The following is a 288358-nucleotide window of genomic DNA, read 5'->3' as shown; positions in this document are numbered from 1 at the left end:
CCTTTGTTGATACATTTCTTATTTATAAATCCTACTACTTTCAGACTTTTTACTTAACCTGTCTGTGCACCCCTATACTCCTCTTTCATGCTTTATCCTTATTGGCCATACCTGAGGGGTTGCACGCACTGATTCATCATTTCATTTTCTACTCTCTACGAAACTCTACGACTCTCACAGGACTTTAATATGTCCTTTTCGAGAATTGATCAGACCACTGTCAACAAAGTTGAAACACTTGCTTTTAGCGAAGAGGAAGCACTCAAAATACTAGGTCTGATTAAATCCGCAGGAGCAGAGATCATAACAACCGACAAACCGGAAGCTTTGATACGACAATTGGAATGGAAAATAAGAAGAGAGATCAACCTTAAACTCCATGCATCCACCTTGGCGCAGTATTACACTGCCAAAAGAATACCTAGGGGCTTACGTGTAAATTTAGAGCCAACACTCTGTAAGGAGAATCCAGCTTTCGTCAAACGCTGGCACCAAATCTTAAACAAGTGCTCGCTTGATCTTATACTTTTGACAATTGAAGAATTAGCACATTCCCTCACTAACCTTAATGAGGATATAGAAGGTTTGAAAACATCCCTCAGCAAGGGATACACGGCGGATTAACTGAAACAAATCCTGGAAGAAATTAATCAGAAATTGGCAAATTTCAATCAAGAACTAGAAATAAAGAAAATTAGGAAGTTTAGACGTGACACCCAGGACTATAAGCTTAATATTGTGTATAGTTGGCAGTCATACTACGGGCACCTCTCCAATAAACCCAATTTTAACAACCCACGTAAACCAGATCAACAATCGGCAGAAAATATCTCATCTGACGCCTCAAGCGCCGAACTTGAAATTCTTCCAGGGCAGAGCAGCGAGACTATCCCTGGTCCTACTACAGAAGAACCAGCAGCTAACGCTACTCCTTTTTTAGAAAAAAGCCAATCAGAAGAGGACAGAAGAAAAAACCCACAACGGAAAAAAACGACAAAGAGACATTGATTGTCAATATCTCAGCATACCAGCTATCCAAGATGGAACTGAAAGTCCTCAAGAAAGGGTTATCCTTTGTTCCCAATAACAATAGTACTTTGCTTCGTGAGAAAATAGACTTTTTCAAACTAATGAGAAAGTTAAGACTTAAAGTCTTCTTTGACTCACAAGATGAGGATACAATGACTACGGAATCACATAAATATCTTGAATCGAACCTAAGAGTCACTTCAACCCCCCACTCCAGAATCATATCCTCTCTACTTTTGAGAAAACTGTATTACAGGATTTGAAGAAGATTCAGTTTAAAAATAATACACAAGGCAATTTCTCTTTGAGAGAACGGCAGACACTTAAAAATCTCCTGGATAATCAAACCATTATTTTTAAACCAGCAGATAAGGGTGGAGCATTAGTGCTAATGAATAAACAGGATTACATCGATGAAATCGAGCGCCAGCTTGATGACCATGACACATATATGGAAGTACCCATTAACCCTACTGAAGCAGTAAGATCCCTCATCAAGAAGATTTTGGATGAGACAGAAGCCAATGACGTCATCTCAGAAAAGACACGCCTGTTTTTGGAAAACAAACATCCCATCATGCCAGTTATTTACATACTTCCCAAGATACACAAAAGATTGATTCATCCACCTCGACGTCCTATTATAGCAGCCACTGCGAGTCTCCTTGAACCGTTGGCTCAATACTTGGACAAAATCCTGCAACCTCTCATACAGGAATCGAAGACTTATGTTAAGGACACCATGCATTTTTTGCACAAACTTAAAAATGTGCAATTCGTCAGTGGAAGGGATGTGATGTTCACCATGGACGTTACATCTCTCTATACTAACATCACACACGAAGCTGGTCTTGAAGCAACAGAATGGCTCCTACTCCAATCAGAGCAATGTCAAGGTGACAGACTGTTTGTAATAACTTTACTTAAATTAGTACTTACGAATATTTTTTTCAAATTCCAAGATCGTTTCTTCCTTCAGATTTCTGGAACTAGCATGGGGGCAGCAATGGCACCTTGCTACGCTAACACCTACATGTATTACCTGGAGCACGAAAACATTCTCAGTTCATCTAGATGGATGAGGCATTTACCACTATATTTAAGATACATTGATGATATCTTTGGAATCTGGTCTGGTCCGGAAGAAGAACTGCAAAACTTTTACGAAATGATGAACTCAATTCATCCTCGAATTAAGTTCACTACAGCAAAAAGCGACACTACCATCCACTTTTTGGATGTGGAGGTATATGCCAGTAATAACTCTCTCGAGACAAGAATCTACACTAAGAAGACCGATAGAAACAGCCTGCTGCTTGCTACAAGCTTTCATCCAAAAAGAACTGTTGATAGTGTCCCGTTTAGTCAATTTATGCGTTACAGAAGGATTATCTCTGAGACCAATGAGTATGAACGTCAATCACGACAATTGGAAACCAAATTCTCATCTAGAGGGTATAACCAGTCAAAAATCACAGAAGTAGCAGACAAAGTGAGGAGCACTGCAAGAGAGACACTATTGACTCCTAAACCCCCCAAGCCGGGAGAAGCACTTGTCTACGTCACTACCTATTCTATGCAGAGTATGAAGATCAAAAGGGTCATTAAAAAGAACTGGAGCATGTTTAGAATGGACCCACAGTTACAACAACTGTTCATGAACCTCCTACTTTTGCTTACAGGAACAGTAGGTCCTTGCGTAAGAGCCTTGTCAAAGCTGAAATTCCATCTCCCAGTCTACAGAAAACATTTAAGGGGACTATTCCATGTCACAATTGCCAGCACTGCGGCAACATCATTAAAGGCAACAGCATATCACACCCCCACTCTGGCAAACCTATTTTTCTCAAGCATTCTTGCACATGTGATGCCCAAAATGTTATTTATGCATTAAAATGTCCTTGTGGGTTATACTACGTAGGCATGACGACCAGAAAAGTCAAAGTTAGATGGTCTGAGCACAAATCTAATATCCGCACTAAGAGTCCCAAGTCACCAGTATCACTACACTTTTCTGAAGCACGTCACACCATTGCTCAATTGAAATGTGTTATCTTGGAACAAATCACAGCAGGAAGCAGCGGTGGAGATGTGCAGCGTAAACTATTGCGACATGAGATTTTATGGATTGAACTGTTGGACTCTCTAAGCCCACGTGGCATGAATACAGAATTCAACCTTATGTGCTTTGTATAAACCTGTTGTCTCTTTGAAAACTAGTATGCTCTGCTTGTATTAATATGTCACTCCAATTAGCACCATTCACACACTCTGCGATCATTATTGTTTGTGTGTTTTAAATTTGACAACATGTACCATCCAGTACGGTACTTACCGCATGATGTATTTTCATTTGTTACCCCATTGCTTTGTTGAGCTCCTCCTCACCTCTCATCGAGGTAGACTGTTGACCTTTTACCTCCCCGATGTTCTCAGTTCTCCTCCGACTTGTGATGTCTCCTTTTCAGCTATTCTTCAAGTTCTGACATGAATCTGACTCTCCCTTCTGCCTTGTTGTTGGCTGCTCGCCCGCGCCCAGGGCTTTGAGTTCTCCTCTACGTTTCCATACATCTCGTGGCCTCCTTGAATTGCCCATGGAGATTAGATTCCTCCATTGTTGTCGATTACTGTCTCCGTTCCTTTTTGGGTTTTTTAGACCTTTTCTCTTACCTTTGTGGATGCTGGTTAGCTTCTGCTGACCGATCGCCATGATTAATCACTTGCCGCGCTGTGGGGGCACCCCGTAGTTCCTTTGAACTACGGTTGTTGCCCCCACGGGCGCGTTATTTTAACCCCTTGACTAGGTCTTATGTTGGACACATACTGCCCTTCTCTTAATGACCATTTGTCATTTAACAGCTGTTATGTGCAGCCCTTTCTCCGGACTGCTCGAGACCGCCCCGTCTCTTTCAGTGTGTCACTCTTGTTTACTGTTACATTACCTTGGCAACGCTGCACTCGTTGGTGCCCACACCAAGATGGACGTCGCTTTTGGTGCTCTCAGGCGCATGCGCGGGGTTACCAAGACGACGCTGTAGTTTTGGGAAGCTCAGTTACTTCGCTCGCACTGCAGCGGCGAGATGTTCATTGCGTGTTCGCATTGGAAGGTATGCATTTTTTGTTTCCCTGAAACCAGTTACACGTTGCAATAACCTGGTCCACGTACCTCGCTTGGTTGAGACTTTAGTATTATTGTACTCGCTTTTATTATATACCTTGGACTTCACTGTACAGCTAAACCTTACCGGTATGTGTTGCTGCACTTGTGCAGTGTTCTAAAGCCTCCAATTCCCCTTGTTCATGCAGTTTACTTGCATTTGTTCGCACCGGCTAATGCCTAACGATTTGTCGTAGTCTGTCATTGTTTACAGTCTGTACTTATATTCTAAATCTCTCTTTCTCTTCACTATGGACTGATTGCCCGTTATTGGTGGGCTTAATAGCTTAACCTTTGTCCTTACCTCCATAGATACCCCAACATACTATGGTTTTTGGCTATCCATTGTTTCTTGTCTGGATTACCTGTCTGTTTCCTGGCACTTATATCAGCAAGGTTAGTGACTCTGACTCGTCTCACTATGTTAATTGACTTCATGTAAATCAGAGAGTTTTTATTGAAATATCTTTTTTCTTTCTTACCCCACAGAGACTGTGTTAGTATCTAATGTTTATGAAAATAAAAATGAAGTCTATCCCCTGAAGATGGTTCCATGAACCGAAACGCATCGGTCTTATTCGGGTTACACCTGAATATGAGACTTCATTTATGAACTGTTGAATGATCAAATCCATACATCTAGAGTTTGTTTGCACTGTAACTATTATACAGCTTTACAATTGTGTTACTCCTTACAAGCGTTTTTTTGTAAACGCTTGTTGCTCTCACCTTTGTTATATTGAATACCTACAAGTGTCCTTTCCATGTGCAAATAGGGAACACTGATTGTACTACTGTTTGCTTACTAATGTACGACTTGTTGGACTCAGAAGATTAAAATCCATAAGTCAGCTCTAGTGTTTTCGTTCTGATTGTTCTATCGGTTTGACCTCTATGACTGTATATTTTATCCTGAATAATACTGCCAAATGCTCTAAATGACCCTTTCTGTTGCAAATAAGAGAAGTTCACACGTTGTTAACACATCGTTAAATTTACGCCTCTTTTGGCACCAAATGTTTAATGAATTTTAATAGAAATAGAGGGATATTTTTTTCCCTATTTGAGTGCATCTGGGCTTGCTGTGTAGCAATACACAGCTTTGGATTCTTTTCCTTTCCTCTACTGTGTCAAACTCTCTGTAATGACATGCAACCTGTCACACGGGGGCGGGGCACAGCTCACACAACTAGGACCCGACTGTCTGCACAAACCAACGCACTGCCAACGCGTTGGTTCGGAGCGTCTGCTCTCCTTCACAGCCCAAGCCTGCACCGTGTGGCGCAGAAGCTCGGAGCTTACGCTCTACGTTATTTCCCAAGGTGAGCCTGCTCTCCTTTACAGCACAAGCCTGCACGGCGTGGTGCAGCGGCTCAGAGCACCCGCTCTCCGTTGTTTCCCCAAGTGTGCCGGCAACGTCACAACTCAAATACAATCAGCTGCTGTTGCTGCTTTCACCCAAGTCGGCCCGTGGGTTCTCAAGGCGCCGGCATCCTCGTCGCCATTTGAAGTATGCGACTACACGGTAAAAGTTATAACTTTCTCTTTATTGTTCGCATACAATATCTTCATAAATGTAGCCGGCGCCCCGCACAGCAGCTTCCACCCTCACTCGACATCCCTTCTCAACCGTCTCCTGCTCACGTCACCCCTCTTTGCATTCTCTCACACACACTGGCTGGAAGCCGCGAGCTAAGGGAGCCGCGAGCTTTCACGAGATAACCATCATTAGAATACTACATTATTTTAATTAGTCCATGTTGTTACCTGTTTACACATCAATGTTTAAACCCATGTCTAGGAACTTGACATTGAGTCCTCGTGAAGCCTGTGCAGTCATTTGAAGTGGACCAGCACCACCATGCTGCATTGTTTGCTTTTGTCAAAGCACATTTACTTCATTCGGCAGCTCTTTTTTTTTGTCAGTGTATTTATGTATTGGTTTGTCTGCCTGGGCATCCTTGTAGTTTATAAGCATTGGTGAAGGAGGTGAAGCGGATAACCTAAATATCACTTTGACTCCACTCAAAGCTCATGGGAACGCACTCTCTCTGCCACCTGTCAATACTCACTGATAACAGGAGGTTTGCTTTTCCCACAATTAATAGTTGAATTGTGGAGGAAGGGCTGCCAAAATGGACTGTCTGAATGACATGCAATTTCGTTTACTGACATACGAAAGTTGAGCGAGTTCTCTGCAAAGAATTCTGATATTTTATTTTCTGGCACTTAGATGGACAGTGAATCTGTATGGTGACTACACACCCACATCATGTTTTGATATTTTGTATGTATGGTGCTGAATGAGTCCCCAAACTCTGAATACGGATTTCACCTTAACACAAAGGGCAACATGCAAACACGTTGTCATTGGCCAAGTGGAGTCACTGATAAAGGTACCACTATGATTGAACGCACAGTCGCTGTGCCACTTTGTAGGGACACTGCGGGTGCTTCATTGGCATAACTCACTGATTTCATACCAAGTCAACCTTTGAGTTAGTTTTGGCTAAAATGCCATCAATAAGCTGAAACAATTGCATTAGACTCATATTAGGTGGGACACAAAGCTTGTACCTGTTGTTTGGTTATTTACCCACGCATTGACTGTCTATGGCCATTCTAAAACCTATTTCCATTTCCACCTGCTTTCTGCCCCTCTCCACCCAAAACATGTCCTACTGGGATCTCTTTGAGCTTGCTTTTTCAAGCCTTACCATCACACGTTGTACTCAAAGTGCCTGACAGTGTTTTCTCAAATCAGTCTTCTGAGAGTTAATGACTTAATTGGAACTATAAAAGTGCTACTGGTGTAATATAAAAACAAGCCTTAGCAAAGCCAACAGTTTAAGCTTGTGTATCAATAATAGGCATTCACCAGGCAGTGCTATTATATGCCCTGGTACTCTCACTACTTTGCAGCTGCTACAATCCAGTTAATACAACTACGGCAGTGCCTAGTAAATGTGTTTCCCATGCCTACACAATAGCAAAACTGTTGGCATTGCCAATGCTAATTTAAGAATGCCTTTTATCTGTGTGCCTTTCCCAGTACGGGAATAGGATGAAATGGATTAGGGATGCATGTTGTCTGGGCACCTTTAATATAATCTACACTATCACTGCGCCACACGTAGCTTTGCCTATGAAAATGTTGATGCCAATTACGGCACGGCGCAATGATCAGAGAGATCGCTTCCCCCCCCCAATAATCCAACCCCAACCCCACTTACCTTTACCGTGGGCCTTGTACCCCTGCAGCATCAGTTCCTCCCACTTAAGTGGGGCGGCGCTGACGATGCAGGGGCCGTTTTAAAAAATGTGTTTCCTGTTCCCCTGCTTACTGTAACGGTAAGCGGGGGACACCCCCATGACCCTGACTCCCATTACTGTGACCAAGGAGAGCAGGGGACACCCCCGCAACTCCCGCTCCACTTAGACCCAGTAATAGGAGTCAGCATTCTCTAAAATGCTGACAGCGCAGTAAAAGCGCAGTCATCAATTTAGAGTTCCAGTAATAGTAATAGTGCAATTCCCTTGAATACAGGATCAATACATTTTTCTCATCTACTTTGAGAGATCATGAATTTATTTAAAACATCACTTTTTAACCCCTGTATGTTTAAAACATTATTTAAATGCACTCATTTGACTAATTTTACTCAACATTTTCTTTGGGGATACTCCCAATCCCCTCATAGAAGGGTTGGGCTCACGCGTTGTGCTCGTTTGTTCTGCGAAATATCGGGCCACTTTGAAAAGAATTTCCAGGACCACTTTTGTTTCCCAGTCCGGCCCTGGGCGGCACCGTACAGCACCTTCCAGACACACCTCTCTGCTCTCAGACCCATACAGTGCTGATTGGGCACAGTAGAAATGATTTGTAATATAAAACACATATATCAATAAAAATCACCAGGGCTTTGGCATTTTTATAATATTCAACGACCAAAAATGGAGTAGTTGTTTCAAAGCATTTGGCTTCCATGCCAAGGCACAATGATACGCCTATTCATGGACACCCAAAGTTATAGTATAAGCAGCTCAATAGCTTCCAGATACTCCAGCAGTCACAATAGCGCCCTCACTCCCCTCCAGGGGTCAGACACTGACTTCTTTATAGACTATTGTGAGTCAGACTTTACGTTCTCAATGGCACTCCACTATTTCATTTCAGACTCTCATGAAGGAGCAGTACCTACTCTCCAGTACACTCAGAACCCTGCACTGTTTTGTACACTCTCTTGCTGGCTTTTCACAGCCAAAGAACGCCTCCTCCACGGTTTTCCTCGTTGTGCTTCTTTATATTTTCCCTTGTCTTCATTGGCTGCTGGGATCCTAAGCCTGCCTGGCTGTGCTCTTGGGTTTCTGGGTATGACATCATCATGGTAGGTGGAGACAGGAAGGGATACATTTCTAACGGCCATTTGGATTCCTCTTTCCCATTTAGCAGCAGCATGCAGGTTGCCAGCTTCTCTCTGTCTCTGAATGAAGCAGTGTCACTACATGGGCGTGCGGGTCACGCTCTACCTGTGGGATGCCTTCTGATGATCTCTACAGTGGTCTCCACCTTCCCTGAGGTAAAGGCAGGGGTTATCGTTTGTGCCACAATCCTGCACTGCGCACATGGTATGTTTAATTACTTGTTAAGATAGGTGTGGAATCCGCCACAGTGTAATACTTTTCTTGGTATGTTTGATACATGTCTTATATTTAGTGTGCCGCATCAATTCCCAATTTTTGCCTGATCCAGAAGGGGCGTCAAAGTAAAAAAAAAGCCAGCTTCCTTTCAGAACCATTTTATATAATACAATCGCTTTATAAAGGACAAATCTGTCAACCTATTGCTACTTTGTAAACCTTAAACCGATCTTCAAAACAATAAATAATTAAGTAATATTCTACAAGGAATAGGATGACATAAAATAAAGTTGATTGTAGTATAATGTTTTACATAATCACAATAAATTATCAACAGTCATTTGATCACTAATGGACAAGCAATAGCATATGTGATCGATAAAAGGATCCCATGTTTCTTCATTAAATTTCACATAAAAGTAATTCAAAAATAGGTGCCAAGATCAAAATATATTATAATATGCGTGAACATGGTTGTAGCCTCACTTGAACAGTACTGTGACATAAGCACCAACAAAAAAATCGTATTTAATTAGCCAACTTTGGTCCCATTTTATCGACCTGGATTTATCTAATTTTCAAGGCTTTGGTCAGAAGGAGCTGCACAGCAAGTTCAAGAGAGTGTTCTTTCATCGTTAATTGGAACACTAAATTTGTGGGGGCAATGTGCGAAGCAACCACAGCTGAATATTGGGAATACATATTTCTTGCTTATCTCCAGAAATATAGGGGTAAACAGGGTACAGTGTTTTGGAGGGTCTCACCACCATATATACTTTCATTTTCCGGTTTCAGGCTTCCACATAACTGTAGGCATATCAGTTAAAATCGTTTACTCCGATAAGGCTTAAAAATGCAAATTTCTACTGGATTGGCTCTTAATTTATGGTGTTGGACTTTTAGTTTAGTTTTCATCAGTTGTTTGAATAACATTGTCCACATTTATTTGAACTCAAACATTTGCCCGCGTTCATGCTCCAATGGTTGAGTGGTTTGGATTTATAGGTGCTTACCCATAGTGAGCATCTTGCTTCGCCTTGATCCGTTCAAGGCCACTTTTTCATAGAAGCATACTTGTGTCGATCCGGGGTCTGCCTCACTCACCATCAGTACATGTAGATGGGCTCCCTATCTTTTGGGGGAATAGTGCTACAGAAGTAACATAAAGTAACTCTACAGCTTTGTCAAAGCATGTTACGGCATAGATTTCCCCCTCAATGCTGTTGATGGTGTTCCGGTCCATTGGGAAGCATGCGTGGTCTCCCACCGAAAGAAGCATATCATCAAGAGCGTGACTCAGGATCTTGGACAAGGTAGATCAGCAGAAGGCCATGAGCTAGGACATCATTGATCCCCAAAATATTCATTAGCAACAAAATAGAGCACTGTATGTGATGCGGGAAGGCTGCCAGTGCATATTTTGCTATTGGTCTCCCAGTCGCCCTGCATGATCCCCTTGATGCCATCATTGGAAGCCATGTGAAACCTGAGCCCGATCAGTCTTGGTGGTTTCCTTCTCTCCTGCTGTGCCTGCCTCGATTGCCCTATTAGTTCTCCTGCTGATATTATAGGGTGCTGCTATGCAATTGTTCTCCGTCTGTTTCCATGGTGGTGTAGTGTGTGTCATGAAGAATTTTAAATTACTCCGACAACGATAAGAGCATGTACTAGATATATTATTCTTTCCTCATTGCTCCTTCCGCAAATCGGTTAAAGAGTGAAACTGCATTTTGTCCCCCACGGCTTATATGCATTCAGTCATATTTTCTCTGGAGATTCAGATTCTCTGCACACTGCCAGATAATCTAACTTTGTCCACGTGTTGACCTTCGGCATTCCCACAAGGTATCCAATATTAGACATATCACATCTATGGTAATGATCAGAACTAATCTGTGAAACCCTGTTATACAGTGAATCTATGAGAATGAGGTGTATAGACGCTGGTGGGTGTACACTGGCACTATATTTGAAACATGATGTTACGTGTAGAAGCCCACAGAATCACACAAGCCCGGATGCCATCCCCTAAGACTTCCAAAAATTTGAAGATAACTGGTTGAATTGGGAATGGTGGGTTGCGCACAGCAAAACCTGTATCACTTTTCACATTGAAAATTCTGCAATGATCAGAGCATGTTTAATCAATATGGATTTATTTAATGAGGCCATACATTGAGCTCTGGAGGTCAGCCGACACATGTTTCAACCAACGATCGTCCTCAAGGCTGACAGTTCAACAAAACTTAAGCAAACAAATTGCCCTTGAATGTTGTAACACAACAACCTAATTCAGTTTTCAAATTAGTGCAAAATGTATGCCACCATTTGGTGGAAGATGTGACAAATGCCAATTATACATCATATAATACAACATTTAGCACTAATGGTAATTGTCAAATCAACATAAAAAGTATCTTTACCTACCATTGGTAGTAAAGCACAGTTGGGTGGGTTGAGAGGAGCGAGAAACACAAGACAGGAAACAGTAAGTCAAACTATTTGCTAGAATTAGATCATTCACTGATTGAAAATGATATAAGCAAAGTTCGACATGATTATGGTCATAGCTTCCTATTTGTACCATACTTGGTGTTTTAGTGCGCCACTACCTTGGTTAATCCCGGCTATCCTTGCACATGAAATCACCATCCCTTGTAATTGAACTAAGTTATCATGCTGGGTTAAATCCCATGAAAGTATTCGAGCAGTTACAGATTCACTGTGATAGAGTCACAGAAAACTGTTTGTGATACCTTGTATTATATTTACTAATTTTGGATTAGTTTCACGCAAACCGTGTGATAACAGAGGCATCCATTAGCCATATTTGCACCATCGTGGTTGAGAAGTGTCAGTTTAGTAACGTGGTCATTAAAAGTTGTCTATATGATTGCTTGCCATAGCTTGATACACTTGATACACTTTGATATTCTAATCACAAGAAAACTAAAAACAAAAAAGGCTTTTACCGTAATTACCGCCTTCCCCATTCCCATTGAGCCCTATGGGGCAAAAATGGGAATTGGGAAGGGCCAATGATAAATGGGAAATTACCACCCCGCCAACCTTGGAATGGGGTGGTAATTCCCCATTTCACCATGGCAGATTTGTTAAGTTACCAGCGTTAACCATGGCGCTAATAGCGCCATTGGTTAACGCCAGGGTCGTAATGAGGCCCCATAAGTATTGTGCGCCGTTCCTCATACTCTCTATATAGGGTTCTCAAATCAGATATTTAAAATGTCTTTAATTCTCTCCTCATATATCACTCGGTTGCCCTGAAAGGAAATATTAGGCTACTTTTAAAACCTTATTTTGAGTTAACTGTAATGATGGATCCAAAATGTAATCCCAAATGACATTGAATTACACACACTCTCTGAGAACGAGCGGATCTAAGTTAGGGTCCTGGTATGTACTACGAAATAAGAGCCTCAGATAGCCTTACCTTATTCTGATACTTCTATATGAATGGCTGATGCCTTATCCCTCGTTAGGTTCTCTTGCACGTGGGCGCCGTAAGCAGAGCCTAAATGTTGTTTGCTCCCGATGCGAAGACCGTGAATTCCATGGTAACATACGTCGGGTCCTCTTTGACAGCTGATCATTGTTTACATTGGAAGGTATGTCTAAATGACTGCCCGCTGTACGAGGCGTAATAGCTGTCTTGTTAGTTTCAAGGTGAGCATCAGATAGGTGAATATCTGGTTCACAAGTCCAATTGTCAGAAAGTTTACTAATGGTAATTTTATAGAGTTAGCATTATGGATGGTGCTCGGCAGGAAAACCGGGTAATCATTTTTCAACAGTACCTGTTCAGATCAATGCATTGAGATAAAAAACTTTCGAATTTTTCCTATGCCTAAATCTTGCTGTAAGCAGTTGGCATTTTGTTTCAAAAGCTTCTTTTTGACTACAGTTGAATCGTGCCCTGCAGAATTCACCGGATGTTATGTTGGTCACTATCGGTCTTCGATGACAACTGTCAGCATGGAGTGTGCAATTGACCTCTGTGGGTTTCCGATAAGCCCTTTTGTGCAAGTGTGCATCTTCTATATAGATATGTAGACCCAGAAAGTCAATTCTAGTTTCTCTGCATTGTCCTGTCAGTCTGATGCCATGGGTGTTGTCATTCAAATAATGCAGGTAGTTATTAAAACCTTGGACTGTCCCATTCCAAATTACAAAAACATTGTTGATGTATCATTTTCACAGTATAACATTGCTCACATGATCATTATTAACTAGTGCGTGTGTTTGTTCAAACTGGGCTATAAACATATTAACAAAGGATGGCACATATGTTGCGCCTATTGCTACTCCCTGAGTTTGCATGTAGTATTTCTCAGCAAAGAGAAAAATATTGTTGGCTGATGTGAAATTTAGAAATTCCATCAGCATTTGAATATGTAGATGATGTGAGGCAGAGAAATCCTGGTAGTTGTAGTCTAGTGTTTCCAAAGCCAAGTCATGTTTAATCGAGGTTTACAAAGCTGATAAATCCATAGTACCTAATAGGTAGCCTTCACACCATGACAAATCTCTTAGGATTTGCATAATTTGAGTAGTGTCTCTAATATATGATGAAAGGTTCTCTGCATGTCGTTTGATAGCATCATCAATATATAGCGATAAGCCCTCGGTGGCCCAGCCTATTCCATTAATTATGGGACGTACTTCTGGCACGCTCTCATATGGCTTGTGAATCTTTGGTAAAAAGTACATGGTAGGATTCACAGGTTCAGTGTTGGTAAGAAAGAGGTTTTCATCATCCATGAGGAGGTCTGAGGTGTGCCACTTATTCATCATCAATTGTAATTCCATAACAATTTTATTTGTTGGATTGCTGAGCAGCTTCTTGTAACATTCTAGAGTCTCTAGATGCATATTTGCCATTATAAGGAAGTCTGTGGTATTCATTACAATGATATCACCTCCCTTAATAGCTTCCTTAATGACAATGTCTTTGTCTTTGGAAAGGTCATCCAAAGCCAGTTGTTCATTCTATTCGGGTTGGACTTGGTTATAGTTTGAGACTTAAAGAAATTGAAAATATCTCACTTGAGAACCATATATAGAGAGTTTGAGGAACGGCGCACAATACTTATGGTAAGTTCAGCTGAACTTCTAAATATGTATTTCAAGATCACTTTTGGAGTATGTGTGTTTATCTGCTGACAAGGGCAGAAGATCTTCAGGGGCCAATTTAGCATTAATTTCTAATAAGCCTTTTTTGTTTTTTTTCGTTTTTTTGTGATTAGAATACCAAAAGCGTGTCAATCTATGGTAAGCAATCATGTGGATAACTTTTAATGACCACGTTACTAAAATGACACTTCTCAACCAAGATGGTGCCACTGTTATCACACAGTTTGCGTTGAACTAATCCCAAATTAGTCAATATAATACAAGGTAGCACGCACAGTTGTATGTGACTCTATCACAGTGAATCTCTAATTGCGAGATGTAACCCATCATGATTAAAACATGATAACTTTGTTCAATCGCAAGAGATGGTGACTTCATGTGCAAGTATAGCCCGGATTAAACAAGATAGTGGTGCACTAAAACACCAAGTATGGTACAAAGAGGAAGCTATGATCATAATCATGTGCAACTTTGTTAATATAATTTTCAACCAGTGAATGATCTAATTCTCAAAAATAGTTTGACTTATTGTTCCCTCTATTGTGTTTCTTGCTCCTCTCAACCCACCCAACTGCGCGTTACTACAAATTGTATGTAACAATCATGTTCATGTTGATTTGCCAATTACCATTGGTGCTAAATGTTGTATTATATGATGTATAATTGGCATTTGTCACATCGTCCAGCAAATAGTGGTGTACTTTTAGCACTAATTTGAAAACAGAATTTGTTTGTTGAGTTACAACAATCATAGGTACTTTGTTAGCTTAATTTATGTTGAATTGTCAGCCTTGAGGACGACCGTTGGTCGAAACACATGTCGGCTGCACTCCTGTACCCAATATATGGACTCAATAAATAACTGCATACTCATTAAAGGTGCTCTGATTATTGGCAAATTTTGATTTTCAATGTGCAAGGTGATACTGGTTATGCTCTGCACATCCCACCATTCACCATTCAACCAATTGTCTCCATTATACACTGAGTTTTGCTCACCGCTCATAATGAGCCTGTCAGTCTTCTGTACATTTTTCTTACAATGGGGTGCTCTTCTTTTTCAAAAGGAAGAGAAAAATTGAAATTCCCAGCTTCCTGCATCTATTTGTTTGTAACTCCTCCGTAGACGAATTTTGCAGACCACGACTTTGCATATTCCAGTGTATTTTATTGCATTGTCCCACATTTAAATCCACTCTGTCAAATGCATTTGAAATTAAATATGGGTAATCTTTACTGCCCTATATGTCCTTCATTTTATCTCTCTAAAGTCTGGTGGCAGATTGTTCCTGCTGCCTGACAGTCAGGGCAGCAGGTGACATATCCACAAATCCCTGGTTCCCAATTTATAAAAGTACAACACAAGTAAAACATGGGTAAACATAATGAATCATGAATCGCTCAAACCTTAAGGCAGGGGTCTGTAACCTTTGGTTCTCCAGATGTTTAGTACTACAATTAATATCAATTAATCAATTGAAAACTTTATTTGGCTAATGTCATTTGATAATAAAAGCATGCAAGACGATGTGGGGTTTAATCAAAGGCCCTAAACTTGAAAAAGTACCTGCCAGCCTTCAAAAACCTACATGCTAAAAATGGGCTTATTAAGGGAGACTATGTGGATGTCTTTCTGCAGTTGAAATCCAAAGAAAGCTGAAAAAAAATGTAATCCGAGTGTAGATTGCAAAAGCACATTACATTGCTGGCTGAGAGAGAAATGCAGCATTTTAACTGAAACTGCCACCCATCAAAAGGTGGTGCATTGTGACAACTCAGACCCACTGTTCAGCATAAAAACAAACAGCAGATAATTAAAAACATATTTTATTAATGACTGAAATAAACCGCTCTGTACTTTCAGGTCAGGTCTCCTATATAAAAACAATGCTATGTTAAAAGAAAGAAGAAATCCACCCATGCAAAAGCATATTGTACCCTGGTTAGTGAAATACACAGTATTTAAAGAATAAAGGCTGATGTTAGGAAATGCAATATGTGAGTTCATTTCAGCCAAGGACAATCAGTGGATCTCTGGGCAGATTTCGCAAATGGTTTCCCCCACTGTAAGCCTGGCACTTGCACCCCAAGTATTTATGACCTGCAGCCCACCCACTTCAAACAACAGGATGGCAAATGACATAGCCAGTGTGTGACTAGAATGTGGGAGGAGCTGCAATCAATGAAAGCTGAATGGTGGTCCACTTCAGATGCCAGGACAGGATGCTATGTCAGCAGGTCCTTGTGACATCACAGGGCTGGCATAGCTAGTTATCTGCAGTGGGGGATATCTGTGTAGCTCTTGCATCCCAAGAATTTATGACCTGCAGCCTACCAACTTCAAACAACAAAGAGGCTAATAAAAACACAGTCCTGGAAGCTCTGGTCACGTGCTGGCCAGGAATGGTAAATGGCCTGGAGACAGGAGAGCACCAATGTGCATGCACATGAAGGTTTTCCATTAGTTTAAAGGGACAATGATAACTTATGCATTTTTTTCAGCAACCACAATTTGTACTGCATTCATTTCTGTGTCATGTATAAGATAATTTCCAGGTGATTATGCTGAAATAAAATCCACCCCCCTGCGACTTATTGAATTGTAATGGAAAGCTATATTGTGTTTCTGGCTGTTTGGAACATTTCCTGAATTTAAGAATGGGTGTGCTTGTGGAGGGTAAATTTAGGTATGTATTTGGCTTGTAAATTGCATTTTTATATCTATTATACTTTTGTATAAATGGCAGAAAATTGCCACACTCCTGTGCAACATGGTGCAGACCCGGCTGTCATTTTATTTCCCATCATTAGCTGAAGCAGAATATATAAACATTATTGCAGTTACTAGTAAATTATGAGGTTTTGCCACATAACTACTTTTTGCCAAATAGTTGACATGCAAAAAGGGGATTTCAAATGGGAGTTGCCATATTTCTGTTCTAGACTCCTAAACCAATCCTTAGAGAGGCTGGACTTGGGGAGAGAGAGAAGGGTGACTGTCCGATTCTGGTTACAAGAATTCTGGCAGGGCACTGTCCAATATTGAAATCCTGATGTGTCATCACTAGTGTATAAAGTGAATACACTATTTGAGAAGGGGGAGAGCTGCTAAAAATTACGAACTGACAGACGCAAGGAAACACCCAAAGGAAATTTGTTGAAATATCATCTGGGTGGAGCTGTCTATTGCAGGAGATGTCTATTGCTGGGGAGGCCTAAAAACTGACTGGGCCCTATGGTGAAGAGCTGGGGACCTTCCTTGAGAGTGGTGTGACCAGGCCCATGCCCTGTCCTCAAACAGGGTCCTGAAATACAGCTGGCTTTCCTGAACTTTAAACAAAGGTGTTCAATGTAAGTAGAATTGAGCCATTTGAAACCAAAAGATGGGGGGTTCTGATTGCCTTAAATCCTTTCCCTTTATACTGGGTGGGGGCAGAACTGTGTAGATCCTTAGCCTTTTTGACTGAATATAATTTAATTAATTCCCATTCGACAGAACACCACAGGTTGACTTTTGTTAAAGTTTGAAAATAACAAAGTGTATTCCCAGTGTGCACTGAAAACTATAGACTGTAATGTAATTGGGTAATCCTAGTTTTCCTGTTAACTCTACCTTCTTTTAGAGACAGGGGTGTCCTTGCCCCTAAATTAAAATGCCTAAGCAGCCAGCTTCGCCAACACAGGCCTTTAAGCCTGAAACCCAAAATTCCTAAATGATCCAATTTTTTCTGTACAGATTCCCCAACACAGGTCTTTAAGTGGGGGAGGTGGGGGTGGAAATTCCAAATTCCAAAATCATCTGAATTTTTCTGTCCAGCTTCCCCAACACAGGGCTTTAAATAGAGAGATGTCTGACACCCAAACATCCTAAATCATTCCAATGTTTCCGTCTGACTTCCCCAACACAAACCAAAGTAGCGGGGGAGGTGGGGGCGGAAATTCCAAATTCCAAAATCATCTGAATTTTTCTGTCCAGCTTCCCCAACACAGGGCTTTAAATAGAGAGATGCCTGACATCCAAACATCCTAAATCATTCCAATGTTTCCGTCTGACTTCCCCAACACAGACCAAAGTAGGGGGGTCTGAAAAACAAACTGCTAAATCACCTTGTGTTTATTTTAAAGCAAATGTCTGGGTGAAATAATATTTGCCATATGCACTTGTACAAATCTGTAATAAACTGCTAGCCTTTTAAGCGCACAGGAAAATCAAAATTGCACAGCACTGCATATGTAATTTGTTTTTGTTCAGTGACCAGTGTTGATTATTCCTTGAAATTAAATCTGTATAAAGAAAAGTATTGTAATTTGTGTTTTCCAACTTGGGTGATTTATCTATATAAAACAAAAGTTTAATTGTGAGCCACAAAGAAGGCAGCATGTGCAGTTTTAGTGTCATCCCCATTAGCTATTATTCAAATAAATACACATATATTTCCTGTACCTAGTTTTTGACTCAGTGACAATATATTTCCTGCACCTGGTTCTTGCCTCATTGAAAATGAGCCTGGTTCTTGGCTCATTGGAGGCACAGGGGGAGACATCCAAGGGGCATGAGGTGAATCAGAAATCAGGCTGAACAAATAATTGACAATAAACAGTTTGTGGTTTGACACCTTGATTGGGAAGGGAGGGAACTGCCGTGTTGAGAGTGGCCTCTCAATAAACTGTCACAAATTGGGGGCTCATGGCCAGGATTTGGCTGGCCATTTTTGACTCATGACAAGTGCATTGTGACAGACTATTCATGTGGATGTAATTGCATTAAGGCAAAGGAAAAGTCATCTTTGTTTTTTAAAGTGCCACAGGGACTTAACCCCTGATTTTCAAGGAGGTGTACAGGTGAAAAATTATGATTGAATAAGAATTGATTTTGATTTGGCATTGTTAGTAGAAATAAAGCGGGAACATGGTGATTTTTCTCCTGCAAATAGGAAATTCTACAAAAATTGTAAAAAGGAAATTTTTAAAAATGAATGCAATTGAATTAGATAATGCCAGAAGACATTTCCTTACTCAGTTGTTCATTTGTGGTGAGTGGATAGAGGTGGATGAAGGGAGCTGGCAAGCTCAAATGATGCAAGATGTCACATCAGAAGGAATTGACATTTGGTGTGAAGGTGGGATATGGCACAAAGCATTAGACGCATTTTATATGACCCAAAATGCTCAAGAAGAACTGATTCTCTCAATTTATCTATACTTCAATTGCAGTTAGTGGAAGAATGAGTGCAGAAGAGTAAGGCCTATGCGTGGAGTCAAACTAAGATTCTAAATGAGGCGTGGAATGAACATAAACAGTTAGAATATCAAGCACAGCAGAGCCATAATTTTGAGTTAATACATGAAAGCCTAATGGAACTGTGGGATGTTTCAACCCACTGGTCCAGGCCCTGCGACATTACTGTACATTGCTGGCAGCAGAAACCCCAGAAATGGCCACAGGAAAGCATGCTGCTCGCTAAAAATCACCCAAAATTGCGCAGAAAAAATCCGAAAAATAGGCCGGCATCCACTTTTGCTTATCTCAGTGAAGACAGGAGGCCACTGCCAAAACCCACTATTGGGCTACCCACAAGTAGACTGAAACCACTTGAAAAAGCAATGCTGTTTGCCAAAAGAAACACAGAGCTGTTTGGAAATCTGTTTTCTTGGTTGTCAAATTTAGAAATAATCATGGCTCACAAACCACCCAAAAGATCCAACCTCCTTTTTGGGTGTTTCACATCATGCTACTTCAAGAACCCATACAATTATAATGTCAGCAAGAATCATATGTTATCAGAACAAAATCCACTTTTAAAGATACTTGATGGAAAGAAATCTGTCAAAAATGGGTGCAGTACCGTTACTCGCCTCCGACAGATGCTGGCGATCTCTAAATCTGACAGGAGAAACTTGTGTTTTCAAAGTTAAATATGTCAAAGAAGGGATTTCATCAAATGCCATATAGAGTGCCACACATTTGACTTTCATGTTGAAAAAGACTGGAATTAAAGATATGTTTGCTTATTTTAAATTTATAAATGTAAATATATGTATTAATTTCTTTAATCAAGATTTGACAAAACCTGTCTTACATCAGCCACCAATGATGTGGCAACAGCCAAACTCACAACTATGTCTCGGTTATATAAAATAACACAGGTGAAATTCTGAAACATGCAATATCAACTTACACAGATTTGCCTTCAATCTTACTGTCAGAAAACATTCACATTCTAATACAGGGTCCAAAGGAATGACTTACTTTGAAACCATATTTTTATCCCATCAACCCCCACCCTTCAGCCCTCAATTTAATATGACCCCTTAAATTGAAAGGCAAGATGCAGGGAGTGAGGACACAATGGAAAAATTCTGTTGACGCTGATTTAAAAAGGCACTGTTTGGGAAAGGAATTCAATGGGAAAAATCACTTTGGGCTTATTAGTTAAAAGGCAAGATTGGGAAAAAGAACTTGAAAGTAAAAGGCAGGACTTGATAGTTTGAGGTCGGAGAAAAATGAAAACAAAACAAAAATGTGTTTTGCACCAGACATGCAGATAGGATGCAATACTTAGTGAATCTGGTGTAAAAGGAATGGGGAATTTCATTTTACACCCTTCAGATTGACTTGAAAGGTGATTTATTATGGATTACTTCTTTTTGGAATGATGGACACATCCCCCTTTCTATGTGGAAGTCAAGGATTTCAGAGACAGTCAAACAGGTCTTTTGAGTTGTACCAGTTCTAACATACTGGGCATGAGCTATTGTTAGTTTTGAATTCTAAGAACCCTCTTCTTGTGATTTTGATTGTGGGAATTAATTGATTTACTTTAATCAAATGTGCTAAGTAGTTACACAGTTTCCCCCCTCCTCACACTTTAATTGCAAGGTTTAACGGGTGGCTGCTCCCTCACATTGCAATGTAAACAGAGGGGTAGTTTTCTAATGTTTTATTATGTTTTAATAGATTGTGCGAAGGGCCTGCCCAGTTTCACCTCCCTCCACCCTCTAATGGAAAGGAAAAAGGCAGGTGGCTTCCCACACAATTGATGGCTTTTGGATATCTACTTACATGGGTTCCTTTGGTCAGGGAAAATAGCAGGGCTCCTCTAAGGACAGCACAGGTCGGGTCAAGGGCTTTCAGTCAGGGATTTTCTCTGAGGTCTTTCCAGGTTTCAAGCAGATGGTTGAGGAAAGGATCAATCTTGCTGATGCCTGTGAGACCAAGGATCAAAGACAAGCTGAAATAGATCTTCCTGGAATTGCAAGATATCTTTTCAGTGGACTCATACAACTGTGGATCCACCTCTATTCATTCATCCACCATACCCACAGACCTTGAGATGGCTCGTGTATTTGTGAAACGATTCGCAATCAATATGCACTCAATAATAAAGCCTAGTCGCAATGTTGCGGTTTATTATGCGGTCACACACAACTCAGGGAGTTCCTTTCCCCCAAAGCAAGGCGGTGCACAATAAAGCACTGTTTATTCAAGGTCAGTTTGGTGAGGCCTCGAACCCATCCCTGACCTAACCCCGACAAATACCCAATGTCACCAATAGACTAGGAATCAGGCCGGTGTGTAGTAAGAATATATATTTATTAATTTCTTTAATCAAGATTTGACAAAACCTGTCTTATATCAGCCACCAATGATGTGGCAACAGCCAAACTCACAACTATGATTTGGTTATATAAAACAACACAGGTGAAACATATAATGTCAATTTACACAGATGTAACTTCAATCTAATTATCAGAAAACATTCACAATCTAATACAGGGTCCAAAGGAATGACTTACTATGAAACCATACTTTTATCCCAGCACCACCAACCCTCCAGGCCTCAATTTAATATGACCCCTTAGATTGAAAGGCAAGATGGAGAGAGTGAGGACACAATGGAAACATTGTGTTGCTGCTGATTTAAAAAGGCACTGTTTGGGAAAGGAATTCAATGGGAAAAATCGTTTTGGGCTTATTAGTTAAAAGGCAAGGTTGGGAAAAGGGAACTCAAATGAAAATCATTTTTCAACACTTGAAAGTAAAAGGCAGAACTTGATAGTTTGATGGCGGAGAAAAATGTGTTTTGCACCACAAATGCAGATGGGATGCAATACTTAGTGAATCTGGTTTAAAAGGAATGTAGCATTTCATTTTACACCCTTCAAACTGACTTGAAAGGTGATGTTTTATGGATTACTTCTTTTTGGAATGATGGACACTCCCCGCTTTCCATGTGGAAGTCAAGGATTTCAGAGACAGTCAAACAGGTCTTTATGGGTTGTACCAGCTCTAACACACTGGGCAGCAGCTATTGTTAGTTTTGAATTCTAACAACCCTCTTCCCGTGATTTTGTATGAGAGAATTAATACATTTACTTTATACAAATGTGCTAAGGAGCTGCACGGTTTCCTCCCTCCTCACACTTTAATTGAAAGGTTTAACAGGTGGCTGCTCCCTCACATTGCAATGTGAACAGAGGGGTTGTTTTCTAATGAGGAAATATGGTTTATTAAGTTTTAATAGATTGTGCGAAGGGCCTGCCCAGTTTCACCCCCCTCTACCCTCTAATGGAAAGGAAAACGGCAGGTGGCTTCCCACACAATTGATGGCTTTGGGATATCTACTTACATGGGTTGCTTTGGTCAGGGAAAACAGCAGGGCTCCTCTGAGGACAGCACAGGTCGGGTCAAGGGTTTTCAGTCAGGGATTTTCTCTGAGGTCTTCCCAGGTTTCAAGCCGATGGTTGAGGAAAGGATCAATCTTGCTGATGCTTGTGAGACCAAGGATCAAAGAAAAGCTAAAATAGGTCTTCCTGGAATTGCAGGATATCGTTTCAGTGGACTCATACAACTGTGGATTCACCTCTATTCATTCATCCACCATACACACAGACCCCGAGATGGCTCATGTATTTGTGAAAAAATTTGCAATCAATATGCACTCAATAATAAAGCCTGGTCCCAATGTTGTGGATTATTATGTGGACACACTCAACTCAGGGAGTTTCTTTGCCCCAAAGCAAGGTGGTGCACAATAAAGCACTGTTTATTCAAGGTCAGTTTGGTGAGGCCTCAAACCTGTCTCTCACCCAACCCCGACAAATACCCAATGTCACCAATGGACTTGGAACCAGGCCGGTGTGTAGTAAGAATATATATTTATTAATTTCTTTAATCAAGATTTGACAAAACCTGTCTTACATCAGCCACCAATGATGTGGCAACAGCCAAACTCACAACTATGACTTGGTTATATAAAACAACACAGGTGAAATTCTGAAACATGCAATATCACCTTACACAGATTTGACTTCAATCTGTCAGAAAACATTCACATTCTAATACAGGGTCCAAAGGAATGGCTTACTTTAAAACCATATTTTTATCCCATCAACCCCCACCCTCCAGGCCTCAATTTAATATGACCCCTTAAATTGAAAGGCAAGTGAGGACACAATGGAAGAATTGTGTTGCCGCTGATTTAAAAAGGCACTGTTTGGGAAAGGTATTCAATGGGAAAAATCATTTTGGGCCTATTAGTTAAAAGGCAAGATTGGTAAAAAGGAACTCATATGAAAATCGTTTTTCAACACTTGAAAGTAAAAGGCAGGACTTGATAGTTTGAGGTCGGAGAAAAATGAAAACAAAAGAAAAATGTGTTTTGCACCACACATGCAGTTGGGATGCAATACTTAGTGAATCTGGTTTAAAAGGAATGGGGGATTTCATTTTACACCCTTCACACTGACTTGAAAGGTGATGTTTTATGGATTACTTCTTTTTGGGATGATGGACACTCCCCCCCTTTCTATGTGGAATTCAAGGATTCAGGGACAGTCAAACAGGTCTTTATGGGTTGTACCAGCTCTAACACACTGGGCATGCGCTATTGTTAGTTTTGAATTCTAACAACTCTCTTCCCGTATGATTTTGTAGGTGGGAATTAATTCATTTACTTTAATCAAATGTGCTAAGTAGCTACACAGTTTCCCCCCTCCTCAGACTTTAATTGAAAGTTTTAAGGTTGGCTGCTCCCTCACATTGCAATTTGAACAGAGGGGTCATTTTCAAATGAGGAAATATGTTTTATTAAGTTTTAATAGATTGTGCGAAGGGCCTGTCCAGTTTCACCCCCTCTACCCTCTAATGGAAAGGAAAAAGGCAGGTGGTGCCCCACACTATTGATGGCTTTGGGGTATCTCCTTACATGGGTTGCTTTGGTCAGGGAAAACAGCAGGGCTCCTCTGAGGACAGCACAGGTCGAGTCAAGCGCTTTCAGTCAGGGATTTTCTCCAAGGTCTTTCCAGGTTTCAAGCAGATGGTTGAGGAAAGGATCAATCGTGCTTATGCCTCTGAGACCAAGGATCAAAGACAAGCTGAAATAGGTCTTCCTGGAATTCCAAGATATCTTTTCAGTGGACTCATACAACTGTGGATGCACCGCAATTCATTCAACTACCATACCCACAGACCCTGAGATAGCTCCTGTATTTGTGAAACAATTTGCAATCCATATGCACTCAATAATAAAGCCTGGTTCCAATGTTGCAGTTTATTCTGCAGTCACACTCAACTCAGGCAGTTCCTTTCCTCCAAAGCAAGGTGGTGCACAATAAAGCACTGTTTATTCAAGGTCAGTTTCATGAGGCCTCAAACCCGTCTCTCAACCAACCCCGACAAATACCCAATGTCACCAATGGACTAGAAACCAGGCCGGTGTGTAGTAAGAATATATATTTAATAATTTCATTAATCAGGATTTGACAAAACCCGTCTTACATCAGTCACCAATGATGTGGCAACAGCCAAACTCACAACTATGACTCGGTTATATAAAACAACACAGGTGAAATTTTGAAACATGCAATATCAACTTACACAGATTTAACTTCAATTTAACTGTCAGAAAACATTCACAATATAATTGTCATGATGCCTACCCCCGGAGCACCAGGCCAGGTCCAGCACCCCCGGGAGCAGGCATCACGCCCCCGGGTAAAAGCCCAGCGGCCCTTTATAGGGGCTCTTTGGACTCTGTCCTGGCGCCGTTGGCGTCAGGCTCATGTTGGACATCAGTCCTGGCGCCACAGGCGCCAGGCTCATAAAGGGAAGTGTTTGGTGCACTTACCTGAAGCAGACCATGCTGCACACTCACCTGATGCAGACCATGCTGCATGAAGAACCAAGCCAAATGAGGCTTAGGAGGGACTATTTTTCTGAAGGAACTATTTTGTTACTTGGGTGGGGCTGTGGAAGAATACTCACCTGGAACTTCTTCCAAGGCTATTTAAGCCACACCCGGACAGCCACACGTGCTTCGCGTTGTTCTGCATCCCAGCAGCTGAACGCTCACCGTGTCTGCTCCTGCACCTGGACTCCAGCCACGCCCGCCTCGAACCTGGAACACCTTTAAGGGAATAAGAGAAGAGAAAGGTGAAAACCAAGAACTATTTCAACCTTCTTACCTGCATCCGGAATCTTCACGCCAGCATTCCAGAAGGAAGACTTCCATTTAAAAGCACCGCGTTGCTCGCTGCAGCGCCGCGCTTCACTCACCTGTTCCCGAGACGCCGCCCGGCTCCATCGCGGCTCTCAGTGCTGGTCGCCACATCTCTGCACCGCACCTAAGGGAGAGAAGAAGAGACAAAAGGTGAGCAAGGGAACACAAGAGGTAAGCCGGATTTTCAGCCATATTACTTACCGGCTATTCTTGGTGAGCCATTCCACATCTCGGGTCGGCGCCTCATCTCTGGCAGGTACCGCACCCCGGCCCCTATGGGGAAAGGACAAAAGACATTACTGGGGAATTATAAAGACATTTAGAGGGGTCGCCCTCATCACTGACTCACCTGATTTTACCCCGGCAATTTAACCCCTCAACGCATCGCCTTTGTTCTGCACCTGAAATAAAGGACAGAAAAAGACAACATAAAAGGAGGCTCACACTTGAACTTTTGCATCTTCATACTTACGGCGTATCGCTCAGTAAAGTCAAGTGGATTTGCCAGCGCCATTCTGAAAACCAGTGAAGTAACTGGACGAACGCGCGCCCCTGCACCAAAAGCAGGATGGAGAGTTCATCCTTCCAAACCATAAGGTGAGCTTAAACCGGGGGTTCTGGAGGAAGTCAGAGGAGAACGAAGGGGGAAAGGGGGGAGCAAGCACATTATTCAGCAGACAGCTAATCCCCTTTCTCATCTGCAGAAGGATATTCCTACGGGCCAGACAAGCAAGATTTGGGGGTCCTGTTCAATCGGTGGTCCGAATTCTGCGCATCACGCTTGAAGAGGCCACAGCAACCCAGACCAGACCAGCGCCTCCGTGGGAGCCAGGTGAGCGTTACAATAATACAAGGTCTAAAGGAATGACTTACTTTGAAACCATACTTTTATCCCAGCAACCCCCACCCTCCAGGCCTCCATTAAATATGACTCCTTAAATTGAAAGGCAAGATGCAGGGAGTGAGGAAACAATGGAAAAATTGTGCTGCTGCTGATTTAAAAAGGCCATGTTTGGGAAAGGAATTCAATGGGAAAAATTGATTGGGGCTTATTAGTTAAAAAGCAAGGGTGGGAAAAAGGAACTCAAATGAAAATCGTTTTTCAACACTTGAAAGTAAAAGGCAGGATTTGCTAGTCTGAGGTCGGAGAAAAATGAAAACAAAAGAAAAAATGTGTTTTGTACCACACATGCAGATGGGATACAATACTTAGTGAATCCAATTTAAAAGGAATGGGGAATTTCAGTTTACACCCTTCAGACTGAATTGAAAAGTTATGTTTTATGGATTACTTCTTTTTGGGATGATGGACACATGTGGAAGTCAAGGATTTCAGAGACAGTCAAACAGGTCTTTTGGGTTGTACCAGCTCTAACACACTGGGCATGAGCTATTGGTAGTTTTGAATTCTAAGAACCCTCTTGCCGTGATTTTCATTGTGGGAATTAATTGATTCACTTTAATCAAACTTTAATTTAACTTTAATCAAATGTGCTAAGTACCTCTCTTCAAACTTTAATTGAAAGGTTTAAGGGTGTCTGCTCCCTCACATTGCAATTTGAACAGAGGGTTCCTTTTCAAATGAGGAAATATGCTTTATTAAGTTTTCATAGATTGTGCGAAGGGCCTGTCCAGTTTCACCCCCCTCTACCCTCTAATGGAAAGGAAAAAGGCAGGTGGCGTCCCACACTATTGATGACTTTGGGGTATCTCCTTACATGGGTTGCTTTGGTCAGGGAAAACAGCAGGGCTCCTCTAAGTACAGCACAGGTCGGGTCAAGGGCTTTCAGTCAGGGATTTTCTCCAATGTCTTTCCAGGTGTCAAGCAGATGGTTGAGGAAAGGATCAATCTTGCTTATGCCTCTGAGACCAAGGATCAAAGACAAGCCGAAATAGGTCTTCCTGGAATTCCAAGATATCTTTTCAGTGGACACATACAACCGTGGATGCACCTCAATTCATTCAACCATCATACCCACAGACCCTGAGATGGCTCCTGTATTTGTGAAACAATTTGCAATACATATGCACTCAATAATAAAGCCTGGTCCCAATGTTGCGGTTTATTATGCGGTCACAATCAACTCAGGGAGTTCCTTTCCCCATAAGAAAGGTGGTGCACAATAAAGCACTGTTTATTCAAGGTCAATTTCGTGAGGCCTCAAACCTGTCTCTCACCCAACCCCGACAAATACCCAATGTTACCAATGGACTAGGAACCAGGCCGGTGTGTAGTAAGAATATAAATTTAATACTTTCTTTAATCAAGATTTGATAAAATCTGTCTTATATCAGTCACCAATGATGTGGCAAAAGCCAAACTCACAACTATGACTCGGTTATATAAAACAAGGTTGGGTTATATAAAACAACACAGGTGAAATTCTGAAACATGCAATATCAACTTACACAGATTTGACTTCAATCTGTAAGAAAACATCCACATTCTAATGCAGGGACCAAAGGAATGACTTACTTTGAAACCATATTTTTATCCCATCAACCCCCACCCTCCAGGCCTCAATTTAATATGACCACTTAAATTGAAAGGCAAGATGCAGGGAGTGAGGACACAATGGAAAAATTGTGTTGCCACTGATTTAAAAAGGCACTGTTTGGGAAAGGAATTCAATGGGAAAAATCATTTTGGGCTTATTAGTTAAAAGGCAAGATTGGGAAAAAGAAACTCAAATGAAAATCGTTTTTCAACACTTGAAAGTAAAAGGCAGGACTTGATAGTTTGAGGTCGGAGAAAAATGAAAACAAAAGAAAAATGTGTTTTGCACCACACATGCAGATGGGATACAATACTTAGTGAATCTGGTTTAAAAGGAACGGGGAATTTCATTTTGCACCCTTCACACTGACTTGAAAGGTGATGTTTTATGGATTACTTCTTTTTGGGATGATGGACACTCCCCATTTCTATGTGGAATTCAAGGATTCAGGGACAATCAAACAGGTCTTTATGGGTTGTACCAGCTCTAACACACTGGGCATGCGCTATTGTTAGTTTTGAATTCTAACAACTCTCTTCCCGTATGATTTTGTAGGTGGGAATTAATTCATTTACTTTAATCAAATGTGCTAAGTAGCTACACAGTTTCCCCCCTCCTCAGACTTTAATTGAAAGTTTTAAGGTTGGCTGCTCCCTCACATTGCAATTTGAACAGAGGGGTCATTTTCAAATGAGGAAATATGTTTTATTAAGTTTTAATAGATTGTGCGAAGGGCCTGTCCAGTTTCACCCCCTCTACCCTCTAATGGAAAGGAAAAAGGCAGGTGGTGCCCCACACTATTGATGGCTTTGGGGTATCTCCTTACATGGGTTGCTTTGGTCAGGGAAAACAGCAGGGCTCCTCTGAGGACAGCACAGGTCGTGTCAAGCGCTTTCAGTCAGGGATTTTCTCCAAGGTCTTTCCAGGTTTCAAGCAGATGGTTGAGGAAAGGATCAATCGTGCTTATGCCTCTGAGACCAAGGATCAAAGACAAGCTGAAATAGGTCTTCCTGGAATTCCAAGATATCTTTTCAGTGGACTCATACAACTGTGGATGCACCGCAATTCATTCAACTACCATACCCACAGACCCTGAGATAGCTCCTGTATTTGTGAAACAATTTGCAATCCATATGCACTCAATAATAAAGCCTGGTTCCAATGTTGCAGTTTATTCTGCAGTCACACTCAACTCAGGCAGTTCCTTTCCTCCAAAGCAAGGTGGTGCACAATAAAGCACTGTTTATTCAAGGTCAGTTTCATGAGGCCTCAAACCCGTCTCTCAACCAACCCCGACAAATACCCAATGTCACCAATGGACTAGAAACCAGGCCGGTGTGTAGTAAGAATATATATTTAATAATTTCATTAATCAGGATTTGACAAAACCCGTCTTACATCAGTCACCAATGATGTGGCAACAGCCAAACTCACAACTATGACTCGGTTATATAAAACACCACAGGTGAAATTTTGAAACATGCAATATCAACTTACACAGATTTAACTTCAATTTAACTGTCAGAAAACATTCACAATATAATTGTCATGATGCCTACCCCCGGAGCACCAGGCCAGGTCCAGCACCCCCGGGAGCAGGCATCACGCCCCCGGGTAAAAGCCCAGCGGCCCTTTATAGGGGCTCTTTGGACTCTGTCCTGGCGCCGTTGGCGTCAGGCTCATGTTGGACATCAGTCCTGGCGCCACAGGCGCCAGGCTCATAAAGGGAAGTGTTTGGTGCACTTACCTGAAGCAGACCATGCTGCACACTCACCTGATGCAGACCATGCTGCATGAAGAACCAAGCCAAATGAGGCTTAGGAGGGACTATTTTTCTGAAGGAACTATTTTGTTACTTGGGTGGGGCTGTGGAAGAATACTCACCTGGAACTTCTTCCAAGGCTATTTAAGCCACACCCGGACAGCCACACGTGCTTCGCGTTGTTCTGCATCCCAGCAGCTGAACGCTCACCGTGTCTGCTCCTGCACCTGGACTCCAGCCACGCCCGCCTCGAACCTGGAACACCTTTAAGGGAATAAGAGAAGAGAAAGGTGAAAACCAAGAACTATTTCAACCTTCTTACCTGCATCCGGAATCTTCACGCCAGCATTCCAGAAGGAAGACTTCCATTTAAAAGCACTGCGTTGCTCGCTGCAGCGCCGCGCTTCACTCACCTGTTCCCGAGACGCCGCCCGGCTCCATCGCGGCTCTCAGTGCTGGTCGCCACATCTCTGCACCGCACCTAAGGGAGAGAAGAAGAGACAAAAGGTGAGCAAGGGAACACAAGAGGTAAGCCGGGTTTTCAGCCATATTACTTACCGGCTATTCTTGGTGAGCCATTCCACATCTCGGGTCGGCGCCTCATCTCTGGCAGGTACCGCACCCCGGCCCCTATGGGGAAAGGACAAAAGACATTACTGGGGAATTATAAAGACATTTAGAGGGGTCGCCCTCATCACTGACTCACCTGATTTAACCCCGACAATTTAACCCCTCAACGCATCGCCTTCGTTCTGCACCTGAAATAAAGGACAGAAAAAGGCAACATAAAAGGAGGCTCACACTTGAAGTTTTGCATCTTCATACTTACGGCGTATCGCTCAGTAAAGTCAAGTGGATTTGCCAGCGCCATTCTGAAAACCAGTGAAGTAACTGGACGAACGCGCGCCCCTGCACCAAAAGCAGGATGGAGAGTTCATCCTTCCAAACCATAAGGTGAGCTTAAACCGGGGGTTTTGGAGGAAGTCAGAGGAGAACGAAGGGGGAAAGAGGGGAGCAAGCACATTATTCAGCAGACAGTTAATCCCCTTTCTCATCTGCAGAAGGATATTCCTACGGGCCAGACAAGCAAGATTTGGGGGTCCTGTTCAATCGGTGGTCCGAATTCTGCGCATCACGCTTGAAGAGGCCACAGCAACCCAGACCAGACCAGCGCCTCCGTGGGAGCCAGGTGAGCGTTACAGAACATGAAGCCTTCCTACAAATTCCCACCCAGGCGCTATGGAAACTCCCGAGACTGACCAGTTGGCCCAACTACTGGGGGAATTACGGGCCGAAGTACACGCCGCTCGTCAAGAGACTAATGCTCTCAGGAGGGAAGTGATTGTAACAAAGGAAAGAGCTGATGACCTGGCTAGACAGCTTTTGCAAGGTCAAGCTGGACAAACTCCTTTACCCAGTTCCGGAGGGAACCCCGCTCCTGTGCTTTCCAGTAACCCGGTGCAGATTAATCTACCTGGAAACATGCCCTTGGCCCCACCCGAGCGCTTTGCTGGGGATGCCAAACGATTCGCCGTATTCATGAATCAGTGTCGTTTGCATTTCCTTTGCAGACCTTGGGCCTTCCCTAATGACCAGACCAAGGTAGCCTTTGTATTGTCATATCTCAGCGGCAGTGCTGCCGATTGGTCAGTTCCACTGGTACCTCAAGATGACCCGATTCTTCATGATTTTCAAAGATTTCAAGCAAGCATGAAAAGGTTATTTGCTCGTCACTCCTAGGGGCAGGCTCTAGATGACGAACTTCTATCTCTGCGACAGGGCAATCAAGACCTCCTTTCCTACATTGCAACCTTTAATAGACTAATTGTGGAAACTGGGTGGCCAGAGGATAAAAGAATCATGTTATTTTATCGAGGTCTACGCAGAGAACTTAAAGATGTCCTGGCCCAAGTTGTAAATCCGCCCCAAGAGTGCTCTGAATATATAGACTTAGTGGTCCAATTGGATCACAGACTGCAAAACAGAAAAGCAGATCGGTCCAAGTTTGAGACCCGGGTGTTAGTCAAGACCCACGCTAACCTCAAGGGGGCTGAAGCCTCAGAGCCAATGCAAATCGGAGGAGTTAAAGGACCTTTAACGCAAAAGGAACGTGAAAGAAGACGGCAGATGCACTTATGTCTTTATTGTGGATCCTCTGGACACTTTCTACGAGATTGCCCGGCAAGGCCGCCCAGGAAGGTGGTAGGAGCCGCTGAAAAAATCCATGAAACCTCTGTATCGGGAAACAACCCCGCCCGACAAGCATAGGGGTCCGCTTGCCGAGCTTGAAAACAAACTCTCAGACCTCGCATTTCACTGTGCCAATGGTCCTCGTAGATCCGGAACAGCCTAAGCGGTTGCATGCAATAAAGGCATACATCGATAGTGGGGCTATAGGAAACTACGTGGATCGTGAATTGGTCTCCAGGATTAACCTTCCCCTGCGTCCTAAAACCAGCAAAGATGTCATCACCACAGTCGATGGAACCGAAATTGCCTCGGGACCGGTAGCACATTCCACAGCTGAGGTAACACTTGTAGGTCCGGACGGCCATCGGGAGGCAGTTGTGTTTGATGTAATCAAGGCTCCACAGTTTCAGGTTATACTCGGAATCCCTTGGTTAGAGACACATAATCCTCGAATTGATTGGCGAGCGAAGAGAATAACCTTTCCAGAGTGTGCACGAACCTGCTACCCAGAAAATCTGAAGGTCAGTCTAGCATCAGTAACCTCTGTCTCCATGCAACTACCTCCAGAATACCAAGACTTCCAGGACGTCTTCCAAAAGGAACAGGCCAACACGTTACCTCCTCACAGATCGTACGATTGCAAAATCGATCTGGTGCCCGGTGCACAACCCCCTTGTAGCAGGATTTATGCCCTTACTGAGCCGGAGAATTTGCATTTGAGACAATATTAATATCAATACCTAGCCAATGGTTTCATTCGCCCGTCAAAGTCTCCGGCATCCTCGGCTTTGTTCTTCGTGCCAAAAAAAGAAGGCGACCTTAGAACTTGTATCGATTACCGCACATTGAACCAGATAACTGTTATAAATCGTTACCCTCTGCCTTTGATCCCTGAACTCCTTGACCAGGTGAAGGACGCTTGCATATACACCAAGTTAGATCTCCGGGGGGCTTATCATCTGGTACGAGCTAAAGAAGGTGACGAATTGAGAAAATGGCCTTCCGTACAAAATATGGACTATTCGAATACCAGGTGATGCCTTTCGGGTTGTGCAATGCGCCTGCTGCCTTCCAATTCTTCATGAACGATGTCCTTCGGGAACTCATCGACGTCTGTGTTGTCGTGTATATCGATGACATTCTGGTGTACTCCTCTTCGGAATCTGATCACAGAAAACATGTCAGGGCCGTCCTTGAGAAATTGCGCCAGCACAAACTGTTTGCAAAGCTGGAAAAATGCGTTTTCCATACCACCGAAGTTGAATTTCTTGGATTCATCCTGACACCTAAAGAGGTCCGAATGGACTCACGGAAAGTGTATGCCATCCTCAAATGGCCATCACCTAGTTCGGTGAAAGGTGTCCAAAGCATGCTTGGTTTTGCCAATTTTTATTGCAGGTTTATCCCCGAATTTTCATGGGTGGTGCAACCCATCACTGCACTCTTGGGAAGAATAAATGTTTTGAATGGACCGAGGAAGCTGAACAGGCCTTTCAGGAATTAAAAGCTAAATTTACGTCCGCACTTATTTTGAAACATCCGCGTCCTGATCTCCCATATATAGTCGAAACCGATGCATCCAGCTTAGCCATGGGAGCTGTCCTGTCTCAGAGAGACCCCGAAACCAACCAACTGCACCCCGTAGCATTTTGGTCCAGAAAGTTCTCGCCGCCGGAGATAAATTATGCAATCACCGATAAGGAATTATTAGCCATTAAGTCCGCCTTTAAGGCTTGGCGGCATTATCTTCTTGGTACCAGGCATACCATCACCGTGATCACTGATCACTGAAATTTACAATATTTAAAAACTGCCAAGGCTCAGTCTTCATGACAGCTCCGATGGGCTTTGTTCTTTGCTGAGTTCGATTTTGTAATCACCTACCGTCCTGGCTGTAAGAATGGCAAAGCGGACGCGCTATCTCCAATTGGAATGGGAGAAATGGACACAAACTCAGAACTTGTGCCGATAATTCCCGAACAAAGAATCTTGGGGATAACCACTTTACAAACCCTTGAAGACATTCAAGCACAGGTAAAACTATTCCTGGACTCTTCAGCCTTGCAGGATTGGATCAAAAGGGGGTCTGCCTTTTCAATCAACGATGGCTTACCTTACTTCCAAGGACGTTTATTTTTGCCAGAAAAGGAATTGCAAGAACTGGTTATTTCCCGTCATCACGATACTCTGATGGAAGGACATCCTGGCATTGCCAAAACAGAGGAAAAAATTAAACGACAATTCTGGTGGCCGTCCTGGTGAAAGGATATTAAATCTTTCGTAATGTCATGTGGAGTTTGCGCCCAAAACAAAGGTCAAAAAACAAAATCTGCCGGTCTTCTTCAACCCTTAGACATTCCACCAGCACCTTGGCACACCTTGTCACTAGATTTTATCACGGACCTGCCCTCTTGTAATGGATACAATACTATTCTGGTTGTGGTGGATTTATTTTCCAAGATGGCTCATTTTATTCCGTTGAAAGGATTACCTTCAGCTTTTGTTCTTGCCAAGGAATTCCTCGAAAATGTCATCCGTCTGCATGGATTCCCGTCCATACTAATCTCCGATCGGGGAAGCCAGTTCATTTCTCGTTTTTGGAAAAAGTGTTGTCAACTGGCACAAATTGACGTAAGACTCTCAACCAGTCACCACCCACAGACCGATGGTCAGACTGAGAGAACAAACCAGACCCTTGAACAATATCGACGATGTATGTTGCACCAATCGGAGGGTAATTTGAAGGACATTTTATGGGTGGCTGAATATGCATACAATAACTCGATACACTCTGGAACTGGTCAGAGCCCCTTTTACACCCTATATGGACATCACCCTCGTACTTCAGACCTGGACTCACCTTTGAGCCTCGAAATGCCCGCAGTCGACCATTTGCATTCTACGATTACTCAAGCCTTCAAGGATGCTACTGCACACTTACAACATGCGAAAGAGAAATACAAAAAGAATGCAGATCTGCATCGCAAGGAGGCGCCTCCATACCAAATAGGGGATCAAGTATGGTTGGCTACCAAACACTTATCACTCAAGGGACCTCAGACTTTTAATCCAAGGTATTTAGGCCCTTACTGCAGCAAAGCTATAATTAACCCAGTGGCAGTCAAGCTAGATCTACCAGCTAACATGCGGATTCATCCCGTCTTTCATGTGTCGCTTTTGAAAGCAGTGCAACTAGGAACCAGATTAATAAAGCCACCAGAACCAATCCAGATAGATGGGGAGCCTGAATTCAAGGTGAAGAACATTTTGGACTCTAAAATCTCAAAATCAAAACTTTTCTATCTAATTGATTGGAAGGGGTACGGGCCTCAGGAAAGATCTTGGGAACCCAGCGACCACGTACATGCACCTCGGCTAGTAAAAAGGTTCCATCGGAATTTCCCGAACAAACCGAAACCTCCTGGGGAAAAGGCCTTGGGAGGGGCCTTGGGGGGGAGTGCTGTCATGATGCCTACCCCCGGAGCACCAGGCCAGGCCCAGCACCCCCGGGAGCAGGCATCACGCCCCCGGGTAAAAGCCCAGTGGCCCTTTATAGGGGCTCTTTGGACTCTGTCCTGGCGCCGTTGGCGCCAGGCTCATGTTGGACATCAGTCCTGGCGCCATAGGTGCCAGGCTCATAAAGGGAAGTGTTTGGCGCACTCACCTGAAGCAGACCATGCTGCACACTCACCTGATGCAGACCATGCTGCATGGAGAACCAAGCCAAATGAGGCTTAGGAGGGACTATTTTTCTGAAGGAACTGTTTTGTTACTTGGGTGGGGCTGTGGAAGAATACTCACCTGGAACTTCTTCCAAGGCTATTTAAGCCACACCCGGACAGCCACACGTGCTTCACGTTGTTCTGCATCCCAGCAGCTGAACGCTCACCGTGTCTGCTCCTGCACCTGGACTCCAGCCACGCCCGCCTCGAACCTGGAACACCTTTAAGGGAATAAGAGAAGAGAAAAGTGAAAACCAAGAACTATTTCAACCTTCTTACCTGCATCCGGAATCTTCACGCCAGCATTCCTGAAGGAAGACTTCCATTTAAAAGCACCGCGTTGCTCGCTGCAGCGCCGCGCTTCACTCACCTGTTCCCGAGACGCCGCCCGGCTCCATCGCGGCTCTCAGTGCTGGTCGCCACATCTCTGCACCGCACCTAAGGGAGGGAAGAAGAGACAAAAGGTGAGCAAGGGAACACAAGAGGAAAGCCGGATTTTCAGCCATATTACTTACCGGCTATTCTTGGTGAGCCATTCCACATCTCGGGTCGGCGCCTCATCTCTGGCAGGTACCGCACCCCGGCCCCTATGGGGAAAGGACAAAAGACATTACTGGGGAATTATAAAGACATTTAGAGGGGTCGCCCTCATCACTGACTCACCTGATTTTACCCCGGCAATTTAACCCCTCAACGCATCGCCTTTGTTCTGCACCTGAAATAAAGGACAGAAAAAGACAACATAAAAGGAGGCTCACACTTGAACTTTTGCATCTTCATACTTACGGCGTATCGCTCAGTAAAGTCAAGTGGATTTGCCAGCGCCATTCTGAAAACCAGTGAAGTAACTGGACGAACGCGCGCCCCTGCACCAAAAGCAGGATGGAGAGTTCATCCTTCCAAACCATAAGGTGAGCTTAAACCGGGGGTTCTGGAGGAAGTCAGAGGAGAACGAAGGGGGAAAGGGGGGAGCAAGCACATTATTCAGCAGACAGCTAATCCCCTTTCTCATCTGCAGAAGGATATTCCTACGGGCCAGACAAGCAAGATTTGGGGGTCCTGTTCAATCGGTGGTCCGAATTCTGCGCATCACGCTTGAAGAGGCCACAGCAACCCAGACCAGACCAGCGCCTCCGTGGGAGCCAGGTGAGCGTTACAATAATACAAGGTCTAAAGGAATGACTTACTTTGAAACCATACTTTTATCCCAGCAACCCCCACCCTCCAGGCCTCCATTAAATATGACTCCTTAAATTGAAAGGCAAGATGCAGGGAGTGAGGAAACAATGGAAAAATTGTGCTGCTGCTGATTTAAAAAGGCCATGTTTGGGAAAGGAATTCAATGGGAAAAATTGATTGGGGCTTATTAGTTAAAAAGCAAGGGTGGGAAAAAGGAACTCAAATGAAAATCGTTTTTCAACACTTGAAAGTAAAAGGCAGGATTTGCTAGTCTGAGGTCGGAGAAAAATGAAAACAAAAGAAAAAATGTGTTTTGTACCACACATGCAGATGGGATACAATACTTAGTGAATCCAATTTAAAAGGAATGGGGAATTTCAGTTTACACCCTTCAGACTGAATTGAAAAGTTATGTTTTATGGATTACTTCTTTTTGGGATGATGGACACATGTGGAAGTCAAGGATTTCAGAGACAGTCAAACAGGTCTTTTGGGTTGTACCAGCTCTAACACACTGGGCATGAGCTATTGGTAGTTTTGAATTCTAAGAACCCTCTTGCCGTGATTTTCATTGTGGGAATTAATTGATTCACTTTAATCAAACTTTAATTTAACTTTAATCAAATGTGCTAAGTACCTCTCTTCAAACTTTAATTGAAAGGTTTAAGGGTGTCTGCTCCCTCACATTGCAATTTGAACAGAGGGTTCCTTTTCAAATGAGGAAATATGCTTTATTAAGTTTTCATAGATTGTGCGAAGGGCCTGTCCAGTTTCACCCCCCTCTACCCTCTAATGGAAAGGAAAAAGGCAGGTGGCGTCCCACACTATTGATGACTTTGGGGTATCTCCTTACATGGGTTGCTTTGGTCAGGGAAAACAGCAGGGCTCCTCTAAGTACAGCACAGGTCGGGTCAAGGGCTTTCAGTCAGGGATTTTCTCCAATGTCTTTCCAGGTGTCAAGCAGATGGTTGAGGAAAGGATCAATCTTGCTTATGCCTCTGAGACCAAGGATCAAAGACAAGCCGAAATAGGTCTTCCTGGAATTCCAAGATATCTTTTCAGTGGACACATACAACCGTGGATGCACCTCAATTCATTCAACCATCATACCCACAGACCCTGAGATGGCTCCTGTATTTGTGAAACAATTTGCAATACATATGCACTCAATAATAAAGCCTGGTCCCAATGTTGCGGTTTATTATGCGGTCACAATCAACTCAGGGAGTTCCTTTCCCCATAAGAAAGGTGGTGCACAATAAAGCACTGTTTATTCAAGGTCAATTTCGTGAGGCCTCAAACCTGTCTCTCACCCAACCCCGACAAATACCCAATGTTACCAATGGACTAGGAACCAGGCCGGTGTGTAGTAAGAATATAAATTTAATACTTTCTTTAATCAAGATTTGATAAAATCTGTCTTACATCAGTCACCAATGATGTGGCAAAAGCCAAACTCACAACTATGACTCGGTTATATAAAACAAGGTTGGGTTATATAAAACAACACAGGTGAAATTCTGAAACATGCAATATCAACTTACACAGATTTGACTTCAATCTGTAAGAAAACATCCACATTCTAATGCAGGGACCAAAGGAATGACTTACTTTGAAACCATATTTTTATCCCATCAACCCCCACCCTCCAGGCCTCAATTTAATATGACCACTTAAATTGAAAGGCAAGATGCAGGGAGTGAGGACACAATGGAAAAATTGTGTTGCCACTGATTTAAAAAGGCACTGTTTGGGAAAGGAATTCAATGGGAAAAATCATTTTGGGCTTATTAGTTAAAAGGCAAGATTGGGAAAAAGAAACTCAAATGAAAATCGTTTTTCAACACTTGAAAGTAAAAGGCAGGACTTGATAGTTTGAGGTCGGAGAAAAATGAAAACAAAAGAAAAATGTGTTTTGCACCACACATGCAGATGGGATACAATACTTAGTGAATCTGGTTTAAAAGGAACGGGGAATTTCATTTTGCACCCTTCACACTGACTTGAAAGGTGATGTTTTATGGATTACTTCTTTTTGGGATGATGGACACTCCCCATTTCTATGTGGAATTCAAGGATTCAGGGACAATCAAACAGGTCTTTATGGGTTGTACCAGCTCTATCACACTGGGCATAAGCTATTGTTAGTTTTGAATTCTAACAACCCTCTTCCCGTATGATTTTGTAGGTGGGAATTAATTCATTTACTTTAATCAAATGTGCTAAGGAGCTACACAGTTTCCCCCCTCCTCAGACTTTATTTGAAAGTTTTAAGGTTGGCTGCTCCCTCACATTGCAATTTGAACAGAGGGGTCCTTTTCAAATGAGGAAATACCTTTTATTAAGTTTTAATAGATTGTGCGAAGGGCCTGTCCAGTTTTACCCCCCTCTACCCTCTAATGGTAAGGAAAAAGGCAGGTGGCGCCCCACACTATTGATGGCTTTGGGGTATCTCCTTACATGGGTTGCTTTGGTCAGGGAAAACAGCAGGGATCCTCTGAGGACAGCACAGGTCTGGTCAAGGTATTTCAGTCAGGGATTTTATCCAAGGTCTTTCCAGGTTTCAAGCAGATGGTTGAGGAAAGTATCAATCTTGCTGATGCCTTCCCGTATGATTTTGTAGGTGGGAATTAATTCATTTACTTTAATCAAATGTGCTAAGGAGCTACACAGTTTCCCCCCTCCTCAGACTTTAATTGAAAGTTTTAAGGTTGGCTGCTCCCTCACATTGAAATTTGAACAGAGGGGTCCTTTTCAAATGAGGAAATACGTTTTATTAAGTTTTAATAGATTGTGCGAAGGGCCTGTCCAGTTTTACCCCCCTCTACCCTCTAATGGTAAGGAAAAAGGCAGGTGGCGCCCCACACTATTGATGGCTTTGGGGTATCTCCTTACATGGGTTGCTTTGGTCAGGGAAAACAGCAGGGATCCTCTGAGGACAGCACAGGTCGGGTCAAGGGATTTCAGTCAGGGATTTTCTCCAAGGTCTTTCCAGGTTTCAAGCAGATGGTTGAGGAAAGTATCAATCTTGCTGATGCCTATGAGACCAAGGATCAAAGACAATCTGAAATAGGTTTTCCTGGAATTGCAAGATATCTTTTCATTGGACTCATACAACTGTGGATCCACCTCTATTCATTAATCCACCATACCCACAGACTCTGAGATGGCTCCTGTATTTGTGAAACAATTTGCAATCAATATGCACTCAATAATAAAGCCTGGTCCCAATGTTGCGGATTATTATGCCGTCACACTCAACTCAGGGAGTTCCTTTCCCCCAAAGCAAGGTGGTGCACAATAAAGCACTGTTTATTCAAGGTCAGTTTCGTGAGGCCCCAAACCCGTCTCTCACCCAACCCAAAACAAATACCCAATGTCACCAATAGACTAGGAACCAGGCCGGTGTGTAGTAAGAATATATATTTAATAATTTCTTTAATCAAGATTTGACAAAACCTGTCTTACATCAGTCACCAATGATGTGGCAACAGCCAAACTCACAACTATGACTCGGTTATATAAAACAACACAGTTGAAATTTTGAAACATGCAATATCAACTTACACAGATTTAACTTCAATTTAACTGTCAGAAAACCCAAGAGTCCAGCAGCAGCTCTCCCCCGGATTAATTCACAAAAAGTCCAGTTGTGATGCAAACTGTCCTTTTATATGGCTAGTGACACAGCAACCTTGTCATGATTCCCACGGTCAAGATTGGCTACCTTGTTCCTTTCACCTCCTCCACCACACCCCATGACTGCTGATAGGACCAGGAGTTGAAAGATATGTGTGATGTAGGCTGGGGGAGGGGAATAGATACATACTTTCAAATTGACAAGGATTCTGTCAGGATTGGCCCCAGAAACCACAATGTAAAAGGTCCAGAGAAGCATTCTTTCTCATCACACAAACCTGAAGCTTCTACTCGCAAGAAATGATCCTATTCTTGTCATGACGCTATCCACGTGAGCATTCCGCATCATGATTTTCCTTGAACATGCTCTTGCTTTTCTAAAACTCACTCTGCGAGGTTGCCATGGTGACTATGGCATCTTCTCCATGCTCGTCACATGACTGGCTCTCGGAGAGGTGGAGTACGACAAGTTTGCAGTCACCTGATATAATGCTTCCAGATTGCCACACTCGCCGCTTCTGATTTTGCTTTGGAAATCTTGGCTAATTCTTGTGTACTGCTTAAGTACTTCTTGTTCTGACCCTTCCTGTCCTTGACCCTTCCTGAATTCCTTTCTGAAGACCTCCCGGTTATTGATTACGGCCCGTGGTCTGACTACTCTTTTCCTTCTGAATAATACTACGCTGCCCGCAAGTTGCCGACCTCGGAACGTCTGTGACCACGCTTCTGCCTTTCATCGAATTTCCATCATCACATCCATTGAACGACTATTGGAGGAAATAAACTCAGACCCCAGAGAAAACCTGTGCGACCCAAAACTCAGCGCATGAACTAGAGACTTGTGACTGGCGCTAAATTGACAGGCGTCCTTGTTCCGTCGGGACAGGCACTGGACTAGAGACTCCTGCACTCGCCTAGGCGTCCTTGTGCCGTCGTGTTTTCAGGGTTAGGTTGGGTTGTGCAGAGTTTCCTTTTGGCTCTTATTCTCCATTCTTCACAACTTGGTAAGTCAATTCTTAATTCTTGTATTGATTTACGTTATTGCTATATATGCTACTGTCATTCTTCTTGTTGCTACTTTCTAAACTAAAATATAGCAATACAGTTCTTTTTGGTGTTCAGGGATGACCGTAGCTTTCTCCCTATTCTGCAGTCAACAGTGTGGTGGCGTCCTCCGAAATCTGGCGTGGTGGTTCCCATCAAAAAACATCCTCCGGAGTGGTGCTTTCCATCTTTCGGCTGATTGATTCCTTTGCATTTATTTTGGAAGTACAAAGGGATACATCGGTAGGAAGAACTCTTCGGCTACCCTTCGAGTTCAACTACCGTTTTCTGGAGCACGTTTTGGTTATTGTGACAGATTCCTGAATCTTTTGTTCTGAAAAATCTCATGCTGCAATAACGCCATGAGTCTTTCAAATAACCCCATGATGATATATATGTATGAGTTCTATATTTTACGGTGAATCAGACCATACTCATTTTACCTCTGCACGCCCTTCCTGAGCAGAGTTACTGTTTTTCCTCATAGACTATACTAGTAAAAAATATAACACTTCATCCTACAAATGTTAATTGTGTCCTTCACCCGCACACCAACTTTCAAATATCTCGGAATCATGGGAAGGCCCAAATCAAAATGTTCTTAATAACATCTGTTTTGTTTATCACACAAAAATCATTTTAGCATGGTTCAAAGGAGATTTCTGTCACCTTTAATAAAAGTCTGGAATTAGCTTTATGGCATATAAGATGCACTCTTTATGCAACACAATGTATGCTTCTATTAATTAAACCCCTGCCTCACAAGTCTCACTCACTTTCCTAGCCCCCACATTTTCTTTAGTTTCGATTCCCAAATACACTTACAGGGCATGTTGATTTCAGCCCATGTTGATTCTAGCACTCCTCACGAGCATCAAAGGACTCTGCTTCAGGCTTAATTGCACATTTTATGGGAAGATCTGACCCTAGGTCATTTCTATAGAACCTGTTATCTGCAACTAATTGACAACCAGACATCTTTCTCCTAGATAGCCCAAACCAACAGGTCATGGGTAAAAGTTTCATTTCAGTGAAAAAGCCCAACTGCATCCATGCTTCTCAACATACAGCTTTAGATCAACCAAAGGTTTTGACCTTTTGACATTTTGTACAACATTGGGCCTCCTTCCAACCCGGGCACAAAGGGATACGGGGCACCGGTAAGGACACCGGTGCCAGTAATCCCTTAGCGCCCTATTCCGAGGTCCCCCAAAGGGACTCGTAAGGTACGTTTGGTTGGACCAAACGTACCTTACGGTTCCCGTTAGGGGACCAGGGTATAAATAACATGCTTTTTCCATTAGCGACCCCGTTATTTGCGCCCTCCCCATTCCCATTGAGCCCTATGGGAGTTCAGATGGGAATGGGGATTGCCATTTTCAATGGGGACGTACCGGTCCCGCAAAGGTCCGAATAGACCGGTAAGTCCCCATTGAACCAGGGCGGACTCGGTACCATTATTGGAGGCAGTCATGGCGCTAATAGCGCCATGACTACCTCCAATCTGGAATGAGGCCCGTTGTGTTTAACAATTATTATAGTAAATTACATTTAAATCTGTTGTTCATAACATATCGTTTTTGCTTCCATAATATTAACCCTGAGGTACATTCAGAATTTCACCAAATAGGCCAGTTAACAGAGAGCACCAGCGTTCCTTTGACCACAAGTAGGCTTCTCCTTTTAAATTATGTCATTTTAATGTTGAAAAGTAATTTTTATATATTTGTGACAATTGCACAGTTCTTGGCTTCACTTTAGATTCTGGATCACAGTATTCTGCTGCATTGAAGATCATTTACATGCTGGTATCTGCCTTTTAAGGTAGAAAGTGTAGCTTTCTATGTATTTTGTAAAACAGCATTTTCAGCCACATATGTATTTTGCCATGCATTGGGCACATCCAGCACTTTTAAGCTTCCAGGCACATTTTCTTTCATTTGAGCACCTGTTCATTCTGGTAAAGTTGAAAGAGGCCCATTTCTGTTCATGTCCGAGGCCTTAAGTCAGAAACAGAAGTGTTTTAGGACTGACCTGCATTTTCCAATGGGTAGCACCAGTTAGCTTCATTCTTAAATACTGCCCTGGCCTTTTTATTTCTGAAACTCAGTGGCTATATTTTACCCTTCACTGACTGGGGGGTAACCAGGTCAGCTCAATTGCTGCCTCAAGTGGATGAAGCTCATGTGCGAGAAGAGATTACCATCCCAGGACAGGTGCGGGAATTCACTATTCAACTCAAAATTAAACGGGGACAGAACCTCAAACATCAGGACACATATATGAATTTAAATTCCCACCTCCAACAACAAGGTTTGTATCTAAATCCAACAACTCTAGTAGACCTAGAACACAACATCATTTGAATATTGGTGGATTAGAGCAACCCTCGAAGTATCATTTTGGGTGCAGACACTTTTATTAATGGCGGTGATGCCAAGGATTATTCTATTGATTTATGTAATGAAATCCTGGGACCAATCCCAAATGACTGTTTCGACATCAGCTACGGTATTCTTTCAGAAAAGATATTTACTGGGCATGGGCAGAATTTTATGGTGTACTCTTCCTGCCCCTACAGGTTGGAAGAGGTGACCTCTGACATCAGGAGGGAGGAGGTAGTTTTCAGAGTCAAGGACCACTGCCTCAAATACCTGGAACCCCCTGTTCAAGTCAACACCATCAAAAGAGATCTCTCCACCCAACTGGAGGATACCGCTGAAATTGGCACATCCAAGGTCTTTCCAGGATTCAAGCAGATGGTTGAGGAAAGGATCAATCGTGCTTATGCCTGTGAGACCAAGGATCAAAGACAAGCTGAAATAGGTCTTCCTGGAATTCCAAGATATCTTTTCAGTGGACTCATACAACTGCGGATGCACCTCTATTCATTCAACCACCATACCCACAGACCCCAAGATGGCTCGGGTACTTGTGAAACAATTCTGGTTACCTCTTGTGTCCATGGTATCACTCACTGAGATTATTAAGAACTTAGAATCCCATGGGATAATTTGTCCGATCCATAGTACCTTAAACAATCTGGTACTGGGGATACTCAAACCAAAGGGTCAATGGAGATTATGTGCAGACCTGAAGGAGTTGAACAAATGGGTCCACATGTCAAGATGGCCACATCCCTATATTGACCAGTGGCTGGCCCAGATCCAAGGGTCAAAGGTGTACACCGCCATTGACCTGACCAACAGCTACTGGACAATACCCGTTAGTAGGGAAGACCAGTACAAGCATCTCTTTACGTTCAGAGGACAGCAGTGCACGTGCACCCGAACCCCCTTTAGATACATACATTCTGGCAATGAGTTCAACATCTTTCTATATAAGGCCATGACTGATTTGGTAGAAAGAGGAAACCTGGACTATGTAGATGATGTTCTGATCAAGAGCCCAACTGTGGAGGAACATATAGCGGAAATCTGCTATGTTCTAACACAGTTGCAGAAAGCCGGAGCAAAACTGTCCTTTCAGGAGGCACAGTGGAGGCACAGTGGTTTAAGACCCAAGTGAACTTCTTAGGACACAAGGTCACCCCTGAGGGTCTTAATCCCCATGTGAAGAAGGTGTAAGCCTTAATGAAATAAATTAAAAGACCCTACTACTCTGCAGGAATTAAGAAGCATTCTTGGACTCACTAATTATGACCAGAAGTTCATTGAAGACTACACAGAGGTCACTCACCCCTTGGTCGTTTATTAAAGGCTTGAGTCAAGAGGGAGTGGTGTCCTGAATGAGTCGAGGTAGTTAAACAGCTGAAAAGAAGCCTTTCCAGTCTCCTTATTTGGCTTACCCGATAAAGAACAAGGAATTCTTCTTGGAGACTGGGTTCTCAGATACTTGCCTAACAGCGGTGTTGTATCAAAAGCATGACAAGGTCAACAAAGTCATCATACATGAGCAAGACTTTGTCCTCCATGGAGGAAAAATGTAATGACTGCAAGAAGGCACTCCTGACAATGGTGTGGGTGTTGATAAATTACCGCCCATTCATCCAGGGGGAGCACATCATTGTCGAGACTCCTCAGCAACCCTTGCAATATCTTCAATGACAGAATCCGGGTGGCGAACATTAGTAATTCCAGAATTACTTCTGGATTCTGTCCATGCAAGGCTTTCCTGTGGAGGTCAGATATGCCCAAAACAAGAAGAATCCCCTAGTGCAAGGGTTGGCAGACGTGCATGACTGTGTTCAAGAAAACTGTCTCGATGACAAAAGTCTAATGACCAATGACATCATGGAGGCGTATTTAACTTCCCCACACAAGGTCTATGAAGAAGACACATGTCAGGGATGGGTGTTCCTACCATGTTGATTACAAGGGGGAAAAATGAGTGGCTGGCATTGGGAATGCCTGGGTGAATGATGCCCAGAATCCTCTGCTGGTTAAAAAATAGGACCCCGAATTAGTCAGGTTGCAGAAATGAAGGCCGTTCATCAAGCCATCCTCCCTGTAATGCACCACTAACTCAATGAACTTGTCATAATCACTCATTATGTCAGGAATGGGTTCATGGAGCACCCGATTAACTGGATGAATCGAGGCATGCTTTGTGCCAACAATAAACCCTAAAGCATGCCAAACTGATCCATTCAATGATCTGGTGATCTCCAATGAGACGACAATCTATTTGAAGAAAACAAGGAGTCATTCCTAAAGAGAGGGGCCAGACAAGACGGGGAATGACCTGGCTGACCAGCTGGCTAAACAGAAGCTCTGCAGGGGGATTTCATAGAAAAGGAATCCCTGATGGGGGAAATCCAAGTTGCTGCTGTCACCAGGTCACAATCTCATGCGAATAGTGAACTCTCAACTGCCCAGTGGAGTAAAAATACTCTTGATACAGATTTGATCACTGCACAGAAATGCGTCCACCTTTCATAAGTAGATCTAAAATTTTAAGGAAGCACCGCCAGCATGCTTTTGCTTATGCACAGCACAATTTCAAAAAGTCGGCTGAAGGAATGAAGACCTATTATGATCTAAAGACCACCAAGAAAGAGTATGAAGTAGGGGACAAGGTTTACCTATTAAATTTACAAAGGAGTCATACCAAGGAGCAGAAGTTTCTCCCCTCTTGGCGTGGTAACTTTGAAATTATAGATAACATATCACATGTTGCCTACAAGATCTGCATCCCAAAAAGAGTACAGACAGAAGAAAAATGGGTCCACATCAATCAGTTGAAAAGCTGTCACCCATGACAAGCTGTACGAATGATTGAGGAACCAAAGGAAAGTCGAGCAGAGCAACCATCTGAGGAATGAAAAGGAAGGATGAAAAATCAGATGGATACTAAGATATATGTAGGAAGGCACTGAAAATATTACCACTGACTCTAATGAGACACGTCTCATTTTAACATTTGGAGCTAAAGCGCATAGCATACGCAAAGTCATGGAACGTCATAGGCATATTCTCAAATCTGATGAACATTTGCATACCATCTTGGGTGACCGCATTAACATTACTTTTCGACGGTCTACCTCATTCAAAGACACTTTAGTTCCCAGTTTTATGAGGCCCATTGACAATGCAGTAACCAATTCTTGGCTAAATATTAAATCTTGCGGTTTTCACAAATGCTCCAAATGTAAAGCATGTACTCATGCTGTCAATAAGACTCATTACACCCATCCCATCTTGGGCATTAACATCAAGATCGCATCTAGAATCACTTGCGATACTGATCACGTGGTATATGTTCTCAACTGTCCTTGCAACATGTGGTATGTGGGCAGTACCAAAGGCAAATTGAAACTAAGGATACTTCAACATATTCGAGCCATTAGAAACACTGATTCCAACTATCGGATGGCTTTACATTTTCAGTCCCAACATGACAGTAAATTGGAGGGTTTTTCCTTCTTTGGGATTCTTACAGTGCCTAAGTCACCAAGAGGAGGCAATCGAGATTTATTGCTGAGGCAACTGGAGACTAAATCTATTTTGGACCTTGAGACCAAGAAACCTAGGGGTCACAATTTAGATGAAGAATTGTACACTTTTTTGGGGACCTAATAGCTCATATTTCATGTAATTTTCTTATGTATTATTGCTGGATTTTTGGGTTCCCCGGCAAAAAAGTCTTCACTTGCCTCATGTCAACAAGATTATTCTATCTAGGCTAGGACACATTTTTGATGGTTGTTTCTTCATGAATTATATCGGTCTGTTTTGTATTATTATCTGGTTTTAACTTGTATTTTAGTAGGGAGTATATTCATCTTTTTAGATTGATAATTATGATGTATACTATTTTTTACACAGTGTCCTTTCGACTCTTTAGACGCATTCAATCAGTGTTGCATTTAGTCTCGTATTTTAAGATCATTAATCGTATGTTTTGGGTTTCATGAATATTTATGCATATAGCATTTTTTCTTCCTTCTTTTTTCATTTTTATGTGTGGATTTCTTAATCTATGATTGAACGTGCCTATATAGCATGTATGCATTATTTAGGTGAAATCTAAGGCTTATCAGGATGAGTGTTTGCCTCCTAAATTGGGGCATTTTAGGGTTTATGCACTTTGCACTTTATTGTGGATCTATATTTTTATGATTCTCCAGCTGTCCATGGCTGCACGTCCTTTTGCCATCCTCCTTTTATTTTTAAGGGAGTTTTGGTTGGTTTCAAATACTGTGCGTATTATCTTTGCTGTAGAGAATGCAATTTTGATCCCCATGCGTTTCCCTTTTCCCGTTTCTCCTCTCTCCCGTACCCTGTCTATCCCTCCGCCCCGTACTATTGCTGCTATGCATTTTGCACTTTGCTCTTTGCACTTTGAACTTTGCACAATTGTGTATGCACTAAGCACTTTACCCCTGTCCTAATACAGCTATACGTGTCTGATTAGACCCGTTTTTTACCCTAACATATATACGATGTTCACTCGATGTATAGGTAAGATTGAGATTACCGATGATCAAGGCGCATGTATTTATGTCATTCTACTTGCCGAAGTGCACAACTTGCATAGAGGGTCCATAATGGGGAGATGGCAATATACCTGTGAGTGTGCCTTATTACTCTCTTGGCGCAGGTTTTATTTTATTTTAGTTCTGGAAGGTTGGTATTTGACATCGTACCACACTTTCTTTTGCATACAGCATATTAATGTTTACATATATTATAGTAAGGTGCTATTTAGCCCGCCACTGCTTTTGTATTTTGCATTTGCAGGGCGTACCTTACTCTATGCATGTGTGGTTCCTTCCTTCTTTCCAACAGTTATTATTATTATTTTTTAATAATATTTTACCTCCCATTTTGACCATTTAGGTTTCCACCAGGTATTTGCCATCTCTTTGATTTGTTCCCTCCTTGATGTATTTTGTGGCGCTTGCGGTAACAATCAAATCTGTAAATTGTCACTTGATGTTAAGCACATTATTTAATGTACTTATTTGAGACTACTAAGGTTGACATGAGGTAAATTTGGTCACTACAATATGGCCGACTGCTTTCTCTTCACATTAGAGTAACGTTTTGAACGAGACATTCTATACATTGCAACCATAGAGTTAGAATGGTGTTTTAAGGAGTCCTTTGTCTGTGTTTGCCCTACTATCGTGAACAAGCGGTCAGTTGAGCGCAAAACGCGTCGTTGTAACCTTCAGGTTCTCCTTCAATGCACTTTTTACTAATAAAGAACATTTGGTGCTGCCTGACTTTTGCTTGTAAAGCCCTTTATTTGCTAAGGACTGGATTCACTGGACTTGGCTGCTCTTGGGACTGCATTCCGCAGGTTTTGCCCTCTTTCGGGCTTAATTTTCGTTTGAAAAAAAAATATATATATATATATATTTATATATTACATGGTCTGCGGTAGTGGCCATGTAGTTATGGTTAAGGTGCTAAACTCACAGGAAGAGCACTTTTTGGGTGACTTTTAACTTCGCTCCCCCTGGACGAATCCTCACCAAACTTCGCAAAAGAAGTATATGACCCACTCTGAATTTATTTGAAAAGTTTGGTGAGGTTTTGTCCAGGGGGGATCCCAAAATGTCTTTTTTCCCATAGACATAATGGGAAAAAACTTTGCTCACGCTGACAGGCCAAACCGCTGGATGGATTTCGACCAAATTTGCGGCAGGAGCGGCAGCGTAGTCCCGAAAGCGTGCTTTTGTTAATTTGGTGTAAATCCGTCCAGTAGTTTTTTTTAAATGACCAAAACTTAAGGCAAAAAAATGTGTGATATCTATGTCCGCTCCGCGGACACATTTCCCTGTTCGCTTCACGGACAGGACATCGATTGGCTAATCTGCTTGTGTCATTCATGTCCACGTGTTCGCTGATTGGCTGAAGTGAGGCGTGAGGTGCGTGAGGTGAATCACATTGTTTCGATACACCTGCCATCTTGGATCCCCAGACAGCTCAGCGGCGAACAGAGGCAACATGCAATTTTGGGCAGTGTGTTGGTGTGTAGGAGTGCTTGGGGAGGGTTGGGGAGTAAGAGATGGGTCAAATACTGTACTTGTTTAGGTGGCAGGTGCCCCTGATGTGTTCGCCATGTCCGCGGTCATCGCGGCTGTCTGCAGACATTATAAATTCACTACTAGCTATTTTACTTTATATGATGTTGGTTTTGGTTTGTTAGTAGAGCATTGATTGTAATTAATATCCCCTATAAGCAGCCCACATACCACAGTCAAAATGTTTGGTAGCATAGGTGTGTTATGCTGCAGTGGTTGTGGCCAGGGCCTAGAGTCTTGGGTGCATGGCCGAAGGCCGCAGGCATTCAGCCATACACCCAAAACTCTAGGCCCTGGCCACAACCACTGCAGCATAACACACCCATAAAATGAAACACCCATCAAATATCCACAACCCAAATGTTTGTGTACTGTTTCATTTGTAGAGTTTGTATGTGAAGTTTTGGCTAGGCTATGCAGTTAAGATTGTAGAGTTTGTAACAAGGACTGCGGCATAAGATACCCCTGGAAGTAAACATTTTGGATTTTGGTGTATGGTTAGATGTTTGCTTGAATGGGTGTGTTGTGCAGCAGTGTTTGTGAGTTCATTTATTGTATACGTACTGGTTAAGTTTTTTTCGGTTGTATGCAGTTTTTTCATGACATGGGTAATTGGACCAGACATTCTTTTTCTAGCTCTGTGATAAAAGAAAAGATCATATGTTAGTGGAGGTAGATCATAATGAGTTATTGCATTGCATAATAGACATTTCTGTATTTTTTTACCCTCATATTTAGTACTTAACAAATACTATAGTTCAAACCAATGTACTGCACAATTTTCTCAGTTTCTGGGTATGTTTTCTAAATCATTAGGTCTGTGGGAAAAAAATCCATGCTGGATTAAAAAGAAACCTTCTATGTTGTGGTACAATATATTTCTTTCATTGTTTTACTGTTTATTTCTTGTTTCTTGCTATTCACCTATCTGTTGGCTTTTTGCAGATTTTTTAGGCAGTTAGATACCTGTTGGCGTATTCCAATTGTTTATTTCTACTTTTATGTTATTCATCTATCTGTTGGGTTGTTGCAGAGTTTTGGGGCAGTTAGATACCTGTTGGCAAATTCTAACTGTATATTTCTTGTTTGATTTTAGTGGTATTTATCTGTTTGCTTGTTGCAGAATCTTGGGGCAGTTAGATACCTGTTGGTGTATTCTAACTGTTTATTTCTTGTTACATTTTAGTGGTATTTATTTGTCTGTTTGCTGGTTGCAGAATCTTGGCGCTGTTAGATACATGTTGGCATATTCTAATTTTGCATAGTTTTGAAGTTGAAAGTTTGCTTATGTTCATACACAGATTACGTATTAAATTTTGGTTTTAAGAATATTAAGTAAGCATTTATAAGATTTGCTGGTAATCTCTGCTTTAGAGTAATGGTACTATAATTACATTCGAACCATCCACAATTCTTTTTTTATATATGCAGTGTAGTGACCTGCATTGGTTGTGACTCCTCCGTGGTAGATTATACCTATTGTTGCGAAGGTTTTCTTACCAAGTGATGCTTGCCATGTGTGAATCCAGTCAGTTTACAGTTGTTTTTGGTACCATCTGCATAGTAACGTAAAAGCACTACTATTACGTATTTCCTATGGGCCTCATTACGAGGCTTGCGCTCCCGTAATGAAGGGGGCCAGTACGTGACCGGCCCCCTTCATTACGGGAGCATGTATTACGAGGTGGTTCCCTTTGCGGGACCTGGATCAGACGTCTGGTAAAACCAGGCGTCTTTTCCGGGTCCCGCGAGGGGAAGAGGGAGGCAACAACGGGACACTTGTAATGTGCCCGTTGTTACCTCCCTCCCCATTCCCATTGAGCCCTATGGGGGCTCAAATGGAAATGAGGAATGGTTCCTGCAAGGAGGATTTACCGAGTCCTCCTATGTTGGAATGACCCGGTAAGTCCCCACTGCAGGAACCCGGTAATGGAGCCCGGTTTGGAGGCAGCCATGGCTATTAGCTCCATGGCTGCCTCCAAACTCGTAATGAGGCCCTATGTGTCTGATGGAACTGCAGTCGGGAGTCTTCTGTTCCAGCAGGGGTGCTCACAGCAACTGGACCCCTGCAGATGGCTGACGTGCAGGCACTGAAGGCAGGCAGCAGCAGATGGCTGGTGGGAGTCGGCTCAGGGCTCTCGGGGGCAGGAAAATGGCCTTCTGGGTAGGAGCGTGGTCATCCGTGTGTTGTCGCGTGGTCAGCTTGATACGGAGTGATTTGGCATGTGAAAAACAGCACATTTGCATGAATTCAGAGGAAAGGCCATTAGCGCCTAAGCATGTAGGTGACGTAACTTGCGCGCCGTCATTTCCCTCGGCACGGGTTAAAGGTCCCACGTGGGTTTCCATCGCTCTGTACGTGCTTTTCGTGGAGAGCGGTGCTTGTGTTTTCCAGACGTTGGGTTCACACGTGATTACTTCACAGCGGCTACAGTTTGTACTTCTTCTTTTGGTGGGGTTGTTGCATACGCGTTCTTCTTCTACACGCAAGGCAGACGGTGAGTCGGGCGCGCTATTTTTCTCACTGCGGGTGTCCCTGTTTGTCGCGTACCACTTTTTTCAGTCATACTAGCCCACATGTTGATCACGTACACATTTTTTGTGTTCCTGGCTTCCACGGCGTACTGCGTTTCTTTTTCTAAACGCATGTGGGCTACAGGGGTCGCGTATCACTTTTTCATGCTTTTTTGGGATGCCTGAGCGTTGCCAGACGTGTCATTTTTCCTAAGGGGCCAAAGGCAGCCTTGCAAGAGCACAAGGGTGCTGTTTGCATCACGTACCTTGCCCCCCTCACCCAAGTTGCCCAGGACAATTGTTGTGTGCACCTCCCATTGGTACTAGTACATCTGTGCCATGGTTGGGAGGCCAAAAAAGGTGAGGGGCGCCTCAGTTGGGCGGCCTCCATGTGCCTTTCCCCTCCCATGCGCAGCGTCTGTGCCTATGGTTGGGGATGTGGGGGCACCACCATGTCCACCGGTACGCCCTGCCGTGTTGCAACATTGTGCAGGACACATGCTGCCACAATGATCCTGCACACTACTGGGAGTGCATAGAGTAGCTGCCTGCCAGAACGGTCAAGGGAGCAGAAGTTTGACTTCAGCTCTCCAAATGTGCGCTCCACTATGGCCCAGGTTGCAATATGGGCTGTGTTGTATCTTACCTGGGGTGGGGTGGTGGGGTTCCCTATTGGCGTCATCATGTGGGTGCTCAGGGAGTAGGCACTGTCCCCTGGGGAGGTGATAATGGTTGTCATTAGTTTGGTTTGTGTATTTGTCTGTGTGTGACATGCATGCATGTGCACAGGCATTTGTACTCACCAATGAGCCATGTGTCGCCATGCTTCACAGCTTCCAGGTCCCAGCTCAGGGCGGACATTCTGTATATGAAACTGTCATGGGTGGACCGAGGATAGTTAGCATTGACAGAGGTGATGATCCCCTGTGCATCGTATACTACCTGCACGTTGATGGTATGTCAGTGCTTGCGGTTGCAGTGGATATTCTCTGTGGCCCTAGGTGGATGTAGGGCCACATGGGTGCAATCTAGGGCACCGGGCACTTTGGGGAAGTGTGCCACCCTGTAAAAGTCCTGGACCATGGCCTCCCTTTCTGAGGGTGTTCTGGGCATGTATATGTGCCTGCGGACTGAGGGTTGCGCAGTCATGATTGCCAACACCTGGTGTAGGCAGCATGACTGCATGGGCTGTAAGACCACCCCACCCACTATGGCAGTGGTCCACTGAAATGACCCAGTGGCCAAGAAATGCAGTACATTGAGCGCCCTTTCCAAGGGGCTTAGTGCTTGGGAGCACAAGGTGGGTGATGTGAGGTTATCCTCCCACTCCTGGACCAGGTATAGGATGATATGAGGTGGAAACCTATACCTGCCATAGACCTGGTCATCAGGCATCCCAAAAAGGCTAGTCCTGGGCAAGAAAATGCGGGGACTGGCTATTCTCCTCCTCCTGCGGTGTTCCATGATCAGTGCTGCGAGAAATGGGACATTCATCGTAGCTGTATGTACGTGTTTGTTGTTTGTGCGCACTTTTATACTGCGCTGGGACGCTTCCGCCTGCCTTCGTGTGGCGGACGTGTTTAGGCCTGTGCATGTCTTTTGGAGTGCGCGGGTTTCCCCTATTCGATTCCATGAATACGTGTAGTTCGCGTGCATGTGGGCGTTCCGTGTACTTCCCAGCAGTACTTCCCCAGTTACGCCCTTATTTTCACACGTTGTTCCCCAATCTGCGTTTCTGCCCCGTGTTTCGCTGCCTTTTTGGTGTGCGCTTAGCATTCGGGATGTTGCAGTGACGTGTGCGCCCATGTGCGCCACCCGCGGATTTGGTGCACACCCGGGGAAAACACACGCAGGGCCTTCCATGAATTGCATGCGTACGCTTTCTTGTTTACGCTTGCGCCACATATTTCGGCACACATTTGTTCCATGAATCGGCCCCTATGTTTTGTAGTACACACATTTTTCACAGAGATGGAGTACATCTTACTTATGCCGGCAATCATATTTTTCTGTGAAATATACAAAATGCATTGCGACCTTCCATTTTGCAGTAGGTGTTGACCATTTGAAGTTTTGGAAACACAAAAAAACACCACCAAAAGGCTCTTTTCAGAGCCACCACTTCCTCCCATAGAAAAGTGCAATGGTTCTGATAGGGCAGCACCCCCTAAAAAATAAAATGCCTGCGGACTGTCCACAGACTTCTAAAAAATGCACAGGGCCTGGTTTATTTATTTGTCACTTCTATTTTGAAGCTGTGAAAGGCAGCTCTGAAAAGAGACTTTTTTTTTTTGGTTTTTGTTTTATATTTTGTGGGTTTTTTAAACACGACATACAAGGAAAGGAGGGGAAAGGACGGTAAGGAAGGGACACCAACCATGGGGATAAGAATGGGCAAGCGGAGAGAGGAAGATGTAGGGTGGGCCTTATTGAGGTAGATCACAGACCTTCCCATACTCCTTGACCGCAGTCTCGAAAGCACTCCGAAGGTTCTCCCCCCTGCAGAGTACTGTGTCGCAGTACATGCACAATATTGTGACCCTAGAAAAGTAAGGGTCAACAGCATCATGAATGGCCTGTGAGGCAGCTGGAGGGGTGCACTGTCACACAGGAGACTCTCTTGTGGTGACAGGAGCGGAAATGGAGGATGCTGCAGAGGAACTCAACCTACTAAGTTTATCGCAAGGTACAACCTTACAAAAAGCCCCACCGTGGAACGCCTTTAGGTGTTGCTTCATTGATATAGTACCATAGCTATATGAAAACGGCTTTCCACGACTCAGCACCATGTGGCACTGAGTGCAGATCACCTTGTTCACACAAGCTTTTGGCATTCCATCAAGAGTGGTAAATAACCGCCACATCCAAGACTCACGATGAGTGCGAGTAGTAGGGACTTCCACTACCTCATCCTCTTCATCCATCTCCTCTGCATCCTCACACCTGTTACCCTCTGCAGACCCTTGGGGACGTGGTGGTGGTGGAGGGGGTGGGGGTGCTGATGCCGGGGCAGCAGCAGCAGAAGCAACTTGGGATGCCATCTGGAAGGTTAAGAACAAACAAACAACTAGGAACCAGGAATCAGGAACCAAGAACAGCAACCTGCACAATTGTCCTGTTGTAAATCTTGGAAATCCAAAAGCCGAATGAGGATCAGCTCTGGGGTGTGGCCTTTTATAGGGGTGCAGGTGCGCGCTTCGCGGACAGCCGCGCTGTACGCGGACGGATCGAACACCAAGAAGGGGCTCAAAAAGTTCCAAAACGTATGTAGATTGGCAGGGACATTGGGCCTCATTACACGTTGTGCGGTAAACCATGGCGCTAGTAGCGCCATGGTTGCCGCCGGTCCCTTACCGGGTCCGCCTTGGTGGATGGCGGAATTAGTGCCATATTCCAAGGTGAGTGGGGGCGCTAATTCCACCATCCACCATTGCCCCTTCACCATTGCCAGTCAGCCCCATAGGGCTCCATGTTAATGGTGTAGGGGCTAATTACGGTACCGCAAATTGCGGTACCGTAATTAGCACCAAGGTCCCTTTGCGGGTCCCGTCCTTAACGCCTGGAAAAACCAGGCGTTAAGGGAGGACCCGCAAAGGGACCTCGTAGTAAGGCGGTAAGGGTTTACCGGTACCGGTGCCCTTACCGGTACCGGTAAACCCCTACCGCCTACCGTGTAATGAGGCCCATTGTCTGGGACATGTGCAATGGTGGACTTTTACTGTAAAATACCTTAGATTGCTCAAAAAAGCACTTTTTAAAAGTTCGGGGGCCCGGACAGTGTCCGCAAATAAGGACATTCCCTCAGTGTGAGTGCAGTCACATGATGATGTTGCAGACTCGTTCTTGAATGGGACGGCTGTCCGCAGGACACCAAATGCACGGGGACTGTTGAGCGCATGTGCGTGGGTGTTCTACGGACAGTGTTCGGGTCCCCGAACTAATTAAAAGTGCGACACACGTGCGGCAGACAGTTACGGACAGGTGCAATGTTTGTAAGACCCAAGGGTGTGGTGCGCATTCGCGCGGGTGTTAAACTGACAGTGTTGAAGACTCCGAATAAAATAAATGTGCGTCACAACTTTTCGGACAGGCGGACGGGCTATGTGTTCCACGGACATATTCATTCTGGTTGCGGACAATGCGAACAGGGGGGGGAGTTCTTAGGACACCCTAATTTGAATAGTTACAGACTTGCGGACAGATTTGGTATCCTGCGGAGACCCTCATTTAACTACGGAGAGTGCGAACACATATAGTGTTCTTAGGACACCCCCATTTTGGTTAATTGCGGACAGGCGGACATCTTGTGTGTTCTAAGGACACCTCCATTTTAATTACAAACAGTATGAACAGGTATAGTGTCCTTAGGAGACCCCCATTTTGGTTAATTGCGGACATGCAGACATCTTGTGTGTTCTAAGGACACATCCATTTTAATTATGAACAGTAAGAACAGGTATAGTGTCCTTAGGACACCCCTATTTTGGTAAATTGCAGACATAACGTACACCCATGCTGTTCGCTGTCACCCTAACTGCCTTTTTAAAAAAAAAATAAGACACAGGCATATACTAAGAGCACACTTAACATGTTATTATTGTTTAACAGTATAAACATTACGAAAGAGAGGGGGGAGCAGAAACTGAAACATGTATAAGAGAATTATGGGTTTGGACATGATGTATGGGAAGGGAGGAAGGGATGGGATTCTCATCGTAACGTTTTTCTTGCTGAAAAGGGTTTGGGGATAGTTGGCTGGGACATGGAGAGGGGGAACAGGTACATGTGGGACAGTGATATTTAATGTTTTCTTTAATGTGGTCCTCAACAAACTGTTTTATAAGAATGACATTTTTCATTAACATATCCATTTTTAGTTCCATTTGATTCATGGGATCTTCTAATGTTTCTCTTGGTATATTATATTTATTGTCTGTATGGTCTGTTAAAAAAATAAATATGTTAACTACACATAAAGTAATGGTTATGAATTGGCTTATATAGAGAAATGTTGTGTCTACCATTAATATCACTGTCTTCACTCATTCCTTCTCGTGGGAAATTTTCTTCCAGCCATTCAAAAGTACTGGACATTTCCGTGTAAAAAATTAAAAAAATATTAGTTTTAGTGGGCCTAATACTGAAAATGTATAAATATATGAAATAAATGTAGTGTACTTACTAGTTACTTACAAACTTTTGGTGTTACTGCTGTGTAGGTATGCTCCTTTGTGCAGTTTCTGTGAGGTAATTCTGTTTTTTTTGTATATTCCATTATATTGCAAACACTATTTCAGTGGATGGTTGGTGTCTTACATATACAGTTTCCACTTCTTATTTATTATTAAATGTAATGTATTTATGTGATGCTTTTTGAACATTTTTGGTGTTTTTATTGTATGATACAATAATGTAAGTTACCCCCTGAGTATTTGGATAGTGTTGATGGTGACAGCGTCCGTCCGCGGACATGTGCACGGGCCGCGGACATCAAAATCACTAGTGGGGGCAGGGGGTTCAGTATTTTCTATGTTATATGTATGTAAACTAAGGGAATGCTAGTAAACATTTATCAAATTTGTATTATCTATATCTATATTCAGTGAGAAAACGTTGTTAAAGGGGTATTATGGTTAGGTTGAGCTACCAAAAACCTTTGAAATTCAGTGAAAAAAACTTTGTTAAAGGGACAATATGGTTAAGTTGCGCTACTATAAACCTATGAAATTCAGTAAAAAAAGTTATTAAAGGGACGTTATGGTTCCAAGTAAAACCGAAAAACCCTTGAAATTCGCCAGCTATGGTAAACTAAGCAACCATAACTCGCGCCACCACTGTGCACTGCTAAGACTAACACCCAGGACATCAAAGATGACATCACAAATGTCATTGATGATATCACTGATGACATCACATGTGCATTTACTTTTCTTGAAAAGTCTGTACAAGGGATTCTTATAGTAATGTTGATAAAAAAAGTTGACGGATTATTGGACCAAATATCATGAGGTACGTAGTGCATTAAGTAATGCATTTATACAAATATCATTCTATTATCAGGTTCTTCCCAGTATACTAAGCTACTCATGTAGAAACATAGGCATTGTGTGCAACATACACGATGGATGTGCAATATTATTAATCCTACCATGTTGAATAGTAAAATGATAAATGTTTTTTATTACAGTTTTGCCTACTGTGTAACATTTAAAAACTAGCTAATAAAACCCACTTACTACATAATTGCATTATTTGAAACAAAACACAAATAGACAACAACACATACAAATATGAGCATATATAGGGAACATGAAGTAAACAACAGTATTATCAGCCAATCTTCATACCCCAACTGATTAACTTTATACACAGAAATGATTGCTCTGCTTCAAAGCTACTACTTCGCTATGTATAACTATCATATAATGTGACTGAACTCTAAGGAAAGTAGTGTGAATACAATTTATACAAATATGAGCATATCCAGGAAAGTAAAGTAATTTTTAAAAAAAAGCAGAACTATAAGAAAGTTTTGATAACCTTACTGATTATCTTCATACAAAGAAAGCATTGCTGGTTTCCAAATCTGTGTTTTCCCCTATGTATATGTTTCATATGCTGTGAGTGAACCCCAAGTGAATTACTGTAAGAACATATTTGAAGTATAAGTCTACAAATATAGTACTTGAATATGAATTATGAGCATATGAATTTTTAGTTCCTGACTGTTACTGGCCTAGATATGTCAGTAAAGGAAAAAAGAGGGAGCCAGACATGTGATGTCATCAGTGATGTCATCAATGACATTTGTGATGTCATCTTTGATGTCCTGGGTGTTAGTCTTAGCAATGCACGGTGGTGGCGCGAGTTATGGTTGCTTAGCTTCCCATAACTGGCGAATTTCAAGGGTTTTTCGGTTTTACTTGGAACCATAACGTCCCTTTAACAAAGTTTGTTTTACTGAATTTCATAGGTTTTTAGTAGTGCAACTTAACCATAACGCCCCTTTACCAAAGTTTTTTTCACTGAATATCTATATACATACAGGGAGTAATTTAAGTGCTCATTGTAAAGAGAAAAAAATAAATTAATAAGGTTTCGTGAAATGGTGAAAATGCCTTGTGTTATAATTGTATGCTGTTGTTGTTTTTGTCAATTCTTTGTAAATAATCTGGGGAAATATGTTGTGTAAAAAGTACTGAACCTTTCTTTTATTTCTTTTGCTAGATAATTAACTTCATTCACTTCCAGGCTGGAGGCAAGAGGGAAATATGGGACCCCTAGAACTCTGGGAAGAAGGAAGAAATGGGGTGCCTTGCTACACCCCCCAAACCAAAGACAGAAGTGAGGGCTGCAGTGCCCACTTCCTAAGGAAGGAAATTGAGCCAGAAGGGCTCCAACAGAAAGAAAAAAAGAATAAGAAAAGAAAAGGACTTCAGATGAAACCCCACTCAGCCCTACTCTTCCCACAACAGAATCATGGAAGACCCAGGGGGGCATGTGGGGTTTAATCAAAGGCCCCAAACCAACAGAACTCAAGGGCCCAGTGGAAAAATTACCTGTCAGCCTTTAAAAACCTACACACTAAAAATGGACTATTAATGCAGACTATGTGGAAGACTTTTGGCAGTTGAAATCCAGAGAAATATGAGGAAAACAATGTAATTCGAGTGCACATTGGAAAAGCACATCACTGAAACTGCCACCCATCAAAAGGTGGTGCACTGTGACAACACAGACCCACTGTTCAGCATGAAAACGAACAGCAGATAACTAAAAATATATTTTATTAATGACTGAAATAAACCACCCTGTACTTTCAGCTGTCCTATTTAAAAAATCACTGCTGTGTGAAAAGAAAAAAGAAATCCACTTATACAAAAGCAAAGTGAAACCTGATCAGTGAAATACATTGTATTTCAATAATAAAGGCTGATTATAGGATATTCAATATGTGAGTTCATTTCAGCCAAGGACAATCGGTGCGTCTCTGGGCAGAATTCGCCAATGGCTTCCCCCACTGCTGTAAGCATGCCTCTTGCATCCCAAGTATTTACCACCCACTTCAAACAACAGGATAGCAAATGGAATAGCCAATGTGTGACTAGAATGTGGTCGGAGTTTTAATCAAGGGAAACTGAACTCTGTAAAGAATACAAGAAAATAGGAGGTTTTCAGATTGAAATGGTGGTCCACTTCAGAAAACAGGACAAGATGCCAGATGTCAGCAGGCTCAGTGACATCACAGAGCCAGCCTAGCTCATTATCTGCAGTGTGGGATCTCTGTGTAGCTATTGCATCCCAAGTATTTACATCCTGAAACCTTCCCAACTTCAAACAACAAAGAGGCTAACAAAAACACAGTCCAGGAAGCTCTGGCCACATGATGGCCAGGAATGGCAAATGGCCTTGAGACAGGAGATCTCTAGTTTGCATACACATGAAGGTTTTCCATTAGTTTAAAAGCACTATTATGACATATGCATTTTTCTTAGCAACCACAAGTCGTACTGCATTCATTCATGTGGCATTTTAAAGATAATTTCCAGTTAATTTTGTTGAAATAGAAATTCATCCACCTGCAATTTAGGGAATTGTAATGGCAAGCTAAAATGTGTTTCTGGCTGCTTTGAACATGTTGTGAATTTAAGAATTGGCATGCTGATGGAGGGTGAAATTACGTATTTGGAGAGTAGATTGCATGTTCATATCTATTATACTTTTTTTTATAAATGGGCAGTTCATTTTTTCCATAGATGCAATGGCAACATTTTTTTGCTCACACCTACAGCATAAACTGCTGGACAGATTTTCACCAAATTTGCAGACGCAGGGGCAGCTTTGTCCCAAAAACATGCTTTTGTAAATTTGGTGTAAATCCGTACTGCAGTTTTCTTTAAAATGGGCAAAAAGTAGGTACAAAAAATATTGTGATATCTGGTTCGGTCCACGGACTCATTAGCCTGTTCTGTCCACGGACGGGCCTCCGATTGGCCAAGAGGACAATGAGATGTCTGTGGACATTGGACGCTTCCACTGATTGGATTTTGAAAAGTGCGTCAGCTTTTTGGAAACGCCTGCCATTTTGGATTTGTGGACATCTGCCGGTGTCCGCAGACCGCAGTAAAAACCTATTAAAAAACACAACATTGCACTTGTTAAACTCATCGAAAGAGAAAGGGGGAGAACACAGACTATCTCCTACTCCTGCATTATATATTGGATAATTACCAAAATGAAATACCACCTAGAAGTTCGCACACAGGCTCAACTTCTACCATAACCAGACCTTATTCACACAAAGAATAATTTTTCACTAACAATTGTAGAAAACAGCAGGGTATGATGTTTTATTACCTGCCTTTGGTTCCTATTTTATCGTCTCTCTTTTCAATATAAACATTATTCACCATGTAAAAACATATTTCAGAACACAAACAAGTGTAACATACAATACAGATTTTTTAGACACATATCTTTAAATGTTTAAAAGATGAGGATTTAAACATAGCGTGTACTGTGGTGTGCTGTGTGAGGTAATTCCGTAGCACCATCGATGCATGGCTGCAGCCCTGGCAAAGAAATGTATGTCCACTGGTTGAAAAGGTATGTCCACTGGTTGAAAGTAGGTGCCACATTGTTGCTCTTTATGTGTGGTTCGGCTGCAGTGCACACAATGTTGGTTGCATGGGTGTGGTGATTGGTAGAACAACCTACAGTTGTTGGTTTATGGGTGGAGATGCTTCAGTGACCAGTCATGCAGTGTGTCCACTGGGTGCACTAACAGAATAGTGTACATTTGGAATAGGTCACGGTGCAACTGGTTCTTATGTGCTTGTGTAGTGTGCATTGCGCAGATTATTAAGTGTTGCACCATTGGTTCTATGCACGTACTAGAGTGTTGGGAGCAGGCCCGATGTTGCGAAGATTGTCTTGTTTGGTTGGCATGCTTATCTTTGTGATTGGAAGTGGATAGTGGTGCAAAACACAGCAATATGTTTCTGTATTACGATAAGTGGAAAACGTGTGCTTGCCTCCCTGCTTTATGGTGCAGCGGTTGGGTGGAAGTGCTGGTGCGTATGTTGTCTTTGTGATTTCTGGCACATGCCTACTCTGTTGCCTGCATGGTTCTGTTATGTTGTGGTGAGTGTGCCCAAGGCCTAGACTGTTGGGTGCATGGTCGAAGGCCATAGGCCATGCACCCAACAGCCTAGGCCTTCATCACAGCCACCACTACATAATGCAGCGATGCAGTTGTCACTCTGCATGCTTTTGAAGTTGGTGAATAGCACACAATGGTTGCAGAGGACATTTTACACTTGGTAGAACAGCAGAAGTGAGCTGTTATGCGTACATTAGCATATGGTGTTCACCATTGCCCCTGTTGCACAACAGGGAGCCACATGTCACCATTTGCGCTTGCAATGGTTAGGCCATTATAATACCCTTGCTTGAGAAAGTGTTTGACCACATTTCCCCATGAAAGGAAGTCATCAGCATCAGAAAGTTGCAATATGGACAATGTACAGATCCATGCACATGCCGTTCAGCACAGCCAACCCAACGTCATGGAGCCATGCATGCAAAGATGTGGCTAGGGTGAAAGGTGGCAGGCACAATTGCAGATGGGGAATGCATTACACATGACATGAGGAGTACAACGTGGGATGCACTAAGGAGTGCTGTGTGTGGTGAGGTTCTAGCGTCTTGGATGCATAGCTGTGAGACTTACACAAACAGCTATGTGTGTTCCTTGCAACTACTCCTCAGATTGTTGCATTTTGTGTGTGGTTTGTGAGTTGTGCATGCATTTTTGATTGCATGGGTCTGCTCATTGTTCGCACATGGTACATTTCCAGTGCATGGCAGGATCTTATGGAGTGAACAGTTCTGCAGCGTGTCCACTGAGTGCTGTGGTGAGAGAGTGTGTGTGTACCAGTGCATAAGGTTCAACTGCATAGTGTATGTGCTTGATTAGTGTGCATTGCACAGATTACTAACTACTGTACTGCATGTTGAAGTATTTTATCATTGGAGTTGGTGGATTGCTGGGTGGAAAGAACTATGGTTACCTGCAGTTTGTGGTGCTGGGTGCCACTCTGGGTGAATGTGGATGCTGAAAGTGTGCATTGGTTTGGAGAGCTGTTACCTGGAGGTGCTTTCTCATGACACAAGACCTGTATTGTGAGTGTGTAAAGGAACGTCTGCAGTGCAATGCAGAAATTATAGTGTTCGAGGCAGAGGTCTTGGATGTGAATGCTACATGCGAGTGTGACTATTGCATACTACCTAATGCGGGAGTGTTGCATATACAATAGTGGAAATGGAATAGGGAGTGCCTGTGCTTTACTGGGGTGTGGCCCCCGCTGTAGATGGGAAGGCGCACATGCTACAATCTGCCCTTTTGAGCATGGTGCCTTTGCAAATGGAACTGTGGGGATTATCCAATCAGTTGTCAAGGGTGTGGTTCACAGGAAGGGGCAGTGATATATTTTTCCAAACCTCAATGCAGTGAGGTTGACAGAGATGGACAGATGCAGAGTGCTCATCGTGGGTGATACCTTTGTGCAAGACCTGCACAGGTATGCCGTGGAAAGAGGCTTTGATACTAACTTTCATTTGGAAGGAGTGTAGGCTTTTTGGGGCACAGTGTATGAGTGGGGCTCGGTGTCATGGTTCTCCTTTGTACATGTGTGGCCTCTGTCGGCAGTGTGGAAGTTGTGGTCGTGCATTATGGAGCACTACATTTTGGGTACATGTCGTGCTCACATTTGCTCTGTCACCTCAAGAAGTTGATGACAGCAGTGATGCAAATTTTTCCCACTGCCAAGGTGATTTTCTCCTCCATACCACCAAGAGGTGCCTGGGACCATGCCGGTGTAATTTGCCCACAGCCAGATCGTCGGGAGGTGTTTCATAAACAGAAGCATGTGTGACTTTATGTGCAGTGTTGGGATGTTCTGCACCAACTATGACAGCATTAACGAGCAGGATTTGCAGTAGTTTCAAGGAAATGGCATTTTTTTTACCTGTATTGGCAATGTTGTTTTGTTTGACACGCTGCACGCAGCGTTGCAGACAATCCTGTAGAATTGTAAGAGAAGCGTTGGCGTTCAGTCCATGCAAATGTGAGGAGAAGCAAACAGAAAGTCATCGAAAGAGAGAAAAAAAATTGTATGCAAGCACGTACATAACAAAAACAGGACAAAAAAAATAAATTAAAAAAAACCTTTTGTTTTCTGAGACAGTACTACAGACCCAAACCCCTACCCTGTTTTACATTTACCCCCAAACTCCTCCTGCCCCCCTACCTCCCTAGCATGAAAGATCAGTGGATTATTCTGTACTTTCACGCTTCCACGTGGGTCTGGTGTTTACGCAAAAACTGTGCCAGAAGGTCTCTTTGCACAAAGAAGTGCCGAAGGCTATGGTGGAATTGTACAAGGTAAGGGGCAGGCATCCTGGGCGTATGCATGAACTGTATGTATGTATTTGCAGTTAGTAACATGCAAGCTGTGCTGAGTGTGCAGGATATTTTTTGAAAAGTGTGCAGTAAGTGGGGCACCGCGGAAAACACAAAACAACTTTGCAGTGTACACGGTAAGTGGCAGGCATCCTACTGTTCTGCATGCACTGCGTGTATGATCTCATATGATGTGCAATTGTATGCTATGGCATTCGTAATATGCCTACACACACGTCTACCAAAGCCCAACGAGGCAAGGAAGGGGAAACAAAGGGGAGACAGTGACAACGACCCTACTAGACCAGGTGTGACTTAGATCGCTCAAGTGCATGGGTGGAGGGAGGGGAAGGTACAGTACATAGGAAGAAGAACAAATGACAATAAGTAAGAATAAGGGCAATTGTGCCAAGTGCACGGATAAGTGCACACAACAGGTGGTGGATGCACTGTTATGCATACAGAAAACAGTCCTCTAGTGTGGGGTTTGCTAGAAAGCCAGTGCAGGGGTTTGCCTGGTGGGGGGAGGTGGCATGGGCCCGACATCACAGTCACCAGGTAAGTAGTGCAGAATCAGTTTACATCAGGCAGTTTGCTGGGGAAAGGAGCAGAAACAGCAGACGCTAAGAGAAAGGCTTTGAGGTGCTTCCAGAACTGGCAATGGGTCCCCTCAAGTGTCAGGGAGCCAGGGAGGCTGTTGCAGAAGGATGGCGCAGGCGAAAAATCACAACTACCACCAACTGTTTTTTTTCAGAAGCGGCTGACCCTGAGGGAGTTGGCGGCGGATGAGGGAAGAGCTTGCAAACGCAAACATATAGGGAGTTACAGTTGAAGGTATTGAGGTCCAGGGGACAGAAGGCCTTCCACATAATGCAGAGTATTTTCACTTTATTCCTTGCAGCCACTGGGAGCTATTGGTGACATTTCAGTGCAGGAGGGATACCATCCCAAATCATACACTCCTCTTCTAGATGCGTTCCAAAGGGCAGAGTAGAAGGGTGCAGATTTAAAAAGAGCCTGTAGCAATGGTGCAGCATAGACAGAAGTACAGCTGTGCAGACAGTGATCTTTTGGAAAGTTGCTTTAGCTTGGTACCATACATTCAATGCTGCTATTGGTGGAATTTTTTATGATTTACGTAGGAGGTGGGTTAGTGGAGTAAACATTTCGTAGCATTGTCGGAAGGATAGGTAGAGAGTTCCTGTTTCGATATTGCACTGTATGATATGGCTAAATGAGAATGTTGCAAGCACATATCACTGAAGTGCCACTTCATGGTAGGGGAGGGGAAAAAAACAGTATGCTTTTAAAGAATGCAATGGCCGCTCAATGGCAGATACCGTGCGCAGAGGCTCTTATAACACAGTCATACACATAGTGCAGAAAAAGTTTCTGTACCTCCTTTTTGTGGTGATGGGTGTGCAAGTGGATGAATGTGGATGCACAAATCTTGCAATCTTTTACTGAACTTTCTACTGGACATGCTGTCCAGTGACAGCACACTAGCAGGCTGCATTTGTAACGATACTTATGAAGTGTTGTGCAGAACTGACAGTGTTAGAGGGTAATGTCTTGGATGGCATTGGTGGAATCATGTGTACCAATTTTCCCGTACCCAATGAGGTTGTGCTGGACAAAAGGTAGTGGAAAGGGAAGAAAGACTGCTCCTGCTGTACTTGGGTGTGGCCCTCGTGGTACTTTGGGCACCGCACATGCCACAATCTGCGCTTCTTAGTTTGCTGGCCAATGGACATGGGACTTTCGAATTATCCAATCAGGTACTTTGGGTGTGGTTCACAGGAAGGGGCTGTCAAACTGCTGTACATTACACTCTACGTAGTGAGGCTGGCTGACATGGCAAAACGCATTGTGTTTCCTATAGGTGATGTATTTCTACTAGATCTGCACAAGTATGCCCTGGAAAGAAACTTTGGTGACAATTTTGGGTTGGAAGGAGTGGTCGCATTGTGGAACGGTGTCTACAAGTGCAGTTTCGCCAACATGCACGCACTTTGCAAAGACCTGGCCACTTTTGCTAGAGCCAATGTTATCGTCATCCACTACGATGGCATGATTATGGGTTACATGTCTTGTTTAGGTGTGTTCCGTCGACTGAAGAGGTTGCTAAATCTAGTGAAGAGGATTTCTCCCACTTCCAAGTTGCTTTTCTCATCCATAACACCACAAAGAGTATGGGACAATTCTCCTGGATGTTGTTCTGAGCCAGAGGCAGGAAGGTGTCTCACCAATAGAAGAATGCATAGTTTTTTGTCCGCTGCTGGGATGTTCTTCTGCAACAATGACCTCATTAGTTATGGAAATGCAGAATTTTTCCAAGCAAATGGCATTTCTTTGTTTGCCCGTCTACAAGATTCGGTGAAGAGTTTACTGTAACAATGTCCGCACAAGAAAACACAAAATCAAATAAAAGTGAAGAAAGGTGTTTCTCTAGAAGCATCTAAAAAAAATCTCTTTTCAGAGTGGCCCCTTAAAACGAACTCCCCCTACCCTGGTTGCAAGTTATTCCCCCACGCTGGCACACAGCACGTAAGCCACATCCAGGGATTTTCAGGATGGCGCCCATGGAAATGGGACTGTGAATCCACAGGGTTTGTGCAACAACGTTTCTGAGCGTGGTGTGTACGCAGATGACTGTTGCACAGAACTGATACAGTTACATGGAGAGCGCTTCAATGTCATTGGTGGAAGCGTGTGGAACCTTTTAATAGTACACAATGATGGCCTGCTGCAAAGAAGAAACTGGAAAGGGAAGACAGAATGATTCTGCTTAATTGGGACACAGCGGTCACCGTCCTTGGGGAAAAGCAAGTGCGCATACTCCCCTTAGCCGCGAGCTACCCATGAGATTGAGACAATGGGGACTATCGCAGCTGCAGGTGTGAGTCACAGCAAGGCCTGTTCATAATTTTCTCCATTACTGTGTGTATTCAACCAGGACTGACATGGTTGCTATTAGTTGCAGACACACTGTAGCACAGCAGATTTGGTGCACCATTACTTATAGGGCAAACCTATGCGGCCTGCTACTCTGTTCTGAAAAGCTGCAAACAAATTGCACAGCACCTCTGCGGTGTGCCCTTTTGTAGGGTTGCTGTGGACAACTTTCACCCGGAAAGCAGGCCTACATTGTTCCAAAACATACATACATACATGTGCAATGGCACATTGTGGTGTGTTTGCAAGTGTGTACTTTCCGAAAAACACTCCGTACATTGCTCAACCCTGCACTTTGTCGCTGTTCGAGGTTCCGGCTCCTGTCTCCGAAATGAGGGCCCATGCGCAGCATGGGTGTGGTCGCATGGTGACGTTGCCAATGTTCTCCTTTGGGACGGCTGTCCGCTGGACACGTTTTGGGTGAGATGCATTGTGCGCACGTGAATGGGTGTCCTATGCACACCATTCTGTCTTCTTTAGTGCCTAAAAGTGTGCCACACGTGCGCCAACCATTTTGGGAGATGTTACCTATTTATAGGGTACAGCAGGTGGGATGTTTATGTGTATAGCTACCTGTAGGGTGTGGGTTGATGCCCCAACCTAATTAATGTTCCTTCGCATATGCTGCACAGTGGCGATGTTACCAGGACACAGAGGAACAGATACACATGCGTGTACTTGCTCTACGCACAAACGTCTGCTCCCACACGCATTGATAGGTGGTGGACAACATGCGGACATGCAGAGCCTGCTGGCGGCGTACGGATGCATCCATTGACATTGTGGATAGGCTGGACAGCTGCAGGACACCTACCTTTTTCTTGCTTGCGGTCATTGCAATGAGGACTGTGTGCACTGAGTCAGAACCCCATTTCAGGTAAAAAAGAATACCACACAAACATTCAGCAACATTCTCATTATTACCATTTACTTGTACACATGCATACACCCCATTTGGAAAGGGAAGGGGTAGCAGAAGTGGATACTTATTGTGGGGAAACAGGGATTTGCATAACTTGGTTGTTAGGGGAGGAAGAGATTGATCTATTACCATAACGTCTCCCATGAAACGGTTTTTGAGGGAATGGCGGGCTCCGACATGGGGAAGGATTACACATGCAGGTTTGCTAGTGCTGTTTAATTTTTTTCCAAAACATTTCCTTGAACGCATCCTTTAAAGTGGTACAATTATTCAACAATGTCTCCACTTTGACATCCATGCAGTCCATTTCCCTATGCACAGAGTTTCTTTCCTTTCCTATGCCCGTATGCTGCTGTGGAAGGGTTGTTGCTTGTTCTGCCTTGCTTTCCTTTCCAATATGTTCTCTTACCGAAAAGAGAATGTGTTTGGTGTGCATGAAGCAAAATATATTACATAATTTACGGTTCACAGCACTGCACGTACCAATGGTGTTACTATAGAAACTCATTGCATCATGAGGGAAATTTTCATCCTGCCACTCTAAGGTGCTTGCCATTGCTGCGTTACAAAAAGACATGTTATGCTTCTGTACTATTGCATACTGCAGCACCTGTGCAATTATTAGAGAAAGTTTAGGGTCCTTACTACATTGTAGTGACATTCAGGTCTTAGCACTTTCCAGTTCCTACTCTGGCCATTCGTTCTTTGTTCCCCTTTACAATAGCAGTGCGGTCAGATTAGTGAAGGCAGACGTCACTTCTGTTGTTGATGCATTCCGTTATGGTGCACTCACTATGCCTTTGTCCTGTTTGCTTCATAAGTACACAATTTGCAAACCTACTCTATTTTCCCTGGCAATTCTTGCACATGGTGCTGTTTATGTTTTTGCTTTTAGTGATTGGTACCACTATGTAAGAGAGCACCTGCCTTCCTCAGCAGGTTGGCTGCCACACGATCTGTGCAAACAGACGCATAGTCTGCGACTGCTGCTCGCATTAACATGGTGCCAGCAGTTGCACAGTTCTTGTTTACAAACTTAGGGTATCCTGCTAAAAAGCAATACAATTCACTGGCCCTCATTACGACCCAGGCGTTGGACCATGGTGCTAATAGCACCATGGTCCATGCCGGTAACTTACCGACTCCGCCATGGCGGAATGGGGAATTACCGCCCCATTCGGAAGTTGGCGGGGCGGTAATTCCCCATGCCGCCATGGCCCTTCACCATTCCCATTTTTGCTCCATAGGGCTCAATGGGACTGGGGAAGGCGCTAATTACGGCACCGTAAATTAAGGTGCCGTAATTAGCTCCTAGGTCCCTTTGCGGGTTGGTTTTTTAACGCCTGCTAAAAGCAGGCGTTAAAGTACCACCCGCAAAGGGACCTCGTAATCAGGCGTTAAGGGTTTACCGGCGCTGCCAACTTTTACGGCACCGTTAACCCCTTAACGGCTGGGTTGTAATGAGGGCCACTGACAAAAACGTTGTTAACGGGGCGTTGTGGTTAAGTTGCACTAGTAAAAATCTATGCAATTCAATGGACAAACGTTGTTACATGGACGTTATAGTTACAGGTAAAACTGGAAAACACCCAGAAATTTGCAAGTTATGGTAAACTAAGCAACCATAACTCGCGCTACCCCTGTGCACTGCAAGGACTAGCACCCATCACCATTCATCTTGGTCATTTATTTGCTCTGCTTCTTCTGGGATTTCATTCAAATGGCCATCATATTTTCTCGTATGCAGGTCTGGTTTTCTCAATGGGAACCTTGCTTCCAGGATTCATTTTGGTATCAGTATTTTCAGTGGCACCACACGTGTCTCACACTCTGGCTCCCAACATATAGGCAATATGGGCGACGTGGTTGAGGTGGGGGTACTTGGCTCCTTCTCTACACTCCATTCTCCTTCTTGCCTGAACAGTGGCAGCCATCTTAATTCTGCCGAGGGATACTTTATTAATGCTTTCAGAGTTACCAAACAATACAGAGTCAGTAAATGAGAATAAAGTGTCTTTAAAGTGCTTTACCCAAGGTAAACTCTTTATCCCATCAAGGTCCAGTACAACAATTGGGGCTTCATGATAGCTATCAATCCCCTTTGTGCTCCAGATCACATCACTAATTGGGCACACATCAGTTTCCGGGTGCAGCAGTGTATTAGGGGAACTTCATAATAACATAATACGTTTATTGAAAAAGTCATGTTCCACACTTGCAAGACTAGCAGTGTCAGAATAGCCCCATAAACCTGCACCAAACTGGGCTGAAGTTACTACTTGCTTCTGATAAATCTCAATGACCGGGGAGGTTGCACCCCTCCAATACTTGTTGAAAAAATACCTAATCCTGCCACTGTACTTTTCTAGTCCAGGGCAGGCCTTATTTATTTGGGGCGTCTATTGCCCAGTCTCATGAAAGCTTGTTTCCACATGGTTGTAGAAGGCCACCTTTTCGATATTGTGACTTGCCACGTTTACAGTAATGACACTACGCTTGGAAAGCTTGGGTATGAAAACCATGGTTTTTGTTTTCCCAATATTAAGCTCCAGTTGTAGTGCTTTGCATTTACCCCCCAAAAAAACACCATTGTGGCTATAAGTCCTGTGGGGAGGTTGACAAAAGAAAGGCATCATCTACATAAAACAATGCCAGATATTTAACTTTGTCCATTTTTGGTCGTCCTGGCAACATTAATGCTGCGCCCCAATTATCTCCTCAATGTAGATATGTAGTGGGGCAAGCATGCACCCCTGCCCATCCCTTTAATTATTATGAAAGAATGTGCATTTTCTCCCACCAACCCAAATTGAATCTTTGCTGTGTTGTTAGAATAAAGCGATTGTATTACTACTAACAGATTCACAAGCACTTTCCTCTTTTTTTTAGGACCTTCCATAAAAGGTCAAGGGACATACCATCAAAGGCAGTTCTGCAGTCCACAACTATCACATTTAATTTTAGGGCGATATACTTCTGAACCAGAAGGAATAGCTAATAGCTTTGATCAGTGGTCCTCTTCCCTATTCTGAACCCGGCTTGGACATCAATGAATATTCCATTATCATCGACCCAGGATTGCAGATGGCCCAGGATCACATTAGCAAATATTTTGCCTGCACTATCCAAAAGGGAGAGAATTAGCAGGCTGCCCTTTTTGAAAATTGGTGCAATTACAGGTTGCTGCCATGTCGGTGAAACTACATTTTGGGCAATTACTGCATTAACAATTTCCAAAAGACGGGAGCCAAATGATTTGTTCTGCTTTAATTAAATCATGACGATCCCATCTGGGGCATGACCTGATCACTCCTTAAAGATTTGATAGCAGCACAAATCTCACCCAGCTGTACTTGAAAGTACCTCTCTCCTGCCAGCTCATGACCAGTCAGGGCTCTCTTTTGAACTTCTACTGTCGAATTTGCCACCTCATAAAGGGCACAGAAATGATCATACCACTGGCTGGCTGTAATAGTCAGCAAGAGAAATGAGCTTCCAGAGAGCTTTGCGATCACCCCTCTCATAGGAGTTGAGGAGACCCTCCCATTTATTTCTTGCATAACTCTCCTTTTTCTCACAAATTATTTCCTTGTATTCAGCTGTGCATTCGCGAATTAAAACCTTCTCCTCTACCACTCCCAGAGCCAGGACGTCACCAAGTTGCTGCTTAGCTTCTCTACAATCTTCATCATACCTTTCTCGTTTCATGGCATGCCGCTTGATCACTCTTTTGGTATGCGTGAAATAAGGTAGAACGTCCTCAATCATGGAGGTAAATCTGCACAAGATCTCAGGATCACTCAGCCCTCCCGTACAGATCTTCTCCAAGTGCCGAAAAGTGGCCTCATGAATCCCAGGAAGGGAATCAGACTCCAATAATTTTGCCCACTTAATTGATTTCCATGAATGCCCAGCCAAAGGTAGCGCATGGGCATCAATAGAATCACCTGAAGGTGAAGAGTCACCATTACCTAACTTAAACACCATCTCGCCAGTCTATGATCACTATCAAACTTCTCTCCTATGTCAGACATATTACAAAGTATTTACAAACATTACAAATCAAGATATAACCTAAGTGAGAAAGGAACAGTCATTAATAAAGTGCATCAGGCAATATAAAGTAATATTTTGTAGGTTCAGCATTGTTTTGTCATTAGTAAACGGCAAGGCAAAAGAAGTGTAGCAACTAGTTCATCAAACATCGCCCCTACAGTATACTTTTCTAGGAAATGTATCGAGCTATTATGCATGTAATTCATACATTGAAAGTTAGCCAGAAGATGTAGAGTTGGGGAGCATGTTATGTTATGTTATGTTATGTTATGTTATTTTGCACTTATATAGCGCCTTATATACCATTGGTATGGTCTGAAGGCGCTGGTAGGTTGAACGCCCTTGGGAACCAAAGTTCATATCAGTAGAGAGAGTAGAGAGAGTCAAAGGTGCATGTGAGCACCGGGTATGTGTGCAACTCGTGCGGTATTCGTGTAATAGCTTCTTCTTAGCGGTAGGTGTGAAGGAGAATGTGTTTGTTCTGGTAGGTTTTTATCCAGAGCGGTTGTGGCTGCGCTAGGCGAACGCCTGGCTGGGGGGGGTGAAACCAGCAGTGTTTACTTAGAGTGATGTGGAGTAAGCGGCGGATGTTGGTATGAGAACAGTTATACCGAATGGTGTCATAGTATCTCTGTGTTCTAGTTGAGTGGTGATGTAAAGGAGAGAGTAAGCGTGGTGGTGTGATATGATGGGTTATATGCTCATTCAACGTTCTATGCATTCCAGACCATACTATATACGTCACGCAATTCTATGTGCTCCAGTCCGTAGCGTGCACTCCTATCCACTCATACACTCCAGTCTGGTCCAATATACTCTGGTCCGCCCCGCGTGCTCTAGTCTGCCCCGCGCATGCGCTCTTGTCCGCCCCACGCATGCCCTACTGTGCATCCAAGAGTAGCCAAAAGACCAACCGGTTGCAACATGAAATGCTCCTTGGTGCACATGTTCACCCGGGTACAAAAGGACTAAACACCAAAACAAAACCCACTTTGAATCAGACCTATTTGCCCTGCATAGCTGTTCATGATTAAAGAACAAAATGTAATATATACTTCAATACTCGCAAGCAAAGGGCCAAAACATTTTAGGACATGTCCAAAAAGAAAAGGAGGAAAACAATGGTACTTAATAAAGTATGTGAACGAGGAGAAAGCCCAAAAAAAATAATAAGGTGGGGCCTTGTAAAGAAGCACCACGGGGGCATAGTTATTTTAACCAAAGATTTGTCCGAATATTTTCTGGACACTTTTTTTTGTTTTTTCACAGAGTCTTGTATGGTGGTGGTAGAGTTATAGTGTGTACATTCGTTATGGTGTATGACATCCTTTCAACAAGGTTTTTCAGTGGATTTCCAAACTATTTATAACAGGAGGTTAACTATAACTGTACTCAGTAAATATTTTCCCATGTAATTGTATTTTTTCAATGATATACACTAAAATGCTGAGAGCGCCAACCGCCCATGCTCAGTAGATGCTGTACCTGAGGCATAGCGCTGCTCCTCAATCATGGCACCTCAAAAAGACTAAGGGCCTCATTACACGATAGACGGTAAGGGATTACCGCCACCAGTAAGGGCACCGGTGCTGGTAATCCTTTACCGACCTACTACGTGGTCTCTTAGTGGGTCCCGTCCTTAAAGCCTGGTCTGACCAGGCGTTAAGGACGGGACCCGTTATGGGACCTCAGAGGTAATAACGGTACCGCAAATAGTGGTACCGTTATTAGCTCCATCCCCATTCTCATTGAGCCCAGATAGACGTGCAAGTGCATTAGGTGATCATCGATTAGTGGAGGAGCATACATGGTGATATAGTACCCACAGTGCAGTTGACGCACACAGCCCAGTCCATAATGAAAAAACAACAACGGCACACCAGAATTGTGTTTATTTATGACTTCTCTTAAAGATACTGATGATAGGCTAGAACTTTCAGCTACTACAACAGAAGAAAGTCTTGATGAAGATGGCACCATTAAAATGATGCCATTGAAACCGGTCGAGAGACAGTCAGGAAATATGCCAAATGGTGGCAAACCTTGACTTTTGGGTTCCATTGACCATTTTGCCTTGATACCATACTATGGGGGTCATTATGAGTTAGGCGGTAAGGGGTTAACGCACCGGTAAAGGTGCCGGAGCCGTCAACCCCTTACCGCCCCATTACGAGTCTGCTCGCGGGAATCCGCTAAGGACGCCTGGTTTTACCAGGCGCCCTTAGCGGGTTCCCCGAGCAGATCAGGGTGCTAACAACGGGCCCGTTACTAACGGGTCTGTTGTTAGCGCCCTCCCCATTCCCATTGAGCACTATGGGGGATCGAATGGGAATGGAGATGGGTTCCTTGAATGAGGAAATACCGGGCCCTCCAAGATTGGAATGGCCCGGTAATTTCTCATTCAAGGAACCCGGACCAGGTACCCGGTAAAGGGGTAGCCATGCTGCTAATAGCGGAATGGTTACCTCCCACCTCGTAATGACCCATCTCTGTAGTAAATAAGTGCAGAGTTAAAGCCTTTTGCGCTGCATTTGTTTATGTAGTGTGTTTCACCCCTGGATGAATAAACATGCTTACACCTAAGAGTAAAGATACCTTTTAGAATAGGGTTGATTGACAAATGTTTTCCTTTGTTTGTGTGCATGAGTGCTGTACATATACCCTCCAGAGATACAAGCTGAAGTGGATGTATTGAGACACTGAGTGTGCAGCAAAATATGTTTCTTTATATTCTGTCCATTCGTAGATAGGCGACACAGCACCGTCACCTAGGTAAAGTGGAGGCTGGTTCAGGAACAGTTAGATTGGTGGTCTGTATCTGTTGTGCCCCAAGTGTCTCAATAAACCTAATCTGCAAGTTATTGATTTATCTGTGTTGTATTAAGAATAGATGTGGGTGTTTCTGTCTCTTTTGGTGATATAAGAGATTTATAGACATATTCCTGTGGTCTTTGACTGACAGTATTGGTCCTCGTAAGTGTTCACTATTTTTTTTAGAAAGCCATTCTCTATCAGAGTGAGTTTTCTGCTGTTCATCTGTTCCCATAATGTGGCTGCATAAAAAGCAGATTGTTTAGCCTGCCGCTGCGATTCTTCAATGGAGACCCTCAGCACACCATCTCCATCGGATGTTGTAAACTTTGCAATGTCCCTACTGTACCTTGTTAAAACAACCCTGGCTTTATCCACTTGTTTATGCCAAGTCCCATTTGCTGACACACTCATTCCCAGACAATGATCAGAGTTAGCTTGGTCTATCCTTTCACCATCTAGGGTCATGGATATTATCAGTTTCTTTTTCCTTTTCTTTGTAATGACCATGGTCTTGGATGTAGAGCTGATGACCGTACACTATTTTCCGTGAAGAATTGTTCAAATGCATAAATCAGCCTTTCTAGGCATGCGAGGGTCAGAGAAACAAGGACGGCGTCATCTGCGAGCATTAGGGTTGGACATTTATCACCAACCAAAACTGAAGAATCAGTTTGAAGAGACAACAATTTTATGATCACCTGATCAATGACGAGGCACAACAATTTTGGGGTCAAGACACAGCCTTGGAGCGTGCCTTTCTGTATTTGAATCGGCCGAGAAGGTTCTCCATTCAGCCCCCATCTCACAGACACTGTGTTCCCACTATGCAGTAATAGGATAGCAGAGAGTATTGGTGATAGTATTTCTAATCTACACAAGGGGTTCCATAGCATATTTTGAGGGACACAGTCAAATGCTGTTCTCGGGTCTATGAACATCAAGTAGAGATTCATTTTTCTGATACCTGCATATTTCTCTATGCGAAGGCCTAGTCTCAAACATTGGTTGACTGTGCTAATTTCAGTCTGGAAGCCTGCCTGTAAGTGATTGATCAGCCCTTCCTTTACAATCCAAGTTTCCAGGTGGCTCAGCAAAACCGTTGCAAAGAATTTTCTTCTTGATTCCAATCAAGAAACTAGGAATACATTCTTGGGCTCCTCACGACCCACTTTTCTTATATTTCTGAACCAGTCCTTGATATTAGGATTGTGTTTGTTGTTATAATAGCATTAAATAACTACATTAGATATAGTGCCCAGACTCAATAGCTCCTGGCCTAATGAGATATAGACCTGATATAGAGGGGGTTGTTGGTCTCTTAAATTATGTTCACTATAAAGATCTTGGAAATAGTTTACCCAGATGTCTTCTGGTATATTGCAGTGCTAGTTATTTTTTCTTGAGTGTTATTGGAACTGACCAATCAAAAAATGTGCGACTATCATAGTTATTATTTGCATCAAGAGGGATGTCCCATCTAATTTCATTGTAGGACCTATTTTCAGGAAATATTTGTATACTCCCTTCTTTTTACTCTTAGAACTTCCCTATCTGGTGGATCTGGAGTCTAAATACATTGGATCAATGTATTTTTCGCTTCTCTACAATCGTTGTCAAGCCATGGGCACTTTCTTTTGGCCATCTGCTTGATAGCTTCCTGTGGTTTTGTGACAAAGAGTATACTTTAACCATTGTTTCCGTGTATGACTCAATTATCCATTCCCCACAAATTTCATCTCCGTCATATAATGCTTCTAGAGTCGACAGCAATTCCTTATGTATATTGGATCTGTATGTTGGATATGACGCCTGGTCTATTCATTTCTGCCCATTTGATTTGTTGTCTTGCTGACCCACAAATTGTTATTTGCAGGGTCTTCCATTGTTTTCACTATGTAAATTATTTTGTGGTAATTTACTTCATGGAAATTACTTCGAATTACTAAGATTTTGTATGTATATATTTGTGGGTTAAGGGTAGAGATTGGGGTCGGGAGGTGTTTACGGTAGGGCTGGCAGTGAAGGGGGAAGAGGGACTTGCGGTGGGATCCCCCACAAAAAAAGAAATTCGAAGTAAAAATTCAAAGTGATTGCCAAAAAGTCATTTATTTTGTTACAATTACATGGAACCCCTTTGCGGCCTTGTCCCCCGTTATGCTACCATTATAAGCTCTTACCTGCAACTTATGCTGTACTTGGGCCATCTCTAGTGCATTTTTGGGCTGTCTTTTTGGCTTTATCACTATCAATTCTGAGATGTCCCAAATCTCATCCTCATCATCCCTTAGCCTAGTCATTATATCTAGGGGTTTGTATTGAATATTTAAATCTCCCACTACCATAATGCGAGAGTTAGAAGGATACTTCCTCTTCCACATCTATACGAGCCCCCACCAAATGGATGATCTTCAACCCTAATGCTGGAGATTGTATATGTTTATTAATAGTGCCCATTTCTCCATTTATAAATGTTATGTGGAGCTCTTGGATATCCTGACTTACCCTATCAACAGCGTCTACAAGTGTAACTAATAACGGATCCACCCACATTGTCAATCCTCCACTTGGTCTGCCTCCTTATCCTTCACTGGTCGGAATCTGCAAGGTTGCGTAGCCTCGTAAATGTATTTTTAAGGTGGCCCATGTTTCCTCGAAATATATGATATGATGTAGCCTGATCAGGCTGCACCAATCATCATCGCACAAGTTCTTTTTTAAACAAGCAATATTCCATGACAACAAGTGCACCTCAGGGTTGGTATGCAAAGCCTCTATCGATGGTACTGTGGGGGTAGCCGAGATAGCAACGTTACACAAGAGGTGCACCTCTGGTCAATGCAACTCAATCAGTTTTGGTGCTTTCCTATCCCTACATATATCAATCGGAGCATTCACATTGTTAATCTCGCATGGTGATCTAGTTTCCTGTGACAATAGTCAACTGTGGAACCAACCTTGCTAGGGTCACCCCTGTCGGAAACTGGGGAATCACATCTTAGCCACTGATCTGGCCCCACTTGTTTGAACATATTCATTTTGCCTGCGGGTGGATATGATCTTATTGCTATGTTCACATCTTTAGGTGGGCATGTTCTATAATCTATTGATAGAAGGCCCTCTATTAAACATTGGTTTATGAATAAAATCTGTATAAAATCTTTGCCGCTATTATCAGGTTCCGCAGAGCCGATGCAACCCATAATATCCTCAAGTATGATGGAACAGCATCTCCTCCTTGTTCTAATCCAATTAATGACCTTATTAATGAGTGAATAATTCGTATCCCTCACATCTCAGGACATTAACTGAAAAGATGGAATTGCCATTATGCTTTTCCCCCTGAATATGTGGAGTCGTCCCACCTTCTTAGAGCTATTTCACCATTTCTGTTTACATGTGCCCCCAGGTAACTGGCTGGCTCTGTGTTATTTGTTCTTTTAAACCTATTCCTTTTCTGCTACATGGAGTTTTGTTTTCAATAAATGTTTCCATTGCCTTGTTTACATTGACCACTAGTTCTCCCTTTCCTGGTTTTATTTGGTTGGCTGGCCAAATTGTAATTTGACACATTGCTTGATCTAACAGCATCTGTTAACCTTACTTGTTCTGGCTGTTTCCGAGGCATCTACCATCATTTTAGCATTCATGTCTTTTTTCAGTTGTTCTAGATCTTTTTGCATGGCATTCACCAATTCTCTTAGCTTGTTTACCATGTGTCAAATGAGGTGCAATTTGAACATAAAGTCCTGATATTATTTCTATAAATTACGTTAGAACCATTTCTTGCTTGGATAAACTGTTGATTTTTTACGCCTTGGCTTTCTTGTTAGCCTCATCTAGAAGGGTGTCCGATGCGAGTTTAGCCCTGTTCTCAATGGAGTGTGTTCAGCTCTTTACCACATTGTTGATATGATATGGTAAGTCATGTATAACGTGCCCTGTACACAAGTGTTAGTTGCACTAGGATCTTTCAGCACTTCATATCTATGTGGTACTAGTATGCCGGGTGTTCGGTTCAGTACCACAACAGAAGTGGCAACTCTCACCTCCTTTCTCACATACTGCTAAAACAACTGACACGAACTGACCCATGGACGCACCAACCTTTTCTTTTATTCCCCATTACAGTTCTGTCTCCCGGGCTCAGGTAGCGCCTTCTCTTCCTCCCTCGATCCCTCGTGTCCTCAGTGCTTTTGCGCTTCCCTTACGGTAATTTCCTGTCAAGGAGGCCGAATACAATTGTCCCCACAACCAGGGACGTCATTTCACCAAAATGCCAGGAGTAGAGGAAGTGACATCACACGACCCTTGACCCCCCTAATGACATCACAGGAAGTGATGTCATTCGCGGGAAGCGATGGAACATGACCTTGCACCCATTGACAAAACAGGAAGTGGCATCACATAGAATTGAACACTACGAAAAATATGGTTACGATATCACTATAATGTGATGTACATTTCATACAAGAATTGATCGCCACATGTATCGTTAAGATCCGTGTGTATAGGCCCATATTACCAAATTACTGTGAATGCAAGCAGACGTCCATGACCAAATGATAATGATGTATTATTATATAGCACTTACTCTTAAGCGTTTATATAGAAAAATATACACCCAATATCACCCAACCTGTGTTGGTACTCATTTATCGACCTCAGAAGGACAAAAGGCTGAGTTGAGCCATTTAAGAAAAGACTAAATCAGTGACTCAACCCCTGAATTGTGCCTGAAATAAACCTTTAATGAGTCTAGCAATAATTGTATAGAATTCCAGAAAGACACATCATTTGGTAGTCCTATTCTTCTTTCTTAGTTAGTGTCAGTGCTGAAAGTGTTAGACCTGTGGCACTCCTGTTCTTATTTTTCTTCTTTTTTTTAAGGGGCCTGAACAAGAAAGCCAGCCACTCCAGAAGTAAAGAGCCACATGGTGCTGGCCACAGCCCAGGAGCTTGCATTACATAAAACAAAAAAAAATCATTTTTCTTTTTTTTAGAGGTTGCAAGGGAGACCACACAGGTCGCAAGGGAGACCTCAGAGGTCGCAGTTGCGACCTCTGGCGACCCCTAAATGACGTCCCTGCCCACAACATCTTTCCTCTATTTATCATCGAGCTGCTTTCTCACCATTTAGCTCGGGCGTTGGGGTGGTCATCTGGTGGTGCTGACAACTTCGCCCACCGTCTGGAGTTTCTTTCTTTTGTGCCATTTTCTACTGTCTCCTGCTCATTCTCTCAGTAGCCATGGGTGCTCTCTGTGCTTATTTTGCATTTAGTTGTTTTTTATAACACCTGAGTTCGGTTTCTAAGCGTGGATGCAGGGTTCAAAGCTCTATTGCTCTGCCTGTTCTTCCTTTCGAGACTAGCACGTTGGCCCTGTGCTATCCTCAGTAGTCTTCGTCCGGTGGATCCCCCTTCCTTCTGTCCTCCCACCACTGAAAGTCTCCTTTCACTCTACTCAGGCTTCTTTGAGGGCCTGGCATCTCTTTTGGTGGGAAGGGAATTCCTTCCCTGCACATCCGCTCAAAGTAATCACTCCTCCCGTACCTGGCACATCGATGCCCTATCGCCAGGCATGGTCCACTGTGGGACAACTGCATCACCCACCTATAGCACATACTCTCTTCATTGCCCAACTGAGGCGTGGGGCATTGCAGTGTTCTGTCGAAGCTGTATTGCCTTTGTGGCCCCCTTGCGTGGTGTGTGTGTATGGCAGCTACCTGCCCAATCTCTTTCAGCTTTTCTATTTCAGTGGCTTGGATATCCACCCTTTCATAGACACGTTCCAGCTCCAAGATTGCTGCAAGCGGTAGGGGCTCCTTCAGTAGATGTTTCCGAAATATAGGTGAGTGCACCCCTCTATTATGCATAGATGTATTGCCTCCTCATTAGTGCACAGAGGTTTCTTGACAGCCCCTTCCCAGTGTGTTGCAGCACCTCTGTTGGCAGTCAGCCTTCCTTTCTGTGGGCAGATAGTCCTTTAAGTGTCCCCTGCACTCTAGGGCAGATGGACCACCTTCCACTGGGTGGATTGCCAGCCAACTTAATTCCAACTTCCGGGATCGGCAAGTCAATTGAGCAGACGGTCCACTCTCAAGGGCGTATTGCCTTATCCTCTCCTCGCAGCTGGGATCAGTCACCAGGTGGAGCAGAGAGCCCTTATCTCATTGGTGGGATGCCCTTCTCTTATGTACGGGCCGGGAGCGTCACTTGTCTGGGGCAGCTCACCTTTACAATCTTCCAGTGGCCAGGAGCAGCAGGCGGACTGCCTGTCTGCATTCTCTGTGAGCCTGATGCCCCAAGCAGCGGCGTGCTGTTCTATGCAGTGATGCATGGCACTACTGATACCAGGGTGGCAGCAGCAAACAGTATTTCCCCAGGTGCTCTATTGTGCACTAGTGTTCTGCAATTCACAGGGATCAGGTGGGGGAGTGTTGTGGGTGTGCCGGGATCGGCAGACTCTTCATCCAAAGGGAGGCAGCCCTCTATGTGTACGTCCCTGCACCCAGCAAGCATCTATTTGGCTGCATAGAGCTAGGGGCTAGTTCTCTTGCTTCAGTGCCCTGGGCTGCCATCCTTATCACAAGTAAGCCAAAGTGCTGCAAGCTACTTCTGTCTGTTCTGCTTTTGGGGGCGGAGCTGCTATCACCCCTACACTTCCCTGGACAGCCCCAGACAGCAAGGCCATTTATAACAGTGGGCTTCACTGCAACGGCCAGAGCCACAGCTTGTGTTTCCAGCTCCGGTGATAAAGGGGGTATGGCTCCCTGAAATGCTACGCTCCTTCCCAGCGAGCAGCTGATGGTGGAAAAATAATGCTGTGTAACCCCAGACAGCAGCGCCATTTGAGGCAGCAGGCTTTGGTGTGAGGGCCGGGATCACAGCTTTAATTTCCAGCTACAGTGATTCAAGGTGGAATGGTTCCCTCAGGTTTACTTTAAAACAATTGGGCCTCATTACGAGTGCGGCGTTGGCAGTCAAAACGGTGGTCATGCTGACACACAAGACATGGCTAAGGGAATAATTGATGGCATTACTTGTAACATTACCAATTTGTAGACATCCATGTGTGTCCATGTGAGCAGTGCATGGCAGGGGAGGGGGCAGAGCCAGCCTCAACAATTTTAAGGGGCTGGTTGATTGTTTTGAAAACTGGTTGTGAGTGGAGTTACAAACACATTGGGCTGTTGACACCGTCCCTCCGGCTTCCTCTTCCTCTGAGCGACTAAGGCTGAATAGGTATTACGGCTTCCTTTGGACCATTAGATGCATTTACCATCCCAATTTAGAGGATTTTTTGTTTCACAATGTTATGCTAATCATTGGACTTTTGGGCCATCTAAAAGCTGAACCCAGCAGTTCTGCATTTGGCTTCATTCCACACCTTCTCTACTTGCATCTCCAAAACTGGAACAGCAGCTCGCCTCAACCTCCTATTCATTAGGAAAATCAGGAACCTCCTTCCATTCAACAGTGCCAAGCATCTCTTACCCACTGCTGTCTAAATGGACTACTGTGTACACCAAGGGGGTCTGCTCTGATGTCTGGAGGTTCTGGGGACTACTTATTGACTGCAGTAGGCCTAGATTTATTCTGTCATGTCATATACATGCAAAAACACTTTAAATGTGGTAGTGCTCATGAAGTTAAGAAATTCAGACAAAAATTGATGTCAGTGTATTTTGCTGTTAAATGCATTTCATAGTCATGCATTTGTAGTTGTTTTGAGATTTTTTTGAGAGATAGAAAAATACATAGGTACAGTGTATTAAGTTGGCTAATTTATAGTCTTAACCAATCCTTAATATAGCTGGTTTAGTAACTGAATTGCAAATATCCAAAGATACAACAGAGTAGTGCTTTGGTAACAATGTGTAACCACCACCTATAGTGACAAATGATAGTGTAGATATTCAATACAAGACAACCAAACTGAAAACAATAAATGATATAACAATAGGTTGTATGTAGCCAGGCTAAAGGGTGACCTAACACGTGGTCTACTGTGCCAGCATCCTCTTTTGTCTCCCCAACTATGCTTTCCGTCCTCTCGACAAGATCATGAACTTTGCTACCGGGACTCTCTTTGTACTCCCTCTCTTCACACATACTTCCTCGTGCCGTCAGCAGGCTGAATAGCTGATGATGCAAAACAGGGCCTTTTTTAAATGTCTTGTCCTGGTTCACAAATCTATCCACAGTAAGGCAACACTCGATCTAGCCTCCTCTATTCAACTCTACAAGCCTTCTCGTAATGTCCACTCTGCAGTCTCGACTAGTCTTGTGGCTCCAGGCCCTCCCCAGTGCTTCCTCTCGCTTCCGCTCTTTCTCTCTTCTTGCTCCACCTGCAGGGAATTATCTTCCCCTGGACATCCAACAAACAGTCCACATGGATTTGTTCAAAACAAAATTAAAAACCTACCCCCTCACCTCTGAGTTACCCTCTTTACCTACCTCTCCTCTGTCTGCTAGCTGACATTTTTCCCTCGCCTCTAACCTGCCTCTGTCCCTCACTTCCTCTGCCTCTACTCTAGCACTTCACCCATCATGGCCACATTTCAAGCACAGCTGGCCGTACCGCCTGCCTACACTTAAAAATGTTGTATGTTGATTGTCCTTAATTAATGGATGTCTAATTATTTATTGTCCCCGGTGAGTGTTCCATTTACTCTCTTCCACAGCCTGGTCAGAATGTCCCTCAAACTCACTGCATTGTAAGAAGCTCACTGCTTCCTGTCAAATCTGATTTCTTATCTATTGTACATTCTTTTGTGATCAAAAGAGCATTGTTCCTCCTGTATCGAAATAAATAAAACATTTAAATAAATAAATAGAAAGAGTGTATTGACTTCTGCCTCTGTATGTTGCTGCTGCTGCTGTCACGTTAATGATTGTTTAATCCATGGTTGGTTTTAGCTCTGGCAGCGCCTTGGGGAAGGAAACAAAATGTGATGCCCCTGCCCCCCGGGTTGGGCAGGGGGGGGCATATTTGGGGTTGCTTTGCTAAATAGAACACTGCTGCCAAACCAGTATAGGACAGTTTTTCAAAGGCTAGTGTTAGCAGCAGAGACCTGTTCTAATGAAAAGCACCCCTCTCCCATGCTGGAACGCCCAGCACCAGCACGAGAGCAGGGCTATTTAATTTCAATAGGGTGGCTTCACCTACCATGCCGGCTAGGGAAGCCCTTGAAAGACTCCCACGATCTGGCTTGGCTGGGATGGCTAATGTGGTGCCCCGGGAGACTGCACAGGTCGCCTCTGCCCTGGTTTGATCTTAAATACCCTGCTCTCCCAGACAGAACATTTGCTAAAGTTCCCCCTTTCCAATCAGTGCCTCAGCCTGAGAGCCACAGGAGAGTGCTGCCTTCTGCCAGCAACCTCTTCAATTTGGGAGGGCTAATGTCCTCCCAAGCCAGGGATCGATACTGCCACTGAGCAGGAGAGCAAGTTATGATTGTGTAATTTACACCAACTGGGGAATTTCTGTTTTTTCTGACCTGATTTTACCCTGCAGCCATAAAGTCCCTTTAGCGAAGTGTTTTTATTGAATTTCACAAGATTTTACCAGTAACATCCCTTTCACAAAGATTACACAAATATTATGACAAATGACATAACAGTTGACATGTAAAGTACATGTGTGGGTATAGTTATACATTTAGCTTTGTCTATATAAATGTTTCTGCTTCCCAGCTTCTGCGATTAAATAACTTTGTTGTTGTATCGTTCACCCTGTCTCCCTTTGCGTCTGTCTTGTTCTCTTTGTCTCTCGAGGGTCTCAGCTAATTTTCTGCATTGCTGCTGTTAGCTAGCATGGCTCTTTGTGGCACTGCTACAGCATACAATCAAGAAATTAGGAGTATTACACCTCCGTTGTTGGCAGAAGCTCTTCGCCTCTCAGTTTACATATTGGAACAGCAGGATCTCCTGACTCAGGCGAGGTGTGATTGTCCTAATGTGTTTATTGTTTGCCACAGCAGGGACCCACTCAGCCTTGGCAGCACACACCAGCCAAAACTGTGGTTTTCCAAGGTCAGACCTGAAGTAAGGTTATACTTCAGAAATGACACAGCGTGTCAATAACATGCATTGTGTGCTTTGCAGAGCACACTACGGTAGCAAAACGGACAGACCGCTAGCAATACAAAAAGCCTCAGGCTTCAGACACGGCAATGCAGGCAGGACTGCCCCACAAACTGTCTAGCCCTCAGTCCACAAATCTAGAGGTCCTCTCGTCTGCTGTAAATTCCTATGACCATCTATTTAGGTCACTTTAGAGAAACGACTCTTAGAAAAGAAGGACATCTTAGGAAGGATTGGGGGGTTGTTCCTCTGGCCTTGCCTTGGCAGACAGAATCATGACTTTTTGCTGAATGATACTTCGAAATTCACAAAGGTTTACTTTAAAACACTGAGCCTCATTACGAGTGCAGCTGTGTGGTAAAAACGGCGGTCATACCGAAACACAAGACATGACTATGGGAATAATTGATGACATTTTTTATTTATTTTGAATAGCACGTAGACCGGGCCCTTAGGCATAATAGCACTGGGACAAGACTTGCATACATACAATCATATAAATAAACCTGGATGGCAGGGAACCCACAGTCAAAGAAAAACCAGGTCAGTGAAATAGAAAGTTTTTGAGGTCATGTTTGAATTTTGGGAAGCTGGAGCAGTCTCTTAAAGGAATGGTTCGGTCAAAAAATGTTATTGCCCCTACGGGTTAGCCATGTATTTTTAAGCCTAAGTCGCTCGATTTTAGAAAAATTTCCTATGGACCTTACCCGAGTTTTCGGCCATTAAATGCACGAGAAAACAGGCACCAGGGAGCTGCCATTTTGTGATAATCCTATCATTTCCCCCATCGCCCTGGCTGACCTGCTTTTGCGGCACTAAATCATATCCCCCGCCCCTGAGCCTGTCATCAGCAGACGCGTACCGCCCATTTCACAACACCAAAGCACGTCTCGTGTCAACATTCGCTGCGCTTCAGCTAGTGACGTGGTGCCATGGAAATGGCAGGACACCTCTTTCCTCAATAAGTATAAACAGACCGTTTCACAACACACAGCAGCAGATTTCCGATTCCATTCCTCTCTCTGTGCTACTTTGAGTATTCTGTGACTCGTTTCTGTGCTCTGGTCAGCTACCTTCGTTGCTTGTAGCCCGTGTGAACAGATACCAGTACCACCGCTATCAATTATTTTAGTTTGTGCAACACACAATGGATACAATAATGCCCTACATGTACGAGCCCGAGTATACCGAGGAGGAACTACTGGGAAGGGAAACACGCGAAAACGATGGGTCTTCGGACGGCAGTTGGGAGGACGATTCAACAGCTGAAGAGCCTGGACCTAGTCGCATGGACGGTGTTTCCACCTGGTGCACATGCAATCGGTGCGAGCTAATGCCAACCGAGGACGAGAACTGCTGCTGCTGTGAAAACTCGGGATGCGTGGCCTACATTTCGGAAGGCGATCCACGACCGCAATGCATCACCGAGCTGCCAAACTTCAGGGCAGCCTACCTCACACGGTCCTGTTGAGGATAATGATGGTGCTTATGCACGAACTTCGCGCAACTGTTCGTCCTCTTAATCCGAGTAACGAGTAAGTATACTCTGCTTGTCATGCCACTCCCATTTCATGGTCCTCTACTATATCCAAAATTACATATACATATCATTGTAACGCACGAAAGTCTTTCAATAGTGTGCAGTGTCTAGATAGCATTTGTCCGAGCAGAATGCCATTAGTTACAAGAATTGTCGTTGACAACAAACGTTTATTAAACTTATCTTGGTCATTTAAAAACAGTTTGTTTCATTCCTTTTCAAAGGTGGTACAGGCTGGTGGCCTATTGTTCCTTTACATGGTGGCTTCAGGGGAGGCTTGGACACCGCCTTCGAAGAGTGATACCCGCCTGTGCCGTTCATGCCATAAGAGAAACATTCCCGAGTGACAGCGGTCAGTACAGGGGATTTTCTCTTGCTGTGCTGCAACCTGAACTGTACAATGTGTAAAGTTTTGTATTTTTGTGTCATCAAAATAAGCTACAATATAAAACACCACATATATTTTAACAACGGTTGTTTCAATTTTTTAAATCAATCAAGTGTGTCTCCATTCAAGGATGGACGTCAGACACCTGTGCTCGGAATGGGTGAAGTTCAGGTCGCTGTGAAGCGGGGTGGTCACTATCTAAGCTAACATAATATATTATCAATAATGCATGCACTAAATAACACTTGTTCAAAGTCTTTCAGTCGGTTATGTCTCTATTAAAGTCACACATATATCAATACTATCAATTAACATTAGATTATACAGGCCTTAGGTCAAGGGTCTTGACCACTATAATACACTGTTTGAAGTGTGGGTTTGTGCTGAAAAGAATCTCTGATATGTGGCATTTGTTATTGATAGGCAACAATATACTGCAGTAGGGGTCTAATGTTAGTTGGGGATCTGCTAGGTGGGCATCATGGCATGGTCAGTGGTCTGGCACATGAAGAGAATACCTTGCAGGGACACAGGGTCAGAATGGCAGTAACTTTCCACTGGCGAGGGTGCGTGGGCAAGGACACGTTTGTGGAGATGAATGAGCCATGTGCTTGGTTCAGGCCGGTTTACATGCAGGACCGTGATCTCAGAGAGTGATGTGTTACATTTATTAGCTGTTGCTAATACCTCTGAAGTTTTCCAGTCAGAGTGGGAACGAGGCTGTGGGCCATGTGCTCTGCGCGCTGTACTATCGCAGTGAGGCCTGGTCACCAAAATGGAGTGGAAAGGGGGTACAAAAATGGATGCCCCGTGTCCTGCTCAGTGTTCCCATCTACGCGAATGTCATGCAAAGTTAACATCACATAAGGGCAAGGGACGGGCGTAAACGACCAAGGTGCCAAAAAGCATGTACACTTCAAAAGGTATCCCACGCCCAGGGGCCATCGCTTACATGGCCTTCTCAAACCCCGTGTCTCCAGACAGGCCTCCCCTGAGGCAGGCCGCCCCCCTGCAATCCACATAAGTGTGTCTCCATTCAGCAGTCTTCCTGTGCCTTATCTGCATGAACCAAGCCCATCAATCCCACCCCCTCTATCAAAGGCGGTTCGCACCCGGGGATGAGCGCTGGCATGGGGGGCTGTGACGGGCGCAAACGGCCAAGGTGCTAAACAGCATGTACACTTCAAAAGGTATCCCACGCCCAGGGGCCATCGCTCACATGGCCTCCTCAGACCACGTGTCTCCAGGCAGGCCTCCCCTGAGGCAGGCCGCCCCCCTGCATCCACATAAGTGTGTCTCCATTCAGCAGTCTTCCTGTGCCTTATCTGCATGCCCCAGGCCCATCCATCCCACCCCCTCTATCAAAGGCGGTTCGCACCCGGGGATGAGCGCTGGCATGGGGGGCTGTGACGGGCGCAAACCGCCAAGGTGCCAAACAGCATGTACACTTCAAAAGGTATCCCACGCCCAGGGGCCATATCTCACATGGCCTCCTCAGACCCTGTGTCTCCAGGCAGGCCTCCCTGAGGCAGGCCGCCCCCCTGCAATAAACATAATACCACGACACACACACGTCATTCATTCACAAACACACCCCTGTTTCTAATACTTTATAAACCACTTGATATGTCTCATGAGAACATCTTTGTGCTTTGCAAGTCAACTCCTGAAACTTCTACCTGAGAAGCACTGAGATCGATGCTAATCTGCTCGTCGCCGTGCTATCTGTGACCGCTTCGAGCAAACTCGTCAGTGTGCTACCTGTGGCCATCTACCTGTTCTCCTGCAACATACTGCTCGGCCTGCTGAATCCAACTGTTTGTTGGTCAAGGTAAGGCCACATTTTGGTAATTTTTACATTTCAATCAATTTCCTATTACAGTACCCAGTAGAGCTATGGTCATTGGTCTCATTGCTATTGACTTGAGTTTCAATTGTTATGATATCAATAGATCTATTTATTTTCATCTGTGTCAATTGTCATCGAATTGCATCCTTCGGGGGTCTAGTCTATAATGTAAGCATGGTTCCTTTTCGTGCAGGACAGAACATCCAAGGGACGAGTCACATGTTCAGAGTTTAGTCATATAATTTAAACATTTCTGTAACTTATGCAAATACTAAGCCGCACATGATGAACTGGTATAGTTCCGGCGACCAAAACAAACCTTGCATTGAGCATGGTATGGTTCATTTACTTTTTTATGACATTTTTATTCATCAAGGTTTTATAATAATCTTGATATCTACTTTTCAGAATTTTCAACTATGCCTGCCTGTTCGATTAGCTGTTGCCCTTCGAAGACCCATGCTAAATTTGAAGGCACTACAATGCATGTATTCCCGAAAACTGTTGATCGAATAAGAGAATGGGTCAGACATTGCGGATATCCACTGGATGATCTGGAAAGTAGAGTCAAAAGGGGTGATCGATACCGCATCTGCAGCCGGCACTTTCCCTCGAGCATGTACACCACATCTTGGGTAACAAAGAAGAATAAACAGCGATCGACACGAAAATTTCTCGCAAACGCTATTCCCACTCTTTTCGTCCACAATCCGCCACTGGTGAGTCAAGTGTCCGTTTTTAGCTTTAGGCCTTGCGGTAGTGTGTAGGTAGCCGAATGGATTCATTGATATTTTAGGTGTTGTTTCCAATTTGTAATACTTTTGACATTGATATGAGTGTATAGCTTTTTGAATAATGACATTAATCAATATATTATTTTTAGATTTCATAACCCACAAACGAAATCTATATATGGGCACAGGGAACTGTGCTATATTGCGCATTACTCAAGTATTCTCTCTCCTTACATGGCAATTTTAAATATTGGCATTTCATTATCAAACAATAATTTACCTTTACAACTTCTTGACTATCCCTTGAATCTGATGCAAGAACATTCTACTTCCGTCATGTGCTCGCAATTATCAACCACTTCTAGCGCGTATCAGGTAATCATACTTGGCTATTCCGCTACAGACTTGTTTTATGCATGTCAAGTAATAGTTTGTATGTATCGTGTGATTATTTTACCAATTGTTTGGTTAGTGCTTTCCAATTGATATACACCTTAGTTGTCGTCCCCTGGTGTTTGTTTTCAGTTATAATTAGTGTTATCCATACTAATGCAAGTACTGTCTTTCAGGGAGATGCTGAAGCGTCCACCACATTGATAACAGCCCTAGATGTTCTTCAGCAGCCCGAGGTATGGATACTGACAGCTCAACTGACTGTGATCATCAGGACTGGAACACTTGTCGTTTGATTGTTCTACACCATGTTTCATTTGTGGTTAGCCGTTGATATGTACCTGTGTGGTCGACCCCAAGCGTGTGTTGTGTTTTCAATATTGTAATCCTTACTAATGCAAATACTATGTTTCAGGCAGTTGTTGAATCGTCAACCCACGCACTTGATGTGGAGCCTAACATTCAAGTAATTCCGGTGGAAGCGGGACCATGCGGATACGAATTGGTGCAACAGCTTTCGGAAGTGCGCACCACATTGACAACAGCCCTAGATATTCTTCAGCAGCATGAGGTATGGATACTGACAGCTCCATCGAGCGTGATCATATAACGTGATTCCATTTGCTATACTTTCTTCCCTATTTTCTTCCCTATATTCTTCCCTGTGTTTCAGGGAGATGATGGAGCTTCCACTACAATCACAAGATCTCATTTAGATGATGCAGATGTAAAGAAATTGGAGAAATAAGTCGATTAAATCTGATCATTTTTAAATATTCCTTGATTCTTTTAGACAATGCAACATGGTGTGGTTATCTCTTTATATGTACCTGTGCCGTCGACCCCAAGTGTGTGTTATGTTTACGATATTGAAAACCATACTAACGCAAGTACTGTGTTTCAGGGAGTTGCTGATGCCTCCTCTTCAATACAATCATTCGTGGCAGTCCATGTAGAGCCAGAGGTATGGATACTGACAGCTCCATCGAACTAGGTCATCAGAGCTCGAATACTTGTCGTTTGATTGTTCCACACAATGTTTAAATCCTGTTTGGCTATTGAGATGTACATGTGTGTTCGTCCTCACGTGCATTTTATGCTAACAATATTGATACACAGTAATGAAAATACTATGTTTCAGGGAGTCCATGAAGCCTCGTTCCGTGCTGAGGAACAGCGTGCAGATGTTGAAGGTCGAGTCAAAAAAGTTGCAAAGAAAAGAAACAAAAATAAGGTTAGTTACAAACAGTTCATAACTTTAGAATTTTTTTTGTGCTGGGGACTATTTTATGTTTTTTTTCCAGTCAATTGTACTATACTTTATCTTGTGTTTAAACTGAACATCTCTTTTCCAATCTGTCCTCTAGTTACCCGTGGGTCTACGAACTATACATACACAGACAATGAAGCGATGTTGAGAGATGTTGCTTGCCAGACCATTTACACTATGGAGGAACTATTATTTCAGACGCGGCATGTTGAGACTCGGGATGCTCATGTCCAATGGCCAGAACATGAAATGAATGTGTCCGGAGAATCCAGCAAAGTTGTATTGGACCATTGCTACAGTACGACTGCACCGCCGCAACAACATGATACTGGATGTATTGAAGATAGCTCTGAAGTATTCGCAGATCAATTCACACAATCTACACCAGCCAAAAAATTGCCACCAAAAAAGCTGTCGACATTGTTGTGTTCTCCCATCAATGTTGAGGTAGCAGATGTTGAAATGACAGAGAATGAACCAGCAGCAGCATTCACCGACGCATCAGAACTTGATAGCAGCGATATTTCTTTCAAATGTGGTGATATGTCCTCAACGTCACAGGCCGAAACAACTTTGACGCAGGATGACAGTCTAATGAAAGAGGGCAAATACATAGTATTCAACAGTTGTTTGATGGATATTATAAGTATGCTGAAATGTGGGCATTCCGTCTGAGGGAAAGTATGTGGGAAGCCATTGATTCATGTGACTTGTCAAAAACAAGGCAGTAACGTCACAATACATGCCGCCTGTAGATTACATCAAACGTTCTCATGGTCTGCACAACCGATGCTGGGGAAACTGCCAGCAGGCAATCTACTGTGTGCAGCTGCATCACTTTTTAGTGGCTCCAGTTTTAGAAAGTTAGAGTCTTTCTTTCAGTTTTTGGGACTCCATTTCATTTAAAAAAATGCAGTACTACCAATACCAACATGATTATCTGTTTCCGGCCATTAGTGATGCATGGAAAATTGAACAATTGTCTCTAGCAAGTACATTCGAAGGCTAATGATTCAGGCTAGCTGGTGATGGACAGTGCGACAGCCCTGGATTTTCTGCCAAGTACTGTACCTACCACTTTCAGGACATGGATAGTAAGAAAATTGTGAGTTCGGTGGTCGTGCAGGTAACACAATGTACATCCTCAGTGGCCATGGAGAAACTAGGATTTATAAAATCAGTGGAATATCTACGATCGAGGGGAATGCACATCGACCTCATAGCCACGGACAGACACGTTTCAATTGCCAAGACAATGAGAGAGCAGATCCCACATATTAAACATCAATTTGATATACGGCATCTTGCTAAATCAATCAATAAGAAAATCTCGGCTGCAGGGAAAAAAAAGGTTTGGAAAGTATTTCAGAGTGGTCCCAGTCTATCAGCAACCATCTTTGGTGGAGCTCCAAAACTTGTGAAGGGTCAGTGGAAATACTACTTGAAAAATGGCGGTCACTGATGCACCACTGTACCAACGTGCACCGCTGGTCAGAAAACCTACATTTCCACCAATGTGAACATGGCCCTTTATCCCCAGTGGAAGCACGGAAGAAGAAGTGGTTGAATCCATCTTCACCGACACACAAAGCCATTGAGAAGATTGCTTTCGATAAAACTCTATCAAGAGATTTGAGGGGACTGACTGAATTCTGTCACACAGGAGGTTTGGAGGTGTTCCTCAATATGTGCCTAAAGTACAGTCCAAATCCCTTGCATTTCAGCATACAGGGCATGAGACATAGGACTCTACTTGCCGTCTTGGCCCATAACGAGAATGTCGGCCGTGAACAATCTAGGACTAAGGGTAATGTAAGGATGCCTCGCTACACTAAGGCCTTTTCAAAAAGAAGTAAGCAATGGGTGATCAAACCAGTCTATGAGGAAATGGAGTTCGACTTTGTCAAAAGCCTTATTGTTGCGGTATTAGAGAAGCACAGATATGGAATTTTGAACGTTTCTGTGCAGAGCACTGATCCATTGCCACCCAACATTGCCACTGTGCCATGTCCACCCAAAGGAGAGCTGGTTGTGAAGTACAAATCCCGGTTTAAATAATTGTAATATGATTGTCTTTTTTTGTAAATAAATGTTATTGTACAGTGTGCATACAAAGTACGCTAACCCTAACCCCTACCTTCACCATCCTGGGTGCCGAACTACCTGGGTGTCATCTTTGAATTCTCTCTCTATTCACCTCATATTGCTGACCTTGTCTATATGTATATATTTTTGTTGATGTAACTAATTTTCGCAATCTCTTATAAATGCTGGGCACTGTTAACCAAGGGGAGGCTTGCGTATTGCAAATAATAAAACAAACAAACAATAAATCTCACTTTCAACTCAACTCCTCGGGTACTTTATACTTTCCCTGACCTTCCCCAAAAAATTAAAAGTCTCAATAGTTATGGTTCTTTGAGGCTTCAAAGCTCGCAGACAACGAGGACAAAATTGGAGCCTTAGAACGCGCCAAGTGAGCCGTTGCAGATGGGAGAGAAGCCAGTTCGCATTTGCACATTGAGGCGCACTACATAGATGGTTTCGAAACTTCAAGTACTCACAGATGGCTTTACTGTGGGATGTTGCAAAGAAAAAATGTATGCTCATTTCTAGTGAAGGTCAGCGGCTTTGATTTTCAGCTCGCGCCCTGAAGAGGCCCACAACTCGCACTGGCAGTATAAGGTTCTATTGTTTTTTGACCTTGAGAGACGGGGACCATGCAGAAAGAATTTAATTTGAAGGGGGGGTTGGAGGGTTCAATAACGTAAGAGACGATAAGGCAGAAAATTCTTAAACTAGACCGAGTTTCATGTTAGTTCAGTATACGAAAAATCGTTGTCAAGAGCACAGTGGGATTTACGGACTGCATTACGCAGAGACACAATGGAAATTGCAAATATAATGTAAGTAACTCTTTAGACGCTTTTATACCGGAATGAAGAATTAATGAATGGATGCATGAATAAATGAATGAATGAAGAGCGTTGAAAAGGTTTGTGGGATCGTCCTTGTAGCGGGCACATGGGCATGCAGGTCCACATTCCACACACATGTAGACAAAAAGTTGTTTCTCATCGTGTACTAACCTCAATTTATTTAGTTAGTTTTCGCATTGATTTTAGAGCCAAACATACTCCATTGCACTATCCTTGAAAGCAAATAGTTTCAGCTCGGCCGTAATAAATAAAATGAATAATATTAATAAAGATCGGCTGGCGAGACTAATTATACATTTTATGTTTTCAAAATAGGTATTTCCTTCCCTTTTGCCCCTGCCACCAGCTTAATGTAAACAACTGCACCATTCTGATGATCTTATGGGACGATCACCAAGGGCCCATATGCCCTTACGCGGTACTAGTGGCTAGAAGCAACATATCAACCTTTACGCTGGCCTAGTGCCTACTTGATGGAACAGCCTTGCGGTTCAACTTCCGACAAAAGTGCTTCTTTGAACAAAAACCAACACCCTGTGTACCATAAAGGAACAGCGCGTGACTCACGATAACATTTTACGGATTTGCGGATAGAGATAAAAGAAAATAAATGACTTTCGGAGTTCATATGGCAATTGCAGAATATTGTATAAACATTTAATGTCAAATAAATGTACTTTACCAAATGTACTGTGTTGCTGTTTGATTTTAAAGTACAGTTTCATATTCCGAATTGTGGCGCGCTGTGTTGTGAGTTGATCTGTGTTGGTTTCCGGGTTCTGTGTGAAGTCACGTAGAAGACGACTGGGCGCATTTGCCTACGCAGCACAGTAACGTCACGGAGAGAGGCAGGGAATATGAATGTTTTGATAATGTCAGGCTCAGGGGCGGGGGATATGATTTAGTGCCGCAAAAGCAGGTCAGCCAGGGCGATGGGGGAAATGATAGTATTATCACAAAATGGCAGCTCCCTGGTGCCTGTTTTCGCGTGCGTTTAATGGACGAAAACTCGGGTAAGGTCCATAGGAAATTTTTCTAAAATCAAGCGACTTAGGCTTAAAAACACATGGCCGACCCGTAGGGGCAATAAAAAATTTTGACCGAACCATTCATTTAAGTCAGGGGGCAGGGCATTCCAACATCTGGATGCAGAATCAGAAAAAGACCCTTGTACCACTATAGAAAATTTTGTTTGAGTAGTGTACAATAGCCGGGAGTTGTTGGACGGGACCACTCTCCAGAATGGAAGCCAACTCAATCTCTTGGCTAAGTAGCCAGGACACTTTCCGTACAGGCACTTGTGGGTGATGCACAGGGTCCGGTAAGTGACTGTGCAAGCCACAGGAAGCTAGTGCAAGGACCTCTTTGCATTAGAGACGTGATCAGATCTCTTTAGGCCTTCCTCAATCCTAGGTGCATTATTTTGGACAACCTGTAGACAGGCCTTTTCGCCCTTGCCGGTACCCTTTAGTAGGCTGGCACAGTAGTCCACGTGAGCCCCAATAATTGCCCTGGCAATAGTGGCACAATTAGAGTGGTCAGGAAGAGCCTAATTTGGGCCAGCAGCTAAGTGGTAGGCTGAACTGGAAACCAGACTGTTTATATATCTTGGTCCAGGACAACACCCAGAGTTTTGACTTTGGGGAGTGTGGCTATGATGCACCCTGAGATAGGGAATGCCTGATATTCACTGCCAAGCTTCCTTAGCTGCAGTGCTCTACCTGCAATCATGAGCTCTGTTTCTTTTGCGTTGAGGGCCAGAGGGTTGTCTGCCATCCATGATTTGAATAGTTCATAGATAAAATTAACTTTGCTAGTGTTTTTAGCATGATCCCCTGAAAGGGGACTCAAACACTGCGTGTCATCTGCCTAGTTTGCATTTAGGGTCCCTTTTTCCTCTTGCATCTCAAAGAGTGGAATCGCGCATATGTTAAAACGTGTAGGTGAAAAACACATGTGACATTACCAATCTGTAGACATCCATGTGTGTCCATATGAGACGCGCATGTCAGGGGTGGGGGCAGAGCCAGCCTCAAAAATGTTAAGGGGCTGAATGACAGTTTTGAAACCTGGCTGTGAGTGGAGTTATGAACACTTACAGCTGTTGACCCCCCTCCCTCTGGCTCCCTCTTTCTCTGAGCACAGAAGGCTGAATAGGTACTATGCCTTCCTTTGGACCACTAGATGCATCTACCATCCCAATTCAGTGGACTTTTAGTTTCACAGCGAAATGATAATCATTGTAGTTGTCGGCCGTGAAGGTGCCTGGTCCCACCATGATACAAATAAATCCAAATAAAAGGACGCACCGCAGTAGGGAATGAGACCAGGAGATAGATTGCAAGTTGAACAAAGTTTATATCAAAAAAGATGTGCACGCAGAGAACTCTGCTGCCCTGAGAGCAATAATACACGGGCAGCACATTATGAACCAAAGAATCGTCATGAGTGATGCAATGTCATGCCCGCACCGCTGGCGCACGCATTGGCAACCATCATGGACTACTTGGTACTTTTTTATCCTCCTAATACTCCTTGAACAACTCCTTTTCACGCCTTGGTCTTTTATTTCCATTTGCTCAACTTTGGTTCTTTCTTATTTTATTCAATGAACTACATTTACCATAATGCACCTGGCTGCAGTCCTCAATTCCTGGCTATTCTCATTCATCGTTATTGGGACCACAATCCCCAGAAGCCCTAGCGGCCAGTGCTGCTTCCACCTGCTCAGGACCAGAGAGGGAGGAGGCAGATTGTCTTCAGGTGTGCTGCTACAGGTGCTGTCAATTAGCCTGCCTCAGAACAGGGCAGGGCTGTATATAAGCAGCTGCCTGCAGGAGCACAGTGTCTTGCATCTTGAGATCTCCCCGCTCCTGTTTGCCTTGACCCGCTACATTGTATGCTGTTCCTGTTGCTGCATTATCCTGTTTTGATCCAGTGCCCTTTCCGGGCTCCCTGCCTTGCAGCCGATCTCGCTCCGCTGCCTTCTACCTACAGCCCTTGTCCTCTGGGCTCCCTGCTCTGCAGCCTGCCACACTCCGGCTGCCTACAATCCTTGTCCTCTGGGCTCCCAGCCCTGCAGCCTGCCTCACTCTGGCTGCCTACAGTCCTTGTCCTCTGGGCTCCCTGCCCTGCAGCCTGCCTCACTCCGGCTGCCTACAGTCCTTGTCCTCTGGGCTCCCTGCCTACAGCCTGCCTCACTCTGGCTGCCTACAGCCCTTGTCCTCTAGGCTCCCTACCTTGCAGCCTGCACCTCTTCGCTGCCTACAGCCCTTGTCCTCTGGGCTCCTTCCTTGCAGCCTGCTCCCTCCGCTGCCTACAGCCCGTGTCCTCTGGGCTCCTTCCTTGCAGCCTGTCTCCCTCCGCTGCCTACAGCCCGTGTCCTCTGGGCTCCTTCCTTGCAGCCTGTCTCCCTCCGCTGCCTACAGCCCGTGTCCTCTGGGCTCCTTCCTTGCAGCCTGTCTCCCTCCGATGCCTACAGCCCTTGTCCTCTGGGCTCCCTGCCTTGCGGCTTGCTACACTCCTCTGCCTTACAGCCTGTTTTACACTTAGCTACCTACGTTCCTGCTCCTCTGGACTCCCTACCTCACGGCCCTATTCTTTTGGGCTCTCTGTCTGTCGCCTACTACTAATCTCTCTCTGTCCTGTTCTTCTGGACTCCCTGCCTTGCAGCCTACTACAGTCCTCCGCAGTCCACTATAGTTTGCCTGCACCTAGTGCCACTCTTGACTGCAGACCTGCTTCCTAGTTTGCAGCCCTTCTGTTTTCCTGACTGCTGCTCCCTTGTTCTCTTCCTTGAGTCCTCTGTACTCCACCTTAGGTTATCTACTTCAGTCTAACTGCCTTTCCTTCATTTCCTTCTGCTAGATTGCTCATTGACTTACTTTTCGCTGGATATACCTGTTCTTGTCTTCTCCTGTGTCTTATGTAATCCCTTTGTACAGAGCTTGCCTGTTGGTTTCTGGCAGGCAACCTCTGCCCCTTCCCTTGTCCCGTTTTCAGTGTTACAGACACCCACTGCTGTTGTTCCCAGCCATGAGCATACAGCGTGGCCCTCTGTTATAGCAATCTGTGCAGAAGGCTGGAGTTTCCTAAGGTTCGTGGAACACTCTTTCCCATTTCAGCATACACCCCAAGAGGGAATCCAGTTTGTTTGTACCTTTGTATCTTTTGTCCCTTTTGGCTCACAGCTACAGTTTCCTACTCTTCTTCTTTCTTGTTGAACTTCCTGCTGTGTGTGCTTATCTGCTACCTTGCTTCAGCACAGCCACCCAAAACCTACCTGAGTACCCTGTGCCACTCTTGACAGAGTGCCATTCCTGACATGCAATGACACATGGTACAATATAATTGTTTCAGTTGTTCGGCCGGCAAGGTCCCGTATGGAGTGTAGGCGATGTCGGCCTCCAATTGGTTGCTGTGGCTGGGGCGGTTCAGTTGGCATGTTGGTCAGCTGGGCTCATCTTCACAGGTGAAGGTCAGGCTTAGTTCACAAGGTGTCACACTCCTAACGAATCTAAATTACATAATGGCCATTGGCATGCAAAGAATAATGTTAGACATGAAACCATTACTTAGATGGAGGTGGCTATAAAATGTGAACCGATATATGAACATTCTAACCCATGCTTTTATGGGGCAAGTGTGCCTTATATGCAGGGTCTTATCTGTGATTTATTCTCCCTGGTGCCTCACGATTCAAACAAATGTATGGATGGATGTTAGTTTTAGAGGATAATATATGATCACACAGGATTAGGTATATTGTGGGCAATTTAGGGTGGTCTGTGAAGAAGGGTCTTCCAGCAGTTACGTTCAAAGAGAGTGGAGGGGTAAAAGGTCTATATGCTGTAACTTCTAAAGGTGGGGGGTCGAGGTGGCACAGGCAGGTTTGTGGAGACGGATGACATGCAGTCCATGGTTTGCTGCGGTCACACGCAGGTCAATGAGCTCAGAAGAAGAGAGAAGGATGCTGGATGTTTGCAACAATACATGGCCAGGCGCTTCCGTAAGAAATGGGTCTGTGCGGAGCTGCCAGGAGGTGGAGGGGGGAGGCTGGGCTTTCTGTGCTTGGCACTAGACAAAGGGAGAGATGGCTTTTTAGAAATCATGATGGGTCCTAGAGAAAGATGGCTTTTTAGGGTGGCACAAAATGGAGTCCGTATATCTCCACAGATTGCTTTGTTTACCGTCTTTTTTGTGCTTATGTTAAGGCCAAATTGTTAGATCAGACAAACAAACGAGGGGAGGTTTCCTGTCATTTGGGTAAACACAAAATCCATTTCACGTGGGAATGTCAGGGGGGGTCTGAGAAGACCTTTCCTACCTTACAGCCGTCTAAAAGCTGAGCCCGACATTTCAGCCATTGGCCTCATCATAGGGAGTGTATTGACCTCTGCCTCCGTATGTTTGCTGCTGCAGCCACGTTAATGAGTGTTTAATCTCAAAAACTCTGCTTTCCCAGGTGAAAGATTTAGTGTCATTACGAGTGCGGCAGTGCTCTAAAAACAGCAGTCATACCGACACACAAGACATGATAAAGGGAATCATTGACCACCGGAATACTGCCAAACCCCCAATGAGGGCCAATGTAATCTGCCAGGTATCCCAAAGGGTTAGAGCAGCAGAAATAATACGTTTATGAAATATCTCTTAAATAATGGAGTGGTAGACTGAATAATCCCCACCACTCTACTGCCCATAGGCAATTTTGGGATTTAATAGTTTCTAAATATGACATTCTCTGAAAAGGTATAAAATAAACAGCCATCAGAATTGCCAAACTGCAGAAGATGCATGAAATTAAATCCTTACAAAAAGAGAAAGGAATATGTTATGATCAACTGTATTTAAAGTGCATAGTGGACTTTTTAGAATCTTCCAGAACCACTGGCGTAACGGGAGCGCCCGCAGCCCACGCGGTGAGGGTGGCACTGCCGGCACATGTTCTGGGAGGGGGCCTCACTTGAAGAAAAATAAAAAAGCAAAACATTTAAAATAAATAAATAAAACAAATGTTTCTTTTTGAATTCACTCTGCCTTCATAAAGAAATTATTTCTGTAACTGAAATGTTTCTTTATGAAGGCAGAGTGACTACAAAAAGAAACTTTCTTTTTGAAGTCTGAGTGCTCTCCCCACCTCATGACATGGAAGACCCTAGGCTGGAAGCCTCCATGTCAGGGGTGGTGGGAGCCTTATGACTTCAAAAATAAATACTTTATTTTTGAAGTCACTCTGCCTTCATAAAGACATTATTTCCATTATGGTTTGTTCCTTAACGGAAATAATTTCTTTATGAAGTCAGAGTGACTTCAAAAAGAAACAATGACGTGTGCGGGTGTGAGTGTATGGTGAAAGGGTGCACACACACGTATGAGTGGCTGGGTGTGCGTGTGTGCATGTATGGTGAAAGGGTAGACACTTAAATGTATGGGTGGCTGCCTGGGTGAGTCTGTAAGGTGAAAGGTTGCACACTTAAATGTATAGGTGGCTGCCTCTGCGAGTGTATGGTGAAAGGGTGCACACTTAAATGTATGGGTGTCTGTCTGGGTGTCCCTGTATGGTGAAAGGGTGCACACTTAAATGTATGGGTGGCTGCCTGGGTGTGCCTGTATGGTGAAAGGGTGCACACTTAAATGTATGGATGGCTGCCTGGGTGTGCCTGTGTATATGGGGAATGGTGTGTGTGCTTGTGTTCAGGTGTCCAACAAAACTGAAATTTTCGGTGGGGCTCACCCTTCAAATGTTGGGAGAGGCGCTAACTTCAAGGGCGCATGGAGAGGGGAGGGGAAAATAGGGCAGCAATGCTCTGAGTAAGTGCAACCAGGGCAGCACAGCTGTGGGTAGTGCAAGGAGAACAAGGGACTGTAGGGTTACAGTAACAGCCCCTAAGTGTGTGGTAGGCCCGGAGGCAGTGCAAGGGTGACTGATCAAGAAAGAGCCTGCGCTAAGTGAGACTCTGAGGGTAGCCAAGCAAACAGTTGGTAGAGCAGACAGGTAGGTTAGGTAGGTCAGCAGGGGAGGGGGAGAGAGAAAGCAGACTAGAAGAGAAACGTTTTGAGCTGCTTCGGGAACTTAAGGTGGTATGGCTCAAGTTTGAGATGGGCAGGGAGGCCCTTCTAGAGGGTGGCAAATGCAGAGGAGAAAGCTCTACCCCCCACTCTCTGCCTGGAGAAGCGTCTAACCCGTAGAGAGTTGGAGCTAGCAGAGCAAAGGGCGCGAGAAGGAAGGCATTTTGGAAGAGACTGTTGGATGTGGTGCGTGACCCGGCCCCGTGAAGCCTTGCGGACAATGCAAAGGGTGTTGAACTTGATCCGTGCAGCCACCAGAGCCAGTGGAGAGATTTCAGGGCTGGAGAGATACAATCCCTGGGCTTGAGGCCAAGGATAAGTCTTGCGGTCCTGTTCTGGATTATTTGCAGAGGTTGGAGAGTAGAGGAAGGCAAGGCAGATTGAGAAAGAGGCTGTTGCAGTAATCCAGCCTCGAGAAAACCAGGGCTGTGGATACAGTGAGCTTCTAGGGGAAGGTGAGAAAGGAAATAGTCCCTTTGAAGAGGTGCAGCTGGTAGTGGGACTTCTTGACGACGTCCAAGATGTGAGGAGAGAAAGAGAGAGTGGAGTGAAAGATGACACCAAGGTTGTTTGCCTCGAAGGAAAGCGAAGGACTAGGGCCAAAGGCAGGCGGCCAGCGTACGAGAATGGAAGCAGGGGCAGGGGTCCCAATGAGAAGGATCTCCGTTTTACTGGTATTAAGGCAGAGATTGTTGGTGGCACACCAATCCTGAATCATGGATAGACAGTCAGGAATGAGTGAGAGAGGAGAGGAGGCTGAGGGGAGCCTGAAGGTAAGCTGAGTGTCATCCTGATTGGCAAAAGGGGCCAAGTGGAGGTTGAAAAACCCATGGGAGAGGATAGACCCCTGGGGAACACCACAGGTAGAGAGAGAGGTGGCGGAGAGAAAGGGACCAAGTTGGGCCTGGGAGGGCGGTCAAAGAGGAAGGAGGTAAGCCAATCCAGGGCCTGATCCGTGATGCCCAGTTTCTCACAGAGTTGATTGATCAGGATGGCGTGGTTGACCGTGTCAAAAACAGAGGAAAGATCAAGGAGGATGAGGACAGAAGGAATGCTGGAATCAAGTTCAAAGTGCAGATCTTCACTGGTTTTCAGGAGAGCAGTTTCCATGCCTCTGGCAGCTCTGAAGTCAGACTGATGGTGATGGAGACAACCAACAGATTTAGTATGGAGAGTAAGCTGGGAGATTGCCAGCTTTTCTAAAAGTTTTCCCAGGAGATTGGGTGATAGTTTGCCGGGCAGGTATGATCGGCAGATGGCTTCTTGAGGAATGGGTGCATGGGGGCGTGCTTAAGGAGAGAGGGGAACGTTCCAGTGGCGAAAGAGTGATTACAGAAATCAGCCAAGACTGGAGAGAGGTTATCAATATGGGCCTTGGTGGTTCTGGAGGAACATAGGAGCACCTGTTTGGGCAACACTATCATAATTCAGACTTGTCTAGAAACCTCATTGTGAGTTGTCAGAGAGAAAGAGCTGAAAGGAGGAGGAGAGGTAGAGATGGCCAACGGGGGTCCGAGAGAGGAAGATGGTGAGGAAGACAAGATAGAGGACGGGATGTCCTGAGTTTTATCGGAGAAGTGGGAGGCCCGATCCATACAGAGGGCCTGGGAGGGAACAGGAGAGTTAGAGACTGCAACCAGATTTACCAGTTTGGTCATGTTGTTAGAGGCCGCAGAAACGCAGGCTTGAATGTGTGCTCTCTTCTTGATGAGTGTTATTGCTCCGACTGGCATTTTGGTGCATCCAGTCTAGGTATGTCTAAGTGTGGCCTGACACGTTTTACTGTAATGTTATTATGTGTCTACACTGGTCTACATTGTGCATCCAGTTGGACATGTCTTCATTGTGCATGAAATTTTTAATGGCAAAGCATTCATATTCCTGTGCACTGGTGGTGACTTGTATGTATTCGATTGGTGTTACCCTACAAAACAATTGCAAAAACTCTGGCTTTTTAGCCAATTTTTCTCAGAAAGTGTTCTGTATATTGCATTAAAACACATTTATATATTTCTCCTAGTGCAGTGTGCGGCATATCCCTTCAGAATCAAGTTTGTGCGTATTGCGCAAGTTTAATAATCTAGGCCGGCCCATTGTGTGGCACAACCTGTGATTTGTTGCCAAATTGGGGGGGAGCCTCTGCATGGCTTACAGGGGGGCCCCCACATTCTGTGTTAAACCACTGTCCAGAACTGGATCTTTATGAACAGACATATGAAACCATTTGATTGCTTTCATGATGCCTGATGTCATTGAGTATGGCTTTGTAAAAACTTCTCACATCAGAACATAACCAGTAGAAATAATCAACTGAAAATATGAATTCAGTGTTAAAGTATTCCTTCCTTGACAAACTACAAAGGGACGTCTTTTATAGTCATGGCAGTTACCTGCAATGTGTCTGATACAGTCTACCGCACTACACCTGCCTTCTAGTCGAAATGAAGAAAAACTCAACCCTGTACTTGTTCCTAGCTTATTGCCCGGTTTCAGTCACAGCTATGAGTACTAGCCATTCAGACCATGAAGAACACTGTTCCCACAGTGAGATTGCTGTTGAATGTAAAAGGTTGAAGAGGCATATCCTGGAGCCTCAAAGGTCATAGAGGGATAAAGTTCTGCGAGGGAACTAGGAGAGTGAGGAGTTGAAGGTACCTGACTCGGAAATCCCATTCAAAGGCCATGAGCATTCTGCTGTGTTGCGCTCGGCCACATTGTGCGTGGAATCATTACAGTTGAGGTAAAGACATAATTGGAACATGTGACCATCCACAACGACTTGCTACTTTGTTTCCACAGGACACCAACCAGGTACAGCTCTACATGAAGGCCATTACGCAGTTTCCTTACAAACCACCAATCTGTCCCTGGTTAAAGGGAGAAGAGGAGACCCGATCCCCCCTTTGCCCTGCCGCGGCAGACAGGGATGTTGTCCTCTTTAAGTGCAAGTTGGTGAAGCTCATCATGGCCTTGTGCTGTACTGCATTTGATTTACTTTGCCCCCTGTCACTCTTTGTTTGGAGACATTGGGCCTCATTAAGAGTTTGGAGGTAGCCATGGTGAGTACACCAAGCTGGTATAATTCATCATTGCAAATCTAGGGCGTGCACCCATATAAAGGCCTAAAAGTAAAGTGAAGAGCATTCATGAAAGTACAGGGTCTGGGACCCAAGAAGAGGAAAAAGAAGGCTAACGGTGACTAATCGTTATAATTTCCTGGGATATGTTTGGCAGGAGAGTGAACCGGACATAAACCCTCCATGAGTAAAGAAGGGCTGTTCACCGGAAAGCTGGAAACTTTTGTTGTGCATCTAAAATAAAGGAAATTGCATAAGAGGAAGACAAGCACCTAGCTTGCCAAATAAAATATGAAGAAATCCAGAGCAAAGGAGCTATCCCCTAATCATTTGAATAATACATAGTGGAAAAGGAATATTTTATTTGTTTGATAACCAGAGACATTGGAAACTTTCTGTTGACTTATAGGCAACCAGACCCCCTTTGTGTTGGAAATCATGGTCCAACACTTACTCAAGGAGCAAGAGAAGTCGCTTCTGCATTGAACATGGTCAGCACTAGAAGTCAGGAAGTGGTAGCCACTTCAGCAGCATAGTGCCACCACTGTAGCACTTCACCCTTCATGATAACATCCTGAGCACAGCAGGCTGTACCACCTACGTGCACTTAAAAATGTCCAATGTTCATTGTCCTAATCTATGTAAGTCTTTTCTCTGGTGACTGTTCCATTTACTTACTCACCCTATTGTAAGAAGCTCACCGCTTCCCATCAAATCTGATTTCTTAACTATTATGTATGTTCTTTTGTGACAAAAAGAGCATTGTTCCTCCTGTATATAAATAAATAACATATTTAAATCAACAAATAAACAAATAGGGTTTATTGACCTCTGTCTTTGTACGTTTGTTGCTGCTGCCACATTAATTATTGTTTAACCTCAAATACTCAGCTCTCCCAGATGAAAAATGTGAAAGGCTCTTGTTATAGATCCCTCTTTCCAATCAGTGCCTCAGACTGAGAGCCACAGGAGAGTGATGCCTTCTGCCCGCAACCTCTTCAATCTGGGAGGGCTTAAGTCCTCCCAGGCCAGGGACAGATGCCACCACTGAGCGTGCGCGCCAGTTATGATTACGTAACTTACAACAACTGATGAATTTCTCTGATTTTTCTGATTTTACCCTGCAGCCATAATGTCCCTTTAGAAAAGTGTTGTCATTGAATTTCACTGGATTTTACCAGTAACATGAGATTTTTCAATGAATATTTATATATTTATTGGTCATTTGTAATGGGCGTATACAAAAGTGTTTTATGGTGCAACAAGGCAGGGGGTGGGACAGGTAGGAGAAAGTAGCGATCCTAGTAGGCCATGGGACATTAAGATCGTGCAAGTGCGATAACAAGAACTGCAAGGGGGAAGGGAGGTGCAGAACTGGGTGAAGGGCCAGTGAGAAGGAGAGTGCCAGGGAAGGCCTGGTGGACATGGCTACGGGGAAGCAGAGAGTGGAGGGGGTCCACAGCCAAGTGCAAATTAAGGCGCTGGAATGGCTGCATGGGGTACAAGCCAGCCTTCCAAGTGTAGACAGGGGGCCCGTGAGGGCAAGTGCAGGATGACGGGTAAGGAAAGGGGTTGTGAGAGAGCAAGTGCAGAATGAGGGTTGAGAAGAGAAGTCGCGAGAGAGCAGGATGAGGGTTTGGAGGATAGGGGTCGCGAGAGAACAAGTGCAGAGGTAGACTGGGAGGGGGGACCTGGTGCCCTGTATGACTCTGACGGAACCAAGCCACCAGTTTCGGTTAGAGGGGACATTAGCAGGGGAGAAGGAGGGACGGAGAATATACACATATAATGTGGCAAATGATATTACAGTTAACATGTAAAGTACATGTGTAGGTGTAGATATACATTTAGCTTTGTACATATAAATGTTTCTGCTTCCCAGCTTCTGCGATTAAATAACTTTGTGTTGTATCGTTCACCCGCTCTCCCTCTGGGTCTGTCTTGTTCTCCTTGTCTCTCGAGGGTCTCAGCTAATTTTCTCCATTGCTGCTGTTAGCTACCATGGCTCTTTGTGGCATTGCTACACCATACAATCACGAAATTATGGGTATTACACACCCGTTGTTGGCAGAGCTCTTCGCCTCTCGGCTTCTATATTGGAACAGCAGGGTCTCCTGAATCAGACGAGGTCTGATTGTCCTAATGTGTTTATTGTTTGCCACAGCAGGGACCCACTCAGCCTTGGCAGCACACACCAGCCAAAATGGTGGTTTGCCAAGGTCAGTAGTCTGAAGTAAGGTTATACTTTAACAAATGACACAGCGTGTCAATAACATGCATTGTGTGCTCTGCAGAGCACACCACGGTAGCAAAACGGACAGACTGCTAGCAATACAAAAAGCTTCAGGCTTCAGACACGGCAATGCAGGCAGGACTGCCCCACAAACTGTCTAGCCCTCAGTCCACAAATCTAGAGGTCCTCTCTCATGCTGTCCATGAAAGGACGGCAGATTCCCTATGACCGGCTATTTAGGTGAATTTAGAGAAATGTCTCTTAGGAAGGAAGGAAATTTTAGGAAGGAATGGGGTGTTGTTCTTCTGTACTTGCGTTGCAGATAAAATCATGACTTTTTGCTGAATACTACTTCGAAATCCCCATTTCACAGTGGAGCACAAAGGTTTAGGTTAAAACTCTACAAAGCCTCATAACGAGGGTGGCGGTGCACTAAAAACAGAGGTAACAGGACAGTAATTCCGTTAACGTTGCATTACCGTACTGCTGTACTATAGGTTTGGTGGAGAGGAGGAGAATTTACCTCCAGCAAAAAGCTGGAGGGACATTTGCCACCTTACTGCCAAAAAAGTGCCAACATTGGTGGAATTACTGCCAGGAGAATTATCGCTGGAGGTAATTCTGCCAAAATCCCCATGGAGTCCTATCTACACCGAAAAATGGCGACTAACACTGCCTAGCACCACTTGTAATAAAGCGGTAATTCTGCCAAAGTGGCGATAAAATTAAATCTGTTTGTGAGAATTCCAGCAGATTTTCCTCCAGAATACTGCAAAACTCATAATGAGGGCCAGGTATGCTGTGTGCACAGAGCCACGTTACGCCGTAAAGGAGGGCTGCTTAATTTGACTTCATCACACATTATAGTCATACAAAATACAGCCATCAGAATTTCCAAAATGAAGAAGATGCATGAAATTAAATCCTTAAAAAATAGAAAGGAATGTGTTATGATCAATTGTATTTAAAATGTGTAGTGGTCTTTTTAGAATCTTCCAGAACTAGATGTTTATGAACAGACAGATCAAACCATTTTATTGCTTGCACGATGCCTAATGTGATTTAGTGTGGCCTTTTAAAAACTTCACACAACAAAACATGACCAGTTGAAATAATTGACCATCCACACAGGGAGAGTGTGTGGAATGAATGGAGACCAACCTCCGAGGACTGTGTGAGGCTATTCCACACACAGTCAATTTGCTTCCTGCACAAAATACATAGGGCCTCATCACGAGTTGGGCAGTCTTGGCGATATTACCAACAGGTTACCATCCGTGCTAATAGCGTTACCGCCAATCTGTCCAGCCTTATTATCGCCGGATCAAGGGTTGGGTGGTAACTGTAATTCCTCATTCCCCATTGGGTCCATTGGGTCCATTGGACAAAATGGGGAATTTCTCAGTGCAATTAGCTCTGAGCTAGAGGTAAACATGCCAAACCCATGTTTGTACGGAACCTTAAAGGCAGTGGTAATAGTGTTACTGCCGCATTTAAGGCTACCGCCCCACTCATAATGAGGCCCATAGTCATATATACTCCGGAAAGACACAGCCTACATGCGCCATCTTCCCCTGTCATATTCAACTGGAATGTGACAGCCCTGGGTACATCAATGCATCTCAAGGAGGGAAAGGCACACCTTCCTACAGCATGGGGAGCCTAATTTAAATATCAAATGCCCCATGGATCTGCTTTTCTTTGTCCTCCGGCTGGAGGCAGTGCATACTAATGAGAGATTATTGAACCTAATCTGAAGGGGCTTGGATGCTGTGATGCTGGAAATGCATTGAAGGGACAGGGCCTCCCTGTCCTTGTCCTGTAGTCCTTTTTTATTTGTGTTCTGTATTGTTTTCTGCCCAGGAGTCCATGTGGGACTCCTGGCAGTGCAGCTCTTCATGTTTTTGGTCCGTTGTACAGACCCATGGGAAACCCTTATGGCACCCACGGGTGGGGGTGCAACCCTGTGCCCCTAGTGTATGAGTGTGTATACCCCACTGTGTGTGGCACACAGAGAAGGGTATGGGCTGGGGGCAGCTCCATACTGAATTTGACAGGTGCTCTGGGTATCTTCTATTTTGGGATACCCGGGCCCTGCCATTGGAATCAGTTGATTCCTGATAGGAAACAAGATGGCCCCTGTGGCCTCTTGCTTTCTATTGCCTGTTACCTTGTTTTCCCAAAGTCCTGGGAAGCCCTGACTCTGTTCTTTCCCCCTGACTGGCTGTTGGGTGGAAGTTGCATATATGGTGTTGTTGTGGAAGTCCAGGCCAGACTGGCTGGAGCCCTCCCAGTGACTGTATGTTGTGGGTACACCCTGTGGGTGAGACCTGGGTGAATTGAGTATGTGACCAATATGCACTTCTTGTTGTGGGTGTCTGGTTTCTGGTATGAGAGACAAAGGGCCTCATTACACGGATGGCGGTAAGGATTTACCGGTACCGGTAAAATACCGGTACCGGTAAATCCTTACCACCTTACTACGAGGTCCCTTTGCGGGTTGGGGGATTTAACGCCTGCTTTTTGCAGGCGTTAAAAACCAACCCGCAAAGGGACCCAGGGAGCTAATTACGGTACCACAATTTGCGGTACCGTAATACGCGCCTTACCCATTCCCATTATGCCCTATGGGGCAAAAATGGGAATGGGGAAGGGCAATGGTGGAAGGGGAAATTACCGCCCCTCCAACCTTGGAATGGGGCGGTAATTCCCCTTTCCGCCAAGGTGGTGCCGGTATTTTACCGGCATGAACCATGGCGCTAATGGCGCCATGGTTCTCCACCATCCGTGTAATGAGGCCCAAAGACTGAGACAGCCCTGCCCAAAACTGGTATGAATGCAGTGTGTAGTGTTGAATGGCTGGGTACTTGTCCCAATACACATTCCTTGTTGTGAGTGTCTGAGACGGAGGAGTATGTCCTGAATGCACTGTATGCCTGATTGGCTGACTGACTGCCTGAATGCCCTTCTGTATGATTGGCTGCTGAGTGTGACCCAGCAGTCTGGATGAGAGGCAGAATAGGGGACCTCTCACCACTGGAAATTGTTCAGAAGCTTAGTCAACACTTGAAGAGTAACTGGAACTGCTTATCCTCGACGCCCAGCTGGAAGAAGAAGAACTGCTGCTGCATTTGCTTCAACCCGACCCGAAAGCTGTTGAGTTCATCATGGACCGATCCGAGAGAGGACCTGGCTAGGAACCCTCTTCTCATGCTCCAAGGGACCACCGAGCACCACCAACCTTCGCCGAAGCTCCCTGGAAGTCAGACCCTCGAAAGGCTGCCGACCGGAGACGGGGACCGACTAGGAGAACGAAGTGAAGCACCCGGACATCCATTGCCTTTGACCAGGGTTCGGAGTATCACCGTAACTGCTGGAGGCCTGTCGAAGCCGTGTTGTCCAGAAGAGGGGACCGCTTGACGCCATGCTGGCGACGACCAGAGCCGCCCGCACCTTTGTTTGTTTGTTTGTTTGTTTATTAATTTAAAATGCGCGCCAGACCCAGAGGTAACCAGGAACAGCAGAAAATAATGTGCAAAGCCTGGGCCTAAGACTGTTGAATCGAAGGAGTCCCATGTCCGCACCGTTGACCGCTTTATCCTGCCAGAGAAAGTTGAGGATGCCGATGCGATGAGGAGAATCCGACGGTGGGTTTCCCGCCACCCAAAGACCACAAAGACTTCGATGACTCAACGCCCTTGTCGGGCCACAGTTCTTCAGAAACTCTTTGCGGTCCTGAACTATCCAACACTGAGATGCCCAGCACACCGCATCCTCGCAGGAGGTCATCCATGAGCACCGCCTGGATCGATGCCGTGGTCTCGGCACTCTCAAACTTTCGTCAATGCCAAGTTCACCTTCTTCAACGCCTCTCGACGATCCGTGACTCCTGCTTTAAAGGGAGTCACTCAAGAAGGATCCATCGACACCTCTTCGAAGATCTCTACTCTACAAGATATATTGGGGGGTAGAAACATTATAGAAGGAAATAAGACTTGTAGAACAATATATGGACTGGGCTTGTTATACCTCTTTATTTCACAGGTTGCCCAGGTGGGGGGATCGCCACACAGAACTGTGTCTAGTGGTAGGGGCCAGTATTCTGCCAATTTTTCTAACCAACTGCTTTCCTCCTATGTCTATTGTTGGTTGCCTTTATTAAGTGATCTGTGTGACATTTGACCAAGAGTATAATTGATGCACTTTAATGAGATCTGATAATAATTGTGGTACCACTTTAGAACTTTATATATTTACCATTGTTGATTTTCTGAGCACAAAATGAGTTATTGTGATAATGTACATAACCTTGAATATTAATTATATAAAGACTGTGTTTTAACTAATACTGTGTGTGGACATTCCTTTGTGGGGGCTTGGGGACTACACTGTACTTAATAACCAGCCTGCATCACCTCCTGAGAAGCTAGGCCTTGATTGATCGACTATGTTACCAATAATAGAGAATCTTGGCTGGGGTCCTCTGTGCCTCTCCTCTACCATATAGAGAGCAGGAGTACAGACACCCCCCTCCAGTCTTAACAGTTGCTGGAATAGACAGCAGGAAAGATGGGACTAACACCCCTCTGGTATGCAATGTGTCAACTTGAAGCTAGTTCCCACACCTCTATATGAAAGGAAGTGCAATGCATGTCTGGGTCCACTCTTTGCCATAGGCAAATTCCCTGCAGTGCTGAACCCTTTCAGAGGGGAGAAGTATGTGGCTTCGGGGAGACAGGAAGTCTGCTCCCAGCACAAACTTCAAGGGAACCCTGCACTTTAATTAAGAGTCACAGAGGACTCAGTTAACCAGAGAGACACTTTCATCTATATCAGACAGGGAGATGAGTGGGACTTAAGTATATGTTGTCACCCCCTTGTCTGTCCTGCTGCAGAGCACTCTGGTCCTGGCCTCACGCATAACAGAATATTGTTGGTCGGAACCCGGGATTGATTCATTAAGATGGGCTAGCCTGCACCAATCACTGGGGCCCATTTGGCTTTAAAAGTGGGCTGAACCCTTCACTTAGGAGAACATCCAAAGACTTTGTAAGGAGTAAGAAGAAGGACTTATTTGGACCTGAGCTGAAGGTACAGTCTACCTTACATCATCCGCCAGTGAAGGAAGACCAGGAGTTCCAAGAGGGAAGCAAGATCCCTCCCCTAAACATCTCCCAAGGAAAAGAGGGAGATACCGGACTAAGAGGACCTGTTCAGCAGCACCAGAACCGGTACCCAGCCAGCACACAGTGTGCCCTGCTAGGTTCTGCCAGCAAGCTTACTAGGTCCGAAATGCCAGAGAGTATCTGAACTTAGGACAAGCTGTTGCCTGAAAACACTCTCCTGAGCTTTGGGCCATCTGCCTTGAAAGGACACGAGCCATGCGAAGAAGCTAGGTAGAGTGCCACAAAAACATCATCCAGTGTCCATCTTTTAAGGACATTTCTGAGACAGTCAAGTCCTCGAATCACATCCGGCTGCACCGCAGTCACCAGAGCTATCCGAGATGACTTATTCATCATTCCAGATACACCAACCAGCTCAGAGACAGCGATTCTTGACCCCGAGCCACCATGCCAGACAGCCTGCAGACATCCGTCCATCCTCACTTGCAGAACTGCCTGCTGCCTGGTACCCGCAGCTGTCTCCTGCCACTAACTCTGTCTCATGGGCCGTGAAGCAACCTGGAACTGTCTCAACACTGTCGAGCACCAAGAACTTCTTCAGCACTAGGTACATTTGGTTCTGCCCCCCTGGTCCTTCTAAGAAAGCTCCTAGAGATAGTTACGACCCTTTGTCCCTTTGGTGCTGGAACTGAATAACCTTGATCGGATAGATTGACTGCTTTACCAGATACCCTCCTGTCAGAAGCGACAGTGCATCCATTTCCTTTGTGAAATTGCCTGTCCTCTGTGTTCCTTTACAATGTGGGTTGGATTCTGTAGTGCTAGAACAGTCTCTTGTAGTAATAATGAAGTAGATATTGTTATGCAACCTTGACTGGACAGTCCCTTTTATCATTGGGTGATAATTGTATTTTTGCTGTGTTGCTGTGTTGCAACTAACCAATGATCCACAGCCTTGCCTGCTGTTCCGTCCACAAATTGGACAAGGAGGTCTTATAATTCACTTTTATTCCAATCTGTTCGGATCCCTTCTGGTGTACAAGAGGTGTGGGGTTGATTGATGGTTTAGAAACTGATATTCATCCCTGGACCACTGGTGCCCCGGAAGTTGATTCGTCACACACTCTAACCATGCCTTCTAGTCCAAATGAAGAAAGAATCAAACCAGTACGTGATCTTGGATTAGTGCCCGGTTTCAGTCACGGCTCTGAGGGCTAGCCATTCAGACCATGAAGTACACAGTGTTACCAAAGTGAGACTGCTGTTGAATATAAAAGGTTGAAGAAGCATGTCCTGGAGCCACAAAAGTCATAGAGGGATGAAGTTCTTCAAGGGAACTAAGAGAGTGAGGAGTTGAAGGTACCTGACTCGGAAATCCCATGTTAAGGCTATGAGCGTTCTGCTGTCTTACTCTTGGGCACATCATGCTTGGAATCATTACAGCTGAAGTAAAAGCATAATTGGTAAATTTGACCATCCACGACGACCTGCTTCTATGTTTCCACAGGACACCAACCAGGTACAGCTCTGCATGAAGGCCATTAAGCAGCTTCCTGTGGCACCTACACCAGGGGGAGTGGAACTATAAGGCAACAGACTAGCCTTACAAACCACAAATCTGTCCCTCGTGAAAGGGAGAAGAAGAGACCCGACTCCCCCCCCCCTTTGCCCTGCCGAGGCAGGCGGGGATAGTGTCCTCTTTAAGTGTGAGTTGATGAAGCTAAAGACCTCATCATGGTCGTGTGCCATGCTGCATTTGATTTGCCCCCTGTCACTCTTTGTTTGGAGACACTGGGCTTCATTACAACTTTGCTGCTGCCGAAATAAGGTGCCAGTAATAATGTATACCGGCACCTTTCCGGACCGGCAAACTACAAGTATGCCGGTAGGGTCTGAGATCTAGCAGGAGGCCTGACCTGCCGGTAGATCAGGCCCCCTACTGGCAGATAATTTCTGCAATCACCGGCACCGGTATTACTGGAGTGTGTCAAATCTTTAAAACAGTGCAAGAATTTACAGAGAGCTCAAGCTGTGGATTGTCAGACATGCTTTGTGTAGCAATTCCTGGCAGATAAGCACACATCACTTTGTATGTTGGTGCTTGCAGTCCCTCATTTACGAAAGGAAAAGGACACAACCACCACATTTCAGGAATTCAACGTACAGAACATAACTTTTGGCCCTGCTTATTTTTTAAAATATATATGTCAATGATGAAGGAAAGTTGAGAAAGGGACGACATTGGGCAGCCATTTGATAATATTACTAGTTTTATTGGTGTTTCCTCCTCAGCAGTTAACTTCACCTAGTGATTGTTATTGCCTGGCAGAAAAGATGATGCGTTCTACTGTCATGCAAGCAAACGTATCTTATGGAGTCTGGCGTTTACTAGAGCGGCTGAGCATTGCCTTGAAGTGACGTCATGCCTTTGGCATCACTTCCTGTGGTGTTGCACAATCTGTTTGCGATTTAGTATAATAACTCTTTAAAGAGCATATATTTACAAACATTTTTTACCCAATCGAAATTGGTGCTCACTTTATCGAACTGGGAAGGATGAGTTAACTTTGCTGGAATTTGACCCTGCGACTTGCTGATCAAACACAGATCAGAGCAGCAAGCACTTAGCCCACTGAGCCATCTTACTGGTTAGTACTCACGCCAAAAATGTATAGGACTTGTTCATTGGAGTCAACAGTGCTCCTGAGAAAGAATCCTGTGGTACAATGCGTCTAATTGTGAATGTGTGGCTTTTCGGGCATCCCAGTTATCTGCAATTTCTGATTAATTTGAGTTTTTGTAAGATTCGGGGGTACTTTTGTAACGAGAGCAAAGAATGCGTGACTTCATGTTTTTCAAGCCAAGGCTACTTGCTTATCAGCAATGCTTTAGCGTTTGAATGCCCATCACCCCCCCCTCCTCAACTTGTGTACGTTTGTAAATAGTTCAGTGGACTAGTGTGCCTACTGGGGGCGATGATGGGGGGGGGGGGGGCGTTGGTCATAGTGTAGCCAGCAGGTTTGCCAGAGGATTTTGTCCTTAGAAGGTTGATACATGCGTTTAGGCACTTTTTTGTGGAGTGTGATAACTCAATTGTATTTAGTATCACTAGATGCATGGCTTACTACACCGCGTCAATCCAGTTGAGATGCTAATAGCCACTTAGAAATGCAAGCTGTCACGGTTGTATCAATCGATCGTTCTCTCTTTTTCTCTCTCTGTCAGCGTGTTCTTGTATGCTTTCACTGTCAGTCTCTGTCTGTATCAATGTTGCCTGGTTCTGTGTCTGTGTCTCTTTCGCTCTCTCTCCCCCCTACCTATTGCACTCTTAGTGTAGTCTTGTGGTCACTGTTCTCTCAGTTGCTCTTTTTTTCTCTCACACTCTGTTAGTGTGGTCTTGTATGCTTTCACTGTCTATCTCTCTCTGTTTGGCTATATCCGTAACTCTAATCCGTAATCCGTAACTCTAGCTTGCGTTACATCTAGATAGGATTATGAATGCTAGTACGAAATGAATGCTAGCACGTGAAATGTGAATGTTAGCATGTGCCACACTTAGATGAAACTGTGGATGACAAGTGCAACACCTGAATGGAATCATGATCACTAGCCTTCCTCATATCTAGACAGACTTATGAAATTAGCAAGCGCCACACACCCAGATGGAATAATGAGTGATAGCAAGCATCACACCTAGACATAATTGCAAGGACAGAAAGGCCAACTAACCAATCCACTAACAATTTCATCCCTCTGCATACACCTCTCAAACTCTAACCAAACACAACCACAAGCCTAAAATGCAGCAATCCGCACAAACTTCACTACACTGCAACACCAAAACAAACCGCACATAGACTTGCACAACAGCACACAACGACTACCGACCGTAAAACACCCCAAGCCCAGCCAACGGACCCACCGGGCTGACGCTGCAACAGCAAATCACTGCTCTTTTGCACTTTTCTAGCTTATTTCCACTAACTCACCCCCCCTCTCCCTCTTTCAGAGCCGCCAGAGCGCCAGGGGACCACTCCGGTGGTGATAGTGTGCGGTACAAATATCCTTTAACATTAACATTAACACATATCAATGTGGCCTGGTTCTCTGTTTTCCAGTCTCTCAATCTCTCACTCTCCCTCTCCCTACCTAGTCCTCTGTTAGTGTAGTCTTGTGGTCAACGTTTTCTCAGTTTCTCTCTCTTTGACTCACTCCGCTCTCTTTCTGTACGTATCATGATTTTCAGTATGTCTATCGCTCACTTTCTCGCGCTATCTCTCCCACTCTGCCTCATACTCTCGTGCTATCTCTCCCCCTCTCTCTCATATTCTCTCTCGCTTTCTCTCCCACTCTCCCTCATTTTTGCTCTCGCTATCTCTCCCACTCTCCCTCCTTCTCTCTCGCTATCTTTCCAACTCTGCATCGTTCTCTCTTGCTATCTCTCCCACTCTCCCTCATTCCCTTTCGCTATCTCTCCCACTCTCCCTCATTCTCTCTTGCTATCTCTCCCACTCTCCCTCATTCTTTCTCTCGCTACCTCTCCCACTCTCACTCATTCTCTCTCTCGCCTTTGAGTTTCACTACCTCTCCCTCTTTGTCTCTCTCCATTTTACAACATAAGTAAAGCAAAGCTCGTTATATTTGACAAATATATTTGTGAGAAAAGGGGCACATTCTTGAATTGCAAAGTACATAATAGACACTCGATGTTCATTTCATTTTTTAGATCACTTACCCTAACATTGAAGTGTATGCATCCATGAAGCTGTATACTCATTCCAACACATTCAGGAATTGTAACGGAGGATAAACTGGAGGCAGCAGCTGTCTCTTCAGTGCTGTCCAGGTTTGGCAGCCATCTTGAATTATAAGAGAACGGAGCTGCCGGGAGAGGAATATGGGTGATATCATGCGTGCGTGCGTGCGTGCGTTTGTGTAGACCTTCTTAGATATGTATATATCGATCACTATCCATATGCTAATCGCCATGAAAGGGTCCCATAAACGTGCACATGACTTGCAGAATTCCCTTTGCTGGGATTCCGTGGTATGCAGGCATAACCATTACAAGATACAATATTAGCCAAGATTTGAAAAGTCGCGAATGAGCTTCCTGTGATTTGCTCCTGTGCACATCGTTATAAGCAGGCCCAATGGCAGGTGCATGCATTTTGAAAGTGCTATCTTTCGGAATCATCACTAAATGATGCCAAAGGTAGCCTCTGAGAAAAGATGAGTCTCTGAATGTCCCTGGTTCTTCTTTGCTTGCTTTAAAGATTCATGTCAACATTCAGCGTGTGTTTATTTCTCAGTGCATCTCCCAGTTGTATGGCTACAGTGTGTGAGATGAAGTCACATTAAGCAACCCTCCTTTGCGGCCTAGCTGTCAAATCGGTAACAAATTGCACTAACCTGGGCAGACTGCGACCTGGAATGGAGACAAATGGCGGATGTCGTGGAAATGAATGAATCCGCCGTGGGAGTCCTGCTTCCCAGCTCCCTGAATGATAAACCAGTTAGGAGGAGAGCAGGATCCCCAGGGAAACCCTCCTGGGGGAAAAAACCCTGAGCCGCTGCAACTCTTTGGAACGGGAGGTGGAAGTCTGGACGGCTCCTCTATGCGCGCTGGACAACGAAGAGGGTCGGAGACCTTTCCAAGGAAAACAAGATAGAACAGGTAAGTTCCAGGAAGACTGGTAGCGAGAAATAAGTGAGAGTGGGAAGTGTGAAACCACGTACAAGGGATTAAGGAGGGTGTCCTCTAAGGAAAGAGACTGCTCTCGGAAGTGTCAGAGGGCTTGAGAAGCCGGTCCTATTCTGGGGATGTGGTGGCGCTAGCAAACAGAGAATAGAAAATAAGCTTTAGAATGCCGGCGAGAGAAATCTACTGAAGGGAGATGAGATTGTACTCACTAACACGGGCGGCCAACCCGCCAGAAAACCCACAAATCCCACCAAATACGGCCAGCAGCTGAGTGTAAGCAAGGGAATAGAAATCAGAACAGAAGTAAGTAAAAAGGAGAAACTCTGAGTCAGTAGAGGAAAGGAGTGTGAGTCCTAGAAGCGAACTTACGAAGTGTCCACAAAGGCAGTAGCGACGCGTATACAGACAGCACTTCCTTCCTTATCAGGAGTCACGTGACCCGGCGCGAGTGCGTCAGATGTACGTGAAACAACTAGACCGTTGTTGTCTGTAGGAAAAGTCGCCGTTATGGGAGCCTGCATTATCACGTTATGCGCCGTTCTCCCTATTCAACGGCTTTGCCACCATGACCAACGTTGATAATGTGTAACACTAGCATGGCTCTGTGCACACAGAATGTTTACCGATACGAGGATGTGCTACTGGATGCGGCAACTAGAAACTTCCCAGAGATCCCCCATACATTCCAGCCTTCTTCCTCCCTGATGATTAATCGGCAATCACACCACCTCCCTGTTAGAAATCATGATCCAACACGTACTCAAGGGACCGGAGAAGTCTCTACTGCATTGAACATGGTCAGCTACAAGACTGGAAACGGTAGGGTAGCCATTTCAGCAGCACAGCCTAGACCATCACAGGAGACTCGTACCACTGCAGTGAAGGCCACCATGGAGTCAGAGTCCGGCAGCCGCAGAGAAGTCCGCCCAAGAGATATCTAATGGAGGATCACAACCTGCTGTGCTTCATATTGGACACAAGCAAGGGAAACCACACTACCTGGAAAGAGATGCTTCAGATTATTCTGAGTGATAGAAACAGTACCTGCAAATGGCAAGGCCCCTGACAAGACTGAACATCTGGGGAGCAAAATCACTCTGAGGTGGGAGTGAGAAGTGCTGAGCCACTCAGTGGGCATGCTGCACCCTTCCATCTGACTCCAAGATGGCCACCTGTCTTTTCGAAGACTCAATCCACTCACGGTAAATGCCTGAGATTATTGGGAATCAGGGGAGGGCTATAAACACCCGATGTAAAGCCTAGGTAGAGTGGTGGTGAGTGGAGGAGACCATGAAGGAAGTCTCATTAAAAAAAGAGGTAAAAGCAGAGGACGGCGTTCAGAACGCTCTATTCCTTGGGACCTGAGAAGATCTGGGGAATGCTGGAAGCAATACTTACAGGGTTAAGTGAGGGACTTGAGAGAGAAGGCTGCGTTTTGCTGAGAGCGATATCTCAAAACATGGGAGAGACCACACTTGAGAGACTACCGGGCTTGCTAAGAGCAGAAAAGACTACACAGGAAAGAGAAATTTCAAAGCTTTTTGTGAGTTATATCTCAGACACTGGGAGGGACCAGGCTTGAGAGAGAATAGCTGGGAAAGACAAAAGTCAAGAGAGATTATAATGCGCTTGATGAGGGCTATATTTCAGAAATCATGAGAGACCAGACTTGAGAGAGAGAATGCTGCGTTTTCTGAGAACTATCGCTCAGACTCTGGGGAACTCAGTATCATGAGAGAGAGAACAGCGGGCTTGGTGGGAGCGATGCCCTTGACACTGGGAGAGATTGGACGTGACAGAGAAAATGAAACAGTTGCAGCCCACAGCAGTGACCAATGGCTGGTAGGTAACAATATGACTTGATGCTTAGAACCCTAACTAAGGGGGAAGACATACTTGCTGGAAAGGATGTGTAAAGGTATATTAGCTCAGGAGGGAGGGCCAGGGCTAGAGGTTTAAAATATGTTGACTAATAATTGACCTATGCAGAGAAGAAGAAATACTCGCTGAAATAAGATTGACAAGAATCAAACAGGGCTCTATACCTGAGAAAACTGATACTGTTAGAGAACATTAGTAAGTGTTCTCTGGGCAACTTCACTCTGGTTGCCCTCATCATTTGCATTTAGAGACCCCTGAACACTGTAGACATTGTAACAACACATCCTGACAAAGTTAATAACGTTTGAGAAGTTGCCATTCAACACTTGCATTCCAGCCTGGGAAACTACACGTTCTGCATTCTGCATTACCAATATTCAGTTGGGCACTGCATAAACAGTTGGCATCGAACTGTCTATAACGTCTACACACCACTTTTAGATTCATGTATGTTGTGTGCCCTTAACGCAAATGGTGCTCTTTCAAAATGTATGTTTTTGGAAAAATAACAAAATGTTCCCAATAAAGCCACTAAAACAATGCCTAATTGGAGTGTTAACCAGTTGAGGGTGTGGGGAAATACAGATTTACAAAGAGGAAATAAGCTGAGTGGGAGACATGGAATGATCGCGAACAGAGAGAAAGTCATGTTTAGATGATGTGTGAGGGGCACGCAGATAACGAGAAAGAGAGAGAGAAAGTGTGGGTCAAGACTCCCTGGGAGAAGCAGAATGTAGGAGCAAGGAGCCTGGGTAGGTGAAAGACAGCAGGGAGAATGAGGAGCATAGTTTACTACATACGCCCCTACCTTCCGGGCTAAACTAATTACTAAAGCCCGACCCACCAGACCCACAAGCTCAGCCTACGCCCGTCACCTTGTCATCCCGAGGTTTAGATGGCAAAAAGCGGGAGGATGCAGCTTACCTGTGATAGCAGCCAAACAATGGAACGTCAAGCCCCCAGCCTTGAGATCAGACCCCTCCCTCTGGTCCTTCCGCAAAGATCTCAAAACCTGGCTCTTCTCCCAAGACTCCTAATGTACCTCTACTATAAGCCTACCCTTACCAAGCACTAATGTGTAATGTAATTATTGTCTGCAACCTATGCAAGTAATGCCTGTATGATGTAATCATTGCAATCAATCCCTGCTACTTATGCAAGTTTCGTCTGTATGACTTAACGTTACCTGTACCTGCAACCTATGCAACCAACTCTCTGTAACTGTATATCTATGCAAGCAGCCAATGTAACCATCCTTTTTAAGCAAAAGCACCTAGATGCCCTTGGGTCAGGCAAGCTATACAAATGTCAAAATAAATAAATAAATACTTTGGGCTACCCGGAAAATTTCAATCCAAAAATAAATGTGGGATGTCACCCCCTAGACCTCGGGACCAGGCACTGTTGTGTGATGGCAGACAGTCTTCTACTAGCACTTGATTTCTTTTACAAATTAAATATTGCTGTGGAGAATCTGTGCATTACAGCGGATCCCCTGGTTTTATTGTGAAATGCAAAAACAAAGGGCCTCATTACAAGACTGCTGGTAACCTGCCAGTGTCTCGCCTTACCATTACCGGCGCCCGATATCCCGTTGTTACCGGGAGATTACGGGCCCCAGCAACGGCGGTGAGTTCCTATTCCATGGAGTTTAATCGGACTCCATGGAATAGGAACCACTAAATCACCGTTGTTGCCGGTGCTTCAAGTCAGGCCTGTCGATAGTTCACTGCCCATACCGGCAGACTCGGAGTAACCCAGTCTGGAAAAAAATGCTGAAGCCGGTAATACCAGCAGTTTTTCCAGTATTTGTTCCGGACGGTTTACTTGTAATAAGGCCTAAAGTCCAGATCAGAGCCGTGTTAACATCAATAAATCATCATCTCTGGTTCATAAGCAAAAAACGAAAGAGACAATGATAAACTCTCCCTATATGTTATCCTTATTTGTTGTCAAGCACTTCACTAAACGAACACTGTGGCCAATCCCATGGTATTCCTCACTTTTCCCAAGTGGAACTTGCCTAATTTATTTGGCTGATTTTTTTATAACCCCAAAACTGCACATGATGAGTTTAGGTTTCATACATAGAAGGGGGGTTGGGGAAAGAGGCGGGCAGAGGTGGGGGGTGGTCTCTCCCTTGTTTATTTGTGGTTAAAAAAGTAGTAAAATGGCCCCAAAAAATTCATGGAAGCAAAAGCGAACCTCATAGATCCAATCTCATGGGTTGAACGAATACAGTGGAAAATAGGGGAGCGAAGAGATTCAGCAGAGTGCAGAAAGTTCAATGACTCTATAAAACAGCCCCATCTCACTTTCACTTACCTTTTGAGGGCTGGAAGAGCAGGAATGTACAGAGCTGTCAGGACACAATGTAAACGATTAAAATGTACTGTGATATGGGAGATACATGTAAGGGGGCTGTATTCAGATGAATATGCAGCATTTAGTAATACAAGCACATTGATCTGTAAATATAAAGAAAATCCTGGAAAATGCATTGATGCCACTAACATCCTATTAAAGCATTAATATTTACTTCCCTCTGCTGGGAAGGGTAAGCTGCTCAAATGCTAACTTTTGGTAAATGCTGTCAATATGATTGTGTCATATTACTAAAATACTGAACCTAGAGAATTACACTTGCCACAGAGGTTTTACATTCGACTAAAAACAATAAATGGGGAACTCAATGAGGAATGAGCAAAGCGCGATTTCCAGGTATTAAATCAAAACCAAGAACCCTTGATCATTTAAAGAAAGGCACTGTCGCTGCTGCAGAGAGGATGCAAATAGACCCAAGCACAACATCTGTTACAACACACTTTGTCTCGGGAGGATAGCTCAGGGGCAACGTGTTCGCTTTGGAAGCAAGACATCACAGAGCACCACACGTTCGATCCCCCGGTCCACGCTTAAAAACCTCTGGGTATTAAGCAAATTATAAATAACCTATTATATCATTTATTCACAGAAGGAAGGGGAAGATTTTAGTGTCCAGAAGATCTGCACAGATCTAAAGAAAAGATTTCATTAGTAACATGGTTGGTTAGACTAAGGACTGTTTAGATCAGAATCAAGCACCCACCAATCAACATTACTGAAGGGTGACACTGAGGGGTGGGTGACCGAAAGGTCATGTTATAACTGATGTACCCATATGCATGCATACATTTGTTTGCCGATCCCATACCCTCACCCAGAATAAATTGGCTCACACATTGTTTGTCAAGTGTTGGCAATAAAAAGCCATAGGTTTTTATTGTACAGATATGGTTATGGAGAACACAATAATCACATACCATGATAGTAACATACTTTTGGGCACAGGGTCTTGAGGTTACCTCCTCTGGCCCGTGCCCGCCTTCTTATGTTCCATGACTTGTTGTGGGCACCGTACAGTGCCTTGTACCTCTTATCCTTTGTTCCTCTCCCTTATTTGTAGGGTGGGAGGGTTTTGTGGTAAAGAAGCAAAGTTTTGGAAGGCACAAAGTAAACAGTGCACCTCCTGTGTGTTTGGGTCCCCGTTCAGGGTCCACAAACTGTTTGTGTTTTCTCAGAGCATGCCGCTCTGTATTTATAAGACCCAGGCGAGCCCTGGGTCTTTGATATGTATAGTAGTGGGGGCTGTTATGTTTCAGCCCCTGGCCGGATAGCCGACTATGTGGCCTCCCGGGGGGGCAGGTCTTTGAACCTGGTCCCTGCCTGCCTGTTGGTTTCCTTAGGTGCTTAGCACCTTTCTGCATGAAGGAAGGTTGAGGTGATTGCTCACACCTCACCCTTCCTCAGCATTGTGTTGCACAGACTGCGTGTCTCTCGGCTTGGGGGAAGGAGAGGAGCAGAGAGGGGGAGAGGTTGGGCTGCCCCTCTCCAGGCCTGCTGATGGTAACAGCAGTTACCCTGCTTCGCTTTGAGAGGCCCTGCAGCATTGCTCAGAAGTGAATTAGATGCCTACGGAAAGTGAAAACAGAAACCTAAGGAACTAAAAGAAGTGACTGCACATTAGAGAAGGGTTGTTTGCTTGGGTGCTCTCCCTGCAATCCGAGCTGGATAAGGAGGGCTGACGTTTTACAGCCTGCCCATGCATTGCACTCTGAAAATACATGTTGGTTTCTGTTTTTGAGTATTTGCAAATGAAAGTAACATTATGTTGTCAACGCAGGGCAGGCCTCAAGAGTATCGCTGGATTCGATCGAACGGCAAACGCGGGATGGTGGGAGTAGCGAGGCCGAGATTGCAGGTGCACTTCTGACTGCCGTTTGTGTCAAAACTATCTACAGGTAACCATATGCAGCCAAAATTAAAACAAGATACACACGAATGTATTTCCTTTAGTGCCTATACTAAAGTAAACGTCTTGCTAGGTTGCTAGGTTTTAAGGAGAGTTGACTTATTTTATTAAATTTTGATTGCTATGGTTAAATATTTCAACCTTGAAATACGAAAATATAAATTAGCTCTTCTCATATTAGATAAAACATTAGTTGAGATTATCTAGATTTAACATATTAACAAATAAAAAGGAAGAAATATTTCACTCAACTGTGAACAGTCTTTCTGCATACTAATCACCAAAAAGGAAAAATGGAATATGATTACCTAAAAGAAAAATAAATCCATAAAAATAAACAATGTTTATTTCAGCACCTCGTTTTTAGAATCAACAAACCACTATCTGCCCCATTGCAGTACTTTTTACAGATACTGATAATTACCATCATGCCTGCTATTGAGGTCTATTCTAGGTTTAACTCCTGTATAAAATGTACAATTGCTATTTGGATCATCAAGTGTTTGCTGTGATACAGTTTCTGCAAGAAAGATTGTATTGTCAATGCTCTATAATCTTTAAAATAATACCAAAAGTATTTTAGTCGTAGTTGGAACATTCAGACACTAAGTGAGATAAGGTTTCACTTTGCTGTTGGCTGAAGCCGAATCGACATATATTTTCATTAAACTGGTATTTCCCGCCTTCTGGACTGTATCTCTCTGGTTTTGCAGATATTCAACCTAAAATGGAGATATATGTCCCTGTATTTGGGGCTTTGGAAATGTTATTAAGTAGCTTTCTGTAGATCTCAATCTCTTATCAACTAGTGGAATGCCTTCATGTGATTGATATCCACTTTACAGGTTTTGATAGTACGCAGCCAATAATATTGCCATAGTTTGATTTTTGCTCGTGTAGGGTTGTTAAGCAGCACATTTATTGTAATATCAGCTAAAGACATCAGCAAGGCAATACATGACCTCTATTTCTTTGCAGATAAATAATCGGAATTAGGAATATAATGTGCTAATGCAAACAGTATATCATTAGTTTTGGCAGCTAACGCACATTTCCTAAACAAGGAAAGTACTTTCCAGCAGTACATGATAAACAGTGAGGGTGAGCCTAATTCAAACCTTATTACAGACATCGGTTGGCTTTTGGGCAAATTTAATACCTTTTTCTAATACAGGCCCTCTTGTGATTTAATCTCAGAGCCATATAAAATGGTGGGAACCATTTTTTTGATGTAGTAAATGATTAATGCTGAATAGGAAAATTTACTGTATTTTGGTTTGATTATGTGCGCTTGAGATGTTGCAGTTCTAATTTTGGATTTCAAGTCTTCCAAATAGGGCTGGTCCGAGACATGGTTATTTATGTTAATGCCTAGATATTTAAAGTGTTCTACTTTTTCAAGCATCACCCCATTTAATAGCCATTTTTGGGATCTTCTTTTCTTTGATTTACTCAAATTTCATTGTAGGATCTTAGGCTTCTGAGTGTTAATCTCTAGATGGTTCTGTTTTGCGTATTCTCCTAAGGCCGAAAGGAGGTTTTGTAAACTTCTTAGAGAGAAGGACTAAATCATCCGCCTAGAGTGACTAATCAAGCATCACGTTGCCTAATTTACGGGCATCCGCCACTATTCATGTAAAAGTATTTTTCAGGTCGGCTATAAAAAAATGAAATAGTGTTGTGGACAAAATACAACCCTGTTTAAGAAAGACCTTGGTAGGTTGGTATTGGGGCAGAACTTTTTTCTTCTAATGACAGCCTAATTTGAATACTACTGCTCTTATGCAGTTGATAAATGAGAGTATGCAATATACTGGGGCAGCCTGCAATCATCAGTTTACTTATGAGTAAGCTTTTTGATATTGAGTCAAAGGCTGACTTGAAATCTATGTATGGCATGTATAACGGTTGTTTCATATGGATGAATTGCTTTTGGTTAGCGTTTATTACTGTTAAATGTATTGAAATTCTGAGGCCCACAACAAATCCTGTTTGTTCAGGGTCTCTAAGCTTTGCTCTGGTCAGCCACAAGTTTTGATCTCTGCGCATCAGATGCGCAAAAAATTTACTGGGTGCGTGGGTGATAATTACAAGCCCGTTGTCTGTTCCCCTTTTTAAAAATGGGGATTAAGATAGATTTGAACTGGACCTTCCAGAGATACCCTTGAGATAGATGGGGATGCAGCATTTTATTCAAACATCAATAATCGAAATAACTCAGGTAGTTGTCAAAAGGATAACTGTTTTAATATCAATTATCAAAAACAGGGAGTACATCGGACATCAGCAGATGTCTCTCATTACAATCTCAAAGCATTTCAGAAAAAAATCACACTTTTATAGTAAATATTCATCATTGATGATGTTAACCTGCATATCACTAACGTTATCCTACGTGGCAAAACTTAAAAACCAATGGGTGAATGTGATAAGGTCTAAACCGATCATCTAGGTATACGATCCATACTCGTTTGGGCAGTGAAATAAAGTGATAGGCTTCTTAACATCAGGTGGGGCAACTAAGCCCTTCCCTAAAATATGTCACTATGAACATCACTAAATATACAGTGTCTAATTGGCTACACAACTATAGGACCCTTGATCTTGCGGTCCCCTATTATTGGTTACTTTCTAACCTCTGTCATTACCCTCCCAACCTATGTTAGCAGCACGCAGGCTGAGCATCCGAGTGCAGATAAGCTAGTCCTAACCCTAGCTTCCCACCAATTAACATGACCATCCATCATCACCTCAGTGGTCTGCTGTCAATTAGGGATTTGAACTCGTCCTTGGAAATGTCCCTTGTTACTGAAGACTTCAGGGGAGTGAAGGCACACTCTACCCTCATGTGTAGGTGTGACCATCATGTTGTCCGACTTCTCCTTCCCACTTGACTAAAGACCACAAAATTGAGCTATCAGTGTAATAAAATGCTATTTTCCAATAGACCTCTGACATCTTGTTCTCACCCATGCCTTCTGAATAGGAAGCTTGGCTCTTTTACACAATTTGTATCCAATGCCAGCTCACCCCAGTTTGATAAGGCCTTGGTTTCTTGGCTCATCCAACCTCGCCTTTCTGAGTTTTCGCCTGTAATTCACTTGTTTTCTAACTGAGCCATACTTGGAACCTGGGAAAAGTGGCCTTCCTTCTTTTGCTCAGCACTGCTATTGTACGTAGTGGAAACATCCATCTTCTACTGACTCCAATACATATATGTACATGTTGCTGCATGCCGCACTCTATTTACAATACAGATAGCCTCAAGAATACGTCATCTGCTTGCGTTTCTTTGCATACGTGTGAAATTGCTTAGTATCTTCATTATTTTTGTAGCATACATGTCTTCATCTTGATCCCAAGATGTCATTAATCTCAATACTTTCTTGATGCTTTATAGAATTGTCTACATCCTCTGATTTCTGCATGTCTTCTCTATATACGTCAGCTTTGCATTTGTATGATGTCATTATTTCACTTAGTTTCTTCAATTTATCCTGCTTTCTTCCGGACTATCACTCGGACAGCCATCATACTGTCTCATGTGCGGGTATGGTTGTCTCAATGGGAACCTTGCTTTCAGGATTCTCTTTGGTATCTGTAGTTCAAAGGGCTTTGTACTTGTATCGCATTCTAGTGTCCAGCAGATGAATGAGGTGGGGGTACTTATCTCCTTCTCTACAGATTTTTTCTGGGAAGGTGGACTAATCGTTGTTTGAATAATCTCTGTATAGATTTTGAAGAGAATATCTGCCCATAGCTCAGGGTTTGCTTTAAGGTGATGGTTTGTTAGGCCGTCGGGCCCAGTGGCTCTAGAAGAGCTTAATTTTGAAATGTAAGAAACCATTTCTTCCCGATTGAACTGTAATGACAATTGTTGAACTGTGGATACATTGAAATGTACTACTTCTGTATCAATAGAGGCATACAGTTGCATAAAATGATTTTGCCAGTCGCTTTCTGATACTTTGTTAATCTATAATGGGAGCTGAGTGTTATGGGTAGCTCGATGTAACAGCTGCCATATTTCTCCTGAATTCTTGGTTGAAATTGCCCTAAGCATTTGTTCCCCTGTCTTGCTGGTACATATAGGCTGTGTGCGATTTTTGCCAATTTTTATTATTGGTCCTTAGTTGTTTCAACTTGTCGAGGCAGTACTTTAAAGGGAGGCTGTTAATCTTACGAATCGCTCTGCGATACTCTTTTTTTTCCTGTCTTACTATTTGGTCAAATATATGAGTATGTACGAATTTCGTTTTATGAGTATTAGAAGTCGTTTCTTTAATTAAATGTAAAGCTGCCATATAGTATCCCTCAGAGTTGATAATGTTGTTTTGCAACTCTGGTTTGTCAACCGGACAGCCGTAATGTTTTTTTAGGGTCTTTGGTATCAAACGCAGGCAATTACGACCACCTTGAACAATTACAGATGGAATAAAGATAGTATTGGGTTTATCTATAATTCCAACCGTCCATTGCATTGAACAAGTCAATTGATCATGATCGCTATGGGGTTACCTTATTAACTCCAGTTGATTTGCTGTTGCAAACATATTTCTATCCATGTAAATACAATCAATGATCTCCTGTTGATTATTTCTGCGCCAAGTAGGTTTCAGGGGTGGATATCATCTTCAAATGATCCATTTAGCATTAGCATCTATGAGTTATGAGTTTATCGTTTTTATTCGCCATACAATGGATGTTTAAGTCGCCAACAAGTATAGTTATTGTCCCATCTAGCATGACAAGGTCTAGTATAGCTGTTAAATCTCTCAAAAATGTGTCCGCTGTGATTCCCTGGTGGTTCCAATAGACGTTTATCAAAGCAATCACTTTTGTTTGACATAAAGTTTTGACCAATTGTATATAGTCATTAGCGCTCCAGTACACAGCCGGTTGAGATTTTAGTGGCGACCAAAAGTCCCGCCATCGGACTGCCCTCGGATTTTGTTTTAGCAGGAATTGCTGTTATAATAAAGTTATTGTCAGTAGCGCTCTTGCCCTCGTAGTGTAGCCGAGGAGTTCTTCTCGCCAATCTACCGAACTAGTCAGTACAATCAACAAACAGAACAGTTGATTGGCGGAAAGACGGAATGTCAACGAAGAATCCAGAACCCGATGGAACAGGATACTGGAACGGGATGTCTTCTCAAGGTGTACAGGCAAGACCCCCAGACAACTGCACTACGAGCAAATATCACATAGATGCGATGTATGCAAAATAAACGCAGAAATCAGAATAGAATCCACCACTAACCTGTGTAGTTCTTCAGAATCTCCGATTCTCCGAATATTCCCAAGGAAGGAATAAGAAGGAAGGTAGAAGCCAACCCAAGATCCAGAAATGAAGGCAAAGCAAGAAGCAGGAGAAAATCCACGCTGACTGTCCAAAGAGCAAAACCTAACCCGACGGCACGAGGACACCTAAAAGGTACAACAAGGCAGTCTCTAGTCCGTGTACCAAAGGTGACGAGTTCCAATGTAGGTGGACAATCCTAGCAGGGTAGGACCGTGGACGATCCGAGGTCGAAGAGCAGGGCTGGCAGCAAAAGTACAAAGGAGTAGCCAAAGCAGGTCCGTGGGCGATCCGAGGTCGAAGAGCAGGGCTGGCAGCAAAAGTACAAAGGAGTAGCCAAAGCAGGTCTGTGGGCGATCCGAGGTCGAAGAGCAGGGCTGGCAGCAAAAGTACAAAGGAGTAACCAAAGCAGGTCCGTGGGCGATCCGAGGTCGAAGAGCAGGAAGACAAGGCAAGGGGGGACAAGAAGCTGGAATACAAGAGAAAGCAAGCCGCTAGAATACAAGATTCAGAAGCGCCGGCAAAACGAACAGGCGTGGCTTATATAACAGTCACATGATCACTATACGTAAACTTAACGTGTAGAGGGAAAAGTGACAGACGTGAGAGGACGCCATCGTCTCCATGCCAACTTCCAAGATCCCGGCAGACGAGATCTTAAAGGGACCGTAACCACAGTTCGTTGACGAATACGAGAGCCACAAGTATTAGTTCTCGTGGAAGCCGGATAACTACGGCGTCCCAACACAGATGATCTCTGCCGATACTTGACAGTTTCCTTCCCCAAAGAGGCCCCCACACGCCGAGATCTCCAAAAACGGGACAACAAAACCGGGGCATGTACGTTTTCGCATGGCTCCCAGGTGCGATCCTCCGGACCATAACCCTTCCAGTCAACATAGTAGAGTCTTCTACCGTTCCGAACCTTGGTGTCCAAGATGGCTGACACCTCATATTCCACAGCACCCTGAACCCTGAGAGGCGGAGGATGGGAGGGAAGACGGGTATTAGGACGGCACGGTTTGATCAAAGACACGTGGAATACTGGGTGTATTTTCCACGACTGGGGAAGAACCAGACGCACCACTGCCGGGTTGATGACATGCGATATAACATATGGCCCAACAAAACGTGGGAGAAACTTCCTCTGACCAGGCAGGCGTAAATTGCGAGTAGACAACCAGACGTTCATGCCTGGGAGATACACCGGAGCAGGGGTACGATGCCGGTCTGCATATAACTTGGTCCTGTTCTGAGCCTCCAACAATTGTCTCATAACCTGGACATGGGTGCCGGAAATGTCCCTAACACAGGCAAGGGCAGCAGGATTGTGAGCCGGCAGGTCAGGTGCGAGAGGCAAGGAACGCGGATGCTGCCCATACAGGGCAAAGAAAGGAGAAACCTGTGTAGCAGTGTGGAGCGAATTATTGTAGGCAAATTCGGCCATAGACAGTACCGAAAGCCAATCGTCCTGACGCTGAAAGATGAGACACCTTATGTATTGTTCCATAGTGGCATTCAGACGTTCGGTCTGGCCATCCGTCTGCGGATGATAAGCACTCGAAAATCGAGCTTCGATACCTAATGCAGCCGACAAAGCTCTCCAAAAGCGTGAAGTAAACTGAGGACCGCGGTCGGAGATGATTATAGAAGGAAGACCAAACAACCTAAATACGTTCCGCAGAAAAAGATCCGCCAGTTTAGGAGCAGTAGGGATCCCTTGACAAGGTACGAATAGTGCCATTTTGGTGAAATAGTCGATGACCACCCAAATAGTATCAAAACCGTCCACCGGAGGTAGTTCCACAACGAAATCCATGGAAATGGAGGACCAAGGATGATCTGGAAGAGGCATAGGTTGGAGCAAACCCACGGGTTTGCCATGTGATGTCTTACACTGAGCGCAAACCGAACAAGTATTTACGTAATCAGTAACATCCTGCAATAAAGACGGCCACCAACACCATCTTTTCAGTAGATCAACCGACTTCCTAATACCGGGATGAGCAGCCAGAGAGGAGTCATGACACCATTGTATAGCAGTACGTCGCGTCTCTGGAGTAGGCAGGAATATCTTACCCTGGTAATAGGGCAAGGAATTTATGTTCTCCAGCTTGTATTTGGTTACTTCTGACGGATCGTTTCGAAGCCATTCCTGTATAAAGGACTTAAGTGACGGACGTAAAGAGCAACCACAAACCACCTGAGTGGGTAACAGAGGTACACCAGTGGCGTGAGAGGATTTGGCAGGTCCATGTAGACGAGAGAGAGCATCTGCTTTAGAATTCTGAGAACCAGGACGATAGGAAATAGTGAAATCAAACATTGAAAAGAATTCATGCCAACGGGCATGTCGTGCAGTGGTGCATTTCACTGACTGCAGGGCCAAGAGATTCCTATGATCCGTGAACACCTGAACAGGTACTTGAGAACCCAGCAAATGATGCCTCCAAACCAAGAACGCGTCCCTGATAGCCAACAATTCGCGCTCCGTGATAGTATAATTCCTTTCATAAGGTGTTAACTTTCTGGAACGAAAGGCTACTGGATGTAAACCCGCATCGTCTGGGCAAGGTTGGGACAGGATAGCCCCCAAGGCCACATCCGAAGCATCAGCCTCGACAATGAATGGTTGGGTTGGGTCCGGATGCTGGAGCACAGGTGCCGAGGTGAAGGCGGACTTCAGAGAGTCAAACGCCTGTTGAGCCTCCCCATCCCAACGGAAAGATCTCTTGGAGCTAGTCAGAGCCATAATGGGACAGACAATGGTTGAAAAGTCTTGAACGAAACGTCGATAAAAGTTCGCAAAACCTAAAAAGGATTGCAACGCCTTCAGATTGTTGGGAACCGGCCAATCCAGAATAGCAGAGACTTTAGATCTGCTCATCTTGACTCCTTTGTTGGTGATGTTAAAGCCAAGAAACTCGACCTCTTGTACATGGAAGAGACACTTTTCCAGTTTGGCATATAAATGGTTGTCCCGCAAACGTTGTAAGACTCTACTGACCTGAACAACATGGGTTTCATGGTTGGGGGAGTAAATCAAAATGTCGTCTAGATAAACGATCAGAAATTGATCCAACATATCATGAAAGACTTCATTTATGAAGAACTGGAAAGTGGCGGGGGCGTTACTCAGGCCCGAAAGGCATTACAGTGTATTCGTATAGACCGTATTTGGTTTTGAAGGCGGTCTTCCATTCATCCCCTTCTCGTATGCGTACAAGGTTGTACACCCCACATAAGTCTAACTTGGAGAAGACCTTGGCTGAGCCGAGCTGATCAAGCAAGACTGATATCAGAGGAATCGGGTATTGGTTTCTGACCGTAACAGCATTCAAGGCCCGATAGTCGATACAGGGGCGAAGGTCCCCCTCCTTCTTTGGAACAAAAAACAGAGGGGAAGCTGCCGGAGAACGCGGATGCCGAATGAAGCCGGATTTTAAGTATTTATCGATGTATTCCTTAAGGATGACATCCTCCTTGGGTGTTAATGAATAAATCCTGCCAGATGGTATCTTGGCCCCAGGAATCAATTCTATAGGACAATCAAAAGGCCTGTGGGGTGGAAGGATTTCTGCCCCACCTGCGTCAAAGACATCCCGATATTCTCGATACTCTGAGGGCAATTGAGTGTTAAGAACCGCTCCTATCGTAGAGGCGGCATCCATGAGAGCATGGCTTGGGCTGGGGGTTTTCCGAACTGATGTCAAACAGAACTGGTCACAATGTTCTGAGAGGAAGTTCACTTCCCCCGACTGCCAATCCACCACGGGGTTGTGTAGTCTCAACCAAGGAAGTCCCAGGATGACTTTAAGCTGTGGGGCGGCAATCAGGTCAAAGGTGATCTCTTCAGAATGCCCACATTCCGTCCTCATGACCAAAGTAGCAGTACGTTCAGTCACTAGACCAGAAACCAGGGTTGAGCCATCGACCGCATTCACGACCTCGGGGCAGTCTTTGGAAACGATCTGTATACCCATCTCTCGAGCATAATCACCATCAATATAGTTCCCCGTAGCACCTGAATCCAAGACAACTGGAATCACCCGTCTACCGAGGGAGGTGGAATAGAGAGTGACGGATAAACAATAAGGTGTAGACATGAGGGGGTTGCTGTAAGAACCACCCGGCAACTGAACCCCTTCTATTGCCGGGCTTTCGCGTTTCCCTGTTTCTTAGCAGGTTTCTTAGTACATGATCGTAGTAAATGATCTGATGACCCACAATAGAAACAAAGGCCGTTCTTTCTTCTGTGTTCTCTGGTTTCTGCTGACAACGGTCCCCGCAATGCTCCGATTTGCATTGGTTCTGAGGACCCGGTGGCAGGACTTGACGTGGCGGTCGTAAGAGGAGGAAGCGGTCGCCGTTCCCCCCTTCTCTCTGCTTGCCTAGAGTCAATTTGAAGTACCAAATCAACCAACTCAGAGAATGCTGTAGGGATTACCGGTACCGTAGATAGAGTATCTTTAAGGGAGTCAGACAACCCTTTGTAAAATAAGGAGGCCTTCTTCTCCTGTGGCCAGTTAGTTTCGGCAACCAATTGATTAAACTTGGCTAAGTAAGCCAAAAGGGTAGAAGTTCCCTGCTGTAAGGCCAATAACTGTAAGTCGGTGGCTTGCGTAGCATAGCGTGTATCAAAAACCCGACTCATAGCCTCAATCAAGGCGTCACAATCGTACAAGAGGTGACTGCCCTCTTCCAATAGTGGATTGGCCCATGCCGCCGCCGTACCACCCAAGTGTGACAAAAGGAAGGCTGCTTTAGTGGTTGGATCCGGAAACTGTGCTGGCCTACATAGGAAATGCAACCTACACTGGTTAAGGAAGGTTCGATAGGTCTTAGGGTCACCTAGAAACCGCTCTGGTGGAGCCAAGGGAAACTGAGCAGTCATGTACACCGGCCCCGTATCAGAACGGGCGCGAGATAGCCCAGAACCCGAGGCCACAGTGGGTGAAGGCGCCCCAGCACCGGTGGGCTGAAAACCAACCTGTAGCTCATCAATGCGCCTTTCGGTGGCAGCATGGGCATGAGCCATTTCACTGCGTAAATCCGCCACCAATTGCATTATGGCCGACAAAGACTCGTTGGCATCCATTTATATAGAAGGCTTCTGAATAAGTCAGTAGCGCTCTTGCCCTCGTAGTGTAGCCGAGGAGTTCTTCTCGCCAATCTACCGAACTAGTCAGTACAATCAACAAACAGAACAGTTGATTGGCGGAAAGACGGAATGTCAACGAAGAATCCAGAACCCGATGGAACAGGATACTGGAACGGGATGTCTTCTCAAGGTGTACAGGCAAGACCCCCAGACAACTGCACTACGAGCAAATATCACATAGATGCGATGTATGCAAAATAAACGCAGAAATCAGAATAGAATCCACCACTAACCTGTGTAGTTCTTCAGAATCTCCGATTCTCCGAATATTCCCAAGGAAGGAATAAGAAGGAAGGTAGAAGCCAACCCAAGATCCAGAAATGAAGGCAAAGCAAGAAGCAGGAGAAAATCCACGCTGACTGTCCAAAGAGCAAAACCTAACCCGACGGCACGAGGACGCCTAAAAGGTACAACAAGGCAGTCTCTAGTCCGTGTACCAAAGGTGACGAGTTCCAATGTAGGTGGACAATCCTAGCAGGGTAGGACCGTGGACGATCCGAGGTCGAAGAGCAGGGCTGGCAGCAAAAGTACAAAGGAGTAGCCAAAGCAGGTCCGTGGGCGATCCGAGGTCGAAGAGCAGGGCTGGCAGCAAAAGTACAAAGGAGTAGCCAAAGCAGGTCCGTGGGCGATCCGAGGTCGAAGAGCAGGGCTGGCAGCAAAAGTACAAAGGAGTAACCAAAGCAGGTCCGTGGGCGATCCGAGGTCGAAGAGCAGGAAGACAAGGCAAGGGGGGACAAGAAGCTGGAGTACAAGAGAAAGCAAGCCGCTAGAATACAAGATTCAGAAGCGCCGGCAAAACGAACAGGCGTGGCTTATATAACAGTCACATGATCACTATACGTAAACTTAACGTGTAGAGGGAAAAGTGACAGACGTGAGAGGACGCCATCGTCTCCATGCCAACTTCCAAGATCCCGGCAGACGAGATCTTAAAGGGACCGTAACCACCGTTCGTTGACGAATACGAGAGCCACAAGTATTAGTTCTCGTGGAAGCCGGATAACTACGGCGTCCCAACACAGATGATCTCTGCCGATACTTGACAGTTATCCCATATTGGCGTATGGGATAGCCAGGTTTCCTGGAGTGCAATTATATCAAAGTGTTCAATGCCGTGAGCTGTTAAATTTAGCAAGTGTCTATGACCACGGGTATTCCAACTAACTTTCCGATATTGATGTAATTGATGAAAAGGAAACTGCTAACTCACTGTGTCAGGCCATTTTTGCTTGAGGTCTTGTCTATATTTGACTTCTTGTCTATCATAGGCTGGTCTCTACATGCAAACCATTTTAATATTCCGGTACTGATTTGTGGAGTCGCTTATAGTAATTTGCAGGTCTTTTTTAAACAAGTCAGGATCTCTTATGTTAGCATGTTCATAAGTAAGAATGAAACCCATATCATAAAGGGTATTCCTTATTAACCATATAGTGTTTAACACTATTATCGATTGTATCCAGAGTCTGGATGCAGAAAGATCAAGATCATCCAGGAGCTCTACCTTCTCTATATCAACCCTTGTCAGGTCATTAAGGCTTGGAATCTTGTTAAATATGTTAACTATGGATGTTCTATTAAGAGTATATACGGGAAATGGCTTTGATCTGCATTGAATCACTAGATGATGAAATTGTGAGTTAAAATTTCAGTTTTTAAACGTTTTCATCGGTTTCTAGGCATCCTTGGCAGTTGATTGCTGTCTTCAGCTCTGTATATTCAATCCCAGTTCTTTTACAGGTTGAATACTGCGCACTACAGGAGCCATAGGTTGGCGCATCTGGGACTTTTGCAAGGCAGGTTCAATTTTAAAATAGGCAGGTTCATTTTTAAAATAGGCTGAGACTGATTTAGCTATTTCGTCCTTTCTAAGTTCTAAGGTTTTAATTCTCTGTTCTAGTATGTTAGGGGAGGTTTTAGCTGCTAGGCCCTTTGCCATTGCTCACACCTTCCCTGTGTTAGTTGTATTTTGATGTTCGATTTCTTCAATTAAATGATGCAGAGGCTCTTTTGTGTGTTGTGGTTTTGTGCTAACCAATTTTTTTTGGTTAATGACTTCATTTGCTCTCGCTATTGTTGAATATTTCTTTGCTATTGCTTGGTTAGCATCAGAAAGACGATGTTTTGTTTTAGTCATGTGTTTTAGAAATAGTTTGGCAGACCCTCTATTTTGAGCCACAGGGCTATTAATGTTTTTGGTCTTATTCTCCTGTGGTACTGGGATAGTTTTAAATGTATTCTGTTTTAGTGGCCTGCTATCAAAGTTCTTTTCGATTTTAGATTTAGAAAAAATGTCGTCGTTATTATTTTCCCTCGAGGGAATGTTCCGACTCGGTTGCTTAATATGTTGTTCATTACCTCGACATAATTTATGTCATTGGTCTTTACGGTCTCACAAATATCAGGTTTCTCCTTACTTTCTGTTTGAGCCGTGGGTGTGTGACTTTGGTGCGCTTTGGCGATTCCTTTTAATTTTGTTGGCTTTGTAACAGCCAACACATCTTGACTGTTCTCAGCTATCTCAGGATCATTAACAAGGTGAGGAATGAATCCTCCCTGAAGGCCCATGTTTTCCGGCTCTATAATTCCAAGTTTGTTACAAGTTACAAGTAACGCTCTGAGGGAGCTGGTCAAGCTGTAGATGTATGATTTATCAAGCAATCGAGTTTGCGTGTTAATCTGTTGTCAATAGCCTTATACAGCTTCAGCAGGGATGAGAGTGCGATATTCATAGCCATAAGTATACACTGTAACACTGAGCCAACAAATAAATCAGGAAGTACCAGATTATTTGGGCTTTGAGCCATCGGTTGCCTGAATGGTGTAGGATCAGTGATTGAGATTGACAGCAGGGAAGAGTGGGTAATCGATTTATCAAACACAATAGGTGATTTGGACAGGGCAAAGTGTTTTTGTGCAAAGGCATGTGGGGAGCGTGGTGTTCCACCGTAGCACAGCCGCATCAAATCACTTGCACAAGACAAATCTGCCCGATTCCTTTCTTGTTCCCCCACACCCACCCCATGAGCCACATTCACATCCCGCTCAGGCAGCATAGCAACGTCGCCAGACAAAGGTGAGTTAATAATAAAATCATCTGTGATCACAGGTGGAGGTTCTGTGTTTAGCGAAGCACTAATTGGTGCATCGTTAATGGGGTAATGTTTTGTGCATTTCGACTCGGTGCCTGCTTCAGTTGTTTTCACTGATCACCATTAAACAGTGATTCCATGGTAACGTCACCGATATATTGGGGTGCTGGTATTGAGTCAATTGAAAGAATATAATCAGTTAGATCACTCACGTTCGGTTCATGCATCTTTGCATTGGAGATCAAGTTTTCTGTCGATGTAGTAGGTTTCCCGTTGTCAGATGCATAAAAATTACGAATATCGGAAGCCGCCGAATATGCTCATAACCGTGAGATTGGAGTTCCAGTTTTAGTAAAGGGTGAGGTAAGAGGTGCTTTCAGCAGTGTTCTTTTTAGTCGTTCTACCAATTTTAGGGTCTAGATTTTCGAAGGCATGTCCGATTTTAGATTGTACATGCGTGATCCGTTTCTCTGCTTCATATATTCAAGCTGATTAATTTGACCTATGTTTAGATGACCTGTCACACGTGGGGATAATGAAGTGTTTGATCACACGCAGATGGAGAGGCTGTATAGCCAAACACTTTTCAGCGATTGTGTGAAACTGGGGCAAATTAAAAGAGTATTTGACCAGACTGATCTGTATCTTTGACCAGCCCACCAGCAAACAAGAGTTGACTTATTTTAAATTATAGAAAATCCAACGGAGAGATTAGACTGCATGAGCTGTGCAAAACAAGTGGTTATCTTTCTGCACTGTGCAAGTCTTTTTTAGCGGAAAGGGTGTGTATGCAACAGGTGGCTCCAAGCTGAATGTTGTATATTCAGTTCAACTCTAAGTGACAAGTGCATTAAAACTTTGCACGTTTTTATTCATACCATGGTAACTTCACACAGTTTTTTTGTTCGATTTGTGGTAGGTTCACGCTCTGGCATGAGAAACTTAGTGGCATTCTTTTTCATTTGTGCAAAGTTCGCACAGTGGCACAAGAAACCTTGCACAGATTTTTTTTAATCGTACTACGTTTGCACAGTGGCAAGAGAAGCATTGTGCTGATCGTTTTGATTCATGTAAGGTTCACACAGCGGCACAAGAAACTTTGTGCTGCTCTTTTCTATTGGTGCAAGGTTCGAAGAGTGGCACGAGAAACTTTGTTGCTGCTCTTTTCAGTCATTGCTAGGTTCACGCAGTGGTACAAGAAACTTTGCACAACTTGTTTCGGTTCATGTGATGGCATGAGAAACTTTGCACTGCTCTTTTCGATATGCACGGGTGGCAGAACGGAAGATTGCTGGAAAATGGATCAAAATCTTACAGATTTCGCTCCTGCAGCTGGCAGATTGAAATATCACAATTTCACCCTGCCCTAGTCGTTCCATTTTTCTGTAGAGGACCTGTGTTTGTGGTAAAACGTGGTTGGAACTGAGCATACAGCAGACACTCTTCTAATTATGTATTGAGATCCCGCCCATGGGTGGTCAGTAAGCGACTTCTCGCAGTATCTCTAGAGCCTTTTGAAGTCCCCTTTGGCCAGCGGTAGCAATGTCAACGACATGGATTAACATCAGACTTCGGGATGAGATAGTTACTACCCACTGGATATAACCAGATTCTGGCTTGCTTATCAACAGTCCATCTTGACTCTTGAACATTTTCTGAAATGTCATCAGATCGCAGCGGTGTACATTTGTTTGATAATCGTATTTGGTCAGATTAAAACTGATTTCATCCTATATATAGTGATAGAATTTCCCAATGATGGGATCCTCTGTTTGAGCAGGAGCATTTGTACTCCCCCGAGCAGCTGAAAGTTCACAGTCAGTGTGAGTTTGTGATCTGGTTACAGCCGTGACCTGGATTTCTCCCAGGAGGTGTTCCATATCTATGAATTCCCCCTGTAGAACTCCTGCTTTGACAAATTGGTCAGCCAAATAATATCCACTTTTAACTAAGGGCTATCTAGCTTGGAATGGCTTTTGATCTTATTCTCATAGATATCTTATTCTCATAGATTGTCATTACATTAAACGTCGCAAGATCATCGATCGCCTGGATCAATCAACCATATTTAAATGTTTTTTTATTTTCACAAAGCATGCCTCTGTTTTCCCAATTAATCAGGTATTCCACAAACCTATTTCGCACATAATCAGAATCAGTGATAATCGCCAGTTGGTGGTTTGTGGCAATGAGGACAGCACGATTAAATGCCATGAGCTCTGCCAGCTGACAACTTCAGGGATATATTTAGTAACAAGCCGAGGGTTCAGGAAGATCATTCACCCACACGTTGCCAATGGCATCAAATAATGCTTTCAGGGTGAAAGCATAATATGGTATGAACATACATTCACATAAAGTGTAAGTATCCCCTGACAAATGTTTTCTTCATATACCTTGTGCGGGGACAGTAGGTATGCCTCCATATTACCACTTATTGCAGTTTTTCTATGGGTAGATATCAAGAACACAATGGTCTTAGAACAGATTCAATTGAAATTAGAACAACACAAAAAAGACCTAGTGGAGTTTAAGATTGAGGCTACGAATGAAAAGACTACGGAAAGACTTGAATTCCTTTGTATATAAAAAGAGGTTCCCAAGCTGAGTGCAAAGCAGGTACTATCAAAGCTATTCCTAAAATTAATGTGAGGGTCCATTTTTGTGATACATCTTATTGCTCCAGTGAGGATACTGTCCACACAAACAATGAGGCAGGCAGTTCCTTTTGGTGTAAAGCGCTATATAAATAATAAAATACAAATACAAATACAAATGCATCCATTAATAATCAAGAACTTTCAAATCCACCACAGAGGGGACGGGTACCAGGGGTGGATATCAATTTAGACAGGGGCAACAAGAGGAGAGACTGGGAAACCAATCAAGTCCAAACAAGGAGCAGGAAACAATGGTAATACATTTGTCATCTTGGTGCCTACAGTTTGATGAAGAATAAATCCTGAATAAAGGTTTGTGGTTCATCCTTACCCGACATCATGACCCTTTTTTGTTGAGAACTTAGTTGCATCAGTTTCTTCACGAGATCCACCTGAAGGACATTTTCGAAAATGACAAGGGGAATGTATGGACTCTCTTTCCAGGACATTTTGTCACACTAGACATACATTTCCCCCTGCATCCCTGAATCCTTAGAAAATAGTCCTAAAGGAAGAAGAAAGGTTGGAGACTAATGTGGGACCCACTGACACAAATTTGAACAGTTATGAGGGAATTGTACGATCTGAACAAAAAAAAGGTCTGAATGTACAAAAAAAATCAAAAAATGCATACCACCAAAGGTCCGAACACCAAAAGTTCGAACCTTTGGTGGCATACATTGTAGGTATGTTAAAAAAAAATAAAAGAATGGGGGCTGTGGGGTCCCCCGCAACACCCCGCTCACTATACTGTGTGGTATAGTGAGCGGGGTGTTGCGGAGGACAGACCCGCAGTACGCCTGAAAAGCACCTTGCTCTACAGTATAGTGAGCAGGGGTTGCAGGGGTTGCGGGGGAAACCCCTGCAGCTGCCCATAAAAAGAAAAGAAAGGACCCTGCGGCACCAGTTCCCGATCACGGAAGTGAAAGGGAACTGGTGCTGCAGGGACACAGCATGAAGGAAAGGTAAGTAGGGTTTGTTTATGTTGGGGGTGTGGGTGGGGGTGTGTTGAGGGTGTGGTGGGGGCTGTGTCGTGGGTGTGTTGTGTGTGTGGGTGTGGGTATGTAGTGATTTGCAGTGTTTGTTCGCATGGGAAATGTACAAACCTTTGGTGGTGCGTACATTTCCCATGCAAACTTTTCTGTCACTGAAAAATCATGCAGATCCGATATGAGAGAGACTTACTGAGTGATCTGGTATGGAATCCCAACATCGTCATCCGACAAGCAGATAAGTGAGTGGGCATTGTAAGTATGGACTGTGAGGCCTATGTACAGGAGTGTGGAAGCTTTTATCTGATGAAATATATTATCAAAAGCTGAGGCAAGATCCAATGGAATCAATTATGAAAGAAATCAAACTTAAAGTCGATTAAGCAAACCTATGATAATAATAGCAGAATTCTGAACATAAAACAGAGAACCTGTTCCTGTTTTCTAAATCTTACCAAAAGTACATTGAAGCGTTACCAACCACTCTGGTAGATTTATAGTGTCAGGAGTCTCTTCCATTCTTGAACCCTCATCAAAATGTGGACTTTTATTTGAGAACTTTGTTTTTTTTAAATGACCTCTCACATTCAGGCTACAAGGAGTGCCATCAACAGAATTTAGGGGAAATATTTGTGATCTTGCACAGAAAACCTGTGTATGTTGGATATCGAGTCTTTATCCACTTGCATCCCTCAGACAGGAATATTACAAGTTGTTGAATAAACATTAATCCAGAGGACAGATGACCATCCTGTATCTAATTCATTCATTCAGTAGTCTACCGGAATGGCTTAAAGCCAAGAAAATCAATTCCAGGGGCAGTTTTATTTTACAATCAGAGGTCACAGCAATGAGGGCAGCAATGTCCCCTAACGTAGCCAGCCTATATGTCAATATGTTTGAAGAAACTAGTTTATGCTCACAGCTCTCCCTTCAAACCTCATATTTTAACATGGTTGAGGTATATAGATGATATATTTCTTATCTGGTAAGGTTCTAGGAAGAAGTACTTACAAACATACAGTGGCTGAACAGTCAAAATCATTATTTGTAGTGTACACACAACATGAGCTGTATAGACATCAATTTTCCCGACATTACAGTTTACCATCATGATGGTATTTTGTTGGTCTAACCTCAGCATAGGGAGATAGACAAGAATGCCTGGCTCCACTATCAGAGCAACCATGCTAAGCATATCAAGGATAATCTACTCTTTGGGCAGTTATTTTGACTCAGAATAAACAGCGGTACCCAAGAGGCTTATCACACTGATGCTAGCAATTTATCTAGAAAACTGCAACACAGAAGATATCCTCCGACTTTAATCACAAAGTCATCCAAGAGAGCATTCAACAATAGAAGGGAGTCACGTCTTGTAGTTATAAGCATGGGATCAGATTGATGTTTTTTGACACTTTCACTAATCTCCCTTTTAAAATAAAATCCATTGGTAAGGGATTACCGGCACCAGTAAGGGCACTGGTGCCGGTAAAGGATTTCTTTTGCAAAACTTTTATTTAAAATATTTCTGGACGTGCCAGAGAGGGGATAGCAAAGATCGAGTAAAGAATTGCCATCGATCTCCCCAAGAGAGACACTTGATGTTATATAATATCATTTTCCACTGGTATCGGTCGATTTAGCAGATATTAGCTCTTTCCCAGCTTTCTGTTTTCCAACTGGTTTAAAATAAGCGGTGATGTGACCAACTGTTTGTTTTCATGTGGTACCTCTTTATTTATTAAGGTGGGGGGGATCTTGCTGCTCCGCTAGGCATTCTTTGTTTCTATGGATGCTATTGTCTTTCTCTGCTCTCCTGTAGCCATTGGCTTTCCCGTATAATTTTGTTTTACGCAAATTATAGTGTTTACTTTTACATGGCGCTTTGCAAAGAGTGCTGCAAGCTCAAAAGTGCTTACCTTTCTGCTTCTCGCGATCTATCTTCCACACACCGCTTCATACGTGCGGCACTACGCGCATACTGAGGGGATCTTATGTGTTTCTCTGCTCCTCTGCTCCACTGTTGGGCTCCAACTCACTTTCCAACAGGCACTGAAAGCAGACTCACCTCTCAAAACTGAGAAACAACAACTTTTGCTGCAAACCGCTCTCCACACCACTTCACGCATGATTACAGAACAGGCAACTTGTGAAAGTGATTGTGAAAACTCAAAAAGATGGTAGCAATTAAAATAAAAGGCAAGAGAAGGAGAAAACCAAAACTTCTGTCTCAGGGGCCAAAGTCTTAGAGGTAAAGGGCAGTAAGAATATAGCTTTTGAAACTAACAAAAGCTAACAAAAGCAAGAGCAATGCTCAGAAGAGTCAACAGCATGAGCCTCCTCATGAGAAACCACCACATTTCAGAGCATTGGTTCTACACCATCAAACTACATAAGACCCTGGTACAAAGGATCAAATCTGATCCCTAGATTTCATAAAAGCTCATTTCAGAAAAGTCTACAAAAATAACAACAACATAATCTTCATGCTGGTGTACACAAAATTGTTTAGGCTTCTTTGATTACTCCATCTTCTAATGCAAACACCAGATTACATACAGGAGGCTAGGCTAAATGTATTGCATCAAATTGCATGGTAAACCCATCACCACTATATTTCACAATATGCATATGGCATATTATGACACAATAAGAACATCATTCTTACAATAGTAGAAAAATGTAATACATGACATGTTAAACCAATCAATTAATTTGATGAATAATCAATACACAGTTAATTAGGATATAACATGTTTCTCAGATACGCACCAACGAGATATGATCAAATACAAAGACATAGAACATTTAAACTGCAAAGTACAAGAAGAGTTCATTCATTCCAGATCCTTCAAATAGCATCCATGCAAGTGCCAGAGAGGTGCCATATAGGTGTCAGACAATTTAAAACAGCAACTAACTACAGAATCACGAGACCAAGAATGCAGCATTTTATATTGCTGTCACTTGACAACGAGTGTTCTCCTGATTAGGGTAACTGTTTCACCAGGGTGCTCAGCATGAGGAACAACTGTTGAAACAGTTACTCTAATCAGGAGAACACTGAAAAAGTATTTTGTCATGGGACCAGCACATCTAAATGGTAAGGATGAGACACAATGCCTGAACAGTTACCTCAATCAAGAGAACTTTGAATGCTTACCGTAAAAGGGAGGATTATTCAGCAGCACGCAAAATAGTGCACATCCTCTAACACAAAATGAATATGCTCTCAACACAACAATGAACTCAAGGAAGTGCATAGTTAAAGCAACAGGAGGTCCAGACCTACCAAGTTCTCCGGGGAACCAATCTGCAATTCTACCCATTGGTGTATTTAGGGTTACCACCACTGAGAATTCTGAACAAAATGGGATAATCCAAAACAAGGCAAAGACAACAATTGATGGAAAGACCAAAAAAGGTTTCTTTTGATCTAGAATGTAACCAAGTGAAGGAATTCATAACATAACAGAGATCGAGAGTCTTGACAAAGAGGACCCAGCAAAGGAAGATACACCATCACATCAAATATCTTTCAATGAAGAACCAAAAGAACAAAGAATCACGTTTAATACTTAGTGTAGGACTAAAGTCACCAAAAATAGCACATTGAGATACTGCGAGGGTGTGTTAGTACCTAAACCAAGTAGCAATGAAGATCCACAAAGAGAGTGTGTAACACATTGCAGTCCCAATCAATCAGTGGTGCATAAGGATGCCCGGACAGCTGAAAATGAATTGGTAACCAGTGGTATGCTTTCATGTAAAAACTCAGAAGCATCACATTCAGAATGGATATCTGCGTACAAAGTAATTGGTCAGAAAGTGAAAAATCATAGTAACATGGGGCAGAATAATGAAAAAGAATGTATCACGTGAAGACAGAGTATAGACACATCAGAAAGGAAAAGTAAGAAACAAAAAGACTCATGAATGATAACAGAATTATGGTGTCTTCATCTTCTGATATACCTAACCATACAGCTGACTCCACCAATCCCAGCAATAATAAAAAAGAATTTAGCAAATGCTCAGAGAATTGCCTATCTCCTGAATTGTTCGATGATGGGCAAGTAACAGGTACAATAGATACAATTGATACTATCTGTTCCTACAGTGTGTCTCCTGTGCAGGGTGAAAGAAATGTTCAAGAGCAGGAAGAAACCAGAGGTCTGACCGCTGTGGCATACCTAGAACCCTGAGGTAAGGCTATATATAAGGGCACCTAGTGTTCCAAAAAGGGGTCCACCATAAGTTTAAAAACACAGCTTACTACCCAAATTGCTCTTGCAAGCATAGAAGATAAAGAAATGGATGCTAGAAACATATCCAAGAAAAGTGAAAAGGCTTGATTCTGCAGGCCACTGGTGTTGCAAGGAATATAGCAGGATTGAGGAAGGTTATCCCCAAACTCAGTAATAATTCTCATTTCCTGCGCACATTGGACATTTTTTGTGATGCTGTACTATCTGCCCATTACTATTCAGAGACAATACCAGGCCTTTGTATTCGTTGATACAGGAGTGCAAGTGATGATTATGATTGAAATATTTTCTGAGTCAATAAATGAGAAGGGGAAGGAACATCAATGGAAAATATAGCCATTAGAAGATCCAGTGTACAATTTTGATGGAGAATAGATCAGGCTCAGAAATGTTGATGATCTGGTGGCTTTCTGAGCATTTCTGATCATCTCAGACGAGAGGGCTTAACTTCTGTTTTCACCCCTTTGGTGGAAGACACTGCTAATCCAAACAGGAATTTCGTAGACACTATAGGTTGTCAAAGCATCAATCCTGGCCATCCCTTAGAGTCATTACACTGCAGATCTGATCAATCAATTATTGCAAATATATCCGAAGTATGTGTCAACGAAGAAGGAGAAAGACCTGAAATTGTTCACACAAGACCAGAGGGAATATGTTCAATAAATTCTGTATATCCACATGAATCGGAGGATGTAATGTTTCATCCTCAGGATTATTACATACCTTTCTAATTATACAATGATGACCAAGAACAAGATGATAAGGAAATATTAGAAGAACCTGTTAGAAAGAAAGAACTATGCTCTGTACAAAAAAAAAGATTTCTCAGAGTTTGAGAAATGGATAAAGGAACTCGTTCAATTACCAGACATGTACCAATGATAAGGACAGAGAGCAATTAAGAAAGATAATTATATATATTATAGACATGTTCTCCAGAAACACATATGACTGTGGATATATGGAACTACATATGACAAAGTTAACTGAAGATTATGAGGCTGAGCCAGTTTTTGTCCATCAGTATTGACTTCCACTAGTTGCCTTGAATCTCCCTTTGAAATCATAGATACACCTGAATCCAAAGCAATTAAAAGTCCTGTACACAGTGTGTTCAATGCCTATATTATAAGAGTACTCAAACCTAATGGTCAGTGGAGATGGTGAGATCTGAGAGAGCTGAACAAGAGAGTTACAGTTTGAAGATGGTTGCTACCATTAATTGACTAAGGCGTGGCACAGAACCAAGGTTTGAGGCTATTTACTGCTTTAGATTTAACACCTGGCTACTGGTCATTAGTATTGGAGGCTCCATTCAATCATTGTTTGCTTTCCCCTTTAAATCAAAAAACAATTGTGCTGGACAAGCACCCTATTTGGTTTCATCAATAGTGGGAGTAATGTTTAATATATTCCTGCATAAGAGAAAGCCAGATGCTGAGGAAAGGGGAAATCTAATATAGTAAGTAGCCAAATGACAATTTTCAGTAAATCAATCATGTATTGCCACAACCACAGAATGCTGGTGTCAAGGTTGCGTTACAGAAGGCACAGTGGTGTAGACAGAAATCAAACTTCCTGTGTCATGAAGTTACTGCAGACAGTCTTACTCCTCAAAATGAAACTATTGAAGAATTATAGAAATTAAAAGATTCTACAAATTCAAAAGAATTGAGAGGTCAGAGGGTATGAACAACTACAGTAGAAAACCACTTACCAAAATATGTTTTAAAAAGGTGTTCCTTGGAAATGGGGAAATAAGCAGCTTGAGACTAACCCAAAAAAAGGCAGGAACACCTTTATGACTGGGATCTTGTATCAGGAACAGGAGAAAAAGAAAAAGGTGATAGCCTGTGAAAGTAAGGCTTTCTCCAAATTAATAGCTGTTTTAATGAATATGAGCGTGCATTGTTGATGACCAGATGGGTGCAACAATATTTTCATCCAAGGGGAAAGGGTGATAATTGAGACTGTGCACCAACCCAACAATACCTCCAGAGCAGGAAAATTAGGTATGGAAATATGTCCAATTTCATCCTATCAAAAGAGGATATCCAGTCAACTGAAGAAATGATGAATATCGAGCCTCCAGATATTGAACATGGTGATGAGTCAACGGTGTCAAAATCCGGAAAACAAATGGAACCCTGTGAACACTTGTGACTAAGAAGTGAGAGGCAGCTGAATTCAATTTATCCTATTTTAACCGCTAAGGAGAAATGTGGGGCAAGACCTCTGAAAAACTATGATGTCAGACATGTCTCCTGTCACCCAAAGAACCTATATTACAGATAAAGGGTTACGGGAGAGGTGAAGGCTGTCAGAAATTTCCACCTATCTTGAGATCGACTATGTGGAACTAATTGAAAAGAAAATTGAATGAGTTAGCTCCCTGAAAAAAAATGTTTGTTATCTATTATTGCTGATCTACATTCAAATCTATGGGCCTCATTACGAGTAGGGCGGTAAGGGATACCGGGCACCGGTAAGGAGACGGTGCCGGTAATCCCTTACTGCCGTACTACGAGTTGCCTTAGCGTGTCCCTCCTTCAACGTCTGGTTTTACCAGGCGTTATGGACGGGACCCGTTAAGGAAATTCAGAGCCAATAACGGTACCACAATTTGCGGTACAGTTATTAGCGACTTCCCCCTTCCCATAGAACCCTATGGGGGCTCAAATGGGAATGGGGAATGGTTTGGTGGATGGGGACTTACCGGTCCCGCCAAGGTCGGACAGGACCGGTGAGTCCCTATCTCACCAAACCAGACACTGTACCGTTATTGGTGGTAGTCATGGCACAAATAGCGCCATGACTACCACCAACCTCGTAATGAGGGCCATATCATGAAGCTGCTGGATAGAGTTGATAAAGTGTTTGTAAAAATTGTAATCTATTCGCAAAGTTCTAACTTTCAGAATCTAAGAATTGTTTGGTTTTGTATTTTGCCTGACATTCTTCTATTTTTCAAGAACATCTTGCATGTAAAGGTTATTTTTAAAGATGGAAAATTATGTCAGGGCAGAAAGTAAAAGATGAAAGGAATACCATAAAATATACAGCGGCAACATTTAGTAATATGAACACTCTGATCTGATCTGTAAATATTAAAAAATAAATACTGTAAAATGCATTGATACGATGGAATGGTAAACTGCAAAAATATTTTCACAATAATGTGAAAGTGGGCCTCATTACGAGGTGGGTGGTAAGGGATTACCAGCACCCGTAAGGGCACCGGTGCCGGTTATCCCTTACCGCCCTACTACGAGTTCCCTTTGTGGGTCCTTCCTGGACACCTGGTTTTAGCAGGCGTTAAGGACGGGACCCGCAAAGCCCCCCTATGGGGGCTCAAATGGGAATGGGAATGGCCCTGGTGAATGGGGAATTACCGGTCCCGCCGACCTCGGAATGGACCGGTAATTGCTCCATTCAGCAGGCCGGAGTCGGAAGGGTTTTCCTCGTAATGAGGCCCATATTGTGTCATATTGCTAAAATCCCAAACCTTAAGAATGGTGCTTGTACAAAACTACAAAGGGTTACATTTGAATGAAAAAGGAAATGGGGAATTAAATGTGGAGTGAGCATTGCTTCATTGTCAGTTATAAAAGGCACGGTTACTGTTGAAAAGAGGCGGTAAACAGACTCAAGGACAATATTTGTTAGAGCACATGTTCACGGAAGAAAGAGATATAGTGCTGTGCAGAGCTGCATGGAAACTAAAAAATATCAAGGTTTTAATGTGTTTGGTTTGGCCAAGGTCTGTTGCATTCTGAATGAAGCATCCACCATGAAACATTACATTATGGTGACACCTGTAGTGAGTGACAGAAAAGGGGACGTTAGAAGTGCATTAGCAGTTATAGGAGTAAGGATTCTCTGATTGGAGGAACAATACAAAGAGACTGCACGGTAAAGAAGAGTTATTTTCTTGGGTGTTCTGCTTGCAATCTGAGCTGGATAGAGAGGGTTGACATTTTCCTGCCTAAAAAGAGAGCCTAGGGCATTGAGCTCTGAAGATCCAAGAAGGTTACGGTTTTTGTACATTTGCAAATGGAAAGCACATTCTGGGATTGGCCTGGGACAGGCCTTATGAGTACTGCCAGCTTCTATCAAACTGCAACAGAGGGATTGTGGGAGCAGAGAGTGAGAGCTTGCAGTTGCAGGCACACCTTTGACTGCCGAATATGTCAACGCTCTCTGCAGGCAACCTTGTGCAGACAAAATATAACACGATGAACAGGTATTTAGGTTATTAGTTCAGTACATATAGTAAAGTTAAGTGTTGCTACTTTTTAAGAAGGCCAGTGAACCTATTTTTAATTTACAACGAATGAGACAGATCGATTAGACTGCATGAGCTCTGTGAAACAAGTTATCTTTCTGGACTGTCATTTTAGAGGCGACGCCATGCGTTATATGCATGTTATATATTAAATTCAACTCTTAGTGACAATTGCATTGGAGAATACCGATGAATGTTTGATGTTTTTCTTATATTATAATAGATATCCACATTACCAGTGTTCTGTGGCAGCGTAGCTTTTTCCAGTCTGTACAATACGTCTTTTTTATTTAAATGGCATTGCCTAACTTGGTCGCAACAAAGAGCTATTTAAAATGTCTCCGCCTCTTAAAATGCCACTGAAATTTGTTGAATTGGTGCTGTTATGCCGGCTCCTTATAAAATTACCTGGTCTCGATAGATTACCAGCTGAATGGTTTCAGTCTGAACACAACATGTGGCCCTTTCTCCTATGGCATTTTATACAATGACCTACAGGATGAAAATCAAGTTCCTAAAAGATGGAGATGTGTAATGATCAAAATAATTTTGGACCAATTTCCCAAATAGATATTAGTGCAAATATGTACGAGACAGTAATACTTCAGTATCTAGACCATTGTGCCATATCCAACCAGCTCTTATCATATCTACAAGCTGGGTTCAGATCTGGCATTAGCATTATGCACCAGGTTTTTCGATTATCATTACTACAACAAAAAAGTACCTTCCTGAGAGGGCAAACCTTATATCTAAATGTGTAGATCTCTGGGCTGCCATCTCTAGAAAAGAAATCTAGAATACCTTGAACATTGTAGAGGCCTCCATACATCTAATCACTGTGTAAGCAAATCTTCAACATGTTAACTATAGTGTAGTACGGTATGTTTAACAGGCAAAACCACCTCAACATTCCCAGACACGAAAGGGGTAAGACAGGATTGTGTCTTTGCCCCACTCTTATTTTCTGTTTATATCAACAAGCTGGAAAACAACATGAGTTCCCTGAATATGGATGCCCGTATTTTGTAGGGGACACAATAGGCCTCTCACTTTTCTCAAACAATGCAGTTTCACTGAGCAAGACACCGAAAGGTCTACATAAAGAGTTGTTTGTATGTGTATCAAACTATAAACTCATGGGTTTGGACATCATAATCTTAAAGACGAAATATCTAATCTGGGCTAAAAAGGAGATGAAGGACATGAAGCTAACACTAAGAGATGTTCTACTGGAAAGAGTGGACTAATATGAGTACTTAAGTTTAGTTTAGTTTAGTTTAGTTTAGTTTAGTTTAGTTTAGGTAGTGATGAGAATGGGCAGATACTAAAAAGAGAACTAACTCTATAGGTGTGGGAGTGCAAGCAAGTGCTAACAAAACGCTTTGGGTGAAAAGCAATCATCCAAGGTCTGGAGGTTTATTGAGTCAAAGCACAATCTGTAGCCCCATATGGTGCTGAGATTTGGGAAAATGACACCTTGACACCCCTAGAGAGAAACCAATTCAAATTGCTCAACAAACTATTTAAATTTCCAATGGGCACACCAAACGTATCATTTATGCTTGAGCTGGGAGGTGATGGAATTGTCTGTGAGGCGAAGCTAAGATCACTACTCGATTGGAGGAGGCTTTGATTTTCTCCTCATCCACTCCCCTACCGAAAAGCTTGCATTGGCATACTGTCTCAACAGGGTTCATCAAAGCTACCCTGTTTCAGAAACACAAGGGATTTAGCAAAAGACCTGGACATGGGATATCTTTGGGAGCACTAAAATTCCCTACAAAGCAATGGCACCTCACTAAAAGCAGAAATCAAACAGGCCTATGAGGACCAATTTTACATCTGCAAACTGGCCACAATACCACTTAGGCCCAGTCAATAGGTACCTAAAACGAAAATTAAGCCTAGGGCAAGAGCAATAGCTATTTATCATAGAAACCCCTGAATCTATATGGTTCCTTCTAAAGTTCTGCATCAGCATTTTACCCTTAGTGTCAATTCTGAGTAGATGGGGTGAAGGAGGAAAAAAGAATGAATCTTCTGTCAAAGTGAAGAAGAAACTGATCAACACCATCTCCTCTTCTGGCAATCATATGCACTAATGAGCACGAAATAGCTTTATCCCATGTCCAGAAATCAGCATATGAGAAAAGTTGCACAAGCAATGTAATTTTATTATCAATCTGGATCAGTTTGACAGTGTGGGGGACATCACATATCTTGTCAAATGCATGGAGAATTAGATCCAGAAAGTTTCTATCAGGATACATTATTTTTGTTAGATAGTATGATCGACACCTTCCCATCATTTTAAAATAATGAATTTGCTTGGGCAGTGACATTTTAACCCTTGTATAGTTAATCAATTTATATTAAATTTGATCATTAGTGTTGATCCATCAGATCATATTAATCGATTCTATTGTATCATTACTGTAATTAATGTAATTTATGAGATTGTATATATCTTTATATACTGAAATACGTCTGATGTGACTGATGCTTTTCTATGAGTTTCACAAAGTTGGTTTTGTATCAAAGGGAAAAGCATTTGATGATTATCTGATTGGAGTTAATGGGCTGCGTTTTTAATATTAATGTGAATATTGATAGCTGTCTGTTTTTACATTGGAATTATGGCGTAGTATTTTTAATTTCAATGAGAAAAGTCTGTTTGAAGTTTGAATCTCTTGGTTTTTAATTTAAACAGAGAGATGCCTTCATAAACACAACCACAGTTTTGGGATTATATTAATGTTACCATTTAGACACAATAATTATCATTAAGTGGAGATATACCCTGGCAAATTCAGTAAAAAGGCTTCTCAGTGTACCTGATCTCATTTTGCGTGGCTGTAAGATCCCCAGATACACATTTAATGCAAAGATAAAATCAGAACGATTACCACATGAAAACAAACCATTATCTGTCAAAAACCCCTACAGGTCAGACCCACAAGTTGTGTTGTGGAACGGTTTAGGTGGGACTTAATGGAGTTTCGTGGTATTTTGTGCCTTTCAATGTATGTTTGGTGCATTTTTATCCTTACTTGCTCCCTTTTCTCTGCTTGTATTTATTTAAATGTTTTGCCTGTACTTTTCCCTGTTCTTCTTCCCCCCTTTGTGTCCCCAAAATGATTAAAAACCCAATAAAAATTCCTTTCACCTTTTATATTCATATTCACCTCTTGTTTAGGGGACAGCCTTCCTTCCAAGATAATGTTGGCCAAAGTTAACATTTTAGGCCCCTTCCTCACTCACTTCATAAACTCCTCCATCGGATATGAGGATATTTCCAGAAATATAAAGCGAGTTACGATCACTGCCCTCGTCAAAAAAGCGGGGAAAGACCCTAATGATATATCCAACTTAAGACCAATCACAAACACCCCTTTTTTCCAAAAATTCTTCACAAAGTTGAGTTGCCACAAAACAATTCATTCCAAGATTTCTTAGAACACAAACATTTCTTTCCCCAAAAACAGTCAGGCTTTAGGCTTTACCACAGTAAAGAAAGCGCTCTCTTGGATTTGAAGTCAGATATGTTGGATATCATGGTTTCAGGATGATGTGGCTTGCTGGTGTCATGGTCCATTAAAATGAATGCCGCTGACAGGTCCAAAAGGACAAGCAAGCCGCATCCACCTGAATCCATGATGCACAACATATCTGATTGCAAATCCAAGAGAGCGCTTTCCGTACTGTGGTAAAGCATTGGCGAGGGCCACCATCCTGTCTAGAATGGATTATTGCAATGCCCTGCTGGGAGGTGCATCAAAAAGGAATCTGCGTGCACTTCAAGTGGTACAAAATAATACTGTGCGCATTATAAAACAAGTACCAAGAGGTGAGCTCATTACTTCACATCGAAAGGGCCTTCACTGGCTCCCTATAAAAGCCAGAATCCAATTAAAAATGGTGGTTTTTATTCATAAGGCCGTCTATGGTGCAGCCCAAGAATATTAAAAGAAAAGAATAACCATCTACCAACCTGTTTAAACATTGCATTGAAATAACACTATGGTACTAAATTGTTTGTGTCGCATACGCTGAAAGCAAATGGAAAATCTCTTCCTTACACAGCATCCTCTGTCTGGAACGCCCTTCCAGCTAACTTACACCTGGAAAGCAACTTACTCTCATTTCGAAAGGGCCTGCAAACATATTTGTTTGAATAGATGCTACACTCTATTACCCCGCTGCCAGACTGGGCTTCGACTTTGTGTACAAGGCGTCTCTTGTATTCTTTTGTGCATTTGGTGTTTCCCCACCCGGATGTCTGCCTGCTTTATGGCATGTAATAGAAAAATATAAATAAATACATTTAAAAAGATATACTTTGGATGCCACCATGGGGCTCAAGGATGACGGAAGCCTGAACATATGCTCCCAACACATCAGGTCCGGAAAGTGGCTTGAGCCCCCACTTTCTGACCCCCTCCGAGAAGTGAATCAGCAGGGACTGTCCTGCAGAGACCCGCCAGTCCATCAGGGTGAAAAAAGAAACCAATTTGGTGGTCCGGGAGCAGAGAACTGAAACAAAGTGTTGACGGTGGGAGAGGGAGAGGAGAACTTTCCCCCGCCCACCGCTCTCGGAGCGAGCAGTGTGGGAGACCAAGAGCCACTCCCGCGGCCAGGTGGAGGGACTACACAGCACTCCACAAGTGGAGCACTGCTCCACTGGTCCAGTGACCCGCAGGTGGGTGTCCCCAGCCACGGAGCACAGCCAACACACAGGGAAGTGAGACGACTGAGCCCCTCCCCATAGAACTACGTGGTGCAGCTTCTGGCACCTGGACCTTGCGGGCCAGAACAGGGGAAGTGCACCCAGCACCCCACAGATTACAGTTAGTAACCCAGAAGTTTAAGGTGGCCTGGGGGAGGGAGGAAGGGACCCAGAGCAGGCTACCCACTGAGCTGGAGGAGAATGCCCAATAGGATGTCCTGGACTGTCGGCGGAGCGAAGGTGAACATGGTCTGAGGGAGGTGGTGGCCCCTGGTAATGGGGCGTGTGCCTGCCTCCAGAGGGCCTTGACTAGCAAGGAGGGAACTGTCAGATGGCCCCATAAGGTGCTTTTGGGGCTTGGAAGATTGACCCCACAGGGCTGTGGAGGAGGGAGGTCTCCCCCCGGTGCCCCAGGGATCAGGAGAGCAGGGTGGCCTCATAATGAACAAGATTAGAAGCATGAGAGCAGACATTGTTGGGAAGGTCGATAAGATCACAGAGAGGATCAATAAATAGAGGAGAGAATTCAGGAGGTGGTGCACAATCAGTCCTCTCTCGATATAGTATAAACTCAAATGGATGTGAGGAGCACATGCCCTGACAGATTCAGCCAGATCAAGTGGGCTTCGTCAAAGGCAGACAGAGTGCAGACACAATGTGGAAATCCCTACACTATTACACGAAGCAACAAGGGTAGCAGGGGACCACACCTTTCTCCCAGTGGATGAGGAGAAGGCATTCGATAGGGTGGAGTGGGACTTTCTAAAAGCAGTTTTGGTTAAATGCGGCATAGGGCAGAGGCTCCTGCGTGGGATCATGGCCTGTTGGTTCACCCGGGGGAGAGGTACCAGGCAGGGATGCCCCCCTCTATGACTCTTCTTGCACTCTCATTGGAACCTCCGGCACAGAGAATCAGGGGGGAACCGAGAGAAGAGGGGATTCCTATGGGAGGACAGGAGTACAAAATAGCTTTATATGTGGATGACATGTTATTGCATATCAAAAACCCCTTTATGTCATTGCCAATCGTGGTCCAACTGATCGAGCAATACGGCAGCTTATCACGGTTCAAGAGATCCAAGTAAGTCCTACTCCCGCTAGCCAATAACAAAGATCTACATGTAGCCAGATGTGTGCCCCTCGGAATGCAGGTCACCCAGGGAATACTTAGGTATTTGGGGATAAATGTTAATAGGAACCCAGGAGATTTGGTTGAGGTTGATTTCACCCCACTGATGGCCAAGCTAAAAGAGGACTTGGAGAAGTGGAGTAAGCTCATAGTCTCCTGGCTGGGCCGTCTTATTGCCCTCATAATGGTCCTCTTCCGAGGATCCTCTACTTGTTCCAAATGCTTCCCATCCAGATCACGGACTAATTTTTTAGTGAAAGCAAGGGCACCATTTTGAAATTCCTGCGGCAGGGAAAAAAGGTGAGGCTCTCAGCGGGAACCCTTACACTCTCCAAAAAAAAGGAGGGGTGGGCCTACCAGATATGAAACTTTACCATTATGCTGCACAACTTAGAGTCCAAATACATCACCGCAGAGCGCAGCGAGACATCCAGTGGGTGGCCCTAGACAATATTCACTTGCACCTGGCTACGGTAGGGGAATCGCTATGGGTCCCGAAGAACAGGATACCGCATAGAATGTTGGAACACCTGATTGTGGGAACGGTCTGGCATGTTTGGAAACAATGCGCAGAAACAGAGGGCGTGACAACCTGACCCTCTCCACTGGGACATATCTGGTTACCGGGGAGATTCCAGTTTGAGTCCAGTCCTGGTTTGAGGCGGGCTTGGAGAGGGTGGGACAGCTCTGGAGGGGGGCAAATTCCTTACCATCCAAGAACTAGAGGAGGCCCTGGGCATAGGCAAGATCCCCCTCCCCCTAATCCTGAAGGGGCCATTGACTGGAGAGGGATGGAGCGAGCAGATTCAGACGGACCTCACCCCTTTCGAGAAAAGTATTGAAGCCAGAAATGAGGTGAATGGTATGATATGATATGGCATTTATAACACACCTGTACACAAGTGTTTCTAGGCGCAACAAGACAAGGAGGGGGAAACCAAGGGAGGACAAACAATGATCTTACTAGGCCTTGTGTCATTCAGATTGCGCAAGTGCGGGGAAGAGGAAAGGGGAGAAGTGCCAGGGGGGAGGGGAAGGGAGAAGTGCAGGTAACTCAATAAGGGCAGCCAGTGGATGGCTCATAGGAACAGAGAAATGGGACCCTGGGGTTGCAGGTACAGACCCTTAAGTGCTGGGGGAGACCGTAGGCAGCGAGAGGGCAACTTGACATGCCAGAGCCTGCCCCGAGCTCAAAGGGTATCTAGGTGACCAGTGCATGGAGCAGTCAGGTGCATCAGCAGGGGAGAGGAAGAGAAAACGAGAGTGAAACGGAAGGGTATGATCTCATCCATGTATAGGCCCCAGTAGAGTCTGGCAAGGGGTCATGGACAAACTTCGGGAAGGTTGGGGGAGGGACATGGCAGAGGGCATGGATCCGCCTCTGTGGGACAAACCTTACAGGGGTATCTCTTGAACCTCGGTATCCTGCCAATACAAATTCCTTGCCATCAAACTCTTGCATAGGTGGCAGTACGACCAGGTTAGACTCTCCAAGAAATACCACAATGTCAGCCCCTTATGTTGGCATGAATGTGGGTTAAGGGAAGACTAGTGGCACATGTGGTGGGGATGTCCTAAGGTACAAGGGTTCTGGGATGAGGTTCTGGGGTGGATTAAGGACTGGATGGAAAAAAAACCTCTGCAGGTCCTGTTTGCTCTAGAGAAAGTGGAGGGGGGGGTGTTGCAGAATTCCTCTGATGGCAGCAGGCTAATTTCTAGCATCCAGGGCATGCCTAACAACCAGTCGGAAAAATGTGCAGCTCGCTTGTAAAAAAGAATGGATTAGCGTGGACAAAAGTATGTATGCAATGGAACGAATAACAGCAGGTCTTCATGGGTTTGGGGAGTTTTGGAGATGGCATGGGGGGATTTTGCCAAGAAACACGTGACAACAGAAGTTGCTTGAGCCAACACACTAACAGGGAATAGTTAAGAAAACAACAAGAGCCCTAGGGGCAAATTGCTTGATGAAAAATGAATGGACCCGATCAAATAGGACATTGGTGCCACCCAAAAAGGACTTGTGCAGGAAAGGGCTGCAACCCAAGTGGATAACAGACAATACTTGACCCACAAGGGGACCAAAAGAGAGGAAGAGTCAATGTTCAGGGGGTGAGGAGGTCTGGAGGAACGGGGAGAGTTTTAGGGTAGGGATCAGAGGGGTTTGTTAGTTGTTCTCCATGGTTCATAGTGATAATGTTGAATTCAAAAAAGTCGAATACAAAAATGTCGAAAAAAAGAAAAATTCGAAAGTGTTTTTTTTTGTGTTTTTTTTTAATGGGGGGGTTCCCCAATAGCCCCCCGTTTATTTTTACTACCCAAACCCAAAAAATATACAAATAAAAAAAACACATTCTATTTTTTTTCGACATTTTTGTTTTCGACTTTTTAGCTTGGTTCTGCTAGGATCATTGTAACAGTGTTTTTATCAAGTCTATCTCCCTTCTTGATGCATATTGATTGTTATGTTTTAAATAAGTTTAATAAAGACCCATTTGGGAAAAAAATATATACTTAACTCATGATAGCTAAACAACAGTTCATTAAAACACGGTGCCATTTCTTTTCCACCACAACCTTCTATCACATTCATAGTACTTCAAATTATCTTCTTCCTGGTCCACTCGCCTGCCAGGAATAACTACTATTTGTCCCTTTCCTGGTTTACTCACCTGCCAAGATAAAACTCCTACTATTACAACTCGTACTCTTTAGTAAGGCTTGTTCCAAACTTTCCACACGTAACTCCTCAATGGGGAAAGTTGGATCAACAACTGCTTCTCAGTTTAGTCTTTTCACTTTCAACACAATTGGTTTACAACTTCTTCTACAACTATACTGCACAAAATGACAATGATTCTCACATTCGCAATGCAGCTTACAGTTCTCTCCCCCTTGATCCTTTTTACAAGGAGGGCTTACGCAACCCTTTGTCTGTCGGCAATGTGGTTTACAACTTCCCCCTTTGAGGTATCTTGTTCTCAGACTGTTATATTTAAATAGCCTTGGTGCCACTCTCAGCTTTATTTTCCTTTGGAAATGCAGGTTATAATGTCCCCTTATTGGATATTCCACTTTGGGAAAGTTGTGTTCCGTTTGTTTTACTATTGCCCCGCTTTTGCTTTGGCAATGTGGGTTACAGTATTCCCTTTTGGACATCCCCCTTTGGGCAAGTTGTATTCACTTTGCTTTATTTTTACCCCTTTTAGGCTTTGGCAATGCAAGTCACAATATTCCCTTTGCATATCCACCTTTGGCCAAGTTTTATTCACTTTGCTTTATTATTACCCCTTTCTGCTTTGGTAATGCGGGTTATACTATTCCCCTTTTTGACCCCTCTTAATAGGAGAGTTGTGCCCAGTTTGCATTAATTCCAATGTTCTGTATTCAAAATGTTCCCAGTGCAACAGAGTCACCTGCATCAGGCCAGCTCACCGGTATGTCCAGGCGTCTCCTTCTGACACGCTGGTTCTGCTTGTTCATTCGTCGGGACTCCCTCAGCATTTAACAACTCCTGTCGGTCTGCCTCTGCTTGTTCTGACCATCAATGGAGCTTTCACAGCTCTGTACGCTCACCGGTGAAAACCTTACACCGGTGCAGGTTACAGGATGAAGAGAGCTTCTCTCTCCTTCTGGGTAGCTGCCTCAGTACTGCTTCCAGGTGCACGTCCTCTGCATAACACAAGAATCCTGACCTGCGCCACTTTCTTGGCATGGCGTTCTGCTGTCAGCACAGTGAGGACTGCATTTTCTGCTTCTTCCTGCTGTTCCTCTTTGAAGCTCAGGTCATACACCTGGTCATAATGATTTATGGGCCAGATTCACAAATGTGTAATGTCAATTGTTTGTGTCAAGGACACACACACTCAAGTGACAGCCAACACTAGTTTTGAATCCACATATTTTACATTGTGCACAAACACTAATTAAGAAAACTAGAGAAGAACAAATGCAATTTCAGCCTGGGCTGCTGGATCCTTAATAGGTCTATCAGAACCTCTGCACCCCCAGTAATACTATTGACGCCCCCCTCTCATGCTCAGGTCCAATCTGACCTCAGTATGATGGCAGCATGCCTGCTGAACACATGTAATGTCAATGTATGTCTCCAAATATCAGGCCACTACCCACCTGTGGGGATGCATCTGCCTCGTTCTATCATTAAAAAATCCCCCTCTCCTGCACTCCTTCAAGATGATTTTCCTCTGGTTTGGCTGCAGTCAGTGCCAGCACACCTGGAAACACGACTCTCCCCCAGAGATATAGAGAAATGGAAAGTCAGGGACAGAGTGAGACAGAGAAACTAACAGAGACAGACAAAGAAAGAATACACTGCGAGTGAGAGGGCGCTAGATCACTGTGTTATATGCTGCTACCAGATGGTTAAACCATTATATACAGGCTACCCATTATTATTTTTTAATATAAACATTATTATTTTATAATATAACATGAAACATACTAAGCTTCCCATTGCTTCAAAGCCCTAAACCATTGGGCTGATATTTCGCTTAATATAATATGGCATTATTGACTTTTGATTTAGAAGAGTACGACATTTATTTTGTATATTGGATGTATTTTCTTTACTTAGTTCAACATGAAAAGATTTGTTTTCCAAAAAGGAACATTTGTCTTGAACACAGAAAGATGAATGTCGTTAATTTATGTTAGTGATTATACTTGGATTTAATTAACTGTTTTTAAATAGCAGTTGTATAACTGTTTTGAAAGTAGTGCATTTTAACAGCTGACTTTTGTTCAGTGTGCAGCTAACAAAGGAAATGATCAGTGTTTAAAGTTAGGGGTTTGCTTCCTTTTACTTTGTAAATAACTTGATTTTTAACCAAAGGGGGCTGATTAAATTGGTGTCCGAATAACTACATACAGCAATGACCAGCTAGTTGTATGGAGAGGTGATTGGATGGTGTGCATGATTATTAAAAGTGGTTAAACAAAAGTGTCAATTCCTGAAGGGTTCCATCATGAATCCGTATTTAAATTTCAGAGATGTGCCAGACACTTGTGTATTCTCAAAATGAATTCTGCCTGCACAAATGCCTTTGTTTTGGCATATTTCTGCCACCTGCACAACATGCAGCAGAAGGTGCTGGCACATCCTAGAGTGCAACCATGATTAAAACATGTGTTTTGTGATGCAGCAGTTCTTGTGACTTGTTTCCTCTTTGCATGGTCCACTCTGCGGTTGTAATAGAGCAAGAACCGGTGACCCTAAAACCTACTAAATAAGGTTAACTACTCCTATGTATAAGTTGTACAACTACACTGAGTAAACACCGTATTTGGTGGGAATCCACAGCATATCAATTTATAATAGTTAAGTTACATAGAGCTAGGAACCTTTATGTATAAAAACATGCATGTGAGCAATTAAATAAACCTTCCCTCCAAATAAAAAGAGGAAATCAGTGGGGAGACATGTGTTGGAAAAAAAGATAAGCTAACTACCTATACAGAGTTAAAATCTATAAACATTGGGAATGCCAATGTTAAGGTTCAATTTATTATTAAACACTAAACATAACATAACATAAACAACAATATTAACATTAAACATAACACAATGAAACCAGCATTGTAGAAACCTTAACTCACTTTCACATAAATAAAATAGTAACATCAGCACAAGGGTATAGCTATATAATGTACACCAACAACATACACAACAAACATAAAATACATTCTTAAATCAGACAAGATAGCTATTTAAATAAACAGGAACAAGACACAGCTTTAATGTAACTAACTCTAAATAAACAACCACCCTTAAATAATAAATAAATCAAAACAACATATACTATGGCTTGTCTTCAAAGAACAATCCACCACAAACAATACCAAAGGTTCTCATGAAAGCCGCAAGCAAGCACAGATACATCAGTAGACAAAGTACAACATACTATTACCACATTTACAAATGATGTCCAATCCAAAATAAGATGGTATGTTAAGGTTTCAGCAATGTTTGTTTTAATATCGGTTTGGTTTTATGCCATGTTTAGTGTTTAATAATTAGCATGACTAGGTGCGTGGCTTGGTGCCGATGGGAGAGGACGCCTAGCGTCAGCGCTCCACTCTGGCGAAATTTTATCATTTATATTTTGCTTCTCACACACCTTGGTTGTGCTTATTGAGCGCCCCATAACGCGTTCCTGAGCATATTTACTGCTTGTTGCCATCTTGAGAGGAGTAGCGCTGTGGTATCTTTGTGTCTCAGGACCTCCGGGGGGAGGGCCTGAAGCCTTGTCATCCCGCGGAGTGGGTGGCCAACGTTTCCTGTCAGCTGGTCGGCTGCCGTGACCTGGGTGGCTCGCCTCACATTGGGAAGCAGCTTTCACTACAACAAAGATCCTTGTCTACCTTTTCTTTACTTTCAAAGCCTGAATAACATTAATTGTCTGCCTATACTACAACTCAAGTATTTTTTCAAGCAATTTTGCTTATTTTCATTACCTACTTTAATGACTGTCCATACTTCTAGATGCTTGTGAAGAAAAATACCAAGAATGTGTCCTGTTCCCCCTTTCCTTGTTTTCCCCATATAAGTACTGCTTCTCCTTTATAATTGTATTTTCAAACCCACCCTTTACTGGGTCAAGTCTCTATAATGACCCTCTGAGAGCCTGATTTTTTTCTCTTGCCAACTCTGTGAGGAAGAAGAGGAGAGATTAGAAGAGTTCAGTGAAACAGGGAAAAGAGGGTGTAGGATTACTACAGAAATATATATATATAAATATAATATATATATATATATATATATATATATATATATATATATATATATATATATATATATATATATATATATTATGGCTGCTAAAAAGGGACAGATAAAAGAGGCCTCCACATCATCCCCTACTACCTTAAAAAGTCAGAAAAGCAAGTCTCCAATACCCAAAGAAGATATTATAGACCCTGTCATGCAGACCATTTTATTAGAAATAAGAGCTCTTAAGCCCTTATGGAAGACACCAACGCTAAACTGCAGCAACTAGACAATTAATGGTCTGTTTTTGAATCCCAAATGAGTGAGGTGGAAAGGAGAGTTAGTGATGCAGAAGATGTCACCAATAAGGTTACTAATTTAGAAACCACAATAGCCTAATTACAACAACAACCTGGGAATCTTTAAAACAAGAATAGAAGGAACAACCTTTGCATTGTTGGCCTTGGCATTGTTGCCGGCATCTGTTCAGCTCAACATTCAAAGAGCACATCGTATTGGTCCTAGCAAGCCATCTCTAAGCACTATTCATCCTCCCAGAACCTTTACACTGGCCCTTCTAAACTTCAACCATATCACACTTATTATGGAAAAAGTCAGGCAAATTAAACAGCTAATATAGTTAGGTAGTAGAATTTTCATCACACAAGATGTTTCCAGGATAATGGCGGTGAGAAGAAAGGAAATTTTGGCATTTATACCTGCCCTCAGGCAGCTAAATGCCAGATATGGCATTATTCATCCAGCTACCTTAAGAGTTATCTTGAATGGGCAGTTGTCACGTCCCCGGTCACACATCGCACTACCACCATGTCCCCATGTAATTCCCGACGGCGGTTGGACTACAGCTAATGTTGGCATAGAAAACGACTCAAGAGAAACTCCTTTCCGGCACGAGCTCCTTACCTCCAGTGGCGGTTACCATGGAGACTGTCCACGACACTTCATGATCTTCAGATTGGTTTTGGGCCCCGTCGCGTTAAGCGACACGTGATCAGGAAGTGACAGGCTCGATTGGTTACACGAGACGAGGAGCGCGCATCATGTGATCAGGAAGGAAGCATCGACGCGCTCACGTGACACGGAGCATAACACGTGACGCGCGCACATGACTATTTTTTGCCTTTCAAAAGGTTCGAGCAAACGCCCACACGTCGCTTCACAGCTGCTTATCACAAATTTTGTAGAGCGCTTTCCCTGCTTCTGTTCCTTGGAATCCTTGATCACGGACTGCCTTCATGGACCTGCTCTGCTTCTCCTCGGTACCTTTGCTTTGGCGATCTTTCCTGGATCAAAATATGAACTTGGTTTTTCCCTCGGACTTGCTTTTGGATCATCCATTGTTATTGTCGTGACCGGCCGGTTTTCTGACCAGGGACTTCATCTTGGACTGATTACGGATTTCCCATCACAGTACTTTGCTCACGTTTCTTGGCAAAATCAGGTGTTTCTTTCCATCAAGAGTGCCACATTACCATCTGCTGCCTACCGCCGTCGACCATAATAGAATCCTGCCCAGTACTTCACGCAGGGTATCTGACCACTGCCATTGGGGTAAGAAAGAGTGTGACTTGTCCTTGTAACCATTCACTGTCTTGCCTTGCTTTCTCTAACCTAGTTGCTTGCCTTACAGTGGTCAGGAGGTTCACTTTCAGCATTCCTGGTTCCAGGCTGACGGTACTCCACACCTGTGAGCCCAAAGATTACAGATCTACACGACCATCAAGTCTTAACAGCAGTCCTCTACCTTCCAAAATGCTGTTGATCTAAGACATTATATCCAATCTCAAAAAAGGAATGACATCGATACTTCCAACCCCATTACTTGAACGAATTTAGTAGATTGCATTTTCTGCATGATATATTTTGACCTCCTTCGCTGGAGTGGGATTGGCTGGCCTTCTCTTTTCGGCTCACCTCCTCCATTTACATTACTTTTTGACAGGAATTGTTATAGCCGGTTCCTGTTAATCACTGTTCTTTTGACTCATTTTGGATATTTTTCTCTTTTAGAGATTTTCATGTCTTTACTGTTTGTGGCACCATCTTCCTTTTCTTTCACTCCCTGCATGTGTCCTCCTGTTCTGCTGGGTACTGCCTCATTTCCTATGTTAAAAGATTGTATTGCCTTAATGAAAATACAATTGTGGATTTGTTGTTTATATCTATACTTACAAAACCTACTCTCCAGATCAATACATCTTAATATAGTTTCTTGGAATGTTAAACCATAATCCTGTTAAAAGGCAAAAGGTTCTCTTGCATCTCAATAGATTAAAGCCCTCAATAAAGATTACCCCTGCAAACTGCGCAGGGAGTATACATTCTATTAAAGACTAGGAGGCGAGCATTATGCATCAACTTCTTTAATTACTACTCCTCAGCAGTTTCAACAAACCAACAAACCAATAAAAAAATACTGAAAATGTATCAATAGACTTGTCTTCTTTTGAAACTACAATCCCCATAATCTCTGTAGTCCACCTCACTCCATGCTCGGCTATGACTACTTCCTGCCCCTGAGCTCCTCCTCACTTTTACTCGCTCTGAAAAGTCACTCTACAACTCCACACCATGTCCTGCCAACAGAGCGAAGACTCAAATCACTCCAAACCGAATGTCGATCCTCCTCGACTCCAAACGACTAGTTGCTAGTCTCCTATTTCATTGGTTCTTCTGTTCTTCCCCTAGGAATAATGCAAAGCAGAAAATTCAGGGTGGTGCCCATGTATTGCCCTTATCATATACAGTATCATCGATCACAATATATGAATGTGATATACACAATACATACATCCTAGTCTTTAATAGAATTAATACTCCCTGCACAGTTAGCAGGGGTAAACTTTATTCTATGGCAAGACTGGAGGCAAGCATTATGCTTGTTCAAAGCTTCCCAACACAGCGACCGCTAGGCTCTTGGTCGGCTTAAAATTAAACTCTTTAAATGTACGATCATTCGCCAAGTCTGCTGCTAGCATAATATCTCTCAAAGACACTCCTGCCGTAAAGGCTTTAGATGCAAGGCTCCACGCACTGAGTGCACTCCATACTTCCCCAAATCAATGCTCGCTGCTTGCATGATTTCCTTAACCCTTCTAGCAATGGTAGCTGTGGATACGCCCTGAAAAGGTTTCCTATGTGCTATGAGCAATTGCATGGTACTGGCTGCTCTGTGTTCTGCTGTCCTACTTTCATATTCTCTGATGTAGGCGGCTACACACCACTTAGGTCTACTCGGAAAATATGGATAGTGTACCGAGGCCGTTCCTGTCTTAGTCCTTTTAACTATCGAGAACTTTACTCCTTCCGGCCCAAAGGACCTTCTGTTCACCTCTAGTGATTTTACATCTGAAACACGTTTGCAAGATATTAGACACAAAAGCATAGCCAGTTTACCTGACAGCTGCTTAAGGGACATATATTTGTCTACTGGCCAACTTTCTAATAGCTGAAGGACTGCGGATATATCCAAAACTGTATTGTAACGCGGCTCCGGACGAACTTTAAATCTGGCGCCTCGAATGAGCCTGACAACCGCTGGGTGCTCCCTCGCTGGGATGCCTTCGATCGGCAGGTGCCCTGCTGATATTGCTGATCTGTATATGCCAATCGTGCGGAATGCTCTTCCGTCTTCCAATAGTTGCGCAAGGAAATTCAGAATCATCACTACAGGCACTGAAATGGGATGAACAACTCTCCCTTTGCACCAGCTAATCCACTTGGCCCAAGCCGGGCCATAGCTCCTTATAGTTGATGGAGCCCAGGATTCTACGATAAGCTCTGCAGCTTGTGAAGAAATGCCTGGCAATGCCCAATGTCGCCTGATATCCTGCACGCGATGAGCGGGAAAGTCCCTCTCACTCTCAGAGGATGATACGACCCATCTGGGTCATTGAGCAGTCGTTCTCCTTCTGGTAGTACTCTCGGCAGATCTGCTGTCAGTTCCATAAGAGTTGGAAACCATACCTGTGACTTCCACAGTGGTGCCACTGGTAACAGTTCTGCTTCCTCCCTCTGAAATTTCACTAGAGCTCTGTTCAGCATCGTGAATGGGGGAAACGCATAGTGCGGACCGCTGTTCCATTCCTGCAGGAAAGCGTCCGTCTCTCGAGCATCCGGGTCTAGCCTCCAGCTGAAATACTCTGTTGTCTGCGCGTTCAGCCGAGATGCGAAGAGGTCTATGTGTAGCGGTCCACATCTCTGATTCATCTTCTGAAATACTGTTGGATCCAGCTTCCAATCGCTGGAGTTCGTGAGGTAGCCTGAGTTCCAGTCTGCCACCACGTTCAGTGCTCCGGGCAGGTATTCTGCTGTCACTGACGTTTCTGACTGCAGGCAAAAGTGACAAAAGTCTTTCGCTAGCTCTGCTCCCTTCCTGGATCTGGTGCCCCCCAGGTGATTTATATAACGGACTGCGGAGATGTTGTCCATTTTCAATAAAACGCATGATTTAATTCTCCCCTTCATGAAGGCCTTGATCGCGAAGGAGCCTGCTAGTAGTTCCAGGCAGTTGATGTGGAGGCAAAGCTCCTCTTCGCTCCACTTCCCCCCTGTCTGCAGGTTTCTGCATCGAGCCCCCCATTCTAACCGGCTGGTGTCCGACTATATGACTAGGTCTGGTCGATCTCCGAAAATGGGCCGCCCATTCCAGGCGTCCATATTCTTCAACCACCATTCTAGTTCGGTCACGGATTCGTGATCTAAAGGTACTAACTGATGATACCTCAAACCCTGCTGCAAGTGTCTAATCTTTAATCTCTGCAGCGCACGATAGTGTAAGGGCCTGGGAAAAATGGCTTGAATGGAGGCTGCTAGGAGCCCCACTATCTTTGCTAATGTCCTGAGGGAAACCACTTGTTTCTGCAGACATCCTCTTATTTCTCTTTCGATGTTGCGTATTTTCCATGCTGGGAGTTCCAGCGTGGCTTTCCTGGTGTCTAATATGAAATCTAGGAAGTCTAGTCTGTGTGCTGGTGTGGTGTCCGACTTCTCCACATTGACTAGAAATCCTAGGGACAACAATAGATATTGCACCCACTTTGTCTGATATATTAGGGCCTCCCGGTCCTCGGTTAGGTGCAGGAGTCGTCTAGGTAAATGATTAGCCTTATGTCTTTCTCCCGTATTGCTGCAGCCACTGGCTTCATCAGCTTGGTGAAAGCCCAAGGAGCCGATGCAAGTCCAAAGGGCATGGTCTTGAATTGACAAAATAGCCCTCTCCAGTGAAAAGCCAGGAATGTCCTGAACTCCTCCGAGACTGGGACCATCAGGTAGGCGTCCTTCAGGTCTAGTCTCGTCAGCCAAACTTCCTCCCTGAGGGAGTCTCGGAGCTGGTGGATGCCCTCCATCTTGAAATGGTGGTAGACTACCCAACCGTTCAGTTCCTTGAGGTTTATAACTGGCTGTACCTTCTCTTTCCTGTGTACTAGGAACATGTTTCTCACGAAGCTGGGTGTGCTCAAACACTTCTCTATGACGTTCTTCTGGGTGAGCTGAAGCAGTTCATGATCTAGCAGGCTCTGCTCTGCGCGTGCTAATTGCTGCTGGTGGGGTCTGTGCTCTTGTATAGGCTGTTCTATAAATTCTAGATGCAGACCTGCCACAATTTGCAACACCCACGAATCGCTGGAAAGCGCATGCCAGTTTCTCCAGAACATACAAGTCCTCCCTCCTACCGGAGGGTAATGAGTTTCTCTCACCTTGTGGTAATCCTTCACCTCGGCCGGATCCTCTCCCTCTGCGTCCTCTCGGGAAACGTCCTCTGGCTGGGAAGAAGGAATCCTGTTGCCTGTTTTCCCAGTATTGGGCTCTGGGATTCGGGGGTCTTCTACCTCCCTGGTTTTGACCAGCCGTGCGACCCCTGCGGCAACCAATCCCAGTAAAAACTTGGTTAGGGAAAATTTTATGGATCGAGGCTTGAGCCTTCTCCAGAGAGGTGTATGTACCGACGAAGTGGCCCAGCTCGTTCCCAAGGGTTTTGCCAAACAGGAGCCCTTGCGACGCCTCTCCCACTTCGTATGACGCGAGGTCACTGAGCTTGGGATCAATCTTCAGCAATAAGCCTTTTCTTCATTCCGTGGCTATGGCGCAGTTGGCATTGCCGAGTAAGCAGACTGCTCTCTGAGTCCAGCCTGCTAGGGCATCGGGGTCTACCTCTTCTCCCGTGTCTCTAGCCCTCTCCGCCAGGTCCATGATCTTTGCTAGAGGACCGGTTAAGTCCAGTACCTTTTCTTGGCAACTCTTCCAAGATCTGTCAATGCCTTTACGGGGATCTTTGATAGTCTTGGATACAAATATCAGCATCTTGGGATCTAGCTCTGGTGTCTCGCCTACTTTGCCAGGAAGGTCTGGCCTTGGGCACTATGCGTGAAGGTGCTGTCACACTTCCCTACCGAGTGCTTTCTGTAGTCTGATGGTCATGTACTGTGCCACTCTCAGTGAAGGCTGCCAATCCGATGAGCTTGGATTCTGGATGTTGTCCGGGTCGAACATATCTTCCTCTACTGCCTCGAGGTGTTTCTCCTTGCGGGCTCTTTTGCCGCCGCTGGGATTAACCTCTTCCTCCTCCCCTGTGCCTTCCTCATCCTGGGAGGGCGGGTCACCTTCCACTGGTTCCTCTTCCGAGCCTGGGTCTTCCTCTCCATCACCTTCTTCCCCTGGAGCGGGGGTTGTGAGGCTTGGCACTGCCTGACACTGCAAATATGCTTCTCTGAGCTTTGTGAAAGCGTCGACAACCTCGGGGGCCTTATCTTTTGCCCCATCCAAAGGGCCTTGGGGGTCACCAGAGGCTTTCCTCTTACGGGCCTGAGTACTCCCCTTTGACCCTTCTGTAGAGGGTTCACTGGGCATGTGATCTGCCCTACTGGTGCTATCTTTACGCTCGTGTAGGATTGCCTCGAGGGTCTCCAGCCTCTCCTGCAGGGGTCTCACCCCCTGTGCCACAGCATCCACTAGTGAGTTTCCCAGCACCTCTTAGAAGCTGGCAGCTAAGTCCAAAGACTGCTCCTCTTCGCTCCACTCGACCTCTGACATCCTGAGAGGTTGCTGTGTGCCTGTTGTACCTGAGCCAGGTGTCTGAGCACGCCCCTTCACTAGTTGGTGCTTGTAAATAGCTCTGGTAACTACTTCTGTGTCACTTCTGTAATTTTATTGGAAATCTTTGCTTTTATTATTAATATTCCTTATTTTATTTTATTTTTTATTTATTCTTGTGGCAGCACCGGGCAAAATGTTCTTATATCGCCTGAGATGGTGAATAATGATTCAAGATGGGCCTCTGGGGCTGAGAACGTCTTTGGAGCTTGGGCTCGTGAATCACACGGAGCTTGGAGGCTCTCTGCACATGTACAGCTTAGTGCTGATGTCCGTAATACGTGTGCGCTGTTTATAAAATGTCTATCCGACTTGGTCGGAGTTAAATATTTGTTTTTCTTCTCGGCTCCCTGGGGTAGCAGGGGACAATGCCTGGGTTTGCGTGTGTATGCGTATGCTCTGAGTCGCAGAGTCAGTGCAACCCGGGCTCTGCACTTAGGCTCCACCTCCCCAAAGGAGGGGGCCGGAGCAGCACCGCGATCTGCTGCCTCTGCGAGGCTTGGGGCCCTGACAGGCATAGCGCGGGCTACCCCTGATGTGCCGGAGATGCGGCTAGTGGCGAGTGCGCAGAGAGATCCAATTAAAACCCTGCCCGCCTAATCGCTAGAAAGATTATGCGCGAATACCAGATCCTCGCACACTATGTATACAACATGCGGTATGCTCGTTACTGTATTATATACCTAATTTGTTACGCTAGTATATTTAATCTCTGTCTTTCTAGACACATGAATATTGTTAAACATTGCTAACAAGCTCATCCTTAAAAAAGACATCTCTTCGTTATACTATGTAGGGAGATGAAGTGAAAGTGTACCTATCTGCTTGAAGAGCAGTAAAAGAAGAGAAGCAGCTCAGGGGCAGGAAGTGGCCATAGTTGAGCATGGAGTGAAATGGACTAGGACTACATAGACTATGGGGAATGTAGTTTCAAAAGAAGAAAAGCCTATTGAGACATTTTCAGTATTCTGTTATTGGTTTGTTGAAACTGCTAAGGAGTAGTAATTAAAGAAGTTAAAGAATAATGCTTGCTTCCAGTCTTGCCATAGAATTGCATGCATACAAGAGTCACATCTCTCTGATGAAGAAGCAACTACACTCAAGCACCACTGGGCGGGTCAGGTCTTTCCTAGTCCTGCAAATGGAAACAAAATGGTGGCATCAAACTTATTAGCAAAGCCCTTAAATGCAAAGTAGTATCTAAAGAATCTGACAAGTTAGGAAAATGTCTGGAGGTTCCTCCTTTTGGAGACAACTCAGAGATCATGTGCTTCTATGTACTCCCAAAATCTAATTGCATGTGGAGACTGCAATCAGGTCATTGACCTCTTTATGATGTGCGGTACATCAACACTACATCTCATACAACATTTTTGAATTTTATACCTGAAGTTGGCCTTAGCGATGCATGGCGCATTCTCCACCCTACAGATTCTGAATGCACCTTCTATTCTATGCCCCATAATTCCTTCTTGAGATTCGACTATATTTTTATCTCCAACTCCATGGTTAATAACCTCCTTGATGCCCAGATAGAACCCATTACGATTTCTGACCATGGACCACTGCACATTCAAATTGATTCCCCAATAAACTCTCCCTACTCTAACAGATGGAGATTTAATACTAGCCTATTAAATGATGAGTCATTTACGCAGTTCATTTTACAACAACATAATAATATTTTCACTGAAAACAAAAACCAAGGTACTTCTATTACCAATAATTGGGACTGCTATCAAGTGGTTCTCAGAGGTCACATTATTTCTTATATTGCAAATAAAAACAAAAAACTTAAATCTGAATCAGAGTCCATTCTTAAAGAGATTAAACCCCTAGAAACCCAATTTGCCTGTACTAACTCTACCTCCATTCTAAAAGAGATCCTAAAACTAAGATTAAGATTTCAGTATAATAAAATCATCATGCAATATTCATGTACCAACCTACTTAAATTTAAAGCAAAGATATACCAATTCTCCAATAAAACTAGTAAATCGTTGGCCACTTCTCTCAAACTTCAGAAGGAAAGAACCAAAATTGTAGCTATAAAAGATCACTTGGGTAATAGGACATTTTCAGATAAAGAGATCATTCAAGAATTCAAACATTTTTATTCCAATCTATATACCTCTGGAGCCCCGCCTAATAATCCCACTTTTAATGACTTTCTACACAATTTACCCAGTAATGCCTATCCTCAGTCCAATCTTCTATCACTTAATGTACCTATAACCCCCTCTGAAATACATTTGGCCATTAAGACTCTGAAAAAAGGAAAAGCTACTGGACCAGATGGTTTCCCTATAGATGTTGTTGCCCATTTTTCTGATCTATAAGTCCCTAAACTTAATGAACTCTACTCTCATTTAGTTTCAAATACCATGCCCAAGGCTCATTTCTGGAAGCTATGATAATTGTATTCCTGAAACCTAATAAAGAACCTGAACTCCCCCAAAACTATCATCCTATTTCCCTTATCAATACAGATTGCAAGATTTATGCCAAGAGTTTAGCCAACAGACTCCTCCCATTTCTACCTAATCTTCTTAAACAAGATCAAGTAGGCGTGTCTTCCTCAAATATTAGACATTTTCTAGACATTATTGACATATTGCACAAATCAAATGACGCCCATGCTGCAATCGTTCTTGATGGAGAAAAAGCGTTGGATAGAGTAGAGTGGGATTTCATGTTTGAGGCTCTTAGGTGGCATAGTTTTGGTCCGCCGTTTCTTTCTATGATTAATGTCCTATATTCTTATCCCAAAACTGCAATTTTTGTGTATGGTCAAATGTTCCCTTTCTTCCCCTTATCTAGAGACACTCACCAGGGCTGCCTATTATCCCCGATTCTCTTCATTCTAGCATTAGAACACTTCCTAGAAGCTGTAAGACAAGATGATAACATTCAAGGAATCCCATTTGGTCATTTACATATTAAAATGATGGCGTATGCTGATGACGTAATTGAATTCTTAAAAAATCCACAGCAAAGTACCCAATATCTACTTTACATTTTCTCCAGGTTTTCAAAAGCCTCAGGCTACAAACTTAACATAGATAAATTGGACGTTCTCCCCCGTAACATACATTGCACACCCGATCACACCTGGGCGCTATGTATGAAATGGTGTCCCCAAGTATTCAAGTACTTGGGTATCCACATTTCTGCTTTCAATAATAGTACACGTAAACACAATTCGGACATCTTATTAGCCAGAGTTAAGGAGTTAGTATCCGCATGGTCGCCCCTCTATCTCTCATGGTGGGGCCGATTGGAATTTATTAGAATGATAAGTTTCCCCATTATCCTCTATTTTCTCTATATGCTGCCAATTCCCCTTTCTCCGTCCCTTTTTAAATTAATAGATTCCTGCCTTACTTACATAGATCTTATGGGGGAAAAAGAAACACAGAATTTTGCTCAGCAAACTTAAAAAATCCTGTTCGCAAGGTGGGGTTGGTTTCCCCAACTTCAAAAAATGTCACATGGCATTTGTTATCAAACAAACACAGTGGTGGTTTACTCAGGATGAATCATTCCGTATACCAAGATGGGTCTGCCTGGAAAGAGCTATGGTGTCTCCAATATCCCTTGCTGACCTTTACTTTATTAAAGGAAAGAATACATTTACTAAATACTCTTGCATACGTCAATCTGTCCTATATCTTAGGCTATATATGTTCCCATATATAGCTAAACAATCCACATTCATCTCTCATTTCATTTGGCTTAATCCCCTGATTAAAATCAATGGTAAATCTATTTTTGGAAGCCATGGCTCTCTAAAGGCATCACATTTTGTAATCAACTTTCTTTGCATGGTACTCCAATTACATTTGATGAGTTTTCTGCCAAGTTTTGCATGTCTGTTTCTTCCCATAAGCAATGTCTTGCCATTATCGCTGCAATAGTTGCACCTTTTGAGTTATTGATGTACAGCTCCAATATCCCTATGCACAGAGATTACTTCATATGTTGAACTCAAACATTACATCCTCAATTTATTATAAAACCTTACAGCTGACTTTGCTTGCTCACAATGATTGGAAAGATGATTGTCCACTCTTGAATAATCCATTTTGTTGGCCCTCAAATGGCAATACATCTCCAAAATTACAGTATCTGCTAGATGAATTCAAACCCTATTCTTTTTTCATCACAGAGCCTTCATCACCCCAGTCTTCCTTTACAAATATGGCTTATTAGATACCGATAATTGTTGGAGCTGCTTAAAGTCCCAACATTCTTTCAAGCACTTGTTCATAGAATGTCAATATGTCATACCATTTTGGAACTTGGTGTGGAATACCATCAAATATATTTTTAACCTTCATCAAGATTTCTGTTTTGTCTTATCCTAGGTAATTCCATGCTGCATAATAATTCCAGCAACAAACATGCATACTTGTTTGATATATGCTTCAATAATACAAATTGGTAAAAGTCATAGGGCATCATTACGAGTCTGCCGACCTGGACTTAACGCCACCGGTAAAACCATACCGGTGTCGTTTCCGTGACCCACGGACCCGGAAAAACCACCACCACAAACCGCTACCACGGAGTTAAGGGATCCATAGAATGTGACAGCGGCAAAACCACCCAGTTACCGGCAACACGAAACACCATGGGCATCACGAGTGCGACAGACATGGAAACACTGCCACAAAAATGGTGGAAAAACCGTGGCCACAGAGGCGGTATCGACGCCACCACGAACATGACGTTAAACAGTACCCGGTGAGGTGAATTAGGCCACAGGTGCCCCAAATGAGGCCAGCCGGACCCAGCAGGTCACTGGGAGGCTACAAAAGGGCCACACCCAGGCCAACTCCAAACACAACAATGCAGGCAGCAGCATTAGGACTGGGACTATTGAACCTACAGGCAGCAGTGCACATGGTGGAAGCAATGGTGCAGAGGAGGATGAGGCGGAGGTGGAGGAGGCGCAGGCGTCAGTTAGCAAACCCTGCACCCATGCCAAACCCAATTGCGCAACCGGCACGACCCCGCAGGCAGCCTTCAATACCCCGCATCAGGGCCTCACCCTGGAACCTGACCCCAGGACAGATCCACACATTATACCGGCTGGACCGTCCAACAATCATGTACATCAGCAGCCACATTGCCATCTCGACCGCAATCCCCCCCCCCTCATGAAGGTGGTGTCAGTACTGCATTTCCTAGGCACCAGAACTTATTGCATAGGTGCATTAGACTGCACCCACATAGAGCTGACAGTACCACGTGTAATGGAGATGGTGTACCGCAATAGGAAACAGTACCACTCACTGAATGTACAGATGATATGTGATGCCGGACTGCTGATTACACATTGCTGCGCACGTTTTCTGGGGTCAACACATGACTCAATGGTCCTGCGGAATTCCACATTGCCACGCTACATGGAATGCTACGCTGGACAAAGCACATGGCTATTGGGTGAGTACAACTGCCAATGCATAGGCACTGTGGAAGTGTGTTGAGTGCCCAGGCCAATGACCTGTGTAAGTGGGCTGCTACAACTGCACATGCATCACCCCCTGGCCCATGTAATGGAGGTCAGCATAACCCAAACATCACATATCTAGAGGCATAGGACCAAAGCTACCAACAGGCCATACAAGTTGATCCACTCAATCCAGTCACCCACACTTAGGACCACTTCCCCCCAAAGCACTTGATGGCTGCACATGAGACATCCTGCAACAGCCAAATCATCACAGGCCATGGAATGACTCCCCCATGTGTGCTTGTCATTGCACAGTGCCTTACTTACCAACCACTATCGTGTATAAGGTCCACTTCATATGCACAGCAAGTAATAGTGCAATGTCCAAATGCCACCATCTACAACAATCACCCATGGATGGCAATCACATGCCCTTCCGACCATGGCTAGGCCCATATGGATGAATGTATGATGATACAATATTGCATTGCATCAGATCGTGAGATGAACCACAAACACTGACATGTCCCACACATTTACATCCCATGTAGGTGATGCTGGATATGCACTCATGCCATGGCTGATGACACCTTTACGGAGGCCAAGGAATAGGCATGAGGAGGCGTACAACAGGGCACACGGCCGCACACGTGGCATGATTGAGAGGACATTTGGCCTACTGAAGGCCAGGTTCTGCTGCTTGAGCAGATCTGGAGGATCACTGCTCTACAACCCAGTGAAGACTAGTAGAATTGTGCTTGTGTGTGCCATGCTGCACAATCTGTGCTTGTTTGTTTGTTTATTTATTTGTATAGCGCTCCTGACCCAGAGGTATATGGGCGCTTAAGCATCAGGTTACAGGCATAGGCAAGAACATTTGTACATTTGTGCAGTATAAGTACAGTTACAAAAGCAGTTATGAAAGCAGTTATAGTGGAATTAGTAACATCGTAGCGGATACATACATACATACAGTGTTAGTTATTTGTTGAGTAACCAGGTGATGATATTAGTTCTGAAAGGTTGAAATATAGGGGTAGATTTGATGCCCAATGGAATAGTGTTCCATAATTGTGAGGCTAGAACTGGGAAGCTGGAACCACCGGCTCTTTTTAGGGAGTATTTGGGCACTGTCAGTTGTAGTGTATTAGAGGATCTGGTGGCTCTAGTATTCTGTCTTAAGGTGAATTTATCGGTTAAATAAGGTGGGGCCAGGTGGTTAAGAGCTTTGTAGGTGAGGCAGATAGTTTTTAGGTCTATTTTTTGTTGGATGGAGAGCCATTTGCATGAGATTCTTGTGGCTGAGATATGTTCTCTTCTGGGAATATTAAGGGCGGCACGGAGTGCATTGTTTTGTAGAACTTGCAGTTTATTGACAACCGTTTTATTGGCACCTACATACAGGCTGTTGCAATAATCCAGTTTTGATTGTATAAGTGCTCTGGCTAGAGTATGGCAATTGTTGGGGGATATCGAAGGTCTGCAGGCTCTGATTAGTTTCCCAGTGTAAGCAGTGGCTGAGGCAGTCATATTAATTTGTTTGGCGAAGTTGGTGTTAGTGTCGAGATAGAAACCCAGAGTTTTTACACTTTTGGCAGTGGGAATGGTGTTGCCGTCAATGATGAAGCAAGAGTAGCTAGGGCTGAGATTCCGGATAGTGTTGGGTGAGCCGACAAGGAGCAGTTCAGTCTTGTCATCGTTCAGGCAGAGGCCATGTGTGGCCATCCATGCCTGAATAGTGGAAAAGACTTCACCGATCCTGTTGACGTCCGCGTTGTAGTTGCCTGATAAAGTGAGGAGTATCTGGGTGTCATCTGCGTAGTTAGTGTAGGTGACACCCAGATGGTCCAGTTTATCGAATAGGGGCTTTGTGAATATATTATACAAAGTGGGTGAAACACAAGATCCTTGTGGGACACCGCAGGTAATGGGAATAGGGTCGGCTGCTGCTATGGGTGAGAAGACTCGCATGGTCCTGTTGTCCAGGAAGGATTGGATCCATGTGACCGCCGAGTGGGAGAAGTGTGCTGCCGATGATAAGTGGTTGCACAAGATTTTGTGGTCAACCAGGTCAAAGGCAGCAGAGAGGTCGAGGAGAAGCAGGATGGCAGCCCTCCCTTTATCTTTGATTTCGTCTATCTGGCTCTTGAGATCAACAAGGGCCGTTTCCATCCCATGTTGGGGACGAAAGCCAGATTGGCGAGTACCTAGTAATTGGTTAGTTTCAAGGTAATCCTGAATTTGTAAATAGGCCGCTCTGTCAAGAATCTTTAGTAAAAATGGGACAGTGGTAATGGGTCTATAATTTGTGGGTATGTCTTGGTCGAGGGTCTGTTTTTTTAGCAAGGGTAGGACCCAGGATTGTTTCAGATTACTTGGGACCATGTTGTTAGAAAAAGACAAGTTTATTAATTTGGTGATGAAGGGGGAGAGATCCCTGGCAGCATCCTTGATAATCTGTGCGGGGCAACTGTCCCCCTTGCAGTTCGAGGGTTTCAAGGATGCTATAATTTTTTGTACTTCAGGTATGGTAACCTTTCTGAAGGTGAAGCCTGAGCTAGTGGCGGTGAGTGGGGGAAGGGTGGGTCTGGAGGTGGGGTCATGAGTGAGCTGTTGCCGTTTGTTTCCAATTTTAGTTTGGAGCCCTGAAATTTTGTTGGCAAGGGCATTCTGGATCCCTGTGCACCAAGGTTTATCCTTTGTGCAGGTATCTTCGGGAGGAGTGGGGTTTTCTAATTCCTTTAAGATGTTAAAGAGCTCTTTTGTACTGGAGCCTGCCTGTGAGATCCTGGAATTAAGAGATTCTTTCTTAGCACGTGTGATCTCATTTTTGTAGAGGGTCGAGATATTGGTAAGGTTGGTTCTATTGTCTACTGAAGGCACCGATTTCCATAGTGATTCAAGTTTGCTTTTTTGTAGTCGGAGAAGTTTGAGCTCTGGGGTGTACCACGTATTCAGGTGCGCTTTAGGTTTCCCTTTGCGCATTTTTAATGGGGCAATGGTGTCGATAGCTTTAGCCATGGAGTCATTATAGGCGTTGACCAGCGAGTTTAAGTCAGTTGTAATTGGTAGGGCGTTCAGAATGGGGGTCACCAGAGGCATTAAGGCTTCAGCTGTGATGTTGCTCTTTTTCCTAGTTGCGTAGGAACATTCTGCTGCCCCCAGACGCAGAAGATGAAGATGGGGATGGCAATGGGGATGGGGACGGGGATGGGGATGGGGTGGCAGCACAACCTCCCAGGGGTGTGCAAGATGGCCAACAACACGGGATGCACTCATTCGCATTTACTTTGAGAGACTGCACATTGACAGCAAAGCATGGATATGGCGATGCCAGTGAATAAATGATTTTTGTCTGCTAATGAAATGACAGCTGTCCACTTATTATAGTAGTTTTCAAAGGTTTTGTATTATCAATTAAACAGGGAAGAACGTGCATTGGGTAGGGAAGCTGTACACCCATGCCCACCCACCACCCACACCACCCAAACGTTCCCAACCCGCCAATACCCATGGTGTCCCCAAATGTCATGTTGACTGGCATCCCCACATGCCACTATTTGCGGGGGTGCTTGTGCGCAGGTGTGTCCTTGCTGGCGGATCCAGTCAACCGACTTGAACGCCTCCGTGGGCTGCCAGTGGCAGAGCTGGATGGGGTGGTGCTAGCTGAGGTGACTGTCGGTGTAACTATGGGTAAGCGTCCTTGAAACGCCTGCTGGGCTACCAAGATTGACTCGGCAATGCTGGACTGCACACTGTTCCCTTCCCTGACATAGCGTGCCAGGGTGAGAATTGTGACCGCAAATCGTCCAATCGACCTGGTGAGCCGAAGCACTGACGTGGCATTGCTCTCCCGCTGCAGCCTGGCCTCCTCCCGCTGCAGCCTGGCCTCCTCCCACTGTTGCATGGCCTCCTCACGCTGTAGCCTGGCCTCCTCCAGCTGTCATTCCACCAGCTGCATCAGGGTGGCCTGTTGTTGCTCAATGTGCTGCAATCGTGTACAGAGCTCGGCCATGGATGGAGTTAGGGAGCGCATGGGGCTGTGAAGTTCTGGGGGGCTGAACTGTAGGCCATGGATGGGTGACAGGCCATCAATGTTGTCCCCCTCACCCTGTTGTACTGCTTTGGCCTGCATGGCCGGAGCACTCCCATCACTTGATGCAGCCTCCTCGGCTGTGCAGATGGGTTGCGAATCATCATCCCCGGCCAGGGTGGGTGGCTGCATGGGGATGGTGTTGTCTGCTGGTGTGCCTGCTGAAACCGGTGTGCCTGCTGAAGCCGGTGTGCCTGATGTTGCCGGTGTGCCTGATGTTGCCGGTGTGCCTGCTGCAGCCGGTGTGCCTGATGTTGCCACTGTGCCTGGTTCTGCCGGTGCCTGTGTGCCAAAGCAGCTTGCATCATCCTCCTGGACATGAGTGCTGCGTTGTGCGCCTGCAGGTGGCAGCTGCGTATCCTCTTGTCCGTCGTCGCTGTCACTTGTCACGACTGTGGGGATACAGAGGGCATGCGGTTAGTTGTGTGGTGTTACGTAATGTGTCCATCACATGCATCAAACATCACAATCCATGTCCACTTGCAATTCAACACTTTTGACTATTGATACACACAGGTGTGTGTCTCTGCTTCCAGTCAGGCACGCACTGTGTGAATTTCGAGGGGTCGTGCTTTGGGGATGTGATACTCATCGTTTGGCCAGTCAGTGGGTCCATTGGGTCACTCCTGCCCTGTTTGGGGGGCATTGGGAGTGGGTCCATTGGGTCACTCCTGCCCTGTTTGGGGGGGGGCATTTGGAGTGGGTCCATTTGGTCACTTCCAATCACACGTATGGCTTTGTACTGTGCACTTACCAGCATCTGCAGGTGGGCTCACTCCTGCCTCTGCCTCTCCTCTGCTGTGGATGCCTTCAAGGTGCATGACACTGCTGCAGTGCTCTCCCCACGATTGCAGCTTCAGAGGGGATGCAGGGCCTCCCCCAGTACCAGTGCTGTGTTGGCGGTGTGCTGTGATGAGGTTGCGCACCCGGAGCCTGAGGTCATCCCACCTCTTGTGGCAATCCTTCACTGAGCGTGTGGTCACACCAACCGCTGTGCACTTGCATGCTGCCTCTGCCCACACTTCCTTATGGCGTTGCTGAGTAGCGCGCTGCTGATCTGCACTAAAGAGCATTTCAGCATGCTCAACAATATGCTCCACCAGTACTGTGAGCTCAGCCTCACTGAAGCGCTGCTTTCTCTGTCTGCGTGCTGGTATCCTGGATGCCATGATGGTGTTGGATGGTTTGTCAGTCTCAGGGAGGTTATCTGACCTGTGGTGTCTGAGGATGGCAGTGGATTGTGCTTTATATAATGGCCGTCTCTCTGTTTCCGTTTTTTTCCCCACAGTCATGGTATTTCCGCTTCCGGTTTTTCCGTGTCAGCGGGGGCGGACACGGTTCTAGCGCCGTTTTCTGTGGCGCTAAGTCCATGCACGTAGGTGTTTACGTGACGGCGGTGACTCTGTAAATTTTAAAACAAAAAAAAGAATAATAATTTGCATGACTAAAGTTTATAGATTTTACATTGTTATAGGTAGTACCCTTCACTTATATAAGAAAGTACTTTAAGAAAATATGACAAGGTTAACGTCTGGATGCATAGCACCTTTTGAATTTTAATATTCTGACTGTCAGTGAATAAAGCCACCTGGCCTAGGTATGTCACTTAACAAAAATAAGTGGGCCAGATTTGTGATGTCATCAGTGATGTCATCAATAACATTTGTGATGTCGTCTTTGATGTCCTTGGTGTTAGTCTTAGTAGTGCATGGTGGTGGCACGAGTTATGGTTGCTAAGCTTACCATAACTGGCGAATTTCTGAGGTTTTTCGTTTTTACTTCTAACCATAAAGTCCCTTTAATAAAAATTTTTCTTTTGAATGTCATAGGTTTGTGCAACTTAACCATAATGTCCCTATGACAAAGTTTTTTCATTGAATTTCATGGGTTTTTAACAGAGCATGCTATTTTCCTACAACTTACTAACATAATACTTATCCCAATATAGCAACATTTCTGTCCAATTTACAAAGTTTCACCTTAAAACTCTGCCATTTCCCAACTCCTAACATCAGTTTTAACATTTTTTGCACCTTTTTCCAGTTTTTTTGCCTCCGTCGATGTCCACAAATGTCTGACATCATTGCAGACCTTCCGAACAGTGCCACATGACCATGCACTTGCTCGTGGGATGATGATGTGTCCGGGAATGAGTCCGCACTTCGCATTCAGGTATGTGTTTCAAGGACAGTTTGGAACTCCATTTTCTACTGATCTAAGAACTTCCAAGCTCAAAATGTACCCTTGCACAGCTTCTACACCAAAACGCACTCATTATCCATTAACAATCTAGGAGAAAGGACATACTTGGAAGAATGTCCTGGGTGTTAGTCTTAGTAGTGCATGGTGGTGCCACAAGTTATGGTGGGGGCTAAGAATAGTCATATAACTTAGCCCTCACTTGACAAAATCCATTCAGACTTTACACAAACATTCAAGGTTGGGTCTATAATCTTTCTGTAAACTTGTGTCCATATTTGTCAAACAGCAAAAATGTTATAAGCCTTTTAAAAATGTTGAGACCCCCTTCTGTGTAGCCCTCTCTTGACTGAATCCCACCAAACCTTGCAAAACCATTCAAAATCATGCAGTTTCAATCAGTCATGCCAAAGTTATAAGCCATCCAAAAACTGCTTTTCACCAACCCTGTAATGCAGAAATGGTCATAGATGTCCCTGAACATCTGAAGTGTTTGTGAACATCACAGGACTGTTCCCGAACATCTGGACTGTGTGCGGACTAAGGGGATGAAAAACACCAGTTTTTTGTCTTCTCACAACCATATCCCATCCTCATCACCCATCTCCGGCCCACTTCCCTACCCTCCCTTCCCTTCCTTTCATTATGTGTCATGTATGTGTCATGTATCAAAACACCCAAAAAAATACAAAACAACAAAAATAAAAAAAGGCCACCTTTCACAGTTTAAAAATAGAAGTGGCAATTAAATGGTGCAGGGCCCTGGGCATTCTGAGAAATCCGTGGACAGTTTGCGGACTTAAAAACAAATGCAGGGGGTGGCACTTTCAAAAACATTGCACTCTTTTCCGGTGGTGGCTCTGACAATAGGCTTTTTGTGGTGTTTGTTTGTTTTCGGAAGGTGGAAGAGGCCAACACCTACTGGAACAATGCTTCCTATACTTGCAAAAAGGGCTGCAATGCATTTTGGATATTTCACAGAAAAATCAGATTGACAGCATCAGTAAGATGGACTCCATCTCTGCGAAAAATGTTCGTGCTACGAAATGCAATATTTTTATTGTGGAAGGACAACATGCCTACATCTCTCAAAAAGGTGCAAACAGCCTTGTTGACATTGTGCCTCGCTTTCTCCATTTGCGGACCAAATTGAGAAGAGCAAAGCCACGTCTGTCGCTGCGCAATGTGAGAAAAATTGGAAACATGTCCATGACTTTCAGAAGTGCTTCCTTCATTGCAAATTGCAGTGAGATTCCGGTAACATATCCTAAGCTTCTCCCTCCACAATTAATAATAATAATGTCTGCATGAGTGTGTGTCACCAAAGTGGCACAAAGAGGAACCAAATCCACCCACTTCATTCCACACACTGCATACCAGTGCATAGCCACATGATGGAATCCAAAATGTGCAGCCCCTCCACAATGCTTTGCATACACCTGCAACCAATGTACCCAAGAGTCTCCCAAAATCCAGACACACTGCCTCCTGAAAAGACATAGCCATAGCCATCTGCACTCCTCTCAGCAAACAGACCTTCTGCCACAGTCTCTCCTTACACACCACAACCGGAAAACCTTATTGACCAATCCCCTGGCCTCCAAAGTCCCATTTCCATGCTTGCCAGCCTAAAAAGCCCTGGAAGTGGCACGCCCTGTCTGCAGACTACTGCGGTGTCCGCGGACCCCGTAACACAAAGGCAGCCCTTCTTTCCTTTCCACATAACTCTCTGCACCACTCCCTCATTGGCTAATGATAAGCAGTCACACAACCATCCACCAATCACATCCAAGACCTCTACATCTACCTCTGTGATCACAGTTCAGCACTTTAGATCTACTGTTGAACACCGTGGCTACAACCCTGCTGTGATTGCAAAGCACCTCTAGAACAAACTACTGTACAACTCTCCAATATATCTGTTTCCAGATTTATCCAAATCTGCATCCATCAACGCAAACTACAGGTATGCATATATTTTGTAGAGTACATTTCCAACTCGTTTACAAATGCATTTGAACAGGGTACCTGCCACTTACCCTGTATAACCATAATCAATAAACATGCGGTCATTTTTCCCATCCCCTACCATGAAGTGGTAGTTACAATGCTGTGTACTTTGAAGCTGTTCCTTTACCTATATCACCCATTGTAATGTGCAAACTCGTATTCTCTTCTTTCCTTCTATCATTTCTACAACCACGTCCCCCACTAACACACCTGCTCTAAAATGCCTAGCATGCACACAGAAAATGAAAACTGCATATATCTTACCAAAGCATACCAAGTACATAGATTCCATGCATTTAAACAGGGTGCCTGCCACTTACCTTGCATAAACGACTTCATTTGTCCCATCTCCTGACATAACGTGGCACTTCCTTGCAATGCTGTCTGCTTACAAACTTTTCTTTTAATGCACACTTGCATAACTGTTTCAAACTTCATATTTCAATGTTTTCACCACTCTCCCTGACGTATTTGTAAATGAAAAAAAAGAAAACCACATTCTGCTTCCCAATCTTTACATCTTTTGGAGCCTTTTTCTCATTGTACTACAACTTACAATAATGCATTTCAAACCAAATACTGCAACAACAAGAACTCACACACTTACACAAGTGTACCACATAGGACACACTTAAAAGTACACCACTGGCCCCCATAACAACAATAGTGGTGCTCCCAAGTCCCCATTCATACACAATGCTGTACAATTTGGCATGCGCAGCAACTCTTCTTGCTAACCAATCCTCCTACAATTTTAAATAATGTGTTCTCCAAGTGCAATTACTGTGCCATTAACACACATATGTACTAACTTCCTTCTTTCGCAATTGCAGTGAAGACCAGTCTCCTGAAAGCCAGTGGCGTTGCAACTGTAAAATAGAACCCAGAAGAAACCTACTCTTCACATCAGATCACATCAATAGCTCAAAAGACACTGTGACTCCTCTTTCAAAATGTAAAAGTAAAAAGAAATGTATTACGAAGATTACAACTACCACTACTGCTACCACTGCACCTACCAATGTTAATGTACCCACAAGTAAACATTCCAAAAAACAGGAGAAATGACACTCCAACCTTGTAATTTACTGCAGAAATTTCATCTTGCAAGCTTTCATCGACAATGGAATCCTTCACAAATGGAAATGATTTATATTAGTGTTAAACAGAATGAAACCACTAACAAAATTAACTACTAAATTACAACAAGTACTTTGCAACAAACTTAATATCAATATAGATACCTTTGCAAACACCTGTGAAGTTCAGTGGAGTCACACCATATAAACAAAAGCAAACAAGTACAATTGCCATACATAGCTGTGGGCGAGGGTATGAAAAGGTAGACAATACCATTATGGAAGAAGAAACGCTACTCACAAGAATATCCCCAGCAAACTTACAATCAACTCACCATTACATCAAGTGTACAAATGGCCGTGCACATTAATGTGTAACGTGTGAAAACAATCTTTCAAATCTTTACGGCAGTTCCTCAATCAGCATTTGAAAGGCAAAGACAAATTAAAAATTTGAATATTACAAACTATGGATTCCTGTCCAGTGCTCAAATGCAAAGGACTGCGAGGGCATTCATTAGCCTGCATTTCTGTACCTGCTTGCAGAAGCACCTTCCACCATATGTAAATGTTAGCAACACACCATTTGACTGTAAGAAATCTTGTTCACAAACTGTACTATGCAAAAAGGCCTCCTTTAGCACTGGACCATTTAAATGACATTCTCATATGCTTGAAGAAATAGACCACACCCAAAGCAAATATTTTGGAACTGAAGAGCAGTTAGAAAATCCAGTAACTTTAGAAAAGAGTAGCAACAACCTTGCAGATGTCAACCTTCTATTACACACATACACAAAATAAATACTAAAGTTTAAAAGCATATCTGCTGAAGTACCAAACCAAGTATGGGTGTGTTGCCACAGAACATTTTATAAAACGACCACCACAACTGTAGATATAATGTACAAAATAGAGGACAATGAGGAATCCCAATGGCACCAATTAGCTCTCTATCCTATGGCACAAAACAAATACGAAATTACTAACCCATCAATACTGTGCCCATACTGCACTGCAAAACTTTACAATAACCAAATGCCTTCAAGGGCTATCGCTAATAACGTGGAAATATTCCCACTGCCAAAACCACTCCAACTGCCTAATGTGTATGAGAGCATTATAATCCAAACAGTACACCCATTTAAAGCGATAATACGCCTTCAACCGAAAACAGCGAAATTGCCTCCGTCTGAATTACTGAAAGGCATTTGTGGCAAAGTAGTTTATTTAGCATTAGATCTCAAAGAAAATGTAGACACTCTAGGATTGCTACAGCCAATAGATCAATCTTTAATTATTCTAGTGAATGGTACACCTACGAAAGACAAAATAAATTGGCAGCAACTAGTGGACTTAAACAAAGTTAGAAAAGCTCTGCAATATCTTAAAGACAACAGTGAATACTACAAAGAAATATGCATTGAAGAAAACCTGAGGGAAAACACCAAAATAATACAGGATTTCTCAGCAACTGGCCAATTTGAACTTCTAGATCCTACTACAGCCTCCAATATTTTAGACCACTATACAATTCACCCAGTGAACTCCAAAGACACCATAGACTATGTACTAGAAACATATGAAATGAGGTACGCCAAAGGATCTCCAATCGTCATATGGGAAAAAAATGTAGAAGCATGAGCCTTTCCTCAACTGTTTCCTACTGGAAAAGTTGGAAGGTATGATGAAAAATGCACACAAATGACAGTATCAGAATATCGCTCTTTACGAATGTATTCTGAAGACCCCAGATTCAGACAAAATGTTGACTACGTATTATATTTCCTCTTTGAAAGTGAACTAGCAACTCTATGTTACAGAGTTGGACACACATTGAAAACAAGTTCCAATTTTCTAAACATGTCTGCTACGCAGCTACTTCAAAAGGTAAAAGAGAAAGATGAAGTTTTACAGTCAAGTATTACAAATCTCTTAGCAAACATGCGTGGTAGGAAAGAATACTTGTTGCGACGTCATGCAGATGTACAGTGTATGCTATGCAACCTTGGTCTAACCCCATGGTTTCTCACTTTAAGATGTGTAGAGTATGCATGGGAAGACTTGCATGATTTCCTATGCATAGTAAACAAAAATGAAGCAGGATAGACATGAAAACACCAGAACTCTGGTCCCTTGATCTTGTAAATGTATTGCGGTACTTCCATCATCGCTTTATTGCCATGCTGCACTTCATTTGTAATAAAACGATTCCTCCCCTCGGGGACGTGGAACACTTCTTTTGGAGAGAAGAATATCAAGCCAGAGAAGCACCACACATTCACATGCTTTTGTGGATTAAAGATGCTCCGAAATTTGGACAAGACAGTGATGCCACTGTTTTGCAGTTCATTCACAAATTTGTCACTTGTGAAATCCCTTCAGAAAGTACACAAAGTGACCTACATGCACACATTTTGCAGTTTCAAAGACACAAATGTGGCAAGTATTGCCGATGCAAAAATAAAAATAAAGACAAATACTACACCAAATGCTGCTTTGGTTTCCCGAGACAAGTTTCAACTACAGGACAGGTAAACAGCTTTATGTCTTCTGTTAGACACAATGTGAAAGGCAAATCACTTAAGAACACATACTGCATAAAAAGACCCAAAGCATCAAAGTACATCAATGATTACAATGCAATCATTACACTCCTATGGAATGCAAACATGGATGTGCAGTACATTGAAGACAATGGGCCTCATTACACGGTAGGCGTTAAGGGAAAAACGATGCCGGTAAAGGATTACCGGCATCGCTAACCGCACCTTCCAATTACGACCCGCCTACCCACTATTAGCGGCACCGCTAAGTACGGTGCCTCTAATAGCGCTATGGTCGTGGGCGCGCGACCCTTCATGGCAGCAATAGCAGCATGGCGGAAATAGGAGTCCATTACAAGACATGCAAACATGCAAATAGCGGCATGGAGCAGTCCCAAAAAGCCCATACCGGCATGTCGGAAATATCGGCATCGCAAACCACCCGTAAAGGGCCATGTGCAGTGTTCCCAACCGCCACAGGTGCCCACAATCAGCACAGGTGGCGGCAATGGAGACTGGGCCAGCACAAAAGGAGCACACCACATCCCTTCCCACACCCATTCACACACCAAAATGATTCCAATACTAGCAGCATTACGTGGGCTGGAGGACATGATTGCATTGCAACAGCAGCAACAACAACAGGCAGCACAGAGGAGATGCAGGAGGAGGAGGAGGCCGAAACAGGCACCGTATACACCACCAGCGCATCTAGTTGTACCACAGAGGCAGTCACGAATCCCCAGGATCAGAGCCAGTCCATTCAACCTAACCCCTGAGCAGATACACACCCTGTACCGTCTGGACTGGGATACCACCACCAATCCTCATAGACATCCGTAGTGCCATCCCCCCTCTACTGAAGGTGGTAACTGTGCTCCACTTCCTGGCCACAGACACCTACCAGCATATGATAGGACAGATGCATGGCATATCACAACAAGAATTTTCACGCACGCTGAACCAGATGCTCGATGCCCTCCTGAAGCACACAAGTGAACACATTTCCCTGCCACGGACTGACCAGGACATCTCTAACACCAAGGTTGGCTTCCATTCACTGGCAGGCATCCCAAGTTGCATCGGAACCATCGACTGTACCCATGTGGAATTGGTTGTCCCACATGCCAATGAGGCAGTGTACCGAAACAGAAAGCAATACCACTCCATCAACGTCCGAATGGTATATGACTCCAACAAGATCATCACACATTGTTGTGCCCGCTATACCGGATCAACCCATGATTCAATGGTCCTGTGGAACTCAACAATACCACGCTACATGGAGCGACATGCTGGACAACATTCGTGGCTATTTGGTGAGTAGCATTGCAAGCACATGGCATTGTGATGTGGGCAGTACATTCAGCGGGGTGAGAAGCATACTCCAATCAGGTGAGGTTGGGGGGGAGAGAAGCATACTCCAACCGGGTGTGATTGGGGCGGGGGAGAGAAGCATACTCCAACCGGGTGTGATTGGGGGGAGAGAGAAGCATACGCCAACCGGGTGTGATTGGGGGGGAAGAGGGAAGAGAAGCATACTCCAACTGGGTGTGGTTGGGGGGGAGAGAAGCATACTCCAACCGGGTGTGATTGGGGGGGAGAGAAGCATACTCCAACCGGGTGTGATTGGGGGGGAGGGAAGCATACTCCAACCAAGGTGTGGTTGGGGGGGAAAGCATACTCCAACCGGGTGTCATTAGTTGTCATGGTCAACTATGCCCATACAGAATCACACCACTGTCCCCTGAGGCAGCCCACACTGGACCTGACTCATGGAAACCACATGCAAGTAGTAAGCTGCACAACAATGAAATAAACCCATTAACCCAATCATGCCATATCCATCAACATGCACATTGCGCATCAGAACACAACCCCTATAACACAGCTACATGCAGCCAATATGGACAATGGAAACGTACGCTGAACAGCATCACAACGGAAATGCGACCTTGAGTGCATACAAAGGGATAACCTATATCCATCATACTGATGCACACCCGTACACCACTACAGAAGTGCCGACTGACAGCATGGGGACGTCAACTTCCGAATGGCAGTTCACTAGCAGTGTGGTCCAAACGGTGCCTGGACCAAAATACACGAATGACTGGACCTCACCCAGCACATGGCATCAACTGCCGTAGGCATGCACGGTGCATGTCCACTTGCAAGGACTACACCACCTTCCCTCATTGCAGTTACTTTGATTACCTCCATGCATGCAGGGATTTGTGGATGTCATTCACAATGTAATGTTGATTTGTGTGATATGTACAGGTTCCACTTGTTGTAAACATTTACACATACCCATTATTGCACCCATGCAGGTGATGCTGGCTATCCCCTGAAGAGGTGGCTCCTTACCCCTGTACAGAACCCACAGAACAGGCACGAAGAGGAATACAATCGTGCACATACCCATACCCGTATGGTAATTGAGCGGACATTTGGCCTTTTGAAGACACGGTTCTGGTGCCTCAGCAGGTCGGGTGGGGCACTCCTGTATGGGCATGAGAAGGTGGCCAAGATCACCATGGCATGTTTCATGCTGCACAATATGTGTATCAGACGGAATGTGCCACCACCCCCTGACATTGAACTGCAACCACCTGGTGAGGATGATGATGGGGATGAGGAGGGAGAAGATGGGGCTGCAGGCCATGCAGGTGGCGATGTGCGCCAGCATCTGATAGACCAATATTTCTAATACACATGGATGAATAGTGTTCAATGGATGTGGGTATTTGGGCACTGGGTTTTGTGGTGAAATGTACACTGTGCCCTGTCCACCAGTAAAGCACACATACACAATGAAATTGTCCACTCCTGTGATTTGTCATATCACCAGTGTGTATTAAGTATTGTAAGTAAAGGAAGTGCATGGACCCAACAACACAAACACCATTGCCCGCCTCCCCCACAACACTCCCAAAAACCCTTTCCCTCCTCCCCCACAACACTCCCAAACATGGCTTGTACATCAGTGCTGCATAGCTGTACATGTGTCAGCAACATCTGGCTGGCCCTAGTTCCCATCCCCTCTGGCACCCTTGGGGGGTTGAGAGGTTGTGCACCGTATAGCCTGCAAGAACCTGCGCCGGGGGCTGGTCTGCCTTGAGCTGGCAGAGGAGGAGGTGCACGGTTGGTCTGGTGCCGGTGGGGGGGGTTCTGCCTGTCCATCGCATCTGCTATGCGTGTGAGGACCTACCTCACAAGTGACATTTCCTCACATAGCCGGTTGGTGCCAGTTGGTGCCGGTTGGTGCTGGCTTCTGTGGCTTGTCTGATGCCCCTTGCATGCTCCCTGCACTCCTCCCTGGCAAGTGCAGCCTCGCCCGCATGCTGGCCAACCAGTGCAGTGATGTTTTCCTGCCGCTGTCTGATGATGGCCATGTCATGACCTCTGTGTCTGTGTTGTGCGGTGGGTGCCGCACCTTGTGGTATTTGTCCAGCATCAGGTGATGTCACCGGTGGACTCCAGCACCCTGCCATAAATTCATCCCCAGACTGCTCATGGCTGCTGGAATGTGATGTGGGGCATGGGCTTGGGTTTTTTGACTGCTGGGGGCTGGGTGTATGGTGTTGAATGGGCGGGTTACAAGTGTCCTCCACATCGGACATGGGTGCCGTGCCGTGGCAGCGGCCTCACCGATGGAACTAATGGCAGCGGACGGTGTCACTTCCGCGGGTGTATCGTGCGTGGGGGGGATTGCTGGAGTGGGTGCTGCAATTGGTTCAGGCGGACTTTCACGTCTTGGTGACGTGGGTGGCTTTGGGGGTTTGGCCCTCTGTGGGAGTGCACTCTTTCCATTGCCCCTCGACTTGCTGGCCATGTTGCCTGATTCCATTCCCCTGGCCTGTTTCTTAGCGGGTGGGGCCTGAGTCGCAGTGTCTTGCTCATCGCTGTCAGTTTGTAAGCCTGTGGGGACAAAGAGAGGGATGGCATTGGTGATTGGTCAACGTGCTTTATGCAGATTTTGTTGTTCCTGCTGTTCTATGCATTCAGACTTCATGTTTGGCCATGCAGGTCGTTACACAGTTGGGTGGGTCATTCATGCATGAGTCTGGGTGACACGTGTCTGTGGTACTGCATGAATGTGTTTGTGTTGGGATGTGCACCGCATTTGGGCAGGGTTGTGTGCATGTATGCTTGATGGCCCCATCCATGAGATGATTTCAGGGTCACATTTGGGGGATTACCTTATGTTTCACAGTACAGTGTTTTGTGTGGACACTCAACTCCATCTGACGATGCCGGCACACTGCCCTCCAATTCGCCTACTCCCTCGAATGATTCAACCCAATGGTGCTTGCACTGGTCTCCTCCCACTCCTGCAGTTTTATTGGGGATCCTCCACCGCCTCCTGTGCGCATGGCTAGCATCCGGTTGGCAGCCAGGATGCTGCGTACACGGAGGCGTAGATTGTCCCACCGCTTCCGGACATCCTTCACAGTGCGGGGGGTGGAGCCCATGACACTGACTTTACGGGCCACCTCTGCCCAGATCTCCTTCTTCTTGATTAGGGTGGGACGCCGCATTTCATTGGCAAACACCACCTCTGAGTTGGCAGCAAGCGTGTCAGTTAGCATTGTCAGCTCCTTTTTTATGGCCTTGGGCATTCTCAGTGGGTCTGTGGATGATTTTGTAAAGCTCTGGTTTGGCTGCAGGTCCTGGGGGCAGAGGGTGGCAATGGATTGTGTTTTTAAAGATGGCCGCCATGCTCTTTCCCGTTCCTGTGCGATGATGCTACTTCCGGTTCCGCTTATTTACAGTCACCGCTATTAGTGGTAACCGCTAATGCTGTGTTGTGGTTGTGGGAGGACAGAAGTGCAATCAACGCTTTCCTCGGTGCCGCTAAGGGACTTTTCAGGGCCTTTTGCGGCATGGCGGTAGGGTCCTTACCGGCATGGCGCTAAGGTCCTGCCCGCATACTCGTGATGCCGCGCAATTAGCGGCCTGCTTCCTACATGGACAGTTATTAGCGCCATGCCTGTAAGGGCCGTAACTTACTGCCTACCGTGTAATGAGGCCCAATTCCACTGCAGTTGCACAATATGTCACAGCCTACTTAACCAAAGCAGAGAAAACAGAGCTGAAAGACCTCTGGGATGACATATCAGCTGGCAAAACACGTTCACAAAAATTGTAGAGCTTTGGAATACAAATACTCTCCCATAGAGAATGTGGCTGCTACAAAGCAACAGACTGTTAAACCGGCACCGCCTTGGATGGCGAATCTGAAAACATTGTATCCAGAAAAGAGTTCTCGAATCATACTAAGACATAGAAACAATAGCCAAAACTGACCCCAACAGCGAGGACATTTTGAAAAACAACTAATTGGACACATACTACCCAAACAGGAGTACTGCTTTTGAAACCATGTGCCTATACCACATAGCCCAAAATTCCTCATACAAAAATCATATTAAACTAGATGAGAAAAAAGGTAAATACATAGTCAAAGATTGTGAGGACAGCTTCGTTAAATGTACCAAATGCAGCCTGGTTAATCATATGAAGCTATTATTAAAAACTCTTCAACATTGAGAACTGTACTACATGTCTCTACTCCAACGTTTTAAACCATGGAGAAAAGAAGAAGACTTATTGGACACTCGTTACTCCTATGAAGATGCTTACAATGCAATTGAAAGCGCTATCATAGATATAAACGTTATGCAATACAAAAACATGTTGGACAATGAACGCCAACAAGAAGAAGAACTTCAAGTACAACAAAATATAGACACTCCTGACAGCAGTCAACCTTCGCTTGCAGGAAGCCAATAATCACTTGGACAGCCACTCATACCAAATGAGGCAGAATTAGCCACGACTGAAGTAGAAAACACCATGTGTCAGTGTGAGCAATGCATAGAAAATGTTGCTCTACTGAAAACACAACTGAACAATGAGCAGCGTAGCATTTTCCTAAAAGTAACTAAAGAAATTGAACATGGTGTGCAGCACGAAACTGAAACTTGAACCTGTCAAAACTGTAAACCTATACTCCTATATGCAAGTGGTCAAGCTGGTTCAGGCAAAACATTCTTAATAAGAATCATCAGCAAATTCCTCCAACAATTTACAAACAAGCTTTCAGATGTTGTAACTACCCACACAGGTTTAGCTGCCTACAACATAGGTGGTGTCACTTTACATCGATTGCTACTCCTTCCAGTGTAACACCAAAACAAATTAGATTACACCAAACTTTCAGCAGAAGCTGTTATGGAGCTATGCAGAGTTATCAAACAAATGAAAATGCTCCTAATAGATGAGGTGAGCATGGTCTCCAACCTAATGTTGGCGTTGATTCACCTCAGATTGCAAAAAGTCCTTAAAATAGACTACGAAGAACTCTTTGGAAGAAAACACATTATTGTTTTCAGAGATCTTTTTCAATTAACACCAGTAAAAGGTGAACCTATTTTTAAATCTTAGGACACAAACTGTGCCGTAAAACTCTTTGCAGCATAGGAAATGTAAATCTCTGGGAACATTTCCAATAGAGAGAACTAACTGAAAACAGGTGCCAGTCTGCAGACCCCACCTATGCCAACATTTTGAAAAGCATTCGGATTGGTGTACTTTCTAGGGATGCAAAGTCTATCTTAAATAGCAGACGGATCCATGAGCTATACGTGCATAGCACATGTGCTACTGGTGTTATGGAAGAATAAGCACACAAAAATATAAACAGTATGCCCTTAATGCCAACTCTAGCAAGCTGTACACAATTCAATGAAACAATGTTGAAAAAAGAAATGCAAATTTACTCCACAGACAATCTAGATGTGCACGGTATGACAGTACCTATGTGTCAACATGCCACAGAATTACTTAATACCTTAGAGAACTCTATCTCTAACAGAGCTGGTTTGGAGAAAATGTTAACATTGTGTTTAAACTGTAGAGTTATGCTAAAGCGTAACCTTGACGTGGAGCATGGTTTAATTAATGGAGCACTTTGTACAGTTGTTGGCTTCCAGACATATCCACGAGACAATAGCATTCAGTTTGTCAATATTCACTTTGACAAACTTTCAGAAGTTAAAAGGATAGGATGCTCAACAGCCCGATTATTTCTTTTCAACAACATGTATGTACGCAGAGAACAGTTTCTCTGCCTCTAGCATACAAAGTCACCATCCATAAATCACAAAGTCTAACGCTAGATCAAGCATTGATTGATATTGGCAGCACATTCTTTAAAGAAGGCATGAGTTGCGAAGCACTGCCACACCTACACGCACTTGAAGGGCCATTTCTAGTAAATTTTGATGCAAGTAAAGTCACTGCTGGCTTTCCTTGAATTGTAGAGTACAATAGACTATGTGCACTCTACACACCACATCTCAAAATGTACCCTGTTTCTCAAAAAGGCAAACTTTGTAAAAGAAAACTAGAGCAAACTCAATTTATACCTGATCTAACAACAATACCAGCAAAAAAATTGAAAACAGCTGGTACTTCATCATTTACCACAACCAAAGGATGATGTACTGAAAAGACAAATGCATATCGAACTGCACAAAGACAAATACCTTGTCAAAGAAACTACTTGCACTTCCATCAAATGAGTCAGACACAGAACTGTCTGGTCCATTTGAAGTTTCCACTACAACTGGTGTAAATTGCTATGCAAATGTAGCAATCAATGTCCTAGTCCAATTTCCACCAATTGTTGAAAACATTTACTTAAACGGCACAGACCAATTGTGTTTGCAAATGTTGCTCCTTCACAGAAATGCAACAAACAATCCTGACAGCAGTTACAGTGTTTTTGGAATAAGGCAGGATTTTGACTACTGTGCAGGAATGGTGAGGTTCACTATAAACACACAAGAAGATCCACAAGAATGTCTAGTGTACTTACTACAAGTACTGGAAAACAAAAACATACCTATAAATGAAATCTTCTAGATTTCATTCATGTGGAGACATACATGCACTCTCTGCAGCCAAGTCATGCAGGACCAAATTCCTAAAACAAAACGCTTTGTGTATGTATCTATACCTAACTGTCAATCCATTCCATTTCAGTAGCTCATACAAAATGCAAACCATGGCATATTATGTACTACTTGCAATTCCGATGAGCGCTCAACCTTACAGATACAATCAAATAGCCAATATGTAATAGTAATGCTTTTACGATACAATGCAGATGGTACCAAAAACAACTGCAAACTTACTGGCTTCACACATGGACAAGTATCACTTGGCAAGAAAACCTTCACAACAGTAGGCATAATCTACCACACGGGTGCCGCAACCAGTACAGGTCAGTATATTGCATACATTAAAAAGAAATGTGGGTGGTAAAATGCAATAATACTTCCATTACTCTGAAGCAGAGATTACCAGCAAATCTTACAAATGCCTATTTAATATTCTTGAAACTACAATGTACTCACTAATCTGAGTATGAGCGTCTACAAACTGTCCACAATAGCCTTTGACACCACCAACTAGTAGAATAAGGCAACAGCTATCTAACAATGCCCACACCAATGCAAGAAATATACATCTACTGTAACTACACCCATGGTGCTGCAAAAGCACTTCACAAGAGTGAAAAATGTAAATCCACCAACAAGAATGAATGTGCTTGAAGACATACCCTGCAAAAGTGAGAAACTGGAAACAGTTAGAATACGGCAACTTGTATCTGACTGCAACCATAATACTACAATATAACTTCCCATTTCTACCAACAAAAATGAAAGTTATTCTGAGGAAACACTTCAACACTTATTACGTATAAACATACCCTCAACAACTTTGAAACTATGACCAGTTAGAATATGCCAAAAGGTATCTAACTGCCCCCACAATTCTGCAATATAACAGTGCAAAACCACAGTACTTAGAAAACATCAACAACAACAAAACGCATAAAGAAATACTGCTAAAAGGCAGAACAAATAAACAGTTACAATATGGCAACTAGTATCTAACTGCAACCATAGTACCATCACTTCCAAAATGAAAATCATACACCATTTCAATTCCTCCTACTACAACAGACCATCTTAAACATTGCTATAATTAGTGCACATGTCAGTAAAACAGACTCTGCCACATAACAACAAATACACATACAAATGTTTTTTTTTAATACTGCATGGATTTATTTTTCCCACAGACCAAATGATTATGCGAACAAACACAGGAACTGAGCACATTGCACAGTACACTTGTTTGAAGCATAGTACTTGTGAAGTACTAATTATGGGGGTCCACAAAGTACACAAATGTCTGCAAAGCAATGCAATAACACATTATGAAGTACCTACCCTAACATGTTATGCTTTATTTTATCACAGAGAATGAAAGAACAATTTTTGCTGCTTTTCCACATGAAATTCAAAGAACTGCATGGAACTTGAACAATACAATAGTAAATATACAATGATTGATTCCTTGTAATCTACACATTGCATTCTGTACACATATTTGTACAAACCATATACCAGTATCACAATGTTCAGTGCATACCTGTATTATGCTGTGGTAGTTGTAGCCAGACCCTAGACTCTTGGGTATAAGGCCTATGGCCTACAGCCTCCAGCCATGCACCCACTAGTCTAGGGCCTGGCCACAACCACTGCAGCATAATACAGTCATGCATGCAAACATCTACCCACTGACTACATCTCACACACACAACACAGCCACCCCAGACCCTATCCACTTCAGTTCACATACTGTTACACTACTTCCAGCCAGTGGACAGACTCTTGGCTGTACACCCAAGACTCTACTAACCAATACAGCATAATATAGTGAGTACCCAAGAATCTGCCCAGCAGCCACAACCCAAACACATAACTCATCCACCTAAACCCCTGTCCACTTCACTTCACATCCTACAACATTACTCCCACCCACTGCACAGTCTATGATACACTCAAAAGCGCAGGGCACTCCAACAAACCACTTGCCGCACAAACTATCCACTTCTGTACACATACAATTACACTACGTGCAGCCACTGAAAAGACTTGTGGGTGAGTCTACTAGCTGACACAATCATCACACCATAATACAACCAGGTACCTAACAATCTGTACACTGACCACAACCCACCCACATAAGGCAACTGCCTGAGGCCCTATCCACTTCTATACACATAGCATTACAATATATGCAACCAGTCACCACACTATTGGGTGCAGTAAGAACGCCACCCAAGGCCTTCTCGACTTTTTTGACACATCCCATTACAGTACTTCAACCACTGGGCACACTCATGAACTCTTGAGAGCATTGCCTTCAGCCATGCACCCAAGACTATAGTAGCTGGCCACAATTACCTCCCACTACATACTATATCATACACCCAAGAATCTTGAGACAGTCCAACAAACCACCTGACACACACCCTGTCCACTTTCATACACATACTATTACAGTACTTACAGTGTGAAGACTCTTGGGTGCATGACCTCCAGCCAGACACCCAAGAGTCTAGTAGCTGGTCACAATCACCACAGCATAAGACAGCTATGCACCCAACAATCTATACACGGCCACAACCCACAGACATAAGCCAACCACCTGAGGCTCTGTACACTTCTGTACACATAGTATTCAAGCACATACACGCACTCAATAAACTCTTGCATCCAATAAACCAGCCACCTAAGGCCCTGTTCACTTTTCAAGACATACTATTACAGTACTTCAATCAGTGGCCAGACTCTACGACTCTTGAGTGCATACACCAAACACTATAGTAACCGGTCACAATGGCCTCCCACTGCATAGAATATCATACACCCAACAATCTCAAGACAGTCCAACAAACCACCTACCACACACCCTGTCCACTTTTATACACATACTATTACACTACTTGCAGCCAGTGGACATATTCTTGGGTACATGGACTCCTATACTATCCATATGCCAGTGTCGAAATGTTTGCATGCATAGCTGTACTATGCTGCAGTGGTTGTGGCCAGGGCCTAGAGTGTTGGGTGTATTGCCTACGGCCTACGGCCTCCAGTGATGCACCCAAGACTCTAGGTCCTGACCACAACCACCTCAGCATAATACAGCCATGCATGCAAACATCTGCCCACTTGCCACAACCCACAAACATAACACAGACACCTCAGACCCTATCCACTTCACTTGACATACTATTACAGTACTTGCAGCCAATGGACAAACTCATAAATGCTTGGCCGGTCCACCCAATACTCTACTAACTGCCCACAACCAATACATCATAATATAGCAAAATACCCAACAATCAGCCCAGTGCCCACAACCCAAACACATAAGGCATTCACTTGAAGCCCTGTCTACTACTGTACACATAGCATTCCAGTACGTGCAACTATGCAGAACGCTCTTCAGTCCAATAAGCCAGCCGTCTGAGGCCCGCCACACTTTTCTACAAATACCATTACAGTATTTTAACGAGTGGCCACACTACTGGACTCTTTAGTGCATCACCTCGAACCATGCACCGAAGACTCTAGTAGCTGGTCACAAAGAACACAGCATAACACACCCTTGCACCCAACAATCTGTACACTGGCCACAACCCACAAACATAATCCAGCCACCTGAAGCCCTCTCCACTTCTATATACTTCCTCACACCATCAACATTCCACTCCGCCACTCTAAGGAATCCTACCTGGAGTCACCACATAAACTGCTTGCCCGAGGATAAATCTGCAAACTGCTGCGGTGTCCGTGAACACAGCCTAGTCTCCTTCCACCTAAACAAATACATCATATAATCCATCTTTCACTACCCCGCCCTTTCCAGCCCCTCATCGCACCAGCAGATGCCCCAAAATGTGTTTTCAGCCCTGTTCACTGCCGCACTATCCACAGATATCCACGGATCCAACATGGCTGGCGCTTCAGAAAAATATCACACACATCACGCTTCCATCCAGCCAATCAGCCGGCATGTCATATGTCTGCGGACATCACGTGGCACTCGGGGCAAATCAGAGTCCTGTCCGTGGAGAAAACAGGGAAATTGGTCCACGCAGTGGACCTAGATATCACATATTTTTGGGGACCTACATTTTGCATGTTTTAAAAAAAAAACTACTCAACGGATGTTTACCAAATTTTTAAAAGCACGCTTTCAGGACCAAGCCACCACTCCTGCCGCAAATTTGGTGAAAATTCATCCAGCGGTTTGAACTGTAGGCATGAGCAAAAATGTTTCCCATTCAGTATATGAAGAAAAAAAAATTGAAATCTGCCCTATAAATTTGCCCCCCCTTGACGAAACCTCACAAAACTTACCAACAAAAATTCAGAGGGGGCCATATACTTTTTTTGCCAAGGTTGGTAAACATTTGTCCATTTGGACCAAAGTCTTAATTCACCCAAAAATTCCTCTTCCCATGAGATGGGCGACTTAGTGGCTGTAGGAATCCTCACCAATCTTTGCAAACAAAGTATATGGCCCACTCTGAATCGCAAAGTTTGGTGAGGTTTGGTCCAGGGGGGCAAAGTTATAGAGGGTGTCCCTAAATGTCTTTTTTTCCCACAGACTGAATGGGGAAAAAACTTTGTTCATGCCTACAGCCCAAACCGCTGGATGGATTTTCACCAAATGTGCGGCAGGAGCAGCGGATTGGTCCCAAAAGTGTGCTTTTGTATATTTGGTAAAAATCCGTCCAGTAGTTTTTTAAAAAATTACCAAAAAGTAGGTCACAAAAAATGGATGATATCTATGTCCGCTCCGCGGACACACTTCCCTGTTCGCTCCGCCGACAGGACACCAATTGGATAATCGGCTTGTGTCATGTCCACGGACATGCAATGTGTCCGCTGATTGGATGGTGAAGAGCGTGAAGTGAGTCAGATTTTTGGAAACACCCGACATCTTGGATTCGCGGAAATCTGCCGGTGTCCGCGAACATCATGGTAAAAACATTAAAAAACACAACATTGCACTTGTAAAATGTATCAAATAATCGCTGGGGAGGTGAGGGGTGATGAGGATGGGATGGGATATGGCTGCAAGAAGCAAAAAAACGGGTGTTTTTTGCCACAAAAGTCCGCAAACAGTTCGGATGTTCGCGAACAGTCCTGTGAAAGTTCGCGGACACCTCTGCATTGCTGGTTTGGAGAAAAGCAGTTCTTGGGTGGCTTATAACTTTAGCACCACTTAATGTAACTGTAGGTAATTTTGCAATTATATTCCTCACCTGATCCGGAATGAGTTTGCAAAGTTTGGTGGGATTCTGTCAAGAGGTAGAGGAGGGGTCCCAAAATAATGTAAAGGCTTATAAATGAAGTGCCATTTGACGAATCAACACTTAATTTGGCAAACTGATAATTGGTCTAGATATAAATGTTTTCGTAAAGTTTGGTGGGATTCTGTCAAGAGGGAGCAAAATTAGAGGGGGGGTCCCAAAATATTGTAAAGGCTTACAAATGTAAATGTGGTGCCATTTGACAAATATACACAAAGGTTTGCAAAACGATTATAGATCTAGGTATAAATGTTTTCGTAAAGTCTGAATGGATTTTGTCAAGTGGGGCCTAGGTTATATGACGATTGTATGTGCATACATTTGACACTTTTGAAAAAATAAAACATGGGTGGATTTCCAGCAAACTTGAGTAAGGAGCATTGGAAAGGACCGACAAGCATGGTTTTGGAAATGTGTCAGTGTTTTATTTTTTGACAAGTGTCATAAAGTAGCTAAAAGCAATAGCAGTATACCTTTAGTGACTGAGGGGTAGCCTGTTGCCATGGGCAGTGGCCAGATTGTCTGGGTCATGGATTAAGGTCATGATCCGGAAAATCTGGCTACTGGCCATGACCACAAGGGACAAAACATAGGATTAAAGTGGCCATGTCCACCTGGGACTGGCTTTGTGTTAAAGTTATTCGAAATTATGATAGATTTGAAAGGGAAGAAAAATGGGCTTGTGGTAATATGGTCACAGGGTTCTCTTTTTGCCTTCTACAGGCTGCCATGGAGAGCGAAGAGGGGCCCTGTATGGAACCCCCTCCTTCCCTTTCCATGGTGGCATTCCGGTGTAGGAAGAAAAATCCTCTTTTTTAGTACCCCGGGTTCCCAATTTGGGAACCTCGGGTGCTAATGGACTTCATCCCCCATTTCAGGGGCTGGAATGGGGGAATAATGGTCCAGAGACCTTGTTATCCACCCTCGCTTAGCTTGGGCAGATAACTTGGCCCGCTGGGCCGAAATCCACCGTTTCAATCCCTGGAACGCCGCAATATTCCCATTAGCATAACACAAAATGCAAATGGAAGAAAATCTTATTGAGTCTTATTGAGTCTATGTACTCTTCTGAGAAATATAAAGTAGATGGAGTCTATACGTTTTTTTTAGTTCTATTTTTTAACTTTGAAAGGTGGTTTCTAAAGGAACATTTATTTTGTTTTTTTATGCATTTTTATTGGCAGGAGAGCTTAGAATGAAAGGTGGGAAAGGAAATTAGGGAAGAGGCACCAAACACTAATATGTAGGGGCAGGTGGACAGGGGAAAATGTTGCGTGTGTGTTATTTCTAAGGTAGGGGGCAGTGTTTCTCATGCTCCTTGATTACAGCAGTGGTGGTGTTTCTTGGGGAGGAGGGATGACATTAGCTGATTCTATTTTAAGATGAATAGCAGTTTTTCTAAAAGTATTTAATGTGTACTAGATTGTTAATGGATGAATAGGAATTGGTGTTGGAGCTGTGCAGGGAAATTTTGAAGTTGGAAGTTCCTAGATCAGTAGAAAATGCAGTTCCGAACTGTCCACGAAGCACAGATTTTATCATGAAGTGCGTACGGGTTCTCGGACACATCATGCCACGTGCCAGCATATGGTCATGTGGCACTCTCCAGAAGGTATGCAATGAAGTCGGATGTTCATAGACATTATGGTTAAATTGCACTAATAAAAACCTATGAAATTCAATGAAAAGACTTTGTTAAGGGGACTTTATGGTTAAGTTGCACTTATAAAGACCTGTGAAGTTCAATGAAAAAACTATGTTAAAGGGACGTTATGGTTAAATTGTGCTACTAAAATCCTATGAAATTCGTTGAAAAAACTTAAAGGGGCGTTATGGTTCCAAGTAAAACCGAAAAACCTCTGAAATTCGCCAGTTATGGTAAGCTAAGCAACCATAACTCACGCCACCACCGTGCACTGCTAAGACTAACACCCAGGACATCAAAGATGACATCATAGAACACCTATGCACATGCGCACAAAGTATTCCGCCCAATATGCGTCCTGCGGATTGCTGTCCCTATCGCCAACATTTGCGACGTCACCATGGGACTGCACCCACGCTGCGCATGGGCCCTTATTTCCCGGACACAATCCGGGCCCATGGACATCGAAAAGTACTATTTTCTGCAATGTATACAATGTTACTGTGAAAGTGCACCCTTACAGAGGTCCTACACTCTGCCCTTACTATTTTTGGGAAAGATTTAGGGCCGCTTTCTGGTTGCAGGTGCTCCACAGCAGCTCTAGAAAAGGCAACACCCCAGAGCTGCTCTGCATTTTGTGTTTGGCTATCCAGAACAGAGCATTGGTGCACATTGCTTAATGCTGAAATTGCTTTTTGACCAATACTGTTCTGCTATATCACCTTTCCAGCTAATAGCAACCATGGCTGCTGCTACTGCCTCTAACTCAGCAGCACCCACACCTTCAACCTCACCACCACCACCTCCTTCTGAAGGGCCTGGACAAGGGAACAGGCGCGGTAATGTAGATAGAGATGAAGAGGAGAACAAGGATAAAGGAAGTGTGTCGTGGATGTGGAAACTGTTTACCACGGAGGAGACATGCCCAAATGTTGTGCTAACCAGGTGAAATGCACTGAGTGCACTCAGTCACAGAAAACCTTGCTTGCACAGCTAAGGCACCACCTCCATGCGGCAGCACCTCAAATTGAACCACAAGGAAGCAGTTCAGAGGGTTGCCCCCTTCGAACAAGGCAGTAGGTTAATTTCCTCTACAGCATCCTCTGCATCTGATCCTGCCACCACTAGGGACACTCCAGTGAGGCAGTGGATCCCAAAACCAGCCTTGCAGGCCATACGCACTGCAGCAGACCCATACCTTTCAAAGGTCACTGTATTTTGCATGTACTGCGATGCAGTATTCTGCAGTGGAGAGCAACTTCAAAGTACTTTCGAGGCTTCGGTCTGGGAGCATGACAAGGAGTGCCCCTTACCTAAGTGAGGACCACCCAACATGGTCTCTCTCCATGTGCCCTTTGTTATCCCTGTGGTTGGTGCCCTTTCCCTAACATCCCTTCCCTTCCTCCCCTTCTGAGTTGTGTGTTAGAAGAATAGGAAAAATGCAAAACAACCAGAAAGGGGGATGGGGGAAAGGCTCTTTTCAGAGCCACCTTTCACAGTTCAAAAATAGAATTCAAATGCAACGATGGTGGCCGTCCCGCAGCCTATACACTTCGTGGACAGTGCAGTAAAAAATATGAGGTGTGGCTCTGTCACAAAATTTGTACGCATTCCCAAAAGGAAGTGGTGGCTCTGAAAAGAGCTGTTTTGTGTTTGGAAGGTTTGATGTATACACCCACTGGAGAAATGCTTGCTATACTTGCAAGAAGCACTGCACTGGATTCTGGATATTACACAGAAACAGCTCATTGTCAACATGAGTGAGATGGACTCCACCTATATGAAAAATATTGGTACTACGAAACGTAATGTTTTCATTGTGAAAGGAGATCATGCCAATGTCTCGCAAAAAGGCGCAAACAGCCTTGTTCACATTGCGCCATGCTTTCTCGATTTGTGGCCCAAATAAGGAAGAACGCACCCACATCTGTCTCTGGGCAATGCGATAAAAAATGATGCGCCACTTTGAAAACATTTCCATAACTTGGTTATGGTAGTACAATGTTCAAGTCTTGAAATAAACACGAAGGAAAGTACAGAATCAAACGACATTAGAAGATAAGACAAATGAGAAGCAATGAATGCATTAGAATTCGGTCATGGACATTGGAAAATAAGACAAATGACAAGCAATGAATGCATCAGAAGGTGGTCATAACTATGAGAACCAAAGGAAAAAGGGGTCCTGCGCAATGTTCCCTCTAATTATTTTTCTCTATGTGCGGAACTGGTTGGCTGTTGTGCGCACATTATTTTCCATGTGCGCAACTGACTAAAGAGGTAAGCCACTTTGTGAGCTACTGTTGCAGTTTGGAAAGGAATTTCCTCTTGCCAGCAACTGCAATTCTTTACAAATCTTACAACACTTTTTCCAAACACGTAGGCTAAAATATGTCAAATGTGATTATACAGAAAACTCATCAACCAGTCCAAGACTTCAACATCTGCCACAGTACCTTGCAAACGTACTTCTGTGCAGAGAAAAAAGTATGTTTTATGCCACTGGAAAATCACTTGTGTATTACAAAACACAAATATCTCTTGTCATAACTGAAGTGGCTGTCAAGAAATTCAGACAGAATACAACATTTGCCTATGGATTAATGGCAATTAAAAGCAAGGTGTCAAAAAACATGCTGATCGAGTTCAAGTGCCACTTTAATTAAGTAATTTAAGGTCCAGGAGAACATGCTTCTAATAATGTGTGTAAGGATGATAATTGTATCAGAATAACTGCACCTCAGAATATGATCAAAAATTCCTGTGCCTCTACCTACTATCCACATTACATTCTCCTGTGGGTAGTGATAACACCAGCCTTACAGCTGAGAGACATATGCACCATCCATTCTTACTCCCGAAAAAAGGAAAAACGAGAAGCAATGAACATATGATTGCTTCAACCCACTAAGCTCCACTGATATTTTTTTTAAATTAGTGACCAGTAGAGCAGTGGCATAGGAAGGAACTCTAATAATAGTAATGCCTGATCTCAAGAGGAATTTTAAGGGGCAAGAACATCTTTTAATAAGCAGAAAGAATCCCTAATGGCAAAGCTAATTACTTTTTTATTCCCTGAAAAATCATTTGACTCCAAGTAGGGAGCAAAATCCGATTAGAACCATGCTTGCACCCCTGACATAGGAAGTGAAATGACAGGGCACATCATAAAGTGTATAGTTTTGCCCACCCTTGCACACCACAGCCTAAATACAATTAAACAAGAGCCGTATTGAGGTTTATTATGGAGCCCTGTTGAAGAAAATCACATATATATCTTTTAAGTTAATAGCATCAATTCATCCGAGATACAACTGATAGAGTGCCTTCTGTAACTATGGACCCATATTCTGTGATTCTTTGTGATAAGTTAAATAAGATGCAAGGAGATGCAAGAGACTATACACACAACACATGGTTATATTAAAACGCCCTCAGCAGCTGAGCATAGAAAAAAAAGGTGCTGTTGTCTAGACGGGTACTAGAATTTCCTATCAGTTAGCAAACAAGCAACACATTTCCTTCAGCGTACTGCCGAAACGTCTGACTTGGTTTTTGAAATGTGCTGCTTTGTTCATCACCCGCAAGGAGTGATGACCTGTGCTCTTCCACCCATACCCTTCCCTAGGCCCTGTGCTAGCCTACAATACTAGTTGAAAGAGCACTGTAAAAAGTGAGCGATTGTAGCAGTAAATAGTCACAGGGATTTTAGCAGACCCAAAATACCTTTCAAGCAAGGCATATTTAATGCCTCAACATATTATGTGCATTTTAAGAATGTCATGACTCTGCATGTACACAATTATTTTGCAATGTATTTGAGTTTAATAATGCGTTAACTTGCAAGCAGCCGCTTGAAAGCAATTGCGTGACATATGCACAAAGAAGAGGCAATATGGGATAAGGGTACAAATCCAAGTAGCCTACTTGCTTACAGTCAGTATCCAATATTTGAGCTGGTAGTTCGATTATATAGTGTGGGTGACGCTTTTGGTAAGGCACAATCAGTAACAGAAATTCTGGCACGTCAACATTTTTCATGTTACAACAAACATAAAAGAAGTGGATGTAGGAACACGTCTGCTAACCTTTCACAGAGCAAATCTAGTAGTATCTTAATGTGGTATGGGGCAGAAGTTAATCATAAGGAAAAAGTGTGGTAGAGTCTAGGAGTCATGGGTGGGCAGGGAACATCATTTGGTTAATGTGTGCATGCCTAGCTTGGTTAGATTGTTCTGTTCATGGAGCCAGTTTTTCATATTAGTTTTTAACCATGTGTGTGTATTTTACTCTTAGGGATTTTAGGTGTCCCTTGTGTAGTAGTGTAATGCAAATGAGTAGAATATCAATATTAATTGCTTACTTTAAGAGAAAGATAATGTCAGGTAATTGCTGTGGCTTGTGCCTTATTAAATCTTTTTGAATAGGTCAGAATTGTCTGTGCGCTGCTAAAAAATCTTCTGAGCGGCACCCAGAAGGAAGCTGGGCAAGCGTACATGTGCACAGCTTAGAGGGAACATTGGACTCCTGCAGCCTCTATTAGTATTCAGGGTTCCGCAGTACCATATATGCAGGTCTGCCAAACACCCTTTTTGTATTTGTTGGGGATTGTTCTCTTCTTCTTCTCCTTATATTATTGCACAAGCTTCTCCAAAATATCTTTTAGATTCTGAAACACAAGAGCATTTTCAATGGGGGACAAAAAAATCTGCTCCACTGAAGAACCTCACATTAGAAGCACTAAGGTTCTCATGGGCAGAGAAGAACATCCCAGCTTTGAACAGAAAAGCAGACATGCCGACATTTACAAGACACCTTTCCTTCTCTACCTTGGAAGAAAGTACATCGGGATTGTTCCACCCTACTCTTTAGCAAACTTGCAGCAGTGCGGTTAGCTACATGCAGTGTTCCACAATGCAGAGCTAGTATGTCAACAGTAGTCCAAGTGGCCATATCTCTGCACTCTGCAATGACAGCTTGCAAACTCAGTAAAGCCACACTGCGCCACAAAGCGTGCACTCCTTACAAACCAACATTTTCCTCAACGCCACTACCCTGGGCCTATGTGTGCAGGTCATCCACAAACAAATCACTGATAATGAGCACTCTCACTCTCTGCATCTCTGCCATCATCACGGTACATAGCAATTAAAAAAAAAGGATGACCACCCCTCCCTATTAAGCACAACTTCAACACCTGATTGGATAATCCACAGTCCCATTTCCATGCCAAGCATAGTAAGAAGGACAGCATGTAGCATTTGCGCCTCCCCAACTACTGTGAGGGCCGCGCCCCAGTAAAGCAGGGGCAGTCCGTCTTCACTTTCCACTACTCTTTTTCAAACACTCCCTCATTGGCTACTGTTAAAAAGTCACACAGCATCCACCAATCACATCCAAGACCTCTGCATCCAAAACTATCATCTCTCTTGAACACTCCATACTAACCGTTAAACACAAGTGTCTTGTGACTCAAAAGCACCTCCACTGGAAAGTACTGTAAAACCAGGTACGATTTCTGCATCCAGATTCATCCACATCACCACCCATCACTACAACCTGCAAGTATCAATACTTTTTGTACAGTACATTTGCAGCTGTGTTATAAGTGCCTCGCAACAGGGTACCTGCCACTGAACCTCCATAACATCCTCAAAAAGCATACTGTCATTTCTCCCATCACCAACCATCAAATGCCACCTACAGTGGTATGTGCTTGCAAAGGTGGCATTTACCCATTGTTTACCCAATATCCAAACGGTTACTCTCTTCTTTCTTTCAGTCAATTTTATGATATTTTCCCCCATTAACGCACCTATCAGTGAACATATCCTACCAAACTAATCCAAGTGCATACATTACATGCATACAACAGGTTGCCTGCCACTTACCTTGCACACTTCATAGATTTCAACATTACTTAAAGAACAAAAAAATGTATGGGTGCGTTGACAACAGTACCATTCGTAAATGTGCATAAATAAACGAAAAAACTGAAGCAATTGCTCCACTCATGTAGCAAGCATATATATACAGAAAAGTAAATGTAATTGCAAACACGAAAACATTCTGCTTCACAATCTGTACATCTATCCGAATGTTTTTCTCACCCTTGAGAAGTAATCAATTTTCAAAGTAAATAGTCCTACACCAATACACACACTTGCCAAAGAGCACATCATACAAGACACTTCCAAATAACCCAATTACTCCCTCACCAAACATGCTGATGTTCCCAATTCCCCATTCATAGACTGAGCCATCAATTTATACACATACATGAACTCTTCCTGCCAAAACATCCCCTACACTTTTAAAGAATGTACTCTCCAAATGCAATCACTATGCCATTAACAAGCATATGTTCTTACAATCTTCTTATACAGTTGCAGTACCCACCTCTGTCCTGAAAGCCAATGGCATGTGAACTTGAAAATACAACCTAGAATAAACCTACTCTCACCAGCCAACAAAGTAAGTACAATACCATCGTAGTGTTTTATGTATTAATGAGAGAGTGAATTGTTCTTGATTTGTGAGATACAGAATTGTGTCAACCCATCGGTATGTTCTTCATTCTTACTTATGACACCTCTACAGTTCCTCACTGTATATTATCATCTTGCCACCATTATACTAACCCCCAGGTAGTAATATAGTGTTCTCAACTGAAAGTTAGAGCCTATTACACAGTGACACACTTTCATTTATATGCCTCCCCTCAGATTGTTATGTTATGTTATGTTACCAAAACTTCTAAAGCACACGTACACCCAGGGGCATCTTGGCGCTGAGGAGGTGGGCAGAAAGGAATGCAGCTAGGAAAGCACGGTTTTTAATCCTTGACGAAAAGCAAGATGATTGGTTGTGTCGCGTAAGGTCATTCCACATTCTAGCAGCAGTGACAGAGAAGGCACGGCCACCCTTACGGGCCAGCTTAAAATAAGGTACAACCACCCGCAAGATGGTAAGAGAACAGAGGGTGCGGGAGGGCTGATAGGGAGCGAATTTACTTTGCTATTCAACCACTCATGCATATTGAACACATATACATTTCAAAATCTGCACACCCACACTTTCCTTTTTTCTCCAAACGCTACTACAGAATGCCTACTAATCAGCAGCTCCATAGAAAACAACACAGAAATAGATCAGCGCAACCTAAAATCATAGAAAGTAACCATCCAATCCCAGTAGAATTTTTACCGAAATTTCAAAGAGAAGAGCTAATGCAGTCATTAACAAAAAGGGAAGTACCTACCAGTAAGGACACTCTAATTCATCTGACAAAATGTGGCAATGAAAAGAAGAGCACTAAAAAATAGTGCAACTAAAATAAGTGCAACTCGCACTACTGCTGACAGAGCACATACAAATGGTAATGTAAACACAAGGCAGCATTCAAAAAAATTACTTTTACAAAAAATGTTCCACCACAGAGTCCTTCAGAACCTTATAAATAGAGGGGAGAATTCATGCTCAACCCTTAAAACTTACAGCAGTGAAGTAATCCTTGAAGCTAGTAATCCTTGAAGACAGTGCAATGGTCCTGCAACAGGAATAGTTTCTATTATTTTTCAACAGAATGAAACCACTAACAAAACTAATTGGTAAACTACAACCACTACTTCGAAATAAACGCAAAATCAACATAGATACTTTTAGCAACATCTGTACAGGTGAGTGGAGTCACACCACCACCACAGAGCCATACTTCAACAAAGAATCATACAAACAAAAGCAAACAAACCAAATTGCCATACATTGCAGTGGACGAGGGTATGAAAAGGTACACTAGACCATAATGGAAGTATCCCCATCAAACTTAGATGCCACTCTCCATTCCACCGAACCAATACACCTCAGCTACAAATGGCCTTGCACATCAATGTGTAAGGTTCGCCAAAACACTGTATCAAATCTTTGCAGCAGTTCCACAATCACTATGTGAACGCCAACGACAAAAGAAAAATGAAAATACTACAAACTATGGACTCCTGTCCAGTGTGCAAATACACAGGACTACAAGGACATTCATTAGCCTGTATTTCTGAACCTACTTGCAAAAGCAACATCCACCATATCAAAATGTTAGCAACACACCATTCTGCTATTAGAAATCTCATCTACAAACTATACTATGCAAAAAGTCCAGCTTGAGCACTTCAACATTGAAATGATATTCTCCTACATGGAACAGCCATACAACTGCTTGAAGAAATAGAGCACATCCAAAAGAAATATTTTTGAACTGAAGAGCATGTACAAACTCCAGGACTTTCAGACAGCAGTAGTGACAACTTTGCAGATTTCAACTTTCTATGTCACACATACAAAAAAGAAATACAAAAGTTCAAAACACATCTGCTGAAGTGCCAAACCAAGTGTGTGTGTGTTGTCGCAGAGGTTTCTATAGAAAGAGCACCAAAACTATAGATGTAATGTACAAAATAGAGGACAATGAGGAATACCAATGGTTTCAATTAACTCTGTACCTTATAGCTGAAAACAAACACAAAAGACAGTTTTCTCTGTCGCTAGCTTATGCAGTGACTATTCATAAATCACAAGGTCTAACCTTAGATGAAGCATTAATTGATATTGGCAGCACAGTCTTTAAAAACGCATGAGTTATGTAGCACTGTACACTTGAAGGACTATATCTAGTCAAATTTGATGCAAGTGCAGTCAGCGCTGACATTCCTTGCATCATAAAGTACAATAGACTATGTGCAGTCTACACACCCCATTTCAAAATTTAGCCTGTTCCTCAAAAATGCAAAGATTTTAATAGAAAACTCATGCAATCAGAAGTTCTAAATGATTTCCCAACAGTACCACCAAAGAAATTAAAATCAGCTCATACTACATCCACTACCAAAACACAGACAACTGGATTGAAAAGGACAACACATAGCCAACTCCAAACACAAAGAAAACTACCGCTTCAAAGAAACCATGTGCACTTCCATCAACGTACACAGACACAGAACTACCTGGTCCATTCAAATTTTCCAATACAACTGGTGTAAATTGTTATGCAAATATAGCAATGAATATTCGATTCCAAATGCCAGCAATTGTTGAAAACATTTATTTAAATGGCTCGGACCAGTTGTGTTTACAAATGCTAATCCATCACAGAAATGCAGTAAATAATCCTGACAACATGTACAGTGTCTCAGGAATTGGACTACTGTGCTTGAATGGTGAAATTCACACAAACTTCTACACACAATATTGTAGTGTTGCATATTTTGGCTAAACAGCTCCTGCATTGTCCTACAATCGGAGGGGACCCCCATGAGGTATTTATTTTTTAATGTTTCTTTGGACAAATACAGAGAGAATGTGCCGTGGGTCTGATGACACTCGCTGCCACTGACATCTTTTGTTAAAAGCGAAAACATGAAAGGAGGGTGTGTTGGCAACGTTTGAAAGACGATTCGCATATGTGTAGCCGTAGAAGGAGATTGGCACCTACAAAACAGACAGCAAGGCAGTGGGAACATATGACGCTACTCAATAACACACAGTAGATCACCCAAAGGTCCATGACCCAGCCACCTAGGACCAATTTACGACATCCTTCCCGCAGACCCTTGTCCTGTACGCTGCCACTGATAACGGGTACTTCAATGTATTCTTATTCCTCTTTGTTCGCAGCTATCTTGCACCTTACTGCCCGTGTCACCCCTTCCAATCCCAACAGACGGGTAGTGGAGTAATCATTGCAAGATTACCATAAGCAGGTGTGTTTTCGCTCATTGTTATCTGGGACGACCGCTATGGGACTGTATGTCCATTTGCGTTTCCGGCAAAAAGAAGCAACCTGCAAACCTTTACGATGTAAGGCATCACAGAGACAACAGCTGCTACCTTTCCTAACTTACAAAGAAAGTGTGTTCTCCCACATGAACCACCAAGAACCACAAATGAATCCTTTTGCTACTTTGCCTGATGACAAAAGAAGTACAGAAAAACACAGACAGCATCCTACACTGGAATTTATACGCAAAATGAAAAAATCAGTGGTTTCAGACAGCTTACACTTTCTTGTGAACATTGTTTGAAAAATAAAACCACTTGCAACAGTACACAGTATTGTTATTAAATTATTCAAATGTTCTCTGAGCAACTGCTGTGTTCAAGAACACTGCGACCATACGCTCTGTGTGCACATGTCTGCTTTAGCTTCTGCTAATGTTGCTGGTTTCCGGACGTAGCTCCTCACATGACACGGTGGGCTACACTGGGCACACACGTTATGAACATATCTGGAGTGCAAGGCTTGAGCAACTACTGTCAACAACTAATGCATACTTGCCAACCCTATAGATTTAGGTGGTAGGCTAATGTTCTTTAAGCACTCCTACAGCCTACGGATTTGGGTGTTTGATCTCACTGCTTTTAGTGTGGCTCTGTCAAATTGATTTATGGCTCCCAGGCATTGATGACTGGGAGCATGATCCAGGCACAGCCGGCAGCTGCAGATCTAAGAGGTGCAGAATGAAAAGGTCAGTGTGGGATTTTGGCTGGTGGTAGGCGGGTTTGAAGTCCTTTTGATTGAAATGATGAACTGTGTCTGACCTGACGTAACTTTGAGCGCTCGTGTGCAGAGGACATCAAGTCATCACTGGGACATTTGCACCTCAGCGTGTGTGTGCAGACTTGGACGAACTCGTGCAGAGGGGCGAGAGAGAGTTAAGTAGGGGGGTCGATAAAAAAGCAGTTTCGGGGCCACTGTTGTACTAAAAAATAGACATCTGAGACAATTAGTGCCTCTTTGAACGGCAACACTACTTTATCAGTAATCTTTGCTGGGTCTAATTGATGGTAATACCTGTGCCTTCAATATGATAACCTGTATGAAATGCATATGAGAATTGCTTAGTTTGAAGCTGCGCAGGAAGAAGGTCTTATCTCACTCATTAACAATGAGAGCATTCCCGGCAGTAAACAGTGGGGGCGTGAAGAGTCGAGCCCCAATTTCAGGGGTGCAGTCTCACTGACACCGTCTCACCTCATCACCCCCACCAGTGACAACTCAAGCACCCAACATCCTCAAGGCTCCAGGCAATGCACAGGAGGATAGCTGGTTTTGTACAAACGTGATTGATTGTGTTTTTGTAATCATATATGCCACAGAGAACAAGGAGTGTATGCGTTGAGCTGCAATTTCGCGGGCCTGCACTGGCACCCCTTATTTTGGAAGTTGCGCGCCGGAATTTTTTAGGCTATGGAAAGAAAGGGGTGATTTACAGCACCTAAGGCAGACTTGAAAGCAATGTATTCAAATAAAGAGCTTTATAGTAGCACTTAAAAATGTGATGTGTTATTTCAAAGTATACCCAGTTTGCGGCAATGGAGGGAATGCAGCCGAGAGATCTAGTGATGTGCCAAAGATCACACCTCCTGATTGAGTGGCTACAGCCAACCACAATACATGTTCCTAATTGTGACCTACAGGACTCACCAGGCACTTACTGACTTCAAATGCCATAGTCCAAGGTCACCCATAAAACTTTGCAATCCACTATACGGTACTCTGCTACTTTGGGCTCACCAAAAGTTTTGGACTACAACTCCCATAAGAGTTTGCCAGTAAAGCCAATGGTGAGGGATCATGGGAGCTGAAGTGCAAAACACCTGGAGTGCCACATGTTGCACAACTGTGTAGTATCCCACTCATTGTTGGATCAAGGAGGGAAAAGGAATCATTGCTCCCTACATTCCTCCATAAAGCCCCCTACAAAAAAGACAGAAATCACTAGACTCATAATGTCTCTTAGGGAAACCTCGTGCCCCACTTACACACCACCCAGATATTGATCAACTGCGCTCAGAGACCCACCTTTAAACTAGCAGCCAAATGGCTGATTGATCGCCAATCTTCATTACACGTTTGTAAAGGGGCAACCCTTCTTGTGGCACTGTATTGTACCCTTTTCCAAGATCCAGGAGAGCCGGGGTAGGGAGCGGGAGGGGTGTGTGTGAATGGAGGAGGTTCTGAGCATATATATGAAGGCACACATTAAAATCATTTGCACAAAAAGCACTTATCCTAGTGCAGTAATCTCTAATGAAATCCTGTTCAATGATCTTGCCATTTATATTTAGCTGTAGTTGTGGGAATTCTCATGCGTGACAATCCAAGCACTTGGCTCTGGCAATTTTTGGTGTAAATCATCAACAGAGGGAATTCTCATGGAAAGCATTTAGTTGTCTTTGGAAACCTGTTGGCGTTATGGAAAACAATGCAGCAGCATCAGCAACATTGATATGATATGATATAAATCATTTATAACGCTCATGTAGACAAGTGTTTCTTGATGCTCCCAAGGATCGGTTCGTTATGTAAAGAAACATCAGCAGTAAGATTGAGTATTATTACCTCAGCTATGGCATTGATACACTACTAAAGGATATTTTCAAGTTCACAAAAGCCATATGTATATATTTTGAACTACACACTTTTGAATCAAGAAGTCCATGAGAAAAGCTTGATCCATGGTCGTGATTCATTTATGGAAACGAGCTTGGATATGGGAGATTATCTACTTCTAGTAAGCTATGGGATGTTATGTGCCTTGTATCAGCTATCAGAGATAATATGCTGCTTGTCAGTTCAGGAGTACTTTCACTTACATCTTGGCCAAGCAATTATGCAAAGAAATGGGACGATAATTTGAGCAATCATACTTGTGACCGTTTGTAAATATTGGTATGATCACTGCGCTGAACTATGATTTAGGGACCTGCAATATGCTATTAATATCAATATACGATTATGTAATAACACGGTAGCCATATACCTGGCTCTGATTTGGAAAGATCTATGATATATGATATGTTATGTTATTTATGACGCCCCTGTACACAAGTGTTTCTATGCACCACAGGGGAGGGAAAACAGATGGAGGACAAGACAAACGATCTTACTAGGCCTTGTGTCAATCAGATCGCGGCCTTCTCCTGGCCGATAGCCTACCCTCACTTCTGGGCAACTCGAGGGAGCTTAATTTACTGTACATACAAAATTAAAGAGATATAATCAGTCTGTTAACACTTTAGCAATGCTGGAATAAGGCTAGGTCAGTAATACTGAGCTTGGCAATGCTTGCAAAATGAGAAATCTAGGCACCTTGGAGCACATTCAAGTTTGGTGCATTAAAGTAACCTACTTCTACCTTTTGCTCTGATCTGCCAAAAGGCCTGACAATGACTTGTTTGCTATGATCTGCCAAAGAGCCTGACAGCTACTTGTTTGCTATGATCTGCCAAAAGGCCTGACAGTTACTTGTTTTCTATGATCTGCCAAAGAGCCTGACAGTTACTTGTTTGCTATGATCCGTCAAAAGGCCTGACAGTTACTTGTTTTAAAGGCACACAATGACCTACCCCATGTTGTCTCAATAACTGACAGTTTTTCTATGAGCAATTAAAGTGCAGATGACTTGCAGATCCTCTTTTCCTTCTCTTTTTTCATTGGTACTCTTCACTCCACTGTCTTCCACTTTCATGCTGCTATGCACTGCTGGAGAAATGCTCATTTTCTCCACCTCAATGCGGGTAAAACTGAAGTGATTTCTTTTTCTGTCTGTTCTTTTTCCTCTCCTACACCGTCCCGTGCTCTTTCTTTTCCCCCCTTCTTTTTTTCGTTCTCACTCTGCTCGTAATCTCGGTGTCACATTTGACTCTTTTCTCTCTTTTCATTCTCGAACTTTCAGCAGTTCGCAAACCTGTGAATTTCACCTTTATAATATTTGCGTGCTTGCCCTATTCTCTCGTTTCATGCTACTACACTTCTTTCTCTTTCATATATTCCCGTGTCAAGAATTGCTCTGCTCTTGTGGTTGGACTCTCTGCTTCTCACCTTACCCCTCTGCATTCAGCCTTTAAAATTGCCATCCCTCTGCTTTGCTCTGTCTCTCCTCGCGTATTCTGCTCTATTCCCTTCTTCCCTTTGCCTGATCTTACTATTTCACGTCCTCTATATTGTTTAGAAATGCACCCAAATGCTCGCTCCTCTTTGATCTCCCCCTTGTTCTCTTCACTCCCAATCACGTCTTCTTCTTTCTGGCCCTAAACCTGGGCGCCATCTTGTTTCCTCTGTTTCTCTCTTTCCCCCTGAAACACCGGGGCTCTTTTACCCAATGTAGTCAGCCTTCACCTTGCTGACACATTGGGCTCTCTCATCTAAAGTTGTATCTGGTTTCCGTTCTTTTAGACCGTTAAAGTCTTTGTTACACCTTGATTGTTCTCTACGATTTGCATGTGTTTACTGTACCATCTAATGTAATCTTGAACAGCGCTTATAAAAAAGCACTATGTAAATCCCCCAAAAGGCAAAGAAAAAGCACAAATTAAGTCTTATATTCTGCTTTAAGTTCAAATATATGGATCTTTGCCTTGCCCTTGGCCCGCCCACAATCACAATTAAACCAATTATTTTGATTCTAGCGTTTCAGCTGTGGTATCAAATGGTTAATATAGGGAGCAATAGAAAAATGCCAATACCTTGTATTTATTTCGCCCGGATTAATCCACATTAGGAGATGACATCATACATTACGGTAAAGGCAAGAGGGATGCATCACGCTTTGATCTATCCACTTCTTGATATGACAAGGACTACGGAAGCCTTCTCTTATTGCGCAAGAGCCCAATTCCCACTGTATCTTGATCCTGTGTGGAATTATAAGGCGGAAGTATCATGTCACGTAGAAGGGGATCACAACCACATTTGAGGCTTATAATTACAGAAACATTATCGACTAACCACCAGCTGTTCTGCCGCTATAGAATATAATCAAAGTGACTGCTGCATTTATCATTTCTAAACATAGGTCACAGTTGAAGGTCACCCGCCAAACTTCCATCACATTCTCAGAAGCCAAACATATTTGAACAGTTGGCTATTCTAAAGTGTGGTTGTTCTGTCGAGTAGGGAAAGGAATTAGAAGTTCAGGAATACCCCTGTCTTACCTTCCTCTATATTAAGACCACACCCGGCTACTAGTAGTTTGAATTGCCTTTGAAAATGGCCCACAACAATCAGATGTTTCTTTTCAATGTATTTCATTTTGTCATTTAAGGCCTTAAGTATACATTCCGGGACTTGGAAAGTCTCGCTGCGGTGTCTAAGATAGAGGTTAAAAAATAAAACACATAATCTCCCCGGTGTTTCCATTCTTAATACTAATATCGCCTTTCAGTCAAAATCAATGGCAGTTTTTCATTAAGAACAGTGACTATCCATACCAGTAGGTCCCCTCATTCCCTCCCATAGATCCGGTTAATAGAAATTTATTGCAGGAAAACGTGTCAGTCGATCTCAGCAATACTGTGATTGTGACAGGATTGTGATTATTAGCAATGCCACACTTAGTTAGAATTGTGAACTTTTGCTTGTGCCAGACCTAGACAGGATTGTGAATGTTAGCACCGCCACACTTGGTTTAAACTGTGAACCTTAGCATACATTGCATCTAGACGGGATTGTGATTGTTAGCAATGCAACACTTAGCTAGAAGTGTGAACTTTACACTGCGCCAGACCCAGACAGGATTGTGATTGTTAGCAATGCCACACTTAGTTAGAATTGTGAACTTTGGCATTCACCAGACCCAGACAGGACTGTGATTGTTGGCAATGCCACACTTGGTAAGAACTGTGAACTTCAGCCTGCGCCAGACCTGACAGGATTGTGATTGTTAGTAATGCCACACTTGGTAGGAACTGTGAACCTTTGCATACATCGCATCTAGACAGCATTGTGATTGTCAGCAATGCCACACTTAGATAGAATTGTGAACTTCAGCCTGCGCCAGACCTGACAGGATTGTGACTGTTAGTAATGCCACACTTGGTAGGAACTGTGAACCTTTGCATACATCGCATCTAGACAGCATTGTGATTGTCAGCAATGCCACACTTAGATAGAATTGTGAACTTTAGCCTGCGCGAGACCCAGACAGGATTGTGCAAACACTCCCATCCCATGTCATTACGCTTACTCTCTACTCTACACAATCTCAAAATTAGAATGCAGCTATACCCCTGATCAATTCTGCCTAGTTGCTCACATATGAACACCCATGAACACCTCATCACTCTAATAAAATGCAGCTATCCCATGACATTGCGGCCTAGCTGTTCACATAAGTGTCCTACAGGCCTAACGCAGCCAGAACCCAGTCTGGGTGTCCACCCACCAGACTGCACACTTTCAAATGATATTTTCTCCACCTAACGCTAGGATGCAGCTATCATCTGGCAATTACATCAGCTGCACACATAACTGCTGCACCCACGCACCCTACCACACTATCTCTCTCTACTGACCTGGACTGCGGTCCCCGAGGGTGTTCAACCTACCAGCCCTTTGAGGTCATATCAATGATATATAGAGCGCTATATAAATGCCAAATAACATAATATAACATAACAATATTGTTCATTAGTCCTGCAATATTACAGGAAAATTGGATACCATATATGCAATGTTTCCACTGGGCTGGACTTTAGCTAATCCACTTGATAAGTTCTCTCCACTCATTCCACGTCAGTGGAGGAGATACCATGCTCTTCAAGTGTAACTAAATTTTCAATGATCAAAGTCGTGCTGTTGCCTCCCTTGGATGTTGTAAGCCAACATGGCAAAGTTGTATTCGTGCCAGCAGCTTTACAACCACTTGGCCCCACTTCTTGGCTAATTTGAAGTAATCTATGTTGCCACGTTGAGGAACTATATCCCACCCCTACCATTCGACCATCAGGATATTCTCTTGTTTGACTGGAGAGGAGCACACGGGGGAGCATGAAACTCAAAGGGGATCCGCCAATCACATAAAGATGTGTGGGTCGAACAAAGCCTATGATATAAAACTCCTGATTGATAGGAGTGGGGACTAGAAAAGCATCCACTGTATTGCTTTGTATGATTGACAGATAGTCCTTTACATGCCTCAGCCAGTGGATGCATTTTCTCAATATTGCCACCACCCTGTCCAAGTGTAGGTACGGAACCTTGTATACTGTACTTGTGTGGCTCTTCAGGCTATTTATAAACTTTCCTAGATGAGCCATAGCTATATCCTTTTTTGGCACAGAGTTTTTTGGGTGAAGTTAAGGTCTCCAGCTTTATTAGCACTGTCCTTTCGTACACAAGGTGGGGTAGGCAATTCTTTTTCTGTGTGCTTGTCTATTACTGCTAGTAACTGCATGATCGATGAATGCCTGTTCACTGTCCTTGGGGATCTGGCCGAGGACAGAGTGAAAGAATCTGAACTTACACTATGAGGGACATTTCTCAGTAGCGGGACATCAATATTGTCTATAGTGGGCACATTTATTAAGGGAACAATGGCTTTATCAAACCTAGTCACATCCTTCCTGAGATCCCTCATCTCCACTTTCCAAATTTTCATCTTGGAACTTAGCTCCCTGCAACAAGCACACATCTCAGAAACAACAGCAAATTACAATGTTCACCTCCATGTGACTTCCAACCTATCCTCAGTTCTAATTCAAAATGGAGGATTAATCAAGTGTTTTCTCAGTGGGCTATTCATAGAATCCTGTTGCGCCCCAGTGCGGCTATGTGTGTTCACTGGAGGACTATCATTACTAGAATTATCTCCATTCATGAGTAATAAAGGATAAAATCTATGTTCACATAAAGTACTTCTGCAACTTTAAATATGGGGTTATTGATATCATCAAAAACCCTGCATGGGCAAGCGCAGTTGTTGGGAAAGAGCATGTTTGTGATTGAGATGGACGTCTGCTGGAGTCAGAAAATGTGGACTCCATTCCGGATGACTCTTTCATTGGGCCTCATTAAAAGTTTGGCGGTATTGTAAGAGGATTCAATTCAGCACTACAGCCAAGTCAACGCCTAGTCTAGAATACTGAATGAAAACCCTTATTGATATATCTTTATGTCCAGTTCATGCGTTCTGGATGACTACCCCTATATAACACCCCTCTCTTGGAATCCTCCTGACCCCACTGAGCCAAGAAGTAGTTCTGTTTTGCAAGTTAAAAGGTATATTTGAGAATTTAAACAATATAGATATATATCACACTTTATAATAAATTAATAATTGAATAGCACACTTAATCTGATATGATAAAGATTAACAACGGAGAATCTGGCACTAGCACACTTCTTTATAATCAATTATGAGTGGTTATAGGATGGATAAAATAGCAACAATACTTTTATGGTTTCAAATGGATGCAATGTGGAATGAAATGCAGTACAGAAAATAACTTGATAGGATTTCAGCAAAAGACAATGTAATCACTTTCTTGGACAATTCACCCCCCCTTTTATGCAATGCAAGGAAATGGAAGGGAGGCACACAGTTCTCAGAAATGCAATCAAATGTGATTCAGTTCACCCCAGCAACTTAGACTACAGACGTTGAAAACACAGGCCCAAATGCTTTTAAAAGTGCTGGCAATGTAGAAAAAAATATGCTAAAATGCTTTTAATTCCCTCTAGGAGGTTCAGGGTGAGTGAAATCAAGTTAATATTAGTCCAGGCTCACTTTAGCAAGGATCTAGGAGTAATTGGTAGGTTAAACGAATTTTTGGCAAATGAAAGCAAGAAGCTTCTGTTTTCACACGTGGAGAAATTTGCAAATCGCGGCAAAATTCGCGAGTGCGTTTTTCACGATTACGGCAAAATTATAGGGGGTAGGAATGCGGTTCTAGGTTCGTAGGAAAGCCACGATGCTAAGCTTTCTGAGGAAAGTTACTGCAAGTCTCTAGGACAAACGATCACAGAGATATGAGCGATTAAATAAAGGTCGTTTTTCAGATTTGAAATTTTAAAGTTCAAAGAGACAAGTGCAGCTTGCAACTAGAAAATGACAGGTGACAGCTTTACAAATTACAGGTGACAGTTAGGAGGCAGTTCTACTTAGATTAAAATAGATTGAATTATATTATTTTAACTAAGAGATTGGTTCTGCACAGTCTTGCTAGGTACTCACACTATATTCTTGAATTAGAATGGGCCTCGCCACGGATCTGGTCAGGTTTTAGACTGGACTCTGGTCTCTGCACTTCACAGTGATCTGGGTCAGCTCTCTCTGGTTCTGCTAACAGGTCAGCTCTACTCTGCTGGTCTGGTCTGGGTCTCTGAAGGTTGATGGAGGTAAAGTATGGATTTTCCCGGCAGAGCTTCTAGCTGCAAATGGATTTTAAGGTCTCTATCTGTCCTGTCTCTCTGCTTTTATGTGTTTTGAAATGGGTGTGTGTGCAGCATCACTAGGCTCTACCCCTCTCCACTTGTCATTGGCCAAGCTTTCATTTCTCCCCTGATTGGGGGAGCTAAGTTGTGTCAGAGTGATGTCATTTTACAGCCTGCAGAAAGTCCACTCCTCCTGTCAACTTGCACACAAATCTAGATTTGAACCAAATACATATTTGCAGAGGTACATATTGTTTTAAAATCATATGCACCCCTCACATATCACAGGAGGTATCCCCTGTTCAAACTCTGCTCTTCCTGGGAGCTTGCATTCAGAAATGGCAATATTTTGCACTTTTTAACTGGTTTGCAATACCGGACATTACCCCAAATTTACACACATGTGCGCAAGGAGTATGGACATTAGTTGATGAAGTGTCAGATTTTTCACATGCACACATTTTGAGTAATATCCTCTTTTCCGCTAAAACTCCCCTGAACATACCACCGGTTCTAAAAACCTCTTAAAATGTGGGCAGAAAAATCACAAGAATTATGGTATCATTTATAAAATTTTCACATGTCCGTACTATGAGTTATTAATCTTTTTAGAGTTATGTTCTGGCCCCAAAGGGGTGTGGTTTTCCCCCAGCACAAGGTTGAATTTCTGGTTTTTTCCAGTTCTGCCAAGCCAGCTTGCTCTCACAGGCAGTGCTCCTCCCCTTTACTTCCAGGAGGAAGCTACATTTCCGACATCTGCAATAAACCATCTGCCTGGGTCAGGACAGGGCTTTGTTCAGAGCTCCTGTATTCTGTGGGGGCTCCCCTTAATTCAATTATCAGAGAGATGGCATATCCTTAGTGTGGCCAGCAAAAGGCAGATAGGCCTGGGAACACAGCTGTGACTCAAGTTTCACTCCTGATGGGGGGTAGTTGCCAGGCAAAATTGGAATCTCTTTAAGCCAGTTTTTAGCTACATGTCATTTCTGTTCCCCAGTTTAAGTCAAGACATTTTTTTACATATGCAGCTAGGATGCTGATTCTAAGTTTAAAACTATGACATTTAAACAATTGCAACCTATGTGACACTCAAAGTAGGTCACTCATTTCTTTTAAACATTTAGATTTGTAGTGTCTTTCAGTCCAAATTTACTTAAACTGCTGAAATCCACAGCTCAGCCAGTCTTGTTATAAACCTTCAAGTCACTTCAGAATATAACTTTACATTGGATCCATCTCTTAAAATGTCTTTCTTTGGCATGTTTTGGGTTCATTTATTCAGTTTTCTACAAAAAAGTAAAATCTGGTGTTGTTTTAAAACGCCGGCTTTTGGATAGTGGTGAGTACTGGTACTGCACCCCTTTTTGGGATTTAAGAAAATTAATTCCCAACAGTTATGGGTTTGCTTTTGGCAATCAGCATTGCCACTCCCAATGGTTTCAGACTACTGTGTGGGTAGTCCAATGGTGGTTTTAGGCAGTGTCCTTCTGTGCCCATAACATCGGCAAAAATGAGTGGCAGCCTATTCTTCATGCATTTCCCTGTGCATTTTCTGGGAAGCTCTGGCCATCATGATGTTTTCCATGTCAGTACTGCACAGTTTTGAGGTAGGGCTCGGATGCATGGGTAAATACATCCCACAAGCCCCCCTCTTGCGATGGCCATTCTATTTCACTAATGGGACTCGCAAGACCTGGGATGTAGTTCTCATCTTCTTCCGGTAGATGGCCAGTTCAGCATCTCTTCCTTCATCCGGTGGATCGATCGGTCCTCCTCGTCGGTCCTGATGGGAAGATTGGGCGGTACCCCGGGCCCGTTGCGTCTCTGCTCCCGGTCTCCGGATCGTCCTCCTTGGCCCGTCTCCAGGTTTTCTTTCTCCTAGGACGACAAAGGAAGAGCGGCAATACCTATTCATAGACGTTTTTCCACCACTGTTGAGATAGTGGGGCAGCATATGCATTTCATCATAACGAAACATTACATTCTTATTTTGAAAAAAAAACAGTATAACTAAGAGACAGTTTCATGCAAATCACAATATTTTAGAGACTAGATGTGGTATGTTTTATGGTTGGAACTGAATTAGTCTGAGACAGTACCCGCTACGATTCCAGAGGATTCCTCCAGTTGTTGCAGAGTGTGCCTGGGATGGCAACACTTCAACTGGTTAATGTGGACCCACTTGTCTTCCCCCGCTGCCAAAGGACCTTTGGGGATGTGGATTTTGTAGGCCACAGGGGAGATCTTGTCGATGATCTCAAAGGGTCCCTTCCACGTAGGCAAAAAGTTCCGCTGTTTTGCCTGGTTTCTTTGGAAGTTGTACAGATAGACCCGGTCCCCCACCTGATATTCCTTCCCGGAAGTCTTCAGGTCATAGTGGGTCTTCATGCTATCAGCCGATCTTTCTAGATTCCGCTGAGCGTAAGCAAAAGCATGTTGGAGGTGTTTCCTTAAATTCTCCACATACTCGTGAGTTGTGGAGGCATTTATCAGTGTCTGCTCTTGGGTCCTGTAGAGCAAATGCTGCGGAAGCACCATCTTGCATCCAGTCATCAACTCAAATGGTGACATTTTGGTAGCAGATGAAGGGGTAGATCTGATGGCCATTAGGACCAGAGGTAATCGGATATCCCAACTTGGCCCAGAATCTGCCACAAACTTCTTTAATATGCTCACAATGGTTCAGTTATATCTCTCTACTGCCCCAGAAGAAGCTGGCCTGTAAGCAATATGTAACTTCCTTTTGACCCCCAGTATCTCCCACATCTTTGTCATTACTTCACTGGTGAAGTGGCTACCTCTGTCTGACTCAATCCTTTGAGGTAGACCAAAACGGGAAAAGATGTGGTTAATCATCAGGGCAGCTGCCGTTTTTGCCTTGCAATTTGGGGCTGGGAGACATTCCACCCACTTGGTGAACAAGCATGTGACGGTCAACATGTACTTATTCCCCCTAGCAGAGCGAATCACAGGGCCTACAAAGTCGATTTGTAAATCTGACCATGGCAGTGTCATCCCCCTCTTTTGGAGAGGCGCACGGTGCGTGAGGGATGATGGCTGAAATTGTGCACACACAAGACACCCCTTCAAGTATTGGTCGAGGTCCTGCCCCATGTGTGGCCAGTATGCAACCTCTCTTAAGATTTCCAGTGTTGTGTGAAACCCCCTATGACCGGCGGTGGCCGCATCATGGGCGTGACTTAACATCAGGCTTCGGAATGAGGTAGGAACCACCCACTGATCGTGGCCAGCTTTGGATTTCCTTACCAACAAACCGTCTTGGATTCGGAACATTTTTGGACATTTCATCAACACTCTTAGGTCCTCTTTCCCAATGTAATCGGTATCCGTCAGGGGAAAGTTCTCAGGGTCCTCAAGGTGTTGGTAAAACTTACCAATTATTGGATCCCCCTTCTGAGCTGTAATCAAATCAGCATCAGGGGTCTCCTTGCTCCATTGTGCAATTGAAAGGTTGTTGTGAGCATTTGTCTGGGACCTAGTGATAGCAGTGACCTGGATTTCCCCCAACAGGGACTCAATCTCAATTAGATCCCCTTGGATGGCCCCGGTTTTGGCCAGCTGATCAGCTAAGTCATTTCCAGTTTTGTCTGGTCCCTCTACTTTGGAATGACCCTTGATCTTTTTCCAATAGATGGTCATCTCATTCGAGGTGACCAGATCGTCAATGTTTTGGATCAACTTCCCATGTTTCAAGGGTTTGTTATTAGCACATAACATGCCTCTGGTTTTCCAATTAACCAGGTGCTCCACGAACCCGTTCCGTACATAATCCGAATCTGTGATTATGACCAGTTCGCGGAGTTGATGCTGGACAGCAGTGAGGATGGCTTGATGCACAGCCATCAATTCTGCCACCTGACTACTTCGGGGACCAATTTTGTATCCAGCGGAGGGTTCTGGGGACTCATTCACCCATGCATTCCCTACGCCAGCCACCAGTTCTTTTTCCCCGTTGTTGTCAACATGGTAAGAGCATCCATCCACATAGACAGTGGGCATTCCCTCACACTTGTCTTCTTCAAAGACTTTGTGTGGGGAATGAAGGTATGCCTCCAAGTTGTCCTTGATTTTTAGACTTTCGTCCTCGAGACAGTTTTCTCTGGCACAATCATGCAAGTCAGCCAGACTTTGCGCGAGGGGACTCTTCTTGTTTTGGCCATATCGGACCTCCACAGGAAAGCCTTGCATTGACAGAATCCAGGAAGTAATTCAGGAATTACTCAAATTTCCGGTCCGGATTCTATCACTTTGGAGATATTGCAGAGGCTGGTGTGGAGTCTCCACTATGATGTGTTCCCCCTGGATAAACGGGCGGTAATTCTTCAATGCCCACACCGTTGCCAGGAGTGCCTTCTCACAATCGTTGAATTTTTCCTCCACAGAGGATAAAGTTTTGCTCGCATAGGAGATTACTTTATTGACCTTGTCATGCTTTTGGTATAATACTGCCGTCAAGCACGTATTAGAGAACCCCGTCTCCAGGAAGAACTCCTTGTTTCTGACAGGGTGTTCTGACTTGAGTGTCGTGTAGACCGATGAGACCTCCGTCCCCAAGTGACGCACAGGGTAACAAATAGAAACCCGCTGTGCGACCCTTGAGGCCACAGGTGAGAGATGTCTTCCCAGATCCACGGAGCCTCTGGAACACCGATGCTGCTGTCAAGAAGGAATGAGGTTAAGCACCAGGCAATCACAGTACAGCAGGTAAACAAAAGAATCTAAAGTGTCTTACCTATCTGGTGTAAGGGAGACCCAGGTAACCTAGTAGGGAGGTTCGAGGCTCAACAAGATACAGCGGTCCCTGGAGTGGTAGAACCGCAGGTAAGCGTGGATACGGGTAGGCCACCTGTAAGATAGGGCTTGACTTGGGCGTAGGAGTACAGCAAGATACTCAGGGATGATCCAAAGACAGGTCGATGTGCAGTCCAAAAAATCCGGCAACAGGTAAACAGTTCCAAACAAAGGTACAAAGGGGTGTCCAAGAGAGTCCAAGATAGAGTTCCGTGGTCGAGGTAGCAAGGAGCAAGTAGTAACGCCAAACAGGGTCCGAAGCCAGCTGAGAAGCAATGATCGACCTGCCTCTCAGTTCTTTATACTGTGTGTCCCTGGGCCATGTGACGTCTCTGGGTCATGTGACGTCCACCAAGATCACGTGAGGAACGCCACACTGTATCACATGACCGACGTGATGACGTAACGCCGCCCCTTCTGCGATATATTCTCCAAGGCAGTTGCCAATGCAGGAAAGGTTGTAATCGAGCCCGTACACCAAAGGAGGTACGGTGTTTTCGGTTCTGTGGGTTCACCGAATCCCTTGAGCCTCGAAGCTGGGGTGGAGAAGTTGGGGGAATGTGAGCAGTGTTCTGATGTGGGGAGGCCTGATGTGCCGAGGATCGCCTAACATAGCCCCTCCCCAACGGCCCACGACCCCGTGGGCAGGATGGATGGTCTAAATGGAAACGGGCTACCAAGCGAGGGGCGTTCAGGTCAGAGGCGGAAACCCACGAACGTTCCTCCGGGCCGTAACCCTTCCAATCCACCAGATACTGGATCCTACCCCTAAACCATCTGGAGCCCAAAATGGCCGACACCTCGGAGACATCAGGAGAGGTCAAGGACACCGGCGCAACAGGGGTGCGTAGACGGACAGAGTCGGGACAAGGTTTGAGGAGGGAGACATGAAACACAGGATGGATGCGCCAAGAGCTGGGAACCACTAGACGGAAAGCCACCGGATTCACAACCTTGGATATCACATAAGGACCGACAAAGCGAGGTAGCAACTTCCGACAACCCACTAGGCGAAGATGACGTGAAGACAACCAGACCCTGGAACCCACTACCAGGGGGGGAGCAGCCCGACGTTTGCCATCCACACGGGCCTTCATAGCAGCCTTAGCTTCAGTGAGATGAACCACTGTACTAGCGTGTAAGGCAGAAAGATCCCTAAGACATGTCGTGGCCGCAGGGTTCGCAGAACCAGAAGCATCAGGGACCGGCAAGACCTTGGGATGCTGGCCATAGAGGGCGTAAAAAGGAGAATAACCAGTGGCTGAATGAGCCGCATTATTATATGCGAACTCTGCAAGCCGTAAAGCGGCCAACCAAGAGGTCTGATGTTGCAATATAAGGCAACGAAGGTATTGTTCCATGGATTGATTCGTCCTTTCGGTCTGTCCATCGGTCTCAAGATGATAGGCCGAAGAATACCTGGTATCAATGCCCAATAGCTTCGTCAGGGATCTCCAAAACCGAGAGGTGAACTGTGACCCTCGATCAGATATAATGACCGAAGGAAGGCCGAATAGCATAAACACATGTTCAAAAAACAACTCCGCTAATACAGGAGCCGAAGGGATACCTTTGCAAGGAACAAAACGGGCCATTTTAGTGAACGTGTCCACCACCACCCAGATGGAGTCAAAGCCCTTCGACTTGGGGAGATCAGTAACGAAATCCATCGTCAACGTATGCCAGGGCCTGGGAGGTACCGGAAGCGGAAGCAACAACCCAATCGGTCGACCCCTTTGATGTTTAGCCTGAGCACATACTGCGCATGATCTAACATAACATTCTACATCGCGCCTCATAGAAGGCCACCAACACCAACGCTTGAGAAGATCTAGAGTGCGCTCTTGTCCGGGGTGAGCGTTAAAGGGAGCGTCATGGGACCACTCAAGGGCCAGATTACGTGTGTCAGGTGTGGGAAGGAACAGGCGTTCATGTACGAACGGCAGTCCATCAGAATACACTGGGTCCCATTCTCGCAACTGATCAGAATGTTTACTAGTCCAGGATCGAACCGAGTCCATCAGTGACAATGAGGGAGTACATATACAAATCACATGACTCTTTCCGAGAACAGTGTCAGGGAATGTAGGCAATTGGACCCCCCCCGGGGAACGTGACAAGGCATCCGCCTTCCCATGTGCCGTTCCAGGACGGTGCATAATACGGAAGTCAAAAGAGGAAAAGAAAAGATGCCATCGAACCTGTCTGCTATTTATGCATTTCAAAGAGGCCAAATCCTGTAGATTCCGATGATCGGAGTATACTGTGATGGGATGTTTAGCCCCCAGAAGATGATGACGCCAAACACGGAACGCGTCCATGACAGCCAAGAGTTCTTTCTCCGTAACGGTATAATGAGACTCATTACTGGAAAACTTACGGGAGTGGTATGCCACTGGATGTAATTTGCCTGTATTAGGACATGATTGTGACAGTACCGCCCCAAGGGCAAAGGAAGAGGCATCTGCCTCGACTATGAACGGAAGATCAGGATTGGGATGTTGGAGTACCGGTGCGGTAGTAAAGGCGGTTTTCAAAGTATCAAAAGCCTCCTGCTGTTCTCTCTGCCACTGATAAGGCACCCGAGGACTAGTCAGGGCCGTGAGTGGGGCTACAATCGTAGAAAAGGAAGAAATGAAACGCCTATAGAAGTTGGCGAATCCTAAAAAGGCCTGCAAGGACTTGAGTGTTTGAGGTACTGGCCAATCTAAGACTGCTTTGACCTTAGACTCGTTCATGGATAACGCCCCAGGGGTGATGTGGAAACCCAAAAACTCAACAGAGGTCTTATGGAACTGACATTTTTCAGGTTTGGCAAATAAGGAATGTGTTCTTAAACGGGTTAAAACTTCTCGGACGTGTTTTACATGGTCATCAAGATCACGAGAGAAGATCAGGATGTCGTCCAAATACACAACCATGTACACATCCAGAATATCCCTAAAAATGTCATTCATGAATCGCTGGAACGTGGCCGGGGCGTTACATAAGCCAAAGGGCATGACAAGATATTCGTTCAAGCCGTAACGAGTACAGAAAGCAGTTTTCCACTCGTCTCCCTCGCGAACGCGTACTAAATTGTATGCGCCGCGTAGATCAAGTTTGGTAAAAATGGAAGCATGTGTTAAATGATCTAAGAGGGGAGTAATTAACGGGATGGGATATCTATCCTTCTTGGTGATAGCGTTAAGATGCCGATAATCCACACAAGGACGTAGATCCCCCTCCTTCTTGGGTACAAAGAAGATAGGACTAGCCGCTGGTGAAGTGGAGGGGCGGATGTGTCCTAAACGCAGGGCGTTCTGTACATATTCTTTTAACACCAGTTCCTCCGAAGGAGACAAAGAGTAGATCCTGCCCGAAGGAACAGTGGAATCGGGAAGTAATTCGATTGGGCAGTCATATGTTCGATGTGGAGGAAGTACCTCAGACGAGCCTCGATCGAAAACTGATTCGAAAGCCCGATATTCTGGCAGAATCCCAGACATCAACCCCCCAACAGTATGGGACTGTATGACTTCTGGATCGTCAGCGGTTAGTGTGAGTTGTGCTAAGGCTCCCAAGAACCGAGAGGGCGTGTCAGGGACTTGATGGACCGGGAGACAATAATTCTGACATATCTCGGACTCAAAGAGTACAGTGCCTGCTTGCCAATTGATCAGGGGATTATGTTCACGTAACCAGGGAATCCCTAGTATGATACCGAATTGAGGTGCGGTGATCAGATCAAAACTTAAGGTTTCTGTGTGTATGTCTTGGATGTTCAACAAGAGGGGTGCAGTTTGTTGTCTAACCGGACCAGAAACCAATGCGGAGCCGTCTACGGCTTGGACGTGTTCCGGTCGTGTTTTTACCACTAAGGGTAGATTGAGGGTATGGGCCAAATCAATATCTATGTAATTACCAGTGGCACCGGAATCAATAATGATATTGACTGCATGAAGAAGGCCAGTAGAGGGACATAGAGTAGCCTTTACGGAGATGGGCTGAACACGAGCAAAGGCAAGAGGGATACCCGGAGAAGATGAAGGGACACTCGACCTGTTCTCCGGTTCTAAGGTCGAGCCACCCGAAAAACCTGACTCTTCTTGGGACGTCGAGGACACTCCTTCACGAAATGTCCAGTGGTGCCACAATAAAAGCATGCGTTATCTACCCTTCTACGTTCCCTCTCAGATGTTGTAATAGGACTGCGTAATCCTCCCACTTGCATAGGTTCTTCAGTACTAGAAGCGGGAGTACTAACAAGAGTAGGAGAGGAAGAGGCCCCCAATTCAGCTCTACGCTCCGATCGTCGTGCATCTACCTGCAGGACGAGATCAACCAGTTCCTGATACTGAGTAGGCATAGAAGGGATCACTGCTAGAGCGTCTTTCATGGTGTTACTTAACCCCCTATAAAAGACCACCGCCCGCTTGTTTTCTGGCCATGACGTTTCCGCAACTAGCTGACTGAACCGGGTGATGTAATCAATCAGAGTCCTTTTGCCCTGAGTCAATTCCAACAACTCCAGATCCCTAGACTGTGCCTTGTGTCGGGTATCGAATACTCGGGACATTTCTAGGATCAACAAATCAAAGTCATAAAGAACTGGACTATTGTTCTCTAACAGGGGATTAGCCCAAGCGGCAGCTGTTCCAGCTAAATGGGAAAGGGCGAAGGCGGCCTTAGCAGTGGATGTGGGAAAAGCCAAAGGCCTGCATAAGAAATGTAACTTGCACTGGTTAACAAAGGTTCTGAATTTCTTGGGATCGCCTTGGTAGCGTTCAGGAGCAGCCAGGGGGGAAGGAGTTGGGAGGATTATTGGAGTCGGGACTGGGGGTGTAGTGGAGGAACTGCCATCTCCAAATTCCGGGTCTGCAGGAAGGGAATGCTGAACGCTCTGTATGGTATCCAACCTTTGATGGATCACTGTGTTTGCAGCGGCCATATCTGCCCTTAATATTGTAATTGCCTGAACTAGAGCAGTTATGGGTTCGTCCGTGGATCCCTGCATCGTCTAACACGACTATACGGCTTCTCAGTCTGTTCTGACTTGAGTGTCGTGTAGACCGATGAGACCTCCGTCCCCAAGTGACGCACAGGGTAACAAATAGAAACCCGCTGTGCGACCCTTGAGGCCACAGGTGAGAGATGTCTTCCCAGATCCACGGAGCCTCTTGAACACCGATGCTGCTGTCAAGAAGGAATGAGGTTAAGCACCAGGCAATCACAGTACAGCAGGTAAACAAAAGAATCTAAAGTGTCTTACCTATCTGGTGTAAGGGAGACCCAGGTAACCTAGTAGGGAGGTTCGAGGCTCAACAAGATACAGCGGTCCCTGGAGTGGTAGAACCGCAGGTAAGCGTGGATACGGGTAGGCCACCTGTAAGATAGGGCTTGACTTGGGCGTAGGAGTACAGCAAGATACTCAGGGATGATCCAAAGACAGGTCGATGTGCAGTCCAAAAAATCCGGCAACAGGTAAACAGTTCCAAACAAAGGTACAAAGGGGTGTCCAAGAGAGTCCAAGATAGAGTTCCGTGGTCGAGGTAGCAAGGAGCAAGTAGTAACGCCAAACAGGGTCCGAAGCCAGCTGAGAAGCAATGATCGACCTGCCTCTCAGTTCTTTATACTGTGTGTCCCTGGGTCATGTGACGTCTCTGGGTCATGTGACGTCCACCAAGATCACGTGAGGAACGCCACACTGTATCACATGACCGACGTGATGACGTAACGCCGCCCCTTCTGCGATATATTCTCCAAGGCAGTTGCCAATGCAGGAAAGGTTGTAATCGAGCCCGTACACCAAAGGAGGTACGGTGTTTTCGGTTCTGTGGGTTCACCGAATCCCTTGAGCCTCGAAGCTGGGGTGGAGAAGTTGGGGGAATGTGAGCAGTGTTCTGATGTGGGGAGGCCTGATGTGCCGAGGATCGCCTAACACAGGGTAAGCTAGGCAGGGCGCTTGTGAGAGGCTTCTTTTGAGTTGTCTTACTGCCTCGGCTTGTTCTGGACCCCATTCCCACTTGACCCCCCCCTTCAGGAGATGAATCAGGGGTCTGGTGATCTCTGCGTAGCCCTCAATGAACTTTCTGCTGTAATTAGTCAGTCCAAGGAGGCTCCTTAGTTCCCGCAGAGTTGTGGGGTCTTTCAGTTTCTGAAGTGCTTCCACTTTCTTTTCCTGGGGACAGAGGCCCTGAGGAGTAATCTCATGCCCCAAGAAATTAACACGGGTTCTACACCACTGTGCTTTCTGAAAGGAAACTTTTGCTCCGGCGGCCCTCAACTGGGTCAGAACATAACGGATCTCCGCTATGTGTTCCTCCACAGATGAACTTTTGATGAGGACATCATCTACATAAGCCAGGTTACCCCTCGCACCCAGATCGGGCATGGCCTTGTGTAGGAAAATGTTGAACTCATTGCCGGAGTTGAGGTATCCGAAGGGAGTCCGGGTCCATGTATACTGCTGGCCCCCAAAGGTAAAAGCCAGTTTGTATTGGTCCTCCCTACTGACAGGCACGGTCCAGTACCCATTGGTCAGGTCTATTGCAGTGAATACCTGTGACCCCTGGATCTGGGCCAGCCCTTGGTCAATGTAGGGCAGTGGCCATCGGGAAGTATGGACCCGTTTGTTGAGCTCCCTAAGGTCAGCGCAGAGTCTCCACTGGCCGTTTGGCTTCAATATTCCCAGCAACGGATTATTGAAGGTGCTGTGGACGGGACGGATTATTCCCCGGGACTCAAGGTTCTTAATTATTTCAGTAAGGGACTCCATTGATGCGAGAGGCAAGCGATATTGCTTCACAAACACAGGAGTCATGCCAGGGTCCGTGGGGATTGTTGTTGTGTGGATGTCGGTGCGACCACAGTTATATGAGTCTACCGCAAAGAGATCTTGGAAATCCAAGAAAACTTGTTTCAACTTTTGCTTTTGTTCCAGAGTCACACAGGCATCAGCTAGGTTGACTCTCTCTTCCACCATCTGCCTGAAGCCTGGAAAGACTTCTGGTTGGGCTATCTCCGCGGCCTCCTCCAACTGGGTGGAGAAGTCCCTGGTCAGAGTGCTGATTTGGACTGGAGGCTTCAGGTGGGAAAGACAGCCCTCATGGACCTGGAAAATCACCTCATCCCTCCTGAAGTCACAAGTCACATCTTCCTTACCATAGGGGCAGGAAGTGTACACCAGGAAGTTCCCCCCATGCCGGGTAAAAATCCTGTCAGGTGTTGTATTGTCATCACTGTCACTGTCAAAGCAGTCCTTGGGGATTGGCCCTAACAGTTCATTTCCAAGATCAATGGAGAAATGTCGGTCATCAACCGCCATTCCAATAATGGTGCCTGCGGCTAGAGTAATACTCTTTAAGTCGCTGTTATCCACCTCTATTGGAATGGTGTCATGTTCTATGTTGACTAATGGAGTTGGGTTTACCCCCAACCCTTGCTGTTGGAGAGTAGCATTTAGATGTATGTAAGCATCAGGGTTTTTCAACTCTTGTCCCCTTTTAACTTTCACTTCCAGGGAGAATTGTCGGGTCCTTTCTGGGATGGTGACTTTCTCTTTAACCTGAATTTCAACTGCATAAGGTAGCAATTGAGCTGACCTAAATGCTTTTTCTGGATCATCAAAGCCCATGGGATTATCCGCTAATCGGGACCAAGCTTTGACGTTTATTAGGTCCAAACTAATGGCAAAGCGATTGAGAATGTCACTGCCTAAGTAAAAGGCGGCAGTAACGTCTCGCACGACCCAACAATTATGGACTATGCTCTTGTTGCCAATGGAGATTTTGAGCATACACCTGCTTGGCAGGAGATGTTTGGAATTAGGCGCTTCCAGGTCCATTTCCCATTTGTCTATCAGTTTGAATGTGGGAATGGCTGGATCTTTTGGGAGTTGGCGGAACATGGCTTCGCTGATGAAGCTCTTACCGTTGTTCACACACACTCGAGCGAGAACAGAGTCCTTCCCATCATTTAACTGAACAGGGATGAACAACTGCTCTCCAATTTGCTGAATATCAGCCAGGCTCTGAGCTGATTTCACATCTTTCTGGACTATAGGAGTGGTAATATCTGATTGTGGATTTGTAAAGAATTTCAGAGTGTTTCCTTCCAGCGTGGAGTACCACTTTAGACTGGAAGGAAGGTTGATTTTCAGAAATAGAGAGGACCCTCCATCACCAGTCTGTTGTCCTACTGCTATTACTGTCACGTCTGGAATTTGGCTATTCTGGAAGTGAAATTCTACTTGGTCAGATTTTTGTTCAACCATGTGGCAGGTGCCGTTTAAACTAACATGGTTGACACTCTGTTTTAATTTAATTGGTCGGCTAGTCTGGGTCCAGAGGACCTTGTTTACGCAATCTATTAGGGGTGACAACCTTCTCAGGAGGTCATTCCCCAGTAAACAAGGGGTGCCCTCTGGAGTCACAACTATGACTGGGTGTTTCAACTTGTGTCGCCCAATTTTAATGTCCAAGTCTGCCGTCCCCTCGACGGGAATTTCCTTCCCGTCAAAGTTCTGGAGTTGTCCAGGAAGTGAGGTGAGAGGAATTTGGTAATTCTCTCCCCTTCCTGCATTCAGTTCATCAAAGGCCCTTCTGGACAGAAGGGTAGCTTGAGATCCCGTGTCCACCAGCGCTGAAATTGTACCCTGCCCCTGTACTTGTACCGGGGCATAGTATCTTCCCTCCTTCTCCTCAAGGGGGCACAGATAATGCACATTTTTGGACAACTGGTGGGCTAACTTTCTGGTTTTGGACATCGCTAGCGAAGAGATTTGGGCAGAATTCTGTGGAGAGCCTTGGGAATCTGAAAGAAAAAGTTGGCAACTGGAGATCAGAGCCATTGTGGGCTCCCCTGGCTCCGGTTCCGGGCCGCCCCCCCCTTTTTGGAGGCAGTCACCAGGATGGGTTTGAACCAGGGGATTTTCTTGCTGTTGGTTCTGGGATGAGATGGTGGGCGGCGATAGCTCAGTCTCCACATCTCCCCAGTCTGGATTTGCATCCCTAGGGACCCATTTTTCTTTGGGAGGAGTTCCCCCCTCTCTGAAGGAGAAGATCCTTTTCCCAGGATCCTCTGAGGATCCCTCTCCCTCAAATTGGGAGATCTGTACCTCCTCCTCAAACTGTGTCTGTTTGGGTCTTTTGTTTCTCCTACCACCCCTCTGCTCCTTAGGAGGCAGACTTTCAGGGGCAAGAGATTTTGTTTCCGGTTCCTGGGTTTCCAGGGGCTGTTTACAAGTGAGGAAGGAAGCTTCCTCCAAGGCTTTACACCCCCCTTCCCCTTGTGCCTCCTCCCAGGGAACCGGTGTGTTATCGGGGTGCTGCCCCCGTCATTGTTCTGGGGCACCAGGTCCAGAGTTGGGTGCGTTCTGCGCCGGCATGCCGTTCTGAGGGTTCTGCTGCACCCTCAGTATGTGACCCAGATCCCGCGCCATGTTTTGAACCTGGCGCTCTAACTGGGAAACCCGCTCAGGCTGATACGGGGCCCTGTTTTCTCCCCTGGGCTGATCCCGGGAAGGGTAGCTATCCCTTCTTTGGTAGTACCCCTGGTTGGGAAGATTTGGGTACCCCTCCACCCTTGGCCTCCCCTCTCCCGGATTAGGTTGTCTGGGCTCAGGGAATTGGGGAAAGAAGGGTGGAGGATTTTGGGGCTGGAAATTGGGTGGATACCTGGGGAAAAAGTTCTGCCCAGGATTCGGAGAATTTCTGCCCTCCGGTGGGAAGTTAGGAGGAAAGTTCCCTGGGTTAGGTTCTTGGCTGGATCTCCCCCCTTGGGCTGGAGGAGTCCACACATAACCCAGGATGGGTCTGTTTCCCTTGTAACGGGGGCTTACATAATCAGGAGAGCGAGGGACCCCATTTGTGGGGCTGCCTCCCTGGCTCCCTGTCTGTGACTGGCCCGAGGACCAGAGTGAGCTGCTATGAGTAGTACTAGCTGTGTTGTTTTACAATAATGAAGGGTTAACCCCTTGAACTTGAGGGTATGCTAGTGCTATATATCCCTTTATCTCCTTATATTGTTTGAATGAGTCCGAGGACCTTCTGGGCCTAGCATTATTAGGTGCAGGTAGGTTTTTAGGCCCCCCCATCTCCAACTCTAAAACGGGGGTGACCTTTACCTCTGCCACCTTGGCAGCAGCAGGGGTGCTGTTGGCTTTGGGGTTTTTCTGGGCATTATTTTTGCTATCTACCGGTTTCTGCACCTCATAGATCTGGGTAGCCTGTTCAATGACCCAGTCTAAAGATCTTTTCTCGTGAAAATCCCTCACGAGCTGGGTCATTATGTATTTGGGCAAGGCATGAAAAAATGTATTAATGAATTCTCTACTGTCTGTGCGCACCCTTCTGGTGGTCTGCGCAAAAGCACGTTTCAGTTCTTGCACAAATTCTTGTGGGGCCTGATCCTCCCCACATTGCAAATTGTAGGCTGCCTTGCGAGCCTCTTGAGGATTTCTATGAATGGAAAAATGTTTCAAGATGGCCGCCTTATAGGTGGACCATCTTAAATGATTTTGGTCCTCCAGCCCCGCAAAGAAACTGGAGTATTCCGGGGAGAAGGTCCACTTTACATATTGAATACAGCTTTGGCTGTCCTTCAAATGGAAAGTCTCCATCATTTGCTCAAACAACTCTAAGTGCTCCCAAACAGAATACTTAGCGTTCTTATGGTAAGGCGTGATGACGCTCCTGATCGCCTTAATCTGCTTTAAGGGGTCCTTAAGCAAGGCCCTTTTTGCCTTATTGGCCTTTTTGGTTCGGGTAACCCTTGTCCATTCATCCTCTGACTCAGAGGCACTGCTCCCAGAGGTTCCTGTCTGTTCTTCCAGGTTTTCCCGGATTCTGCGAGCCTGGGAATGGCTGGCAGAATGTGGGGACCTGGTCTCCTGTTTCCTGTGGTGCTCAGAGGAGTCCTCAGATCCCTCCTTGCTGCCAGGATTTGCTGGGTACCCCCCCACTGACCTAACTGGGCAGAGGTTTTCAGGATGCCCTTAAGGGGCCTACTCTCCTGGGGTTCCCCACTGAACTGTACTGTACTTGGGTGCCCATACCCGGATGCCCACCCCTCCATTCCTGAGTGGTACTGGCCTATGAGCCCCATACTTTTAGCTGGATAGTAATCTGCCATCCCTGTGGCCCTGTGCTCATGTGCGCCAGGGGACATGGGGGTGGTAGAGTCCAGGGACTGGGAGAGATCAAGGCCCCTGGTGTTAGGGCTCCTGAGGTTATGGTCAGGAGTCTCTCTTTCCCAGCGGACCTCATCTCTATCCGCCCCTGCTCCCTGTTGCAATGCAAGAGCCTGCATTTGTGCTTTCAGTTCCTCAGTCAAGGCCTTACTAGACTCTATCAGTCTCTCCTGCATCACTACCTGTTGTTGGAGCCTATCATTGTGTTGACAGAGGGCCTCATTTTCCCTCTGTGCTTCCTGGTTGGTCCTGGAGAACTGGGCCAGTCTTTGCTGCAGGAGGTTTACCTCCTGAGTCCCATCCCTACTGGCCTGCTCCTTTCTTGCCAGAGCATCTTCCACCCTTCTGGTGTGCTCTACCAAGTTCTGGTTTTCTTTTTGGAGGTCACCCAGCCCCTGGAGGGCCAGGTGATTTTCTTCAATTTCCTTTTTTAAGTGGCAGACTTCCTGGCCTAAAGTGTCTCTTTCCTGACTGAGAGCCTGCATCTGTGCTGCCAGGTCGTCCCTCTGTCGTTGAAAGGCACCAGCTTTTTGGCGCTCCTCATCAAACTCTGCCTGGGTATCCAGGTCTTTCAGAATCAGTTTATTGCTCTCCTCTTTCTCTCTATCTAGCTGGCTTTGCAGGGTGACTACCTGCTCCGCGCATGCCCTGTTGAAATTGATCTGTTGCTCCAACTTTTTCTGGTTCTGCAGTAAGGAGTCCAAACTGTCTTGGTGCTCCTTCTGCAGGGCCAGAAATCTGGTATCCTGGTCTGTCTTTTCCTGTTGTAGGATGCCCATATCCTCTTTTATTTTAATGATATATTGCCTACTATCATTTTCTGACTCCTGGCTCCTCTGCAGCCTCTGCTCAGAAGAGGCCAGATCAGATCGGGCCTTCTCTAACGCCATCTGTCGCTTATTCGCCAGATCTTGGCTTTCAGTACATTTATCCTGCATGTCTCCCATATATAGGTACAGGTATGCCGCTATCCTAACCATCTTGTCTTGTTCATCCTTAGCTTTAGGAGCCAGGTATAGTTCACTCAGGGCCACATGTAGGGGACCCTGATCTCTCCATAGGTCTGACCCTGTTTCAGTGACCTGTCGCGTGATGGCCTGCAACCAGGCATCCTGGCCCTGTTCAGTCCATTCACCTCTCACAAATAGTTTATGTAAGAGGTGCTCTCTGGCTATTTTCATGTCTACTAAGGTCGTCATTCTAGAGATTGGTCTCTGTCCTGACTTACAGAAGTTTGTATTTTATTTTTGCAAAACAGACCTTTTCCTAAGAGCGTTCCTATGAGGAGTGCTTTACAGCGTAACACAGCGTGGTGATCCGACCGGATATGTGTATCTGGTCAGCTGGCACGCTGTATTAATCTGCACAAATGGTAGATCTAACCCAAACGTCCGGCACGAGCCCCCAATTTGTAAGAGGATTCAATTCAGCACTACAGCCAAGTCAACGCCTAGTCTAGAATACTGAATGAAAACCCTTATTGATATATCTTTATGTCCAGTTCATGCGTTCTGGATGACTACCCCTATATAACACCCCTCTCTTGGAATCCTCCTGACCCCACTGAGCCAAGAAGTAGTTCTGTTTTGCAAGTTAAAAGGTATATTTGAGAATTTAAACAATATAGATATATATCACACTTTATAATAAATTAATAATTGAATAGCACACTTAATCTGATATGATAAAGATTAACAACGGAGAATCTGGCACTAGCACACTTCTTTATAATCAATGATGAGTGGTTATAGGATGGATAAGATAGCAACAATACTTTTATGGTTTCAAATGGATGCAATGTGGAATGAAATGCAGTACAGAAAATAACTTGATAGGATTTCAGCAAAAGACAATGTAATCACTTTCTTGGACAATTCACCCCCCCTTTTATGCAATGCAAGGAAATGGAAGGAAGGCACACAGTTCTCAGAAATGCAACAAATGTGATTCAGTTCACCCCAGCAACTTAGACTACAGACGTTGAAAACACAGGCCCAAATGCTTTTAAATGTGCTGGCAATGTAGAAAAAAATATGCTAAAATGCTTTTAATTCCCTCTAGGAGGTTCAGGGTGAGTGAAATCAAGTTAATATTAGTCCAGGCTCACTTTAGCAAGGATCTAGGAGTAATTGGTAGGTTAAACGAATTTTTGGCAAATGAAAGCAAGAAGCTTCTGTTTTCATACGTGGAGAAATTTGCAAATCGCGGCAAAATTCGCGAGTGCGTTTTTCACGATTACGGCAAAACTATAGGGGGTAGTAATGCGGTTCTAAGTTCGTAGGAAAGCCACGATACTAAGCTTTGTGAGGAAAGTTACTGCAAGTCTCTAGGACAAACGGTCACGGAGATATGAGCGATTAAATAAAGGTTGTTTTTCAGATTTGAAATTTTAAAGTTCAAAGAGACAAGTGCAGCTTGCAACTAGAAAATGACAGGTGACAGCTTTACAAATGACAGGTGACAGTTAGGAGGCAGTTCTACTTAGATTAAAATAGATTGAATTATATTATTTTAACTAAGAGATTGGTTCTGCACAGTCTTGCTAGGTACTCACACTATATTCTTGAATTAGAATGGGCCTCGCCACGGATCTGGTCAGGTTTTAGACTGGACTCTGGTCTCTGCACTTCACAGTGATCTGGGTCAGCTCTCTCTGGTTCTGCTAACAGGTCAGCTCTACTCTGCTGGTCTGGTCTGGGTCTCTGAAGGTTGATGGAGGTAAAGTATGGATTTTCCCGGCAGAGCTTCCAGCTGCAAATGGATTTGAAGGTCTCTATCTGTCCTGTCTCTCTGCTTTTATGTGTTTTGAAATGGGTGTGTGTGCAGCATCACTAGGCTCTACCCCTCTCCACTTGTCATTGGCCAAGCTTTCATTTCTCCCCTGATTGGGGGAGCTAAGTTGTGTCAGAGTGATGTCATTTTACAGCCTGCAGAAAGTCCACTCCTCCTGTCAACTTGCACACAAATCTAGATTTGAACCAAATACATATTTGCAGAGGTACATATTGTTTTAAAATCGTATGCACCCCTCACATATCACAGGAGGTATCCCCTGTTCAAACTCTGCTCTTCCTGGGAGCTTGCATTCAGAAATGGCAATATTTTGCACTTTTTAACTGGTTTGCAATACCGGACATTACCCCAAATTTACACACATGTGCGCAAGGAGTATGGACATTAGTTGATGAAGTGTCAGATTTTTCACATGCACACATTTTGAGTAATATCCTCTTTTCCGCTAAAACTCCCCTGAACATACCACCAGTACTAAAAACCTCTTAAAATGTGGGCAGAAAAATCACAAGAATTATGGTATCATTTATAAAATTTTCACATGTCCGTACTATGAGTTATTCATCTTTTTAGAGTTATGTTCTGGCCCCAAAGGGGTGTGGTTTTCCCCCAGCACAAGGTTGAATTTCAGGTTTTTTCCAGTTCTGCCAAGCCAGCTTGCTCTCACAGGCAGTGCTCCTCCCCTTTACTTCCAGGAGGAAGCTACATTTACGACATCTGCAATAAACCATCTGCCTGGGTCAGGACAGGGCTTTGTTCAGAGCTCCTGTATTCTGTGGGGGCTCCCCTTAATTCAATTATCAGAGAGATGGCATATCCTTAGTGTGGCCAGCAAAAGGCAGATAGGCCTAGGAACACAGCTGTGACTCAAGTTTCACTCCTGATGGGGGGTAGTTGCCAGGCAAAATTGGAATCTCTTTAAGCCAGTTTTTAGCTACATGTCATTTCTGTTCCCCAGTTTAAGTCAAGACATTTTTTTACATATGCAGCTAGGATGCTGATTCTAAGTTTAAAACTATGACATTTAAACAATTGCAACCTATGTGACACTCAAAGTAGGTCACTCATTTCTTTTAAACATTTAGATTTGTAGTGTCTTTCAGTCCAAATTTACTTAAACTGCTGAAATCCACAGCTCAGCCAGTCTTGTTATAAACCTTCAAGTCACTTCAGAATATAACTTTACATTGGATCCACCTCTTAAAATGTCTTTCTTTGGCATGTTTTGGGTTCATTTATTCAGTTTTCTACAAAAAAGTAAAATCTGGTGTTGTTTTAAAACGCCGGCTTTTGGATAGTGGTGAGTACTGGTACTGCACCCCTTTTTGGGATTCAAGAAAATGAATTCCCAACAGTTATGGGTTTGCTTTTGGCAATCAGCATTGCCACTCCCAATGGTTTCAGACTACTGTGTGGGTAGTCCAATGGTGGTTTTAGGCAGTGTCCTTCTGTGCCCATAACATCGGCAAAAATGAGTGGTAGCCTATTCTTCATGCATTTCCCTGTGCATTTTCTGGGAAGCTCTGGCCATCATGATGTTTTCCATGTCAGTACTGCACAGTTTTGAGGTAGGGCTCGGATGCATGGGTAAATACATCCCACAGTATCCCACTGGTGCTACCAGCGGATTACTGCCGACCTTGTAACACCGTTCCTCCATCTGAGATCCCGGTGCCACCGGGACATTACAAGTCCTACCGGCCAGGGATGTCAGGTGGCGGAAAGTGTTAGTCCCCGGACCCCACGGGAATGGGGATACCGAAGCACCGGCACTGTTTGCAAAGCTGCTGGTGCTTCTGTGGAAACCATTCCTGCAGGGGCCGGTGCTCCCAGCAGGTCAGACCTGCCGGGAGCGACGGCCCCTGCAGGCACCCTCGTAGTCTGCCACTCTGGAAAGGGTCCCGGTATGTTACTTCCGGCACCCTTATTTCCGGACTGCCAGACCGGCCCACTGAAGCCCATTGAATTTCTAAGAGAGAATCTGCGGACTTAGCCGAATCTGGATGTTTTGGGGCTTGACTCTACTTGGGACTGAGTTGTTATGACACAGATTGTTAAAATTGATTGAACCAGAAAGGTGCTGGAGGAGAACCCACTTCTAATGGCTTACGATTACTCTCTAAATGGACGCTGGGCCATCTTTGCAAATTTTAGTAGTGTTTCTACTCAGCTCAGAAAGTGGGGTTTGATTACGTTTTGGCTGCAACCTTTACTCCCCCGTGCCCCATTGTTTCCTCAGTCCTTCCCAAATCAAAAAGCATATTTTTATGTCCAATATAATGACATGAAATTTTATAGATGTTAGTACGACTACAGATAAGGTTTTGAAGTGTGAGTATTTTACTGGCTGTGCTTTGAAGTGCGGGTAAAATGATTTTTATGGCGTAAACACGCAGTTTGCATTCCCAAGAGAAGTACATTTGTAGGTTAGTCAAATTTTGGGGAATACAATTGTTTGGTACACCGATTCTCACTAAGGCTGAATGTTACCAACCGTGGGTGTTACCTGGATCCACAAATACTTCACCTAGAGTCTCTAGGGTTCAACATCAGTGAAACCTGGTTTTCTACTGACCACCATTTTGGAATATGTAATGTCTATTTAAAAAAAAAAGTGCAAAGCTATCTGCAGCTGAACTCAGTATATGGAGGACACTGGTTCACGATGGTAATAAAAATATGTGATTTGCTTGCCATTTCTGCACAATCGTGCTCATTGTTCAGGGGCCGCGTGACGGGATAAAAATTAAATAAGTATCCACAATGTTATTAGTTGGGGTACCGTATTTAAATATAAAGATGTATTAAGAAAGCCAGTCTTGGTGAATGTGAACTTTTAAATTTTGTTATCTACCTTGATCGAAATACGCCTTATTAAAATCATTATTTAGCCACCTTGTGGCGAATTCTTAAAACTATGACAGACAACAAAATCAGGCTCAGCAATTTGATGTACTGAGATATCTTACTGCAGAGGTTTAATGTGCTGCACTACTTGGATAACATCTGCAGATGCACCGGACTCTCTTGCTATCCCCGCCCACCCAGCCTCACCGGACCCCTCCGGTTCCCTTAACTGTATTCTCCCTTATGGAAGCATTTCAAGTTATTTTGCGAATGATTTTTTTCGCAGGAATCAGCCCCCACCTGCCTGAACTTCTCCCGAACGTCCTGATTTATGGCTTATCAAGGAGATTCGGGAGCAAATTAAAAACTGAGCGTTCAGCACTTTTCTCTCAATGATCAGTTTTCTAAGTGGCTCTATTTTATTTATTTATTTATTTGTTTATTTATTCATTGGGTGGTTTTAGTATAGCGCCAGCAAAAGGGAAGGGACTGGAAAGATGCACTCTGCTGGAGGGGAGGGTCATGCTACAAAAGCATATCAGACAAACAGAACACATAAGTATGACCATTCAGGTAAGTTACAGACAAGTTTGCACCGAGGCCCAAGGGCGAGCAGCGTGGTATAAGAACTAAAATAAATAAAATAAACAAATAAAGTGCCGGTTATCCAGTTCTGTGATGCAGACTGGGAGGTTGGTGCAGATTGAAGGCTCTGCCATCTCTGATGTTCTGCTCCGAATCTCTCTATTTTGTAAGCAGCTGCCACAACAGATCTTCTCCCAGGTGTATGAGTTGGCAAAGTTCATTGACCACCTATCTCAGTTAGACCAAGCAATTGTTCCTGTAGTTTCTGTCGATGATTCAAAGGGTCTTGAAATTGATATGACTAGTAATGAGAAGCCAAGGCAAGGAAAAGGAGAGCAGCCAAGATGTGGCCCTGATGTGTAATGCCAAGGACCAAGCAAGCTGCTTTCTTAGTTTTTTAGGGGAGCCCAGTAAGAAGGTATTACAGAAGTGCAAGCATGAGATCTCGATGGCAGGTGATACTTGGATTCTCTGGGACATGTTCAGACCTGGGAGGATACGCCTGTGGTTGTGAGCTGTAAATTAGACTCCTCCAGTAGTTCCTGGATGTGGAGTGTGTAGAAAAGGTGACTGCTGAACAGGGTAATGGTGTGAGAGAAGGAGGAGAACTCAGAGCAGGAGGCAAGGTAAATTGAAGGGATGGAGGGATAGAGTTTCCAAAGTAGATGACTTCCATCTTTGATGCATTTAGACAGAGGCGGTTGATTATTTTCCAATCTTAGATTTGGTGTTTGCAGGCTGGGATTCAGAGGAGATCATTAGAAAAATGATAGGCGTGGAAAGCGATTTTGGGAATTATCTACATAAGTCTGGGTGGAAGCCATGTGAGACATGCTGAGATCTGCAAGGGGGTTTAATTATGCATTAAGGAGCCACGTAGAATGGACAGACCCTTGGGAACATTGGAACTCTAGGAACCATTATCGTTGAAGCACTGCTAAGGCCCTCCCTACGGCTTGGGCAGATCTATGGGAAGGATTACTGCATGCAGTAATCACATTATTTACATCTATTATTTAATTACTATTACTGTCAACTCCTCACTACAAAATAAAAATGATCATTAACATGATGGTAATAGCACTAGACCTGCTGAAATCTCACTAAAGCAGTTTCTGATGCGTAAACATATTGTTTTTTTTTTCCATTTTCATGGTAACGGAATATGTTCAGTACCAGAACACACACCACTACGGTATATTTTTAAGTGTTGCTGTAAAGAGTCAATGTGTGACCTTCGATGCATCATATTAGGGTTCTGTAACCTTTGGCTACCCAGAGGCTTTGCTTTCAACTCCCATGATCCCTAACTATTGACTATACTTGTTATGGCTGATAGGAGTTGTAGCCCAAAACATCGGGAGAGACGAAAGGTTGCATATCGCCTGCAATATATGGTAACGGTGTGTTTACCAGTCACCATCAATATTATGGTGGGTATAAAACTCTGAGAAAAAAAAAACATCTACCTATAATGTAGAATTATCATTTCAGCTTACATGCCACACATATCACAGTGCCACCTAGTAACCATCCCTGGAAGTTCACCTCCAGTTTGGAGTCACAGAGCAATGCACCAGGGGTTCGCAAATTAACTAAAAAGCTTGCATTTTGGCGCAATATGAGATGATTTACCTTGTTTGGCAGGGCAGCATCAATTTATACATAGCTTTATCAGGCCAAGACTAACAGCTATCAAAGAGCACTGGGCATGTTTGCCAACCACCATCAAAATTATGTTGGGTTTATAAAATTCAAGAATAAAAACAATATACCTGTAATGTCAGAGCAGCAGGCCCTTTTATCTAACAAGCAATGCATGGTAAAAGTGGTGAGAAGATGGTCAGTGTTTCCTCTCCTTCCCAAGCCCCCATTGGAAATGTTTGTTACACTTCCCTTCTGTACAGGTAGGAAACATTTCAAATGTTCTGGGGACTTTTTTTTACAATTGTTACCACTAGGTCTTTGCTGGGGGTACGAATGACCGAATAGTCAATGTGGATGTTGACTTTGAAATACAGCTGTATTTATCATCAGTGGTATTCTCTTGAGATGGCACAAGGTTTGTACTCAGACAGGAATGCAATGTAGTTGGCATTTAGGCATGTGGTATTGGTTATGTTATGTGATGTTATGTATTGTTATATTATGTTATGGTATTCGGATGTGTACCATGCAGCAATGTGTGATGGGGTTTGGAGGGAAAAGAAAATACATTGTGCTGAACTGCTGGTTCCAAAAGAGCCAGGATCAACTGGTGTCTGTGCGGGTGGGTTGGCTAGGTGATTTTTGCTGGTTTCCCCCCAAAGTCTATGTTTCCAGATGGGAGACCTGAAAAGGCGGGGAGGGGGGGTTCATCGTGCTTGAGTTTTAAAAGTCGGTTGGAGGGGTGTAGAGGTTTGACTTAGTTGTCATGGGCTAATTTATTTGTTTTCTCTGTATCTTGTGTCAGTGAGTAGGTGAGCATGTGTGTTGAGTGGGGTGCGTGAGAAGTGAGGTTGTTAGTCATTTGGATTCTTTGGACAGATCAGTCAGACTAGGTTTTATTGGCGTGTTCTAAATTTTCTTGGAAAATGTGCTTCTGTTTGATCTTTTCTCCATGTTTGAATATCACCTGCTGTGGTGGTGGCTAGGGAGGAAGACAAATAAATATGTGCTGGCCTGGGGAGGCTACTGATGTGTGGTTAGGTCCTTTTTCTTTAAGGTTTTTTGTGTTGTTCCTAAAAAGGTGTTTTGGTCTTTCTGTTCAGTTTAATTTGTTATTTGTTGAGGAAGGTGTCAGGTCACGTTTCGTTGTACCTCAAAGGGTCATTTGGTCACCGTGTTCATTTTGATGTGTCATTTGGTGAGAAGGTGTGAGGCCATGCAATGGTGGCAGCATTGTTGCAGTCTGTTGTATTCGGTTTCTTGTCTTAGCGATGTGGATAGGTCTCAATGCTGGTGTGTTGAATCAACATGTTTTTAAACAGTTCCGAAATGTCAGATGGACTTCTGTTGTCTGAATTCTTTTGGGAGTGAGTTCCACAGTTTTGCGATGACGATAGAGAAGCCAGTACCTCCGTACTTGTTTTTCTCAAAGTGCCTTGATTCTACATGTATGGCACTGCTTGATCTTAAAGTCCTGCGTGGGTGGCATGAGGTGATATTTGATTGGAGGAATTCCATTACCTGTCCTTGCAGTGCTCTGTGAGTGATGCAGAATCCTTTGAATAGGATTATTTTCTTCCCTGGTAACCTTGTAGGTTTCCTAAGGGCGGGGTGATGTGTTCCCTCTTGTTTCTTCCGAGAGGAATTCTTGCAGCTGTGTTCTGGACCCGCTGTAACTTTTTTGGTGAGTGGTGACATTCTGTGTGTTTTAATATAACGAGGCCCTTAGTCAGCACAGAAGGTTCTGGTATCTGCATGCTCAAAATCTACAGGCAGATAGTTCATTCAGTGTGTCGACAGCATTCCAATCGTTGAGCCAGAAATGACTAATCCACTTCTCCTATGACCAACATGTTCTGGAGTGGTTGTTTTTTTATAATCCCCCACTTTTCCTGACGATTTAGGCACGTTCTTGACTGAAATGGAGGTTTGAACCTTAATAAAACGCTTTAAATCAGTTCAAGCCATTTGAACCTCCATAGAGATGGTGGCGGGCTGAATGGGGCAAAGTCCGTAAATGTCCAATTGGGCGTTAATCAGCTCAAGGCAATTCAAGATATTGGTCACAATGGCTTGAATTGGGTTAAAAAACATGTAATATCCATGTGGATTTTAAGGAAGGATGAGGCAAATTCTGAAATGTTTTCTGGTGCAAGTGATGAGATGAACTTGCACATCTCATCGCATGAGCCACAAAGGAAATGTGTGCCCTATTCTCAAAGGGCATCTGTGCCTTCACATCGCAGATGTGCACATACAGATCCCTTTTTCACCCCCTTTGGCTAATGAAGGGGTGTTTATGCACATTTCAAAGTGCACCTTGAATCCATGAAAGGGATGCTCTTTGAAATGCACAGAAAGCAGTCGCATTCCTCGGGCACAGAGGAATGCGCAATGCATGAGACAGGGTCATTGACTCAGCTCCAAGTGGTTTGAATAGTTTGAGCCACGTCGCACCCCCATTGTTTAGATAGACTTGAATCTGTTTGGAGGCAATTCACCCATCCCTAACGTGATTGTACGTGTTCCCATCCGAGTGCCAAGAAGCTTCCGATTGAATGGGAACAGTCACTGTACAAACAGCCTTTAGTATATGTAGTCGGACTGAATACTTCTATGTGATCTCTTTCTCTGGTGGCTTTTGCTCCTGTTTCTCCTCAGTGTCAAATGTCCTCCTTGGAGCGCTGATAGCCAAGCTTCAGAAGTTCCTGCAGGATGCCATACATACATCTGTTAATGGACTCAAGATCTTGGGATTTGGAGGCTGTTTCTTTCCTGTGTCGCAGGGTTGTGTCATATCATTTTCCTCCAAGTCGATTAATCCCATACGTGATGTGGACAGTTCTGACAGAGAAGATGCAGGTGCTGGCAATTATTCCACCCTCACCTTGTCACCCTTGGTTTTCCATGTTATCATCGAGCCTAGGGAGATCCTGTATTCTTCAACTCGTGCCTGCCTTTCCCCTCTACCCTCACCAGTCCTTCTCAACCCCATGCAGATGCACTTGACAGACTGGCCATTGAGAGAATACACTGCCTATGACTAAGGTGCTACACAGGTGGGGCCCTTTCCTTCAGCAAGCCAGGGGGCCCTCTACAGTATATGACTACCAACCCCAGTAATGCAAATGTTCATACCAGGATGTACATTTCATGCTCAGAAATGGTAATGGTCCTTCCTTTGCTCTTTACAGAGTGAATGGGGGTAGGAGGGTCACAAAGGGAACAACAGGCCATAAAACTATGCCACAGTTCTGAATGTAGGCATCCAGTGTCCGGTACAATGATCCCACCAGGCAATCTGCCACTACTAAGACCATTTATCGAACCCATTTCTGACATCCTCCTGAATTTGAGATGGTGAATCTGTCTTCCTAGTGGCAATAACTCTGGATTCAGTATTAGACAAGAGTCTTTCTTTTGTTATGGTTCCTGTCATCAATTGGTAGGGGGATAAAGCACTTGTACATCTCTTCTGTCCTTCTGACCATATAATTTATTTATTTATTGGGCATTTATTAGGTTATGTCCCGAGGCGGAAGTCTTCCCCATTCCACAGGAGAAGCACTCAGTATACTACCAAGTCTCCCTACTCCTTGGCAGTCCTTAGAATATGGTTTTAACACATAGATGTGAGGTCATTCTCCTACTTTGTTAACTTTAAGCAGATGGATCAAGTTAGCCCTCTCTATTTCATGATACATTTTGGGAATTCCTTCCTCCCTCCTCCATTCAGGGGCTATGAAGCTATGAACCAGGGTGATGGCAGCATCCTGGATGGAGTTCAGTGGTGCATCGATAAATGGTATTAATCAGGCTGTAATCTCAGCATGTTCCCACCACATTGTGTTCAACCTTATAACTTGAGTCTCTCTGTTCAGCACTCAATACTGGCCTCTCTTTCAGGTGTTAAGTGACATGAGGTGCAAGTGCAACCAATATTGGAGTGGGCTCATGCTTATTCTACTCAGATACTGTTTGACAGGTCATTGCTTAAGAATGTACCATGATTAAGAAGATGGATGAGGGGGTTATGGTCCAAATAGTACTTGCCAGCAATCTTCAGTACACTGAATCCTAGTCTTCCTCATCACTGCCAGAATGTCTTCCACTGTGTGCTGCAGCAGCTTAGTATCAAACATGATGCAGTAGGGGAGGATTATAAAAGTTCACATGGTAGTGACCAGGAAATAAACATTTATAAAGGACAAAAACAGAGCAGGGATCTTTCTTCTAAATAGATTGGGAATGGTAGTAGGTAGTGTCAGTCTCTGGGAGCCTTCCCCTGACGTACCTATGAAGAAGAACAGGACTCAGTGTAATTAAGCTTAAAGGAATGGTGCGGTCAGAAATATTATTGTCCCTATGGTTCTGCCATGTGTTTTTAACCATAAGTCGATCGATCGTATAAACATTTCCTATGCACCTTACCGAGTTTTTGTCTCTTGAACACAAGCGAAATCAGGCAGCAGGGCACGGCCATCTTATCATAATCTAATCACTTGCCACATCGCCCTGGTTGACCTGCGTTTGCGGCACTAAATCATATCCCCCACCCCTGAGCCTGACATCACTAGACGCGTACCACCCAATTCACAACGACAAAGCACGTCCCGTGTCAATATTCTCTGCGCTTCAGCTAATGACGTGTGGCCATGGAAATGGCAGGACGCCTCTTGCCTCAACAAGTATAAACAGACTGTTTCACAACACACAACATCAGATTTTTTATTCCATTCCTCACATTGTATTTCTTTGAGTATTCTGTGGCTCGTTTCTGCGCTCTGGTCAGCTACCTTCATTGCTTGTAGCCCGTGTGAACAGATACCAGTACCACCGCTATAAATTATTTTCGTTTGTTTACCACACAATGGCAACAATAATGCCCTACCTGTACGAGCCCGAGTATTCCGAGGAGGAATTACTGGAAAGAGAAAGATGCAGAAACGATGGGGCTTCGGATGGCAGTTGGGAGGACGATTCAACAGATGAAGAGCCTGTGCCTAGTCGCATGGACGGTGTTTACACCTGGTGTACCTGCAATCGGTGCGCGCTAATGCCAACCGAGGAGGAGAACTGCTGCTGCCGAGAAAACTCAGGATGCTTGTCCTACATATCGCAAGGCGATCCACAACCGCAAAGCGTTACCTAGCTGCCAGACTTCAGGGCAGCCTGCCTCACATGGTGTGAGTTGAGGATTATGATGGTGCTTATGCACGAACTTCGCACAACAGTTTGCCTTCGTAATCCAAGTAACGAGTAAGTATACTCTGGTTGTGATGTCAGTTAGGCCACTACTATTTCATGGTTATCACCTATATTCTCGTAACTTTAATATATCATTGTCATATCAGTTTAGTCTTGCAATTCTCTAGTAATAGTCGCATAAAAGTCGTTCAGTATCGTGCAGTGTCTAGTTAGCATTTGTCCTGGGAAAAATGCCATTGGATAAAAGAATTGTCATTGACAAATAAGGTTTAGTACACTTATATTGGTCATTTAAAAACAGTTTCTATCTTTCTTTTTCACAGGTGGTACAGGCTGGTGGCCTATCGTTCGTTTACATGGTGGCTTCATGGGAGGCTTGGACAACGTGTTTGACGAGTAATACCCGCCTGTGTCGTTGGTGCCATTAGAGAAACTTTCCCCAGTGACAGCGGTCAGTTCCCTCGCTGTGCTGAAACCAGACCTTTACAATGTGTAGTAGTTTTCTGCCCTCAAATATAAGAAACCAAATAAAACACAACATATGTTTTATCAATGGTTGTTTCAGTTTTTAAGTGAATCAAGTGTGTTTCGATTTAGCATTGTTCCGGTGCCTTGTCTGCATGCCCCAGGCTCATCCATCCCCCCTCCACTATCAAAGGCAGTTCGCACCAGTGGATGTGCGCTGCCAAGGGGTGCTGTCAGGGACGCGAACGGCCACGGTGCCAAACACCATGTACACTTCAAAAGGTATCTTACGCCCAGGGGCCATTGTTCACATGGCCTCCTCAGACCCTGTGTCTCCATGCAGGCTCCCCTTGAAGCAGGCCGCTACCCTGCAATTCACATAAGTGTGTCTCTATTCAGCAGTGTTCCGCTGCCTTGTCTGCATGCCCCAGGCCCATCCATCCCCTCTCCACTATCAAAGGCAGTTCGCACCAGTGGATGTGCGCTGCCAAGGGGTGCTATCAGGGGCGTGAACGTCCAAGGAGCCAAACACCATGTACACTTCAAAAGGTATCTTACGGCCAGGGGCCATTGTTCACATGGCCTCCTCAGACCCTGTGTCTCCAGGCAGGCTCCCCTTGAAGCAGGCCGTTCCCCTGCAATACACATAATACCATGACATATACACGTCATTCATTCACAAACACACCTCCTTTTGTAATTATTTATAAACCACTTGATATGTATCATGAGAAAATCTTTGAGCACTGCAAGTCAACTCGTGAACATACTACTCCAGAAGCCCGGTGACCGATGCTAATCTGCTCTTCGTCGTGTTATCTGTGAATTTCTGTGACCGCTTCGAGTGAACTCGTCAGTGTGCTACCTGTGAACATCTCCCTGTTCTCCTGCCACTAACTACTCTGCTTGCTGAATCTAACTGTTTGTTGGTCAAGGTAAGGGCATGTATCCTAATCATATCTCCTTCATTTGTAAATGTATATCTATTTTGAAGTAACATACTCAGTAGTGCTACGTTAATTTGTCTCATAGCTATTGACTTGAGTTTCTTTTGTTATGTTATCGATATATCAATTTTTATCAGTGTCAATTGGCATCGAATTGCATCCTTCGTGGCCGTGTCTATAGTATAAGCATGTTTCCTTTTCATTGACAATAGAACATTCAAGGGACACGGAACATGTTCCGATTTTCAACACATCAATGAATTGTTTGTTAAAGTTATCCTATAATACAGCCGCCCTCGCTGCACTGGTTTTGCTGTGGTGCCCAAAAGAAAGCGTGCAATGAACAATGTATGTATTCCTTCTTTCTCACATTTTTATGCAAAATAATTTTTGAATAATGTTGACCTTTATTTTGCAGAATTTACAACAATGCCTGCATGTTCTATTTCAGATTGCCCATCGAAGACCCATGACAAATCTGAAGGCATTACAATAACAACTACATGACTATCCTCCGAATATGAAGCAACAAGATTCAACATTCATGTCTTGCCTGGAGTTATCAACCACTTTGAGCGTGTATCAGGTAATCTTACCTAGCTATTCTGTTCCAGACTGGTTTTATGCACAGAATTTTAGATAATCTGATCATATTTTCACAAAGTATTATTGCTTTAAACAATGTTTATCATGGTCTGATATTGATATGTACCTTTGTCCGCGTCCCAATGTGTGTGCTCAATTTCCAATATTTTCATCCTTACTAATGCAAGTACTGTGTTTCAGGGAGATGCTGAAGCGGCAATTACAATTACAACATCTCTCATAGTAGATCCGGAGCCAGAGGTATGGGTCTTGACAGTTCAATTGAACGAGATAATCTGATCAGATTTACATATCGTGGAATTGTTTTACACAATGTTTCATTCGTACTTTGCTATTGATATGTACCCTTGTCGTCTTTCCAAATTGTGTGTCCGGTTTCCAATATTTTAATCCATAGAGATGGAAGTAGTGTGTTTCAGGGAGATGCTGGAGCATCCTATACAATTTCATTATCCCTTGTAGTTGTTCCGGAACCAGACCTTGTAGTTGATCCGGAACCAGACCTTGTAGTAATCCGGAGTCAGAGGTATGCGTACTGACAGTTCCCTCTAATGAAAGAAAGTCGGGCTAATTATATGTGTAAAGCAAATTACTTATTTTAAATGGATACTCTTTTCTGTAGGGCTGTATACAAGATCTGTATATTGAATGGGAGGCACTAAATCGGTGCGCCAGCTTGCTGATGGTGATGTCAGAGTAAAGAAGGTTTCAAAGAAAAGAAAGAAAAATAAGGTTAGTTATAAACAGTTTATATTTTTGGCAATTGTTTTGTGCTGAGGCCATCACTACATGCTTTTTTTAATGTAAATTGTACAACACTGTATGTTGGATTTACACTGAACATCCTTTTTCCTATCTGTCCTGTAGTTGACCGATGGGTACGGACTATGCAGACACAGACAGCGATACAAATGAAAGATGCTGCTTGCCAAACTATTTTCACCATGGAGGAACTATTAATTAAGGCATGGCGTGTTCACGCTCAATCCAGAAAATGGATTTAATGTGACCGACAAATCCAGCAAAGTGTTTTTGGACCATTGCTACAATGCGCCTGCTCCGCCAATTGAAGATGAAGTTGAATTTATAGAAGATAGTTTTACATTACTCACTGAGTACTTGCCACAATCGACACCCGCCCAAAAAATGCCCCCCAAAAAACAGTTGACATTGATGTTTTCTCCTATCCATGGTCAAGTAACAGATGTTGGCCCTCATTACGACCCTGGCGGAAAGTGACTGACCGGACCGCCACAGCGTAAATAGCGTTTCCGCCATTGCACGAAGGAGCAAAGTGCGGCCCATTCCAACCCATCGGGCACGAGCACCACGGCATGGCGGAAGTGCAAAGTCCGCGATGGCGTAAATGACCCCAAAACGGCCCACACCGCCGCCGTACGGCGCCCTAGGTGCAATACCGCCACCCATCACAGCGGACACCGCAGTGTGCGCCTACCGGAAAGTACGGTGACCGGAAATATACGGAAACGGAAGTTAAAACATGGGCCCGGAACGGGAAACATCCCGCCGTACACCTATAAAACCACAAAAACCACACAACCACCAAAAACACTACCCTGAGACACACCCCAACCCGACATCCACCCTAGCGAAACCAAGAAAAATGGGAAAAGTAGCGAAGAAAGCGTGCGACCGCAAGCGGCAGGTCCACTTCTCCCGTGAGGAACTCACCGTGCTTACAGAGACCCTCCAGGAGAATGCTGCCGTCGTCTTCTGCACGCAAATGACCAGGACGGCACTTGCAAACAAGAAGGCCATATGGGCTCTGGTGGCACAGCGGGTAAGTGCGGTGGGGACCGCACCCCGCAACCCACAGCAATGCCGAAAGCGATGGGACGACCTGCGGATACGCGTCCGCAGCATACTCTCTGCCAACCGCAACATTGCCACAGCCACCGGGGGAGGTCCTGAATCACCCATCAAGTTGACCCCCTGGGAAGAAATCTGTGCCTCCACCATCGGAATGGAGAGCATAGAGGGAGTCGGAGGGATGGAGAAAGGAGTGCAGACATCCGAAGATTCAGGTAGGTGGGCCAAATAAAACAATGCCAAATCCACAAAGTCCATCCATGTGAAGTACCATGTGTCCACATAGTGCAACAGAAACACATGTCCAGGAGAACGTCCACACACATCGGCCTGATAGCGCACGTTAAAACCCACAATAAATACATAAATAATTAAAAACCCCTAAAACACGCACTACACGTGCAGCAGGCACACCCTAACTGCAGGCTGCCAAACAACTGCACCCTCACCCCACACACAAATGAAAGCACCTCCAAGGCCCCGACCCAAATCACCCTCAGGTACCACCCCAATGCATGTGATACAGTGCCATTCCAATACCCACAGACCCATTAATAACCCTCGCCCTCCTTTACTCCACCACAGGGTCCGATCCAAACGACGAGCATCAGGACACCCCTACCAGCACACCTGCAAAGAGGGCCAAGACCAACGGCCAAAGACCCTCCACCTCAGCTGCACGCATCAAGACACGGCAGCAGCACAAATCAGGTGGCAGCACAGAGGAGGGAACATCAACAGGCACCCCAGCAGCCAGCATGCCCACAACACCACCACCACAGGTCCCCCCAACGGATGCCACAGAAGGCACTGCCTCTGGTGGCAGCAGCACCATAGGTGACACCACATTGATGGCAGCATGCTCCGACACAGAAGACGGGGATGTCGAAGTCAGATCCATCCATGGCCTGTCCCAATCCCCCTGTCTGTCCCATCCCGTACAACATGAGGATACCACGCAGGGGCACCCACAAGACGACGACTGGCCATCCCCCACAAGCCCTGTGGCAAGGCAACATGAGGACAACAGCCCCTCTGTGACACCCCCGCAAATGGCCATGGCCCAGCAGAGGCAACAGTCCCTCGACCAGTTAATCGTGCAACAGCAGCAACTGGCCACGCTCCTCAAGGACCATGCCGATGAATGTGGGGGCACTAAGGCAGACATAGAAACATCAACTGAGACACTTAGGGCAGAAATGGAGAGAGGTACAGAGACACTAAGGGCACAAATGGAGAGTAGCACCGAGAGCCTGAGGGGGGAACTGCATGCGACGTCCAAGGACGTATGTGCCGAACTTGCCGCAGTGCGCCGTGTGCTCACTGAGCTCTCGCAAACCCTTAGGGACATGCATGGACGTGAGCAGGCAGAGACATCATCCGTTGCAAGTTCCGTCCAGGGCAGCCCCCAACGTAGATCTGGGAGGAACCTGCGCTCCACAGGCAGGGGTGCCCCTGATACCCGCAGAGGGGGCTTGCAATAGTGACAGCCCACTGACAATGAGCATCTTTGGACACTGGTGTTCGGGGGGGAGGTAGGAGGGTGGAGGGGGTGTGTTGGGCTCACTTGGGTGGCGGGTCGATAGGGTGTACTACATGATATCACATATGCCATAAACAGTGCACGATCAACCAATGAGATGTGTGGACATTGATCTTTGTGTACTAGGCCATCATAGGCGTACAGTCCATATTGTGCATGTCCCAGACACACACAGTGCCACGAGTCCCGTGTCCATGTATCAGCCACCAGGCGTGAGTGCTAGAAGCATACATCAATGAGATGCTGACGAATGTCACGGCCCTCCGGTGCCTCGCAGACTCCTTGAGGTGCTGCCACATCCCCACCCTCATCATGACCATCATCAGGTGCTTGCAGTTCTGCGTCAGGGGGCATGGGCACATTTCTACGTACGCACATGTTGTGGAGCATGACACATGCCATCACCATCTTTGCAACCTTCTCATGGCGGTACAGGAGTGCCCCGCCAGACCTGCTGAGGCAGCGGAAACAACCCTTCAGTAGGCCGAATGCCTGTTCAATGACTACACGGGTACGTGAGTGGGCATGGTTGTAGTCCTCCTCATGCTGGTCCCGTGGGTTCCGGACTGGTGTGAGGAGCCATCTCTTCAGTGGATATCCAGCATCACCTGTATGTGGACGATAAACGTATGATGTGGAATGCCATTGCTACGTACGCACACCCCCCCTTCCTGCCAGGTCATTGCCGCATCACATACCCCACATCATCATGCAGGAAATGAGACTCACCGAGTAGCCAGGATCTGTCCCCTGCGTGTCGCTCCATGTAGCGTGGTATTGTAGAGTTCCTCAAGACCATAGAATCATGGGTTGATCCAGGGAATCGGGCACAACAATGTGTAATGATCCTGTTGGAGTCACACACCATTTGTACATTCAGAGAATGAAATTGTTTTCGGTTGCGGTACTGGGCCTCCATGGCATGTGGGACGACCAATTCCACATGGGTGCAGTCGATGGCACCAATGCAACCCGGTATGCCGCCAAGTGCATGGAATCCCACTTTTGTGTTGGTAATTTCCTGCTCCGAGCGGGGTAGGGAGATGTAGTCGTCTGCGTGCTGCAGGAGGGCATCGAGCACTTGCAATAGTGTCCGTGAGAACAGTGGCTGAGAAATGCCATGCAACTGTCCGACTGTGTGCTGGTAGGTGCCTGTGGCCAGGAAGTGTAGTACAGACACCACCTTCAGTAGGGGTGGGATGGCGGTTGGGCTATCTATCATGCTGACAAGGTCAGCCTGTATCATGTCCACAATGGCGGCTATGGTGTCCCGGTCCAGACGGTAGAGGGTGTGGATCTGCTCATCAGTGAGGTTGAACGGATGTGCTCGGAGGCGTGGGATTGCGGGCTGCCTGCGTGGTGGTAGTGGCTGTGCTGGCGGCCCTTGCTGGCCCTGCCTTGCCCTCCTCCTCCTCCTGCGTCTCCTCCGTGCGGCCGGTTGTAGTTGGTGTTCGTCTTCTTCTTGGAGTTGGAGTACTTGCAGTGCTATCATGTCCCCCAGGGCCAACATCACGAGTCCTGCCGGTAGCATTTCGGTGTGGTTGTGGGAGGAGACTGGCTGTGCAATTTATGTGTTATCAGGCTGTATGGCCTCCACGTGTGGTGATTCATTCCACCTGTGCAAACTGCTCTCCCCTTTGGCCGAGCACGTCCCGCGCACAACGCTGCAATTCGGGGAATGGCATCTTGCTATTGCAATCATGTATTTGTACCCGATGGCCGTGTAACATTGGTTGATATGTTCATTCTGCTGTGGTCCCATTGTTTCACATACTATCTGTGCAGTCGCGAACAGACTTGTGAAGGGTCAGTGGAACGTAGTACTCGAGTAACGGTGGGCCCTCATGCATCACTGTACCGAGTTGCAACGACGGGCGGGGCGTCCCATTTGTGGGTGAAGGCAGTTGCCATTTTCACACACAGCCGCACTCGATGGATTGATTAGTGATTTCAAACGGCCACAGATGCCTCTTCGACGTGATGTTGCAAATGAGGAATTCGAAGGGCGGCGCTTTCGGTTTTCAGCTGGCGGCGAGGAAATGCCCACAGGTCTGACTGCAAATATAACGTACTATTGTTCAATGTCCTTGGGACAGGGGCCATGGCGAGGATGCAATGATTGATATGAATAGTATGGGATGCGCAATAGCGACGTGGGCGATGAGGCCGGACGTTCCCAAATACATGTTACTTCACTACATTGGAATTACGGGCTGGGGCACTGTGGATTTTGCAGGCTGCATAACGCACAGACTCAATGGATATTTCTAATGTTATGTGAGTAAATATTCAGGCGTTTTGATCCCGGGATGAGGGAATGATGAATGGATGCATGGGCAGGTGATTTGATACAGAGTTTGCCATGTACAGGGCTTCTTGGGATCTATCCGCCTCCCCTACGCTATGTGATGCAGGGCTGCCATAGTGGGACCATCGTCTATCTGGCCTTGTTGAGCCCTCCCTGTCTCGACGCGCCCTCAGACACTTGTGTCCATGCACGTTACCAATCCCATCTGATGGATTCTGTTTTGACAGACGCATGCACAGGTACACTCGTTTGTGATGGTGTTTACACCTCGATATTGATAGTTATGAGTCGCAAGTGGTTTTTGGGTGGTGATGGACCTTTGGAGTGGGCTAGCATGCGTATGGCTGTGGATTTAGTGTGATCATTGAAGTGAGTTGTTGGAATGTAGTTCTGATGGCCATTCTGTTCTTTTTCTTTTCTTTTGGTTGACAGGTATCTCCTCCCCTTTTGCCACTGCCATCTGTATGCCACTCCTGCAGATGGGTTTTACTCCCGACACCTGCTGCTTCGTGTTAATCAGTGGAGCAGCATTACGATCTTATGGGACGATCGCCAATGGGCCACATGCCCTTACGCAGCACTGGTGGCTCGGAGCAACATTTCGGCCTTTCAGCTGGACAAGTGCCTCCCCATTGGGCCGGCCCTGAGGTTCTGTGCGCTTCCATGTTGCCTTTTCGTACGTGAATGTGGCTCTGTGTACCATGATGGAACAGGGCGTCACACAAGTAGTGGCTGGTCATTTCTTGCGGATGCAGCCCACTATGGTGAAATGTGTTTTGGAGTTCATGGCCTGATGGCTGTATGGGCTTGGTGATTTTGTTGTGCATTAAATTTCTATTCTGATTTGGCCCGTGTAGCGTTCTTCTTTGCAAGTGATGTGGCATATGCCTATTTGGGGAGCGATGTATTGTGAGGAGATCTGCATTGGGTTCCAGCTTCAGAGTTTAGTTGCGTGGTACTGTACTGGGCGCGTTTGCCTACGAAGCCCGTGAGGTCAGGGATGGGGGCTGCCAATATGACTGTTTGAATGTTGTCATGCTCAGGGGCGGGGGATTGGGTTTTATGTGACAGATGCCGGTCAGCCAGGTGGACTGGTGGAATGATGTGATTTTCGGAATATTGCTGGTCACAGGTGCCTGTGTTTGCGTGCGTTTCTTGGTGGGGGACTGTGGTCATGTCCATTGGGATGGCTTCTGTATTCGTGCCATCTGTGCCCTGCAGCTCCCATTGGCCCCTGTTGTGTTTTTTTGTTCGTTGGCATGCATGGGTGACTTGTACATTTCACTGGTTGCATTGTGGCTTCATTGCACCTACGGGGAGTTGTACTTTGTGGGCAGGGAGCGGTGTACAGGCACTCAGTGGGGCCGTTTACGGTTGATTCGCGATGCCGTACTTCTCACCATGGCGGAATGGTACATTCCGCCATGCTTGATGGCGTTAGGTACATGTCCGCTAGGGTCGGAATTGGCGTACCCTTGCGCCATGGTGGTGTTTACGGTTTGGCATGGCGCGCGCGCGCGTGCTTGGTGCAGTTGGCGTTGGCGTTCACTACGGTGTCGCTAGTGGCTTCGTACTTTGCGGTGACGGGTCATAGTCGCACCGAGCGCTATTCGATGGCGGTATTGCATTTCCGCCATCGTTTTCCGAATTCCGCCAGGGTCGTAATGAGGGCCGTTGAAATGAAAGAAACTGAAGCATCAACACTATTGACGGACGAACTAGACAAAGATAGCAACTATAGTATGTCCAGTTTGGCTGATATATCCAGAACGGTTCAGTCAGAAACAACAGTGTTGCCGGATGACCGTCTAATAAAAGAGGCCAAATACATCAAATACATACAGCCTCATTACGACCCTGGCGGAAATCGAAAAACGATGGCGGAAATGCAATACCGCCATCGAATAGCGCTCGGTGCGATCATGACCCGTCACCGCAAAGTACGATGCCATTAGCGACACCGTAGTGAACGCCAACGCTAACTGCACCAAGTACGCGCGCGCGCGCCATGCCAAACCGTAATTACCACCATGGCGCAACGGTACGCGAATTCTGACTCTAGCGGACATGCACCTAACGCCATCAAGCACGGCGGAAAGTACCATTCCGCCATGGTGAGAAGTACGGCATCGCGAACCAACCGTAAACGGCCCTACTGAGTGCCTGTACACCGCTCCCTGGCCACATTGTACAACTCCCCGTAGGTGCAATGAAGTCACACAATGCAACCAGTGAAATGTACTAGTCATCCATGCCTGCCAACGAACAAATGAATCTCAAGAGGGGCCAATGGGAGCTGCAGGGCACAGATGGCACGAATACAGAAGCTATACAAATGGACATGACCTCAGTCTCCCACCAAGAAACGCACGCAAACACAGGCACCTGTGACCAGCCATATTCCGATAATCACATCATTCCACCAATCCAACTGGCTGACCGGCATCTGTCACACAAAAGCTAATCCCCCGCCCCTGAGCATGACATCATCAAAACAGTCATATTGGCAGCCCTTATCCCTGACCTCACTGGGCTTCGTAGGCAAACGCGCCCAGCACAGTACCACGCAACTATACTCCGAAGCTGGAACCCAATGCAGATCTCCTCACAATACATCGCTCCCCAAATAGGAATATGCCACATCACTTGCAAAGAAGAACGCTACACGGTTCATATCAGAATAGAAATTTAATGCACAACAAATTCACCAAGCCCATACAGCCATTAGGCCATGAACTCCAAAATACATTTCACCATTGTGGGCTGCATCCGCAATAAATGACCAGCTACTTCACTTGTGTGACGCCCTGTTCCTTCTTGGTACACAGGGGCTACATTCTCGTACGAAAAGGCAACATGGAAGCGCCTAGAACCGCAGGGCCGTCCCAATAGGGAGGCACTAGTCCAGCTGAAAGGCCGAAATGTTGCTCCTAGCCACTAGTACTGCGTAAGGGCATGTGGCCCATTGGCGATCGTCCCATAAGATCGTAATGCTGCTCCACTGATTAACACGAAGCAGCAGGTGTCGGGAGTAAAATCCATCTGCAGGAGTGGCATACAGATGGCAGTGGCAAAAGGGGAGGAGATACCTGTCACCCAAATGAAATGAAAAAGAATAGTATGGCCATCAGAACTACATTTGAATTACTCACTTCAATGATCACACCAAATCCACAGCCATATGCATGCTAGCCCACTCCAAAGGATCATCACCACCCAAAAACCACTTGCGAATCATAACTATCTATATCGAGGTGAAAACACTATCACAAACGAGTGTACCTGTGCATGCGTCTGTTAAAACAGAATCCCTCAGATGGGATTGGTAACGTGCATAGACACAAGTGTCTGAAGGCGCGTCGAGACAGGGAGGGCTCAACAAGGCCAGATAGACGATGGTCCCACTATGGCAGCCCTGCACCACATAGCGCAGGGGAGGCGGATAGATTCCAAGAAGCCCTGTACATGGCAAACTCTGTATCAAATCATCTGTCCATGCATCCATACATCATTCCCTCATCCCGTAATGAAAACGCCTGTTTCCATACTCACATAACATGTGAAATTTCCATTGAGTCTGTGCGTTATGCAGCCTGCAAAATCCACTGTGCCCCAGCCCGTAATTCCAGTGTTGTGAAGTAACATATATTTGGGAACGTCCGGCCTTATCGCCCACTTCGCTATTGCGCATCCCAAACTATTCATATCAATCATTGCATCCTCGCCATGGCCCCTGTCCCAAGGACATTGAACAATAGAACGTTATATTTGCAGTCAGACCTGTGGACATCTCCTCGCCGCTAGCTGAAAACCGAAAGCGCCGCCCTTCGAATTCCTCATTTGCAACATCACGTCGAAAAGGCATCTGTGGCCGCTTGAAATCACAAATTAATCCATCTAGTGCGGCTGTGTGTGAAAATGGCAACTGCCTTCACTCACAAATGGGACGTCCCGCCCGTCGGTGAACCTCGGTACAGTGTTGCATGAGGGTCCACCGTTACTCGAGTACTACGTTCCACTGACCCTTCACAAGTCTGTTCGCGACTGCAAAGATAGTATGTGAAACAATGGGACCATAGCCGAATGAACATATCAACCAATGTTACACTGCCATCGGGTACAAATACATGATTGTAATAGCAAGATGCCATTCGTCGAATTGCAGCGTTGTGTGCGAGACGTGCTCGCCCAAAGGGGAGAGCAGCTTGCACAGGTGGAATGAATCACCACAGGTGGAGGCCATACAGCCTGAAAACACATAAATTGCACACCCAGTCTCCTCCCACAACCACACCCACTCCGAAATGCTACCGGCAGGACTAGCTATGTTGGCCCTGGGGGACCTGATAGCACTGCACGTACTCCAACTTCAAGAAGAAGACGAACACCAACTACAACCGGCCGCACGGAGGAGACGCAGGAGGAGGAGGAGGGCAAGGCAGGGCCAGCAAGGGCCGCCAGCACAGCCACTACCACCACGCAGGCAGCCCGCAATCCCACGCCTCCGAGCACATCCGTTCAACCTCACTGATGAGCAGATCCACACCCTCTACCGTTTGGACCGGGACACCATAACCGCCATTGTGGACATGACACAGGCTGACCTTGTCAGCATGATAGATAGCCCAACCACCATCCCACCCCTACTGAAGGTGGTGTCTGTACTCCACTTCCTGGCCACAGGCACCTACCAGCACACAGTCGGACAGTTGCATGGCATTTCACAGCCACTGTTCTCATGGACACTATTGCAAGTGCTCGATGCCCTCCTGCAGCACGCAGACGACTACATCTCTCTACCACGCTCGGAGCAGGAAATTACCAACACAAAAGTGGGATTCCATGCACTTGCCGGCATACCGGGTTGCATTGGTGCCATCGACTGCACCCATGTGGAATTGGTCGTCCCACATGCCATGGAGGCCCAGTACCGCAACCGAAATACAAATGGTGTGTGACTCCAACAGGATCATTACACATTGTTGTGCCCGATTCCCTGGATCAACCCATGATTCTATGGTCTTGAGGAACTCTACAATACCACGCTACATGGAGCGACACGCAGGGAACAGATCCTGGCTACTCGGTGAGTCTCATTTCATGCATGATGATGTGGGGTATGTGATGCGGCAATGACCTGGCAGGAAGGGGGGGGGGTGCGTACGTAGCAATGGCATTCCTCAAAATTCCTTTATTGTCCACATACAGGTGATGCCGGGTATCCACTGAAGAGATGGCTCCTCACACCAGTCCGGAACCCAAGGGACCAGCATGAGGAGGACTACAACCATGCCCACTCACGTACCCGTGTAGTCATAGAACAGGCATTCGGCCTACTGAAGACTCGTTTCCGCTGCCTCAGCAGGTCTGGCGGGGCACTCCTGTACCGCCATGTGAAGGTTGCAAAGATGGTCATGGCATGTGTCATGCTCCACAACATGTGCGTACGTAGAAATGTGCCCATGCCCCCTGACGCAGAACTGCAAGCACCTGAAGATGGTCATGATGAGGGTGGGGATGTGGCAGCACCTCAAGGAGTCCGCGAGGCACCGGAGGGCCGTGACATTCGTCAGCATCTCATAGATGCATGCTTCTAGCACTCACGCCTGGTGGCTGATACATGGACACGGGACTCGTGGCACTGTGTGTGTCTGGAACATGCACAATATGGACTGTACGCCTATAATGGCCTCGTACACAAAGATCAATGTCCACACATCTCATTGGATGATCGTGCATTGTTTATGGCATATGTGATATCATGTTAAACACCCTATCGACCCGCCACCCAAGTGAGCCCAACACACCCCCTCCACCCTCCTACCTCCCCCCCGAACACCAGTGTCCAAAGATGCTCATTGTCAGTGGGCAGTCGCTATTGCAAGCCCCCTCTCCGGGTATCAGGGGCACCCCTGCCTGTGGAGCGCAGGTTCCTCCCAGATCTACGTTGGGGGCTGCCCTGGACGGAACTTGCAACGGATGATGTCTCTGCCTGCTCACGTCCATGCATGTCCCTAAGGGTTTGTGAGAGCTCAGTGAGCACACGGCGCACTGCGGCAAGTTCGGCACATACGTCTTTGGACGTCGCATGCAGTTCCCCCCTCAGGCTCTCGGTGCTTCTCTCCATTGTACTCTCAGGCTCTCGGTGCTACTCTCCATTTGTGCCCTTAGTGTCTCTGTACTTCTCTCCATTTCTGCCCTAAGTGTCTCAGTTGATGTTTCTATGTCTGCCTTAGTGCCCCCACATTCATCGGCATGGTCCTTGAGGAGCGTGGCCAGTTGCTGCTGTTGCACGATTACCTGGTCGAGGGACTGTTGCCTCTGCTGGGCCATGGCCATTTGCGGTGGTGTCACAGAGTGGCTGATCACCTCATGTTGCCTTGCCACAGGGCTTGTGGGGGATGGCCAGTCGTCGTCTTGTGGGTGCCCCTGCGTGGTATCCTCATGGTGTACGGGATGGAACAGACAGGGGGATTGAGACAGGTCATGGATGGATCTAACTTCGACATCCCCGTTTTCTGTGTCGGAGCATGCTGCCATTAATGCAGTGTCACCTATGGTGCTGCTGCCACCAGAAGCAGTGCCTACTGTGGCATCCATTGGGGGGACCTGTGGTGGTGCTGTTGTGGGCATGCTGGCTGCTGGGGTGCCTGTTGGAGTTCCCTCCTCTGTGCTGCCACTTGATTTGTGCTGCTTCCGTGTCTTGATGCGTGCAGCTGAGGTGGAGGGTCTTTGGCCGTTGGTCTTGGCCCTCTTTGCAGGTGTGCTGGTAGGGGTGTCCTGGAGCTCGTCGTTTGGATCGGACCCTGTGGTGGAGTAAAGGAGGGCGAGCGTTATTAATGGGTCTGTGGGAATTGGAATGGCAATGTATCACATGCATTGGGGTGGTACCTGAGGGTGATTTGGGTCGGGGCCTTGGAGGTGGTTTCATTTGTGTGTGGAGTGAGGGTGCAGTTGTTTTGCAGCCTGCAGTTAGGGTGTGCCTGCTGCACGTGTAGAGGGTGTTTTTAGGATTTTTAATTATTTATGTATTTGATGTGAGTTTTAAAGTGTGCTATCAGGCCTATGTATGTGGACGTTCTCCTGGACATGTGTTACTGTTGCACTATGTGGACACGTGGTACTTCACATGATTGGACATTGTGGTTTTGGCATTGTTTTATTTGGGACACCTACCTGATTCTTCGGATGTCTGCACTCCTTTCTCCATCCCTCCGACTCCCTCTATGCTCTCCATTCCAATGGTGGAGGCACAGATTTCTTCCCAGGGGGTCAACTTGATGGGTGATTCCGATCCTCCCCCGGTAGCTGTGGCAATGTTGCGGTTGGCAGAAAGTATGCTACGGACGCGTATCCGCAGGTCGTCCCATCGCTTTCTGCATTGCTGTGGGTTGCGGGGTGCGGTCCCCACCGCACTTACCCGCTGTGCCACCAGGGCCCATATGGCCTTCTTGTTCGCAAGTGCCGTCCTGGTCATTTGCGTGGAGAAGACGGCGGCAGCATTCTCCTGGAGGGTCTCTGTGAGCACGGTGAGTTCCTCATGGGAGAAGTGGACCTGCCGCTTGCGGTCGCACGCTTTCTTCGCTACTTTTCCCATTTTTCTTGGTTTCACTAGGGTGGATGACGGGTTGGGATGTGTCTCAGGGTAGTATTTTTAATGGTTGTGTGGAATTTGTGGTTTTATAGGTGTACGGCGTGATGTTTCCCGTTCCGGGACCATGCTTTTACTTCCGTTTCCGTATATTTCCGGTCACCGTACTTTCCGGTTGGCGCTCACTGCGGTGTCCGCTAAGATGGGTGGCGGTATTGCACCTAGGGCGCCGTACGGCGGCGGTGTGGGCCGTTTTGGGGTCATTTCCGCCATCGCGGACTTTGCACTTCCGCCATGGCGTGGTGCTCGTGCCCGATGGGTCGGAATGAGCCGCACTTTGCTCCGTCGTGCAATGGCGGAAACGCTATTTACGCTATGGCGGTCCGGTCGGTTGATTTCCGCCAGGGTCGTAATGAGGGCCATAGTATTCGACAGCAGCTTGATGGAGATTATAAAGATGCTGAAATGTGTGCATTCAGTGGGAGGGGAAGTATGTGGGAACCCATTGGTGAACGTGACTCATCTAACACAAGGCAGTAACTTCAAAATACATGTCACCTGTGAAAAGTTACATAAAACATTTTCATGGTCCGCTCAACCGAAGCTGGGGAAAATGCCAGTTGGCAATCTACTACTGTGTGCAGCAGCTTTACTTTTCAGTGGCTCTAGTTTCACAAAGTTATCCAGTTTCTTTCAGTTTGTGGGACTCCATTTCTTTTCTAAATCGCAATACTACAAATACCAACGTGATTATCTATTCCCTGCCTTTAGTGAAGCTTGGAAAATTGAACAATTGGCTATTCAAAGTACATTCGCCGACAAACGGTTCAGGCCTGGATTTTCTGCTAAATACTGCACATACCATTTTCAGGACATGGAAAGTAAGAAAATTGTAAGTTTGGTGGTCGTGCAGGTGTCCCAATGTAAATCCTCAGTGGCCATGGAGAAACTTGGTTTTATCACTGGAAGAACTACAATCGAGGGTAATGCAAATCGACCTCATATCCACGGATGCACAGACATGTTTCAATAGCCAAGACAATGAGAGAGCAGTATCCAAATATTGAACATCAATTTGATCTATGGCATGTTGCCAAATCAATCAATAAAAAAATCTCAGCTGCAGGGAACTATTTCACAATGGGCCCAGTCGTTCGGCAGTCTTTCGGCAACCATCTTTGGTGGAGCTCCAAAACATGTGATGGGTCTGTGGAAATTCTACTGGAAAAATGGCGGTCACTAATACACCACTGTTCCAACATTCACCACTGGACAGAAAACCAACATTTCCACCAATGTGAACATGGTCCTTTGTCCCCAGTGCAGGCACGGAAGAAGAAGTGTTTGATCCCATCTTCACCTCCACACAAAGCCCTTGAGAAGATTGTGTTTGATAAAACTCTATCAAGAGACCTGAAGGGACTCACATAATTTTGTCACACAGGAGATTTGGAGGTGTTTCACAATATGTGCCTAAAGTACAGGCCAAAGAGATTGCATTTCGGCATCCACGAGATGAAATCTAGGATTTAGCGCATAACGAGAATGTAGGCCATGAACAATCTAGGACTGCAGGAAACTTAGGGATGCTTTGCTACACTATGGCCTTTACGAAAAGAAGCAAAGAATGGGTTGTCAAACCAGTACATGAGGAAATGGAATTCGATTTTGTGAAAGTTCTTATTATTAATGTCATAGAGATGCATACTCGTGGAATTGCACACAAATCTGTTGAGAGCACACATACATTGCCACAAAACATTGCCAACGTGCCCTGTCCACCCAAAGCAGGGCTCGTTGAACAGTTCAAATCCCGGTACAAATGATTACCATCTGTTTTTATTTTTGCCAAACATGTTTTTATAAAGTGCCCAAATAAAGTATGCAATTTCTCTTTTGAAATCTATCCTCTTAGTCCGTTTTTAAACAAATTGTACAATTATTATTACGATTGCTTTCACATTTCACAGTTTAGTTGAGCTACTGTGGGACCTTCGTTTTTCATGTTAATGACCAATGGATAACAGTGTGTTTGTATCTTTGGGTTTTGGCAGTTGCCTTGCCATAAAGTTCCACAAACAGCTGAATATCTGCTCGTCACACAAAAGGGATTAGACCTAGGCTACATAACAACCTAGGGATGCAATAAGTACTGACTGTGAAAACATGACACGGGGTAGGAGGTCATGAGATAAGCAGAGGTGGGCCTATGACTAGACACACTTTGACTCAGTTTTTGTGTTACATCGACTATAATTTTGGAGTAGGGGGCATTCTGTTATTGGCAGGTTTCCCCTACCCCTCAGAAGCGCCACAAAGAACGAGCAGTGACAGCCCCCAATTTTTTCCTCCAGGGCTAGTGCTTCAAAATTCATGTTCTCATGGATGCGTTGACACGAGATGTTGCAAAGTCAGAATGTATGTTGATTGTGAGTGAAGGTCAACAGCTTTGAATTTTTGCTTGGGAGCTGGGAGGCCCACGCGCCCCACGCACAGTATAAGGTTCTTTTGTTTTTTGACCTTGAGAGACAGGGACCATTCCGAAAGGGATTGAATTGAAGGGGGGGTGTAATAACGTATGATATGATAAGGTTGTCCATTCCAAAACTGGACCTAGTTACATGTAAGTTCAGTTGATGAAAAATCGATGACACGAACGGAGGAGTCTGCATTACGGTCTGCATTACGCCAAGAGAATGGAAATGCCGAATATAATGTAAGTTTCTCTTTATACGATTTTATACCAGAAGTAGTCGTAATACGAATAGCTGATCGTTACTGCTGGGTTACATTGTACTTGTTCGTTCTGTGTGGCATATTGCGATGAAGTGCTAGTACAACCTTTGTGTGCTGGGCTATCTACCGGGCACATGTACACCACCACTGGTTTCCCCCTGGTTTTACGCTTATAAATCATTACATTGTGTGTGCACCTCGAATCGTTTCCTCAGTTTACGCATTACATTTAGAGCTCAACATACTCTATTGCACTATCCTCGGAAGTAAATAGCGGAGTACTTTGATATTCCACGTTGTATTCTCTCTGTTCACATTGTGTCACCTCTGCGATAATAAAGAAAATGATTAATTAGAATAAAGATCGGCTACTGAGACACATTTCTATTTTTATGTTTTGCAAACAGGTACATCATGCCATTCTGTGATTGTCATCTATTCCAGACCCCGACCGATGGATTCTTCAATCGCCACCTGCAGCTACATGTCAATCACTGGATTTACTTGACCATTTTTTGGGAAGACAGACAAGGGCCGATATGCCCCTATGCAGTACCAGCGATTAGGAGCAACATAACAACATTTACGGTGGTTTAGTGCCAAGTTCATGCACCAGCCTTGCAATTCACCATGCGACCGAAGTGCTTCATTTAGCCAAAACAAACACCCTGTGTACCAAAAAGGAACAGTGCGTGACTCACGATAAACATTTGCAGATTTGCGGATCGAGAGCAAAGAAAAAAAGTCCCATTTTGATTGAATATGTCAGACGCCGAATGTTATCGAAACATTTAATGTGAAATAAATGTACTTTACCAATTGTACAGTTTTGCTGTTTCCTTTTAAAGTACAGTTTCATATTCCTAATAGTGACGCGCTGCACTGTGAGACTATGTGTGTTTTCCGGGTTCTGCGTCAAGTCACGTTTGAGACGACTGGGCACATTTGGCTACGCTGCCCAGTAACGTCACAGAGAGAGGCAGAGAATATCAATGATTTGGTGATGTCAGGCTCAGGGGCGGAGGATATGATTTAGTGCCGCAAACGCAGGTCTCCCAGGGCGATGCGGCAAGTGATAAGATTATGACAAGATGGATGCGCCCTTCTGCGTGATTTTGCTTGTGTTCAAGCTTCGAAAACTCAGGTAAGGTGCATAGGAAATGTTTGTACGATCGATCGACTTATGGTTAAAAACACATGGCTGAACCATAGGCACAATAATATTTCTGACCGCACCATTCCTTTAAAGTAATTATGCAATTTACCATTAAATGCAACACTTACTAGATAGCAATAGCTGGAGAAACTATGAGCTGGCAACATTCAGGTGAAGGAATCTAACTGTGTGCCATGCCTGTAATCAATGTAGTCCACCTACAATTTGCGGTTTAGTATTGCCAATAAACGGATCACTTGACACAAAAAACAAAAGCCTACTCTCTTTCTCTGCCTTAAACACATGAAAATGTCTCAGCCCATACGCCAGGTGAGTAATATGGTACACACAACTATACGTTGGTATCTGTGGAAAAGATCCAATACAAAAGCACATAATGAGAAATGACTGATTTTTTTGGGTTGAATTCGTTAGGGATTTTTTGTTCATTTTTATTAAAAATAGATGGGGGTTTGTTTGTTTTGTTTGTTTATTTTATTTGTAATGCGCTCCATACCCAGGGGCATCAGGGCGCCGGAAATAAGGATACGTTCAGCTTGGTTACATAGGTACATTAAATACAAAGACATAGGACATGAGATGCAGAGGCATAAATACAATATACATTGTGTGATCGGCTGCATACAGAGTTATCGCAGTACAATACACCATAAAGGGGGAGTCCAAAAGGGCTGACGCATAGTGGGTGACTAAAATGTGCGGGAGGATAAGCGGAGACGGGGCATGTGGAGAGTCGAGTGGGTGTAAGTAGTCTGACAGGTTATTTATCATTTTCTTTAAGCCAGCCTGTCAGGTTGTGTCTGTATTTAGAGAAGGACTGGTGTTCTCTGAGACCGGGTGGTAGGGAGTTCCACAATTGCACAGCCTTAACTGGGAAGCTGTGTCCCCCAATAGTGGAGAGTTTGAAGCGTGGTACTTGGAGGCAATTCAGGTTGGCTGTTCTGGTCGGTCTGAGAGAGGTTTTCCTGTTGATTCTGTCAATGAGGTAGGGCGGAGCTCTATTATTTAGGCACTTGCGTGTGAGGGAGGCAATTTTAAGTTGGATTTTACCAGATGTAGATAGCCATTTGTGTTGTCTTCTGGTGGAGGAGATGTGTTCATTTCTGTTGATCTTGAGTGCTGCTCTCTAGGCATTGTTCTGGAGTACTTGTATTTTATGGATGATCTGTTTATTTGCCCCAATGTAGACATTGGACGTTACAGTAGTCCAATTTAGAGAGTATGAGGGCTCTGGCGAGAGTAAGGCAGCTGTCAGTGGAGAGGAATTGTTTGCTCGCTCTGATTAGTTTGCATGTGTAGGCAGTGGCGTAGGCTAGGGAGTTGACTTGTTTAGTGAAATTCATGGTAGCGTCCAGATAGAAGCCTAGGATCTTCACTTCCTTAGCTACTTTTATGTCATTTCCATCGATGGTGAAACTGGCATAATCTGGGCTTAGTTTAGATAGGTGTATCGGGGTGCCTAGGATAATAAGCTCCGTTTTGTCATCGTTCAGACATAGGCCATGGGTGGCCATCCATGTCTGAACAATGCCATATATTCTATTCACCAGAGCCAAATCTGCGGCATACTCTCCGGTGAGAGGTAGGAGGATTTGGGTATCGTCTACATAATTCATGTAGGAAATACCCAAATGGTCCATTTCGTCAAAGAGGGGCTTGGTGAATACATTGTATGGTGTTGGTGACACACAAGATCCCCTCGATCCATGTTATGGCTTCCTTGGAGAAGTGAGCTGCAGAGTCTAGATGGCTGCATAGGACTTTGTGGTCGACCAGGTCGAATGCAGCCGATAGGTCTAGTAGGAGGAGTAAGGTTGATTGGCCCTTATCTCTGAGCTCATCTATTTGAGTCTTGAGATCAATTCGAGCTGTCTCTGTGCATGTTGGGGCAGAATCCGGATTGGCGAGAACCTAGTAAGAGGTTGGATTACAGGAAGTTCTGAATTTGGATGTGGGCCACTTTATATAGGATTTTTAAGAGAAAAGGCACGGTCGTGATGGGTCTGAAATTAGTGGGTATGGTAGGGTCCAAGGTTTGCTTTTTGAGTAGTGGGAGTACCCATGATTCTTTTAAATTGTTTGGGACAGTACCAGTTGTAAATGAGGAGTTGATAAGTTTGGTTATGAAGGGCATGAGTTCTCTCGCAGCGTCTTTGATTAGTTTAGGCGGGCATTGGTCACCCTTGCAATCGGATGGTTTGAGTCCCAGAATGACCTTCTCCACCTCAATGACAGAGACTTCAGAGAAGCTAAAGCGCGTTTCATGTTCATAGTGCAGCAGCGAGGGTATACTATGAGAGGTTTGAGGTGCTATAGAGGCCTTCTTGTGGGCAATTTTGGTTTGTAGGTTAGCCACTTTGTTAGTTAAGGCGTGCTGGATACTAGTATTATCTAAAGGACATGCTACCAATACAGAGGAACGCTGGAGACGAGACCGCCCAGCGCAAGCACACGCGGAGAGAAGGCAATACAAGGCACAGTTTAGTGCCCTAAAAGGTCGATGGCGCTATGGTATTTAAAGCCTAGACTCTTCAAGACATTCTCGGCTGCATGACGATTGACGATTCAAAAATCCTGCCGACATCTAAATTATAAAGACCCAAGCTCAAGAGAGTAGGACTTCCGCACACGAAGACACTTCTGTTACCCCTGCTACTATTCATAAGTTGGCAATGAGGTTGGCACTCACAGTGATAAGAGCCTTCCTTAAAGAGCTGCCCTCTCTTCCTTGCATCAAGTCACACTGTTAATACTCGGAATTATTCCAGTCATTGGAATGCCAATTGTTGTTTACAGTACATCCCCCCTGAAGAATTTCCCGTTAACAACCCTCTTGAAAGATAATGGGAATTAAACATGTCGGGTTCTTTGTCTGTGACAAAGATGTCACGGTTTCAATAAGCCATTAAAAGCAGCTTTGTATTCAGAACTAATAATAGGATCTCATCATTAATTCAAGAGATTCAAAATTAGACATTAGACTAGTGGTTTGACCCAAGATGCTAATGTTTTATATTTTTTATGTTATATGTTTTGTCTAGTACACAATTGGATGTTTTTAGTTCGTAATGTTAATAACAACCACAAAGAGTAACATTTTCTACAATAACTGTCCTTCCGTGTTCTTGTTAATTAATGGTGAAGGTTTTTTCTTCATGTTTACACAGAACTTTATTATTCCTACCTCAGGACCTCTTTTTTCTTCATTTATTCTTTACTAGTGTTCTATCTCATTTATTTTTTTATTTCTTTGCTCCACACATAAATTATTGTGGTTGGTATGCTGGTTTTAAGAAAAAAGGTTTTATAATATAAAATGAATTTGTAATAAAGCATAGCAATATATATATTTTTTACAATGATGGTTGTAAGTGTAATTTGTTGCAATTAAGGAGGGCAGATCGTAAGGTTTCCGAACAGTTCAATTCGGATCCCTAAGGGTGAGGTAGTGAGAGGATCTAGGACCCTTTTTCTGTAGATAATACGAATTTGATTGAACACTGTCCTAGGCCTCTATAAACAAAAAAACGTAGTCCTTCGCAAGTGTTATGTTGCTGGATACTAGAACACCACTTTTTATCTTTGGTACAGTTTTCTTGCGGTACGATCAGTTTTTCCAATTCTTTTAGGATAATGAACAGTTCTTTAATGCTAGATTTGGATTGAGATATTCTGTTACCATACGTCTCTTTTTTTTAGCTAGGAGTATGTCCTTTTTATATTGGGTAGAGATGTTGGTAAGATTTAATTTGTTTTCTGCTGATGGTGATAGCCTCCAAGCAGTTTCCAGCTTTCTTTTGCATAGTCTGAGGTTTTTTATATGGGGGGGTGAACCGGGTGTTGAGGTGTTTTTTAGGTTTGTTCTTCCTTAATTTGAGAGGTGCAATATTGTCGAGGGCAGAGTTCATGATTGCGTTGCATTGTTCGACCAAGGAGTTAGGGTCCAGGTTGTCTGGTAAGGAATTAAGATAAGGTAATATATGGGGCAGCAGTTTGTCGGCTGTCATACATTTTTTATTTCTTGTGATGGTGATTGGAGCGAGCGGGGAGGTCTAGACTGTAGCTAGGTTGGTTGCCAATGTAAATGCTAGGAGATGGTGGTCTGTCCAGATCTGTGCATGTTACTTTACAGTTGTGTTCTGCGATCCAGTCGAGAATGTGACCTTTGTCATGCATAGGTAGGTTTACTTTCTGAGTGAATCCAAGTTCTGTTAGAGTTGTGGCAATGACCGTGGAGTGGGAGTGCATGACAACATTTTTTTTTTTTTTAAATATTTTATTGATTTTATATTTTAGAAAAACAAACAACACACAACACAATACAACTGTTAATTATTTACAGAAACCACAAAAGAAAATACGAGAAAGGAAAAAGAAAAAAAGAAAAAACTCCCCCCACCCCCCATCAAGCCAGAGCCAGCTCCCTTGTATCCTCAGTCGGGGCACCGTCAGGAGAAACATTGTCCGTAGGCACATCTTCAGAATTCTCAGATTCGTCCAAGCCCTGTTGTGGGTTGGTCATAGAGGCCACCAATTGTCGCCAGGCCAGCAAGGGCCCTATCTCCTCCTCGCCTCCTCTAGTGACCGCTTCAAACCAAACCACGGATTCAGCCTCCGCCCAACTCATAAGGTCCGCCCACCATAGTTCCACTCTCGGCCTGCTAGCCGATTTCCAGTTCATGGCAATCCTGCGTTTGGCCAGAACATATGCCAGGTCCCTCAGCTTGCTCAGGTGCCTAAAGTGTCTGGGCCTGGGGAAGATCCCAAGCATACATGACCAGGCAGATCCCACGTCCAAAACCACTCCCCCACTTGCGAGCTTCATCTTGACCTCCTCCCAAAATCTATACACTTCCGGGCAGGCCCAAAACATATTTAGCAACCCAGCTTCCACCTCCCCACACCTGGGGCATTTTTGAGTGATCGAGCCTCCGAACCGTGCGATCTTCTGGGGAGTCAGGTAGGCCCTGTGAGTAATGTAGAACTGGAGTTGTTGGAGCCGTGCATTTCGGGACACCTTTTTATGATATCCCAGGACCCTCTTCCACTGACCCTCCGTCATGAGTTCACCCATCTCCTCCTCCCATTCATGCCTCAGTTGGGGCAACTCTTTCCCAGCCTTCGTTCTGAGGAGTTCGTATATCCGTGATATTTCATGCCCACCCTCTGAGACATCATACATAGTTTCAAGGGTGGCATCAGGATCATCTGCCAGTGCCGTCTCCGGCCATCTCTTTCTTACTCGTTTTACTAGCCTGGCATGGGTGATGTACTGGCCTCTGTGCACCCCCGTCTCATCCTGCAACTTTTGAAAGTCCTGCGCCTCCCCCTCTCTCCATATGTCCCCAAGCGTGGCCAGGCCCACCGGCTCCCAGTGCCTACGGACAGAGTGAAACAGTTGGGTGTCGTTTTCGCACAGGGCCACCAGCGGGACCTGCCAAGATAGTGGTTCTGACTCCCCCATCAATTTCCATGTTCTGTGCCAGACCTCCCATCCCAACCTCAACAGCCACCCTCTTCCCGTCAGTTTATTCCTTTGTAGCCACACCACCTCTCTCAGGAAGTATGGGGCCGCATCCTCACGCAGCAACCTAGATTCCGCCGAATCTTCATCAGACAACCACCTGGCCACATACAACAGTTGTCCCGCCAGATAATATAGTTCGAAGTTGGGCAAGCCTATACCCCCCTTCTCGTACTGGTTCTGGAGCTTCCACAGGGCCACCCTATTCCTGGAGTTACCCCACACGAAGCCCCTACACATGCTATGAAGTCGTACAAATAGGCTCTTAGGGATCAAATACGGGACGTTCACGAAGAAATGCAGGAGTCTGGGAAGGACCACCATTTTCAGCAAAGCCGCCCTCCCCATCATGGACAGGGGCAATCTGGACCAGAATGTCATGCTGTTCTTGACCCCCTCTATGGCTCTCTCTGTGTTATGCTTGTGTACCGCCTCAGTCCGGTGGTAAATATTTACCCCCAGGTACCTAAACGTGTCGGTCCGCCATGGTATTGGCAACACAGGCAGCCTCTCCAACGGGACGTCCCTGTACCCGCCCAAAGGGAACAGGCTAGACTTCCTGGGGTTCACTGATATGCCCGAGAGGACAGCGTAATGATCCAGTACTTCCAGTACGTACTGCAGGTTCTCCTCCGGGTAGCGGAGGTACAACAGCATATCGTCCGCATAGAGAGATGTTAAGTGGCTGCCGCTGGCAGTGTTAATGCCCACCTCTCCGTATTGTTGCCGCAGGCATATCGCCAGCGGTTCTAGCGCAAGTATATATAACATGGGTGACCAAGGGCATCCCTGCCTGGTCCCCCTGCTAAGCTGCCAGGCATCCGAGACTGTGGCCCCAGTCTTGACCCTAGCCACCGGGCTGCTATATAACAACTGGACCCATCTGATATAACCAGCGCCCACGCCGTATCCCTGCAGGGCCGCTTTTAGCCAAGGCCATCTCACTGAATCAAAGGCCTTGACCGCATCCAGCGACACTACCGCCATCTCGCCCGTGTCATCCTTAGTATGGTCGATAACATGGTGCAGCCTCCTATGGTTATCACTGATATTCCTGCCTGGGACATATCCCGTTTGATCCGGGTGGATCAGCTTGCCAATCACCTTCTTCAACCTGTTGGCCAGCACCGCCGTGAGTATTTTGCTGTCCTGGTTTAGCAAGGACAGAGGTCTATAAGATCCACACTCAACAGCCGGCTTGCCTGGTTTCAGTAATGGGACAATCATGGCCTCACGGAGGGACAACGGGAGTTCTCCCTGTTCGTATGCCTCGTTAAACAAGGCCAGCAGTGGCTGCAGCAGCTCCTTCACGTACACCTTGTAAAACTCACCAGGCAGGCCATCCGCCCCAGGTGCCTTACACGTGGGGAGGCCCCGGATCACCACCTCCAGCTCATCAGAAGTGATAGGGGCGTCCAGTTCCTCCCGCTCCAAGTCGTCTAGGGTGGGCAGACCAATGTCTTCCAGTGTGTTCAGGATATCCTGGCTCCTGTCCTCCCCAGTGTCCTCATACAAACGTTTGTAGAACCTGAGGAATTCCTCGTTCACCCCATCCTGAGTGTTGCGAAGACCACCGTCCTCACCACGGATCTCATGAATAACCACTCGGGGGGACTCACTCTTGCACAGCCAGGCCAACAGTCTGCCTGGCTTGTCGCCCCCCGCGTGCAGCTGCTCGGTGTTCCTATGGTTCAGTCTACATAGTCGGTCCCAAAGAGCGCTGCACGCCACCTGAAGGTCTCTCATCCTAGTCTTGTCTACTTGAGTGGCATTCTCAAGACGAGCCAGGCTCTCCAGTTCCCTTTCGGTGTCCTGAAGCTCCCTCTCGATACCCCCTTGAAGTCCCTTGGATTTAGAGATGGCCACTCCGCGCACCACTACCTTAAAGGCCTCCCACAGAGTTCCCGTAGAACGCACACTACCCGTGTTTATCTCAAAATATTCCCCGATGGCAACCCTCAGGTCCTCCCGGAATCCCTCATCCTGCAGTGCCTCCGACCGGAGTCTCCATGTGGGGACCCGAGGCCTAGGGGGTTGGTGTCGCCACTCTACCACCAGGGGCGAATGGTCCGACAATACTCGAGCTTTGTATTCCGCCTCCACTATTTCGCCCGCTATCTCGGCAGTTCCAAACACATAATCCAATCTCGTATATGAATCGTATGGCGCCGCATAATGCGAATACTGCCTCTCCGTGGGGTGGAGTCTCCTCCACACATCCACCAGTCCCAAGTCTCCTAGCAATGTCCGAGCGCCTTGGCCGCCGGCGACATTTTCCCTTTGGTGTCAGCGGACCGGTCGATTTTGGGATCTAAGACACAATTGAAGTCCCCACCCCACACCATCGCGCCCCCTACCACGGGGCCAAGTTTGCCATAGAGGGATCTAAAGTAGGCTGCAGTATCATGATTGGGGGCATACAGGTTGAGGATGTGAACTTCCCTGTTCTCCAGGAGTCCTGTTATCGCCACCATTCTACCCTCCGGGTCCACTATCGAGTCGAGCACCCGGAACGGCACATGCGGCGCCACCCAGGTGATGACCCCTCTAGCATACGCCGAGTACGTGGCACCCACTACCTTGCCCTTCCACTTCCTCATAACCACCTCCAATTTCTCCCTGGTGAGGTGGGTCTCTTGTAGCAGGGCTATGTCTATCCGCATCCTCTTCAGGTATAGCATGACTTTGTTTCGCTTGAGGTAACTATTGAGGCCTCGGATATTCCAGGTAACTATGCGAAGACTATCCGATGCCATCGGTTTGGTCTGTATTCAGCCCCGCCCTCCCCACAATACCCCCTTGGTCTAACACTCCGCCGGCTCTTCCGCCCTTGATCCCCATCCCCCCTCCCTGTTTCCCAACTACACACCACAGCAAACAACCCCTCCCATCCCAACAAAAGCCCAGCTCCATCCCTGGATCTCAGGCCCACCCGCGTCTGGTCTTATCCCGTTTACAAGGAATAGGACCCCGCGGGGCGTCGCCGATCTAACAGCAACCTAACTAACTAGATATATTACTATTGGGGACAAAGGAAGCCTCTTGGAGCTCCCAATCAAGTGGCCACGGGTAGGCACGCCCAATGGGCCAGCCAGTCAGTACCACATCATACGCATCACATACCGTACAAATGACTATATTCAAGTCCCAATGTCTCGGCCCCATTGCCCCAGGCGGCCCAGCCATAAGCTACTTATCTTCCGTAGTCTCTGCCTGGATGCCCGATTCTTGAGGACTGCCCAGCGCGTCTAGCCAGTCCATCGCTTCAGTTGGTGTTTCGAAAAACAGGGATCTGCTTCTGTAGAAAACTTTTAATTTGGCCGGGTAGAGTAGCATGTAGCGATGGCCAGCTTCACGAAGTCTCCTTTTCACCGCTCCGAAGTGCATCCGACTCCGCTGTACTTGTAGCGTGTAGTCAGGGTAGGCCGTGATCTTGGCCGATCCTCTGTCAATCGTTCCCCCTTTTCGAAAGAATTCAAGAATCTTTTCGCGATCACAGTAGTTCAGACTTTTCGCGATCACCGGCCGCGGGGGGGCCCCGGGAGGCGGCCTCCTGGTTAGGGCCCTATGAGCTCTCTCAACTGCAAACCCCTGGGTCAGTACCCCGCCGGTAATCTCCTGCAAAAACATGGATTCCACAAATTCCGTGGGGTCTGGCCCTTCAGTTCCTTCAGGTAGGCCCACGATACGAAAATTGTTGCGTCTGGTACGTCCCTCCGCCTGCTCCGCTCTGTCCTCCAGGTTGCCCACCCGTTGCACAAGGGCGTGTAGCTCCTTTTTATGAGCAGCGCAATCTGCCGTGTTCGTGGCCGTCTCCTTCTCGATGGTCCCCGCGCGTTCCGAGACCGCCCTCACATCCAGCCTAAGCAGATTCACCTCCTCCTGGACGGCACCGATCTTGAGGTTTAAGCCTTCCTGTAGCTCTTTCATGGCGAGGCCCAGCTTGGTCTCCCATGACACTTTTAAGTCCGCAATCGCCGCCAGCACCTCCTGTATCGTGCCAGGTCACTCCGCGGTCGTCACGGGGGTCTCTTTGATCTTGCCTCCTTCCGCCCCTGGGGGGGACTTGGCGTAAGCCTCCCTCGTGGGCTGTTTGGCCTTGGGTTTCACACCTCTCGTGGTCATATTGTTGTATGAGTCAGGCGGGGGCCCGTCCCGCCAGGCACCGAGGGGGAGTCACGCCACCCAATGTCCAAAGCCTGACCCACCACACCATGGGGCATCCAACACGCCCGGAGCACCCCGACCACCAGGCCCACGGTCCTGTCGTTACAGCCACATCCGTTCGGCTCTCCCGCTCGCTGGGCCACCGTGCGTCCTAGGCGGCGCTCATGTGTTTTAGTCTCCAAGCAAAGGGACGCAAAGGTCCAGCACTCGTGATCGCGACACTGACTTCATGATCCTCGGTGTTCGCAACGTGTCGCCGCCATTTTGTCTTGTCCGCCTGCTCAGGGCTCGTCCCAGTCAATCACATTTATTTCGGTTTCTAAGCCTTCTGGACGTCCCAAACTTTCACCGGGTGTAGTGGTGGCATTCACACACCTGGACATCGATTTCCAACGTCGGCCGGCCCCCGTTGACGTACCCCTCCATCAGGATCAAAACAGGATCAGCGGAGCTCCTCCAGAGTGCGACCTCTTACATGGCCATCCAAGCCACGCCCCCCGAGTGCATGATAACATTGTATCCTAAATTGAAGTCGCCTAGCACTAGGGTTTGGGAAGTGTTTTTTAGGTTGTTGGATAGGGCTGTAGATATATCTTCCGAGAATGTTCCAATAGGGCCTGGCGGTCTATAGATAAGGAAGATATTCAGTGTGTGGGAGTTGGCCGTGGGTACTTTAACCGTGAGGCATTCGCAAAATTTCATAGTGGGTGTTATAACTGCTCTCATATCTAGGTTAGTCTTAGCTATAATTGCTAGCCCACCACCTCGAGAACCATGTCTATCTGCTTGCAGGATGGTATAGTTATCAGGGACTGCCAGAGATAGGGCAGAGCCTGCAGCATCATGCAGCCAGGATTCTGAAATGGCCAAGAAGTCAAGGTTGTTTGTTAAGATAATGTCTTTAAGATTAGATGGGTAGCTTTCTAATGCCGAAGTGGCATTGGGGCTGTCTTTAGTCGTCTGTCTGGTTGGTCTTTTATGATTAGTTCGTCTAGTAGTGAGCTCTGTGTCTATTTTATGAGGTGTGCATTTTTTTAGGTGGTTTAGTAGTTCAATCTTTTTGCCGGTAGTTCGTAAAGTTTAGATAGTCGAGCTTGCAAACTTAAGTTTCTATCAACAGTGCTGCATGAAGCCTGTGCGATAAAGTATTCTTGTTCCAGGCTAGTTTTGTAGGCAGCAATGCAGGTTTGTGAGTCTGTCATTATGGGGCAGGTAGAGTAAGTATTGTGTGGGGATGTTGTGAGAGAGAGTTTAATGGTGCGACTGTTAGTGGCCAGGCTATTGGTTTGAGGTGCTGAGAGGAAGGATGAGTAAGGACATAGGTGAAGGTAGGGGGAAATGGGATGGTGGTGTGGGGGTTCTCCCCAGCATTAATAAAAACATAATTCGGTCAAAAAAATTCAGTTATTTCTCAGTAGGTCTTTTTTTCCGATCATTTAATTGTAATCCCAATAAATTGCTTCTGATTGGAGTGGGACTGTAATTTCATCACGATGCTCTGTTTCCATGTATAATCGGCTGGCACTTTTATGATGCCAGCTAGAACCGCTCTTTTGAAGTGCAAACTGTCATTCAAGCCGAGGCCTAGTATTTTTCCGCCTGCTCACTAGGCGGACAGGCTGCACCCCCACTCACCCAAATGACAAACGGTTTTGGCGGTGGAAATCAATAGCTGGTATTCTCGAGGGAGATACTCGAAGGTAAAAACATATCACTCAGAATTAATGTTATTCGTTTTTTACATGATGTGAACCTTTTAGAACATTTTAAAGTGAGAGATCCCAGTTAATTAAAAATGCAGTTTTTATTATTTTTTTTTTTACTTTATATTTCTTAACTCAGTAAATGGACATGATCAGATGAGTCCAGTTTAAATTAGTATTCATTTATGTATAGAAACGCTTCTATTATGTTTGTTATTTTGATACTCGAAGGTAAAAACATATCACTCAGAATTAATGTTATTCGTTTTTTACATGATGTGAACCTTTTAGAACATTTTAAAGTGAGAGATCCCAGTTAATTAAAAATGCATTTTTTTTTTTCTTTTTTTTTTTTTTTCTTTATATTTCTTAACTCAGTAAATGGACATGATCAGATGAGTCCAGTTTAAATTAGTATTCATTTATGTATAGAAACGCTTCTATTATGTTTGTTATTTTATGTATCTGAATGTGTTTCTTTGTTGTTCTTTCTTGTTGTTTTTTTTTTTTGTTTTGTTTTGATAGCTGGTATTCACAAGCAGGGACAGCTTTTGCAAATGCAAAATTGGTTTCGGCTATGGCAAGTGAGATACCAAAGGAGGCCGCTTCAGGGTTGGAATAGGGCACACAATTGTCTCGGCACCAACGAAAAAGTGGCCCACAGTCGAAAAAAGCAATTAATTCCTTTTGTGACAGACTGTTTGAATAGTACCCAAGGGGGACTTTTTTGATCAAATGTGATGCAAATTGTGCAATTTAAAGAAAATATATGCAGCAACAATGGTCAAAACTACTAGCTGCATAGTGAAGTAACTCATTAAACTGGCCCACATTGGCCAAAAAAAGTGTCTCACTTTGAAAAAAAAAACTGCCCCACACTAGCCTTTTGTGTTTTTGGTTCGGGCATTGTCCTGTTGCCCCAATAGGCTAGTAAGACACACACCAATCTCTTTCTTGGAAAAAAATAGCTTTGTTAAATGTCGGTTTTGCAGTTGAATGTGGAGTAACTAAATTACCAGATGAAGTCACAAAGCAGTGAGCTCCCATCTTTGCATTTTTTCTTCTTAAAGCTGGCAGACTTCCCTTCACACTGATAATTACACTCTGCTTCCTTTAATAGGTAAGACTAGTGGTCTGCCCTTTGGGCCGTGAAATGAAAGGTGCCCGCTTGTGAACAGCTGCCAGCTTTGGGTGGATCCATACCTGGTCTTAGAAATGTAGCTGGTTTACATCAAAATACATAGTTCTAAGATTGATGTTCAGGCTTCAGTACTCAAGCAACCATTATATCTCTTCTTACTAAGACTGGTGCACTTTCTCGGACACACTTTAAAGGTCATACATGTCTGCATATTTGTTTGAGCCAAACTTCCCCAACACTTCTTCAAGTTTTGGGTGGGGTGGTTCTGGCTTGTTTAGTGACCGGGGATAAACAACACACAGCTGCAAGATATGGAAAGTTGATGAGTATGTAAACAATGATAATGGGTAAGATAAAGATTATGACACATCCAGGTCTAGGCTGCAAATTATGAGTCTAGAAACATCTTATACTAAAGAGGAGGAATAGGAGAACAGTACTGCAGATAGGTCAGGATGGACTCTACTCCTCCGCATGTGTACATTCCCTTTCACACATTACCTGGAAGATCTGAGTGTGCAAACCATCAGCGTTTGACTGCCACACTACCAGCGCCACCACAACCTTCACCACCAGATGTGTGCAGGCCACAAATGAGCCCATGTGTGTTTTATATTTTTCATATTGGTTAATTTGCAAGAAATCTGATGTAAATTGTGATTGCAAACTTAAAAATGTTACCTCTGTTTTATAGCAACTGAAAGTCCTTTAAACCTAGGTCAGTCAATTGGTGCAAGAAATTTGAGTTTGTGATATTGTGTAGTGCTACAACATTGGTGGTTGATGTTTTTGTGATTGCCTATGATTCTTTGCCAAACCTTAAATAAATACATATTCTTACTATACACGGGCCCGGTTCCTTTCTCTTTGGTGGTATTGAGGGTATTTGTCGGGGTGGTGTGAGACGGGTCTAAGGCCTCACTAAACCTGAATCTGTATAAGCGATTTGGGTGCACGACGCCTTGCTTGGCGGGAAAAGAACTCCCTGAGTTGAGAGGGACCTCCCAATTAATTATGACACATTACCATGGCATTATAGTAGTACGACAGTGTAAATCCCCATTTTTAAAGTGAATATAAATCCATTCCTATTTATGGCAGATTGTTCGCAAACAGTCATTCCGCACAGTCAAGCCATCGATTATTGACAGTAAAGGGGAGGATTCACCTCACACATTTTTCTGGAGGTGCATCCTTACACTTTACCTCCACACTTGGAATTCACCAGTGCAGTAACTTTGACAGTAATTCCTTTTCTGCCAAAAAAGGCAGTAATTAAATTACTGATAGTTGTTTACCACACTGCCAGACTCATAATGAGGCCTACTGGGCCTCATGACAAGTTTGCCGGTCCGGTAACCAGTACCATAGTTAGGGACCGCCGAACTAAGAGTTATGCTTGCGGGTGCCTTTTCGCCCGCCAGGTTAGACCTGGCAGGTGGACCGGCACCCGCGAGCAAAGCATGTCGGATGCACCGGCACCATTCTAAATGCATCTGGCCTCCCCATTGAGCCCTATGGGGGTCAAATGAGAATGGGGAGCATTTTTTACCGGCGCCCAGGAATGGACAAATACTGGGTCCAGCGGGCCTGTAATGACCCGGTAATTGCCCCTTGCCAGGCGCTGGTAAAATTCACAAGTTCGGCCACAGCCTGCCGGTTTTACCAGCAAGGCTACCACTGAACTTGTAGTGAGGCCCAGTGATTGCTTAGTTTGGCACAATACTCCTTTCTCCCAGCAACCCCGACCCTACAGGCATCAATTAGATATGACCCCTCTGATGTGAAGGCAAGGTACTGGGAGTGGGAACACAATAGAAAATCATGTTGGGCTTTTTATTTAGGTAAAATGTAATGTTTAGGAATTCTGATTCGGGATGCAAGGAAATAAATGGGGAATTTCGCTTTTGCACCACACCTACAATGAAAATGCAAGGCTTTCCGATTCTAATTTGGACTGAGAGGGAAAATTCGTTTTGCACAAATTGTTTTCAAAGGGAATGCAAGGTGTTGGGTTTTTCATTTTGGGAACACTAGCACATTCAAATGAACACAAGGATTACCCAATTACATTACAAGCTGAAGTAATTTACAGTGCACTGGGATAATTCTTTGTCGATATTGAATTTTGATAAAAACATTACCCCATGATAAATGAGCTTATTAGTTAATTGTGCTAGGTGTACACGCTTTCACTCCCCTCCCACTAATGAAGAGCACCCACCAATGCGAAGGTAAGGGTTAAACAGACAGATCCCAACACTTGTCAAGGTAACTGGATAGGGTGTTCTTCTATAGAGGATTCATTGATTTCACTTTTTAGTTCAATATGGACAGGATCTACCTAGTTTTCTCCCCCTTCACCCACTAAGGGAAAAGTATTAAGGCAGGTACCCCCCCACACACAATTGATAGCTTTGGGATATATCTACTTACATGGGAGATCTCTGTTCTTAGCTCAGGAGGCCCGCCAGATCCGAGGACCCTCTTTCAGGCAGGCAGCTCACACCCCAAGCCTCTATCCACCAGCCAGGTCTCTCCAGCACAGGCATCTGTCATCTAGGAATCCCAGATGGCCAAGCAAAGTCCCTGTGTCTCTTTGTCTCCCTCCTTCTAGGTAGGCCTTGGTTTAACTGTACTCCCCTGGCAAGGTGGTGCCCCGATGGATTAGGCAGCTCTCCTGGTCTCGCTCTTCCTAGTTGTTTTCTTGCAAGTCCTCTATTAGATCGGAACTTGTCAAGATATAGTGCTGCTGGGGGCGCTGTTGCACGCAAAGTGAATGGCCGCCTGAAAGAGGAGCTCCGGCCCGTTGAAGAATCCTGTATGAATTAATCTGTAAAGGGTCTGTTTTAATTCTATGCGGACGCAGAATCGGCGACCTGCAGCTGGATAGAACATACTCCCCAAAAATCGAGAAAATCTGCACACAACGAATTGAGATATGGGGCTGGAACGCCTGAGCGGCTGTGAGGCATCTGCGATGCGGACTGGGTGCTCCACGCCGAACCAACAGAGAGCCGTGGATCGGAGTTGGCGAGAGGCCACGTGGAGCACCCGAATCCTGAGGGGCAACTAACGTACTCCGGCGCCAGTCCCCTCCAACCCCGTTTGGGAGAGGCCCGACAGAGGTGGAGATCACACAGGAGGTGAGAGTGGAGTGGCGCAGGGCTAAGGAGGGCTGAGACGTCGATAAGTGCGGCTCCCCACCTGTACCTCATCCAGGGTCGGGCTGGTGTGGGCCCATTGGTGACGGGTGGCGGACCTCGGAGGGGGAGACGCGGTCGCGGTGCAAACCTGTCCCCTGTGGCCATACAGGCAGGCGCAGCCCCATAATAGGTGAGGAAGACAAAAATAGACAAACTGGTAACACAGAGGCTCCAGTATACGGGCCGGATGGGGCAGTGAAAGCAACACGTGCAGTAAGTGTGTCGTGAGATGTGGGCCCCAACCAACGCACATAGAAAGTGGACAGTGCATGAATTAAAAGCACCACTAAAGTACAGTAAGGCTGGGGGGGGGAAGTGGCACATATACCAGGAGTGCATCGCCACAGCCAGCTTAAGGTGGAGTGGCCACCCATAACAAGAGAAACCCAAAGAGCAAACAGTTATAGTGGAACAATAAGCTGCTAGCACATAAACACGAAGAGATCCGGAAAAGCTAGCGGGCGCTGTCCAGTTCAGCTTTTACCCCAAGCCACACCACGAGCGAAAGTGCACGCAGGGGGGAAAAAAAATCCTAAGAAGACTGGGTACATAAAGGCATAATAACCCCTCCCTAGCAAGAAACCTAACTAGAAACAAGTACGTGGGAGGACACAGTCCACTCTTTTTAGTACAATCACACTACATGGGCCGGCACGAAAAGAAGGCCACAGGAGGGAAAAGAACAGGCCCGATGGACTCCTTCGCAAGCTCCCAGCCCACCGGGCTGACTAACACTACAGCAAATGCGCCAGACAGCCAGGCAGAAGAACCATTAGACCCAGGGGAAGATTGCCTGGCAACGCTAGTGCAAAATGGCTTCCCAGCAATCAACTTCAAACTGGATGACATAGTTGCGAAAATTGGCTCGCTGAAAGCAAGAGTGGAGAAAGAAAGTGCACGCATGAGAGAAGCCGAAAATAGAATCAGCACAAATGAAGACACAATCTCACAACACAGCCGTGACATAGCACAGCTAAAATCCGAACTGCACAAAACTCAAAATAAGTGTGAAGATTTAGAATCAAGGTCAAGGAGAAACAACATACGGATAGTCAGGGTCTAGGAGTCATTCGGTAAAGGCCCTATGGAAAGACAAGTGGAAAACCTTCTAAAGACCTTCTTAGGAGCAGGCTCTTTCTCGGGTCACTTCCTTGTTGAGAGAGCTCACCAAACCCTGGCCCCACCACCGAAGCTGGGTGCACCATCCCGCACTATAATAGCCTGTCTCCTTACCTACAGAGACAGAGACACGAATCTACGGCTTGCCAGGGAAAAGGGAACCCTATACCAAGAGGAGAATAGGATACATATATATACAGATTTATATACAGCAAAGGAGATCCTACGAACCAGAAAAGAAGCAGCTTTGTATGCTCAATGAGCCCTATGTATTAATTTTCCCAGCAAAAATGAGGATACAATACGGGGGCCGAGCCCACTTCTTCGAAAATCCGACAGAGGCTATGGCATATGTTGAAACCTCGATCCCTCTGCCCCCCCCGATACCAACCAACAGAACAAAATGCAAGACCAAAACTTGTAACAGAGAGACAAGATGTCGCGGATTGATCAAAGTTATGATATATATCCTTTTTTTTTGTTCAATAATGCTGAATATACGTTAAACATCAGACCCTGATGTAAGCTTATGAACAGTAGGGCTGAAGAGCCCCGATTGAGGGCGACCAGGTGGCTGCAACAAGTGACCCTCAGGAAAGTTCCACTGGTTAAGGTGATGCCCACTAGAGGGGCTCTGAGAGTTAAGGGGCAGCATTATCAGGTTGGGGGAGATGATGCGGGGAGGGAGGCATTGCAACAAAGGTTAATGTGGTTTGTTAAGTTACATGAGAGGGGAGGAGGGGAGTTGGGTCGATGGGACCTAGTTGGCAGGTCCATTATGGAAAAACTTGCGGTCACACTGCTGCATACAATACGTGGTCGCAGACCACAGAGATGGAAACAACTATAACACAATATAAAAATGGCAAACACCAGGGCAATAGTTAATGGGCAGCAAATAAAATTTCTTACATGGAATGTCAGAGGTCTCAATAACAAAGCCAAAGCAAGAAAGGTGGGGGCATATATTACCAGACATCACCCGCAAGTAGTCATGCTACAAGAAACACATGCACTCATGAGGGCTAACACAGAACTCCTTCGAAGCTGGGGGCAACAAAGATATTACACCGAATATTCGACCCAGGCCAGAGGAGTCCTTACACTTGTACACCCCTCCGTAGGTTTGCAATTTGTGAAGAATAAAATCGACCCGCAAGGTCGAAATGTAATAGTGTGGGGTAGCATAGCAGGGAAGAAGGTCATACTCGTAAACACATACGGTCCCAATATTGATGACCCAGACTTCTACATAGATGTTGTACACGGCATGGACATCCGGGGGGACGAACATATACTGTGGGGGGGGGGATACTTTAACACCATCCTGGATGTCTCTCTCGATCGCTCGACTACTAAAACCCGAACTCCTACCAAGACTAACACCATGATAACATACATCCTTATCACAACTGTCCATGGTAGACGCCTGGAGGACACTTCACCCACAAAGGAGGCAATACACCTTTTATTCCTCTGTTCACGATACTGAATCTCGCATAGACTACTGGATAATATCAACCGCCCTTATGACTAAAACTACCAGTTGTGAGATATATCCCTGCACTCTATCGGACCACTCCCCGGTATCTTCAGAAATGGTCCTTGGTGAGGTAAAATCTTTGTTAAGAAATTGGAGAATGCCACCAGAAATTCTTAAGGACCCGACTGTTGCAGAGGCTCTACATATTGAGGTGGAAGATTTCCTTCAAGCCAATAAGGGTTCAGTGGACAAAAGTGCAACCATGTGGGAAACCTTCAAGGTCTGGGTAAGAGGGGTCTTCATTTGCAAATCCACCGGCCTTTTGAGGTCAGTCAGAACAGAATTGACAGGGGTGGGGAAGCGCATAGGCGAACTGGAATCACTATATACTAATACACACAAGACCAAGTTACTAGCAGATATCAATTCTGGTCTGCAAGAATTCAATAGGCTGGTAAATAGTGAACTCCTATACATGGCAACCC

This window comes from Ambystoma mexicanum, chromosome 2q (genome assembly GCF_040938575.1).
Source record: "Ambystoma mexicanum isolate Mex_15411 chromosome 2q, UKY_AmexF1_1, whole genome shotgun sequence".
Lineage (NCBI taxonomy): Eukaryota > Metazoa > Chordata > Amphibia > Caudata > Ambystomatidae > Ambystoma > Ambystoma mexicanum.
This window is presented reverse-complemented; position numbering follows the sequence as displayed.